At 41.9% G+C, this 288358-nt stretch overlaps 4 protein-coding genes, 3 long non-coding RNA genes, 1 other non-coding gene and 1 pseudogene across 41 annotated transcripts; 5 read left to right on the forward strand and 4 right to left on the reverse strand.

Moving 5' to 3' along the window:
• Positions 1-1472: 1472 nt before the first annotated feature.
• Positions 1473-15093, forward strand: RIPPLY3 (ripply transcriptional repressor 3). 3 transcript variants are annotated; one of them, XM_009233952.3, is made up of 4 exons: positions 1473-1798; positions 3711-3777; positions 9039-9106; positions 13330-15084. In XM_009233952.3, the coding sequence occupies exon 4, from the start codon at positions 13343-13345 to the stop codon at positions 13661-13663; it is 321 nt and encodes a 106-aa protein (XP_009232227.1). In that variant the 5' UTR covers positions 1473-1798; positions 3711-3777; positions 9039-9106; positions 13330-13342; the 3' UTR covers positions 13664-15084. The 3 variants fall into 3 exon arrangements, with proteins under 3 accessions (XP_009232227.1, XP_002830717.2, XP_054398467.1); XM_002830671.4 differs by lacking the exon at positions 1473-1798 and adding an exon at positions 1999-2441 and having other exon boundaries at positions 13330-15093; XM_054542492.2 differs by lacking the exons at positions 1473-1798; positions 3711-3777 and adding an exon at positions 10245-10341 and having other exon boundaries at positions 9054-9106.
• A 17294-nt stretch (positions 15094-32387) lies between these two features.
• PIGP (phosphatidylinositol glycan anchor biosynthesis class P) lies at positions 32388-70502 on the reverse strand. 8 transcript variants are annotated; one of them, XR_008517288.2, is made up of 6 exons: positions 69700-70113; positions 66808-66880; positions 64513-64631; positions 62780-62913; positions 51152-51211; positions 32388-32705 (listed from the first exon to the last, which is right to left on the reverse strand). XR_008517288.2 is itself a non-coding variant. In XM_009233940.4 (5 exons), exons 2-5 carry the CDS (start codon positions 69779-69781, stop codon positions 62783-62785), a joined length of 405 nt encoding a protein of 134 aa, XP_009232215.1. In that variant the 5' UTR covers positions 69782-69803; positions 70335-70502; the 3' UTR covers positions 60870-62782.
• On the forward strand, positions 41407-41513 carry LOC112130547 (U6 spliceosomal RNA). The gene has a single exon (XR_002912796.3). It is a non-coding gene; the product is annotated as a U6 spliceosomal RNA (small nuclear RNA).
• On the forward strand, positions 57609-58580 carry LOC129052319 (uncharacterized). The gene is made up of 2 exons (XR_008517317.2): positions 57609-57746; positions 58316-58580. It is a non-coding gene; the product is annotated as an uncharacterized LOC129052319 (long non-coding RNA).
• On the forward strand, positions 70472-201251 carry TTC3 (tetratricopeptide repeat domain 3). 21 transcript variants are annotated; one of them, XM_002830673.6, is made up of 47 exons: positions 70530-70641; positions 84555-84709; positions 85139-85181; positions 85503-85653; positions 86106-86193; positions 87553-87606; positions 88609-88729; positions 91434-91519; positions 92806-92900; positions 94036-94098; positions 105846-105900; positions 113187-113349; positions 114322-114367; positions 115940-116063; positions 117400-117463; positions 120329-120389; positions 124001-124085; positions 126674-126808; positions 129898-129978; positions 131830-131942; positions 137368-137488; positions 140357-140479; positions 141439-141540; positions 142986-143078; positions 143728-143792; positions 144804-144940; positions 145867-146193; positions 149576-149827; positions 152620-152666; positions 153723-153779; positions 154912-154985; positions 156953-157117; positions 158456-159521; positions 160464-160529; positions 165515-165664; positions 175125-175264; positions 178089-178157; positions 179429-179525; positions 180877-180977; positions 183667-183757; positions 184459-184560; positions 188053-188414; positions 189945-190071; positions 190265-190405; positions 192624-192716; positions 193832-193962; positions 201055-201250. In XM_002830673.6, the coding sequence occupies exons 2-47, from the start codon at positions 84566-84568 to the stop codon at positions 201191-201193; spliced, it is 6210 nt and encodes a 2069-aa protein (XP_002830719.3). In that variant the 5' UTR covers positions 70530-70641; positions 84555-84565; the 3' UTR covers positions 201194-201250. The 21 variants fall into 21 exon arrangements, with proteins under 21 accessions (XP_054398476.2, XP_063576957.1, XP_063576958.1 ...); XM_054542495.2 differs by having other exon boundaries at positions 70535-70760; positions 190265-190396; positions 201055-201251; XM_054542494.2 differs by having other exon boundaries at positions 70535-70760; positions 179432-179525; positions 201055-201251.
• Positions 123803-187043, reverse strand: LOC103888893 (uncharacterized). 2 transcript variants are annotated; one of them, XR_008517315.2, is made up of 4 exons: positions 186316-187043; positions 185638-185722; positions 142532-142654; positions 124066-124305 (listed from the first exon to the last, which is right to left on the reverse strand). It is a non-coding gene; the product is annotated as an uncharacterized LOC103888893 (long non-coding RNA). The 2 variants fall into 2 exon arrangements; XR_008517316.2 differs by lacking the exons at positions 185638-185722; positions 186316-187043 and adding an exon at positions 186174-186301 and having other exon boundaries at positions 123803-124305.
• A 5954-nt stretch (positions 201252-207205) lies between the features above and the next one.
• Positions 207206-214491, forward strand: LOC100458400 (Down syndrome critical region protein 9-like; annotated as a pseudogene).
• A 326-nt stretch (positions 214492-214817) lies between these two features.
• On the reverse strand, positions 214818-259791 carry VPS26C (VPS26 endosomal protein sorting factor C). 4 transcript variants are annotated; one of them, XM_063720769.1, is made up of 9 exons: positions 258570-259791; positions 249787-249906; positions 231784-231927; positions 229771-229920; positions 224708-224788; positions 223749-223823; positions 219563-219713; positions 218995-219147; positions 214818-217035 (listed from the first exon to the last, which is right to left on the reverse strand). In XM_063720769.1, the coding sequence occupies exons 1-9, from the start codon at positions 258624-258626 to the stop codon at positions 216953-216955; spliced, it is 1014 nt and encodes a 337-aa protein (XP_063576839.1). In that variant the 5' UTR covers positions 258627-259791; the 3' UTR covers positions 214818-216952.
• A 13216-nt stretch (positions 259792-273007) lies between these two features.
• LOC129052320 (uncharacterized) lies at positions 273008-283548 on the reverse strand. The gene is made up of 4 exons (XR_008517318.2): positions 283409-283548; positions 276615-276736; positions 273471-273934; positions 273008-273273 (listed from the first exon to the last, which is right to left on the reverse strand). It is a non-coding gene; the product is annotated as an uncharacterized LOC129052320 (long non-coding RNA).
• Positions 283549-288358: the final 4810 nt, after the last annotated feature.

A 288358-nucleotide genomic window follows, 5' to 3' on the forward strand; every position in this document is an offset into this window, starting at 1 on the left:
CTTTGTGGCCCAGGGTGGGCTGCAGTGGCGTGATCATGTCTTACTGCAGCCTCAACTTCCTCGAGGTCAGGTAATCCTCCCACCTCAGCCTCCTGAGTAGCTGGGACCACAGGCCCACGCCACCACGCCTGGTTAATTTTTGTATTTTTGTAGAGACGAGGTTTCACCACTTCGGCCAGGCTGGTCTGGAACTCTTGACCTCAAGTGATCTGCCTGCCTCCGCTTCCCAAAGTGCGAGGATTACAGGATTGAGCCACCGCTCCCTGCCCAGTGTTCTTGTAAAACCCCATTCTGCATTTAGATTAAATATGGTACCTTATTGTTGCAACATGGTCCACTAATGTTCTTTGCCTCCTTCTAGCCTCCTCCCATTAATTCCCCCCTCTTAAATGTTTGCCTTTATTTAGATTTAATTATTGTTGCTCAAAATCTCAATTTAAAAAATGTGAAAACACTTTAATCTCTGAAGTTCTTCGATTTTTTTTTTTTTTTTTTTTTTTTTTTGAGACAGAGTCTGGCTCTTGGTGCCCAGGCTAGAGTGCACTGGCGCGATCTCGGCTCACTGCAACCTCTGCCTCCCGGGTTCAAGCGATTCTCCTGCCTCAGCCTCCCAAGTAGCTGGGATTACAGGCTCCCGCCACCACGCCCGGCTATTTTTTTCTATTTTTCTTAGTGGATACGGGGTTTCATCATGTTGGCCAGGCTGGTCTCGAACTCCAGACCTCAGGTGATCCACCTGCCTGGGCCTCCCAAAGTGCTGGGATTACAGGCATGAGCCACCGCGCCTTGTGGAAGTTCTTCGATTTTTTTTTTTTTTTTTTTTTTGGAAAGGGAATCTCACTCTGTCTCCCACGCTGGAGTGCAGTGGCACACTCTTGGCTCACTGCAACCTCCGTCTCCCAGATTCAAGCGGTTCTCCTGCCTCAGCCTCCCAAGTAGCTGGGATTACAGGCGTGTGCCACCATGCCCTGCTAATTTTTGTATTTTTAGTAGAGACGGGTTTCACCGTATTGGCCAGACTGATCTCGAACTCCTGACTTCAAGTGATCCACCTGCCTCAGTCTCCCAAAGTGCTGGGATTACAGGTGTAAGCCACCGCGCCTGGCCTAGTCCTTCGATTTTTTAACATCCATCACAGTAACTTAAATTATATAAAGTAACTACCTCTGAGGAGCCCGGGGGTCCAGGCCCGCGGCTCTCCAGCGCCTTCGGTGTTCTGTCGCAGTGCACTACGCGTGAAATCGCTTTCTCCCACCCTGGCCGTGCGCTGGTGATGGTGGCGGCGGCGCTCCAGCGACGCCCAGGGAAGTGTCCCCAGGGTCGGGCAAGGTCGCTCCTGCTGGTCGGGAGGCCCTTTCTAAGCCTGGCTGGGGCTAACCGAAGGAGAAGCCCGCCGCTCTCGGCTTTATTAAAAATTCGCATTCTTTCTAAGGCCGCCATCGGTGGGAAGGGTGCGCTCGTAGCACCCCTCTTGCTCGGTTCCATTCCTGGCCTTCTGTCTCCTGGAAGGGTCGCCGCGCCCCACCCCACCCGCTTCGCCACGGGTTCGAGCCCTGGCGTCGGGGCGTCCGGGAGCCCGCTGTCCAGCACCGAAGCCAAGGCCGGTCCACGCGGACCCGAGGATTCGGCTTGGATTCCCAAGCCCCGCTGCCGCTTTAAGGCGGTGGAAGCGAGATTCTCCGGAAACCCAGGGAACCCGATGCTCTCACAGGACCAAAGCCCGAGGCCGCGGGGACCACAGAGGGACAGAGAAGCCGGGACTCCTCACATCCCATATCCGGCAGGGGAAGCCCAGCGGGTGAGCGCGGGTCCCCCCAGTCCCCGAGGGAGTGCGCCCGACGGAAACGCCCCTCGCCCGCGGGCCTCGCTTTCCTCTCCCGCGTTCCTGGGTCACTTCCCGCTGTCTGCAGCCTGAGCTCGTGGCCCCAATCCCTGGTACCTCCATCCTCTGGTCACCCCTTCCCTGGTGCCCCCTCCCAGGCTTTTCTTTGTCCTGTCTCCACCCCTGCCCAGGCCTGCCGGACTCCCCTCCTTGACACCCGGCGCCACCTCCTTGAGCTTTTCTCGTCCCCTCCCCATCCCCGGCTCCCTGGTCCCCTCCCGGAACTTCTCTGGTCCCCTCCGCTCCTCCGCCCCGGGCTTTACCTCCGTACCCTGCGGCCCACTCCGCACCCCTCACGGAGCTCCTCGGGTCCTGCCCCCTCCTCGCGGTTGCCCGCGCCGCCCCGCCCCCGTTTTTAAACCTGGCGCGCGGGTAGGTGAGCGCTTTAGCCCGAGTGGATCTAGGCGCGCTCGTAGGCCGGCGCGGCAGCAGGGGGCGCGGGCACCGCCGGCACCATGGAGCCCGAGGCGGCGGCCGGAGTCCAGAAGGCGCGGGGGCGCGGCTGTCACTGCCCCGGGGACGCTCCCTGGAGGCCTCCGCCACCGCGCGGGCCGGAGAGGTGAGGGTGGCCCCGCGCCCCTGTGGACGCGCGGAGAGGCGTGCGCGGTGGCGGTGCGGGGAGCGCAGCGAGCGGGAGGCTGGGGCGCTGCTGAACCCCCGATCCCCAGCGGAGCTCCGGAGCTCGACGGCGACGCCAAGCAAGCTCCTGAGCCGGCAGCCGGGTTCCCGGGAGGGGCGCTCAGTTCTCCGGTTCCAACGCACAGCTCTGAAGTGCGGAGGCCCAGGACGTAGCTGGCCAGGAAAGGGGCCGACGCTTCCGTGTAGAGGAAATCTCAATTCGCCGGCCGGGGACACTGAAGTCTCGGGCTCCTAAGCCAGCCTTGCAGAGGCAATCTCTTACTTTGCTACTTTCTCGGTAGCCGTTTCTGTTGTCCCTTGATTGGGGGCTCGGCGTTCGCTGTCCCTGGGCACCAGCCCTTTTAAAGACAGTAACGTTGTAGGAAATCACATTAGCCGGGGAGGTAGGAAGGGACCGGGTAGGCCGGATGGGCCAGGTAGCCAGGCAGGAGAAAGATTCCCTTTTTTTTTTTTTTTTTTTTGAGACAGGGTCTCACTGTGTCGCCCAGGCTGGAGTGCAATGGCCTGATCTTGGCTCACGGGAACCTCCGCCTCCCGGGTTCAAGCGATTCTCCTGCCTCACCTCCTGAGTAGCTGGGATTACAGGCGCCTGCCACCACGCCAGGCTAATTTTTGTATTTTTAGTAGAGACGGGGTTTCGCCATGTTGGCCAGGCTGGTCTCGAACTCCTGACCTCGAGTGATCCACTAACCTCAGCCTCCCAAAGTGCTGGATTACAGGCGTGAGCCACCGCGCCCAGCCCTCTTTTTTTGTTTGTTTGTTTTTCATCCTACAACTCTGTAAAATCATCTCTGTAGAATCAAGCTCCTTCAGTGACCAAGGTGGCGTGATTGAAATTAACCGGGGACAAAGTAGACAGCTATAGTTGGGGAACCCCGAATTGAATAGTTCAGCCAGGATTTGCAGGGATAGAAATCTCTCAACTAATGGGTTCCCGGATAATTGTGTGAGATTCGGGACCTTCCTTCTCAAAGCTTAACTGGAGGCAGAGAACTGGGGATGTAGCAGGAGAGAAAAAACACAAATGACAGTAATTTATCCACAGCCCTGAGAACTCCTGGGAAAGTTCCTGGGGGTTCCGGTGCCTCTTTTTCAGGCAGGCACTGGAACTAAGAATAACTCTCATGGCATAGTTTGAAGGCAGCAGAAGTGCCCAGGGTTCACTCTCTCCTGGCGCTTGCCGTTCCAGCCCCGCGCCGTGGCGACCTTGGATCCAGACACCTGGAGATGCTGAGCTGACCAGAACTGGAAGGCCGGTAAGGTTCAGTGCGGGCGTTGTAGGTAATCCGTCCAGCCAGAAAGTGGCACCGTCTTTTAAAATAAAGGGACCGTAAACGGCCTCCTGCGCAGGGCCGTCCCTTGGGCGTCTAACCCAGGAGCGCCTCGGGGTCTGGGAGTTGGAACCTGAATGAGTAAGGTGTTAATCAGACCTAAGTCGCATTATAGATTGGGCTCCTGGTGGCTTCTCCTTCCTAAAAAAGCAAACCCACTATAAAAGCATAGTCGTAGGCTGGGCGCGGTGGCTCGGGCCTGTAATCTCAGCACTTTGGGAGGCCGAGGCGGGTGGATCACCTGAAGTCAGGAGTTCGTGACCAACCCGGCCAAGATGGCGAAACCCCGTCTCTACTAAACATACAAAAATTAGCTGGGCATGGTGGCAGGCGCCTGTAATCCCAGCTACTCCGGAGGCCGAGGCAGGAGAATCGCTTGAACCCGGGAGGCGGAGGTTGCAGGGAGCCAAGATCATGCCACTGCACTCCAGTGTGGGTGACAGAGCAAGACTCATCTCAAAAAACAAAACAAAACAAAACAAAACCCATAGTCGTTTCATGGGAATTATAAGGAATGTCCTCCCTGTTGCGGTTTCTCCTGCAAAGCAACAGGTCGGGAGGGGAGGGGAGAAGGCTGCCACTATCGCTTGCCTTAGAGAAAAGCTGAGAGCACCATTAGCGTTGGGCCGGTGCCACAGAGCAAATAGGACTGAGCCCCATCTGAGGTGCCCAGAGTTGCGGTTAAAAGCCCCCACCCCGCGTCTGGCCCTTTCTGAAGCACTTTCAGCCCCGTCAAGCACTCCTGGGGTGTCTCATGTTGTCTGAGCAAATACACTCAAGCAGAGGGCTTTGTGGGCAAGATTAATGACCTCCACCATTCTTTTGTTACTCTGCATTGGTAACTCAATTGCTTTATACTTACTGATGTAATGACTTGCTTTCATAGAATTTACCTTTCCTTTGTTATATTTTAAAATATAAATTGATGACTTTTACTTAATTTATTTTTTTGATGACTTTTAAAACACTGAAGAATTAGGCTGGGAAAGACCATGGATTGAATTTACATAACACGTGTTATATGGCCTAACGTGCAGTTATTTGTAATATGGTAAGAAAACTTGATTGTGGGAAAACAGACCTGCACCGTATTTTGATATTTACACGACTTTATTAAATTAATCTGAATATTGGGAATTTTAATTTACTTCAAAGAAGGAAGCAGATAAAAGATAAATCAATTAACAAGAGATGATTTTTAGTCCCTGATTTTTTATACATATATCTAAATAATGTAAAATGATCCCTTCTTTTGCATTCAAACTTAGTTCTTAAACATAAAATTTAAAGGTGCTTGTGTGAGAACATAGATGTTAACAATTATCCAGTTTTCTTTTAAATGAAATGGATGTGGAGCCTATCAGTTTCTTGCAGGAATAAAAATACGATAGCACGCTCCCTAAGTAAGACAGATGGTTTTGGATTTTGTTTTCTGTTATGATAAGGCCGTTTGTGAGAAAAAGTTACTTGCAGAGAAATGTTAAACGTTAACTTTCTCGCTGATCAACAGGTAGCCTGTCACGCTGAAGTAGTTCTGTCCACGGATGTGGGTGTGGGAAGAGTGGTTGTTCCCTGGGGGCTGTAGAGCCCGCCAATCCTCACCCCCAGCCCGGAGCCCGCTCTTTGCAGAGCCCAGCTGGTTGCGCAGAGCGGCCAGCGCCAGTCTGTGCTCTGGTACTGTGCACCGCGCTGGGTTCCCTGCAGCCCACCGACGAGAGCTGCCCAGCGCGGAGAAGGAACGCTTCTTGCTCAACAGCGCCCTCGCCCGACAAAGCGGGATAATTCCCCAGCTCTCAAGCCCTCTTCTGTATTTCTCAAAAATGCCATTGGCTGGAGTGGCGGTGAGGAGGGCTAACGCCTGATGACCTGTACCAGGGCTCCCGGCAAGCAAAGCAAAACTAGAATAAAACCTCAAGTAGGCCGGGCGCGTGGCTCACCCTGTAATCTCAGCACTTTGGGAGGCCGAGGCGGTCGGATCATCTGAGGTCCGCAGTTCGAGACTGACCTCACGAACATGGTGAAACCCTGTCTCTACTAAAAATACAAAAGTTAGCCGGGCGGTGGTGGTGTGCGCCTGTATTCCCAACTACTCAGGATGCTGAGGCAGGAGGATCGCTTGAACCTGGGAGGCAGAGGTTGCAGTGAGTTGAGATCGGGACACTGCATTCCAGCGTGGGAGAGAGAATGAGACCCTGTCTCAAAAACAAAAACAAAACCCAAAAAACCCTCAAGCAGAGGGAAGGCCTCAAGGCCCTGTGCTCTGAGCAGCAGGGTCACCCTCACCCACTTCATGCCCCTACAAGCCCTAGGGAGCTATCTCCCTCCCCTACCTGCGTCTTTCTTGATCTGTGTTGCGTTTCCCTCCCGGCCACTTGTGGGCACTGCCAGGGAGGCAGTTTCCTGGAAAACATCAGGGACTGGTTGTTCTTCTGGGCCTGCCCTGTCTGCCAGGCTCCTAGTCTGGTCAGAGACTCCAATGGAGAGAAGGCTGACCCCCACTGAAAGCCTCTCTGCACCTGTCAGTCCTCAGGCTCATAGGAAAACACACTCACACATAACTTAAACACAGTGTTTGCCTTGTGCACATTTCTGTTCTCATGTTTCATTATAAAATGTGAATATTTACACATTTCCCTCACCGGACAAAGGATCCTTTTGGAAAACAATCAGGATATTTGTGGCATAATTTTTTTGGGGGGGGTGGAGTTTCGCTCTTGTCGCCCAGGCTGGAGTGCAATGGTGCAATCTCAGCTCACTGCAACCTCCACCTCCCAGGTTCAAGTGATTCACCTGCCTCAGCCTCCAGGTAGCTGCGATTACAAGTGTGCGCCATTACGCCCAGCTAATTTTTGTATTTTTAGTAGGGACGGGGTTTCACTACGTTGGCCAGGCTGGTCTCGAACTCCTGACCTCAGATCATGATCCTCCTGCCTCTGCCTCCCAAAGTGCTGGTAATTACAGGCGTGAGCCACTGCGCCCTGCCTGGCATAAAACTTTTAAAGCTGCATATGTTTGTGGGGTAAAGTTTTTAAAGTGGATAAAGGTGTGCTGAATGTTTTAACAAGGTCCAGTTAGAACTGGACTATTTACAGAAGCTATTCTTTCCTGACACCTGCCACTGCCAAGTTAGGCCCTGTCTGATCGCAGGGTGCCAAATAGCTGTTAGCAGGGCAGGATTGCTTGTGGCCATAAAGTAGGGCCTGAGGAATTAGGCGCGTTTTATAATTACGAACAGAGCTTAACAAAGAAGCAGCTTCCTGTATCCCCCAAAGAGTGAACAACTTTATGGAAAAGATTTTGTTCCAAAGAGCCTCGTCACTTTCTTAGCTCATCACAGTGAATTATGAAAATATGGCTGGCGCCGGGCGCGGTGGCTCACGCCTGTAATCCCAGCACTTTGCGAGGCCGAGGCGGGTGGATCACGAGGTCAGGAGATTGAAACACGGGGAAACCCCATCTCTACTAAAAATACAAAAAATTAGCCGGGCGTGGTGGCATGCGCCTGTAGTCCCAGCTACTCGGGAGGCTGAGGCAGGAGAATCTCAGTGAACCGAGATCGTGCCACTGCACTCCAGCCTGGGTGAGCAGAGTAAGACTCCGTCTCAAAAAAAAAAAAAGAAAATATGGCAGGGAAAATGTAATGTCTGCAGAGGCTCCTTCCAGGCGAATTTGCGCATATATGTCACGTGCACATTGCCCCCGCCACCCGTCCCAGCGTCCCTGCAGGATGGAATGGCGTGGAGATTCACGGTGTCAAAGTCCTTCCTTGTCAGGCCATAGTAAGTTTTGTCCTGTTTCTCATCTGGTTCCAATTGAACTCTGGAATCTGAAGATTTGGGGTTTCTGAGGCACCGCCCCAGACCATTTCAGCTCTTTATTTATTTATTATTTTTTTTTGAGATGGAGTCTCGCTCTGTCACCAGGCTGGAGTGCAGTGGTGCGATCTCAGCTCACTGCAACCTCCGCTTCCCGGGTTCAAGCGATTCTCCTGCCTCAGCCTCCCAAGTAGCTGAGACTACAGGCACGCGCCACCACTCCTAGCTAATTTTTTTGGTATTATTAGTAGAGACTGGGTTTCACCGTGTTGGCCAGGCTGGTCTTGAACTCCTGACCTCAAGTGATCTGCCGACCTGGGTCTCCCAAAGTGCTGCAATTATAGGAGTGAGCCACCGTGCTCAGCCTGAGTTCATATCCTGCCCTCATCCAGAAGCTCTTTACCATCAGTTGCCAAGATTGGCTCCTCCAAGCCCTTTCTACACCAGCCTCGTCTGTGCACAGCTCCTTGCGGCCACTGCTCTCCTTGAAATACAGATCTGATAGTTGGACTCCCTGACTCAAAAATCCATCTCCAGTTCCTGTATCCAGAGTCAAACCTAAACTCAACAGTGGGTATTCAAGGCAAATGTCACCGTTTGAGCCCTTTGCCCATCACAGTGTCTCACTTGTTCCACACCAGGTTCCTCATGGCTCCCCACGTGCGCCCTCTGTTTTCCTGCCACTCTGATTTTTTTCTTTTTGAGACGGAGTGTCACTCTGTCATCCAGGCTGGAGTGCAGTGGCAGGATCTTGGCTCACTGTAACCTCCACCTCCCAGGTTCAAGTGATTCTTGTGCCTCAGCCTCCCAAGTAGCTGGGATTACAGGCATGCACCACCACGCCCATGCCTAGCTAAATTTTCAGATTCCACCCGCCTCAGCCTCCCAAAGTGCTGGTTTTACAGGCATGAGCTACCGCGCCCGGTACTGCCACTCTGAATTTGATGCTCTCCTCTGCCAAAATAGTCTTAGAATTGCAAACCCACATGCCACAGATGTCTCTGCGAGGCCCTCCATGAACCCATTCCCGACCTTCCTTCATGCTTAGAATTATGGGTATCTCACCGTGTGATGCTTTGTAGCATGGTTATTAGCATACCTGTGCATCTCTGTCCATTAGATTGTAAAATGCTGGACCGAGGCACTGTGTCCAACTCCTTCCATCTGAATTCTTCACAGTGCCTGGGACATTTTGGGCCGCAGTAACAGGGACATGGGCTTATCAAATACTGATAAGGTGTCTAAACTCTCTAAAATTGGTATTGATATGAACAATTGCAGACGACTTACGTTCTGTGGTTTAAAACCTCAGGATGTCACCTTCCGACACTCCTGCATTGTCTCTGTGTTTGTATGTGTCTGTCGTTACAGCTTGAACCTAGGGCTGACCAACACACTTTTGGATCAAAGGGAGCCTTTGGGTTTCAGCATCCTGTAAGGTAATATATGACTTCACAATAAGTAATCTGTAATTTCCTTTTAATATAGGCATTAATACGCTTTAGTGTCTTCAACCTCATAGATTTTCAACAAAGTAGAAAATAATTCAATGTATTCTTTGGTATTGTTTAGTTTCTTTATACCAAGGAGATTTTGTTGGATTTCTGGAATCCATTCATGTATTCATTCATTCAGTGTTTTCTGCAAAGTGCAATTGGCCTCTCTCTTTTCTTTACACCTGTTATTTCTACTTCTCATTACAAATTATGCCTTGTATTATATTTATATAATTGCATATGAATTGTATATGCATATATAAAAACTTAGATATTGAGGTATATTTCTATTGTTCTACCAGGATATAAGCTAGTATATTGTCTAGTGCAAAGTCGACCTTCAACATCTATGTGTTGAGGGTGGACTTGGTGGCTCATGCCTGTAATCCCAGCACTTTGGGAGGCTGAGGCAGGTGGATCACCTGAGGTCAGGAGTTCAAGACCAGCCTGACCAACATGGTGAAACCCTGTCTCTACTAGAAATACAAAAAAGTAGCTGGGCATGGTGGGGGGCACCTGTAATCCCAGCTACTTGGGAGGCTGAGGCAAGAGAATCGCTTGAACCTGGGAGGTGGAGGTTGCAGTGAGCCAAGATCACGCCATTGTACTCTAGCCTGGGCGACAAGAGCGAAACTCTGTCTCCAAAAAAAAATATCTATGTGTTGAGTAAATGGTTGTCTCCAGCACAGTGGGTGCCGAGCACCTTTGAGAGAGCCTTTTCCTCCGGCCTCTCAAGTGTGTGTCATGGTCCTGGTGGTGACCAGGATTCTCACTGCTGTATCCATCTACACTCTGTCCATTTTAGACAAGTGGCTCATGTTCAGGATTTCTGCCTGTCTCTCTCTTATTATCTGTCTATCTCTCTCAATCTCCTTTACCAAAATTAACCTTGCCTGGGCTGCCTCCACTAGGTGCCTTTGCCCTGGTTACCCAAGAAGACTGGAAAGCTTAATACAACCCAAAGACACTCATGTGTAGGCATGAAGCTCAGGCTCCTCAGACTGGTCAGAAGGAAGCTTCCCTTGTATGCCTTACACCAATAGTTTTCTTTTCTCTTCTGACATCTCACTCTGTCACCCAGGTTGGAGTGCAGTGGCACAATCTCAGCTCACTGCAACCCCTGCCTCCTGGGCTTAAATGATCTCCTACTTCACCCTCCTAAGTGGCTGGGACCACAGGTATGTGCCACCATGCTCTGCTAATTTTGTAATTTTTTTGTGGAGACAAGGTCTCACTATATTGCCCAGACTGGTCTTTAACTCCTGGGCTTAAGCTATCCTCTTCCCTCGGCCTCCCAAAGTGTTGGGATTACAGGCATGAGCCACTACTACTGGCCACACCAATGGTTTTCAATCCTCATAGAATTACTAGTGGAGCTTTTAAAAATACAGATGCCTGGGTGGTTCTCCCAGGCGCTCTGATTCACTTGCTCTAGGGAAAGACCCATGCATCTGTTTTGTTTTGTTTTGTTTTGCTTTTTTGAGATGAAGTCTTGCTCTGTCACCCAGGCTGGAGTGCAGTGGCACAATCTCGGCTCAACTGCAACTCCACCTCCCAGATTCAAGCGATTCTCCTGCCTCAGCCTCCCAAGTAGCTGGAATTACAGATGCGTGCCACCATGCCTGGCTAATTTTTGTATTTTTAATAGAGGTGGGGTTTCACCATGTTGGCCAGGCTGGTCTTGAACTCCTGATGTCAGGTAATCCACCCGCCTTGGCCTTCCAAAGTGCTGTGATCATAGGTGTGAGCCACCATGCCCGGCCACTCTGTTTTTCATTAGTTGAAAATGCTGTGACTGATAAAGCATGAGCTGCAGCCATGCATTGCACACTGGATATACAATTTCACTTTATATTTTTATTACAGTAAATTTCAGACATACACAAAAGTGGAGTGAATAGTACAGTGAACCCCATGTACCCATCACTGGCCTCAATAGTTATCAACGTTCTGAGCTCAACATATGTATCACCCACAACTATGTTGTTGTTGTTAGCATATTTTATTTTATTTATTTATTTTATTTTGAGATAGGGTCTTGCTCTTTGCCCAGGCTGGAGTGCAGTGGTGTCATCCCAGCTCACTGCAGCCTCCACCTCCCTAGGCTCCCATCTCCGCCTCTGGAGTAGCTGGGACTACAGGTACACACCACCACACCCAGCTAATTTTTTTTTTTTTTTTTTTCCAGATACGGGGTTTTGCCATGTTGCTCAAGCTGGTCTCAAACTCCTGGGGTCAAGTGATCCTCTTGCTTTGGCCTCCCAAAGTGCTGAGATTACAGACATGAGCCACTGTGTCCCACCCCAGCATATTTTAAAGCAAATCTCAGACATGCTAGGAATTCACCTGTGAATACTTCAGTATAAATACCTAATTGTAAACATGGCTAAAAATGGAACTATGCTCATATTTCTGTGTTAGATGAACATATACATTCTGTCTGTTGCAGACTTTCTCAACCTCAGCACTATTGGCGCTTTGGGCTGGATAATTCTTCACGGTGGGAGCTATCCTGGGCCTCGTAGGGTGTTTACCAGTATTCCTGGCCTCTACTCACTAAATGTCAGTAGCTTCCCCTCGGTTGTGACAACCAAAAATGTCTCCAGACATTGCCAAATGTCCCCTGGAGGTCGAGAACCACTGGTCTATTGGATATCTTATGAAGTAAAAAACTATCATCGATTATTTACAAAAGGATGTTTTCTCTCTCCCTTTTCTCTTCTATCTGAAAAAAAAGGATATTGAAATCAGCTTTGCAAATAAGCAGTGATCAATTGACAAACTCACTTCTTCAGAAGACCACAGAGAAAAATGCAAATAAATTAATGAATGAAAAGCAGGTCGAGGCATGGTGGCTCACACCTGTAATCTCACACTTTGGGAGGCCGAGGCAGGAGGATCACTTGAGCTCAGGAGTTGCAGACCAGCCTGGGCAATATGGCGAAACCCTGTCTCTATGAAAAATATAAAGAATTAGCTGGACGTGGTGGCATGCACCAGTAGTCTCAGCTACTCAGGAGGCTCAGGTGGGAGATGCTTGAGCCCAGGAGTTCAAGGCTGCAGTGAGCTATGATTGTCCCACTGCACTCCAGCCTGGGTGGCAGAGTGAGACCCTTTCTCAAAAAAAAAAGAAAGAAAGTAAGTGAAGGATAAGAGATTATGGCCGGGAGTGGTGGCTCACGCCTATAATTACAGCACTGTTGGAGGCCGAGTTGGGCGAATCATTTGAGGTCAGGAGTTCGAGACCAGCCTGACCAACATGGTGAAACTCCATCTCTACTAAATACAAAAATTAGCCAGGCATGGTGGTGGGTGCCTGTAATCTCAGCTATTTGGGAGGCTGAGATAGGAGAATCACTGAACTCAGGAGGCAGAAGTTGCAGTGAGCCGAGATCGCGCCACTGCACTCCAGCCTAGGTGAGAGAGCAAGACTCCCTTTCAAAAAAAAAAAAAAGATTATGGGGAGGGGGTATCTTAATACTCGCCACGTATGAGCAAATCCAAAATCCTATAAAACCTGGAATTTAGGGGTTCCAAATTTTACATACTTAAGCACTTTCTTTTTTCTTTCTCTTTCTTTTATTTCCTTTTTTCCTAAGCACATCTTTTTTATTCTGGCAGAGCAAGGGACTTGTGCCTCCAATTTCTTTATGGCAACATCTGGAAAAATTAGCTGCTTCTCTAGACCAGGGTTTCAGAGATGTCAGAGTAAATTTCCTCCAGAACCCAAGGGGTTACAGCATTTCCCATGCTGTAGGGGACAGAGGGTGGAGTGGGAGAGTGGGTTTTCACCTAAATGGGACATCAATTATCTAGGAAGAGTCAAGTCCCCCATTTGATCAGAGTGAGCCTCCTAATCTTGGAACTCAATGTTTTCAGTTGCCTTTTCCCTTCCTTGAAGCACACCCTTTCCCTTGCGACTGTCTAAATTGACTGGCTCTGTCAGATTTATAACTCACTTCTGAACCGGGGTAGATTTATCACCAGGTACCTCCAATAGGTGCCTAGAGTTCCCTGTTCTGATGACTTAAATTCTGTGTGTTGTGAAGGCAAAGACCAGAAAGGAAGACTGTGCAGTTCTCTGCTTCTGGGATAAAGCACCTTCTAGAAGGGATTTAGGACGAGGTTCAGGTCGATTAATGGTGAATTTGTTTCTCAAATATTAGAGTCTATTTACCCATGTCAAAGCGTCAAGAATACCTGCAGAGTTCCGGGGAGCAAGTACTGGCCAGCTTCCCAGTGCAAGCCACGATTGACTTCTACGACGATGAGTCTACTGAGTCTGCTTCAGAAGCTGAAGAGCCAGAGGAAGGAACCCCGCCCCTCCATCCTTTGCTCCAGGAGGTGGGAGGTCTGCAGGAAAACTGCCCAGGGGGAAAGGGCAGAGACCAGGGCAGCAACCGAGGGCAGCGATCCTCAGGAGGGGGTGACCCCTGGGGGGAGGGTCTGCTCCCTCACAGCGTCTCCTCAAGGGGCGGCAAGTGCTCCTCATCCAAATGAATCTGTCTCTGTCTCCTGGGCCCTGCTCCGGGACCTGCCCCCAACGTTCTCTTGGGGACACCCAAGCCAGGACACCACTCATCCCTGCTGAGTGTACAGAGGCTGGAGGCTTCTCGGGCAGCCCCTGGCCCACACACTACTCACGGCAGAAAGTCAGCTTTTACTTTTCTTTCCCCTGGCGATTCGGTTTTGGTGCACTCATGCATACCTTTGAGAAAGGATTCTAGGACAAAGAGGTCTATGTCAACAGTTGTTATCTGGTAGAGCCAGTTTTCAAAGCTCCTTCAGCATTGTCACTCGCTGATCAGGTGATGAATTCTTCCTAGATAGTCACCCACTCCACGTCCTACTTAACCTGAGACTCATTGTTTAGCTATTTCTGCTTTTGTAAGAATAATTTAGATATTAAACCCCAATTTTAATCTATCATCCAAGGGCAGATGTAGTTGCTTAGTAGCATTTTGGAAAAAAAAAAAAGGTTTGGTTTGGTTTTGTTACGGAGTTTTGCTCTTGTCTCCCAGGCTGGAGTGCAGTGGCACAATCTCGGCTCACTGCAACCTCCACCTCTTGGGTTCAAGAGATTCTCCTGTCTCAGCCTCCCAAGTAGCTGGGATTACAGGCAGGAGCTACCACACCTGGCTAATTTTTTGTATTTTTAGTAGAGACTCGGTTTCCCCACGTTGGTCAGGCTGGCTTTGAACTCCTGACCTCAGGTGATCCACCCGCCTCTGTGTCCCAAAGTGCTGGGATTACAGGCGTGAGCCGCTGAGCCCGGCCAAAAAAAAAATGTATTTATTTAAAAAAAATTTTTTTTAACCCACCAAATAATTCCCATAAGAGTAACAAAAAGGACCAGCCTGACCAACATGGAGAAACTCCGTCTCTACTAAAAATACAAAATTAGCCGGGCGTGATGGCGCATGCCTGTAATCCCAGCTACTCGGGAGGCTGAGGCAGGAGAATGGCTAGAACCCGGGAGGCGGAGGTTGCCGTGAGTCGAGATCGCGCCATTGCATTCCAGCCTGGGCAACAAGAGCGAAACTCCGTCTCAAAAAAAAAAAAAAAAGAGTAACAAAAAGATAGGGATTTTTAGGAGACAATTAGATAAAAATGTATGTGATGACTGTATAAGGGCTGTGTGTATGAATTTATAGGGAGTAGAACCTTCTCTCTTCTTAGTTGGTGACTGGGGCTTAGTATTTTAATAGATGAACACTATTTTTTAAATTTTTTATTTTTTTAACCCTACCCTTAACCCATGAACACTATTTTTAATTAAAGTATCTGATGTAAAATTATTTTGAGTTTTTAATATTTTGATGATAAATGTGTATTCCTGAAACTTTTTGACTTACTTATCTTACATGTGGTATCTTCCTGTATATAGTACATTATATCAATTTCTACTTGAAATAAATATTTTGAAAGAATGCTTGATAATCACCTTTTTTGGTTAAGACATTTTTAGAATTAAATAGTTCCTGCTTTAAGGTTTTTTCATTTTTCATGGTTTTTAAAAATAATTCTTTTAAAATTATAACCTATTATTTTATTTCAGTATTCTGTTTTATTTTTAAAAATTTTAGACACAGGGTCTTGCTCTGTTCCTGCCTGGAGTGCGGTGGCTCAATAATAGCTCACTGCAGCCTTGAACTCCTGGGCTCAAGGAATCCTCCCACCTCAGCCTTTGCAGTAGGTAGGACGACAGGCGTGAGCCACCATGCACAGCAATGTTTTTTGAGATGGAGTTTCGCTCTTGTCACCCAGGCTGGAGTGCAATGGCACAATCTCGGCTCACTGCAACCTCTGCCTCGCAGGTTCAATCGATTCTCCTACCTCGGCCTCCTGAGTAGCTGGGATTACCGGCACGCGCCACCAAGCCTGGCTCATTTTGTATTTTTAGTAGAGATGGGGTTTTACCATGTTGGCCAGGCTGGTCTCAAACTCCTGACCTCAGGTGATCCACCCCCCTCGGCCTCCCAAGGTGCTGGGATTACAGGCATGAACCACCATGCCCAGCCACCCAGTTAATTAAAAAAAAAATTTTTTTTTTGTAGATACAGGTTCTCAATATGTTGCCAAGGCTGCTCTTGAACTCCTGGCCTCAAGCTATCGTCTTACCTAGGCCTCCTAAAGCACTGGAACTACAGGAATGAGCCACCATACTAGGCCCAATATATTAAAAAGTAGGAGTAATGAATGGAAATACTTTCAGCAATCCAAACACTATAGAAAGTACACATTGCAAAGTAAAATCACATTCTGCTCTTCCCCCTTTCCTTTGTCTAAAGGTAACAAACATCAATTGTGTTTTATGGCTTCAGTCTGTTGAAAAATTCCTTTTTTGTGTGTTTTTCTTTTCTGGGCCTTTTTTTCTTTTAAAATGTTTACTTTTTTGTGTTTTGAACAATTTGGCTACTTTTTCATTTAAAAATTAAAAATTGTATTTTATTGTTTCTTTTACTTGTTTAAAGTACATCTTTTCAGACTTAAAAACAATTAAACCTGGGTGAATTTCAGAAAGGATTTAAGATGACCCCGAATTTTGCTGGCTTTTCGCAGAAAAATGCTAGAAGTCTTATCCTCACTCCTTCATGTGATGCTTGAGATAAAAACTAAATAATCACATCTGACTTTGTTGAGTTTTTGTGATAAATCAGTTTTATTGACAAATAAAGCCTGGTCCAATAATGAGTTTATCCTAAATAAACCAAACATAGTCCAAATTCTGATGGCATCAACCTCCACAGTTTAAAATATGCTGCGTGTGCCAGGTGAGATGGTTCACCCCTGTAATCCCAGCACTTTGGGAGGCCGAGGCAGGTGGATCACTTGAGTCCAGGAGGTCGAGACCTGCCTGGACATGGTGAAACCCCTTCTCTACTAAAAATACAAAAAATTCACCAGGCGTGGTGACACGTGCCTGTAGTCTCAGCCACTTGGGAGGCTGAGGTGGGAGGATCACCTGAGCCTGGGGAGGTTGAGGCTGCAGTGAGCCGAAATCACACCACTGCACTCCAGCTTGGGAGACAGAAAGAGACCCTGCTCAAAAAAGTTAATTGATATATGCTGTATGATAGTTTTACATTACATTAATTCTAAATTACTTAGAATCTGGCCAGCTTAGTGCAAATACAAAACAAGGCACTTTAGCTATGGCTAGCAATGGAATCACATATACTCTGGGTCAGACATTTTTGATAGCAAGGATATGGTGAGCTTGGGGCCTCCTTAGCTCTCTGATTGTTGCAATTACATGAATTAACTAAAAGTCTCAAACCTAAGAGCTCCAGGGTTTTGATCATGTATCCCTCTCACTTAAAAAATGTAGCTGAGCATGGTAGCTCACGCCTGTAATAACGGCACTTTGGGAGGCTGAGGCAGGAGGATCCCTTGAGCCCAGGAGTTTGAGACCAGCCTGGGCAACAGAGAGAGACCTCCTTCTCAACAAAAAATTAAAAAGCTAGCCAGGTGCAGTGGTGTGTGCCTATAGTCCCAGCAACTCAGAAGCCTGAGGTGGGAGATGCTTGAACCTAGGAGTTCAAGGTTGCAGTGAGCTATGATTGCAGCACTGCACTCCAGCCTGGGCAACAGAGTGAGACTGTCTCAAAAAAATACAAAATTAAAAAATGTGTGCCTGCCCCCTAACATATATTCACTTATGAATTATATGTTATGTTGAGCCATTTGAAATTGCTAATGTTTTACCATTTGTAACCTACAAAAAAGGCAATTTCATATGGTTCAACCAACATGTACTATTGGGATAATATATTGCACATTACAAAATATACACAAGACGTATATTTTAAAGGATCGTCCAATTTGGGCATGGTGGCTTACACCTGTAATCCCAGCACTCTGGGAGGCCAAGGCTGGAGGATCGCTTGTGACCAGCCTGGGCAACATACAACACCACATCTCTACAAAAAAAAAAAAAAGCAAATAAGCAATTTCATTACTTCTTAAAACTTGTATTTTAAGTTCAGAGGTACATGTGCAGGTTTGTTACACAGGTAAATGCATGTCATGGGGTCTTTTTATACAGATTATTTCATCACCCAGGTATTAAGCCTAGTACCTATTTGTTATTTTTTCTGATCCTCTACTTCCTTCCACCCACCACCCTCCTATAGGCCCCAAATGTGTGTTGTTCCTCTCTGTGTGTCCATGTGTTCTCATCATTTAGCTCCTACTTGTAAGTGAGAACATGCAGTATTTGGTTTTCTGTTCCTGCATTAGTTTGCTAAGGATAATGGTCTCCAGCTCCATCCACATTCCTGCAAAGGATATGATCTTGTTCCTTTTTATGGCTGCATAATGTTCCATGGTGTATATGTACCACATTTTCTGTGTCCAGTCTACCACTGATGGGCATTTAGGTTGATTCCATGTCTTTGCTACCGTGAACAGTGTTGCAATGAACATACACGTGTTTGTGTCTTTTTAAAATAATTTTTATTTTAGGTTTGGGATACATGTGAAGTTTTGTTATATAGGTAAATTCGTGTCACAGGGGTTTGTTGCACAGATTATTTCATCACCCAGGTATTAAGCCTAGTACTCAATAATTATTTTTTCTGCTCCTCTCCCTCCTCCCTCCATCCTCAAGTAGGCCCTAGCGTCTGTTGTTTCCCTCTTTGTGTGCATGAGTTCTCGTCGTTTAGCTCCCACTTATAAGTGAGGATATACCGTGCTTGCTTCCCTATTCCTGTGTCAGTTTGCTAAGGACAATGGCCTCCAAATCCATCCACGTTCCTGCAAAAGACATGATGTTGTTCTTTTTTTTTTTTTTCTTTTTTGAGACAGAGTCTCGTTCTGTCGCCCAGGTTGGAGTGCAGTGGCGCAATCTCGGCTCACTGCAAGCTCCGCCTCCCAGGTTCACGCCATTCTGCCTCAGCCTCCTGAGTAACTGGGACTACAGGTGCCTGCCACCACACCCGGCTAATTTTTTTTGTATTTTTAGTAGAGACGGGGTTTCACTGTGTTAGCCAGGATGGTCTCGATCTCCTGACCTCATGATCCGCCCGCCTCAGCCTCCCAAAGTGCTGGGATTACAGGCGTAAGCCACCGTGCCCAGCCGATCTTGTTCTTTTTTATGGCTGCATAATATTTCACATTTTCTTTATGCAATCTGCCACTGATGGGCATTTAGATTGATTCCAGTGCATGTGTCTTTATGGTAGAATGATTTATATTCCTTTGGGTATATATCCAGTAATGGGATTGCTGGGTCGAATGGTAGTTCTGTTTTGAGATCTTTGAGGATTCTCCACTCTGCTTTCCATAATAGTTGAACTAATTTACATTCCTACCAACAGTGTATAAGCGTTCCCTTTTCTCTGCAACCTCACCAGAATCTGTTTTTTTTTTTTTTTTTTTTTTTACTTTTTAACAATAGCCATTCTGACTGGTGTGTGATGGTACCTTATGGTTTTGATTTGCATTTCTCTAATGATCAGTGATGTTGAGCTTTTTTTCATGTTGGCCACATTTATATCTTCTTTTGAGAAGTGTCTGTTCAAGCCCTTTTCCCACTTCTTAATGGAGTTGTTTGTTTTTTCTCTTGTAAATTTGTTTAAGTACCTTATAGATGCTGGATATTGGACCTTTGTCCAATGTATAGTTTGCAGAATTTCTCTCCCATTCTCTAGGTTGTCTTCTTACTGTGATGATAGTTTCTTTTGCTGTGCAGAAGCTCTTTAGCTTAATAGATCCCATTTGTCAATTTTTGCTTTTGTTGCAATTGCTTTTGGCATCTCTTTTTCTTTTTTTTTTTTTTTTTAAGACAGAGTCTTGCTCTGTCACCCAGGCTGGAGTGGAGTGGTGTGATCTAGGCTCACTGCAATCTCTGCCTCCTGGGCTCAAGTGATTCTCTTGCCTCAGCCTCTTGAGTAGCTGGGATTATAGGTGCCCACCACCACACCCAGCTAATTTTTGTATTTTTAGTAGAGACAGGGTTCCACCATGTTAGCCAGGCTGGTCTCAAACTCCTGACCTCAAGTGATCTGCCTGCCTTGGCCTCCCAGAGTGCTGGGATTACAGGCATGAGCCACCACACCTGGCTTTGCTTTTGGCATCTTTTCATGAAACCTTTGCCCATTCCTATGTCCAGAATGATATTGCCTAGGTTGTCTTCCAGGGTTTTTATAGTTCGAGGTTTTACGTGTAAGTCTTTAATCCATCTTGAGTTAATTTTTGTATATGGTGTAAGGAAGGGGTCCAGTTTCAATCTTCTACATATGGCTAGCCAGTTATCCCAGCACCATTTATTAAATAAGGAGTCCTTTCCCCATTGCTTTTTTTTTTTTTTTGGTCAGCTTTGTTAAAGATCAGATGGTTATAGGTGTGTGGCCTTATTTCTGGGCTCTCTATTCTGTTCCATTGGTCTATGTATCTGTTTTTGTACCAGTTCCATGTTGTTTTGGTTACTGTAATCCTGTAGTATGGTTTGATGTCAGGTAGGGTAATGTCCCCAGCTTTGTTCTTTTTACTTAGGATTGCCTTCACTATTCGGGCTCTTTTTTTTGTTTCATAAGAATTTTTAAAATAGTTTTTTCTAGTTCTATGAAGAATGTCATTGGAAGTTTGATAGAATAACGTTGAATTGGCCGGGCGCGGTGGCTCACTCCTGTAATCCCAGCACTTTGAGAGGCCGAGGCGGGTGGATCACGAGGTCAGGAGATCAAGTCCATCCTGGCTAACATGGTGAAACCCCGTCTCCACTAAACATACAAAAAATTAGCCGGGCGTGGTGGCAGGCTCCTGAAGTCCCAGCTACTTGGGAGGCTGAGGCAGCAGAATGGTGTGAACCCGGGAGGCAAAGCTTGCAGTCAGCCGAGATCGCGCCACTGCACTCCAGCCTGGGCGACAGAACGAGACTCTGTCTCAAAGAAAAAAAAAAAAAATAGGGAATAACGTTGAATCTAGAATTGCTTTGCGCAGTATAGCCATTTTAATGATATTCTTCCTATCCATGAACAGGGAATGTTTTTCCATTTATTTGAGTCATTTCTGATTTCTTTGAGCAGGGTTTTGTAATTCTCATTGCAGAGATCTTTCACTTCCCTGGTTAGCTGTATTCCTAGGTAGTTTATTCTTTTTGTGGCGATTGTGAATGGGATTGAGTTCCTGATTTGACTCTTGCTGGCTGTTGTTGGTGTATAGGAATGCTGGTGATTTTTGTACATTGGTTTTGTATCCTGAGACTTTGCCGAAGTTGTTTATCAGCTGAAGGAGCTTTTTGGCTGAGACTTTACAGTTTTCTAGATACAGGATCATGTCATCTGCAGAGATAGTTTGACTTCCTCTCTTTCCATTTGGATGCTCTTTATTTCTCTATCTTGCCTGATAAGCATTTAAATTATTAATAGTTCTTAAATCCTTTTATTCTCATGAAATAAATATATATACTTAATAAATGTATGTATACTGTGTATATGTATAATATTTAAGCTATCTCACAGAGAAGCATGGATTCAAATAAAAGAAATACAGCATGCACTTACTAAATCATATTTTTCAGTCACATCCACCAATTTTGAAGAAGTTTTTACTGAAATTTGATGAATAAATTTTCTCTTGATGTGAATCCAAGTTTATTTATTTTTCCTTTTTTACTCTTTTTTATTCTTCTTTTTTTTTTTTTTTTTTTTGAGGCAGGGTCTCACTGTTGCCCAGGCTGGAGTACAGTGGTGTGACCTCGGCTCACTGCAACCTCTGCTTCACAGGTTCAAGTGATTCTCCTGCCTCAGCCTCCCAAGTAGCTGGGATTACAGGCACCTGCCACCACGCCCAGCTAACTTTTTTTTTTTGTATTTTTAATAGAGATGGGGTTTCGCCATGTTGCCCAGGCTGGTCTCTACCTCCTGAGTTCAGGTCAATCCGCTGACTTCAGCCTCCTAAAGTGCTGGGATTATGGGTGTGAGCCACTGCACCCAGCCTGTATATATCATATATATATATATATATATAATGTATATATCATAGCTCATTGCAACCTCAAATTCCTGAGCTCAAGCAATCCACCCACCTCCGCCTCCTGAGTAGCTGTGATTACAGGTATTCACCACCATGCCCAGCTAATTTTTAAATTTTTGCAGAGATGGGGGTCTCTCTCTGTTACCAGGCTAGTCTTCAACTCCTGGCATCAAGTGATCCTCCCTCTGTGGCCTCCCACAGTGTTTTAAAATGAACCCCATTGTATAACCTTCCTGAAGAAGTCAGAAGATTACCACTAGCCTATCATTCTACAGCAAAACACGAATAGGGAGAGAGAGAGAAGACTGCTCTTCGAAAGACCAATTTTGGGTTCCTGTCTCTTGGGTTTTAAAAATCAGGTGATTTCTCTTTAAAAATCTGGATCTCTGGCAGTGTTTGCCTGTGTTCCTGCAAGGAATCAATCAGCTGGAGCCGAGGAATGGCTGTTGGCATTAAACAACCCAGCCTCCCCTGCTCTCCAGTCTCCATCTTCCTCCATCCCCTTCCATTTCTTTCCCGCAACAGCTTGCCTAATAACGGTGCAGTACTTGGATTTCACACGTGGTGACATCTCTATACGTTTTCTCTGGAATCATTTTAGCATTCTAATCAAAATGGCTGCTCCAACAATGGTTATACTTAGCTAGGTTTTCTATAAAATATCCATTTTTTAAAAGGTAATTTATGGTTGAGGCTGACTCCTCTGACACATCTTTCAGTGGCTCACAAAAAGTAGCTCCTAATGAATTTCATTATTGAAACAGAATTTTGCAAATACCACAAGCTGGAACATGCTAGAAATATCTGCAGTTTCACCCAACTGTACTCAAACCTCCCACGCTGCATGATTTGATGTAATAATGGTTTCTTCGAATCTCCAGCCACATCTTCTTTGAGTCTTCCAACAGATTTTCTTACAAAAGAATGCATTTCAATTTCTTGCCATAGTGTTTCCTATTTGCTATTTTAACCAGTTTTACTGTGGTAGGAAGACAGTGTTTTCTAATTTTTTTTTAAACTTCTGTATTAAACACGGAATTGCAAAACATGCTGTTTAACACACTGTTAAACATTTGTCATTAAGTTGAGTGAAATTTTGTGTGATCTGGTATTGAGGATCACATGATTTTTAAACACAATTGATAGTATCTAACGTATAATGTATGCTTTGCTTGAGGTCCAATGATAAAAGATGTCAATAATTCAATTATTTTTATTGATAATGTTAATTACTTTTGCTAACTTTTTGCCAGATCTCTGTTAGCTTGTTGTGTGGCTGATGATGAGCTTGCAATAAAGACAGAAATGTTAGCCTTGACATTTGTTTGTGGTTTGCTTGAGCTTGCATTATCTATATTACTTTCAATCCAGTTTCTTGGGAAGAATTTTGTTTGTTTTGTTTTATTTTAGAGAGACAGGGTCTTAATGTGTTGTCCAGGCTGGAGTCCAGTGGTGCGATCACGGGTCACTGCAGGCTTGAACTCCTGGCCTCAAGCAATCCTCCCACCTCAGCTTTCTGAGTAGCTGAGACTACAGGTATGCGCCACCATGCCTGCAAACTGCGTGTGTGTGTGTGTGTGTGTGTGTGTGGAGATAGGACCTCACTATGTTGTACAAGCTGGTCTCAAACTCCTGGCCTCAAGTGATCCTCTTGCCTTGGCCTTCCAGAGTGTTGGGATTACAGGTGCAAGCCACCACATTCACCCAGAACAATTTTACATTTTAAATTGTGATGTAATTCACATACCATACACTTTTTTGTTTTTTTTTTTTTTGAGACAGAGTTTCACTCTCATCGCCCAGGCTAGAATGCAATGGCGTGACCTCGGCTCACAGCAACCTATGCCTCCCAGGTTCAAGCGATTCTCCTGCCTCAGCCTCCCAAGTAGTTGGGATTACAGGAGTGCGCCACCACGTCTGGCTAATTTTGTATTTTTAGTAGAGACGGGTCCTCTCCATGTTGGTGAGGCAAGTCTCAAACTCCCCACCTCAGGTGATCCACCCATCTTGGCCTCCCAAAGTGCTGGGATTACAGGCGTGAGCCACCGCACCCGGTCAAAATTCACCCCTTTAAAGTGTACAGTTGAGGCTGGGCACAGTGGCTCATGCCTGTACTCCCAGCACTTCGGGAGCCAGAGGTGGGAGGATCTCTTGAGACCTGGAGCTTGAGACCAGCCTGGGTAACATGGTGAAACCCCATCACTACAAGAAATACAAAAATTAGCTGCGTGTGGTGGCGTGAGCCTGTGGTCCCAGCTACTCGGGTGGCTGAGGTGGGAGGATTGCTTGAGCCGGGGAGGTTGAGGTTGCAGTGAACTATGATCACACCACTGCACTCCATCCTGGGCAACAGAGTGAGACCGTGTCCAAAAAAAAAACACAAAAACTGTACAGTTCAGCAGCTTTTTTGTGTATTCACAGAAGTGTACAAGCATCACCACTAATCTCAGATCATTTTCATCATCCCAGAAAGAAATCTCATATCCATTAGTAGACACTCCCATATCCCCCAGGCCCTGGCAGCCACTCACCTACTTTCTGTCTCTCTGGATCTCCCTCTCCTGGACATTTCATAAAAGTGGAATCATACAATATGGTTTTTTTAAAATTTGGCTTCTAAATTATCTTTTAAAACTTAAAAAAAAAAATTTAGATTTAAAAAAAGCCCAGAAGTCTCAATACTGCACCCTGTCCCCACCAAACCATGGTCCCTTTCCACACTCGCCTGGGCTGTGCACGTCAACTGTGGTTAGAGCACAGCATTGATGCCGTCACCAGAACAGCCTTGATTTCGATACAATCCAATTACCTCGGCTCAGAGAACAATTTGTTCCGAATAAAGAAATAAGCAAATCCTTGTTTTGCAAATTTCTGCTGTTAGCCTAGAGAGTGACAGTGCCCCCAAAGATGGGCCAGCAGGGGCTCAAAGCGTCCCACTCATTATGCTCTGCAGGAATGCTCCACTGCATGGGGCACGTGCGTTTTCAGTAGCATTGTCTTCATGCAGAGAGAATAGAACGTTTGTTATCAAAGAAGACTGCAAAAAAGTAAAATATGTACCACCAACAAGCCAATTCACTCACGAACTGTTCTTTTTAGGACTTAGGAGTAAATTCTGGTGGGCATCACACAAAGGAGTTTTAGACTATTTCAGGTAGATGTTAAAGTAAGGCATAAAAAGTAAGGTATAAAATGCTCCCTGAAATTATATGTTAAAGTAAGGTATAAAACTGCTCCCTGAAATTATATATAAGATTACTCTTTCTCTTTATATTCCAGAGGTCTATTTGAAAGGCACATTTTTTAGAGGGAAATTCATAGCAATTTTGTTAGAAATATTAATATCAAGGAAATAAAACCATCCTTTCTAGGCTAGTTTTTCAATGTAAACTTTTAATTATTTTTTATATTTTGTATTTATTTTATTTTATTTTATTTATTTTTTGAGACAGCGTCTCAGCATTAGTCCGTTCTCATGCTGCTATAAAGACATACCCGAGACTGGGTAATTTATAAAGGATAGAGGTTTAATTGACTCACAGTTCAGCATGGCTGGGGAGGCCTCAGGAAACTTACAATCATGCTGGAAGGGGAAGCAAACACATCCTTCTTCACATGGCAGCAGCAAGGAGAATTGCCGAGCAAATGAAAAACCCATTGTAAAACCATCAGATAGCTGGGCATGGTGGCTTGCACCTGTAATCCCAGCACTTTGGGAGGCTGAGGTGGGCAGATCACCTGAGGTCAGGAGTTCCAGACTAGCCTGACCAACATGGAGAAACCCCATCTCTACTAAAAATACGAAATTAGCCAGGCATGGTGGTGCATGCCTGTAATCCCAGCTACTCGGGAGGCTGAGGCAGGAGAATCGCTTGAACTTGGGAGGCGGAGGTTGTGGTGAGCCAAGATCACGCCATTGCACTCCAGCCTGGGCAACAAGAGCAAAACTCTGTCTCAAAACAAAACAAAACAAAACAAAAACCATCAGATCTCATGAGAACACACTATCACGAGAACAGCATGAGGGTACCTACCCTCATGATTCAATTACCTCCCACTAGGTCCCTCCCATGACACGTGGGGATTATGGGAACTACAATTCAAGATGAGATTTAGGTGGGGACACAGCCAAACCATATCAGACAGGGTCACACCCTGTCACCTCAGCCAGAGTGCAGTGGTGCAATCACAGCTGACTGTGGCCTTGACCTCCCTGGCTCAAGCTATTGCCTTCCTCAGCCTCCCAAAGTGCTGGGATTACAGGCATAAGCCACTGGGCCTGGCCCAATGTAAACTTTCTGTTAAAGAATAATACACCTATAGAAACTACATAAATCATACACTTGATATAATTTGCGAAGTTAATATGCTCATGTAAGCAGTACCCAGATCAAAAACAGAGCACAACCGGTCCCCTAGGATAACCCCTTGTACTCTCTTCCAGTCTCCACGCCTCTAAAACCGTAGATACAATTTGTCTAGTTTTGAACTTGATATCAAAGGGACCAAATGGTGTGTGCTCTTCTGTGTCTGGCTTCCATCCTTAACATTGTGCTTGGGAGAATCAGCCAAACTGTGATGTGAAGCTGTAGGCAGCTCGTTCTCATTGCTGAGTAGAACTCTTTTGTGTCGATGTATTCACTGTCCTATTGATAATTGGTTAGTTTCCAGTTTGTGGTTATCAGAAATAACACTGCCTTGACCATTCCTGTCGATGGCTATTGGTGGGCATATGGACCCATACTGAATGCATTTCTTTTCTTTCTTTCTTCTTTCTTTCTTTCTTTGTCTTTCTTTTTCTTTTTCCTTTTTCTTTTCTTTTCCTTTCTTTCTTTTTCTTTCTTTCTTTTTCCCTTTTCTCTTTCCTTCTTCCTTTCTTTCTTTCTTTTTCTTTCTTTCTTTCTTTCCCTTCCTTCCTTCCTTCCCTCCCTCCCTCCCTTCCTTCCTTCCTTTCCTTCTTTCTTTTCTTTCTTTTTTTGAGACAGGGTCTCACTGTGTCACCCAGGCTGGAGTGCAGTGGTGCAACCACAACTCATTGCAGCCTCCACCTCCCGGGCTCAAGCAATCATCCTGCCTCAGCCTCCCAAATAGCCGGGACTAAAGGCGTGTGCCACCACATCTGGCTAATTTTTGTATTTCTTGTAGAGATGGGTTTTCACCATGTTGCCCAGGCTGGTCTTGAATTCCTGAGCTCAAGTGATCCACCTGCCTCAGCCTCCCAAAGTACTGGGATTACAGGCATGAGCCATGGCGCCTGGCCATTTGGTGTACTTCTAGAAGTAGCAAGAAGATAGTTTTTATGTCTGCTCCTCATATGTTTGGTGTCCGTCAGCCTGAAAATAATTTAAAAACTGAAGAGTGGAGGGCATGGACCACAAAGTTTTAGAGGAAAAGAAAAAAGTTACCAAACAGGCTGTTCTTTTCTTTGCGATCTTTACTAATGAACCAGAGCTTAGGGGTGCTGTTGTGTCCAGAAAGTGACCACAGTCAGTGGGCTCTTTCTTCTTCCTAAATTGGGATTTTGTAACAAGATTTAGGAGCTTACTTCATTTGGGAATCGGATGTGACTTGGAAAAGTGAAAGGGGACCTGGGAATTCAATCCACCCCCCCCGTTTTTTTTTAAGATGGAGTCTTGCGCTGTCACCCAGACTGGAGTACAGTGGCATGATCTTGGCTCACTGCAACCTCCATCTCCCGGGTTCAAGCAATTCTCCTGCCTCAGCCTCCCGAATAGCTGGGATTACAGGCATGCAACACCACGCCTGGCTAATTTTTGTATTTTTATTTTTTCTTAGACACCGTCTCACTCTGTTGCCCAGGCCAAGGTGCAGTGGTGTGATCTCTGCTCAGTGCAACCTCCACCCTCCCTGGGCTAAAGCAATTCTCCTGCCTCAGCCTCCCAAGTAGCTGGGACTACAGGCATGTACCAACATGCCTGGCTGATTTTTGTATTTTTAGTAGAGACGGGGTTTCACCATGTTATCCAAGCTAGTCTCAAACTCCTGACCTCAAGTGATCCACCCACCTCGGCCTCCCAAAGTGCTGGGATTACAGGCATGAGCCACCATGCCTGGCTTAGGAATTCAATCTCTTATGAAGATCCTGGAGAAGTCTAATAATTCTCTTCTGAAGAATCTATGAACTTACCAAGGCTTCAACTCATCTCATCTCTTTACATACAGAGAAAATTTAATTACAGAAAGCGTCAGATTGGAGAACAGAACCCACATCCTACAAATGCTCCTTCTCAGCAGGGAGCATGGCCCCCCTCCCTGACCTCCCTTCCTCTGGGGTAGCATCCTTCACCAGGTTTTACTTACACTGACCACGGGCCACCTGTCGCTACTCTTTATCTGCTTCTATTGTACATCCCTACCATGCCAATTACAGATTTTACTAAGATTGTTTTCTATTCTTTTATTTTGGACCCTAAACAATCAACTGAACTGAAAGAGGTTTTATGTTTGTTTCCTTGAGCAGTTTATTTAATTTTTAGAGACAGGGTCTTGCTCCATCGCCCAGGCTGGAGTTCAGTGGAGCAATCAGCTCACTGTAGTCTCGAACTCCTAGACTCAAGTGATTCTCCCATCTCAGCTTCCTGAGTATCTGGGACTACAGGTGCAACCATCATGCCCTGCTCATCATTTTATTTTTTGTAGGGACAGAGTCTTGCTGTGTTACCCAGGCTGGTCTCAAAACTCCTTGACTCAAGTGATCCTCCTGCCTTGATCTCCCACAACCCTGGGATTACAGCTGTGAGCCACCATGCCTGGCATGAGCAGTTTATTTTTGTCACTTGTTTACTCTGTGATAGGAGGGTATATATCAAAGAAGAGGAAAACTGTCCTATACAGAAACCACCAGAGGAGGAATTTGCTACTTTCCTGCAGAGCATGAATCATGTCTGTGTGACTCATTTTTGCAGAACCACTGGTGAAAGGCCAATGCATAAATAGGTACTTTGTGATGATGATCATGAAAATGATGGATAATAAGATACAAACAGTTCTGACTGCCTTAGAAGGCAGTTGCTGGACAAATAAAAAATACAGTACTATTTTAATATTCTATTGCATCATTACTTAGTAATCATTACAAACAGATTTTATTTTATAGCTTCAAATATTTCAAAAAGATGTTCAATGCCATTACAGAAATGCAAATTAAAACACAGTGAGATATTGCTACATCACTGTTAGAATGGATACAATTTTATTTATTTATTAAAATATTATTATTGTAAATTGACAAACTATAGTTGTATATATTTATGGGGTACAAAGTGATGTTATGATTTACAAATACAACTTGGGATAATTAAATCAAGTGAATTAACTATTCATCACCTCAAATTTTTTTTGTGGAGAGAACATTTGAAATTTTACTCTCTTAGCAATTTTGAAACGTACAATACACTATTATTAACTAAACTTACTATGCTGTGTAATAGATTGCAAAAAACCCCTTATTTCTCCTGCCTAACAGAGGCTTTGCAGTAGCCTCTGACCATCATTTACCCATTCCCTCCAGCCCCCAGCCTCTAGTAATCACCATCCTACACTATGCTTCTATGAGGCCTATTGTTTTAGATTCCACATTGTATTAGTCAGGGTTCTCTAGAGGGACAGAGCTAATAGGAGATATATATATATATATTTTTTTCTATCTATCTATCTATATTCTATCTATATATTCTATCTATAGATTCTATAGATATATTCTATCTATATCTAGATATAGATAGAATCTATAGATATCTATAGATATATCTATAGATATCTATAGATAGAATATATAGAATCTATAGATAGAATATATATATTCTATATACATTATATAGATAGAATATCTATTCTATATAAATTATATAGATAGAATATCTATATAGAATATCTATAGAGAATATATCTATAGAATATCTATAGAATATATCTATAGAATATCTATAGAATATACAGAACATATATAGAATATACAGAACATATATAGAATATATAGAATATATATAGAATATATAGAATATATATAGAATATATAGAATATATATAGAATATATAGAGAATATATAGAGAATATATAGAGAATATATATATAGAATATATATAGAATATATATAGAATATATATATAGAATATATATAGAATATATATATAGAATATATATAGAATATATATATAGAATATATATATAGAATATATATATAGAATATATATATAGAATATATATAGAGAATATATATAGAGAATATATATGTGTATATATAGAGAATATATATGTGTATATATAGAGAATATATATATAGAATACATATGTGTATATATATATCAGGGAGTTTATTAAGTATTAACTCACACAATCACAAGGTCCCACAATAAGCCTTCTGTAGGCTTAGGAAGAAGAAGAGCCAGTTGGAGTTCCAAAACTGAAGAACTTGGAGTCCAATGTTCGAGGGCAGGAAGCATCCAACATGAGAGAAAGATGTAGGCTGGAAGGCTGGGCCAGTCTAGTCTTTTCATATTTTTCTGCCTACTTTATATTCCAGTCACACTGGCAGCCGATTAGATGGTGGCCACCCAGATTAAGGGTGGGTCTGCCTTTCCCAGCCCACTGACTCAAATGTTAATCTCCTTTGGCAACACCCTCACAGACACACCCAGGATCAGTACTTTGCATCCTTCAATCCAATCAAGTTGACATTCAGTATCAACCACCACACATATATAAGTAAGATCATGTGGTATTTGTCTTTCTGTGTGTGGCTTATTACACTTAACATCATGTCTTCTGATTTCTTTTTTTTTTTTTTTCTTTTTTGAGACTTGTTCCCCAGGCTAGAGTGCAATGGCATGATCTCGGCTCACTGCAACCTCCACCTCCCAGGTTCAAGTGATTATCCTACCTCAGCTTCCTAAGTAGCTGGGATTACAGGCGCCCGCCACCATGGCTACTTTTTTTGTATTTTTAGTAGAGACAGGGTTTCACCATGTTGGCCAGGCTGGTCTCGAACTCCTGACCTCAGGTGATCCACCTGCCTCTGCCTGCCAAAGTGCTGGGATTACAGGCGTGAGCCACTGTGTCCTGCCCATGTCTTCCGATTTCATCCACGTTGTTGTTAATGAGAGAATTTATTTCCTTTTGTAAGACTGAAATTCCGTTGTGGATATATGTTACATTTTCTTTATTTGTTCATCTATTGATGGACACTTAGACTGGTTCCATAATTTGGCTAGTGTAAATAGTGCTGCAGTGAAAATGGGAGTGCAGACATCTCTTTGACATACTGATTTCAAATCTTTTGGGTAAATACCCAGAAATGAGAATGCTGGATCACAATTTTATTTTATTTTATTTATTTTTATTTTTTTGAGATGGAGTCTTGCTCTGTCACTCAGGCTGGAGTGCAGTGGTGTGATCTCAGCTCACTGCAACCTCCGCCTCCCGGATTCAAGCAATTCTCCTGCCTCAGCCTCCTGAGTAGCTGGAAATACAGGAATGCACCACCACACCCAGCTAATTTTTATTTTATTTTATTTTATTTTTTTAGTAGAGACAGGGTTTCGCCATGTTAATCAGGCTGGTCTCAAACTCCTGACCTCAAGTGATCCGCCTGCCTCGGCCTCCAAAAGTGCTAGGATTACAGGCATAAGCCATCATGCCCGACCTGGATCACAATTTTAAATAAGAAGTGTTGGCAGGGATGTGGAGAAACTAGAATCCTCATATTATATTATTGGCGGAAATGTATAAACAGTACAACCATTTTGGAAAACAATCTGGCAGTTTCAGTAAAAAGTTAAAACTGGCTGGGCACCATGGCTCGCGCCTGTAATCCTAGCACTTTGGGAGGCTGAAGCAGGAGGTTTGCTTGAGCCCAGGAGTTCAGACCAACCTGGGCAACGTATGGAGACCCCATCTCTACCAATTTTTTTTCTTTTTTTTTGAGACGAAGTCTTGCTCTGTCGCCAGGCTGGAGTGCCATGGCATGATCTCGGCTTACTGCAACCTCTGCCTCCTGGGTTCAAGCGATTCTTCTGCCTCAGCCTCCAGAGTAGCTGGGATTACAGGTGCGCGCCACCATGCCCAGCTAATTTTTGTATTTTTAGTAGAGACGGGGTTTCACCATGTTGGCCAGGATGGTCTCGATCTCTTGACCTTGTGATCCACCCGCCTCAGCCTCCCAAAGTGCTGGGATTACAGGCATGCGCCACCACACCTGGCCAAAAAAAATTTTTTTTTAATTAGCCAGGCATGGTGGTGAGTCCTGTAGTCCCAGGTAGGAGGATCACTTGAGCCCGGGAGGTTGAGACTGGAGTAAGCCATGATAGCAACACTGCACTCCAGCCTGAGTGACAAAGCATGGCCCTGTCTGAAAGAAAAAAAAAACGTTAAACATAAATTCACCATAGAACCTAGCTATTCCACTCCTAGGAATCTACCCAAGACAAATAAAAACATCAGTCTACACAAAGACATGTACATGAATGTTCATAGTAGCACTATTCATAATAATCTCACATTGGAAATAATCCAAATATACATTAAGTGGTGAATGGATAAATAAAATGTGGTATATCCATACAATGGGATGTTATTCAGTAATTAGAAGAGATTAAGTATTGATACATGCGGAAACACGAGTGGACCTTGGAAGCAGCGTGCTAAGTGGAAGAAACCAGACATAACAGACTGCATTGTATGAGTCCATTTATTTTTTTTAATTTTTATTTATTTATTTTTTCGACACGGAATCTCACTCTGTCACCCAGGGTGGAGTGCAGTGGCGTGATCTCAGCTCACTGCAACTTCCACCTCCTGGGTTCAAGCGATTCTCGTGCCTCAGCCTCCCAAGCAGCTGGGATTACAGGAACCCACCACCATTCCTGGCTAATTTTTGTATTTTTAGTAGAGATGGGGTTTCACCATGTTGGCCAGGCTGGTCTCGAACTCCTGACCTCGTGATTCACCCGGCTCGGCCTTTCAAAGTGCTGGGATTACAGGCGTGAGCCACTGGGCTGTCCGTATGAGTCCATTTATATAAAATGTTCACAGAAAGGCAAATTTCTAGTGACAGAAAACAAAACAGTGGTTGCTTAGTGCTGGGAGTGGGAGCAAGGTTTAACTGTAAATCAGCACAAGAAAACTTTTTGGGGTGATGGAATTATTCTGAAACTGGATTATGGTGTTAGTTGCATAATTCTAGAAATGCACTAAAATCTTTGAAATGTACAGTGCCAATGGGCAAATATATAGTATACAAATTGCATCCCAATAAGTTGGTTTTTTTTTAAAGCACAGACTCTGATTTTAAGACAATACTTGTATTTTTTATTTAGCTACAGAGTCGCTACAGGAATAATACATTTTTGGGGGGTGGAGGGCATGACAAAGTTTAAATTTTTAAGAAGTAACCCAAAGGAAAACATTCTAAAGAAATCTTTCCGTTTCTTCCCTGAAACCTCTGAGTTTTTTACTCTCCTGGGTTTATTCATTAAGGCCCTGTCTTCTGAAGGGGTGCAGTGACCTCTGAGTCATCAATCACTTAAAGGTAAAGAGGTCCCAGGTGTACTTTTAGAATAATGGGTTCAATTCCAAAGTAAGACATGAAGGGAGGACCAATTGCCTAGATCCAGGTCATCAGTAGGCTAGACCTTCCTGTCCTGCGTTCAAAGTGGGTATCTGGAATTACTTGAAACTCCAAGATTAGGTTGTTAAACAACATGGTAGGACCAATACCCAAATTTAAGTTAGACGTAAGACTTAGGGCTTCAGATGTCAACAATACCAAACCGTAATAGTCACCACTGTCATAAAGTGGGCTCTCTCCAGATATATCAACAGTACACCTGGAAAGTCCATCGTTTTCCAGAATTTTCTACAATAATATACTGGTCCCTAGCAACAGTTACCATATAGATGATTAAAAGACACTAAAATTTTTATTTTAAAATGCAGTTTTTATCAATATACAACTGATACAGAAAAGCAAGCATATCATAAGTGCTCAGTGAATTTTCAAAGGTAACATCCCTTCTATAACACCAACAAGGTTGAGAAATAGAAGATCACCATCACCCTGGAAGACTCTCAAAGCCCCTCCCAGCTACCACCCACACTCTCTTCCTCAAAGATAACCACTATTCTGACTCTTAACACCATACATTTGTTTGCCCAGTTCTGAACTTTATATAAATGGAATCAACCACACTGTATGCACTCATTTTTGTCTGGTTTATTTTACACTGTACATAAGTCAACCATAGTCTCCTGTAGGAATATATCAACTATTTATTTATTCATTCTATTATTGATGTACATTTGTATTGCTTCCAGGGTTTTTGGCTGTTATGAATAATGCTGCTATGAACACTTTTGGGTTTGTTTTTTGTGCATATCTGTGGACATTTCTGTTGAGAATATATCTAGGAGTGGATGTTGGCTGCTAGGGTATGTGTATAGTTAGCTTTGGTATACATCATTTTATTTTGCCAAAATCTAGAAAGCCACTTGAAGCGATGTAAGTGTAAACATACCTAAATGGAGAAATTTCCTAAATGTAAACACACGTTCATTCTTCATCAGAACTGACGGAGTAAACACTGTCACAGGCAGGACAACTGAGTATCAGTCACGAAGTTAGTGGAGTGTGATGTCTCACCAACATCACTTCGGAAGCCATCACCTCTGTGGGGTTCGGGCCTTGGGAAATGAGCCCCACATGAACTTCCTGGCACTCCTGCCAGCTCCTTTCAGTGGAGTCTGGATGAACAAGGCTCATAGCCCTGCCTTGGCTTTGATACAAAGGAAAATATTAGGTGTGTTCAATTTCCCTCTAAGGTCTGGAAATCAATTTACCTTTTTTCCTTCTTTTCCTTTTCTTTTTTTTTTTTTTTTTAAGACAAGGTCTGTCACCCAGGCTGGAGTGCAGTGGTGCATTCTTGGCTCACTGCAGCCTCAACCTCCTGGGCTCAAGTGATCCACCTCAGCCTCCTGAGTAGCTGGGACTAGAGGCACGTGCCACCACACCTGGCTGATTTTTTTTTTTTTTTTTTTTTAATAGAGGCAGGGTTACACTATGTTGTCCAGGCTGGTCTCAAACTCCTGGGCTCAAGCGATCCACCTACCTCAGCCTCCCAAAGTGCTGAGATTTACAACTTATTTTTCTTTAAAAAACAAAAAAGCCAGGGGTAATTATTAGCACACAATTGCAGGCTGAGTCTCTCAGTTCCTGGAGGACACTTGTCTGCTGCTTTCTGGAGCTTGGTTGTCCTTTACCTCTGGGCAGGGCTAAAAGCTCTTGCCTGTGACTGGTTCTTCCTGGTGGCTGTGGGCTCATAATCTACCCCTTGTCAGAGTCCATCTCTGACAGGATTTGAAGCCAGGGCACCTGGATTCAGCTCACAATGCTTCTAGTAGGATATTTTCAGGGCCCAGGCTAATCTTAATAATCCAGTGTTTGTCCCCAGTGAAACTTTCCAGGGAGTTTCTACATCAGTTTCACTTCATGGTGTCTGAATTGGGTGTCCACTTGGGTTTGGGGAAGACTTTCTATGAAAACAAGGATCCCTTTGGCTTGCTGCCTATCCGTGGAAGTTGAAGCGTTAGAATTCCGACCTCAGACGCTTTTACACCCTAATGGTCCGGGCTACAGAGAGGGCTCTATCTTGTTTTCTTTTAACTTTTCTTTAAATTTGGATTCCTTCTGTAGCTGCTTGTTCTCTTCCATGTCTCCAGGGTATTTGTTAGTATACAGAAGAAACAGCTTCTTGAATAATGTCCATTATAGCTTTGCATTTAAATGATAAACAATGACTTCCTCCCTCTCCCTCTCCCCTCCCCCTCTTCCTTCCCTTCCCCCTTCCCCCCTTCCCCCTCCCCCCCTTCCCTCTCCCTTCTCTCTCCCTTCCCTCTCCCTTCCCTCTCCTTTCCTTTCCTTTCCTTTCCTGTCTCACAGGGCTTGCTCTGTTGCTCAGGCTGGAGTACACTGGTATGATCATAGCTCACGGCAGCCTAGAACTCCTAGGATCAAGCCATCCTCCTGCCTCAGCCTCCCAAGTAGCTGGAACTATAGGCATGCACCACCATGCCCAGCTATTAAAAAAAAAATTTTTTTTTATAGACAGGATGTCTTGCTATGTTGCCCAGGCTAGTATTGAACTCCTGGCCTCACAATCTTCCTGCCTCTGCCTCCTAAAGTTCTGGGATTACAAGCATGAGCCACTGCACCCGGCCTGTTTTCTTTCTTTTCTACCATACTCTAAGGCTGCAAATAGAGCAGCTGCAATGCCTGCTTTTAGCATTGGAGAACTTACCATATGCTCCTTACTTTCTGTTTTTGCTTGCTTTAAAAGTTGCCACAACTTTTGACATTGTTATTTGTTAGTAGTAGAGAAGAACTTATATTCTCCAAGCTCAGATGGGGTTCCTGAATTTGGCCCTACTTTTTATGTTTTTATAAACCACTGACATGTACTAAAACTACTTGGGACATGACTTGTGAAAAACTTGTCATTGGTCAAATGGCAAATATTCACTACAAACATAGAGAACAACCAATCACCTACTTGCTTAGGTTTAAAATGGAAAGAAATTATTTTGGATTCTATATTTTGGGATAACTTAACATTTTAAAAGTATTATTGATTGCAGGCTGGGCGCAGTGTCTCATGCCTGTAATGCTACCACTTTGGGAGGCCGAGGCAGGCAAATCACTTGAGTTCAGGAGTTCAAGACCAGTCTGGGCAATATGGCAAAACCCCATCTTTACAAAAAATACAAAAATTAGCCAGGTGTGGTGGTGTGTGCCTGTAGTCCCAGCAACTTGGGAGGCTGAGGGAGGATCATTTGAGCCTAGGAGACGAAGGCGACAGTGAGCTGAGATTGTGCCGCTGCACTCCAGCCTGGGCAATAGAACGAGACCTTGTCTCAAAAAGAGAGTATTGTTTATTGATTGCATGAGATGCAATACAATGAATACAAATCACTCAGCATTAGGAGGCTAATTAGGCAATACGAGGGGGAATGGCTTTAACAAGAGACCAACCAGGTCAATTTTCTCAGATTTTAGGTCAGTTTCGGGATATGTTTGGGATGATCCTTATTTGGGTGACTTAGGTAGCTTTTTGATTGTTGTTACCAGTTTTCATTCATTCATTTTTTTTTTTAAATAGCTGTATTGAGATAGAATTCACATACTTTATAATTCACCCATTTAAAATATACAATTCAATGGTTTTTAGTATACTCACTGATACGTGCAATCATCACCACAGTCAATTTTAAAACATGTCATCACTTCAAAAGAGAAACCTCATATCTGTTAGCCCTCAGTCCTCTATTCCCCCACCCTACCCTAAGCAATCACAGGTCTACTTATCTAGGCTGGGGTGCGGTGGCTCACGCCTGTAATCCCAGCACTTTGGGAGGTCGAGGTGGGCAGATCATCTGAGGTCAGGAGTTTGAGACCAGCCTGGCCAACAGGGTTAGTGAAACCCTGTGTCTACTAAAAATACAAAAACTAGCTGATCGTGGTGGTGGACACCTATAATCCCAGCTACTCAGCATCCAGGTCCCCAGGGCTCTGTGGGTGGCATCCGGGAGAGGTGGCCTTGCCAGAGGATGCTCAGGGAGAAGCAGGGACCCCACAGCTGTGTATTAGCCTGAGGGAGGTCCCCAGAGGTGGAACAAGAGCGTGTCTCCAGGTAAATGAGCATTCCCCAAGTAAGCGTTAGTGTCACTGTTCTGTCCTCACTGCCACCCACTGTTCCCCCCATCAGTGGGCTGGAAAGGACAGGTCTGGAGCCAGAGAGGGGGTTTGTGGTTACAGCCTCTCCCCACAGCAGGCCTGGGTGAGGGCCTCCTGGCCTGGGGCCTGGGGGTAGGGTTGCTGTCCCTCCTGCCACAGCCCTTGCAAAGTTGGCCCCTTTCACCTGACAACTCTGGAGGCAGGCCTGAGCAGGTGGAGCGGCAGCTGAGGTGGGGCAGGTGTCAGTTGCTGCAGGTGGCTCTGGGGAACGGTATTGGGCATTCCTTCTTCCATAGAGCTGAGTGTGGTTGATTCCACCTAGGATGGCCAGGCAGCCTCATCACACCAGAAGGGGTGGTTGGATATTTAGTGTTGAGCTGCCCAGGGACATGAGAGTAGGCGTGGACACACATTCAAAAGCTGAGGTGCCCTGGGGAAAAACAAACAAACAACTCACTAATCCACTTAAAATCCTGAGCTAGGCCTGGTGCAGTGGCTCACGGCTGTAATCCCAGCACTTTGGGAGGCTGAGGCAAGCGGATCACTTGAGGTCAGGAGTTTGAGACCAGCCTGGCTAACATGGAGAAACCCTGTCTCTACTAAAAATACAAAAATTAGCCAGGCGTGGTGGTGCACGCCTGTAATACCAGCTACTCTGGAGGCTGAGGCAGGAGAATCACTTGAACTTGGGAGGTGAAAGTTGCAGTGAGCCGAGATTGCACCACTACACTCTAGCCTGGGCAACAGAGTGAGACTATGTCTCAAAAAAAGCAAACCAAGACAAAACCCTGAGCTGAAACCAACACAGATTTACATTTCGAACAGTACGGACATGGCACGGGGCCAGCTTCACTATGCCATATGCACAGTCTGTTTGCCTGGGCCAGCTTTGGCCCTGAGGTTTTCAGGTTGGTGACTATCTTGAGAATTAGCTGGGTACATCCGGAGACTTGCCTGGAAAGACCTGGCTGGGGACACGGACTGCCTGAGAGTCAGCCCCAGGGCCCTCCTCCCCGAGGGAACACCCGGCCCATTTGCTTTTCTGAGTCAGTTTCCCTGTGACCGTCCCTTTTCCCTCTGCTCTGGGGGTGCAGCAGCCGGCCTTCTTTCTTCACAGCTGTCATCAGCCTCTGGTCTCTTGGGGACCGCTCTGCTCCACACCCAGAGCTGCCTGAGGAAGAGGTTTGTGGCCCTTGCCCCCACTGCCTTCTGTCCTGGACCCAGATGCATCAGGCAGAACCATGTGCAATGCTGATATGTGACCAGTTTGACCTATAAAAATGACTTTCCCATAGGTCAATTTGGATACAGCCTTTTTTCTTTTCTTTCTTATTTTTATTTATTTATTTATTTATTTTTTATGAGATAGTGTCTTGCTCTGCCGCCCAGGCTGGAGTGCAGTGGTGTGATCCTGGCTCATTGCAATTTCTGCCTCCCACGTTCAAGCAATTCTCCTGCCTCAGCCCCCCAAGTAGCTGAGACTACAGGCGCATACCACCACACCTGACTAATTTTTGTATTTTTGGTAGAGACAGGGTTTTGCCATGTTGCCCAGGCTGGTCTCGACTTCCTGAGCTCAAGTGATCCACCTGCCTCAGTCTCCCAAAGTGCTGGGATTATAGGAGTGAGCCGCCATGCCTGGCCTGTATATAGTCTTTTTTATTTGAAATATCTTCCTATTAATTGTGATAGGAAAATAAACAGAAAGAAAAATAAAAATAGTGGGCACATAGACTCTCTGGAGATGGTAAAGCATAGTTTTTCCTGTCTGGGCCTGCCTTTCCTGGGGCCTTTTATTAATAGAGAACTTTGTGGCTGGGCACGGTGGCTCATGCCTGTAATCCCAGCACTTTGGGAGGCAGAGGCGGGCAGATCACCTGAGGTCAGGAGTTCAAGACCAGCCTGGCCAACATGGTGAAACCCCATCTCTACTAAAAATACAAAAATTAGCTGGGCGTGGTGGTGCACACCTGTAATCTCAGTTGCTTCGGAGGCTGAGGCAGGAAAATCGCTTGAACCCAGGAAACAGAGGTTTCAGTGAGCCAAGATTGCGCCGCTGCACTCCAGCCTGGGTGACACAGCAAGGCTCCATCTCAAAAAAAAAAAAAAAAAATTAGGGAACTTTGAGGATGTCTCCCAAGGCTGCCACGCTGTCCACCTTGGCTGGACCAGATGGCTTCCCGGGGACAGCAGGCGGGCCAGGCCCAGGCTCGTAGAATCCCCATCCTGGGGCTCAGTCTCCGGTTCCCCTCTTCTGGTCTCTCCTGGCTGTGCTTTCATTCTGCAGCTCTCTCTTGGCCCTGCCCTGCCTCTCTCCGCCTTCCCCATGAACGCCCCCAAGGAGTCCCATGGCTCAGGCTTCCTGTCTGACTTTGTGGTCACTTCCTCCCTGTGTCCTGGAGGCTCCAGGGTCCAGCCCCGACCCCTGGCCCATTGCTCTCTGTCCTGAGTGTTTTGCCAACAACACTTTTCTGGCCAGGCCGATAACTCCAGAAAAGTTCAGTTTCCTTATCTGCACTGTGGCTTTCTCTTGAAGTCAGGTGTCTTACACAGCAGGGGCCAACCTGGGAAGCCTGGCTGACTTGACTTGCTGCCTACTGTCTTTCTCCTGTTCCCGAGCCCCCACAGAGGCCATCTCTATTTTAGGCATGAGTCCTTGCTGGCCTTGCTCTGATACCCAGTCCAGGTTGCACATTGCTTAGGGCCCTGCACTAGCAGAGGACAGAGGACAGCTGGCCACTCCCCCGAAACCTGCCTCCTCAGGGTCTCTCTCCGTCTCTCCTCAGGTGCCTGCCCCCTACCCAGGGAGCCCCATCAATGGGCCTCGTCGGCGTTTCCATCCAGGGCCCTCACAGGGAATCTGGTTAGAGATCAGAGGGGCTGCCAGGCAGAACAGGGGCACAGCCCATGCTGAGCTGTCCTGAGATAAAGGGTGGCTTCTGCCTGGGCAGCGGCCACTGCCCCGGGCCTCTCCTGACTGCCATGAGCCTGGACAGCAGGAGTTTTCCTTGTGCCCCTGTGGGTCTCCAGAATGCTTGCAGACTTCACAGCCTGTACCCTGCCACTGGGCCAACAGTGACCAACCTGGCCAAACATCCCGTGGACCCCTCTTTCCATATGCCCTCCTTTGTCACTGGCTGCTTGTTCATTGAACTACTTGAGTCATTCACTAAGAATGCATTGAATACCTACTATGTGCCAGGTACCATTCTAGGCCTTAGGGACATAGTGGTGAATAGGGCAGGTGACCCTCCCCCCACCCCCAACAGCTCAAAGTCTAGTGGGAACACAAGTAATGAAACCAATGATTCTCTAAGTGGGATCTGCATACTGGGGCCTAGCCACAGCCTGTATTACCAGCCTGGGATGAGGTGGCCAGGAGCTGAAAGAAATGTTGAGAAACTTCTATAGGAATTTGACAGGGAAAGTTTTTGTTTATTGAGTCTATTTAAAAAAAAAAAAATCAGGTTTCTATTGTTTGTCTTTTTTTTAATTTTCTTTTTCTTTTATTATTATTATTTTTTTATTTTATTATTATTATACTTTAAGTTTTAGGGTACATGTGCACAATGTGCAGGTTAGTTACATATGTATACCTGTGCCATGCTGGTGTGCTGCACCCATTAACTCGTCATTTATTTTATTTTTCTAGCAATTCTTTTTTTTTGTTTTTGAGATGGAGTCTCACGCTGTCGCCCCGACTGGAGTGCAGTGGCATGATCTCGGCTTCCTCTGCTGCTACAAGGCGAAGCCAAGACAGGCCAACAAGCAGGGGCAGGGTCCGATCAGCAGCAGCAGCTGGGGGTAAGTGTCTGAGGGATTCTTGGAGGAAGTGTTCACGTGCAGTAAAAGATGCCCAGATTTGGGGTGAGCCCAGAGCGGACATGTGTGGTTCGCACATCCTTCCTTTTTCTGGTTGCAAAGCAAAAGGCAGATGCGTCCTGACTCCATTGGGGTACTCAATTGTCCCATCTAGAAGGACATCATGATAAAGCAACATCTCACCAACAGTCCAAGCCCCTGCTCATTTCAGCTGCATGTATACTACAATTGGAACGATACAGGGAGGATTAGCATGGCTCCTGTGAAAGGATGACACACAAATTCATGAAGCGCTCCACATTAAAAAAAAAAAAAGTCCAATCCCAAGACAGGTTTTTCAGAGCAGCTTTCTTGCAAAGGTTTAGCATGCAAATGACTTTTAAAGAAACTTTTTGTGCCTTGGACACTTACTGACTGAGATAAGATGCTGCCAAGATGGAATTCTCTTTATGGAAGGATTTCCTCAAAGATACTATGTTGTGCAACCAGAAAAGAAAAGCTAAAGAATGGAAAAGGGAATTTGAACTCATAATTTTTCTGAGAAATAAGAGTACGGTCTGATTCATAGATACGTTGGTTTATCTGGCCTTCTATCAGTTGATGTTTGCGGGCTGCAAAAAAGTGGCAATGGGTGCCCTTGCCAATGATACGGATGCTCCAGAAGTTTCTAAAGTATCTTGTAAATCTCCAAAAGGAAAAACACATTATTTTACATAATTTAAGAATTGTGGTTCCTGTATTCTTTTTTTAAAAAAATATGCAGTCTGGGAAACATAGCAAGACGCATCTCTACACACACACACACACAAATCAGCTGGGTGTGGTGCCACATGCCTGTAAGTCCCAGCTACCCAGAAGGCTGATGCAGGAGGATCAGTTGAGCCCAGGGGTTCAAGGCTGCAATGAGTTATGATCATGCCACTGAACTCTCTAGTCTGGGTGACAGAGTGAGACCCTGACTCAAAATAGACAAAAAATGTGGTAAGCTGCAATTGAGACCTATTTACAAATTGGTGTATGTCTACAATCAGAGTAATATATTTCTTCTCTTTGCATTCTGCTACCTTGACGTAGAAGAGTTTGCCAGGCCACTTTCATTGCTGCTGAAGGTCTTTACATATTACAGAAAGTTGCTGCAAATCATTTACAAAAGATGATTTAGGCAGGTTTAAATTAGGCAACTCGAGCAGGGATCATTATGGCGGATGGGAGGCAGGACTAGATTGTAGCTCCAACTCGAATGGACAGAGCAGCATGCGGAGGCTCGCCTAGTGAATTTTAGCTCCAAACTGACTTCAAGAACAAACCGGCAATCTCGAGAGAACCCACAGACTCTCTGTCTCCTGCAGGACCCGGGAGACAACCCAAATACTGTGAGCGCCCCAACTGCAGAAGTGGGAAAGGGAGATCCTTTTCTCCTGAACACACACCCCCAGTGGAGAAACTGAAGGTCTGTTTGCAGAAGTTTCTGACCTTACCTGGAGCTGAGTCAAGTTAGAGAGCCAAGCAAAATACAGGGGTAGAGGAAGCACTGGGAGAGGCCTTGGGAGCTCGCTGGGTCCCCAAGCAGGCCATTGCTGCCTGGCACCACAGGGACCCATTGGGAGGGCAGCTAGAGGAGTGGGGGGATATGCTACAGGGAGAAGGAAATCTCCAGCTGAACTAGGGCGAGAAGCCTCCCCATCAGAACTCAGGGGAGGGCATGAATCCAGGGTGCAGACTCCACAGGCAGGGGAAGAACCATGCCCTTTTCTTTCACAGCTGGGAGGCAGGTAGCCTGGGGCAAGTTCTCAAGCCTGTGTCGCCCACTGCTTGGAAACAGACTCTGTTAGCGGTGCACGGTGGGAATGAGACTGGCCCTTTTTTATTGCATGGGAGCTGGGTGAGGCCTGTAACTGCCTGCTTTCCCCCACTTCCCTGACAACCTGCATGACTCAGCAGCAGCCATAATCCTCCTAGGTACACAACTGCACTGACCTGGGAAACTCACCTCCATCCCCCAAAGCAGCCACAGCAAGACCAGCCCAAGGAGAGTCTGAGCTCAGACACGCCTAGCCCTGCCCCCACCTGATGGCCCTTCCCTACCCACCCTGGTAGTGAAGACAAAGGGCATATGCTCTTGGGAATTCTAGGGCCCCACCCACTGCTGGTTCCTCTCCACAGTACCACAGCTGATGCTCTCTGGAAAGCACCACCTCCCTGGCAGGAGGCCAACCAGCACAAAAATAGAGCATTAAACCACCAAAGCTAAGAACCCTCACGGAGTCCATTGCACACCCCCTGCCACCTCCACTGGAACAGGTGCTGGTATCCACGACTGAGAGACCCATAGATGGTTCACATCCAGGACTCTGTGCAGACAACCCCAGTGCCAGCCTGGAGCCGGGTAGACTTGCTGGGTGGCTAGACCCAGAAGACAGACAACAATCACTGCAGTTCGGCTCACAGGAAGCCACATCCATAGGAAAAGGGGGAGGGTACTACAACAAAGAACACCCCGTGAAACAGAAGAATCTGAACAACAGCCTTCAGCCCTAGACCTTCCCTCTGACAGAGCCTACCCAAATGAGAAGGAACCAGAAAACCAACTCTGGTAATATGACAGAACAAGTCTCTTTAAACCCCCCACAAAAATCACACTAGTTACCAGCAATGGATCCAAACCAAGAAGAAATCTCTGATTTACCTGAAAAAGAATTCAGGAGGTTAGTTATTAAGCTAATCAGGGAGGCACCAGAGAAGGGTGAAGCCCAGTGCAAGGAAATCCAAAAATCAATACAAGAAGTGAAGGGAGAAATATTCAAGGAAATAGATAGCTTAAAGAAAAAACAATAAAAACTTCAGGAAATATTGGACACACTTACAGAAATGCAAAAACCTCTGGGAAGTCTCAGCAATAGAACTGAACAAGTAGAAAAAGAAATTCAGAGCTTGAAGACAAGGTCTTCGAATTAACCCAATCCAACGAAGACAAAGAAAAAAGAATATGAAAATCTGAACAAAGTCTCCGTGAAGTCTGGGATTGTGTTAAACAACCAAACCTAAGAATAATTGGTGTTCTTGAGGAAGAAGAGAAATCTAAAAGTTTGGAAAACATATTTGGGGGAATAATCAAGGAAAACTTCCCCAGCCTTGCTAGAGACCTAGACATCCAAATACAAGAAGCACAAAGAACACCTGCAAAGTTCATTGTAAAAAGATCATTCCCTAAGCACACAGTCATCAGGTTATCCAAAGTTAAGAAGAATGGAAGAATCTTAAGAGCTGTGAGACACAAGTACCAGGTAACCTATAAAGGAAAACCTATCAGATTAACAGCAGATTTCTCAGCAGAAACCCTACAAGATAGAAGGGATTGGGGCCCTATCTTCAGCCTCCTCAAACAAAGCAATTATCAGCCAAGAATTTTGTATCTAGAGAAACTAAGCATCACATGTGAATGAAAGATACAGTCTTTTTCAGACAAACAAATACTGGGAGAATTTGCCACTACCAAGCCACCACTACAAGAACTGCTAAAAGGAGTTCTAAATCTTGAAACAAATCCTGGAAACACATCAAAACAGAACCTCTTTAAAGCATAAATCACACAGGACCTATAAAACAAAAATACAAATTAAAAAGCAGAAACAAAAAACAACAAAAAAACCCAAAGTACACAGGCTACAAATAGCATGATGAATGCAATGGTACCTCATACCTCAACACTAACATTGAATGTAAATAGCCTAAATGCTCCACTTTAAAGATACAGGACTGGAGAATGGATAAAAACTCACCAACCATCTGCTGCCTTCAGGAGACTCACCTAACGCATGAGGACTCACATAAACTTAAAGGGGTGGAAAAAGGCATTGCATGTAAATGGACACCGAAAGTGAGAAGGGGTAGCTATTCTTATTTCAGACAAAACAAACTTTAAAGCAACAGCAGTTAAAAGAGACAAAGAGGGACATTATATAATGGTAAAAGGCCTTGTCCAACAGGAAAATATCATAATCTTAAACATATACGCACCTAACACTGGAGCCCCCAAATTTATAAACAATTAAGAATAGACCTAAGAAATGAGATAGACATCAACACAATAAGAGTGGGGGACTTCAGTACTCCACTGACAGCACCAGACAGGTCATCAAGACAGAAAGTCAACAAAGAAACAGATGAATTTAAACTATACCTTGGAACAAATGGGCTTAACAGATATATACAGAACATTTCATCCAACAACCACAGAATATACATTCTATTCAACAGCGCATGGAACTTTCTCCAAGATAGACCATATGATAGGCCATAAAATGAGCCTCATATAATTTAAGAAAATTTGAAATTATATCAAGCACTTTCTCAGACCACAGTGGAATAAAACTGGAAATAAACTCCAAAAGGAACTTTCAAAACCATGCAACTACATGGAAATTAAATAACCTGCTCCTGAATGAGCATTGGGTCAAAAACAAAATCAATATGGAAATTAAAAAATTCTTCGAACCGAACAACAATAATGACACAACATATCAAAACCTCTGGGATACAGCAAAGGCAGTGTTAAGAGGAAAGTTCATAGCCCTAAACACCTACATCAAAAAGACTGAAAGAGCACAAACTGACAATCCAAGGTCATGCCTCAAGGACTAGAGAGATAAGAACAACCAAACTCAAACCTAGCAAAAGAAAGGAAATAACCAAGATCAGAGCAGAACTAAATGAAATTGAAACAAACAAACAAACAAACACATACAAAAGATAAATGAAACAAAAAGCTGGTTCTTTGAAAAGATAAATAAAATTGATGACCATTAGCAAGATTAACCAAGGAAAGAGAAAAAATCCAAATAACCTCATTAAGAAATGAAACAGGAGATATTACAACTGACACCATGGAAATACAAAAGATCATTCAAGGCTACTATGAACACCTTTATGTGCATAAACTAGAAAACCTAGAAGAGATGGATAAATTCCTGGAAAAACACAACCCTCCAAGCTTCAATCAGGAAGAATTAGATACCCTGAACAGACCAATAACAAGCAGCAAGATTGAAATGGTAATACAAAAATCTACCAACAAAAAAAGGTCCAGGATCAGATGGATTCACAGGATAATTTTACCAGACATTCAAAGAATTGGTACCAATCTTTTTGACACTATTCCACAAGATAGAGAAAGAAGGAACCCTCCCTAATTCATTCTATGAAGCCAGCATCACCCTAATACCAAAGCCAGGAAAGGACATAACCAAAAAAGAAAACTACAGACCAATATCCCTCATGAACATAGATGCTAAAATCCTTAATAAAATATTAGCTAACCGAATCCAACAGCATATCAAAAAGATAATCCACCACGATCAAGTGGGTTTCATACCAGGGATGCAGGGATGGTCTAACATCCGCAAGTCAATACATGTGATGCACTACATAAACAGAATTAAAAACAAAAATCACGGCCAAGTGCAGTGGCTCATGCCTGTAATCCCAGCACCTTGGGTAGCTGAGGTGGGTGGATCACCTGAGGTCAGGAGTTCAAGACCAGCCTGATCAACATGGTAAACTCTGTCTCTACTAAAAAATATTAAAAAATTAGCCAGGTGTTGTGCTGGGCACCTGTAGTCCCAGCTACATGGGAGGCTGAGGCAGGAGAATCGCTTGAACCCAGGAGGTGGAGGTTGCAGTGAGCCGAGATCATGCCATTGCACTCTGGCCTGGGCGGCAAGAGTGAAACTTCTTCTCAAAAAGAAAAAAAAAAAAAAATCACATGATCATCGTGATAGTTGCAGAAAAAGCATTAGACAAAATCCAGCACCCCTTAATGATTAAAACTCTCAGCAAAATCAGCATACAAAGGACATACCTCAATGTAATAAAGGCCATCTATGACAAACCCACAGTCCACATAGTACTGAATGGGGAAAAGTTGAAAGCATTCCCTCCCCCCGAGAACTGGAACAAGACAAGAATGCCCACTCTCACCACTCCTCTTCAACATTGTAATGGAAGTCCTAGCCAGAGCAATCAGACAAGAGAAAGAAATAAAGAGCAGGCCAGGTGCAGTGGCTCATGACAGTGATCCCAGTACTTTGGGAGGCCAAGGCAGGAGGATCACAAGGTCAGGAATTTGAGACCAGCCTGACCAACATGGTAAAACCCTGTATCTACTAAAAATACAAAAATTAGCCGGGTGTGGTGGTGTGCTAATCCCAGCTACATGGGAGGCTGAGGCAGGAGAATTGCTTAAACCCGGGAGGTGGAAGTTGCAGAGAGCCAAGATTGTGCCACTGCACTCCAGTCTGGGTGACAGAGTGAGACTCTGTCTCAAAAAAAAAAAAAAAAAAAAGAAAAAGAAATAACGGGCATCCAGATTGGTAAAGAGGAAGTCAAACTGTCCCTGTTTGCTGATGATATGGTCGTTTACCTTGAAAACCCTAATGACTCCTCCAGAAAGCTCCCAGAACTGATAAAAGAATTCAGCAAAATTTCTGGATACAAGATTAATGTACACAAATTAGTAGCTCTTCTACATAGCAACAGCAACCAAGCAAAGAATCAAATCAAGAACTCAACCCCTTTTACAATAGCTGTGAAAAAACAAAAACAAAAAACGTAGGAATATACCTAATCAATGAATCTAAAGACCTCTACAAGGAGAACTACAAAACACTGCTGAAAGAAATCACAGGCTGGGTGCAGTGGCTCATGCCTGTAATCCCAGCACTTTGGGAGGCTGAGGCGGGCGGATCACCTGAGCTCAGGAGTTTGAGACTAGCTTGGCTGACACGGTGAAATCCCATTTCTACTAAAAATACAAAAAATTAGCTGGGTGTGATGGTGTGCGCTTATAATCCCAGCTCCTCAGGAGGCTGAGGCAGGAGAATCACTTGAACCCGGGAGGCGGATGTTGCAGTGAGCTGAGATTGTGCCACTGCACTCCAGCCTGGGCGACAAAGCTAGACTCCATCTAAAAAAATAATAATAATAATAAAAATAAAATAAAAATAATAAAATAAAAATAAAATATCCAGAATCTACAACAAATTTAAACAAATCAGTAAGAAAAAAACAATCCCATCAAAAAGTAGGCTAATGACATGAATAGACAATTCTCAAAAGAAGATATACAAATGGCCAACAAACATATGAAAAATGTTCAACATCACTAATGATCAGGGAAATGCAAATTAAAACCACAATGCGATACCACTTCACTCCTGCAAGAATGGCCATAATCAAAAAACTGAAAAACGGTAGATGGTGTGGATGCGGTGATCAGGGAACACTTCTACACTGCTGCTGGGAATGTAAACTAGCACAACCACTATGGAAAACAGTGTGGAGATTCCTCAAGGAACTGAAAGTGGAACTACCATTTGATCCAGCAATCCCACTGCCGGGTGTCTACCCAGAGGAAAAGAAGTCATTACACGAAAAAGATACTTGCACATGCATGTTTATAGTAGCACAATTCACAATTGCAAAGTCATAGAACCAATCCAAATGCCCATCAACCAAAGAGTAGATAAAGAAACTATTTTATATATATATATGTGTGTGTGTGTGTATATATATGTGTGTGTATACACACACACACACACTGGACTACTACTCAGCCATAAAAAGGAATGCATTAACAGCATTTTCAGGCCTGACGCAGTGGCTCACACCTGTAATCCCCGCACTTTGGGAGGCCAAGGCGGGTGGGTCATGAGGTCAGGAGTTTGAGACCAGCCTGAACAACATGCTGAAACCCCGTCTCTACTAAAAATACAAAAATTAGCTGGGTGCAGTGGCAGGTGCCTGTAATCCCAGCTACTCAGGAGGCTGAGGCAGGAGAATCACTTGAACCTGGGAGGCGCAGGTTGCAGTGAGCCAAAATTGTGCCACTGCACTCCAGCCTGGGCAACAGTGAGAGACTCTGTCAATAAATAAATAAATAAATAAAGTTAACATAAAAAAAAGAAGAAACATAGACAAAAAATAATAAATTAGGCAACTCCATAGCCATTTTTATTCTTGAAAAATAATTACTTTGTGTGTAAAGGGAATTTTCTTTTATTTCCTTGTTTTCTTGTTTTGTTAAGATAGGGTCTTGTGGCGTCACCCAGGCTGGTGCCCTCATAGCTCACTGCAGCCTTGAACTCCTGGGCTCAAGCAATCCTCCCACCTCGGCTTCCCAAATCACTGGGATTATAGACCTGAGCCATCCACCATACCTGGCCTGTGAAGGGAATTTCCTAAATGAGTTTGAAAGTTTAAGTCATGTCATACAAATAAGTGATTTCAGCCTCCTGGGCTGCCAGGAAGCTCTTAATATAAGTTTGCTAAGTAAATTCCTGTGAAACCATGGCCTGTCAGCTATCCAAACCATACCTTGTAATTTCTCTGAACTCATTTCATTAATTCTCAAAATGATCATGGAAGACCTACTGTCATTTTCTTGAAAAATTAAAGCATAAAATACTTATTAAATAAACTATCAATACGTGATGTGGACAAGTGAACAGTCATGCTTTGTTGGCGGGAATGTAAAATTGAGGCGACCTTCCTGGCAATTTGGCAATCCATAAGAGTTTCAGAAATTTTATATCCCATTATCCTTCTAAAACTCTTTCCTAAGGACAAATCAGAGATAAGGACAAAGATTTTTGTTCAAGAATATTTGCTGTTATGACATTTATAAAAATGAAATTTTAGAACCATCTCAAAAGTCCAAGAATAGAGACTTTGTGAAATAAATGTTAGAGCATCCACTTCATGCAATTATAATATAGCTGCTAAATGTTCACAATATCATATTATTTTTAAAATGAGGAACACAAAATTATATTTACAGTGTGATCCCACTTTTTTTGTTAAATATACATCTATAACACACACATACACTTATAAGGACTTATACAAGACTACTAAGAGTAATTATCTTTGGGTGATGGATTACGGGTGATTTGAATTTTTTGTTATTCTTTATAGTTTTAAAATTCTCTACAATGAATAGACATTACTTCTAAAATAAGTGATACTTATTAAAAAGGAACAATAAAAATATTTAAAAATCAACCATCTGGTAACATTCCATTTTCATTACTTATGTAGACTTAAAAGACTATAATTATGAAATGACCTTAGCTAAAATTTTAGAGACTTTTAATCAAGAGTATTTCTGAAATAGTCTATCGATTCGTAGAGATTGTGGCCGATGGGCTTCATTAGTGCCTTTTTTTTTTTTTTTTTTGAGACAGAGTTTCACTCTTGTCACTGAGGCTGGAGTGCAATGGCGTGATCTTGGCTCACTGCAACCTCCGCCTCCCAGGTTCAAGTGATTCTCCTGCCTCAGCCTCCCCAGTAGCTGGGACTACAGGCGCCCGCCATCACGCCCGGCTAATTTTTGTATTTTTAGTAGAGACGGGGTTTTGCCATGTTGGCCAGGCTGGTCATGAGCCATTAGTGCCTTTCAATCACAAAGTTATTTGGTTCATGACATCGTCTTGATTAACACAACAGAAAAAAATCTGATTTAGTCCAACACACGACCTACCACTAATCTTACTGGTGACAAGAAGCTCCTGATAAGGATGGGCTGAAGAGGTGAAAATGAGGGCAAGTTTTGGGATTTAACTTCACTGAAACCATTTTCTTTGAAGGATTGGATATCTGATCTGATGTCGTTCACTTCAGATCTTTGAACAAATCATTACACAGGTATGTTTGGGAAGGAAGGAGTTAAGTCGAAAAAGAGTGCTTGATTCAGGATTTGTTTTGGAATCACTTATCTATTGGGTTGCTGACAGCAATAAACATTTTCTAAATACCTAAAGGAATGAAAGTAGAGTGTCACCCAGTGAGAAGGTGGCAGGTGAAACTTGGTTATTTCCTTACATTAGTTCGGCTGAATGTTAGAGTAAAAAAAAAAACCCTAAAACAAAACAAAACAGACAAAAGTTACCTTTTAAATTTGTCATGCATCTGTCGCTGGTGTGTGGTCCTTTATAGCGTCCAAGATGGCCTATGGAAGATATTTATTTTGTAAAATAAAGTTCGAAAAGGCAAAGAGATCATCAACTTAGACCAAACATGCCATAACTCCTGTAAATGGATTGTCAGCAGGCATTGACATACATTGTCTATTTTGGCCAGGAAGAGGTGGAGTTATTCTCAAGGTTAAGTAAAGGTCATCTCTCTCTGCCATACTGCCACTCAGCAGTGATGGAAAAGCAAAGCCTGAAGTTGGGTACCGGGAAATTTCACTTGGGAGACGGATGGCCCAGTCTGTCTGTGCACTCAGGTCATCTTGGTTAGTTTTCCCATAATTGTACTAGATCAGCAGTCAAGTGAAATGCCAGATTCATCACTGATAGAATCTCTGTCCTGGGTTGACAGTCTTTTAATTTGTGTGCCTTTGTGGCCAGAGGCCATTATTTCTAATTGCCTTTTTGTCCCGTAGCAGTTCATCTATCTTTCACACACACCAAATTTAATCTTCATGTTAGACAATGATGGGGGATTTGGGCTGAAGTTGTTATCAAATGAGTTTCATAAACTTTAGTACCCTCAGGGAAAAAAAATCTTAAAAGACTTGCCAAAATTTGAAAATAGTAAAGAATGATGGCTTTCTAGTAATTTAAGGTTGTTACAGGATCTCCATACTGATAATTCAAAATATCTGGGTCAATGATTTGACTCCTTAACGTATGAAAAAAAGTTTACACTTCTCTTATTGCACCTACAATTTAATTATAACACATCTGATGATTTCTTGATAGGAATGTCTGATTTTTTTTTCTTCTTCACTCAACAACCATATATATATATGGTAGCTGCCCTGAGGTAGGCACTGAGACCCAAGATGAATCAATCAAGTCCATGTGAAGACAAATGAAACAGCCAAGTCTGCCTTTGGACCAGAGTGTGTACCATAGGGTACATTCAGAGAGAAATGGAAGCCCGTCTAGGGGTGCGAGTAGGGCCAGGGAACATGGAGGGAGCAGCAGCGAGACCATGGGATAGGCTCTGTGAATACCAGGAGTTTCACCCACTCCACCTGATTCAGCCCTGGCGATAGTGGAGAGAGGGGTCTCCATCTAACGGGTGACGAAACAGAGCATTAGGGGGTGATATAGTTTGGCTCTGTGTCCCCACCCAAATCTCATCTTGTAGCTCCCATAATTCCCACATGTGGAAAAGATCAGTGGGAAATAATTGAATCATGGAGGCAAGTCTTTCCCATGCTGTTCTCGTGAGAGTGAATGAATCTCATGAGATCTGATGGTTTTAAAAACGGGAGTTTCACTGCACAAGCTCTCTCTCTTTGCCTGCTGCCATCCATGTAAGACCTGACTTGCTCCTCCTTGCTTTCCACCATGATTGTGAAGCTTCCCCAGTCACATGGAACTGTAAGCCCACTAAACCCCTTTTCCTATATAAATAAAGTCTCAGGTATGTCTTTATCAGCAGCATGAAAACTATTACAGGGGGTGAACACTCCCATGGCCTCACATAGCAAGAAGGAAGTGATGGGAGCACTTGAGACCCAGTGTCCAGATTTGTGAGTTGAGTTGGTCCAGCTAAGCTGGGGTGATGGGAAGCAGTTGGGGTCAGGGAGCTGCACAAAGGTCCCAGTTGCCCAGCCGACCAGCACAGAAAATGCTGAACTGTGAAACTATTTGGGGACTTGTCTTGTTTTTTTTTTTAATGGAAAGGACTTCTCTGCACATCTGTTCACTTTCCTGCCCATGCCAGCAGCTCAGCGGCCCCATTTTTTGGGTGAACGTTGCAGGCATCGTATAAAACCCATTCCATTTCCCGCATTAACTTTGCACAGGCCACATGGTCTCTTTTCTCTCAGATTCTTCACACGGCTGTTGTAAAGAGGGGTGGAAAAGAAATTTACATTACAACCTTCAGAGACAAGGCAGCCAAATTATGCCAAGGCCTCTGTCCCTCCATCTGTCCATCCATCCGTCCATCCATTAGAGCCAGGGCAAGCAGCACAGGGCTCTGGGTGGATGGCCCCCAAGATGTGCTTTACCTCCACCACCACTTTCTCTGCCTGGGTTACTCATTCATTGGGCAGGTATTTATCGAGGGCCCTTTTGCATACCAGGCACTGAGCTAGGCCTTGGGGATGAGGTGACCAAACAGGCAGGGTCCCTGGCATGGTGTGGCTTGCACAAAAGAGTACATGGGAAATGACAGTTGTGAGCGCTGTCATGGAAGGTGGGCCTAAGGAAAGAAGCTCGGTGTGAAGGGAGAGGGGAAGGGGTGGAGGAGCAGGACAGGCATTCGAGGCAGAAGAAACAGCAGATGTGGGCCCTGAGTGGGAGGGGCAGGCCCTTCTGATGACCCGAAAGGAGCCGGGTGTGGCAGGTACTGGCACACAGCCCTGTATAAAATGCCCAGACACACCTCCTCTCTTTGAGGTGCTTAGACAAGAGGCCTGTTACAGTCATACTGCTGAGGACAATTACAGAGACTGACATGCGTAGATACAGAACCTAGGTGCGTTTGTGAGTATCACAGATGACAGAGAGAGAAAAGATGAGGCACAGTCATGCATCACTGAATGACGGGGATACAGTCTGAGAAATGTGTCATCAGGCAATTTCGTCACTGTGTGAGCATCACAGAGTGACCTACACAAACCTAGATGGCATAGTCTCCCCGCACCTAGGCTGCATGGTACAGCCTCGGGCTCCGAGGCTACAAACCTGTGCAGCATGTTACCGCGTGAATGCTGTAGGTAGTGGTGACACAATGGTGTTTGTGTATCTAAACAAATCTAAAGATAGAAATGGTACAGTAGGGGTGTGGCTCACGCCTGTAATCCCAGCACTTGCAGAGGCTGAGGCAGGCGAATCCTTGAGCTCTGGAGTTTTATAATAGCCTGGGTAACACAGCAAAACCCCATCTCTACTAAAAATTAAAAAACAAAAAACTAGCTGGGCGTGGTGGCACACACTTAAAGTCCCAGCTACTCAAGAGGCTGAGGCAGGAGGATTGCTTGAGCCCAGGAGGTGGAGGCTGCAGTGAGCAGTGATCTACCACTGCACTCATGCCTAGGTGACAGAGTGATACCCTGTCTCAAATTACCCAGTCTTAGGTAGTTTTTTTTGTTTTTTTTGTTTTTGTTTCTTTGAGGCGGAATTTCGCTCTGTCACCCAGGCTGGAGTGCCGTGGCTCAATCTTGGCTGACTGCAACCTCCACCTCCCGGGTTCAAGCAATTCTCCTGCCTCAGCCTCCTGAGTAGCTGGGATTACAGGCGTGCACCACCCTGCCCGGCTAATTTTTGTATTTTCAGTAGACATGGGGTTTCACCATGTTGGTCAGGCTGGTCTCGAACTCCTGACCTTGTGATCTGGTCACCTTGGCCTCCCAAAGTGCTGGGACTACAGGCATGAGCCACCGTGCCTGGCCTTAGGTAGTTCTTTATAGCAATGCGAGAACGTGTCCTTAGAGGACAGAGGCCGTGGGGGGTTTGATGTAGACTGAAGGGGAGCACCCACAGGACCACTGAGGCAGGCAGTGGCGAGATGCAGCCACAAACCAAGGCTGTGTGATGCAGTGTGAGGCTGGACAAGGCCAGGCAGCGTCCTCCTCCCACTTCTGGAGGGAGCTTGGCCCTGCTGAGGCCTTGATGGCCCTGCTGAGGCCTTGATGGCCCTGAAGCTCATCTCAGTCTTGTGACCTCCAGGACTGCGAGATAATCCATTTCTATTGTTTTAAGCCACTTAGTTTGAGGTGATTTGTTACTGCGGCCCCAGGAAACAAATACAATGATGGGCAGGAATCGGTGGAGATGAAGCAGTTTCCAGAGTGGTGAACACAGTGAGGAAAAGTGTGGGGTACAGTAGCGATTACCATTACTCAAGGCCTGACTGTGGCCCAAGCACAGTTTTAAGCATTTTATACACTTCCTGTTTCCCAGTAGCCTATACAATAAGTGATGTTTTACAGATGAAGAAACCGAGGCTCAGAGAGGTAATGTAACCTGCCCAAGGTACACTGGCAGGAAGTAGTGTAGCTGGGACTTCAACTCAGTTCTAATGGATTTCCAAAGCCCATGCTCTTTTTACTTTGCTCCTTGGAGGTTGGCCACTTAAGTGCCATTTATTTATTTATTCACTATTTGTTTATTTGAATAAAAATACTGAGTTTTTATTCACTATTTGAATAAAAATACTGAGTTTTGTTAGTATTCCAATTTGCAAATTAAAACTACATACCATTCCTTAATTTCTTAGCAAAAGTGGGACAAGTGGTAATTACTGAGCCACTTTCTGGCATCTGGCCCACTTTTTGTTGCTCTATTCTGGGCCACCACATGCCTCGTTAAAAATGGGGAACTATTTCAAAGGAAGATGGGGAGAACAAACACAGAGATGTCAGACGCCTCTGCCACAGGGCGTGTGCCCAAACCCAGCAGTGATGGCTGCGGGTCCTGAGACTGAGACAGGCGGACAGAGACCAATACAGTTGGTGTGCAGCACCCATGGAGGAGGGCCTTGAATAGCGGGTTGGTTGAGACACGGTCCTCTGGACACAGAGCTCCAAGCCCTGTGAGCCTTTGGCAGTTTGTGAGGGAAGGGAGGGAGGAGGTGGAACCATGAGCCTCGATAAGGCACAATGGCAGTGACAGCAAATACCATAGATTAAAAACCAGTATCCTCTTCCATTTTCTTTGATAGAATAAGCATAAGTAACCCAAAGGAGGGTCAGGAAATCCCACAATAAATGACTCTGAAATGTCTGTTAACAATAAACCGTGGAAAATCAAAGCATATTCAGTTAGATTAGGAAAAATGGGAACACCATGACATTTTGTATACTCCAAATTTGAAGAACAATATATAAGGGTAGATGGGTAATCCCCAGTGTTGGTGAGTTATATGGAGTAAACTGATAGAATCCTTTTGGGGATCACTCTGGTGTTTTATATTAAGTGTCTTGGTCTGTTTTGTACTAGTATTATTTGTATTAGTCCATTCTTACACTGCTACAAAGATACTACCTGAGACTGGGTAATTTACAAACAGGAGGTTTAATTGACTCACAGTTCCACATGGCTGGGGAGGCCTCAGGAAACTTACATTCATGGCAGAAGGTGAAGGGGAAGCAAGGCATGTCTTACATAGTGGAAGGAGAGAGAGATAAAGTGCAGGGGAAACTGCCACTTTTAAACCATCAGATCTCGTGAGGCCCCCCTCACTATCACAAGAACAGCTTCCGGGAAACCACTCCCATGATCCAGTCACCTCCCAGCAGGTCCCTCCCTCAACATGTGGGGATTAAAATTTGAGATGAGATTTGGGTGGGGACACAGAGCTGAACCATATCAACATTCAAGCTCTTTGACCCTGTAGTAATTCCAATATAAGAAGCCTAGCCCAAGGACACAATCTCATAAAGTTTATCCACAAAAGATGTTTGTTGTACTCATTGTTTAAAATAGGGGAAAACAGAAGATAACCCAAGTGGCTAGTGTCTGGCAGCCATCATGTTTTTGCCTCAACAATTGCAACACTTCTGCCTTTTTGGGGTAGTAGTGAGGAAGCCACTTCTGCCACTCTGTCTTCCCTATATTCTTTTTTATTTTTTGAGATGGAGTTTCACTCTTGTTGCCCAGGCTGGAGTGCAATGGAGCAATCTCGGCTCACTGCAACCTCCACCTCCCGGGTTCAAGCGATTCTCCTGCCTCAGCCTCCTGAGTAGCTGGGATTACAGGTGCCCACCTCCATGCCCGGCTAATTTTGTTTTTAGTAGAGACAGGGTTTATCCATGTTGGTCAGGCTGGTCTCAAACTTCCGACCTCAGGTGATCCACATGCCTTGGCCTCCCAAATTGCTGAGATTACAGGTGTGAGCCACCGCGCCCAGCCCCCCATATTCTTTATACCCCCGGGAAGAGCTGTGACTTAGCTGATGGGTGAAAATGAGCCACGAGTGACTGCATAGAGTTGTCTGCTATCCACCTGGCCCTGCCACCTCCTGAGCATGCAGCTGGTCAGGCCATGTCTCTAGGTCTGCAGGCCCAGTCCTCCTCACATCAGTCCCCAAGTCTAGATTTAGGGAAGAAAGCATGATTTTGGCTTCAGGCTTATGCAGCACTTGAAAATCTGGCTCCATCAGTAACAAGGTAGACACTGTATTTTAATTCTGGCCAGGTGCGTAAGTCCTTCACAGAATGGTGGTGAGGAGTGAGTGACTGAACTTTCCCCAGGATGTGCCCACCCATGGTGCATTCACTGAGAACATTCAAAAGAGGTTGCCTTAGAAACCAAAGTATCACAGGGAGGGATGGGCCTCTTGGGGCAGCAGCAGCAGCTGATGCAGGCTGACTCACAGCTGCTTCTAATATGCCAGGCTTTGTGTAAACAGGCTTTATGACACAAGTGGGCTGACTACAGTGCGATTGGAGTGTGACATCTGAGTCACTGTGAGGCTCTAGCTGGCTTCTTCCGGCCCTGGCCATAGGGTCCCCTGTGACTGTAACCTATACAAGCAGAGCTTGGGCATGCTGGATTTGCAGAAATAACCTTAGGCAGGTATTGAATTATTGGACATTAATTTCCCCTGCATTGTGTGAAAATATAAATCTTGGTCCACAAATGCCCTTGTTCAAGATTGTATTTTCCACAATGCCATCATTTCTCACTCTGTGAGTCCTTTGGTCCCTAATTGAGATTTCCATTGCATTTCTGACCTCTGAGACTTAAGTGGTGATGAGGCACAGAGAGGAAAAGAACATCTGTTCCTCAGTCATAGGTCCAGATAGGTAATCACTGAAACATCCACTGTGCTTGTCCATGTGGCCCTGTTCAGATTTGGTGGCTACCTCAAAGTGCAGTTCTTTGAAAACTAAACTCTGTTATGTTAAGCCATTGACAATTTAGGATAATTATTTATTTATTTATTTTACCATGGAATGACAAACTCTTCTGACTAGAAAAGTTGGGATAAGTACATTTCCTCCCAACCCAAAATAGTGAATAGTGCCACCATGAACCTAATTGTGTTAAACTGAGTGACTGAGACCCATGAAAACTGCCACAGCCCGACCCGCACCCCAGCAAGATGAATCAAGAAGAATCTCTTTTCTCTTCCTTTTTCACAGCCTGACCTGTACCCCAGCAAGATGAATCAAGAAGAATCTCTTTTCTCTTCCTTTTTCACAGCCTGACCTGTACCCCAGCAAGATGAATCAAGAAGAATCTCTTTTCTCTTCCTTTTTCACAGCCTGACCTACACCCCAGCAAGATGAATCAAGAAGAATCTCTCTTTCCTCTTCCATTTTCTGTCTTCCTTTCCCCATGTCCCATCAAGTCTGTTCTAGTTACTGGCTGGTGGGTCTGTACTATACAATGTACTGGGTTCCAGCACTATTGCTGTAGGAGTTGATTTATTTGGGTTTTCAAAGTTCTATGGGCATGGGACTGTTAATATGACATTTTTGTATAGCCTACTGAATCTTTAAAAAAGCGGGAGATGCAATAAATTTTGGGTTGGGTCAATGTGCTTAAGGAATGACTCCCATTCTTATGACAGCCTAGGCAGCAGCTTCTTGAGGAAACCCAAGCATCTGATTGAGATCCTTTTAACTAAAACAGGGCAGTTCAAGACATTAGGGAGAGCAGAATTTTGGATTTAAATTATGTTGGCTTTTCATTAGGTGATTTCATGCTTGGGCTTTTATCTCTCCCTGGGAGTTGAATCACTGGAGAAGGTTTTGTTAATATATGGAAATTTTTGTATTATTGAAACTTTCTATTTGGAGTATTTTAGGCTATTATTTGGGCTCATTGCAAAACAGTGTCTTTCAAACTTTTTTCTTAAATTAGGACATGCATTACACATCATGGCAGAAGCACAATTTTTACAAAACAAAAACATCTCACACCCTGGGCAACACAGGGAGACCCTGTCACTACAAAAAAAAAATAAAAAGATTAGCTAGGCATAGTGGTGCATGCCTGTGGTCATAGCTACTTGGGAGGCTGAGGTGGGAGGATCGCTTGAGCCTGGGAGTTCAAGGCTGCAGTGAGCCATGATGGCACCACTGCATTCCAGCTTGGGCAACAGGGTGAGACCCTGTCTCAAAAAAAACAAAAACAAAAAACATCTCAGCTGGAGTTCTGAAAGCAGAGACGGGGACAAAGGCTTGTGTGCAGGCAGTTTACTGGGAAAGTGACCACAGAGAGCAGGGCCAAGTGGCACAGGGTGCAAAACACATCAGACAGACAAGCACATGGGCTGAGTCCACCACCATCGTGGCAACCGCAGCTCAATCCCATGAGACCTTCTGAGGAGCTCATGGAATGCAGTGCAGAACTGTCTCCTCCGGGCTGAAAGGATGTGTATATCCACTGATACCTGTCCCAGGTTGGGCTCCAGGCTGGTCCTATGGGTGTTAACCCCTCTCCTTCCAGAGTGTACTATAAGGGGCACCTATGTGGATTTGGTTGAATTCGCATGAACTGTTTGGGGCATCAGTGGCTGGAGTAAGAGGTGAACAGAGAGGCTCTGAAGTGGTTCAAAGAGATGTTCAGTCAAAATATTTACCCTTACCGAGTGCAATGCACTGACATATTCTACTCTAGCTCATCACACACACACTAGTGGAGGCCCACTAACCAGTGGTTCTCAAAGTCCGGGGGTCCCAAGACCATATTTCAGGGGGCCTATGAGGTCAAAACTATTTTCCTAATACTGCTGAGATGTTTCGTTTTTTTCATCCTCGTTCTCTCATGACTATGCAGCGGAGCTTTCCAGAGGCTTCGTGAAAGGCGCTAATGTCACAGACTGAATGCACAAGCAGATATGAAAACCGGCTGTGTTCCATGAAGCCAGACATTAAAGAGACTTGCAGAAATGTAAAACAATTCTACTTGTCTCACTGAATTTTTTTGTTTTAGAAAATACAGTTATTTCTCACAAAATATGTTAAATTTGTTCTTTTAGAATCAGCTTAGTATTACAACAATGATTTGGGTGAAATGTTTCTGTAACAGAAATTTTGTTTCTCATTATGTGATAAGAGTTAATTTTGTAACTAAAAGGTAATGCATTTATTATCTATAAACAAATATTTAAAAATTGTCTATTTTAATTTTTAAATATATCTACATACACAAAAGGTCTTCGGGGCTCTCATTCTTTACAAGAATAAAGGGGTCCTAAGATTTTCAGAAAAGGCAGAGAATTGCTGCACTAAACTGATCATGACCCTCAAAAACACTGCTGCCCATAGTTTGCAAAACATTGGTGTTCCTTTCATGACCTGTAAGGACAGAGTGGTTGGAAACCAGAACGAAAAGTTAATCTGAGGCTTAACGTGCAATAGAACACTAGAGTCCACGAAGGTTCTATTCTGACCCATTTCAACCCCATTTCAGGCCCATCACCGGTCTGAGGGGAAGACAAGGGAATACCGCTGACATGAGCAGGAGTCTCACAAAGATGGGAGGGAACTGCTCGGATAACTGCTGGCTTTCTCTTCCAAAGCTTACAGCTACTGCCCTGCTTGACCAAAACTCAGTTAAGTCTAATCATGTAAGGGAGTCCAATCATGTAACGGAGTCATTCTCGACCATGGCTGCATATTGGAAGCATCTGGAAGATGTTAAAAAATTACCCCTGCCTGTGCTCTACTCCAGACCAATGAGTCAACATTTTCTGGACGTAGGCATAGGTACTGTTTTTTTTTCCCTTTTTATTGAGGTGTAACTTGCATCAGAAGCAGAAATCTTAATAACTTAATGATTTTTTAAAAACATGTATTACCTCCATGTAACCATAACCACCATCTAGATCAAGATGTAGGGCATTTTCAATTCACCAGCAGGCTCCTTCATGCCTCCTCCTAGTTAATACTCTTCTCCAAAGGTAACCATTATTCTAATATTTGCCACCATAGATTAGTTTTTCCTGATTTTGAACTTCAAATAAAGGGAACCACGCAGTAGTTTACTCTTTTGTGTCTGGCTTTTTTTGCCCAATGTTATGGCCATATTAATTCATATTATTAGGTAGAGAAGTAATGCATTCTTGTTTGCATGGCTGTGTAGTGTTCAATTGTAGAAACAGTCCATGATTTATTTATCATTCTATACTTGGTAGAGTTCGCTGGTTCCCTTAACACTGCTTTTTTTTTTTTTCTTTTTTTTTGAGACGGTTGCCAAGGTAACCGTCTCGCTCTGTTGCCAAGGCTGGAGTGCAGTGGCACGATCTCGGCTCACTGCAATCTCTGCCTCCCAGGCTCAAGCAATTCTCCTGCCTCAGCCTTCCGAGTAGCTGGGATTACAGACGCCTGTCACCACGCCTGACTAATTTTTGTATTTTTAGTAGATATGGGGTTTTGCCACGTTGGCCAGGCTGGTCTCCAACTCCTGACCTCAGGTGATCCAGCCACCTCAACCTCGCAAAATGCTGGGATTACAGGCGTGAACCACCACGTCCAGTCCCCTTATACTGCTCTTAAGTGTGGTGACATGCTATCACCATAAAATAACAGGAACTGGGACAAACTAGGGAACAGGAAAAGCAGATTCATGTTATCCATCTCATGCTTACTGGGTAAGGATATGGTTATTGTCCCCTTCCCAGCTCCTCCTCTGAATCTATTCTCTATTCACCAATCAGAATCACTTTTAAAAAACAGAAATCAGGCCATGTCACTCCTTTCCTTCAAGACTCCCAACAGCTTGATCCTAAAGTGCCTCAAACTCATCACACTTACACTTAAATCCACACTTCCTACACCAGCCTACAAAGCCCTTCACAATCTGGGCCCGGTCTCTCCAGGCTCACCTGGGACCACATTCTCTCTCGTTTGGAATGCTCTATGCCCAATGCCAGTCTTCTCTCTGTTCTTACGACACACCAAGTTCCTTCCCACCTTATGGTTTTTGCCTCACCTGCTTTATGCTTAGATCCCAACAGCCTCTCTCTGAGAGGCCTTCCTTGACCACCCAGTGTGAACTAGTCATCCGTTTGCATTCTAGAATACATTATCTTAATTCTTTGCATAGCACTCATCAAATTACGTTTCCTTGTTTATTTGCTTAGTTGCTTCACCCTGCTTCTAAAAATATAAGCTCTTTGAGAGAATCTTACCATTACTTCATCCTCAGTGCCTAGAAAAATACCTGGTAACACAGTGAGTACTCAACAAATATTTGCATCTTAGACATGAATCTGATGGCACAAGTACTAACTATACCCTTCCCTAAAACTAAGGGTTTGAATTCTGGGCCCCTCAGGACAAACAGGAGGAAGGACATCATTGCCCTTTGCAAATTACAATATAAATGCCTCTCTGGAGGAACTTCTTGATTATACTGACACTGATTTTTTTTTTAAGTCTGCTATATGGTAATGCAATATTGTATTTATTCTGTTCATTAACAACTAATACTTGAGAACATTTACAATATTCATTGAACATAATCTAAGAGAAGGTCAACTTACATTTTTTACTTCTCCTCTATTAATAAGACAGATGGTCAAATTAATTTATGATCAAAATTATAACGGCAAAAACATAAATAAATACGTGCTTGGTGTTAGTATGGTTACATACAATTCAGTTTTCGGTGTAAAGTTCTTTGGCTGCAAGAAAGAACATTTGGTTTACTTCACTAATAGAAATATCTCTTAATGCTGGAATGGCCTCCTCTTGGTATTTCTTCTGCTGTTGATTTCTAGCATAGTTATCTGTAAGAAAAGACCAAAAAGCTCTGTTTACCCAAGCAATTTCTTCTACAGTCTCTGTGTCTGATGGAGACCCACCACATAGTTTACTAGGCTGACATCTGGATAGTGACAAACATCATGTTTAACATAATTAAATGATTACTTAAATCCTCTCTTCAGAATAAATGTCCCAATTAAAATAAAAACATCCCCATCTCTACTAAAAACACACACACAAAAAATTAGCCGGGCAAGGTGGTGGGCGCCTGTAGTCCCACCTACTCAAGAGGCTGAGGCAGGAGAATGGCGTGAACCCGGGGGGGGCGGAGCCTGCAGTGAGCCGAGATAGCGCCACTGCATTCCAGCCTGGGTGACAGAGCGAGACTCCATCTCAAAAAAAAAATAAATAAATAAATAAATAAAAATAAAAAAACAAAAACACAATCAGTAAAGTACTTTTTTCATCTCTAACTTGGAAAGAAATTAATATTTTAATCAACCATACAATGATGATTGAAGTCTCATTTGCACATTTCTCATGGGAACAGAATTATATCCAGGCCTTGAAAATGTATTTAAATCAACACTGCAAAACTATTAAATCATTTGGTATAAATATTCATGCAAACTTAACAATTTCCCCTCTTTGCACAAATTACCTATTTGCTGCCAATTCCAATCAAGAATGCATGGAATGCAGTGTATTAGAAAGACATTTAAAAATAACAGAATTGATTTTCAAAATACATTGTAGAGGCTAATAAAGGTTTTGAAAAGTTGAAAAATCATACCAGGGAACTTAAAAAATACTTTACTTTCTAGAATTTAAGCAAGCTCAGGAGTCTGATTTATTTTCATCTTTAGACTTGAAAGAACTTTAAAAAAATAAAACCAGACGAATGTGTTGTGGCTCTTTTATCCACTTAATCGGAATAAAGAGTACACAGTGATCCTGAGGAGGATACACACCCCCAAAGTCCTTTTTCTGAACAAGGTCTGCGTGTACTATTTGCTATCCCTTGATCAACGGTGTCTGTTTCCCTCAGGCAAAGTTAATGGGAACATATTATAAACACATATAGCATATACTTGTGGTTTTTATGGGAACATATACCTGCTAACCAGTGCTATAATTCATTATAATTTATTTCCTCCATGAATATAGCTAGTGCATATTCATCAGAACTTAATTCCTTCATGCAAATATTTCCTTTTGTATAAGTTTGTATTCATTTCTCTTAGTAGCTTCTTTTTACTGTCCCAGTGTGTGTGTGTGTGTGTGTGTGTGTGTGTGTGTGTGTGTGTGTGTGTGTGTGTGTGTGTGTGTGTGTGTGTGTGTGTGTGTGTGTGTGTGTGTGTGTGTGTGTGTGTGTGTGTGTGTTTTCTTTTAGGATGGAGTTTCACTCTTGTCACCCAAGCTGGAGTGCAGTGGCGGGATCTTGGCTCACTGCAACCTCTGCCTCCTGGGTTCAAGTGATTCTCCCGCCTCAGCCTCCCAAGTAGCTGGGATTACAGACGCGCACCACCAACGTGGGTTTTGCAGCCCGTTCTTTGTTGCTTTTCTGGGTAAAAAACTCCACTCTTTCATTGCCCCAGAACTTTCCTTTTATATAAAGTTACCTGTGATTGTATGAATGGAGTCGAGTGGAGAGGTACTCATCATGTTAATCCCAAACAAGAGCACGTAGCCAATTACTATAGCAATAAGGAGGTAGACAGGTAACGCAACTGCCCAATATCTGCCAAAGAGAATATTAAAGTACATAATAGACACTTTAAAAAAGTTGTAATTCTCAAGAGTCGGTCACAAAGCCAACACTTTTTTAAATTTAAATTTTATAAAGTAATATGTGTACATAAGAGACAAAGTTCCACAAGGCTTATAATGAAAAACTGCAGTCCTCTATCCCACCATCCCAACCCTGGGGTCTCACTCTCCAAAAAGAAATGCTTTGAGCACTTGAGCTGTCTTCTGGTACTTACCTCCTCATTGCTACAAAACATGCTCATATTACCATTTCCTCATTTTTTTCCATTACAGACATTTTCTCTAGGCTTCCTAATATGGAGATGAGGAATCAACCTCCTCCTATCCTCTTCTATACTTACATCACAATTTCTCATTATAGCAGCAGGTTTTAGAAATAATTGTACCTACACAAACAATTTTGCAACTGAGGATCTTAGTACATTATTATTATATATTTTCTTGTACAACTTTTTTTTTCTGGAATAATTACATCTTTTTGTCTGTTCACTTGGTTTCCCGGGTATCCACCAATATCAGAGCCCTCAAATTCTCTGATAGGACTCTATTATGCCTCTCAGTATCATTATGTACATGGAGTGCTATTTTTGAGTGGTTTTTTTTTTTTTTCTTTTTTTTGAGAAAGCATTTCCCTCTGTCACCCAGGCTGGAGTGCAATGGCATGATCATGGATCACTAGCCTCAACCTGCTAAGCTCACTTCAGCCCTGCAAGTAACTGGGACTATAGGCACACACCACTACACCTGGCTAATTTTTAATTTTTTTTGTAGAAATGGGGTCTTGAAATGTTGGCCAGAGGTTTTTTTTTTTTTTAAAATGATTTGTTCTCTATTATTTTCTCTTTCTGGAACTTCTAATAGTTTGATTTTTAACCATTATACTTTCTTCTATTTTCATTTTTTTTGTTCTAACTTCTAGAGATTAACTTTGTTTTATTTTCCAATCTTTCAATTAAAATTTTAATTTTTGTTATCATGTTTACAATTTCCAAATACAATAATTTCCTGTTTGCATAGCATTCTGTTCTTGTTTCATAGTTATAATTGTTTCTTACCGCTGAGAATTTTATGTTATTTAAAATTTTTTTTCTGTTTCCTGCATTATCTCTATTTCCTTCAAATTCCCTTTACTTTTCTGCTTTTTCATTTCATGCTAGAGGCTTTCTTTTAATGTCTGGTAACTTAGAGTAGTCCATTCATATTTAAAAATGAAGTGCTAACAAGTGAGTTGGAAGCACTATGTGTATGTGGGCAGGGATGGTCAATTGGTCAGCCTTACTCTAAGAGACTTGGCCACTTCACTAGGGTCCTCTAAATGTCAGAAATTATAGATCCTTTCTCTCGGGCTGGTCAGCTTCCTCAGGAAAGAACTATCTATCTTTTTCTGTGAGGAGTAGGGTGGTATAAGCCTGGAAGCCCCAAGAGGGAAGATGGAAGATGGAGCAGCAGGTAAACCTTCTCATTAAGCCATGTAGATTTTCACTTACTTCCCTGTTTTCAGTAAGATGCCTCATTCCCACACTCAGACTTAGTGGCCCCCATGCTAGAGACTCTTACTTAACCTTGCCAGAGAGTAAAACTCCTGTTTTCTGCAGGGGAGGGCAAGGCGGGCCTCCCAGCTTTGAGGGCTGAGGGAGATTTGAAGGCTGAAGCCTTCATATGTTCTTTAAACATGTTTTCAGTCCAACCCAGAATTAAAGAGCTACCTGGTACCCCAATGTCTCAGCTATTCTGGAGTTCTAGGGCACAAATATTCTTGCTGGCTTCCCTACTTCAGCAACGTGAAAATCACAGAAACAAAGGCAGTTACCTCTCACCTATCGCAATCCACTTTCCAAAATGTGGTTGATATCTCTTTTCTGCTATAGTATTGTTTCTGTGGTTTGTATCTTCAGTTTTTTTTTTTTCCTGTAGGGTCATTTTAACAAGATTTTTGGAGGAAATGGATGGAGATAAACGTGTGTTCATGCTACCATCTTTAATTAGAGATGTATCAATAGCGATCTTTAAAAAGCTTTCAATTTCTATATGGCTATTCATGAATTTTAAGGGAACAAATATTTAAGATTTGGGTAGGTTTAAGAAATGATATGACTCCTCAAAACAGCATTAATTATATCCTCATTTAAGAAATATATTAAACTTACTTTTGAGGCCAATAGGTTAAACCTAAAGAGTTTAGCCAAGATTCAGGAATAAAGGCCCACACGAGGTAAAGTACTGTAGAAAAGAAAAAGAAAAAAAAGAGGAAGAGAAGTCAGTAAGACATACATCTAATCTATCAACCTATTAAGATTCAGATACAACAGAAAAGCTCTTTTGAAGTGTCCCTGATTCACTCAGAAATGATTTTTGCCTCCTTTCAGTTCTTCTAGCTCCTTGTTTGCACAATTCTTATAATACTTATAATTACTGTATTAGTCTTTTTTTTTTAACATCTTAACTCTCACATTATATTTTAAGCAATTCAAGGATACAAATCATGGCTTAGCAATTGTTGTAATCCTTATTACCTAGCAATTTGCTTTATGTACAGTAAGTGTTCAATACTTCATCCCCACAAGGTTGAAGTAATTATAGATATTTAATTGCTCAAAGGGAAATTTACCTATCCTAGTTCTCATCCACCACATACTGAGCTTCTGCCCTATCTCCCAGAGTACAATGTTATTTCCCTCAATCCCAAATCTCGGCACTCTTTACTGTTATCCTACCATAACAACAATGGCTAAGTTCTGAGCACTCACTGTGGGTTAAGCACAGTTCCAAGCATTCTGTACGCATTAAGATAATCCTCCAAGACAATCCTCCAAGGCAAGTATGCAATTTTAAATGATGAGGAAATGGAAGCTTAGAAAGGATACATCACCTACCCAAGGTAAGCGGCAGAGACAAATTTTAACTACCTACTACATCAGTGATGATGCATTCTTTTCTTAACAAATATGTATTACAGAATTCTGTATGTCAGGAGTGTGAGACACAATATTGAATCCAAAAGAGATGGCTTCTGCCCTCCCTAAACTAAAAATCTAGTGGTGAATAGAGAAGACTAAATTGGTATTTTCACTACATTGTGGTAAGCGCTCATGAATGAGTAATAAAAGATGACATAGAAGCACATTAGAAGGCCCTCCTTCCACTCCGTATCCTCCTTCCCCTTGCTTAATTTCTCCCCATAGTACGTTATCACCTGATACTATACACGTTTTTCTTATTTAATTTGCCCATTGACTATCTCCCCCTAGCATGAGAATAAAGACTCAAAGCAGGGCATTTTTGGCTGTTTTGGTCCTTCCTGGCCTATAACAGTGCCTGGTACATGGTAAGCACCAATAAATACTTGAATTACTTTTTGGTTGTGGGTATCATGGAATTTAATTTTGTTTTGAGACAGTTTCGCTCTTGTTGCCCAGGCTAGAGTGCAATAGTGCAATCTCAGCTCACGGCAACCTCCGCCTCCCGGGTTCGAGCGATTCTCCTGCCTCAGCCTCCCGAGTAGCTGGGGTTACAGGCATGCATCACCATCCTGGCTAATTTTGTATTTTTAGTAGAGGCGGGGTTTTTCCATGTTGGTCTGGCTGGTCTCAAACTCCCGACCTCTGGTGATCTGCCTGCCTTGGCCACCCAAAGTGTCGGGATTACAGGCGTGAGCCACCGCGCCGGCCAGAATTTAAGCCTTAAAGTGATTGCTTTTATTTATTCACATAGCTTCTAATCCTTGACACACTCTTTGAACAAGGATTTACAAAAGTGCTAACAATAACATCAATAGCTAACACTTATTAAGTCCTTAACTGTTCCTAGGCGTTATTTTACATGCTTTACATAAATTACCCCAGTTAATCCTCACAACAGTCAGAAGAGGCAGCAGAGTGAAGTCAGCCAGTGTATTTGGGTTCAAATTTAGAAGGCTTTTATTTAGTAGCTTTGCAATCTTGAGCAAGTTACTGAAACCAGAGGATGCTCATCTTTAAAGGACAGTAATAACAGAACCTACCCCATAGAACTCTTTCATGCGTCATAAGCATTTAATAACCATCATTATCACTACCCTTTTACAGATAAGGAACCTGAGGCTCAAAAAATTTGCTGAGTGTCCCAGCTCACATGGCTAATCTGTGGAGGAGTCAGAATTTGAACTCAGTTGTAACTTCTTCACTTCACTTCAGTTGTAATAGCCTGGCCATTACATTCATCTGCAAGCTGTACTGATGGTGCAGGCTGATATATTTTAGTTAGGGTTCAGAAGTACTACCACTCGTCCACTTTCCTGGTTTCCAAAGAGTTGCAGAACGTTGGATCAGGGACATTCAATTTTCTCCCTCTTGTGTGCCTCAAAATTCCCAAATCATTTTGGGGAGAGACTTGGGACTCGCTGTGTGACTGGGCACATTAGTGTCTCAGTGAGCGTCAGTCTCCTTATCTGTAAAATGGAATGTTATGGGGTTAAATTAACGGAGATCCAGGACGCAAAGGACACACCTTTCAACCCGACTTCTCTGGCCTACTTCTTTTGTTCCCCAGATCCCGCAGGGCACACTGGTGCCATCACAAGCTCCTCGGGTCCAAACCCTCTCACGCCCTCATTCAAGGCCCTTCCACTTCTTCCCTCCCTCCACTCTTTTCTAATCAGCATCAGTGCCAGGGGGAAAGGCCTCAGTAGAAAGCCTTGACTTTCCAGTCTGGTTTCAATGTCTCTCCACCGTGCTCCCTGACACTCATCACACTGAGCATTAACTGTAGATTTACCCATCTGTCTCCTCCACAAGACCACGACCTCCTTAAGGGCAGGGACCAGGCTTTATTCACTTTGCCATCGCGTCTGGTGCTGTATAAATATTTGTAGAGACTAAAACCTCCTAGGCTACTGCTGGCACACGGAACACTCAACAAACACGAGATCCCTTCAGATTTTCTTAAAAAGAGACATAGGGAGAAAGAATAAACAGTTCATGTGTGCAGTCTAACCAATGTATTCTTCCCTTGTCACTGAACGCCAGAAAAAGCCCCTGGCCATCCATCAGGAAAGTACTTACTGAAGCCAAATTGGGAGCTTAAGAAAAGAACAAAGCCATAAATCGCTCTTTCTGGCAATGGCGACGGTGAATTTTCCACCATTTTTCCTGGGGCTTTAGACAATCTGTGGAAAAGGAACACAATCAGCCGTCAGCGATGTGCTCCCTGGCACCATTGGTCCATTCTCGCCTCCTCGCTCCGCCGGGGGTATACCGCCTCCGCCGCGCAGAACCGCCTCCCGCGCCTCCGTCCGCAACCCGCGCCCCCGCCTCGCGCGCACACAGGCACTCAGGCTGGCGCGCGACCCGCAACAGAAGGGGTGGCGGAGGATAGGGCAGGGAGGGGGGTTCTTGGGGGAACAGACGCGCGCTCCAGCTCTGCAAGCGTGGCCTCCCTATGGGAGGGGAGGGCAGGGAACAAGGCTCGCGCGGCGCCCAACAGCATGCGGGCCTACTAGGTCGCGGCGCCCAGGCCCCGGGCCCCGCCCATTCGTGGAGACTTCTATTTCTCATTCGAGGCGGGGTATTGGGGGCACTCGACCTCGGGTCCTTCATACGCCCACCCAGGCCCCTCCTGACACCTCGGCCACCTCAGCACTGAGTTCTCTGCGCAAGCGCCGACGGGGGAGCCGCAGTGGGGGAGAAAAGCGGAAAACCTGAGGGAAAAGCCTAGGCGCGACGGCAACCCCCACTGTGGCGCAGGCGCACGACGACCCTCCCCGGATGGGAGCCAGCGAGCGCGGGGGCGGGCGTGATCCCGCGGCTTGCTAAGGCGAAGGAGGGGGCGGTGGGGTGCGACTGCGCACGCGCGCTGCCAGCCCACGTGACGCACCTCCCTTTAGCGCCGCCACCCGCTCCCTCCCGCCGTCGGCTGACGTGGAGGGCCGGAGGTGGCGGCGGCGGCGGCGGCAGCTGTTGCTGCTGCTGCTGCCCGCGTCCGAGGCTCGCGGGCGGCGGGCCCGGGTGAGTGCACACCCGGCGCGCTGCCGGGCTCCCGGATGTGTCACCTAGTCCCGCTGCAGCCGAGATGCCGGGGGAGCGGGGCCTTCCACACCCCCTCCGTGGGTGTGTGGTGAGTGTGGGTGTGTGCGCGTCGCCTCGCGTCCCTCGCTGCGGTGCCTGCTGTGTCTGCATGGGTTGGGGGCCCGCGCGATGAGGGGGTGTGGCCGCCATTGCCTGCCCCAGTGGGTTTGCCCCCTTGGTCTGGTGCCCCTTCGGGAGCGAGGCCCTGGGATGCCGGTGCGAGAGTGGCAGTAGTCTCTTTGTGCGCATCCCCCCGCTGCCAGTGCCTCGGCCGGTGCGTGGCTGACACCCCCGCTGGGTGGAGGCGCCCGCGCTCGCGTGTCGCCTCGTGGCCCCCTTTGTGTCGGTGTCCGCGCTCCCTGGCGGCTGCGTGGGCGCTCTCGGCCTCGCAGGTGGCCCCCCTTTGTGTTACTGCCCTGTCTGTGGGCTGCGCGTCCCCTAGCGCGCGTGGCCGCGCCTTCTGCAATCGCGACCCCCGCCTAGAGCCTTGCTCGCGCAAGTGTGCGCCCTTGCGTGTCTCCGAGTGACCCAGAGTGTCTGCGCATGGGTCCTGTTGAGTGCGTGATCTCTTGTGTGCCGGTTTAGTTCTGTCGAGTGGGTCTCTCTTGTGTGCAGGTTTCGTTGGTGAGTGTTCGTGAACGTTCGTGCACACCCCTTGCTGTGTGTGCGTGTGTTCACGACTCTGTTGCCACCTGTTTTCGTGTGAACTGGCAGTCCAGTCCAGGGCCTGTCCCCACGGACCGGACCCAGGAGGGGGGTAACCTCGCCGCTCCCCTCGCCCCCGCGCCTCTTTCTGAGCATTCTCTCCCACAGACGCTAATGGGAAGAGGGGTGGACAGGATCGAGTCTGGCCAGCTGTTCCGCAGTGTTGACGCTGCCAGTGTGGCCTCCAGCCAGCCTGTTCAGGGGACAGAATAGTGGGAGCAAAGATTAAAAATGAAGCCGAGACGTAGGTGAATTTGGGCTGGTACCAGTGCGCCGTGCCTTTTCCAGAGGTGCCCTGGACGCCAAAACCCCCTCAGTTGCAGAGACCTTTCAAAATACATGCACACTCCTACTGGGCGATGCTGTCCTTAGGCGTTCTTGATGATATTTAATGGTTTATAGAGTATTTTATGGCATTCACCTAAATCTCTATTTTGCCCAATATCCTGGCGAGGGAAACAAGGTAGAAATGTTACAGATTTTACTCCTCCGGAGGGAGTCTTTTCCTTATAACTAGGACCCTAGTTAGGACATTTTTTTGTTGCAAGAAATTTGCGATTTATCCTAAGGAAAATGGGATATAGTATAAGGACACCTAGGGTAAGAAACTTCAAACCCATTAGGGACCCAGCTACTGCTCCGTTTGCTCAAGGTTTCGTGCTTGAGCAAACGGCTGCGTTTTGTTGTCTTTGTTCTGCCCAATTTTTTATTGTCTAATTTTCCTTTTTTTCTTTTAATTTCTGGAATATTTCAAATATCGAATACAGAGGGGGAGCTAACCAACCCATGATTCAGATTTTACAGACGTGGTTATTTAATCTTTTGCCAAATTTACTTCAGATGTTCTTTTTTTTTTTTAAAGAAATAAAATGGCTCTCAGTTCCTTCCCCTCCTTTTCTAGAGATAGCCACTGCGTTGAGGTTTGTGTATATCTTTACTTGGCATATTTTATACTTTGATCATGGTGAATCCATATACAATATAATTGTTTGTTTTTAAACTTTAATGGTATTAAAATATACATGCTTTTTTGCAACTTGCTGGTTTTTTTTTTTTTTTGCTCAGCATCGTATTTTGAGGTTTATATATGAACAGATTGAATAATTGTGTTATCTTTGGTTCATTCATTTTAATTGCTGGTATAGAATTGCGTTGTATGAATATACCATATTTATTTATACATTCACCTGTTGATAGACTTTGAACTTGTTTCAGTTTTTGACTCTTAAAAACAGTCCTGCAATAAATATCTTTGTACTTGTCTGCTTGTGCACACATTTGGAAGTTTCTGTAGGAAATACACCTAAGTAGTAGATTTGCTGGATTGTAGGCTATGTGCATCTTCAACTTAACCAAGTATCACAGAAGCTCTCGAAGTGGTTGTACCAATTTTCACTGTCACCGGTGTTGAGTGAGAACACCATTTTCTCACAACCCTGCTAACACTTTATGTTATTAGACTTTACATTTTTGCCGTCTCTTTACTGACCAGCTTCCTTATGACTTTTGGTTGCTGCTAAATTTGCTTGTAGCCACCTTGGCTTCTCTTATAGCTCTGTGTCAGCCTATGGATTTATCTCTTACAGCTAATTGGCTTAGTCTTTATCTCCTTTGGTTCTCATAAGATTAATTCCAATGAGCATTTATTGTATACCTAATGTATGTCAGTTCCTATGGTTGATGTATAGATAGAATTTCCATGATATGTTAAATATGTACCTCTTTAGTGGCAGGTTAGGTGATTTAATTAAAAGTATTTTTTCATATGATGAATGTTTAAAAAAATTTTTCTTTTCCTCTCCATTTTATTGTAGTATTTAATAAATTCAAAATATATGTAAAACATATGCAAGCTGTATAGCAGAACAATAAAATGAACACCTATGAATTCACCACTCAATCCAATAATCAGAATGACCAGTATTGAATGTGCTTACTTCCAGAGGTGACTACCATCCTGAATTGTGTATATTATGCCTTGTTTTTAAAAATAATTTTATCAGATATGTATACATCCCTCAAAAATGTATTGTATGGTTTCTGTTGTTTTTGAGTAGAAAAAAATCATATTGGGTATAGTTTTCTGGGACTTGCTTATTTCACTTGATGTTTCTGAGTTAGTAATATTCGGTATAGATGTAAGTCATTAATTTTCACTGCTGTGTAGTATTCCATGTGTGAATATAACACAGTGTATGCATTCTTCTGTTGATGGGCATTTTGGTTGTTTCTAGGTTTTGCTGTTATGAAGTTATATACTTTTTGGTTCACAGTTGTAAGAATTTTTCTAATTTTCACACTGGGGTATATGAGCCCCAGAGGAATAATGAAGATTTGCTAAGGAGTGTGTGGGTACAAATGATGTTAATGAATCAGTTTCTAGATCATTACATTCCGTAGGTACTCTTTCCTAAAAATGGTAATGCCTGAGGCCTCCTGCTAGTGCTACTTTCTCACTTTATGTTTCTAACATTGCACTTTACATAAGAAAGGCAAACCACAGGTTCTTGTGGAATCTTACTATGGCATTGCCCTAAGTGGGAAAACTCACTTGGGGAAAAAAAAGGGATTTTTTTTTTTTTTTTTTGAGTGGAGTTTTGCTCTTTTTGCCCAGGCTGGAGGGCAGTGGCATGATCTCGGCTCACTGCAACCTCTGCCTCCCAAGTTCAAGTGATTCTCTTGCCTCAGCCTCCCGAGTAGCTGGGATTACAGGTGCGCACCACCACACCCGGCTAATTTTGTATTTTTAGTAGAGACGGGGTTTCACCATGTTGGCTAGTCACGTCTTGAACTCCTGACCTCAGGTGATCTGCCCGGCTCGGCCTCCCAAAGTGCTGGGATTACAGGCTTAAGCCATCACGCCTGGCCTACAAAGGGATAATTTAAAATACCGCTATAGTGTTAGGGAAAGCCTCTTTTAATCCTGGCACTTCCCCATCCATTTCCTTAAGAGATATATTTCCAATACAGTTTCTTTTTTTTTTTTTTTTTTAATGTTATCAGGATATGTTTTTTGGCCAACCATATGCTGGTAATAATTATACATTTAAAAGAATGAGATATCAGTTTTACTTTAAAATGTCACTGTGATGTTCTAGAAATTCACCCTTTGCAATTATTTAATCTCGTGGTGATATTTTTTAAATCTCATCTTAATGGGTAAGGGGTATCCAATTTTAAAAAGCACTTTTGGTGGTTTGCGAGCAAAAAAAAAGGTTAAAATACCACCATGTTAATTTGTTCAGCAGCAAAAGAAAAAGAAAAGAGAAAGAAATACTGCCATATCACTATAGTAAGCTGTTTGCTAGAAATGGGATTGCTAGATCAAGGGGTATGAATGATCAGCTTTGCAAAATAATGTCAGATTACTTTCTGAAGGGGTTGTATCAGTTTGTACTTTGGCCAGCAGTTTTGTCTGTTTATATACTTTGATCAACAATGTGTAAGAGTTACAGTTGATCTACAACCTCTCCAACACTTGTTATTGTCAGGCTTAATATTTGCCAATGGAATGGGTATGAAATGATGCATCATTGTGGTTTTAATTTGCATTTTTTGTTATTAATGAGATTGAGCATCTTTTGTATGTTTATGAACTGTCTTTGTTTCCTTTTTATGAAATATCTAGTCATATATTTTACCCTTTGTTCTGATGAGTTGTCTTTTAAAACTGATAAACTGGTAACATTGATTATGTGCATTGTAAATATCTTTTTCTGGTTTGTGGCCTTTCTACTCTTTATGGTGTATTTTGGTGAACAGCAGTTCTTAATTTTAACATAATCTAATTGGAACCTTTCTTGCCCTGGGCTTATAAAGACATTCCTCTGTTTCTTTTTAGAGGTTTTAAAATGATGTCTTCCACATTTAAGTTCGTAATTTATCTGGAATTGATTTTTGTGTATGTTCTGAGATAGTGATCCACATTCTTTTTGTTTTTCTCCTGTGTGGTTCTAATTATCCCTGTACCATGTATTGAATTGGCCCTCTGTTCACCAGTGGTCTGCTATGCCATCTCTTTTACATGTTTAGTTACTACCTGCATGGGTCTGTTTTTGGCTTGCCTTTCTGTGTCACTTGTCACCTTGTCTGTCTCTGTGTTCATACCACACTGTCTTAATCATTAATACTATAGTTTTACTTGAAATCTTGGTATCTGGGGAGGACTTGAATCTCACCTATTTTTGGTCATTTGTTCTTAAGAATTAGCTTGTTACATGACATGAAAAACCCTTTGGGTATTAATTAGAATTAATTGAATCAGTTTGGGGGAGAATCGAAATCTTTAAGATTTTGATCCTTTTTATCTAAGAATATGGTATGTATCTCTATTTGTTTAAGGTTTTAGTGTAGTTTTATAATATTCTCCATAGAGGTCTTCCACTTTTTATATGTTAATTCCGATGTTATTGTTTTTGTTGCTATTATAAATGGTGGTGTTCTTAAAGATTCTATTTTAACTTTATTGTTAGTAAATATTTTAACTTACTTATTGTTAAATAGAAATTTAATGAATTTTTTAAAATATTGACCCTTTAGTCATCCACTTGATAAACTTACTACTTCTAATATTTTTTCTGAAATTCCTTTGTGTTTTCTGTGTGGATAATTATATCATTTGCAAATAGTGACAGTTTTGGTTCTTTCATTCTAGTTATTTTTGCTTTAAATTTATTCTTTTTTTGGTCTTAAATGTGCTGGCATACTTTATACTTATGTTCAATGGAAGTGATTAGGGTTGTTCATTAGAAGCGATTATAGTGGGCATAGAGGTCTTGTTCTCAATTTTAAAGAGAATATTTCTCAGCTGAGAATAACATTTGCTATGAATTTTTGTAGATACCTTTGATTAAGTTAGGGAAGTCTTTGCAGTTGTCACATGCTTTTGTGCATTTGTTGAGAATATCTTGTGTCTTTTCTCCTTTAATCTGTTAAATGTAATGAATTCTGTTTTATAGATTTAAAACTGTTCATTTTCTTTTATATTCTTTCTTGAGATAAACCTAAATTGGTCTTTATAGATCATATTTTTATGAACTACTAGATTGAGTTTGCTCATATTTTATTTAGATTTTTGTGTCTGTTTATGGCTAGAATCACTTCTCATTTTTTATTGGCTGTCTTATCTGACTTGGGTATTAAAGTTACACTGACTTTATACCATGAGTTAGAGAGTAGTTCCTCTTTTTCTGTTCCCTGGGAGAATTTGGATTGGAGTGATTTGTTTCTTAAAAGCTTGGTGGAACTTAACTATAAGGTCATTTGGATCTAATGTTTTCTTCTTGGAGGTTTAGTAGTAATTAGCAGTTGAATAGTCATAGGACTGTTCAGGTATTCTATTTCTTTTAGTCAGTTTTGGTAAGTTTTAGAAATTTGTCCTTTCATCATAATTTTTAAGTTCTTCACATCAAGTTTATGGTATGGTTTTTTGTTTGTTTGTTTTTGTTTTGTTTTTTTTTTTTTGAGGTGGAGTCTTCCTCTGTTGCCCAGGCTGGAGTAGTGCAGTGGTGCCATCTCATTGCAACCTCCGTCTCCCGGGTTCAAGCGATTCTCCTGCCTCAGCCTCCCAAGTAGCTGGGATTACAGGTGTGCGCCACCATGCTTGGCTAACTTTTTTGTATTTTTAATAGAGACGGAGTTTCACCATGTTGGCCAGGCTCCTCACAAACTCCTGACCTCAAGTGGTCCGCCCACCTCGGCCTCCCAAAGTGCTAGGATTACAGGCATGAGCCACTGCTCATGGTATGGCATTAATTCTCTTTTTAGTCTGTTTTATTTGTGTATGTGTTCCCCTTTTCTCATGTTGAATATTATTTATGTCTGACTTCTCTTTCTTGATCAGTCTTAGTAAAAGTTTGTCCATTTTTTAAATCTTGGCAAAGGATTAACTTTTGGCCTAATTTGTTCTATTATTTGTTTTTTATTTCATTGATCTTTTTTCCCTTTTATTCATTTTACTTTCAGTTTATTATTTACTATTTTTCTCACTTAAATTACACACTTAACATTAATTTTCAACCATTCTTATTTCCTAGTATGAGCATGCAAGGCTGTAAACTTCCTCAAAGTTCATTTTTGCTTATCTAACATAGTTTAATTTATAGTGTTTTCATTAACTTTCAAATCTAAGTATTTTTAAAATTTCTATTTTGATTTTTTCTTTGACTTATGAGTTACTTAGACATTTTTAAATTTTCAAATGTGTCTGTATTAAGTTATTTTCCTTTAATTATTGATTTCTTAATTGTGTTGCCAGAGAATATTTTATCTTTTTAACATCTTTGTTTTTGCCCTTGCTTTATGGCCTTGTACATAGTGAATTATTAGAACTGTTTTGTGTATACTTGTGAAGAGTATATATTGTGTAATTGTTAAGTGTCTATTAGGTAAAGCTTGTTATTTGTGTTGTTCTGATAGTCTTTATCCTTATTAATTTTTGTTTATCCTATCATTAACCGAGAGAAGTGTGTTGCAATATTCCACCATTACTAGTTTCTAACAGATTTCCTGTAGTTCTAACAATTTTTGTTCTTCTGTATTTTGAGACTTTTATTAGCTACATGCAAGCTTAACATTATTTTCCTAGTGGCTCGAACCTTTACTATATTGTAATCTTCTCTAAGTTTACTTCTTTGTCTTAGAGGCTTTCTGTCTGATCCCATCTTTCTTTTGGTGCTAATTTACCTGGAATATTCTTTTCCTTCATTTTACTTTGATTTTTTTAGTGTCCTCACATTTTAAGTGTCTCTTATAAGGGACATATTACTGGATTTTTCTTTTAATCTCACCAGACAACCTCTGTCTTTTAATTGGTATGTTCCAAGTGTCTTGGTTGGTGGTTGACTCGGTTTTAGATATTAAAAAAAATCTAAAAGTATTTTTATTTTACCTTTGTTCTTGACAGATCATTTTGATGGATGTACAATTGTAGGTTGGTGTTTCATTTCTGTCAGTAGGATAGGAATACTATTCTGCTGTTGCTTATACAAAGTGTGCTGCTAGTTTTATTTATGCTTTTTTTTTTTTTTTTTTTGAGGTGGAGTCTTGCTCTGTTGCTAGGCTGGAGTGCAATGGCGCGATCTTGGCTCACTGCAACCTCCGCTTCCCAGATTCAAGTGATTCTCCTGCCTCAGACTCCCGAGTAGCTGGGACTACAGGCGCCTGCCACCATGCCTGGCCAATTTTTGTATTTTTAGTAGAGACGGGGTTTCACCATGTTGGCCAGGATGGTCTTGATCTCTTGACCTCGTGATCTGCCCACCTCAGCCTCCCAAAGTGCTGGGATTACAGGCATGAGCCACTGTGCCCAGCCTATTTATGCATTTTTGAAGAAAATATCCTTTTTCTTTTAGTTACATTGGATTTTCTGTCTTTGGTGTTACATCATTTCACTTCTAAGTCTAGATCGAGATTATATTTATCCTATTTTGGATGCATGTGTTTCATGATTCTGCATTTTGTCTTTCATGAGATCTAGAAGTTTCTGAGCCCTGTATTCTTTAAATATTATGTCTCATTAGTCTCTTCTCTCCTGCTGGAACTTTAACTGGATATATATATACACTAAACTGTTTCCAGATCACTTATTCTTTATCTTTCATATTTTTTATCTCTGTTTCTCTTTACCAGAATTTAAGTGCTGGGTAATTTCATAAGGCATATATTTTAGTTCACCGATTTTCTCTTCAACTGTGCCTAATATCCTCTGTAACCCATCCCATCTCTTTTTTTTTCTTTTAACAATTGCATTTTTAATTACTTTTTTTTTTTTTTTTTTTAAGATGGAGTCTTCGCTGTGTCGCCCAGGCTGGAGTGCGGTGGCGTGATCTCAGCTCACTGCAAGCTCCGCCTCCCGGGTTCACGCCATTCTCCTGCCTCAGCCTCCCGAGTAGCTGGGACTACAGGTGCCTGCTACCACGCCCGGCTAATTTTTTTGTATTTTTAGTAGAGACGGGGTTTCACCGTGTTAGCCAGGATGGTCTCGATCTCCTGACCTCGTCATCTGCTCGCCTCGGCCTTCCAGAGTGCTGGGATTACAGGCGTGAGCCACCGCACCCGGCCGCATTTTTAATTTCTAAAAGTTCTGCCTGGTTCTTTTTTGATATGCCCAGTCATTCTTCATGTTCTCATGTTATATGCTGATTTTTGTGACTCTATAGCTATTCTGTAGACTATATCAGACATTCTCAATGTCTGATATCCTTGAGGAGGGGGATGTCTAAATTTATTGCTTTTTTTTTTTTTTTTTCCTGTTGTCTCTCCCTCAATGTAGCTGTCACCTCATGTGTTTGGTGATCATTGATTATGAACTTCTGTTTGATCTTTGTGGGAATCTTGAGAGTCTAATTTGAGGATGCTTTCTTTCTGAAAGCATTTCTATCAGCTTTGTCTGGGAGCCAGGAAGTTTAGCTGGCATCACTTTTGAATTCCTACATTTTGCTTCTGGCCCAGGGCTCAGTGTCGTGATCCTATTACTGCTCTTGGCACCACTGCTTGTAGCACTAAACTGTAGCCAAGTTTAATTTCTAGCTCAAGGTTTGTTGCTTTTGCATGGAGAGGGTGCCTTCAAATGTTTCCCTATTTCTATGATCTCAGCAAAAACATCCAAAAAGTGTTTTTTTTTTTAATCTAGGATCTACCTTTTTCCTCCCAACAGTACATTCCCCCAGAGTGTCTAGTTCACCATAACTGATGGGATCAGAAGCTCTTTATTTTAATATTTAATTTTAGTAGTATATTTTTGTTTGTATTATAAAAAATTTTATGGTACCAAACAAGCTTTCTTGGTGATATCAACATTTCTATTAAAACTAGTTTACATCTAAGTTAAGATTTGAGTTATCCTAAAGAAAACTATTAAGTAAATAGCAGTATAGATGACAAGTGGATTGCACAATATATCCTCTGGATCCATAGTGACCCTACAGAGATAAACCTGTGATGGTCAAACAGTGTGAAAACTGCTGTCAGAGACATGGGCAGGGTGCTCTTGTTTACAGAGAAGAGGTGCAAAAATCAACTTGATGGTAGTGGGAAGATCAGGAAATGCTTCCCGAAATTGGGTATTAAGAACTAATAGACATTAGGTGGTTGCGGAATAAGTTTTGCTTAGGAAGGACAAGCAGTTGGGTATGACTGGCTTCTAGGTTGTGTGTCGTGGAGTGACTGGGGTTAAAAGCAGGAGCAAGATCACAAAAGGTCTTCTATGCTTATATTAGGGAAGTTGGACTTTATTCTCAAGCTGAAGGGAAGCTGTTGCATGGTTTTAAGCAGTAAAGTGATATGATCAGAGTTTTAGAGGATGCCAAGATTGAAGGCAAGCCTGACCAGTTAGGAGACTTCTTGTTAAATTAGTTCAGAGGAAAAACAGTGAAGGCAGTGGCACTGGGCATAAAGAAGTATATGTGTGCTAATTTTAGATTTCTTAGGGAAGCAGAAATGACGAGAGTTAGTGGTCCGTTGGACAGAAATATTGAAGGAGACTGGGGAGTCTAGGTTGACTCCCAGGGTTTAGGTATGGGCAGTAAAATGGCATGTAGAACAATTAACTGATAAACAGCATACAGAAAGAGGAAAGAACTTGGTTTCAAATGTTTATTTTTGAGGAAAAGATGTTTGTTTTTGAACTTCCTGATTCAGAGGGGCTTGTGGGACATCTTGGTTAAGATCCTGTAGTAGTTCTAGTAGGGTCTAGAAGTCAAAAGATACAACCCCGCCTGGAAGGATTTGGGAGTCTTCAGCATTTGGAAGTTTGGAAGCCATTGTTTACTGCAGTGCATATGAGATAATTTAAACTGGTACATAGATAAACACTTGAAAAAATTTTAATAGATAGGAATTTAATGTGTATGAGAAACATAACTTGCACATCTAACCTTTGATAATTATGGACATTATCACTTAGGCCAAGTGAGCTCAATAAAAGGGAAATATTAATTAAAAATATATGTGATACATGGAAATGGCAAAAATCACGGTGAATCTATGCAAACGATGCAAGTTCAGAAAGTGCTGTGTTAAGTCATGGGTGTGGTGGATAAATTCACCCAAGGAGAGAGTAAGAGTGAGAAGAAAAGAGAGTTGACATTGGGTGGCAGGGAATGGAGAAGAAGAACCCATGAAGGAAACTGAGGAAGAGCAGCCAGACGAATAGGAGGAAAACCAGGAGAAGATGGTCTTTGGAGTCCAAATGAAGAGTTCTGAGGAGGAAGTGGTCCACAGCGTCAAGTAAGTTGTAAGCTGAAAAGTGCTCTTTGGATTTAGCAATTAAGGTAGACTATTTAGCTGGAAGCATCCAAACAGTGGATTTTAAAAATACTCCTCTAACATTAATGTTAATGATAACTGGTATTTATAGCATTTCCAATATACCTGGTACTCTTCTAAGCTCTTTTCATGTATTAACTGATTGATCAGGTAGGTAGTATCGTTAACCCCATTTGATATGCAAGGAAACACAGAGGAAGCACAGAGAGGTTAAGTAACTTGCCCAAGATCACACACCCAAGGAAACAAGAGGGCCAGGATTCAAGCCCAGAGTCTTGGCTGCAGAGTCCATGTTCTTAACCACTTTGTCACATTGCCTCTCTAGTTAAAAACAAAATACAAGGCCGGGTGCGGTGGCTCACGCCTGTAATCCCAGCACTTTGGGAGGCCGAGGCGGGCAGATCACAAGGTCAGGAGTTCAAGACCAGCCTGGCCAATATGGTGAAATCCCGTCTCTACTAAAAATACAAAAATTAGCTGGGCGTGGTGGTAGGCGCCTGTAGTCCTGGCTACTTGGGAGGCCGAGGCAGGAGAATCGCTCGAACCTGGGAAGTGGAGGTTGCAGTGAGCTGAGATTGTGCCAATGCACTCCAGCCTGGGCGACAGAGTGAGACTGTCTCAAAAAAAAAAAAAAAAAAAAAACCAAAACAAAATAGAAAATAAAATTTACCCCCAGTGTCGTAATTACAGTACAATTGGTGCTGTGTGTGTTATCAGTGAGATTTGCTAGGCTTGAGTGACCAGTATCAGTCTGCCAGGTATGAGCGCATTAATTGTATTGTAATTGACGCCATGATGTGCGGGCTGTGACAGTTCTTGGCTCTTTCTGTATTTTATGCCAAAAAAATTTGTAAGACAAGTGAGTTTAGCATATACCTCATATTATGTGCTATAGTTTGGGTGCTCCAGTATCTTATGTTTTCTGGTCATTGTTCACTTTTAGAGTTAAATTTTTTAAACTCTAGAAATATTCATGCAGAATAGGTCAGGTTCTAGACATTATAGATAACCAGTCTTTTGTGGAAGGTCATTAATGATCCTAATGAAAGCAGTTTCTCTTGAATGGTCGAAGTGGAAACCAAATCGTAGGAAACTGAAAGTGAATGAGAATGGAGGATTCAGATGGGTGAAAAACGAAGAGTTCTTGATGAAGTTGAAGAATGGCTGTGGTAGGAAATCAGGAAGACATGAGCCGTAATGACTCTTGGCTATGGTCAGAGAGGAGCTAATAAAAGATTTAACAACTGGTTTCGACCCAGGCAGTAATCTGAGGTGTCACCCTGGGGTGGGAGAGCCTACTGAGGTAGGCAGTGAAGTTCATGTTAGTTGAGGAGGTTGTTAAACTACAAGGCTAGGGTATTGTGTGCATGGACCTCGATGTGTCTGGGATGATGATAGAATTTGGAAGAAAGAGAAAAACACTGTGAACTAGTTGCCAGTGATCTTGAAATGTGACAGTAACTAAGAGATAAATAGGTGACAATGACAGGAAAATTAGATGTAGTAAAAGAGAGTGTTTGAGAGCAGAAGCTATGGCAACTAAAGACTGGATTTGAATCCTTCCTAGCTTGGTGACATGAGCAAATTACTTTATTTAAGTGAGCATTTTCCCATTTGTACAGTGGAGATGACGATAATTGTGCCTGCTAAGAAGAATTGCTGTGAGGATTAGTGAAATAATGCATGTAAAACATTTGGTACGGTATGTGACACATAGTACAAATAGTTTGCTAGGAAGATTGTTATTATTCTTCACTTGTGATATTGTGAAGTTTTCGTACAGCAAATTGGACATCATGAGATGGATTGATTAAATAAATAGATTTGAATTTCAAGGACTGGTAGTGGTCTTGCTTTGGAAAGAAGAAACTTGGTTTATCCTAATAATAGTAGGATAATAATGGTGAAGTGATAGGTACAAGGAATAGTGTTAATGATGTGCTGGTGATGATAGGAAAAGAAAGCCATTATATGGGCAAGAGCTAGAAGTAATAAAATGGTGCATTTTTCAGTGATGTTTGGCCTATGTAGCTATTCTCTGATCACTATAAAAATCCTTATTATTGAAGTTTCTTCAGGAAGAAAAACCCTTAGTGTGAAACTTTAGCACTAATCCCCCTTGCCCCCCATTGAAATACGTATTTTTAAAACATGGATTTTGATAATGTGAGGGTTTTTTCCTTTTTGCGATTTAGTAGTGCTGATTGTGTATTGCAGTAGTTGTGAGAGCATTAGAAGCAGCAGTCGATAGGAGGATGGAAGGTCTGGATGCCGCCTTGGGGAGTTAGGAGATTGGCAGACTTACCCTGTACCACTCTAGCCCTACTCCTTTGCCCAAGACAGAAACACACTGAGAGATGGATAGGAGAATATGAGCAGTTGATAGGAAAGTTCTCAGTGGAGTCAGAATTTAGGTCAGGCCAGGAGATTGAGAATATAACAGTTTGTGTATGATGAAATGGCATATTTCACAGAATGCAGTAAAAGCAGGTAGGGTACAAATGCAGCAATGGGAAGATGTCTTTTCTTCATTCAGCAAACACTTATTTGAGAGCTTACCATGTGCTAGGCACATACGAAGATAAATAATGCCCTTAATGATCCTCCATTTAAAGGAGACATGTAAACAGGTTAACTTAAGAGTAGAGATGGTGAATATGTGAACCTAAGGAAAAGAAGAAATAGATTAAATTATCTGGAGAGAGGGGAAAAGTCAGCAGAATGGGGACGAGAATCTTTCGGAGCTCAGTGTTCTGATAGGAGTTATTTCCTTGGGGCATAGGTTCCAAGTATTTTTCTAATATACCATAGAAGCCAGGAAAACTTTCTTCTGTTATTTCAAATGATTTAATTACTGACTTGAATTTGTGTTGTCTCCTTAGACTTGTGCATCATGGACAATTTTGCTGAGGGAGATTTCACTGTGGCGGATTATGCCTTGTTAGAAGATTGCCCTTACGTGGATGATTGTGTCTTTGCTGCTGAATTTATGACCAATGATTATGTTCGTGTGACTCAGCTTTATTGTGATGGGGTGGTAAGTAGGTTTGCTAATTTTTCGTTTTTGATATTGTATATTGAAGGTTTTCTGGTTTAGGGCGATCTGAGTAAAGATGTTTTTGTGGTATGTGCGTTTTGACAGGGAGGTACACATGCTGTTGAAAAGTTGATTTGAGAAGGGAAAGTAAGCACTGGCTTAAAAATAAGATTGGAATGCCAGAGAATGAGTGGTGGCAAAAGGTGGTTTTCTGACAGGGGATAAGAAAAGCTCTTGAGGAGAGCCATAGACGCAAACTCAGGTAATACTGTAAAAAGGGTCTCAAATTAAGACTCATTGGCTGAAGATGTGTTTGAAGCATATAAATAAATGCCCACTGAAATTTCTTTGGTTCGTTCTGATAATCCTTAGATTAAAAATCAAGAACATTTTACTAGACACAAATCAAAATTATTTTCTTCTTTTTAGGGTATGCAATATAAAGATTATATCCAAAGTGAGAGGAATTTAGGTGAGTACATTGGTATTTTTAATGTTAATTTATGGAAAGACTGTAAAGGGAGGTCCATCCATCCTGTTATAGCAATACAACAGATTTATATGCCTTTTAAAAATGTATTCTTACTAGTTTTTCACTAGAAATCAGAACTTTTCTTTGTTAAAATAGAGTTTTAGTCAGCATTTAAATATTCTTAACATTTAACAGGCTAAAATACTTCATTCATTCATTTCTTCCATCTCCATATCCAGTTTTGCCTTTTTACTGTTAAGTGTTGATTCATTAAAAAATGAGGCATGAACATTAATTTTAAACTTTTTTTTTTTAATTAAGAATTTGACATCTGCAGTATATGGTGTAGTAAACCAGTTTCTGTCCTGCAAGATTATTGTGATGCCATTAAAATAAACATCTTCTGGCCACTTCTGTTTCAACATCAAAACAGTTCTGTAATATCACGATTGCATCCCTGTGTGGATGCCAAGTAAGTTACTATATGTTACTCATTTTGTATGGACAGTGATAAACATGTTACCCAATACCAAGAAATGCAAGTTCAATGGAAGGCTTATGTCTTATTCTTGTATGCTGCTCAACTTTTGTCTAATAGGGTGGAAAAAACAAATACTTGAGATTTGGATATGAATGAATAATTGTAACATAATCAGTGAAATTATGAATAGTACTAGATGGTAGACTGGAAGCTGAGTCAGGAAGAATTAACATGTTTGTTTATAAGTATCAGTGTTATAGTGCAGAAGAGAGGAAAAAGATAAAGTATTTTGTTCATTTAATAAATAGCTTAGTTATTGTTACCTAGAGTGAAGAAAAAGAGAACTTATTTTTTAATGGTTTGAGATATATAGCTAAGCATAAAGTTCAATGAATTTGTATATATGAGAATCTAATATTTTAAAAAATAAATTTGTCTTTAAGCAATTCACGTGCTTCTGAGATAAATTTGAAGAAATTACAACATCTTGAGTTGATGGAAGATATTGTGGATTTGGCAAAGAAAGTTGCTGTAAGTGGTAGAATGTAGGTTCCCCCGAGCCCTTGGTTTAAATAATATAAGCATTTATATGGTGTTAGGCTCAAATGACTAATTTATAGCAGTTAACAGGTAATGGTTTTAGTTTTGGTTAACCTGAGATGAATCTGCTGTCCATCAGTGCGTGCTCAGTATTTGAGAGATCAGGGAGATGGCTGCTGTCATGGTTCTACGCTGGGGACCAGGACTGCATCTTGTCATTAAAGGATAGAAATTGGAACTTGTCGTGGAAAGTGGGATATGGGTTCATGGAAACATTTGCCACAAGTTCTCAAAGTGATGTGCTCTATCTGTTGATATAAAATCACATCACCATCAACAAATATTTTGTCTTTGGGTAGGTAGACTTTATCAGGGCAGATTTGAGGAGGTGTCCTTCCTTATATTATTGAGATAAGTTGAGAGTTTTTGTGGTTTTTAATTTTTTTTTGAAAGCTGTTGGATAGCTTTTTAAATTTCAGTTGGTTATGGAGTCAAGTGTTGTTCTTGGTACTATTAAATTTAGAAAGGGCATTCTGATGTTTATTTTCTGCAGTAGTTATTTGCAGTAACATACAAGCCAGTGTACCTTTATAAAAAAATTTAAGTGCAATGAACTTTATTATTATTATTATTATTTTTGAGATGGAGTCACCCTCTGTCACCCATGCCGGAGTGCAGTGACGAGATCTTGGCTCACTGCCATCTTCGCCTCCCGGATTCAAGCGATTCTCCTGCCTCAGCCTCCCGAGTAGCTGGGACTGTAGGTGCCTGCCACCATGCCCAGTTAACTTTTGTATTTTTAGTAGAGATGGGGTTTCACCATGTTGGTCAGGTTGGTCTCGAACTCCTGACCTCAGATGATCCACCTGCCTTGGTCTCTCAAAGTGCTGGGATTACTGGTGTGAGCCTGTAGAAACCTCGCCTCTACTAAAAATACAAAAATTAGCTGGGTGGTAGTGGCACGTGCCTGTAATCCCAGCTAGTTGGGAGGCTGAGGCAGGAGAATCGCTTGAGCCTGGGACATGGAGGTTGTGGTGAGCTGAGTTTGCGCCACTGCACTCCAGCCTGGGTGACAGAGTGAGACCCTGTTTAAAAAAAAAAAAAAAAAAAAAAAAAATTCACATGTCTAAAGATTACACTAAGTTATTTTACTACTAGAACCCTATGGGAGACTATTTTGGAAATCTTGTCTTAGGGTCTTAAGGGGTAACTTGGTCATGTAAATGCTTGTCGGAAGTGTACTACTGTGTACATATAGTAGTGTTCCTAAAATGTAGGCCATTTTTCTGTTAGAAAATTCAAGTAGAATTGACTGAATAAGGAAAAAATATGTCCTTTTTTATTTTTCAGAATGATTCATTCCTTATTGGAGGCTTATTGAGAATTGGTTGTAAAATAGAAAATGTAAGTGTTAAACACTGAACCTGGCACAGCCACTGTGGATGAATGGGAGGCATCTCACTGCTCATTTCCCCTTGTATTGAGTCCATACACTCAATGTTCTATATGTGGTATTTGGTAGTATTGACTTCTATATTTTCCTTAAGGAGACTCCTCATTTTGGGGGTTTGGATCATTTTCTTTTTTTTTTTTTAACCCATGTACATAGTGTAATTTTGAGCCTATTTTACAAGTTGATTCTTTTTCTCTTTTAGATTATTTACCTGGCTTATGTTTCCCCAAATGAAATTATTAGGCCTCTGGTATGAATATTTTTTGATATGTAATTGCTAGGTAATCTCCAGATTTAATGTTAAACCAATTTTTAATGATACTGATGCCATAAACTTCTATGTTTACCTTAAACCCATTGTTAACTTTAATTTTTGAAGTTACTTTAGACATTAGAAGTACAAATAACATTTCTGTGAATTCTTCATCCTTCATGGAGATCACTGCACTGAGTGCCCATTTGCCCAGCCACATCTTCCTCTTGTTCTTTATCTCCTTATTCTTCTGTTTGCCACAGACCACGTAAAATATGTAGTTCCTTTGGAGAACTTTAATTTATAAATTTAACCTTGGGGTAAGGATGGAAGTCTTTGTGTAGATGAGATCTGAGACCCCGCATCCACTTTGTTATATTGCACTTGCCTTCTACCCTAGGCAGTCTGGCCAGGTTGTAGACCTCAAATTCCAGGTCTGTAGTAATTGCAGAAGCATCTTGAGCTCTGAGGGTGGCCTGAGGTCACCTGAAGAGGTAACATATATGAGTCCATGGTATCTGTTAATTTATATGTCAGAGTTTGTCTACTCTAGGTTACATGCCAGAGTAGCAAAAAATAAGTGGTTGTACCAGTTTTGTATTAAGGATCTGAAATACTTGCTTAAGATGAATTTATAATGCCACATGCAAATTTAGAATTAATAACCAAAGCCCCATTCTTCATTTCTCTTTTGAAACAGAAAATCTTGGCAATGGAAGAAGCTCTGAATTGGATAAAATATGCAGGCGATGTAACAATTCTAACTAAATTAGGATCAATTGAAAATTGTTGGCCTATGTTAAGTATTTTCTTTACTGAATGTAAGTATAAATGCTTTAAATTGTTACTTGACTCAGTTTTTAAAGGTATTTGGAAAAATGAGATGTGTAGTTATGTGATTTCTGATTTATCTTAGAATTTAAAAAAATGTTTTTATTTTGTTATATATGCCTGAAAAAGATAATTTCTTTTTTATTATTTTTTATTTTTTATATTTATTTATTTATTTATTTATTTATTTATTTTGAGGCAGAGACTTGCTTTGTTGCCCATGCTGGAGTGCAGTGGTGCAGTCTCTGCTCACTGCAAGCTCTGCCTCTCAGGTTCACGCCATTCTCCTGCCTCAGCCTCCCAAGTAGTTGGGACTACAGGTGCCTGCCACCACGCCTGGCTAATTTATTGTATTTTTAGTAGAGACGGGGTTTCACCGTGTTCACCAGGATGGTCTCAATCTCTTGACCTCGTGATCTGCCCGCCTCGGCCTCCCAAAGTGCTGGGATTACAGGCGTGGGCCACCGCGCCTGGCCGAAAAAGAGAATTTCAAACTGGTAGTTTTATTCTATATTTTCTGTCTTAATTATTCTATATTTTATTTTTTATAATAATAATAATAAAATAATATAATAAAATTCTATATTATTTTATTCTATATTTTCTGTCTTAATTATTTTTAGTTTATTGTACTTTAAAAATTTTCACTGAATGGATATTGTAAGTTATATGTAATACTCAGAGAAACCACAACTGGGTAGTCTCCTTTGTGAGAAAAAGTCACTGAAGCTAAGCTTATGATTTTTATTTTCTTCATGAACCTGTTACTCTTTTATGTATGAGGTAACTGCCTTATATATTTCTTTTACTTTGTGAAATATTTTTCTTTAAAGCATTTGAATATTAGCAGTGTTTTTATAGTATGGTTATAGGAATCTTGAAACAGGAAAGGTTTGGCTTTTCAGTAGATGATGACCAATAATTTACCATCTCTGCTGAGATAAAGGCAAATTTTGCACTATTGACTTAAGTGCTAGAAAGGAATTAAATGAAGACACATCTTTCTCATAGGTTTATTAGACACTGGGGTGTATTACACTGATAGAGGTTGTTCTCTTCATTGTTTTGGAGGCCCTTAATTATAAGGTAGATTTTATGGTGGAAGTAGAGAAGCAGTATCTTGTATTGGGTACACCTCTTTAGGCTTATAGCTGATTTTTTATATTCTCTTTTCTTTATAATAGCTCTGCAAGGTGGCTGTTACTATCTTTATTTTAGCAGTGAGCACACTGACTTTGAGAGGTTAAGTGTTGTTTCTGCAGTCTAGTAAGTAGTAGGTAGGACTAGATAAGTCAGATCTCTCTGATCTCAAAGCCCAGGTTTTATTCCATGTAATCTTACTCTATCCCTTAGAATTTCTTTATTTGGTGACTTTCCTAGGTCCTTTATTGAATCTTAAATTTTAGGTGCTCTTTTCACTTTAGAAATGAATATGTTTGGCTAGAGGCTTAACTATAGTTTTGTTGCAATAAATTTTTTTTTGCCACTTTAAAATATCCTTTTTATACAATAGCTTACAATGTAGAAAATGAGGCCTGATAAACTACTTACTGCATCTTAATTAGTTTATTAAATTTTTATAATAATAGTGTTTCAAGTAACTTCTCATTGTAACATTTTACTCATGAGAGTCAAAAATACTGAATAAAAACATTTGAAAGTATTTATTTAAAATACATTGAGCATCAAAAATCCAAAATCTGAAATGCTCCAAAATTTGAAACTTTTTGAGCTTCGCTATGACACTCAAAGGAAATGCTCACTGGGCGCGGTGGCTCACACCTGCAATCCTAGCACTTTGGGAGGCCGAGGCGGGTGGATCACGAGGTCAGGAGATCAAGACTGGTGGGTGGATCGTGAGGTCAGGAGATCAAGACCATCCTGGCTAACATGGTGAAACCCCGTCTCTACTAAAAATACAAAAAAATTAGCCAGGTGTGGTGGCACATGCCTGTAATCCCAGCTACTCGGGAGGCTGAGGCAGGAGAATCGCTTGAGCCCGGGAGGCGGAGGTTGCGGTGAGCCAAGATCATGCCATTGCACTCCAGCCTGGGCAACAAGAGTGAAACTGCATCTCAAAAAAAAAAAAAAAGGAAATGCTCATTGGAGCATTTTGAATTTTTGGATTTGGGATACTCACCCAGTATAATGCAAATATTCCAAAATCCAAAATTATCCAAAATCCAAAACACTTCTGATCCCAAGCATTTTGAATAAGAGATACTCAATCTTTATATTAAATAGATTGTAGAAAGTAGTTTTCCAGGTTTTTGTTTTCATGCATTTTTATTGAATATTGTGCATGGTACACCATACATGCTTGACAGTGTTTATTGAATTGACTTAAGTAATTATGTGGCCTATTTGGAATATGTTATGACAGAGCATTTATTGTAAATACAATTACAACTAATATAATTATAAATAAAGGTTTTTTATTGCTAGAAATAAAAAGTGAGATTAGATTCACAGCAAGCAATAACTGATGTTTTCTGCAACATTTTATCAGTTTATTTTTTTACTAAGTTATTTAATAGACATAAAAGGTTACAAGAAACATGTGCTATTTAGAAAGAATAATAATATAGGACCTTTGTGGATTCACCTAACTTAAGAATTAGAATATTATCAATACCAATTTTTTTTTTTTTTAACAAATGTTCTCTCTTGCTCTCTCCTAAAAATAAAATTTAGACAAGTACCACATAACTAAAATTGTAATGGAAGACTGCAATTTGCTTGAAGAACTTAAAACTCAAAGTTGTATGGATTGTATAGAGGTGAGAATGAATATTATAAATATATTTTAAGATTTGCCCATTAGAACTTTTAACATTCAGAGGAAGTTAATAAAACTGCTGACAATATACAATTCATAAAATTGGATGACATATTTGAGAGAAAGAACTAATATCTTGATCAGAGTTTTCTAATGATTTAAAAACCATTAATTGAAAGTGAAAATTTGGTTTTTAAAAACTTTAGTCTTTAATGAGTTGAAGAAATATGATTTTCTTTGGTAACAGCTGAGATGTAATTCACGTGCTACACTGTTCACACATAGGAAATAGGACTTTAACTCAATTTTAAAAAAGGAATTTGGGAAAATATTTAATGTTGTATTGAATTCCCTAATGCTGTTGATATGATGTGATTTAGTTTATTTTAAAAAAATTGAGTGTTCAAAATGAAAAGTTTTAGTTTTTTCTCTAGCACCTTTCATATATATTCTTGTTAACCTACCAACTCATGCTTTGCAATTAATCTAATCAGCATTGCCTCTATGTTATTGATTTATGTATGTTTTTTGGCACTAAGGCTTCTTGAATAATATCACATTTGCTAACTTAAAGTTAAAATTCTACTTTGCATCTATTTTTTAGTCTTATTACCTTATTTGCCTTATTGATAAGGTATATTTAAAAGTGGGTCTGCCAAATACTGCACAAAAATTTTAGTAATTATTCATAATGTGATGGTTTTGTTTACTTTTTAATATTCTCTAACAAAGTTAGTGTTGAGTCATTCAAGACAGGTTTGTTTAAATATATATATCGAGGCTGTGCACGATGGCTTATGCCTGTAGTCCCAGCACTTTGGGAGGTCGAGGTGGGAGGATTGCTTGAGGTCAGAAGTTCAAGACCAGCTGGGGCAACATAGCAAGACCTGGTCTCTACAAAAAATTTTAAAAAATTAGCTTGGCATGGTGGGGTGCACTTGTAGTCCTAGCTACTTGGGAGACTGAGATGGGAAGATCCCTTGGGCCTGGGAGATGGAGGCTGCAGTGAGCTGTGATTGCGCCACTGCCCTCCAACCTGGGTGACAGAGTGAGACCCTGTCTCTAAAAATATATGTGTGTGTGTGTGTGTGTATATATATATAGTGTGTGTGTGTATATATATATGTAACAAAATATTGGGTATTGTAATCTCATTTTCTACATAAATAATCCCCTATGTTATTTCTGATATCGAAGATAGAAATCCAGATCCATTTTTACTAGGTATTGGGTTCTTGATTATTTTTGGAGCTAATTGATGGGTCTTCTTTCACCTTGGTTTCTCAGCAAGGAGAACTAATGAAAATGAAAGGAAATGAGGAGTTTTCCAAAGAAAGATTTGATATAGCTATTATCTATTACACCAGAGCCATCGAATATAGGTAAGAGCAAATAGAACAAAAGAGATCCATTTTCCCTGGCAGATCAAGTTAGAATGGTAGTCAGAAGAAATAAAAACAAGACAGAGAATTGGAGAGTATCTTCCAACTTGTTATGCAGAATAGATTTTCTCATCCTTGGGCATTAGAAGCATTGGAGATGGCCTGGGTATATGCAGCTAACGTAGTAGCATAACTCAAGCAAGTCGGGCAAAATTGTGAATTTTCTCTTCCATTTTCTTTAAAACTTTCCAGTACAGAGTTACCTCTTTTGTCTTGTTCTCATTTTGCTATCAACCAAGTCCTCCCAAGTTATTAACTGGTCAAAAAGGATTAAAGGATTAGTCCTTAATAGTTAAGATGCCACCCATTCAGGGTTTTTTGCTAAGAGGGAACTTTTACTGGGTAATTGAGAGAATGCATACACGCTCTCTACCTTGTCTTCTCTTTGCTCAGCTGCTAGAATTTTGTAGCTTTCCTCCAGATGTGCCTCATAACTGTGCCCCTGTTGTCTCAGTCAGGCCACCTAATATTGTAGCAGCCTTTGAAGGGTGCTCTGTAGCCACTGCTCTTTTTCCTCCCTTGTGCATCTCCACAGGGAATGAGGGAATCCAGTTAGTGTACCACCTCTGAAAGGCTACTGCCCTATTCTTTTGAGGAAGAAGTGGAGGAAAGGGAGATACGTTTCACCACACAGTCAGATAAAACTAAAAAACAAAAGTTCAAATGAAGCTATTTTAATTTGTAATTACTGTAGGCTTCCTTTCTCAGTTCTTTGTCAAAACGACATAGTCTTGACTTATTATATAAGTAATCCTGTCCTCTAGAGTTACTCTGTAGTTTGCTAGCTCTTTAATATGTCTCGTTTGATCCCCCAACAGCCCTTTGAGTTAGAGCAACTAGAGTTATCTTCATTTTGAATATAGGGAAGTTTAGGTTGGTTCAAACAAAGTTACTTATGTAAGAAGTGAAGGAATGGGGACTTCGCCAGTTAAGACTCCAGGTCCTATATTCTTTTTGCTCTGCCACACATCTGTAAAGTTTAAAGAAGGTTTTCTCATGCCTTATGTTTTCTGCGTGATTTTTATTTGTTTCATGTGTAATGTGCTTTACTGACTAAACATTGTGTCTTTTTAAGACCTGAAAACTACCTTCTTTATGGTAACCGAGCTCTTTGTTTTCTTCGTACTGGACAGTTTAGGTAAGTTGGTTAAAGTATCTCAACCACTGAATAATTATGCTAACTACCCATTTTTGGGAAACTTTTCTGTTTTGCAGGTATACAAGAAAATCCTTGACTAGTTCTTTGGCAGAAATACTTAAGTGGTTAAAAGAGTATGCTTAGGCTTTATATATAATAACAACAGTGACAGCAGCAGCTATTCTGATTGAGTGCAGACATATGTTAAGCATTATTTTAAGTGCTTTGCATACGTTATTTAGTTCTCACAGCACTCGTAATAGGTAGGTAATGTTATAGTCCACATATTACATGACCAAAGTGTACCGCTAGTAAATAGTGATACCAAGATTTGAACACAGATTTTATCTGATGATGTCAGAGTCTGTGTTTATGACACCTATATTACCTCTTTATGCTCTGTTAATTAATCCATATAGTATAAAAGAAGCGTTTTCATCTTTTCTCTGTTTATCCTGGTATAAAAAAAATTAAGTAAATATCCTTCATAAGTGAAAGATGGCAAATAAATTTAATATTATGAGAGTGGAGTCATAATTAATTCCAGTTCCTTATATTGAATTTGAGCTGAGTTTTTATTAGCTAAGAAAGATTGAGAAAGATACTGCACCATGATTTTATTGTTCCCCAGTATAAAATTTTTAGAACATAAATTATATATATTAAGCATTAATATTGAGCAGGTAGACTATTATATTTAATTTTGTCCTGACTTACTGTAAGAAGGGTGTAGGGTGGATTCAAGAACACATCCACACAGTAGAAGAATATTCAAAAGAAAACAAACCAGAAAATGAAGTTGGAATCTGGGATTCTCAGAACCAAGCTACACAGGCATAAGGTCCTGCATAGGTATTAGTTATCATTCATATTTGCCTCTGACCTTCAGCTGCCCAAAATGAAATGGGAAAACTTGACAAGTTACTTAATTCTCATTGTTCATAAAGAAACAGGACACCAATTGGTCAGGTGAAACAGTTTTCCTAGTATTTAGTTTTGAAAGAAGTTGGGCTGTAATATTAATTGAGTGATGGAGTAGAGAATAATCTCAGCAGTATCTTATGCATAGCAAAAACTCCCTGAAAGCACAGTTTTGGGTTTCACAAATACATTTTTTTGTGAAGTTTCCTCATGAAAGCTGAGAGTCTGCTATCAGTTGTTTTTCAGTGAAAGCACTTGTATGGGAGGGTGGGAGTGGGGAAGGTAGTATACTCTAAGCATGTAGCTTTAAAAATAACATTTATTGTGTTTTTCTTTTATTGTAAACAGAACACATTCTCATGGTAGAAAATTTGGAAAATACAAGAGTTTAAAAAGAAGAAAATAAAAATCACCAGTAATCCAACCACCTTGGAGAATACCGCTGTATTAACGTTATGCAGCTTTTAGATGGCTTAAGCCGTGGATAAACCGAGGCTATCTAGACTAGAGGAATGGATGGGCTTGACAGTCTTCCATCAATACCACTGTCCTCAACGGGTTCTGACAAGAAATGAGCTGCAAATGTCTTTAGGTTATTGCTTCTGGCTAGGTTCAGAATTGCATTTATTTTGTGCTGTTTGAAGGTGAATTTATATGCTTTCAAGATCAGATGAATAGGTTGGCAACTTGTCTAGCCTCTTGTGAAAATTGAGTGCCTGTCTGAAATATTGCCTGGCAGAAGGTTATCCACTTTCCACCTCTGAGAGCTGAGAGGCAAACCAGGGTGTTTCTGCTCTCTTTCATGAGTGTTGAATGCTAGACACACAAGGAAGATCCTTCTAATACCTTGCTGCAACAGGAGGTGAATCAGAGTAGAAGTACAGAAGCTAGGTAGCTTGGTGAGGTAAAGGCCAAGAGCAGCTTGTGGATCTATCCTTGTACCTCCTTGCTGATGGTCTAGCTTGTGGTTTAATACTATCTACATTTCACTAAAGCCAGGTCAGCAGCATTGTTCCTTTGTTTCTTACTAGGCAATCACCAATATATATTGGATGCCTATTTTATGCATGAAGTGTTTTACCACACTGGTTTTTCTGGTGTTTCCTGCCTCCTCACACATTGTCTGTATGATTTGCTCAATAATGTAGGGATAATGTTTTCAGAGTCCATAGTATATATAACTCCTGATCAGGTGACTAGATGGTGTGACTTAAGGAAAGAACACGTTGCCAGTAATTCAGATGTGCCATTGACACAGGAGGACCCATGCCTGAGAAAGACTTTTATCTGAGTTACTGAGATTGAGATGTTTTGAAGCTCCCAAGCAGAGGGATGCTGGATCTGCTGTGGAAATCTGGCTGAGCAGCTGCAGGGACAGCTGGGGGTAAAACATCCACCCTCCCCCAGTTTGGCGAGGATGCACTCCTCAGCTGTTCTGGAAGGCCAGACTTCTTATCTGCTGTCATTGAAGCAAGAATTGAGATGTCCAAAGAGAACAGAAATGGGACAATTTAATACTAGAAAGGAATAAAAGGGTTAAAGTCTTGAATGCTAAAACTTCTGAAATAATTTATCCTAAAAGATTAGAAAATATAAGTTGAAACTTTAAATGAAAAAGAGATTCAATTTAAAAAAGAACTTTGGCAAGACTGATATCTAAAAGGGTAAAAATAATAATACTGTATCTTACAACACGGTTATCACTGTTTTGAGCACTTAATGTGTATTAACTCGTAAAACCCTCACAACTGTGTGAGGTAGGTGCTACTGCCTCTTTACAGATGATGAAACTGAGGTATAGGGAGGCCAAGCAAAGTGTCTGAGGACACTAGGTGGATGTGATGGAGCCAGAATTTGAACCCAGGCAGCCTGGATGTAGAGTCTCTGCTATTAATCACTATGGGAAGGTGGTGATAGAATAAAAGAGAATGTGAAAGTCAAAAAAAATAAAAAATAAATGGTCTAAATAGTCAATAAACGTTTATGAGGAAATGATTATCCTTCCAGGACATGTAGATTAAAAACTACGAGTTTCTCATTTATACCCATCAGATGGACAAAAGCTTAAAAATCTCATAATACCAAGTGTTTGAGAGGATGTGGAACAAAGGAGACTCTCATATTCAGCTGGAGAAAGTGTAAATTGGTACAATCACTTTGGAGAGCAATTTGACGAGGTGAAGATGTGCATACTCTGCAACCCGCTTCTAGGCTCATATCCTCTGAATTCTCGAATGTGTACCCAAGAAGATATGTACACGCCTTCATGATAGCATTGTTTGTAAGAGTAAAGAAATGGAAACGACCTAAATGGCCATCAATAGGGGAATGGATAAATATGGTATATTCATACAATGGAATTCTATATGGCAGTTAAAATGAACGCAATGTTGAGTGAAAAAGCAAGTTGCAGAATGATTTGTACACTGTGATGCCATTTATTAATGTTTAAAAACATGCAAAACAATATGCATATATACAGACTGTGTATTAACAATGTTTAAAAATGCATGGGCATGTTAAACACCCGGAGAGTGGCTGGGGAGAGAAGGAGGGAAAAGGGATTGGAGTTGGGAGGGATGGTACACAGTGGATGTCAACTGTAACAAACTACTACAAAAAGAGCTGAAGTATATGGCAAAATGTTAATTTCTTGCTAAGGTGGTATGCCATTGGTACATGGATGTTCATTTTGTTAATGTTGTTCTCTGTACTTTTATGTATACTTGAAATATTTGATAAAAAGTAAAACAGAATGTAATTAAAATGCACATGATAAAAGGAACAGAAAAAGAACAGAAACAGTGACCACTAAACATCAAGGATAAAATAGTGAACAATGATCTTGAAAAGAGAAATATAAGTACTGTAAGGCCAGTTGCAGAAGCTTGAAGTGTAAGTGGGGAAGCCTGAGGTGAGGTATATATGGGGAAACAGATGCTTCATTCAAACATGGTGGCAGTGGCAGTGATGATTTTAATGCCAAAATAGTCATGCAGTTTGTAAATCCAACCACTTTTGGGTGAATATAAGTTAGGCCAAGAGCCTTTCAAAACCCCCCCAGGCCTGCGAATGTTGCGCTTGAAAAATGCAGGAGATGGGGTTGGAGTGAGGCAGAGGTTGGGGAACTGCACTGCCTCCTGCGCCCCCACTCCTGCCGCAGCCTCTCCCCTTCAAATCTTCATATTGAGGATTGTGTTTATCCCAGGACACCTGGCTTAGAAGATGAGATGTCCATTTTATTCTGCTCCTTCTCAAAGTGTACTTTTCAAATATGAGTTGGTAACTATAGGGCATTTGAGAGTGATCGTTGTAATTATAGTAATCAGAACTTTTCAATTTAGTCAAGAATCTAGAAAAAGGAATCAGTCATATCTGTACCTTCTGCAGTTCCAACAGCTTATGTAATGTACATGATTAGGCTTTGCTCACTTACTGTTCAATTCATTCTTGTGGGACTCATGGAAAATTCAGATTCTTCGGTGGGATGTGATGAACTGTGTAAGGGCAAATGTTAATTGTAGAAAGGGAATGCTTAGCTTGAATCGTTTTTGAATTGCTTTGGAAACTCATGTATTTTTAAACTTGGTGTTTACTTGAACTGTTGGTATTCATTTAAGTATTTACCCATCACATGATAACTGCGTTCCATCAGATCCCAGCTGTGATTGGTAGCAGACAGATAGACTTTAACTAACTCCTCTCTTGTTGCTTTTATTGCCCCCTAAATTTCTCGAAGACTAGAGATATAAAGCACCGTATGTTTCTGTGAGAATTTCACAAATTCCTGTGTGTGTGTGTTGGTTTGGTGAGTTATTCCTCACTCAGCCTTCTGGTGTGGTCTCTTTATTTTTACTTAGAAGTCACTGAATTTGCTTTTGAAGAAAACATTTACTTTTTTCAGTTTTCTTTGGGGTATACCCCCTTTTTAAAGAAACAGTAACAAATGCACATGGTAAGCAACAGAGTAGGAAAAGGTACACTTGCCCAGCTCTGACCCATCCTCTGATTCATCTTTTCAGATCCTTGTGTATTCCCATAATATTTTATGCCTATACAAGCACTTATGTTGAACCAAATGAAATTGCCATTTTTGTAAGTCAGAATGTAGGCAGTTTTATTTGGTTTAATGTAATGTATATGTCTTTTTCTTTAAATGGGTAGGAACATACTACATACACTGTTGTACATCTTGCTTTTTTTGTATTTAAGTCTTGGAGCTTGTTTTGGAGACCTACCTTTGTTCTTCATGGCTGCGCAGTGTTTTACTGAATGAATTGCCCATGTAATCCATTAGTTTCTATTATATTAGTATATGGTATATATATATATACACTTTATATTAGTATATAATTTTATTTACAATGTTAAATTATAGATTTATTAGTATGTAGATTATTTCCATTTTAAAGATTATATATACCTATGCAATGATTATCTTTTTACTTATGTTTTACACTCAAGTTCAAATATATCTGTAGGACACATTTCTGATAAATTTATTTTACTCAGTTGAATGAAAGAACATATATCATTTTAATTACACTAACTTTTTATTTAAAATGTATATTTATTCAGTCCATGGTTATTACTCACTGCATATTTGTCAGTGACTGACCATTATACCTGAATCTTGCTTTAGTTCCTTAGTTGGAAGATCTAGAAATTTGGGGAATACTTGTTATTTCTTTATTGATCTGGTCACATCCTGAAAATAATTATAATTGAGGAAAAAAGCAATATCCCTTATATGGCTTGCAAAATTCTTGCATACTTTTTATGGTATGGTTTGAGAGAGTCAATAAATAGCATCTCCTTTCCCTTCCAAGTCCAGAATCAGTTAAAAGATGGATGGAAAAGACAGGCAAATGGTGATCAAATATTGCCTTTATTACTGATGCAATTGGAGAACAGGCCTTAAGTCTGTTAGTCAAGGGGCTGGTTACTATTAGGTTGGTGCAAAAGTAAATGTGGTTTTTAGAAGTAATGGCAAAATCCCTAGTTACTTTTGCACCAACCTAATAATTCACCTAGAGTCAGACAGAACTGGGCTCTTGGGAACTTTAAGCCTGGGAGAAAAGAGAATCTGGTGTTTTAGATTCCAAAGAGTAAGACTGAGTGCAGTGGCTCACGCCTGTAATCCCAGCACTTTGAGAGGCTGAGGCAGATGGATCACTTGAGGTCAGGAGTTTGAGACCATCCTGGCCAACATGGTGAAACCCTGTCTGTACTAAAAATACAAAAATTAGGTGGGCATGGTGGTGCATGCCTGTAATCCCAGCTACTCAGGAGGCTGAGGCAAGAGAATCGCTTGAACCCAGGAGGCAGAGGTTTCAGTGAGCTGAGACTGCGCCACTGCACTCCAGCCTGGGCGATAGAGCGAGACTGTGTCTAAAAAAATAAAAGGATTCCAAAGAGTGAGAAAAAGAAGAGGTGAAGCCACATATGATTAGTGTCCCTCCCTCACCATTAGATAAATTATTATTCATCATCTGGGGATGTTAGCCAAGGGTGGGGAGAGGAAAGAGTTCAGGAATAATTAGCAAATCCGCATGGAAACTAGGGGAGAGGGAATAAGTGTTCTTTACAAACATCATCTTTTAGGGCAGAATGTAGCATATTTTATATGCAGTAATGGGGAGGGGCTGGAGAAATAAATCACTTCCCCATGTAAGAGCAATAAGTTGGAGCACCTGGACTAGAACTCTGTTTCTTACTCTGTTTAATACTCTCACCGTGTCACACAATCTTCAAGAGTAAATAACCATTTGCATCTCGAGTCTTGTCCCATTTTCATACGTCTCTTGCGCAGGGAATTGCTGCTACCAAAAGTCAAACCTGATTATTTAGACCCTGGGCTGCAGTGGTCTGGATAAGCAATAGCATCATGTAATTGACTATGCCCACTTTGCCTTAGTTGTAGGATGTGGTCATGTGCCAGTAAATGTGAAATTTTATTAGTATTAATTGCATTCATATACTAATATTGTGATATTTATAATATATGCTGTTATAACAATGCTGTTTGTAGTGCTATATATTATAATAAGTAACGTTCAGCATTGATTCAACAAATATTGGGGTTCTGTTGATGGATAATGTCAGAAATGAGCAAAGATAGCCTCTGTGTTTCAGACAGTGGGCTGGCATTGTGAGGGCCTGTAGTGGCAAGGAATTTGTTGCACTTGTGGAACTGATAGTTGCTAGATGGCCTGAATACAGAGGAGAGGGTGGTATGGTCATAGGCTAAGCCAAGGAGGGCCTTGTAGGCTGCGTTAAGGCTTTTGGCCTTTAAGAGCAATAAGAAAGTAAAGGATTTTAAACTGAGGAGAGAGAGCATGATTAGTACTTAAAAAAAAATTTGAGCATAGTGAAAATGGATCTGAAGGGGATGTAGTGTGGATGTAGGTTAGGAGGCTGTTGCAGTAGCCCAGGCCAGAGATGATGGCTTCCAGCAGAATATTGACAGTGGAAATGGAAAAGTGGAAGGATTCAAGAGTTTAGAGGTGAAGTTGACAGAAGTTGCTCGTGGTTGGTGTTGGAACGTGAGAGTGAAGGTGGTTGGAACTGTTCTGACGTTTCTGCCTTACGCAGCATCATGGATCATGGGCCTACTCACTCACATTGGGATTGCTGGAAGAGGAATAAATTTCTAGGAGGTAGAACTGGACTTCACTCTCGGACACTGAATCGAAGTGCCTTTGAAGGCCAGGCATGGTGACTCGCGCCTGTAATCCCAGCACTTTGGGAGGCCGAGGTGGGAGGATCACCAGAGGTCAGGAGTTCGAGACCAGCCTGGCTAACATGGTGAAACCCTGTCTCTACTACAACTACAAAAATTAGCTGGGTGTGGTGGGGGGTGCCTCTAATCTCAGTTACTCGAGAGGCTGAGGCAGGAGAATAGCTTGAACCTGAGAGGCGGAGGTTGCAGTGAGCCAAAATTGCGCCATTGCACTCCACCCTGGGCGACAAGAGCAAAACTCCGTCTCAAAAAAAAAAAGAAAAAAAGAAAAAAACAAAAGAAGTGCCTTTGAAGCATCCAAATTGCAATGTTGTATAGGTAGTGAGTTATATGGGTCTGGAACTCAAGGGAGGGTTTGGACGGGAAACATGTTTGGAATAGTTAGCCTCCATGATTTGAAGTTGTAGATGTGGGTGAGATTGCTTACAGAAGTTTTTCTCAACCTGGACTGCACTTTGGAATCACTGAACTTTGACAAATACCACCCACCCCCGAGATTCTGATTCAATTAATCTAGAGTAAAGCCTGGGCATTGGGCTTCTAGGAGCTCCCCAGATGGTACTAATGTGCAGTCAAGGTTGAGACCCACTGGCCTAGAGAGAACCTCGGCGGCGACTAGGAGAGGAATCAGGATTGAGCCTTGAACACATATGGCCAATTGGAGAAGGATGAGCCTGCCCAGGAGAGTATTAAAAGGTGACCAGAGAGGTTCAATGAAGACTAAGTGTGGTGTCATAGAAGTAAGTAAAAGAATGGTCAGCAGTGTCTGTTGGCTACTGAGAAGCCAGTTACAGTGGAACTTAGATTTGGCAACATGGACATCATTCAGTAACCATAGGGAAAGCTGTCAGTTGGGAAGCTTGGAACAGATGCCAATTAGATGGGGTTGAGAAATTCAAGGTAATGGAGACAGCTAGCATAGGCAGCTTTTAAAGGTATTTGGGGAGAGAGACCCAGTGTGAGTCTCTTTAAATGGTAAAGAAAACTTACCTTATTCAAGAGTTCCAGAAGAAGGTGGCGCTAGGGTTGTATATTCAGTGGCTCAACAATGTCATCAGAGACTTAGATTTTTCCAGCCTCAGTGTGTGTGACTTTGTCCTCAGGCTGTCCCCTCAGAATGTAGGATGGCTGCTGTAATTGAGACATCTTCAGCAGAAGAAGGACAACTTTGTCTTATGTCCTTTAAAAAAATCTTAATACACATGCTGAAAAGTACACAAGTGTTAAGTGTAGATGGAATTTTCAGAAGTCAAACAACTGTAACCAGCACGCAGATCACAACCCCAGTACCCTGGAAGTTCCTCTTAGTCATGACCTTCCCCCTAGTCATGACCCATCTCCTCTCCCAGGATAACTACCATTCTGGCTTCCAGTGGTTAATTTTGCCTGTTTTACTGCAATGTAATGAAATAATATACCATGTGTTCTTTTATGTTTGGTTTTCGGCATCATTTTTGAGATCCATATTGTTGCATGTAGTTGTAAAGTGTTCATCTATCGCGTGAATATACCACATTTTATCCATTCTATTGTTGATGGGCATTTGGGTAGCTTCTCGTATTTGACTTTTACAGGTAGTATTGTTGTGAACATATGTATTCATTTCTGTTGAGTGTATAATCAAGGAGTGGAATTGTTGGTCCAGAGGGTATGCTTATATGCATTTAGCTTTCCTGTGTGATTGTATCATTTTGTACTCTTACAGCAGCATATGAGAGTTTCAGTTCTGTGCCCTCACCAACACTTACTATTTTTCATCTTTTATTTTAGACATTCTGGTGGGTGAATAGTGGTATACCACTGTGATTATAATTTGCATTTTCATAAATTGATTAAGGATGTTTCAGATTTTCATAAGGTTATTGACCATTTGGATATTCTCTTTTGTGAAGTGCCTGTTTAAGTCTTTTGCTATTTTTTTCTCTTGAGTAGAATGCCTTATTCATTTTTAGGAGTTTTTCCTTTTGTATTCTGAATATGAGTCATTGGTCAGATATATGTATTGCAAATATCTTCTCACACTCAGTGGCTTGCCTTTTCACTGTTGATGTTTTCTTTTCACAAACAAGTTACTAATTTTAATGTAGTACAGTTTATCAGTTTTTTCCTCTATGATAAGCTCTTTTTGTGTTCCGTTTATCGTCTTTACCCATTCAAAGGTCACCAGATTTTCTATGTTTCGTCTAAAGGTTTGATTGTTCAACTTTGATATACAGATCTGCAGTCCATCTGGACCTGATGTTTGTATTTAGTGTGAGGTAGTGTTCAAGATTCATATGGGCCAGGTGCGGTGGCTCACGCCTGTATTCCCAGCACTTTGGGAGGACAAGGCAGGAGAATTGCTTAAGCCCAGGAGTTTGAGACCATCCTGGGCAACATAGTGGGACCGTGTCTCTACAAAAAATTCAAAAATTAGCCAGAAATTAGCTAGGCATGATGGCACATGCCTATATTCGCAGCTACTCAGGAGGCTGAGGTGGGAGGAGTGCTTGAGCCTGTGATGTCAAGGCTGTAGTGAGAGGGACTGGCACTGCACTCCAGTCTGGGTGACAGAGTGAGAGCTTGTTTCAAAAAAAAGAAAAGAGAAAAGATTCATATGGATGTCCAATGGCCCAGCACCATTTATTAAAAGAGCATATTTTCTCCATGTACTGCAGTATCACCTTTGTCATGAATCAGGTGATTATGTGTAAGAATCCATTTCTAGTTTCTTTATTTTGTTGGTCAGGTTGTCTATCCTTATCTAGTTGGTTTTTTTGTGTTTTTTTTTGGTACGTAACCTTTTAGTGGGTATAGATATTTGGTAGTATAAGTTATTTAGTTTTGTTCTTCCTTGTAATCTCTTTAAGAGTGATGAATTAGCATAAATATGAACGTGAAATGATGAACCAGCAAATATTAATTTATGTTGAAAAAAGAAGGTGGATAAGTCAGTGAGTTGGGTACCCTGAGGAGATAGGAACAGTTGAACAAATTAAATGGGATAAGCAAGGTTATAGTGAGAGTTGGATACCTGAATTAGTGATTGAACAGTTTGAAGTTTGAACAGTTTTGAGTTTGAACACCCTGAGTTCCAGGGGTGCAGTGATGGGTGGCTGAGTTGGGCTAGAAGTGGAAGTCATTGAAGATAAGGAAGCCAGGAAGCTGATAGACTGTGGTATGGATCTGTTAGTACTTGATAGGTTATGAAAGTACATTTAATAATGTAGTATCTAATTTAATATTTACCTCAGAACAGATAGAACAGAATTATTCACATTTTACAGATGAGAAAAATGGGCCCAGAGATGTTAGTAACTCCCTAATAGCCCCAAGAAAATTAGTGATTAAATTAGACCTAACCCGGGTCTTATGGTCTAGCTTCCATGCTGTGTTCAGTGTAGCTTAACTGATGTTGTGTGAAAGACCTGGTAGTGATACATTTGGAAAGTCTTACTGACATGCAGAAATAGTACAGAAAAACATACAAATGAGAATGTTATAGGCTGGGCGTGGTGGCTCACACCTGTAATCCCAGCACTTTGGGAGGCCAAGGCGGGTGGATCACAAGGTCAGGAGATCGAGACCATCGTGGCTAACACAGTGAAACCCCATCCCTACTAAAAATTCAAAAAATTAGCCGGGTGTGCTGGCATGCGCCTGTAATCCCAGCTACTCAGGATGCTGAGGCAGGAAAATCACTTGAACCCGGGAGGCAGAGGTTGCAATGAGCCAAGATCACGCCACTGCACTCCAGCCTGGGTGACAGAGACACCGTCTCAAAAAAAAAAAAAAAAAAAAAGAATGCAAGAATGCTGTGCATAGGTACGATGTCGATATGCGCAAGAAATACTTCAGAAATATTAAAAGTAGTTATTCCTGGGTAGTTGTGATTGTAACTCTGGGTGACTTTTTCCCTTTGTTTTATTTTTCTGTATTTTCCAAATTTCCTATAATGGACATATATTATATGGATTTTTTTTAAATTAAAATTATCTTTTGACTAGATAATATACATGGAAAATTCACAAAGTACACATGTGCAAGATATAATACTTTTACTATAAAAGAGTGAAAATTTTTAAATACTTGTTTTTCTTTTTAGAAATGCACTCGGTGATGGAAAGAGAGCCACTATTCTGAAGAACACTTGGCCAAAGGTAGGTTTCTTGTATATTTTACATTGAGCAAATAATGCCATACAACATTGTGAAAAATCTGTTTATAGGGTGTGTTTGTTCATAAAAATGCTATATGAAATTACGTAGAGCTCCAGAATGTGAAAGGAGAGTCATCAGATCCATGATCAGCGTGGGGACCCAGCCACAGCACTGACAGGCTGTGTGTGAGGACAGGCGGCCTATGGGCATCTTGAGTCTTCAGGATGCCTTAGTGATTGAGAGGTCATCTCTGCGTATTCTGGGTGGGTGTGCCTGAATGTGAAGAATGACTTAAAACTGAGGAGGAACTATAGAAGGCTGTCTTTATAGGAGGCAGGAAAAGATTTCCTAACACACAGTGCACAATTCAGCAGTGAAGACAACCATCTTGATATATTTGGCTATATCAAACTTAAAAACTTGTGTATGTCAAAAGACATCATAGATGAAATAGTAGTTTGAGAGGAGATAATTTGCCACATACATAACTGGTAGGATTTATAGCTGGAATATGCACATAATTCCTAAAGTAAATAAGAAACCCCGTAGAAAATGGGCCAGTAGAACAAGTAAGCATTTCACAGAAGAGTAATCCTGAATGGCCAATAGAAATAAGAAAGTATTTCCATTTCCTAGTAATTAAAATTGTAGGGATTTGGTACACAGATAAAAAAATGAAACCAATAGTGCAGACTAGAGGGCCTCCACACAGAATCCACTATGTGAGTAAATATTACAGTGTCATATTGTTTGAGTCCTTCAGATTGGCAGAAATTAAAGAGGCTGATAGTCCTGTGTTGGTGGGTATGTGTAGTAACAGGAAGCCCCAGTAAACTAGTAGGAGTGTGATTGCTTACAACCAACTCAGGGAGCACTATGATAGACAGACTCCGCAGTTACTTGATTCTGAGTGTGTGTACTCTAGAAAATTTCTTGCAAATGTGCACATGGTTTGATATACAAGGTTGGTCATTGCAGCATTGTTTTAATGGCATACAACTGCAAATACCTACATGTCTATTGATAAAGCAGCAGATAAATGTGGTATTTTCACTTGATCAAAGTTGTTACTCTGACCTGTGTGATCTGTCCCCATCTTGAACACTTGTTGTTTCTCCAACCTCACTCTTCCTGCTCTGTCTCTGGTTCACTTTATGTTGGCCTCTTGGCATCCTCACTGTTCCTCACACATGCCAGGCCCACTTCCACTTTGTACTTGCCCTTCCCTCTGCCTAGAATGCTTTTCCCCGGAGCGTTGTCCAGCCCCCTTGTTTCCTTTCAGTCGATATTGAAAGGACTCTTGTCAGTGAAACATTCCTTGGCCACGTTACTAAAATGCCAAACACCTCACTTCCTACGCATTTCTTATCTTCTTTCCCTGCTTTACTTTTTTCTTCTTAGGACTTACCATTATTGAATATATTATATCTACTGTTTGAGTTATAGTGGCTATTGTGTGTCTTCCAGTATAATATGAGCTCCACAAGGAAAGATTTTACTGGTGTTTGGTTCACTTCACTCTTGAATCCAGACTGTCTGACAAGCTGCCTGACACTTAGCAGGCACTCATTAGTAAATAATTGTTGACTCAGTGATTGAATGAATCAAATAGTAGATTGCAGTTGAATTAGCTGGCTTATCAACATTTATGGATTTTAAAAAGTGTTAAATGAAAAAGTCAGTAAAACGTAGGCTGGAAAAATATCTATCGAGTTCCTGATAGTGTTTGCTTCTGGGCAGTAAGAGAGGGAAAGGAGATTGGAGAGGGTACAAAGGAGATTTCAGCCGTATCTGTATCATCAGAAATAGTTTTATTTATTTCATTTAAAAATCGGAAGCAAATATAACAAAATGTTAACAGTTAATTCTGAGTATCTGTGTATTAGTCTCTGTATTTTCCTAAATTATAAAAATCTCCATTTTTTTTTTAAGTGAAGCTTTAGATGCCAGGCATGATGGCTCACACCTGTAATCCTAGCACTTCAGGAGGCCGAGGTGGGTGGATCACTTGAGGTCAGGAGTTCTGAGACCAGCCTGGCCAACATGTGAAACCCCGTCTCTACAAAAAAATACAAAAAAATTAACTGGATGTTGTGGTGAATTCCTGTATTTCTAGCTACTCAGGAGGCTGAGGCAGGAGAATCACTTGAACCCAGGAGGTGGAGGTTACAGTGAGCTGAGATCACATCACTGCATTCCAGCCTGGGTGACAGAGCAAAACTCCATCTAAAAAAAAATAAAAAATAAAAGTAAATAAATTGTTTTTTTAAGTGGAGCTTTAAATAAGATACAGAAAAGCACATGTATTTCATACTTCATTCCTGGTTTTACATAATTTAAAAAAAGCTAGTGCAAGTAGAATCAGAATTTTAAGGCCTTAGAGAATTTAATCTAATTTGATACTTCCATTACTGCTCTGCGGATAGCCTTCATTAGATTAATTGTAGGAGTTTATTTTGTTTAATTTTTTAAAATGAACTTTCCTTTATATTATAAATATCACATGATTAAAAAGAAAAATAGAATATAGCAAGGTATAAAGTAAAAGGGAAAAGTCAGCCTGGAGACCTTGTTTAAAAGACAGATTTCTTCGCTTTTCCCCCAAATTGTGATTCAGGTGGCCTAGGAATGTATTTAGGAGTGTTGAGATTGTAAAATTCCCCAGGTGGACTTCTGCATCCAGATTTTAGAATCATTTTTAAATGCCTTATCTTACACATGAAGAAATTGAGTCCCAGAGAGGTAGAGTGATTTTTGCAAGGTGTTGTTGCAAATAAAAGACAAAACTGGATTTCGAATCCAGCACTGGATAGTGGTTCTGTTTAAGGGTGACCAGTTTGTTGGTATTTTCATTATGAGTCATTCTTTTGCTTGAAACAAAATCTTTGCTGATCCTTGAACCTGGCATTTGACACGTGCTATATCAATATTTGTAGAATGAATGAATGGTACAATTCCAAATACTGAAACCCAAACCGTGATACTGGTTTTCCAGAAATACTTCCTGCTATTTTGATATATTATCAATTAAGAAAAACAGTTATTAAAACTTTTTGAAGACCTGGCGCTCACTCCTGTAATCCCAGCACTTTGGGAGGGCAGGACGGGCAGATCCCTTGAGTTCAAGACCAGCCTGGGAAACATGGCAAAACCACATCTTTACAAAAAATACAAAAAATTAGTTGGGCATAGTGGCATATGCCTATAGTCTCAGCTACTTGGGAGGCTAAGGTGGGATAATCACCTGAGTCCAGGAAGTTGAGGCTGCAGTGAGCTATGATTGAGCCACTTCAAAAAAAAAAAAAGAAAAAAACTTTAGCAATTATTTTGAGAACTTTGTGGAGAATACTCGTTCCTGGCTTAGTTTCATAAACAAAATATTCACTTTTTTTTTTTTTTAATTGGAAAGTTTGGTGATGTCCAAACATCCCCTCTCAGGGGATACTCTCTTTTGTTGCCTTGTATTGGTGATGTGTCATATGATTGCAGAAATATTTGTATAGATAAAAACATATAACCACTAGTAAGTATTTTAAAAATTTGATAACTACATGACTAGGTTATTTTTCTTTTTTTTTTAATACCAGAAAAGAATGCTTATTGAAGGATAAACTTCAGAAGCAAAAGTAGATCATACAGGGTATATTTACTTGTATAAGATTGCCTTACTTTAGAATTAATTATGAGCCTGAGTCTATGGAGTCATGCCTCTAAGATGTAAGTGTGTTAGAGGAATGTATTCTGTAGATTTCTATGTGAGGGTGGGACATTTTTTCCCTTCTTCTTAATGGAGAAGATTAGTACAGTGCCACCTGTCTCTAGACTTACTTTCAGGGTTTACAAAGAATGAGTCATTTGTCCTGAAGAGTGAGAATTTTTATTAGCCTCAACAGATATGTTTGTGCATGTCTGTGAGCATTGTGTTTTGATCTATATCATATAAGATACAAACTAATAACCTCAGAAATGTCCTCAAGAACATTTAAATTTTGAGGGGCACATTAGGACTTTTGTTGTGAATGACAGAAACTGAACTCAGATTTGACTTAAGTAGAAAAGGGAATTAATTGGCTCATGTAACTGAAAAGTCTAGGGGTTAGCTTCAGGAATCGTTGGATCCAGATTTGTACACATTTTTCTTTCATTTTCTCAACTTTGCCTCCCTGTTTGTCAGCTTCATGTTTAGTCTTTTTTCTAGCTTCCCTCTCTCTCTGTTTGATTTTTACATGGATTCTCTTGTTATGTCTTCAAGCTCACCCATCTTTTCTTCTGCAGTGTTTTATCTGCCTTTATTTCCATCCAATGTACTTTTCATCTTAAATGCTATAGTTTTCATCTCTAGAGGTTAAATTTGGGTCTTTCTTGCATATTTCATGTCTTTAACATATTCCATCTTTCCTTTAACCTCTTGAACACATAGGGGATAGTTATAATAAGTATTTTAATGTCCTTGTTTACTAATCTGTGTCATTTGTGGGTTGTTTTCAGTTGGTTTATTTTGCTGTTCATTATAGGTAATATTTTCCTTCTTTGCATACCTGGTAATTGTAGATGGATGCCAGATATTGTGAATTTTACCGTGTTTGGTGCTGGATATTCTTCTTTTTCTTTAAATATTCTTGATCTTTGTTTTGGGATGTGGTAAAGTTACTTAGAAACAATTTTAATTCTTCAAGGTTTTAAGATTTTTTTAGGTGGGACTATAGTGGCATTTAATCTAGGGCTAATTTTTCCGCTGCTACTGAAGCAAAACTTTTCTGAGTACTCTACTTGAAGTAGAGAATTCACCCCATGAATTATGGTGTTTTTCACTCTTGTTGATAGGAACAGGAATTATTACTGATTTGTTTCAGTTACGGCTCTTGTTCCCTGTCAGCCTTTCAGGTTGTTTTTTCCCTGGCTGTGGACCGTTTTCCCCCAGGGATGTGCTGATCAGTACTTAGCTGAAGACTCAAGCGGTCCCTCTGGAGTTCTCCCTGTGTGCAGCTTTCTCTTCTCTGGTCCTCTGCTCTGTGAACTCAGCTGCCTTGGTCCCCTGTACTCCCGCCTCTGTCTGCTTAACTGAGAGAGGCTGCCAGTCTCTGCCTAGGTTTTCTCTTCCCATGCTCTGGCTTAGAGACATTCTTATCAGTAAGCAGGAGCAATCACAGGGCTTACTGTATATGTTTTTCATACTCTCTTTTGTTGCCTTGTTTTCAGTGTCTTGCAAGCTGTGGTTTCATCTCTTTTGTCTTTGTTTTAGGTAGGAGGGAAAAATCAAGTCCTTATTACTCCATTTTGGTCAGAAGTGGAAGTTAGAGTGTAGGCTCTCTTGGCTTTATTTTTAAAAAGACTTTTACCATGTAGTGGATCTGCAAACTGATGTCATGAGTAGCTGTTAATTCTAGGGAAAGGAGAACCTCTCTCAGTGTGTGTACAGTAGACCTTAGGGATGCCTCAGACTGATTCCGATTGGGTCATGTGCCCACCTGTGGATTTATTGCTTTGACCTAGAAAGTAGTGCATTTCAATTGGCCAGTCTCCTGTGTCACAGCCACACTTCCACCCTGCCCTCCATTGTTGGGGTGGAGCACTAGAACTGACAATCCTGCTGTTACTGTGAGAAGTGGGAACATGGTGGCCTCCTAAGTGAGGGGAGACTAGAGAGATGAGCAATAGGGAATTTCCACATATGTGATAGAGAATGAGATGGTGAAAAGACCTTTTTATTGTAATTGGGTTTCAGAAACTCTGAGATACCTTTAATTTAAGCTTCATTGAAACAACTTCAGCAGGGAGGTCTGAATTAACTCTTTTCTCAACTAACAGGAGTTACATTATGTTTTATAGGGTTCAGGGAAAAGGATCCAATAAAAGGTGAGAAAAGTATGGAGAAAAGAGAAAGAAATAAAAGTTCTCTGCAAATTTAGTAGGTTTGGCTTATGATCTAGCATTATTTCTTATGCCAGCTGTGGGTTTTTTAATGCAGTTATTTAAACTTTGAAGTCTGTAAATGCTTAGGGGATAGGATTTGACCTTGTAGCCTATCTGAGAGATCCCTTTGTCTTCTTACACCTTAGGTGTCAGGAAGCATGGCCTATACCCTTTCAGCAAGACAGAGGTTAATGAAATGCCATATGAATTGGAGTCTGAGCTAAGCCCAAATAGTCTGTCTAAAAAAACTCCAGAACCTTTAGAGCCACACGGTACCCCAGAGCAGGATTACTTATGGTAAACCTGCATAAACATATACCCACGTAATTGTTTCTGGCTTCTTGTAGTGAAAAGCTGATCCTTCTTAAAAGGGTTGTTTAATTTTTATAATTTCCCTGAGATTTTCACTGAATCACAGTGTTCTTTGCGAAATGTGTAGTGAAGAGGAAAGAGCTTTGGACCAGGTGTCATAAAAATCAGGGTTCTTTGGTTTGCCTCTTACGTAAGTGTGATATTAGGCCAGTTTCTAGCCTCTACCCTCTTTCACTAGTAAATCACCTTGCCAGTAGTAGTGTGCCTAAAATGGGAATTTGGTTTGGGAGGAGCTAGAAGCAGGGTTGGTTCAGTTAGCTTCAGGTTTTGGTACTGTTAGCTTTGTAGATTAAAAAGTTTATACTTAATATAGAAGATTTCCAGAATATGTAAATGGGCCAGCAAAGATTTTGGTTCTGTAGCAAAAAACCCTTATCATTGGAATTAAATGTAAATCCCTGGTTTTTGGTTTCTTAAAGCCAGGAGCTGCACTTAGAGATAACAATGAAAAGCTGAGTGAAGGGGAGACGGCTGGATGGACGATCTAGCCTGAGCACATCCCCCATCTGTCTGCACTCTTCGGAGGTATAGGAAAACCACGGCACAGGCCGATGGTTCCATCCAGCTCTAAAAACTTCTCCATTTCCAGGTGTAGGAAAGACGATGAGTTAGAGATTGTTACTGCCTTCAAATATTTTTAAAACATGAAGTTATTTATAATGAATGACATTTTTTACTTTATCTGGCACAAAATTATTATATTCTCTGTTAGCAAAATATAACAAAAGTTGAACTCTTTGCTGGGGGTACAGAAATTTCTTAAGCAAAAATATTGATCCTTAGTTATTGTGATTATTTGTGTATTTATAACTTTTCACTTAGCTCATTAGGTAACTTTATTTCCTGAGGTATTAACATTTTACATTTATTTTTCATTGGTAGGGACCTAATCTAATATTTTAAGTAATGAATCAGTTTTCAAGCAAAATATTTTTCCTTACCTGTTTTCTTTAACTTAAGCATATTTTTGAGAAAAAATTAAATTTATTTTTTTGGAACAGGGTCATTATCGTTACTGTGATGCTCTTTCTATGCTGGGGGAATATGACTGGGCCCTGCAAGCAAACATAAAAGCTCAAAAACTCTGTAAAAATGACCCTGAGGGAATCAAGGATCTAATTCAGCAGCATGTAAAGTTACAAAAACAAATAGAAGACCTACAAGGTATTTCACCTAAGATTCTTTTGGTTACAGTCTTAATTCCCTTTCAAACTTTGGAGGGTGGGTTTCTTGGATTAACAGAGGACCACAAATCAATCCTCAGATTATTTATCCTTATTTTATCATGTTGTCTTGGTCATGGCACTTGAGTTTTTCATTTCTATCTGTGTAGAGTTACATGTTATCCATTAAGTAATTATAAATGATTTGTACTTTTTATTTGAAACAAACAGCAACGAAATTGTTATTATTTATTCCTCTGTAGAAAAAAAAATCCCTTTCAGAAATTTTGAATAAAATAAAAGCTTTTTGAAACAAAATTATTTAAAAATATTTCCTTCATTACTAAAGTTATTTCCTAAAGAAAAGACCCTTCAGTAGAGCTGCTTGATGTTTCTGCACCATTTGTGCTAATTCTATAGTGTGCTGAACATATATATATATATATAATGTTTTTTATATATAGCAGAAATTGGCTGTGCAGGCTAGGAGTTGTAGATTTTCATTCTGTCCTTGTTTTCTCCCCTAAGTCTTTTTGCTTTCTCCAATGCCTGAAAGTCCCTTAGTCTACATTTTTAGTGTATGAGTCTTTCCTGCTTTTTCTTCTTCGGGTTGTACAAAGCTGAGCTGAACAGCTCTGTTTGACCGGCAGATGTTGTTATCCATCATAACATGATTATGTAGTAAGATTGTGAGCTCCTTGAAGACAGGTACCACCTCTGATTCAGATTTACATATTGCTGTCATCTTGTCAATGATCACATGTGATGGAATGTCAAAGTTTGTGTAACATTCTGTTGACACCATCCTAAAACTAAAGACATCTAGAAATGTAAAATTGCTTAGATTTACTTTTCAGTTTTCTAAATTTGAGGTTCCTTACTATCAGCTTAAAGTAAATTTGAAAATCTTTTAAAGTCTGTGTTGCCAATCCATTGATTACTATGTGTATGTGTGTGTGATTGACTTTTATAGGTCGAACAGCAAATAAGGATCCAATTAAAGCCTTTTATGAAAACAGGTAAGTTAATAGGTCAGTAGCTGCTACTAGGAATGGCTTTGCTGCATGAATTTAAGAATCACTTAGTTTGACGCTTTAGGAGCTAATAGCAACCACAGTAAAGTTGGAGATGGAAGGAAGAGAGGTAGTTTTTTAAGTGTCTGTGTTATCAGGTGACCTGTAAGTTGTCAGATTTATTTCGCTGTTTTAGTGAACCATATAGATATAAGCTCAGTAGCCTAATCCTGTGGGGAAAGAGGTGAAATGTTAATTGGACATTACTGTGCTTGAATGGGACCAGTTTGGCCATGAAACTCCTGGCAGCACAGAGCTAGGACATAGCCTGTGCCCTGTGCCCTGCACCTCTGTCTTGGAAACATCTATGGCAAAAACCACAATTACTTTTGCACCAACCTAATACTTCCAGCTTCCTGATGTCTTTCAAAGGCTAAGATACTTCCTATTAGAAATAGGCAACAGATAGACTTGAGTATGCTTACAAGAAAACAATAGCAGCCAGGGTTCTACCTTTGCTTATTTGGCAATTAAAACAGATTAAATGTTTTTCTGCATGCTTGTTCAGATGTCTGGAATACTGAAGCTGCTAATTCTGTAGCATGCTGAACATGTAGACATAAAGAAATTGGCTGTGGAGGCTTTAAATTTAATTTTAGTATCCTAATTTAACTTAAATTAGGATATTTAAATTTAACACAAGGACATAGGCATTTTTTTTTTTTTTTTAATTTTTTTGAAATGGAGTCTCACTCTGTCACCCAGGCTGGAGTGCAGTGTTGTGATCTCGGCTCACTGCAACCTCTGCCTCCCGGGTTCAAGCGATTCTCCTGCCTCAGCCTCTTGAGTAGCTGAGACCACAGGTGGCTGCCACCACGCCCTGCTAATTTTTGTATTTTTGGTAGAGATGAAGTTTCAACATGTTGGCCAGACTGGTCTCGAACTCCTGACCTCAAGTGATCCGCCCGCCTTGGCCTCCCAAAGTGCTGAGATTACAGGAGTGAGCCACTGTGCCCAGCCTGAGCCACCGTGCCCGGCTGATATTTAAATGTTAGAAGCCAGAATGCTTTTTTTTGAACTGTTCTTTTTTTTGAGACAGAGTCTCCCTCTGTCACCTAGGCTGGAGTGCAGTGGCACGATCTTGGGTCACTGCAGCTTCTGCCTACTGGGTTCAAGCAGGTCTCCTGCCTCAGCCTCCCCAGTCGCTAGGATTACAGGCACATGCCACCACACCTGGCTAATTTTTGTATTTTTAGTAGAGACAGGGTCTCACCATGTTGGCCAGGCTGGTCTTGAACTCCTGACCTTGGCCGATCCACCTGCCCTGGGCTCCCAAAGTGCTGGAATTACAGGCATGAGCCACTGCACCCAGCCCTTGAACTGTTCTTTATTTATTTTGAGTTTAATACCAAATATAAAATAATGTTTATCTATAAAGCCCCATCTCACAGGTAGGAAATCTTTTTAAAACAATAATACCTTGCTGTCAAGGAAAAAAGGCTGTGATTGCTGCAACCTGTTCATTCAAAGGATAACTTTTAAAAAATGTATAATAAGTCCTTTTTTCCTCCCACTTAGGGCCTATACACCTAGGAGTTTATCAGCACCTATATTTACTACTTCACTTAACTTTGTGGAGAAGGAAAGAGATTTCAGAAAAATTAATCACGAAATGGCCAACGGTGGTAATCAGAATCTAAAGGTAAGCTCCATTGAAAACTACAGTTTTTTTCAAGTATAGATAGTCTCATATTTTTACAATAATATTTTGGTGGTAATAGAAACCAAATTTTTGGTGATTTGAACCCTTTTTGCCTATTGTTACTGAAAGAATGATTCTCTTTTTAACAAATAATCTGAGTATCTCATACAACTACATAAATAATATTTCAAAGTCACAGAATTTCTTTTGAATTCACATTTATGTGTTTTCAACATATTTTTAAAAATAACCATTTGCCACTTCTCTTTGTATCTTCTCCCTTCGGTTGTTGGAAAAGTCCTCCTGTTGATAATATTGAAAATTTCTAAAAGACTGTGTTCAGTTAGGGAGAGGAGTTTACACCGAGCATTTCCAGCTGGATCTGGAATTGTATTGAGCATTTCCAGCTGGATCTGAAGCGAAGGGTCTGTAAACACTCACCCTAACCTGCCTTAGCAGCCCTTTTCCAGCCTTCCACCCTTTTTGAGGTCTTGAAATCACAGAGGTTTACTTAGTGCTTCCGAAATGAACGCTACTCTTGGGTTCAGGCTATTCTATCCAAATCGTACTTCTTCCTCAAAACCAAACACAAATGCTATATCCTCACTAACATTTTTCTTAACCACTCCAGCTTAAGTGATTTTTCTGTTTTGTGAGTTGTGAGAGGTATTACTGACTATGCAATTTATATGTCAATAACAACACAGTATTTTCTTTTCTTCATAAGGATGATTGTTGTTTAACTACTGAAGTGATGTGTCTTTTCACCCCATCTGATTGTAAACTATCTGAGAACAGGAGTTATCTCCTGTATCTCTCTGTATCTATGGTAGACCTAAATCATAATAATGATCACTATTATAATTGATCTTTAATAATTGATTATATTTAATAATTTATTATATATAGAAAAATATCATCAGTAGCTTCTTTTTTGGCTTCCCCTTTTGTAGTTACACTCACCACATTGCTGCTTCTGTTTTCTTACTCCAATTTATATTTTAAAAATAGTTTTACTCTCAGGCTTGTAGATTTTTATGTGCAGATGTGATAGTGTTAATTCAGACGTTATTGAACAATTGTCATGTCAGGCATTATGCTAGGCAACAGAAATAGAATTGTCATTCAAGATTTTGTCATTGCATATCATGATCCTTATCATTAGTTAACATTTTGTTTGCTTGTTTATACATTTAGGCTTAATAACCAGCTACATATTTTAGCTGCTTGGGTGAATTCTATCCTATTCTATTCTAAATTCTTTTATATAGCTATTGAATTCTTCATGGCTGGGTTTTTGTTTTTTTTTTTAAAGTCTCACTAATTTCATTGGCAGGTGGCGGATGAGGCGTTGAAGGTAGATGATTGTGACTGTCATCCTGAATTTTCACCACCATCAAGTGAGTATTGTTTTTATATCAATTGTCGCCAAGTTAATATAATGTCTCCTAAATTTGGATCCCCTACAATTTGCACAAGCCTTGCTTATATCCACTCTTGTTCTCCTTTACTTTATAATGCTTCTGTGTTAAGAAAATATTGAATATTTATTTGAAATCAATGCTCAGTCTTTTCGTATTATTTAGTGAATGTAATTTTGGAAATTCAAATAAAAGGAAAGGAAAAGATGAAGTACATAGCTCTTTTTGGTCTGCTTCTTAATTTTTTTTAGGCTGTTGTTTCTCATTATTGAAAGTTCATTATTGCCTCCCTTCCTCCCACCTGCTAGGAGCCTGTTTAGACCTTTTTAAATCTAATTGTTCTCCCCCATAAAATTTTAATAGCTGTTTATGTACCATATGTGCATCTGCGCTTTATGTATAAAAGGAATTTATTTTGTCTCCCAATAACTAATTTTCACCCTATTAGGGGTGATATCACCCATATTGAGAACAGATGCTGCTATAACAAAAATACCATAAACTGGATAGCTTATAAGCAGCAAGCATTTATTTCTCACATTTCCAGAAGCTGGGAAATTCATCATCATGATGTCAACAGATTCGATGTCTGCTGAGGGTCCTCTTCCCGGTTCATAGATGGCCATCTTTTTGCCGTGTTCTCATGTAGTAGAAGGAGCAAGACAGCCATCTGGGGTCTCTTTTCTCTTTTTTTTTTTTGAGACAGAGTCTTGCTCTGTTGCCCAAGCTGGAGTGCAGTGGCATGATCTGGGCTCACTGCAGCCTCTGCCTCCTGGGTTCAAGCAATTCTCCTGCCTCAGCCTCCCGAGTAGATGGGATTACAGTCATGCACTACCACACCAGGCTAATTTTTGTATTTTTAGTAGAGACAAGGTTTTGCCATGCTGGCCAGGCTGGTCTCGAAATCTTGGCTTCAAGCAATCCTCTCGCCTTGGCCTCCCAAAGTGCTGGGATTGCAGGTGTGTGCCACCACGCCTAGCCTGGGGTCTCTTCTTAAAAGGGCACTAATCCCATTCATGAGGGGACAGCCTCATGACCTAATTCCTCCCAAAGGTTCCACTTCCTATTACCATCGCCTTGAGGATTTGGTTTTCAACATGTGAATCTTGTCGGGGACACACATGTCCAGACCATAACAGTGCTGTAGGCTAAGTCTCATTTGTTTTAAGTTGTGTGTGCTCAGTGCGTGTATTTATTTACATATCTAGTAAACACAGACACCGCAGAGCCTCATTACTTGGCATCATTTGGAGATGAAGTTTCTGGAGAAGTGAATATTTTTGTGCTTCATTTATTTCTGAATCTTAATACCACCAGAGTTTGATGAAAATCTTTCTAAAGTATATTACATGCTTCCCTGCCTTTTAACACGGAATTTAGGAAAATACAGGTTTTCTTGATGGCTTAAGGTTGTGGTCACACATAACAGTTACTGACCTCAAGCCTGGTAGTGTTCCTCCCAGGATTCTTCAGGTGAGATTGTTGGTTTTTTAGTTAGTGATCCTCTCTTTTTCCTTCTCTTGTTTGTTGGGTGGTTGGTTTTTCTTTCCACGGTTTTGCTTCTAGCAGCCATTTCTATTTTTTGTGACCTGCAGCTCCATGTTCACTCAGGCTTAGTTACTTCCATAGATACAGCTACTTAGTATTGAGCATTTCCATTTGGTTAGCACATTAGCGTAATGATAAGGAGGAGAAACTCAGGCAGTTGTCCTACCTGATGCAGTTCCAACAGCATATAAAACATCTCTGAGGATAAAACTTTTTTTTGGAAGATAGCTTTTAATTTCTTGATATTTCTCAGGCCATTATTATCATTTAATTAAATAAACTCTGTCCACCCTTCAGCATTTACATACAGGGGAAGAAATTGAGGTTCCAGGATTAAGGTTAAGTAGTTTTGTCCAACGTCACAGAATGGAAATCAAACTAGAATTCTTCTACCTTTCCAAAAGCTGCTTTTGTTTTCTGAGGCCACCAAAGCCCAGGCTCTCATTCCCTCCTTATTACATTGGCTCTGACTTGTCTCTGTGCCCTCCCCTTAAACCTTCATCAGATGCACCCTGCTTCTCCTGCCATACCAGTTCTTCTACACAGCTCTGAGCATGGCTATCCCTCCCCAAAAATATGTAATGGTTTCCTACTCCTGCCAGCAGAATAAACCTGGGCTCACAGAACTGGATCTGAAGCTAAGGGTCTGTAAACACTCACCTCAGCCTGCCTTAGCAGTCCTTTTCCAGCCTTCCACCCTTTTTGAGGTCTTGAAATCACACAGATTTACTTAGTGCTTCTGAAATGAACTCTCTACTCTTGGGTTCAGGCCATTCTATCCAAATCGTGCTTCTTCCTCAAAACCGAACACAAATGCCATATCCTCACTAACATTTTTCTCAACCACTCCAGCTTAAGTGATTTTTCCGTTTTGTGAGTTGTGAGAGATATTACTGACTATGGAATTAATATGTCAATAACAACACAGTATTTTCTTTTCTTCATAAGGATGATTGTTGTTTAACTACTGAGGTGATGTGTCTTTTCACCCCACCTGATTATAAACTATCTGAGAACAGGAGTTATCTCCTGTATCTCTCTGTATCTATGGTAGACCTAAATCATAATAATCACTGATAATTGATCTTTAATAATTGATTATATTTAATAATTTATTATATATAGAAAAATATCATCAGTAGCTTCTTTTTTGGCTTCCCCTTTTGTAGTTACACTCACATACCACATTGCTGCTTCTGTTTTCTTACTCCAATTTATATTTTAAAAATAGTTTTACTCTCAGGCTTGTAGATTTTTATGTACAGATTTTAGGAACAAATACTTTTGTGTTCACAGGTCAGCCTCCAAAACATAAAGGAAAACAAAAATCTCGAAACAATGAATCAGAGAAGTTCAGGTATGTTTTTTCTCTAAGGTATGTTTTTTTCCCCCTAGCATACTCTACCCAAGAAAAAGGAAAAAAAAAATTGTTTTTCGTGTATTAGCTACTTTAATGTATGTATTATGATGAGTACCAAAATCCCTTTCAAATATCAAAAGCATATCTTTAGCAAAGGATAATTTTTGGCTAAAGGATTATTAATCCTGGATATTAATATATTGACTTCTGAAAGTCATATAATATGAAATATTTCCATATTAATTTCTTAAATTCCAGAATATGTACTCTAAAAGGAAAAAGCATTGAGAGAGATACAAGGTGCACATGAAGCCTCCTTCCCTGCTCACCTCATTTGACCCCTCCTGCAGTCCCTTCTCTAAGGCCTCCTCCAGGAATACACTGTTAACAGTTTCATGACTATTGGGAAACTTACTCTGCATACACAGACATGGGTATGCATATTTCAGATGCCCTTCTGAGTAATTATTGTTAGAGGAAAATCTTTCCTAATGAATTCTGACTACTTCTAAAATGAATTCTATCAAACATCTCCATGAAAATTAACAGTAATTAATTGCCTCCTATCTTTTTTTTTGTTGTTTTGAGATAGGATCTTGCTCTATCACTTAGGCTGCGGTGCAGTGGTGTGACCCCAGCTCACTGCAGCCTTGAACTCCTGGACTCAAGTGATTCTTTCTGCCTCAGCTCCCAAGTAGCCAGGACTACTACTGCTACTATGGTGCATGTCACCATGACTCAATAACTAAAACTAAATTTTTTTTAGAGACAGGGTCTTACTCTGTTGCCCAGGCTGGTCTTGAACTCCTGGCCTCAAGTGATCCTTCTGCCTTGGCCTCCCAGAGTGCTGGGATTGCAGGCGTGTGCCTGGCCTTGCCTCCTATCTTTATTGTTAACACCCCATTGACAACAAGATATAAATTGATTACAATGTGAAATTGTAAATCTTTTAATACAGAAGTTTATGAAGTGAATTAAAGTGATGTTGGAGAAACAGCAAAGCCATGTCTGCCACAATACACTGGTTTTCAATTTCTTCTCCATTTCTTAATCTGAATCCATGATAGATGCTTCAGGGGGAATGATTTGAATATCAAAACACTAAAAAAATCAGTGAAGTCTCATTTCTTTTCAAAAATGACCATTTTTGGATGCTGCTACAAAAATTAAATACAAAGCAAGGATATAGCATATTATTATGTTTTTCTATTAGTTGATAGAAAAATCATGAGTCTTCTTCCCTGCCCTCCCCTGTACCCCTAAAGAAACCAGATCTTAATATATGGTAATTTTTTAAATGCAGAGTTGTAATTTTAACCTGTTTTATTTTTAAAAATTTATTTTTCTGATATTTTGTTTCACTTTTCAAACTGAACACTCCTTATTAGGTAATATCTACCATATGGGACTGTTTCTTCATTAAATGGGATAACCACATAAAACACTTAGAGCCCTGGAACATAGTAAATCTTCAGTGTACTTCAGTTGTCATTACTGTTATCACCATCATTTTCCTTATTATTAGAATGACTCTGGCCTACGGCTTGCTTTTTGTCTTTTTCAAAATATCTTGTGTTTCTTCCCATGTTCAGAACACAGAGCTCTTCCGTTCTTCATTTGCTGCACAGTATTTTGTAATATGGCTGTATCCCCCATTTTTGTGCATTTAGGCTCTTCGTTTCTCTTTTCCTCCCTCACTTTCTATCCCTCTATCCATCTGTCTCTTTTTCTTCTTTCTTTCCTTTGAGAGGGATAAATCAGACGGTACTTCAGACATCCTTGCACATACACCTTTGTGCACCTGTTCATGTATATTTACAATAAATACTTTGTAAATAATGTGTAGAAGTTGTTTCTGTAGTGGGATTGCTGTATCAAAGGGGATATGTAATTTTAACTTTGATAGATATTGCCAAATTGTTCTCTCAGAAAATGGGCACTGTTCACACTCCGACTAATCTACAGGAGGGTGTGGTATAATAAAAATATATATATATTTGGTATTTGTCCCAGTTCCTGGTACAGAGCTCCCAAAACCTATGGCATTTCCTGAATGATAGGAGTGTATTTTGTTACTCATCGTGAGCCCCTTTCCATGTACTTGAGTTTATGCTAATGAGGTGACTCAAGGGAGTGCCTCAGATAGTTCAGGAGGAGGTCTCGTCACTGGAAAGACCAAGCACCTGATTAGAGGGTTAAGACTTTCAGCCTCATACCTGACCTCCAAGGAGAGGAGGGGGGCTGGAAATTGAGGTTAGGCACCAATGGCCAGTGGTTGATTTAATTGTACCTACATACCTACATAATGAAACCTTAGTAAAGTCCTTAAAAGAGAGCATGGGGAGCTTCTGGGTTGGCGAACACATTGATGTGCTGGGAAAGTGGCATGCCCAAGGGGAGCATGAAGCTCCTCGCACCCCCCAACCTTCCTATGCATCTCTTCCTCTTGGCTATTTGTGAGTTGTATCCTTTATAATAAATTGATAACAGTAAGCACTTCCTTGAGTTCCGTTGTTTTTCTAGTGAGCCTGAAGAGGGACTCATGGGAACCCTCTTGTAGTCAGCAGGGCAGGAGTGTGGGTAACCTGTGCATCCCACTTGCAGCTGAAGTGAGGGCAGTCTGGTGGGACTGATTCTTTACCCTGTGAGGTCTGTGCTAACTCTGGGAGTCAGTATCAGAACTGAATTGCATTATTGCACACTCATTTTGTGTTGGACAGTTGAATTGATATGGAAAAATGACAATATTTGGTATTGGAAAAAATCTACACATTGGATGTCAGAAGTGCTTTCAGAAAACTCCACATCGAGTGCCTCAGATTTTCTTACTCTCACCAACTTTCTGAAATGCTTCTATCTTATTATTAGATTTTCCCATCACATTGAACATCTTTGCACTGTTTATTGGGCACATTTATTGTTTTAGGACCATGTTGTTACTAGTGACTGCAGATCAAGGCAATACCCCTTAATTTTTCTCTTTTTTCAGAAGCTGTTTTTCCATATCATCTTTATAATCAATTCATCTGGTTTCCCTCCACCTCTGATTTTATAGGAATGTTTATTGAGATTGCATTGGATTTAGAGATTTCTATTAGAAATATTGCCAAAATGCCAATTCCCCGCAAAGAACGGCCAACTTGTATGGCTCACCATTTACTCAGTATTTTACATGGCCTTCAGTAAATATATTTTTTTCTTCTATCTGTCACATTGGAGGGATGAGAGTGAACTAATATTCAGATTTTATATCTTTTTCTTTTTCTTTTTTTTTTTAGATGGAGTCTTGCTCTGTCGCCCAGGCTAGAGTGCAGTGGTAAGATCTCGGTCCTGGGCTCAAGCAATTCTCCTGCCTCAGCCTCCCAAGTAGCTGGGATTATGGGCGTGCACCACTACGCCAGGCTAATTTTTGTATTTTTAGTAGAGACAGAGTTTCACCATGTTGGTCAGGCTGGTCTCTAACACCTAACCTCAGGTGATCCACCCACCTTGGCCTCCCAAAGTGCTGGGTTTACAGGTATGAGCCACTGTGCCTGGCCCTATTTTTTCTTTATATGAGTAGAACTTTTATTTTAAAATGATTTTAAAAAATGCTTTTTTTCTTTTAGTTCTAGTTCACCATTGACTTTACCAGCAGATTTGAAGAACATCTTGGAGAAACAGTTTTCTAAATCTTCCAGAGCTGCACACCAGGTAATGGAGAAGCTTTTCCAATGGAAAAAACAAAACATTGTTCACATGAATCAAGTTCTAATCATGTACATCTCTAAGATTTTTTAAATATAATTATTGTATTATGTTGTAGTTTTGTAGAGATGGGGTCTCACTGTGTTGTCCAGGTTGGTTTCAAACTCCTGGCCTCAAGCAATCCTCTTAAAGTGTTGGGATTACAGGTGTGAGCTGTTGCACCCAGCTGTAATAGACAAATCATTTAATATATATGACTGCTAAGAATCCAATCTATCACTAATTTAAATATTAACTTGATAATTATGTTAGCTAATGATTAGCACTGTGGAATTATTTGCTTCTCAAAGAGTTAACAGTAATATTAACTTTAAATATTTTTAAAAGATTTAAACACAGTTTCATTATACTTACTCTAAAATCATTAGAGGGCAAACTTTTATTCTTTAAATGATTTAACTTAATCAGATAATGTTGTATATAAAATTCTTTTTATGTTACTTCATGATGGAAAATATGCATTAACATGGAATAGAATACTCATTTCAAAACATGTGGATCTTTTTTTAGGTATACATAACAGATATTTTCCAAAGAACTAAAATAGATTCCTAATCATTTGCTTAAAAACATTTTTGAGAATTTCTTAAAGTTGGAGATTTTAAATTATATCTTTTTACATTGATTTTTACTGACTCTAAAAAGCATGAAATACTAAAATAGATGACAGCCTGTGAAGATGAAAAGACTATTTAAATAAATATGATGGCTGTTTTTGAGCCTCTGTTTGTTCATTCAACACAGTTTGATTGAGGCTCTCTCCATATGCTGAGGAGTGAGAGAGATTGGGTGTGCAGTGATGTGATTTGGCCTGCTCTGCTGGAGCTTTCGGACAGATCATTTATGTCGTATTGAGGGAAGTCACTTCCAATGAAAGCATGAGGCTGTATGGATCTGATTTCTAGACTGATAAAGAAAGCTGGGCATGGTGGCATGTGTCTGTAATCCCAGCTCCTCAGGAGGCTGAGGTGAGAGGATTAACCACCACTGCACTCCAGCCTGGGCAACATAGGAAGGCCCTGTCTTATTTATTATTTTCTTTTGTTTTCTTTTTTAAGCCTCTCACTAGTTTGGGAGCCCTGTCTCTTTTAAAGAAGAAAGAAAAAGAATGAGAACAAGATTAAAATTGAATGAGTTTATGCAAGGCTAATAACTAGGATTTGTAGGGCTAGTACGTCATCATTTATAACTTCAAGTTCATATCTTAAAACAAGTATGGCTGTCATCGAGCTTTTAAGTTTTTGTGAGAGCTGCTCTTTTCCATGCATATTCTGGTGAGCGTTCTGCCAAACTTTGATTCATTGGTTCAAAAGCCAGCAGAGGCCGGGTGCAGGGGCTCACGCCTGTAATCCCAGCACTTTGGGAGGCCAAGGTGGGCGGATCATGAGGTCAAGAGATTAAAACCATCCTGGCCAACATGGCAAAACCCCATCTCTACTAAAAATACAAAAAATTAGATGGGTGTGGTGGCACGCACCTGTAGTCCTAGCTACCCAGGAGGCTGAGGCAGGAGAATCACTTGAACCCCGAGGCGGAGGTTGCAGTGAGCTGAGATCTGCCACTGCACTCCAGCCTGGCAACAGAGCAAGACTCCATCTCAAAAAAAAAAAAAAGGCCAGCAGAAGGCTTTTGTTAATGGGTAACCAAACTGCTTTTTCCTCTGTGATTTGTGCAGTGGGGCCTCCTTTTGGATCTTCATTGTTAGGAACGGTGAGGAATACAACATACATATTTGCATTTGCTGCCCCTTTGAATGGCACACATGTGTATAGCAAGGAGTGAGGAGATTTTAGGCTTAATGTCTAGCCTTGCCTCTCCAATCTTTGTGGAACTTTGGTGACTTACAGCTATTCCCATGTCACTAAAATATGAATTCAAATTATAATGTGTATTCAAATTATAAAGTTTTTCTCACTTTAAGGGCACATGATAGCAATTTTGTTTTTATTTTTTATTCCTTATGTTATTCCTTTTGCATTTAACCTATTGTTATCTCTCCCAGTAATTTTATCTAGTTATATTCAAATATATGTTAGGCAGGAGTACAGTTAACAATTACAATATTTATTTCTTGCTTAGAATTAAGGTTTGTTTCAGAGCAGGATGGCAGTTGTTAAAATCTGGTAGTGATCAGAATATTGATTGTATGTTCTTAAGTGTCTAATTGTTCTACTCCCAAACAATTTACTTATTTAAGTGATGCCTGGTGTTTTTCATATATATTGTTAAAACTCGAAGATACTGTCTGCTTAGTCTGGAGAGCAAGTGAGGCTTAGTACCATGTAGCGTAAAATGAGTCACCTTTGTCACAGGCAACAGAAGAGGTGTTGCAATTAGGACGGTAAAGCAGTACCTTTTCATTTTCACTTCAGAAGTGTGGTGCTGAGAAAGGAATATGATGAATAAGGGTAGTTTGGGTATTGATTTAAACATTTTATCATTAGTTATAAAATATTACTCTGAACTTGGCATCTTAAGTTTTAAATTAAAAATGTGTAGATTCAGGTTACTGAAATAGAATTCCTTTTTTCCAGGATTTTGCTAATATAATGAAAATGCTGAGAAGCTTAATTCAAGATGGCTATATGGCCTTATTGGAGCAGCGTTGCCGCAGCGCTGCACAGGCCTTTACGGAGTTGCTGAACGGTTTAGATCCTCAAAAAATAAAGGTAAATTTGCCATATCATAACTTGTTTATCAATGCTAATACACCTCAGATGAATGCAGAAGAGAACCAAGGCCTTAACTCATTGTAAATATACCTAAGACCTTGCTGAGATTGGCTGAATCTACTTCAGGTTATGGGAAGCAGGTACTGCTCCAATTCAGACTTCATGAGTATGTTCAATATGTGATCCATGTTTATATTCTGTCCTTGACTATAGTTTAGGGTCATTAGAACTGGCTTTTTCTCTAAATCAAGGATTTCAGCTAACTTTAGTCACACCTTTTCACCCAGGAAGAAAGTACAGGCACACCTCGTTTCATTATGCTTTGCTTTATTGTACTTTGCAGACAATGCATTTTTTACAAATTGAAGATTTGTGGCAACCCTTGTCAAGCAAGTCTGTTGGTGCCATTTTTCTGAAAGCATGTGTCACATTTTGGTAATTCTCACAATATGTCAGACTTTTTCATTATCATTATCACTGTATCTGTGATCAGTGATCTTTGATGTTACTATTGTAATTATTTTGGGGCACTACAACCTGTGCCTGTGTAAGAAAGGGAACTTAATAAATTGTGTGTGTGTGTTCTGAGTGCTCTGCCACCCCCTTCTTTAAGTCTCCCTGTTCCCTGAGACACGATATTGAAATTAGGCCAATTAATGACCCTACAGTGGCCTCTAAGTATTCAAGTGAAAGGAAGAGTTGCACGTCTCTCACTTTAAATAAAAAACTAGAATGATTAAGTTTCGTGAGGAAGGTATGTCGAAAGCCAAGATAGGCAGAAAGCTAGTCCTCTTGTGCCAAATAGCCAAATTGTGAATGCAAAGAAAAAGTTTTTGAAGGAAATTAAAAGTGCTACTTCAGTGAACACATGAATGACAAGAAGGTGAAACAGCTTTCTTGCCGACGTGGAGAGTCTTAGTGATCTGGGTAGAAGATCAAACCAGCCACAACATTCTCTTAAGCCAGAGCCTAATCCAGAGCAAGACTCTAACTCTTCTATTCTGTGAAGGCTGAGAGAGGTGAGGAAGCTGCCGAAGAATAGTTTGAAACTAGCAGAAGTTGGTTCATGAGATTTAAGGAAAGAAGTTACTTCCATAACATAAAAGTGCAAGGTGAAGCAGCAAGTGCTGATGGAGAAGCTGCAGCAAGTTATCGAGATCTAGTGAAGATCATTGATGAAGGTGGCTACGCTAAACAACAGATTGTCAATGGAGACTAAACAACCTTCTGTTGGAAGAAGATGCCATCTAGGACTTTCATAACTAGAGAGAAGTCAATGTCTGGTTTCAAAGCTTCAGAAAGGACGGGCTCATTACTCATTAGGGACTGATGCAGCTGGTGACTTAAGTTGAAGCCAGTGCTCATTTATGTTCCAAAAATCCTCAGGCCCTTAAGAATTATGCTAATTCACTCTGCCTGGAGCCCCAGAAATGGAACAACAAAGCGTGAATGGCAGCACATCTGTTTACAGCATGGTTTACTAAGTACTTTAAGCCCACTGTTGAGACCTACTGCTAGAATAAAAGATTCTTTGCAAAATACTACTGCTCATTGACAATGCACCTGATTGCCCAGGAGATCTGGTGTACATGTACAAGGAGATGAATGTTGTTTTCATGCCTGGTAACACAATATCCATTCTGTAGCCTATGGATCAAGGAGTCATTTTGACTTTCAAGTCTTAATATTTAAGAAACATATTTTATAAGGCTATAGCTGCCATAGTGATTCCTTTGTTGGATCTGGACAAAGTAAATTGAAAACCTTCTGGAAAGGATCACCACTCTAGATCCCATAAAGAACATTCATGATGCATGTGAGAGATCAAAATATCAACATTTACAGGAGTTTGGAAGAAGTAAATTCCAGCCCTCATGGATGACTTTGAGGGGTTCAGGACGTTAGTGGAGGAAGTCACTGCAGATGTGGTGGAACAAGCAAGAGTATTAGAAGTGGAGCCTGAAGATGTGACTGAATTGCTGCAACCTCAGGGTAAAACTTGAAGGGATAAGGAGTTGCTTTTTACACATGAACAAAAAAAGTCATTTCTTGAAATGGAATCTATTCCTTGTGAAGATGCTGTGAATATTGTTGAAATGAGAATCTTAGTTGATCAAGCAGTGGCAGGATTTGAGAGGATTCACTCCAATTTTGAAAGAAGTTCTAGTGTGGGTAAAATACTGTCAAACAGCATCACACATTACAGAGAAACCTTTTCTGAAAGTAAGAGTCAATCAGTACGACAGACTTCATTGTCTTATTTTAAGAAATTGCCACAGCGCCTTAATTTTCAGGAACTACCACCCTGAACAGTTAGCAGTCGTCAATATCAAGGCAAGACCATCCACCAACAAAAAGATTGTGACTCACTAGAAATACCCAATGTAGATGACGGTTGATGGGTGCAGCAAACCACCGTGGCACGTGTTACACCTGTGTAACAAACCTGCATGTTCTTCTGCACATGTATCCCAGAACTTAAAGTATAATTTTTAAAAAAGTTTAAAAAAAGATTATGACTCAGTAAACCCTCAGATGATCATTAGCATTTGTAGCAATAAAGTCTTAAATTAAGGTGTGTACATTGTTTAATAGACATAATGCTACTACACACTTAATAAACTACAGTATCACTTAAACATAACTTTTATATGCACTGGGAAACCCACAAGTTTGTGAGACTCACTTGATTGTGATATTTGCTTTGTTGTGATGCTCCAGAGCCGAACCCACAGTATCTCTGAGGTATGCTTATAATAGCTAAGTAAATGTCTTAATCTGTCACTAGTACCCCTTATATGCAAAATAATATGACTTCAATTATAAATTAATCTATTATGAACCATGCCTCAAGGAACTCAGACAGAGATTCTGTGTTTTAAATAGCAGAATAACTGCTTTATTGGAACAAAAATCTCTTTTCTACTTTGATTTGGCCAATCATATTGATGAGTGAGATTTTATGACAATCATTGATTAGTAAGATTGATTAGTGAGATTCTATTACACTTCTTTTTCTGTTGTGACTAGATGCAAATTGGGCAGAATTATGTTCAGATTTTTAACTGAGGCATTTTTATTGACAGCAATTGAACCTGGCCATGATTAACTATGTTTTGGTTGTCTATGGACTTGCCATTTCTCTCCTTGGAATAGGACAGCCTGAGGTAAGATTTGTAACAGTGGTAATAAACAATTAAAATGATATTGACATATCTTATAAAAATTATTTTCTCATTTTTACCCATTTTCTTCTCTGTACCTTCTGATAATTTTGTCTGAAATATCTCAGTTTAATTTAGTTTGTGTTTTTAAAGAATATTTAGTTGGTTTCCTATTAGAAAAAGGCTTTGCCAGGCAATCAGTGGGAATCTACTTTTCATTTGTGTAAAAATTAGGATGTAATGTATCATGATAGATAGATTTCAGAAACATAATCTTGAGGGAAAGGCAAGTTGGAGGACATAAACATTGTGATCCAACTTATATACTATTTGGAAAACATACATAACAGTACTATATACTGTTTATGAATTCTGTGCATCTTGTAAAAAAGTGAAAAAAATATGGATTATGTTTATATAAAATTTAAGATAATGGCTGCCTTTAGTGATGGCAGGAGGGAATGGACCTGGGGAGGTATCGTGTTATGCTATTTTCCTAGAAAAACAAAGGTAACAATGATAGTGTTAGTATCTCTTATTTCTAGGTAGAAAGTACTTGGGTATTGTATTATTTCTGGATTGCAGGCTTCCTATAACTGCATGTAGTCAGTGTATAGACATGAGCTCCCAGGATTTCCGTTAGTCATGCTCCTGCCTGGCTCTCCTGGAATGTTTACCTACCTATACTGTTTGGCATTATAACTTTGCTTTCTGAGGTTTTGAGTTTGCTATAAATGTTGAAATGCTCTAGAATTACCTCAAGTATAATATATAATTTGGGCTCTATTTTTCCCTGTCTAGATGAAGGTTTAACTCTAACTTGCCACCTAGTGAGGATCTAAGTAGTCTTTTACTTTCTGTTCTCTCCCAGAAGTTGACAGTGCCCAAGATTCATTTTCCTTGATCTCAGTGTCACAGATTAATAATATCTCCCATGAATGCTCTCTAATTCTATTTTCCAAGGACAGTTGGAGACAGAACTTCATGATTTTCATTTTATTCCTGACAGAATAATAATAAATATCATATTTTACCTTATTAGAATTGAAGAAATCATTTATTACATTTGTGATTTAATGTAAAATAGTGAGACTGATTTGGAAAAAAAAAAACAAGTGTTATAGTAGAACTTACATGTTTAGAAGAATTTCATCAGAGGACAGCCCTTGCTTCAAACCTTTTTAGAATGCCTCCTTTGGAACTGGCCTCAAAGCTCCATTTTGTAGTGACATTTCTTTTTTTCACTCACAGTAGGGTTACCAGTATTTCTTAGAACTAAGTATCTTTTGGATATTTTCCAAAAACAAAATTCATTCAACTTAGTGGTTTTTCACTGTTGAGAATATTCAAAAAAGAATGTACTCTAAGCTCTGTTAAGTTTTTACTAAAGGGCTGTTTTTAAGACAGAGCTTTCATCCGTCTTGTGCCACAAAAGACTGTGACAACGTCGTTGGAATGGCATTCCTTCCAAGAGATTAGCACTTAATCGGATCTGTGTTATGGTGTGTTTACACCATAATTAGCCTTTTTTAAAAAACAAAAACAAAAATGCGATTTGACTCTTTTTAGTATTAGCCAGCACACGCCAGGCCCTTAGTGCGTACTAGTAAATGCTTATAGGTTGATTGTCTGATGTGTTCAGCAGGATTGGTTTGGTTGTGTCTCTGACTATCTATATGATCAGAAATTTATATAATTCCTAAGAAAGTGAAACACAGAGGTATAATTTTGCCACAGGAATTTGGGGATATGCAGTTGTTATTTTAATATTATTAAAAAATCAACCTTTAGATAAAATTTATTTCAGTATTTCTCTTTGTATGTAAGTGATCATTGTTTTCACTGATATTGAAGGAATTATCTGAAGCCGAAAACCAGTTTAAGAGGATTATTGAACACTACCCCAATGAGGGACTTGATTGCTTGGCCTACTGTGGAATTGGAAAAGTATATTTGAAAAAAAACAGGTTAGTAGAAATGACACTACTTTAAGCTCTAGGCTGGTAACTCATTTAAAATCCAATGTGATAATGATCCATTTTCTGGAATTATTTTGATATCTCCTCTGTAGCACACTATCATAATTGTGATTTACTTTGAGGACCTGAAATTTCACTATCAATATTAATTGTTAAAGCAAGGCCAGTCATTGCAGTTCTTGGTACTTCCTGATTTTAAATTTAATAAGTCAACAATAGAGTAATTTGACATTAAAGATTTAATAGTCTAGTGTATAATCATCATCTATAGATAGTGAGTGAATTGATATAAACTAATGTTTTTAAAATCTGATTGTTTAATTTTTTTGGTTTAATTATTTTTTAAAAATCTGTATGAAGATGGTTTTAAATAAGAGGTATATTTGTGTTCAAAGACATCATAAGTTAGGAATAAAAATCTCTCCTCTGAACTCTATTGTCGTTGTAATCCTTACTCGCAGTTTAATATTGAAGCTGTTCTCTAAATGCCTCATGTCTCTTAGTCTTGTCTCCCTGAATGTCAGTATGTCCCTGAGGGGACAGGTTTATGTCTTGAGCTTTAAAAAAAGAAAATCTGTTTCTGCCACTTGTACCTAATATGGAGGTAGGTATGTTAGATTACTTTGTAAAGAAATAATTGTTGACTGATTGAATATTATTTATAAGTTCTGTCTTTCAATTTTCATTTAACTTGTTAGGGGAAATTTTATGAGATTTTGGGGAATCCCCCCACCCCAGTCTTAGAATGTGCCTAGAACCTCCTTTATAGATTTTTTTAAATTAAAGAAAGTTTTTTTTTTCAGCCAGGCACAGTGGCCCACACCTGGAATCCCAGCACTTTGGGAGGCCAGTGGGTGAATCACCTGAGGTCAGGAGTTTGAGATCAGCCTGACCAATATGTTGAAACCCTGTCTCTACTAAAAATACAAAAATTAGCCAGGTGTGGTGGTGTGTGCCTGTACTCCCAGCTACTTGGGATGCTGAGGCAAGAGAATTGCTTGAACCCAGGAGGCGGAGGTTGCAGTGAGTCAAGACTGCGCCACTGCACTCTAGCCTGGGTGACAGAGTGACACTCCGTCTCAAAAAAAAAAAAAAAGAAAGTTTTTTTTTACTTCATGAAATTACTGTCTGTCTTAGCTGAGCTATATTAAGGATCAAGTAGATGCAGGGAAAGTGAGGACTTAGCAATCACCTTTACAGGATTAGCAAATGAAACTAGTTTAAAAGTTTAGTATAAATTGTTTAGGATATACCCATTTGATGCATTAGTCACATGCAAATTCACAAGGTCTAGAAAAATTACTTAAATGTTTAGAATCATGGAGATTATGCAAAACTAGAAAGTCTTTGCCATGTTGAAAAGCATTTACATTTTAATTTCTGAATATTATTGTGTGGGACTAAATAGCAAATATGCTGTTTTTTGGTGTTGTAATGTGCAGTTTCTGCTTTGAAATCCTATGATTTATGACTGTCTTTTAGCGTATGGTGGTCTAGCTTTTCTGCACATGAATCTTACTATAGCTATAGGCAAAAATAAGTTTTTAAATTGGGAAGTCATTTCAGGATTAGAGAAGGCAGGAAACTTCTCTAGTGTGAAGAGAATAATAAAGACTTGGTTAACTCTTTTTTTTTTTTTTTTTTTTGAGACAGAGTTTTGCTCTTGTTGCCCAGGCTGGGGTGCAGTGGCACAATCTTGGCTCACTGCAACCTCCGCCTCCTGGAGGCAATTCTCCTGCCTCAGCCTCCCAAGTAGCTGGGATTACAGGCATGCGCCACCACACCCAGCTAATCTTGTATTTTTAGTAGAGACGAGGTTTCACTATGTTGGTCAGGCTGGTTTCGAACTTCTGACCTCAGGTGATCCACCTGCCTTGGCCTCCCAAAATGTTGAGATTACAGGCATGAGCCACTGTGCCAGCCTTGGTTAACTTTATAATTAAGTACTTTATATTCTTCCATTGAATGGACTGTGGGAATCTATTGACATTATTTCTTCAAATCATGAATCAAATCGGAACTAAAACATTTCATATTTATAGTTAAAGCAATTTAAATACCCATTTAAATATTTGTTTTGTTAAAATAATTCACTGTTCTGTGGTTGAGAGAAAACATCCAGAATACATGATGCCTTAAAAATTTTTTTAGCAGAGAAATTTTTACTACCGTTGTCGTAATAGAGTCCAATAAAAAAAATTCCCCTATTTATGAATTATTAGTTGAAGTGGAGGTTTGCTATTTCTCTGTAAGAATCTACTTTAATTAGTTTAGTTAATGAAACAAAGATTGAACAGATTATTCAGTTTTCTGTTTCAATTGTTGGAAACTTTAAAAAGTAAGTACCGACTTTAAAAGAACTAGTGTACATTGGTCCGGGCATGGTGGCTCACGCCTGTAATCCCAGCACTTTGGGAGGCCTAGGCAGGCAGATCACGAGGTTAGGAGTTTGACATCAGCCTGGCCAGTATGGTGAAACCCCGTCTCTACTAAAAAAATACAAAAATTAGCTGGGTGTGGTGGTGTGCGCCTGTAGTTCCAGCTACTCAGGTGGCTGAGGCAGAAAGAATCACTTGAACCCAGGAGGCGGAGGTTGCAGTGAGCCGAGATTGCACCACTGAACTCCAGCCTGGGCGACAGAGTGAGACTCCATCTCAAAAACAACAATAACACAGAGACACAACAAAAAAAGAGAATTTTAGACCAATATCCCTGATGAACATCGATGCAAAAATCCTTAATAAAATACTGGCAAACTGAATCCAGCAGCACATCAAAAAGCTTATCCACCAGGATCAAGTGGGCTTCATCCCTGGGATGCAAGGCTGGTTCAACATACACAAATCAATAAACGTAATCCAGCATATAAACAGAACCAAAGACAAAAACCACATGATTATCTCAATAGATGCAGAGAAGGCCTTTGACAAAATTCAACAGCCCTTCATGCTAAAAACTCTCAATAAATTAGGTATTGATGGGACGTATCTCAAAATAATAAAAGCTATTTATGACAAACCCACAGCCAATATCATACTGAATGGGCAAAAACTGGAAGCATTCCCTTTGAAAACTGGCACAAGACAGGGATGCCCTCTCTCACCACTCCTATTCAACTAGTGTTGGAAGTTCTGGCCAGGGCAATCAGGCAGGAGAAAGAAAGAAAGGGTATTCAATTAGGAAAAGAGGAAGTCAAATTGTCCCTGTTTGCAGATGACATGATTTTATATCTAGAAAACCCCATCGTCTCAGCCCAAAATCCCCTTAAGCTGATAAGCAACTTCAGCAAAGTCTCAGGATACAAAATCAATGTGCAAAAATCACAAGCATTCTTATACACCAACATTAGACAGAGAGCCAAATCATGAGTGAACTCCCATTCACAATTGCTTCAAAGAGAATAAAATACCTAAGACTCCAACTTAACAAGGGATGTGAAGGACCTCTTCAAGAACTACAAACCACTGCTCAATGAAATAAAAGAGGACACAAACAAATGGAAGAACATTCCATGCTCATGGGTAGGAAGAATCAATATCGTGAAAATGGCCATATTGCCCAAGATAATTTATAGATTTAGTGCCATCCCCATCAAGCTACCAATGACTTTCTTCACAGAATTGGAAAAAACTACTGTAAAGTTCATATGGAACTAAAAAAGAGCCCCCATTGCTAAGTCAATCCTAAGCCAAAAGAATAAAGCCGGAGGCATCACACTACCTGATTTCAAACTATACTACAAGGCTACAGTAACCAAAACAGCGTGGTACTGGTACCAAAGCAGAGATATAGACCAATGGAACACAACAGAGCCCTCAGAAATAGTACCACATATCTACAACTATCTGATCTTTGACAAACCTGACAAAAACAAGAAATGTGCAAAGGATTCCCTATTCAACAAATGGTGCTGGGAAAACTGGCTAGCCATATGTAGAAAGCTGAAACTGGATCCCTTCCTTACACCTTATACAAAAATTAATTCAAGATAGATTAAAGACTTAAATGTTAGACCTAAAACCATAAAAACCCTAGAAGAAAATCTAAGCAATACCATTCGGGACATAGGCATGGGCAAGGACTTCATGTCTAAAACACCAAAAGCAATGGTAACAAAAGCCAAAATTGACAAATGGGATCTAATTAAACTAAAGAGCTTCTGCACAGCAAAAGAAACTACCATCAGAGTGAACAGGCAACCTACAGAATGGGAGAAAATTTTTGCAATCTACTCATCTGACAAAGAGCTAATATCCAGAATCTACAAAGAACTCAAACAAATTTACAAGAAATAAACAACCCCATCAACAAGTGGGTGAAGGATATGAACAGACACTTCTCAAAAGAAGACATTTATGCAGTCAACAGACACATGAAAAAATGCTCGTCATCACTGGCCATCAGAGAAATGCAAATCAAAACCACAATGAGATACCATCTCACACCAGTTAGAATGGCGATCATTAAAAAGTCAGGAAACAACAGGTGCTGGAGAGGATGTGGAGAAATAGGAACACTTTTACACTGTTGGTGGGACTGTAAACTAGTTCAACCATTGTGGAAGAAAGTGTGGTGATTCCTCAGGGATCTAGAACTAGAAATACCATTTGACCCAGCCATCCCATTACTGGGTATATACCCAAAGGATTATAAATCATGCTGCTATAAAGACACATGCACACATATGTTTATTGCGGTACTATTCACAATAGCAAAGACTTGGAACCAAGCCAAATATCCAACAATGATAGACTGGATTAAGAAAATGTGGCACATATACACCGTGGAATACTATGCAGGCATAAAAAATGATGAGTTCATGTCCTTTGTAGGGACATGGATGAAGCTGGAAACCATCATTCTCAGCAAACTATCACAAGGACAAAAAGCCAAACACCGCATGTTCTCACTCATAGGTGGGAATTGAACAGTGAGAACACTTGGACACAGGAAGGGGAACATCACACCGCGGGGACTGTTGTGGGGTGGGGGGAGGGGGGAGGGATAGCATTAGGAGATATACCTAATGTAAATGACGAGTTAATGGGTGCAGCACACCAACATGGCACATGTGTACCTATGTAACAAACCTGCACATTGTGCACATGTACCCTAGAACTTAAAGTATAATAAAAAAAATATATAAACAAAAAAAACAAAAAAAAAACTAGTGTACACCTGCCACAATAAAGCCAGTGTCCAAGACGAGTTGTGTTTAATGTATATTACTTTTATAGCAAACAGCAATAGTGACTTTGTTATTTTAAAGAAAATTTAGGTTACATTGAATATTGCTGTTCAGTGATTCATCAAATGCATTTGTCCCAGTAAGCTTGAGATCTCTGGTGACTTTTGAGGGGAATGAAAATACCATTTTATATCTTTAATGCCTTTTTCATAATTATGACTTTAGATTTCTAGAAGCTCTTAATCACTTTGAGAAAGCAAGAACCTTGATTTATCGTCTTCCTGGAGTGTTAACTTGGCCCACAAGTAATGTGATTATTGAAGAGTCTCAGCCACAAAAAATAAAGGTAACCATTGATTTTTGCAGTGTTTCTTACTGTGAGTGCTTATCTGCATTGACTGACTCAGGTATCAGGAGGCGGTGAGGTAGGAGCATTCCATCCCCACCTCCCTTACATGCATTTCCCCTCTACTGTCTAATGAGAATCTCTGACATTTATTGAATGTTTTCTATGTGCCAGTCGTGTACTTTCATTTATCATTATGCTTAATCCTTATGGCAGCCCTGTGCAGAGGGGGCACTGTGATCATTCCCATTTCACAGATGAGGAAGGTTAAGTTTAGAGAGGGGAAATGATGCACTCAAGGTGAAACAGCAAGCAAATCGTGGTCCTGGAAGTTGAGTCCAGACATTCTGACTTCTGGGTATGCGTGATCATGCACTATGCTGGACTTGGTTGCACTTAGAGGAAGGTATAGTATTGTTGTTTCATCATAAAGTTACCACAGTTACTGAGATGGTACTTGAAGATTCAGAAAAATATGAATTTAGTCTCATATCCAGAAGCATAAAGATGCTTTGCTTGTTCTAGAAAGACTTATGTGTGAAATGACTGAGATAGGCTTTTACTTGTAGTGAACTCTCACATGTACTCAGAACTTGATTTTGGCTGAAGCTTTTAAAATCACACAAGTCGACTTTTACAACTCAATAATAAAAAGACAAATAATCTAATTTAAGAAGTAGTCAAAGGATCTGAACAGACATTTCTGCAAAGAAGATATACAAATGGCCAAAATTAGCACATGAAAAGACATTCAGCATCATTAGCTATCAGAGAAACACAAATCAAAACCACAGTGAGATACCACTTCACACTCACTAGGATGTGGGTAGACAATAAATATTGGCAAGGGTGTAGAAAAATGGGAAGATTCAGACACTGCTGGTGGTAATGTATAATGACGCAGCTGCTTTGGAAAATAGTCTGGCAGTTCCTCAGACAGTTAAACACAGAGTTACCATGTCTCAGTCCATTTGTGTTGCTATAAAGGAGTACCTGAGACTGGTGATTTATGAAGAAAAGTTGGCTTATGGTTTTGCAGGCTGTATAAAAAGCATGGTGTCACCATCTGCTGGTGAGGGCCTTCAATAGCTCCTACTCGTGTCAGAAGGCATAGGAGAGCCTGTCTGTAGAGATCATATGGTGGGAGACAGGGAAGTGCCAGGCTCTTTTTAACAACCAACTCTTTAGGGAACTAATGGAGTGAGAACTCACTCACCCCAGGGAGGGAATTAATCTGTTCATGAGTTCCCCAGGGAGGGAATTAATCTATGTTTAAGTCGCCATGACTCAAACACCTCCCACTGTGCCTCACCTCCAACACCGGGGATCAGATTTCAACATGTGGTTTGGAGGGTCAAACATTCAAATTATAGCATACTATATGATCCAGCAGTTTCACTCCTAGGTGTGTACAGAGAAAGGAAAACATGTTCTCACAAAAACCTGTACATGAATGTTCATAGCAGCATTAGTCATAATAGCCCAAAATGGGAAATAGCCCAAGTATTTGTCAACTGATAAATGGGTACATAAGTATTGGAACCTGGGAGGTTGAGGCTGCAGTGAGCCTTGATTGTGCCACTGCAGTGCTGCCTGGGCAACAGTGAGAGTCTGCCTCAAAAACAAATGGCCAGTCATGGTGGCTTACGCCTGTAATCCTACCACTTTGGGAGGCCAAGGCAGGAGGATTGCTTGAGCTCAGGAGTTCAAGACCAGCCTGGGCAACATGGCGAAACCCATCAATACAAAAATTAGCCAAACATAGTGGCACACGCCTGTAGTCCCAGCTACTCAGGAGGCTGAGGCGGAAGGATCAGTTGAGCCCAGGAGGCAGAGGTTGCAGTGAGCTGAGATCGTGCCACTGCACTCCAGCCTGAGTAACAGAGTGAGAGGCTGTCTCAAAAAAAAAAAAGGAGTATTGATAACATGCTGCAGCATGGATGAACCTTGGAAACATTATGCTAAGTAAAAGAAGCCAAACACAAAGGGCTTGTGTGAGTCCATTCGTATGAAATCTCCAGAATAGGCAAATCAGTATATAGTGACAGAAAGTAGACTAGTGATTGCTGGGCCTGGGGGGTTAGGGGAAAATGAGGAGGGACTGCTAATGCGTATGGAGTTTCTTTTTGAAAATGTTCTAAATTTAGATTGTGGTGATGTTGGTACATCCTGTGAATATGCTAAAAACACTGAACTGTGCACTTTATTTGAGTTATATAGTGTGTTAATTATGTCTCAATAAAGCTATTATAAAAAATAAAACGTAGGGATTCTTGGATTTTCCTCTCTTCATACAAGATTGGGATAGAGGCATAGGAGCTATTGATAACAAAAAGCCAGCACTGGAAGCATGGCATGAGTCTCTTGGGGGCTTCATTAGCAGTGGAATAATTCTCCAGGCAGTCCACAAACAACAGTGGCAGAGCTGCAAGGAGGAAGATAATGGGAGTGTTAGGATCCTGGATGAGGTGATGTTGGGCAAGAGGAGCCTGGTAAAGTCCTCAGGATTACCCAAAGGGTTATTCTGCCTTGTTTGACTTCCTCTTAATGCTTATGGGAGATTTCTGAGAGCTATAAATTATAAAATGCGATTTGATGTACATTGTAACAGGACAAAATTTTGATTCTTTCGAAATTCTGAAAAAAAATTTTGTTCAGTCCTCTTTTTAAATCTCTCATGTCTCTTATCAGCCTTCCTTTTAATAGGAAAAACTTTAAAAGTTGTATGTAGTTTGTTGTTGGTGAAAAAATTTAGTCATTCTTATGCTGAAAATATTTTGATGGCAAGAGGTTATTGAAATCACAAGCATTTTTGTTGACAGATTAGTATTGCATTGTAATGGTATCATTTTTGTTTATTTCTTTTAGATGCTGTTAGAGAAATTTGTTGAAGAATGCAAGTTCCCTCCAGTGCCAGACGCCATTTGTTGCTATCAGAAGTGCCATGGATATTCTAAGATCCAGATATACATAACTGATCCAGACTTTAAGGTAAATAATGAGTGTCCAGTGGGACATTAACTTGCAAAATCATTCCTTAAAATGGGCTCAAAACAATCTGTAATTGGAGGCACCCAAGTTTTCTGGCTAGTTAGCAGTTGTCCACCCCTTTCCCTGGACTTCTTTTTTTTTTTTTTTTTTTTTTTGAGATGAGTCTCACTCTGTCACCCAGGCTGGAGTGCAGTGGCACGATCTTGCCTCACTGCAACCTCCGCCTCCTGGGTTCAAGCAATTCTCCTGCCTCAGCCTCCCAAGTAGCTGGGATTACAGGCATGTCCCAGCACGCCCAGCTAATTTTTGCATTTTTAGTAGAGACAGAGTTTCACCATATTGGCCAGGATGGTCTCGATCTCTTGACTTCGTGATCCCCCCCCTCAGCCTCCCAAAGTGCTGGGATTACAGGTATGAACCACCGTGCCCAGCCTTCCTGGACTTTTTTAGGTCTACATCATCTCACATGGGAACCAGAGCCACTGACGTATAAACACTGTGGGCTGGGATAGTGACCTGAGAAGGCAGGCTGGCTCGTTCCTTTTCCTCTTCCATCTACCGTAGGAGGATAGGAAACAAAGTGAGATTGTTACCTCTGATTTGTTGCAATTCTGATCTCTCATAAAATTTGAGTCCCAAATCTAAAGGTCATTGTGATCATTGAATTAGCTGTTAGAGACCTAAATTTGAGATAAGTCTGGCACTTAATTGAGTTATACTGGTTTATTCAAGAAGCTAGTAGCTGCCCTTGTCCTACTGTTCCAATGTCCCTGGTTAGTAAATCAGATGAAATAATGTTTATAAAATATTTGATATATTATAAAGAATAATGCAACTTTATGCTGTGGAAATAAATATGTTAGTCAAGCTCTCTCTGTTTGTCTTTATGTATGTTGTAGTGAGTGAATGTGCAGAGACATCTTTAAAACGTTAATTGAAAAATTTTTTTGTAACCCTAGGGTTTTATACGCATCAGCTGTTGCCAGTACTGTAAAATAGAATTTCACATGAATTGCTGGAAGAAGTTAAAAACTACAACCTTTAATGATAAAATTGACAAGGTAAAGCATAACAGGATAGTCTGAATTTTTCAGTATACTTATTGTATGTCAATTTTTTCCCCCAAGAATTCCTTCCTGAACATTCTGCACATAATTAGAAAGTTTTAAATTATAACTTTAATAATAAAGTGGAAAATCAAGTTTTTTTTTATTTGGACAATCATAAAGGCATTAACCATAGAGGCTTTGTTTTTTTAAAGAGACGGATCTCACTGTGTTGCCCAGGCTAGAGTGCAGTGGTGCAGTCGTAGCTCACTGCAGCCTCAGACTCCTTGACCCAAGTGATCCTACTTCAGCCTCCCAAAGTGCTGGGATTATAGACATGAGCCACTGCGCCAGGCCCCACTTGAAAGTTTTGATGTAGAATTAGAGATTTCAAAACCAAAATTTGATGAGGTAATTTGTACTAAGAAGTCAACTCAAAACAATTTTTTTTTATGTTGGGAAGAAGGATCAAATTCAATTTTAAGCTGCCATTTCTCACCAGGGATTTTCTTATTACCAGGATAATGATGTTAATTACCATTAAGTAGACATATTTTGAGGGAAGTCACAGTATTACAATCTTATTTGTATTCATAGAATTTGTTTCTGATCTATAGAAACTATGGACCTTTTCCTACACTTCTTAGGCTTATGCAGATCACTGTTCTTATTGGGGAAAGAATGAGGCAGTTGTACTAGGCATCTGTTAACAATAGCAATTATTAAAGTTTGGTAGAAATAAATTCTCACATTTTGTACATTTTCACATAATTAATTAACAGTATAATGATATGAGTAAATAACTGTCACCTTTGAGTCACTTCTGCTATGTCTTTGTCTTACCTCAATTGAGTTTCTCTAGTGATATACCCTCTTTTAGTGGTCTTAACAATTCCCATCATTTTAAATACGCTCTGTAAATTAGTCAGCTTTCACTAGGATATGCTGAAGTAATACAACCCAAATATCTTGTGGCATACATCAGAGAAGTTTGTTTTTTGCTTACATGACTTGTCCTGCAGTTCTGCAGTTGTTGGCTGGGACTGGGCTGTAGCAGCTTTATTTTGTGTGGCTCTATTCCTCGTTTCTCAATCTAAGTTGAAGAGTGACCCTTTTCTGGAACATCTTCCTGTGTCAGAGGAAAAAGAACAATGTCCAGTCTATGAAGTGTTTGTTAAACCTTTTGTCTAGACATGTGTATGTCATGTCTGGTCACTTTGCATTGATGAAAACAAGTCACATGGTCAGACCCACACCTGAAAGTATATTTTTCCTACACGGAAGCCTTAAAATTCACATGGCAATGAGTAAGGATTTTCACCACTTCCCTGAAGATGGTTTTAGTCCGTATTTTGACTGTTCCTAGTGGTAAAAATAGTATACATGTATAGATTTATCCCCCCTAGACATAACATTTTTCTTGTTAATTTTTTTATTTTTTATTTTTTTTAATCAAATAGGATTTTCTACAAGGAATATGTCTTACCCCTGACTGTGAAGGTGTCATTTCTAAGATTATCATCTTCAGCAGTGGTGGTGAAGTTAAATGTGAAGTAAGTAATAAAGGGGAAGCTTTGTTAGATAGATAACCAAAATGTTTACACCTTTTGAAACATGATTTGAATTTGTAGATATCATGTAATTTGGATCTTTTCCAGGAAAGAAACAATTACTTCATTTAAGAAAATATAGGAAATACTTGGATGTGAGAATGCTTCATTGTAATGAAAGCATTCTTATATTCTTTTATTTCTTAATAGGAAAAGGAGGCTTTTTATATCTTAGTTTTACTGTTTTTACTGTTTTTGATAACTTCATTTTCTTACTCTCAGTAAACTTTTGGGCAGTAGTGGGTGTGCAGGTTTTTAGGGAGGGGGAAGAGCGTCTTGAGGGATTACCTTTAACTTCATGACATGGGAGTGGCAGGAGTGGGTAGTTGTAATAATATTTACACTTTATTAGATCGTCTGCTTACTCTTAATTTTTTAAAAACTTTTTCCTCAAGTGTGTCTACCCTCTTGTTCCTCTTCAGTAAATTATTTTGCTAAAGCTTTCTGGGCTTTTGTCTGGGTCAGAACATCATCACTGTTCTCTATCAAACTGAACATTACGTGTGCTTCTGAAATACTTGTTACTTGTGGTTTTGTGTTTTATGTCATGGGAGTATGAGACAAATTTTGGATGTCTTTGTTTTATTTAAAGTTTGAACACAAGGTCATAAAAGAAAAGGTTCCTCCAAGACCTATTCTGAAACAGAAATGTTCTAGGTAAGATTTTTAACAATCAATCAGTGGTTTGATGATGTCTCTTAGCATGTAATTCTATTAAATGCAGATTTCTAAATTATGCCTTTTAAAAAATTGGCTGTGTATACATATATCCAAATAAGTGTTTTTTAAAATGATTTTTGCGGAAAATTAAAACTTAAAGAGAACTAGCCTAGAATGATTAAATACTAAAAACTTGATTCAGAATTATTTATCTAGTGGTTGAATTTACAAGTAAAATTATAACATTTGATGCTGTGAAATTACATGTTTGATTAATAGATTTGGCATTTATATAAAAACTATACAGTTTGCTCTCAGTTGTTGAAACTTTAATTCCAAAAGCATATTTTTCTTTTTATCTCTCTTCAATAAACATTTTGAACCTATGACTATTTTTTACCCTGAAATACTCAATGTACTGTCTAAATTATTACTTCTCTATAGCTTTTTGTTTAGACCAAATAATTCAGATTCTTTTTTCTTTTCTTTTTGGTCCTGCTTCTTGTTTTTCTTTCTAAGAAGTGATTTTTTTTTTTTTATCATTTGTGACCAAGAAAAAGCAAAAGAAAAGATGAACAGAATTATTTGTTGGAGAGAATTCATTGTAACCAGATCAACCAAATTATAGTGTTGTGGGTTATTATTGAGATGTGAAAACTATATTTTACTATGGGACCTTTCTTAGAAATGAGAGTTTACATGAATTATTTTGCAGAGTAATTTGTACTATTTCTGTTTACCCTATGAAGTAACTTACATACATGGAAGTGACATCTATACAATCTGTAGACTGCATCCTTAGACATCACCTAATCATTGAGGTTTTTGTTTTCATGAAACAAGTACCCTTATTTTGACAATACTGACAGTTTCTTATATTGAATGGAAGATGTAGGCCGGGCTCTGATTAAAAAGGAAAACTTCTAATGTATTGCTTGGAAGATGGTTTCTACGATAGTCAAAGGAAAACAGTTCACTGAGTTATCACTGATTGTAAATGTTTATCAGCCTAGAGAAACTAAGACTGAAAGAAGATAAAAAATTGAAGAGAAAGATCCAAAAAAAAGAAGCAAAAAAATTAGCACAAGAAAGAATGGAGGAGGACTTAAGAGAAAGTAATCCACCCAAAAAAGAAGAGCAGAAAGGTATGCAGAAGCCAAAGGCATGATAGGAATAATACACTCTTATTTAAAAGTATAAATATAAGCATCTTTTGGGCCTTATATTCATCATTATTGAATTGAAATAAAGATTTCAGTTAATAATTTAATACTATCACTGTCTTCTGTTACTCGAAGACAGAATTGGGTTGGTGTAAAGAGCACTGAAAAACCTTTCAGAGATTGTATTCCCACTGAAAAACCTTTCAGAGATTGTATTTTAACTTTCTATGCTTGATGACTAAATATATTTATTGTATATAAATTTAAGGTAGTTGATGAAGCTGGGTTAGGATTGTTGAAGGAAGTGGCCGTATTTTAGAGGAACTAAGTTTTTTTTGTTTTTTTTTTTTTTGAGATGGAGTCTTGCTCTGTTGCCCAGGCTGGAGTGCAGTGACGCAATCTTGGCTCACTGCAAGCTCTGCCTCCCGGGTTCACGCCATTCTCCTGCCTCAGTCTCCCAAGTAGCTGGGACTACAGGCACCCGCCACCACGCCTGGCTAATTTTTTGTATTTTTAGTAGAGACGGGGTTTCGCCGTGTTAGCCAGGATGATCTCGGTCTCCTGACCTCGTGATCCACCCGCCTCAGCCTCCCAAAGTGCTGGGATTACAGGCGTGAGCCACCACGCCCAGCCTAGAGGAACTGTTTTAAATGCTGCTACATGAATGGTTCAGAATGAAGGGTATAAAATGCTTACTTTTGATATGTTTATTTTAGTGTGCACTTTCATGTCTTTTCAAAATATTGTTAAATGTTTATATTTCTAATTAAAGTTTCTTGAGTTGTTTAGTAAAACAGTATAATCAATCTGAATCATATTTTATATTATGTAATTTTACATTATTTCTAAGTTTATATAATTGTGAATTAGTCCTATTTATCACTTTAACCATTGTTATTTATCCTTAGAAACTGTAGACAATGTTCAGCATTGTCAGTTCCTTGATGACAGAATTCTACAGTGTATAAAGCAGTATGCTGACAAGATTAAATCCGGCATACAGAATACAGCCACGCTTCTCAAAGAATTGCTTTCTTGGAAAGTTTTGAGCACAGAAGACTATACAACCTGTTTTTCTAGCAGAAATTTTCTAAATGAAGCAGTGGACTATGTTATTCATCACTTGATTCAAGAAAAGAACAGAGTAAAGACAAGAATATTTCTGCATGTTTTGAGTGAGCTTAAAGAAGTGGAGCCCAAATTAGCTGCCTGGATCCAAAAACTTAATAGCTTTGGTGTGTCCCTTTATATTCCAGAGCAATATACTTTAATAGGAAAGAAAAGTGTAGGTCTCTGAGTCATTTTCATTTTCCTGTCATATAAGTTATAACTTTAAATTCAGGACTATAAATTTGTATGGTTAAGAATACTTTTCCAGGCCCAGCTACTTGGGAGGCTGAGGCAGGATGATTGCTTAATCTCAGGAATTTGAGACCAACCTGGCAATGTTGCAAGACCTGTCTCTAAAAGAATTTTTTAAAAAAAGAACTAAATATATGAAGGCCTTTAAAAAACAGAAAAACTATTACACACACACACACACACACACACCACAATTTTTAGGTTATTTTAAAGGTAGGTTACAGTATACTTCTTCAAAAGGTGCAATCTAAGGAAAGACCAGTCAGTAAAGAAATCCAGACCTATATTAGACTAAACTATTTGTAAATGTGTAGATGTGTGAATACTAGGCACAACCATGGTAAATACCACATCCTGGAGTCTGCCCCCTGCTCAGGAGCTGTGTTGAGAAGACAAATCTATAATTCAGATTATTTGAAGAAAAATTTAGAGGGAAGAGTTGATGAGACTAATTGCTCAGGGTCACCTAAGGCAAATCTGTATCTAGAGATTAAGAGAAACATATCCTAGGGTTGGACTGAGCTGTGGTAAATCACAGGATTATGTAACTCTGTACTGTGTTCTGACTTTAGTATCTTGGCTGGGAGAAGGGAAGAGTGAGCAAGCCCCCTGCCCTCCCCCAAAGCAGGCGCTTTGCCTAAAGCCATGCAGGACTGCAGAAGGCAGCTGCAGATACAGTTGTTGTGTAACACGAGGTAGGGATGCTTTGGGCACCTACCAGGGCACTATTTATCTTAGTGACTGGATAGCAACTGGCCTAGCACAATAGTTTATTCAGTCAGCAGCTATTAGATAAGAGGCTAAAGAAAGCCACAGGAAAAAGGCAGGGCCTTTAGCAGCAGACCACAGAGTAGGGCCTGCCAAGTCTCTGCCAGCCGTCCCCACCTGTTTGAATGTTTAGAAACATGGGGCTATTAGAATTCTAGGGTTTCAGAGAAGATATTGGTCAGTTTCTGCCAGAAGAGACAATGTAAGATGGCAGTAAGCCTGGCATAGTTAGACAGCTGAGCATGCCTGCTTTAAGCATAGATCCTCATGGATTTGTGATCCCGGAAAGTTATTTTTAAGTGACAAGATTGTCACTAGTGAGTATCCAGTAAGCAAATTATAAAGTTATTGCTTGCTTTAACATGCGTTAGGAGATACTCAGGACTGGAGAAGTAGGTTTGCCTGGGTTATGCTACACGGTCAAGACTGCCAGCCACTGTTCATTTAGGTAAATGCAGCACTTGAGCCCTCCAGCTCACTGGCAGGAAAGGGTGAACATGTCTTTTGATATAAACCATGGTTTTTTTTTGTTTTGTTTTGTTTTGTTTTTGAGACGGAGTCTCGTTCTGTTGCCCAGGCTGGAGTGCAGTGGTGCGATCTCGGCTCACTGCAAGATCCGCCTCCTGGGTTCACGCCATTCTCCTGCCTCAGCCTCCCGAGCAGCTAGGACTACAGGTGCCCGCCACCACGCCCGGCTAATTTTTTGTATTTTTAGTAGAGACGGGGTTTCACCATGTTAGCCAGGATGGTCTCGATCTCCTGACCTCATGATCCGCCCGCCTCGGCCTCCCAAAGTGCTGGGATTACAGGCATGAGCCACCGCGCCCGGCCAATATAAACCATGTTTATTCTGAAGATTAAAGGTATTGTTTTAATAAGGATATATGTATACTATTTAAAGTAGCAATTTTTATTTAAAGTTGTGAAATGAGTTCAAGCATGTTAATTAATAAGGCTGTTACTACAGTCCTGAAGTAAAATGTACACTTACTTAACAAGTAAAGCAGTTTTCATTTCCTGGAATTTTACTTCTCATGAAACGGCTATTGGGTGGACTTACATCATGCACATATTTAACATAAAGAGAGGTCAATTTTTATGTTCAGCAAAAGATGGAGGAAAAGAGAGAGGAAAGGAAGGAGGGAGAGAGAGAAATAATAGAGCACTAGTGAGATAAATTTAACATTTCAATAGTGAACACTGCCTGCCTGCATTCCCCTCACTGAGCACAAGCTCTGACGTGGATAGGGAACGGGAATGTGCTATTTCTTCATTGGGCTCTCATAAATCTTTTATTGTGTGAGTATTCTACATGGTCCCTTATTCTGGTGTTTAAAAATCCTAATTTTCCTGCAACATGATCTCTGAAAGCTAACTCTTTAATCTAGAAGCAAGCAGTCTAGGGTAATTTTGACTCTGAGCAATCTCTGCTTCATTTGTTGACCTCGTTTGTTGACTAAGGCCCTCGGAAGAAGTGACCGTTTTGTATTAGAGGCATGATGGAGAAATTGGACAGAGCTCCTTTTTGCTGGCTGTTCATCAGGAGTGGGGCTTCACCGTCGTTTCAGTAGGAGTGTGTATGAGATTGCAGTCACCCTGTTTTCTAATTTGGAGAGTGGAGAATAAAAGTAGGCATACTGACCACCTTGATTTTTGTAGAGGGGGGTGAGGACCCACATTTTGGGGACTAAGGAATGTTATTTTAGGTGTTGGGGAATGGGTTTACCTGTTTCCTCTTTTAGACACATTTGGGAAGATTTCGCATGTTGTTGATGTTTTATTACTATGGAATCCATATAAAGAAACATAAAATCTTGCTAGTTTATACTAATTGGAATGAAAGTCATTATGAATTAGTGAAAACATTGTTTGGGTTTTTTTTTTTTTAAGAGATAGGGTCTTGCCCCATCACCCAGGCTGGAGTGCAGTGGCGCCATCATAGCTCATTGTAGCCTTGAAGCAATCCCCCCACCTCAGCCTCCCAAGTAGCTGGACTACAGGCATTTGCCACCATGCCTGGCTAATTTTTTTTTTTTTTTTTTTTTTTTTGGGTAAAGACGGATCTTGCTATGTTGCCAGGGCTGGTATTGAACTCCTGGCCTCAAGTGATCTTCCAGCCTTGTCCTCCCAAAGTGCTGGAGTTACAGGCCTAAGCCACCATACCTGGCCTCATTGTTATATTTTTAAAGGAATTTAATGCCATGCTTTCATCTCCTAGGTCTAATAAAGGTAACTATGATAGTAGAAGGCTTTGGCCCACATTATTCAAATCTAATAGACAAGAATTATTACAATTAGCCTAACAATGTTAAATGGTCTTTCTAAAATGCCTAATAGCTTGAACGAATCTGTTCTCAACTATTTAAATGGTTTTGCTGAGAATATAAGCAAACTATAGTCAGCTGCTTTCAGAGATGTGAAACTGAATGTGATTTTACAGTAAATAATTTCCCTCCTTTTCTGATTTGGGTTTTGTTTTTATTACAGGCTTAGATGCCACAGGAACTTTCTTTTCTCGTTATGGAGCATCTCTTAAACAGCTTGATTTTAGTATCATGACTTTCCTCTGGAATGAGAAATATGGTCACAAACTAGACTCTATAGAAGGAAAGCAACTTGATTATTTCTCTGAGCTAGCATCACTGAAGGAAGCCCGTTGTTTAATATGGCTGCTAGAAGAACACAGAGACAAGTTCCCAGCATTGCATAGTGCTTTAGACGAATTCTTTGATATAATGGGTATGTGGACTGAGTTTAGATTTATATTACATTTAATCTTAAGGGGAAAAAAATCTGTGAAGGACCTAGCTTGTTTAAATATATAACAAAGAAAATAGTGAAAATTATTATGGTACAACCAGTTTATGTGGGGAAGTTAGTGATTAACAGTAGCAATTTTTTTATATCATGAAGCTTTTTTACTTTATCAGTCAAAGAGGTACTCAAATGTGGGTATGTTATGCTAACAATACACAATGTTCTTCCTGTCTTAGATATTTTCACAGCACCATGGGAAAGATTGCATGTTACATTGACAGAATCTATTAGCAAGTGGTTTGATTTATAGCATTTTAGAAAACATTGGCCTGCAGAAGTAGGTGATGTTTGCAGAACCTGGAATGGATAGCATTCTAGGATGTTTTAATGGGAAGAGCCTAGAACTGGGGGTCAGGAAAAGTAGGTTGTGGCACAGCTTCTTCCTTAGTTTAGTTCATTAAAAACCTTGTGGGTCCAGTGATGGGTGTTGAGAAGGAATTCAAAAATGCTTACACTTGTCTCTACCCTTGAGGACCTTGTGTTCTAGAAAAGAGAATAAGAAGCATGCACTAATAACAGTAACATGGTAGTAAGCTCAATAAGGGAGGGCCAGAGAAAGTGCCAAGGGCATCAAAGGAAGGACCCAACACTTTCTTTCTCCCTGGGAGAGAGGAAAGCTGTGGTGCAGGGGTAGAGTCTCAGATGGGCTGTGAACGTGAAAATGGAATTAGAAAGCTGGGTGTCAGGGCTTATTTGGAATTGGGGGCCCTATTTGGGTAATGGCATGGAGTCCAGCTTGAACTAACTAGCTAGCTAGCAGCTAATTCCTTCTTTTCTCTTAGATCTTCATTTCCTCACATTAAAATGAGATGATTTGGAGGCAGTGACTTGTGTGGTCCTGTTTTACTTAAAAATTATAATATTCCTAGATTCTAAATAATAATTTCTTACCTTTCATACTATATGAACATATTATGATAATCCCCAAGTCCCTCAGAATCAGAAGTCTCCTTTATGTGTTGTTAGGAGTTAGACTTTTAAATGTCATGCTGTTTGTTTTAAAGGGTGCATTAAAAGGTCTGGCCTTGTACAATGGTGTCACAGATGATAAAGTTCCAATGCATATAAGGAAGCGGAAAGCTTACTTTTGACAACAAAAGTTCTTAGAAAAGAGCACACTCAAATACAGATGGCTTTATCTTTTCAGGATACTGCTTCATGACTGAAGGTGACATGCTACTTGATAGCCTGAATTTATTGCCATCAGTTTGCCGCTGCTGGTAATAAAATGCTGTCCCGGGACTGAGCTTACAAAACCTGATGCATGTTTGGATCACAAAACAAGACAACTAAAAAGGACACAATTCCCTCTCAGCGGACATTTGTCCTTTAACTTGTGTTCTCTACATATAATACACAGCACTTCCAGCTGCCACTGTTTCTCTGTTTCTAGTCATGAGGTCAGAAGCCACTAACCAAATTATTGGCAATCTCAATGGATTCTCAAGTCCAGTAGCTCTGCCTTCCACCTTCACCCCAAACATTTTCAGTTTTATCTCTTCATTTAAAAGAGTGGTTATATTTCTTAAAACTTTTCGAAATCCACTGATCTTGTAGATCAGAGTGTTTGACAATGTCACGAGTGCTGTGATAATTGAGAGCCCCGACTTTTTCCCTGACCTCTTCATGCATGATCCCCTAGGGTATTTCTATGAGACAGCCAAAGAGCCCCTTAAAGCAGTATGACTGAACCCACCTATCACATCTTCAGAGATCTGTTTTTCCTCAATTTATCTCAGTCAGTAACATTGTATATCTAGTATTTAAACAGGAAATTCTGTAATTAGTCTCAATTCTTTCTTTTTGGTATTAAGAGTATAACTTGTTTGTCATCAATCCAAATGAGCTTTGTCCTTGATCTGTCCTTTGCTGTCCACCCCACTTCCCGAGGCCAGGACCTTAGTTGTCTTTCCATAGTTAGACTACTATAGTAGCCTCCAAACTGGACTCCATGCCTCTAGAATCTCCCACTCTTCCATCTTCCTCTTATATTGCAGCTAGTGACTCTTCTAGAACATCTGTCTGATTCTGTTAACTATTCAATTTGGGAAACATTTGTTTAGTTTTACTTACAAATTAAGTTCACATCATCTGGGGTCTGGGTTCATCATCATCCTCTGTCTCTGAGCACACACCCCACTTCTGACTGTGCCCAAACCTGCCTTGTGCTTTCCTGCCTCCTGTCTTTGCTCACGTAGTTCCCCCAGCCATGCCCCACCCCTTTGCTTGTTCATTTCGAGAGTAACTTAAATGTCCCCTCTTCCTCAGAGTCCTCCTTGCCCCTCCTGTGGGCCTCTCCCATGCAGACTTCAGACTTGAATCCGTCATGAGCTTTGTTGCCTTGTGTTTCACGTGGTACTTAGCACGCTGGGTTACAGGAGTTTGTGTGTTTGTCTTTCTGGCGGTAGAACAGGAGTTCATCAATGGTAGGGACTGTCTTGTGCATCTCTATTCCCAGCACTAGCATAGATGGTACCTAGAAGGCACTCAACATTATGCTGAATCAGATTGAAGTTTTATGGTTCTTTGTAGTTGGTTTCCTGTTTAGTCAGCCATTTTGCCCTTGGTTTCTAAACCACAGTTGTGTCAAAGCCAAATAGGGAATAGAACATGGCCTCTGCCAGTAGTATGAGGAGTTGTTTTAAGGCTTTAGTGTATTATATGGAAATGTAAATATTTAGTTTCCTCACAAAACCATCTGTATATTCCTACAGACAGCCGCTGTACTGTGTTAAGGAAACAAGATAGTGGTGAAGCACCGGTAAGTTACTTGATCACTTGAAATCTTACGTTCTAATCTATGTTAAACCAAGGACTAGAGGGGGCCCCAGGCCAGTGTTTATTGACATCACAGCCAGCATTCAAGAACCACATTAAAAGGATGTCTGGGTAGTACGTACTATTTCATTAGAAAGTCACTGCCAGTTTTCCTCTCGGAATTGGAGCAATAATCAGCAAACTATGAGGCTTAAATTAGACAATTTCTATAAAGTTTCAGAGCTGATAAATATTAATATTCTAATTAAGAAAGGAAGAGTTCTTCATCTCCTGGCATAAAAATGAAAAGTTGTCTTTAATAACTGAACTTTTAATGTTTTGTCCTAGAAGGAAAACAAAGGGACTTTGTTTTGAGTGGCTCTAAATTGAGTTTAAGTTAAAACAGTTCCAGAGTTGTCTTCCTAAGTAGTTTGCAGTTGCCTTTTATTCATTCTTCAGAAATTCTTCAGTTTAGGAAAGTGAGTACACAGAGAAAAGCACAGCATTGTGGCAGTTTTCAGAGAAAGATGCCCGTTTACTGATTTTCAGGAGCAAATCATCTATCTATATGAAATTTTGTCTTAATCTGCTCCATCAAATTTTGCCCGGCTAAGCAGGGAAACACAGCTGAAATACTCCATAAGGAGCTGAAGGCTTCTTTATTCACTATTTGTGCCCCAGTGTCTGGTCAGGTGCAGAATGTCTAGTTTGGCTTAGTAAAAGAAATATATTAATAATAAAAATACTATTATGGCATATAACTGGAATTACTTAAAAGTCTGATTAATTACTTGAAATAACATTCCAACCCTGTGGAAAATAAGATACAAATGTTGGAACAATTTAATTTTAGTTATAACATTAGGTATTATTAAATTTTGTTTGTTTTCTATTATAAATCATAGCACTTGGGCTGATACAGTGCAGGGTTATTTTTGTTAAACATTTTATGTACATTTAACTTATGGCTAGTCTGTGAAAACCAATATGGTTTCTTTATGTTGAGCTTGATAATGCTGTTATTTGAGTGTTCACTGATTTTTTTCACCCCATTTTTTAGTTTAGTTCAACCAAGGTGAAAAACAAAGGCAAGAAAAAGAAGCCAAAGGATTCAAAGGTATGGAGTATTTTCTGTATTAATTCTTGTCTAAACTCTCCAAAATACTTAGTTAGACATATACATTAGAATTGAGCAATTCTTGGGATATTTTGAAACATTTGTAGAGAAAGACTTTCTAGGACTTAAAGATGTTTTGGCAGTCTTCTACATTTTGAAGAAATTCCAGGTTCATATTATATAATAGCAAGTCTTGACACTCATATTCTTTATTGTCCTTTTTATTTTTTTAGATATTTCTGAGTAAAAAAAAAAGTGTCGTAATGTCCCAAAAAATAAATAAGTCTCAAAAAATAGATAACATATTTAAACTAAAAATGATGAATACTAATCATTATGACAGTCCCAGGATTGATAGAATCCCTTCCTTCCTCTCACCAAAGGCTCTCCTCCAAGCCCATGAGATAAGTAGGGCATTTTTATTTTTATTTTTGAGACAGAGTTTCCTTCTCTTGCCCAGGCTGGAGAGCAGTGGTACAATGACGGCTCACTGCAGCCTCCACCTCCCAGGCTCAAGTGATCCTCCCACCTCAGTCTCCTGAGTAGCCGGAATGACAGGCTTATGCCACCATGCCCAGCTAATTTTTTGTATTTTTTGGAGACATGGGGTTTTGCTATATTGCCTAGGCTGTTCTAGAACTCCTGGGTTCAAGCGATCTGCCCACCTTGGCCTTACAGGCGTGAGCCACTGTGCCAGAGTAGGGCACAATTTTTAATCTTTTGTGGGTTCTTCACGGCTCTTGTGTGTATGTGGGGAGCAGAAAGGGGGATGGATGGAGTGAGAGAGTAGCAGATCTTCAAAGGATGAGAACAGCTAAGGAGTTCCAATACAACTTTTATTTTTATCTTTGACTATATGTATTTAGTTTAGATAAAATGGAAGTTTAAACTGAGTAACATTTAAATTTTTTTGGAGCATTGGAAACTATCCTAAATGTTAATTTGAGCTTATTTTTGGCTGTTGAAACTTTTATTACTATGTGTTCCTGTTTATAAGAAAATTTGGATAGATCTTGTATATTAGCAATTTGTATGTGTGTTTATATAAGCATTCATCAATTTTAATGATTTTTTTTCTTTAATGGAATTTTAAGGTAGAAAATCATTGTCATTTTTCTGTCTGTTAAACCAGCCTATGTTAGTTGGGTCTGGAACAACTTCAGTAACTCCTAATAATGAGATCATCACTTCAAGTGAAGACCATAGGTAAGTATAATTTTTAAATTTTTGCTTCATTTTAACTCAAATGTCTTTACTTAATAAGTTGTGTTAATTTAATATATATAAACTTGTGTGTTATTTCCCTAACTTTCCTTTCTAAAGCTGTGCATATGACAACCTGATGTAATTCCATCTTGATTACATTTATATGGCATGACTAGAAGGCATTAAGAATTCATTCAAACTGTGTTAAAGTCACAACACTGGTGACATTCATTCACTAAGTACATATTGAGAACGTACCATGTGCAAGGCTCTGTGGGAAAATCATAGAAAAATGTCTAGAAATTATTCTTTAAAATAGTCAATAAAGAGAATGTCCTGTTAATACTTACTAGCATTTTTGATGTAAGAGAGGAAGCTGTTTTGGGAGCTGTATATGATGTTATGTTTTCACCTTATATATTAGTGATTTTCAATGCCATCTGGTTGTCGAAAGTGAGTTTTCAATAAACAAATATTTAAGAAATAAAACTAGTGAGTAGCAGTAACCTTTTTATATCATATTCCTTTATGAACCAAAAATGTACAACATGGTTTTTTTTTCCACATTTCTTAAAGGAGCTATCAGAACAGTTAAAAATTTACGTGGTCATTTTCATGGATTCCTTCAGTAGGGTAATTGTTTTAAGTTAAAATAATAGCCTGTCTTAGTTTGGGCTGCTATAACAATATTCCATAAACTGGGACGCTTACAGACAGAAATTTATTTCTCACAGTTCTGGAGGCTGGGAAGTCCAAGATCAAGGTACTGGCAGATTCAGTGTGTGGTGAGGGCCTGCTTTCTGATTCATAGATGGTGCCTCCTCATGGTGGAAGGGACAAGGCAACTCTCTGGGGCCTCTTTTATAAGGGCACTAAGTCCATTCATGGGGCAGAGCCTAATTACCTCCCAAAGAATCCACATCCTAACACCATCACATTGGTGATTAGGTTTCAACATATGAGTTTTGCAGGAACACAAACATTCAGACCATAGCATAGCCTTTACTGAGATTGATTCTTATGTATCAGACATTGTTTTGGGGGTTTACATACATAAACTCTTTCAATCCACTTATCCCGCCTAGGAGGTAAGTGCTATTATATTCTGTCCAATGTACAGATAAGGAAACTCTGAGGCACAGTGCAGAGCGACTTGCCCAAGAACACAAAGCTTATAAGTAGCAGAGCTGGGATTTAAGTCATGCAGCCTGGTTTTAGAGTCCACACTCAAACTACTACATCTTTTTAGAGTGCTAACATCTTACATTTAAAAGAAACTTTTGTTTAGATGGAGTTTCGCTCTTGTTGCCCAGGCTGGAGCACAATGGCGTGATCTCAGCTCACCGCAACCTCCGCTTCCTGGGTTCAAGCAATTCTCCTGCCTTAGCCTCCTGAGTAGCTAGGATTACAGCCATGCGCCATAACACCTGGCTAATTTTGTATTTTTATTAGGGATGGGGTTTCTCCATGTTGGTCAGGCTGATCTCGAACTCCTGACCTCAAGTGATCCACCCGCCTCGGCCTCCCAAAGTGCTGAGATTACAGGCGTGAGCCACCACACCTGGCTTAAAAAAACCTTCGATTAATACCATTTACCAGTCTCAGTCTCACTTTCACTTAATTTATAGCAGTTATAATACAATCTTCATTTGTCTTTCAGTCATTTAACAAGTTATAATTAATGCAACTTTCTTTTAAAATATGGAGTTTTAAGAATTTTGCTCTTTGGAGCAAGACTAAATAATTGAAAGTGCTTACTTAGATTGTCAGATATGATATTTCTTGCCTATAACTGTGGAAGGGTAACTTTTCTACACTAGGTTCCCTGGTGCTATTTTTTTGCAACATAGTGCTGAGCAATATATTGCCATTATTGTGTTTATTTCAATTAGACATTCTTCTGGTTAAATAATAAACCAAAGGTCTGTCATCCACAAAATTGGGTGTTTTTTGTTGTTATTTACCAGCAATCGAAATTCAGATTCTGCAGGCCCATTTGCAGTGCCTGACCATCTTCGGCAAGACGTAGAAGAATTCGAAGCTCTCTATGACCAACACAGTAATGAATATGTTGTCCGCAATAAGAAGCTATGGGACATGAACCCAAAACAAAAATGTTCAACTCTATATGAGTAAGTGGGTTGAAATTTTTACAACCATTATTTTATACTGAGGCTGCCAATTAAAGATCAGAAGTTGTTTAATTTGTGCCTGTTTTTAGAGATTTTGCCACATTTTACACAAAGTTAATTTAGGATTTTTTTTTTTTTTTTTGAGACAGAGTCTTGCCATGTCACACAGGCTGGAGTGCAGTGGTGCAATCTCTGCTCACTACAACCTCTGCCTCCCAGGTTCAGGTGATTCTCATGCCTCAGCCTCCTGAGTAGCTGGGATTACAGGCTTGCACCACCATGCCTGGCTAATTTTTGTATTTTTAGTAGAGAAGGGGTTTCACCATGTTGGCCAGGCAGGTCTCCAACTCCTGGCCTCAAGTGATCTGCCCGCCTCAGCCTTCCAAAGTGGTGAGATTACAGGCATGAGCCACCTCGCCCCACCCTGAGGATTTTTAATTATTAAATTCAGAGTCCTAATGATTATTGATTTTGTCAGTTTGAGCTACTAAGTCAATATTGAGTGGGGTGGATAAAACAGGTAAAAAATTCAGGAAAATCTCAGAAATAGCTTACCATTTTGAGCTTTGTGTTATTAAATAGTGCATGAGGCCTTCCTTTTAAGAAAATAAATCAAGGGCTGAGGTCTGTAATAGAGTATTAATTTAAAAGCCAACTCTTCTCCTGGAAGTCCTGTCAGTAGCATATCCACCATATGGCCCTTTCTTCTGTTCCCCTGTATTGCATCATTCCTATTTAGTTCTGTGCTCTTAGATCCTTCTTCATGGTTTTTCTTTAGAGTTGAAATGCTGAGCAAATCATATTTCCAGAGAACTCCTGGATGACAGTGTGGAAACAACTGTAAAATTATACTGTTATTTCTTAAAATATGCTAGAATTTGCTTCAGGCATCCAAAAGTAAAGCTAAAGTATGTAGTTTTCAGTATTTACTGTACACAAATTCAAATAGGATTTGTTTTTGAGATTTGATTTTCTCTTTTTATTTAAAATTCTTATTGGCATTATTGTTATCTTTCCTGAATAAATTTTGTGTTGTTGTTTTTAGAATAAATTATATAATCACATAGTTGAAAGTTATAAAATAACTTTGATTTCCTTTTGCTTTCCCCTGCTCCCAGAAAAGTTTTAAATGATCATTTTCTAGGAGGTAGACAAAATTTTCTTTATAGTATCATTGATTGAAGTTAACCTTATGTTTGTTATATTTGTTGCTGGGGAAAGGTTGAGATCAGTGAAAAGTGAAACAGTGTTTTCCTTTGGGAGAGTAAAAGTATTTTTCAAATAGACTATTCAAGTACTTCCTTATAGTAACTCACGTAAATGTAAATTTTTTCCAAGTTACTTCTCTCAGTTTTTGGAGGAACATGGTCCCTTGGACATGAGTAACAAGATGTTCTCTGCAGAATATGAGTTTTTCCCAGAAGAAACTCGACAGATACTAGAAAAAGCAGGAGGTTTAAAACCTTTTCTCTTGGGATGCCCTCGTTTTGTTGTTATTGACAACTGTATTGCATTGAAGAAAGTTGCATCACGGCTCAAGAAAAAAAGGAAGAAGAAAAACATTAAAACAAAAGTAGAAGAAATTTCAAAAGCAGGAGAGTATGTACGAGTTAAATTACCACTGAATCCAGCTGCTAGGGAATTTAAACCAGATGTAAAGTCTAAACCAGTGTCAGATTCATCTTCAGCACCAGCTTCTGAAGATGTGAAACCCACACCTGTATCTGCAAATTCTCCCAAGCCAGCTTGTGAAGATGTGAAGGCCAAATCAGTATCCGACAATTCTTGTAGACAAGTTTCTGAGGATGGGCAACCCAAAGGGGTCTCTTCTAATTCTCCCAAACCAGGCTCTGAGGATGCAAATTACAAGCGAGTCTCCTGTAATTCCCCCAAACCGGTTCCTGAGGATGTGAAACCAACTTATTGGGCTCAATCCCATTTGGTCACAGGATACTGTACGTATCTTCCTTTCCAGAGATTTGATATCACCCAGACACCGCCAGCATACATAAACATGTTACCAAGTTTGCCCCAGTACACCAGCATATATACACCCTTGGCCAGCCTTTCTCCTGAATATCAGCTACCAAGATCAATACCAGTGGTGCCATCTTTTGTAACCAATGACAGAGCAGATAAAAATGCTGCTGCCTATTTTGAGGGTCATCATTTGAATGCTGAGAATGCTGCTGGTCGCCAGATTGCCTCCGAAACACAGATCCTTGAGGACTCTTTGGGAATATCTGTAAAGTCACACTGCAGCACAGGTGATGCTCATACAGTCCTGAGTGAGTCTAACAGAAATGATGAGCACTGTGGAAATTCTAACAACAAATGTGAAGTAATTCCAGAAAGCACCAGTGCAGTAACAAACATTCCACATGTGCAGATGGTTGCCATTCAGGTAAGAGTTAAATAGAAAAGTCTTCTTAATACTGAAGTTAAATTTTCCTTTTTATTTTTCATTGCCGTTATATTTACAAGAATCCTTAAAGTTGATTGACTTTATAATGATTAATGAAGCTTTTGCCTGAAAATATTTTTAAAATATGAACTATTTTGTGAGGCATGACAGGTAATCTTCTCAGAAAGAAGCTTGGGTCCAGTAAATAATACCCATCTTTGCTACCGAAATTCTACACACATTGAGAAATAAGACAGCAGGTGGAGCCAAAATGTCATCCTAAGAATTAATAAAGGTGCTGGAGGAGAAGGTAGCTGTTTGTAGGAAAGTTCAAGTGCTGGCTGGCAGTGTAGCCTGCATCACAGTGCCTTACCTGCCAGTTACAGGAGGGCCCACCTGGAGGCCTTCCAGCATGGGGTGCCTGCCCCATAGGACTTACTGCATGGAGGAGGAAGGGAAAATGTGCTGGCAGCTCCTCAGAAAGAGAAGGAAAAAGGAAGACCCTGACCTACACAGGCCCAGCTTCTCCTGTCAAACCAGGGGAGGAATGAGAATGTTAAAAAGAGACAGCCAGGTAGAAACAAGAGGGATGTGTATGAGTTCCTTCCTAACAAGCATGAGATGAAATCAAGATTCTCCTATGGTTGCCTTTATAGGGTATGAATTCATTAAATACTTATTGAATTGCCCCACTCCTCATTATGTTTTCTAGGAAGCTTTGAAAAAAATAGGTTAAGAGCAATGGATCATAATCATTTTCAGTTATACTAATTCCAAATAACTTTCCTAATATACATGTTTATAGAAAGCATGGAACATAATCTAAATGGGAAAAAAACTTGAAAAAATTGTGGGTGTGTTTTAAAGTGTTATTACTTGATGGGCTTATTTTACTAGAGCAATTGAGATAGAGTGAATTTTAATTTTTTGTTTTGCCCACAGGTATCTTGGAACATAATACACCAAGAAGTCAATACTGAGCCATATAATCCTTTTGAGGAACAACAAGTGAGTCAAAATTACGTTAAACTGTTTAAAGGTTTAGTTTTCATTAATTTATCTAGATGGAATGATGAACTAGAACTATTTTGGAGTCAGCTTATTCCACACAAAGTTATCATGGAATAAGCTTGAGAACATAACAAAAAAATGATTTTGTTTTTATTGTTGAAATTTCAGAAGGAAAGGAAAAGGTAATTTTTTTCCAGCATATTTATTTCAAATTAAAAGTGTTATTGTTTTATTTTATTATTTTTTAAATTTTATTTTATTTATTTTTATTTTTATTTTTTTTGAGACAGGGTCTCACTGTCACCCAGGCTGGCCAGCTTTATTGTTTTAACTGGTATAATGAGCATGTAATAATTTATAAGTAAGCTTATTCATGTGAGTAATACAGAAAGATATTATAAAGACCTTCTCTACTATAATAATGATTCAATTAGAAAACCTACTAATATAATTTACTTCGTTAATATGCATCATAAGAGAAAAGTTGTCTTATCAACTCAAAGTTGCTGAGAAGGTATTGGATAAAATTCAGGTCACTGTCTTGACCAAAACTAGTAAGAAAATGGGAATTGATGAATATTTCTTAACGTGCTAATATTTTAAGCCAAAAGCCATCATCTTGCTTAGTGGTAAAACATCACCATTAATATTTATTATTATCCTGGGTATATTAACTGAGAAAGCAGATATGAGAAAGAAAGAAGATAGAAAAGAGGAGATGTTTGTATCATTATTTACAGAGGCTAAGGCTGTGTACCAGGAAAATCCAAAATGATCAACTGAAAACGTATACTAACCTGTATAAACCTATACTTGTATATAAAAATATATACAAACAGTTACCTGTTAGAAAGTATGTTGAAAGAAAATATTTTCATACCAAAAAAGAGATAAAATACTTAAATGTATACAAAGAAAATTTTTAAAATGCTATGGAGAGACACATAGAAGCCTTAAATGAAAAGATATTTCATGTACTTTGATAAGAATACCTATTATGATAATGAGATTGGTTCTCCCTAAAGCTTTTTAAAATTTAACACAATCCCAGTATATACATGAACAGGGCAAATTAGTTATGTATATTGCTGTATATACAGCAAACAACTTCAAAGCTAGTGGCTTAAAACAGTAAATATTTCACAATTGTGAAATCTCACAATTTCGCTAAGTCAGGAATTCAGGAGCAGTTTAGCTGGATGCTTCTGGAGATTCTCATGTAGCTAGCCAAGATGTTGACCAGGGCTTGGTCATCTGCGGGAGTAACTGGGGCCAGAGGCTCTACTTCCAAGATAGCTCACTCACATGGCTAGCAAGTGGGTGTTGGCAGTTGTCAGGAAGCTTCAGTTCCTTGCCTTGTGGACCTCCACCTAGCCCTGATGACCTCATGGGGCTGGCTTTTCCCAGAGTGTGTGATCCCAGGCAGAAGCTGCAATGCTTTAGGAAGTCACAAATTATCACTTCTGGTGCATTCTCTTGGTCACATAGATCAATCCACCAACCCTGATACATGGTAGGAGAGGTCTATACAAGGCTGTGACTACCAAGAGGCTTGGTTACTGCACAGGATTAATTTAAAACTAGACAAATTGATTTTAAACTTCATATGTAAAAATGAACATCAAGAATGGGTATGGAAGAGAAACTGTAAGAAAAGGAGTTGTGCAACTAAATATCAAAACACAATATAAATCTATCTATATTACCACATACATAGACCATTAATATGAGAGTGCCTGGCCAACATGTTGAAACCCCGTCTCTACTAAAAATACAAAAATTGGCCAGGTGTGGTAGCTCACCTGTAATCCCAGCTACTTGGGAGGCTGAGGTAGGAGAACTGCTTGAACCTGGGAGGCGGAGGTTGCAGTGAGCCAAGATCACGCCACTGCACTCCAGCCTGGGCGACAGAGTGAGACTCCATCTCAATCCATCAGTCAATCAAGATGGTAAATTGGCTGGGCATGGTGGCTCATGCCTGTAATCCCAGCACTTTGGGAGGCTGAGGTGGGTGGATCACGAGGTTAGGAGTTTGAGACCAGCCTGGCCAACATAGTAAAACCCCATCTCTACTAAAAATAAAAAAAAAATTAGCTGGGCGTGGTGGTGGACACATGTAACCCCAGCTACTTGGGAGGCTGAGGCAGGAGAATCGCTTGAACCCAGGAGGCACAGGTTGCAGTGAGCCAAGACTGCGCCACTGCACTGTAGCCCGGGCGACAGTGCAAGACTCTGTCTCGAAAAAAAAAACAAAAACAAAGATGGCAAATTATCAGTGAGCAAAAATTGGATCATTAAATACATAGTTAGGAGAAATGGATTGCCATCTAGAAAAAATCAATCTTCGTCCCTACCTCATTCCTTATACCAAAATAAGTTCCAGGCAGATTAAAGATTTTAGCATAAAAAATGGACCTATAAAAGTATCCAGGAAAAAAACGGGAAAAATTTTTTATAAGATCAGTAAATAGCATGGGAAAAAAGTATGTTTATATACATATACACATGCATGTAATGTGTATATCCTATATGCATAGCATATGTATAACAACAAATATATACACATATATACACATACACATGTCAAAACACAGAAGACAAACAAGGAAAATTATGTGCAGTGTGAAACAGAGAACTAATTTTCTTAACATACAAAGTTTCTATAAATCAGTAAGGAAAAGATTAACAACCTGTCACAAAGATGAGAATGGATGTGAATAGACAATTCACAATGAAAGAAATACAGATGATTTTTAAACATATAAACAGATGCCCACCCCACTTGAAATAGGAAAAGCAATCATTCACATTTTGAAAGATAGTGAAACTGAAATTTCTGGGAAGGCAGTTAGGAATCGATCTCCACTGATATATGTATAGAGAGACCAGTGAGTCAAGGGGATTTGTATGTTTGTTTTGTCTGTATTTGAATCAGCAGAAAATTGAATACAATCTAAACCTCCAACAATAATGGACTAGTTAAATTATGATATGCCTATAAAATGAAATATCATGCTGTCATTTAAAAAGCAGTTCTGTAGTTAGATATGGAATGTTTGACAAGATCAATGTCTAGTTAAGTAGGAAGAAGGTCAGAACTTGTGTTTCCTGCTGCTATTTGTACAAATAGTGTTTAGTTTTTGCTAATGATAAAAATAATATATAGAGTTCTTAAATTTTTTAAATGAATAATACCAAAAATTATGAAAGAAAAATTGAAAATCATCTACCTTCCCATCACTCATGTTAATATTTTGATGTGTAGCCTTCCAGGATGTTTGAACATTTACATATAATTAAACAATAGTTTTTAAAAGATGGGATCACAGCATATATATTGTATTTGAAATTTGCCAGCTTCAATTAATATATTGTAGACTTGTTTCCATATCAGTAAATACGATTTATAGCATCATTTTAAATGGATACTTGGTTTTCCATTTTATTAATGTGTGATCATTTATTTGACCAATTTCTCGTTGTTGAATATTTAGATTGTATCAGCTTTTTATGCTTACAAGCAGTCTTATAGTGAACATTTTGGCCTGTTTACTGTTGTTGAAGTCTTATGCTTTGCTTAGCTTTAAACCAGGTAGGCTCTGTTGTTTAATGAGTCAGTGCTTTTGACCATCAAATGAATGTTTTTATCAGTGATGGGAATGTTCACAAATGCTTTCTTAAATTAGCTCTTAGTTTTAGGACCTTGATGCTAGTATAGTTGATTGCTGGCTTCTCAACCAGTGAGAATTGCATTTGAATCCCAGCATTGCTACTTTCTTCTGGGACTTTGAGAAGTTGCCTCACTTGGTTTTCTGATCTATTAAAGGCAAACATAATGTATTTCTCACAGAAGTATCGTGAAGTTTAAATGTAATAACATAGAGGTGGCATTTAGCTTCCTGCCTGTCTCTGTTGGTAATTTGGGGCATGTAAATTCATTCATGATAGCAAGTTACTATTCACCGTGATCCTTTTGCTGAATTAAAAATTAAAATGGAGGTAAAGTCTTAAACCATAAAATTTTGCTCCTGGGTGATAGTAAGGTTGACTGTTTAATTAATTTAGTTAAGCATGGACTCTATTTATAGTACTAAATTTTCAGTCTGGGCAGACATAGTGGCATGCTCCAAGGCAAAAGGGCATGGATGGTCAATCTGACCATAATTCACAGTTCTCTAACTGACCATTCACAGAGTTTCAAATACTTAATTCCCTGCTTTTTTACACTTGAAAGATACTAAGGTATTGGGGGAAGGTACAGGAAATGTCAGAACTGGACCAGGTTTGTGCCTGGGATAGATTTCTAAAGCCTAGCTGCCATAGGGAGGACAGTTACCTGCAGCTGGAGAAGCTGCCAGCGTCAAACAGATGCTCTTTCAGAGTTATATGCAGTTTGAAAAGTTTTAAAAAATAATTACATAAATGACATTTATTGTTTGCCAACAGAATGGTTTCTGGGTTTCGGGTTTTTTTTGTTGTTAAGCTGGTGCAAGAAATATAACTGACAGTAATTCATAGATAATATTTTAATTTGTCATTTTGAAATAACCAGCAACTATTTATTTGAAACACCTAAAAGTAAAGCCAAAGTTAAAATGTTCTGTTTATATCTAAAATATGTATAATATGTGCAGCTTTTTAAACCTAATAAATAATCGTTGGTGTTAATTGTGGAGAGTGACATTTAAATCAAACCGTTGATCTGATATTGAACCCTTCTAAAGCAAACATTCAGAACTAATTATAGTATAGATTGGAGAATTTATGAATTCCAATAATATGAATGATTGTATTTATAAAAGAGCTGGTTTTGCTAAACAGTGTTTAGGGGTTTTTAATTCCTGAATGATTGTGACATTTCCCTTGTAAATTTTCATCTGCCTTTTACTCTCCTTTGTTTATTTTAAGAAACAGTAAAGAACAAGATCATAAGTAGGCATTTTAAATGATTTTTAATAGATTGTTTTGTAATTCACTTTTAGGGGGAAATTTCACGGATTGAAAAGGAGCACCAAGTATTACAAGACCAACTTCAAGAAGCGTATGAAAATTATGAGCAGATAAAACTTAAAGGCTTAGAAGAGACCAGGGACCTGGAAGAGAAGTTGAGAAGGCACTTAGAAGAAAACAAGGTAATCCTATCTGAAACCTGTCTTTAATTGCATGTAGCATAGTTAGGAGAATGTGAGTGTAACTGTGCTTGTGCAGCCTCAGCTGAACTTCTGCATTGTTGGCTAAACAAAAGATTCTTTCTCAGAATTGCCTGCTTCAGATTTTTTCATGACATATTAAAGTGGCTGTTGCCATGCTTTAGAACTTCTACAAACTGCCTTATGAGAAAGGGGCTGTAAGTCTGGGTTTTCATTTAGCTATAGTTCAGTTTCCTTGGTTAACTAAAACTCTATTTTATGGTGACTGAGCTCTGAGGTAAATTCTTGTTTATATTGAGAGGCAGCATAGCAATAGAGGTTCAGAATGAGAGCCCTGGAGACAGACTGGCTGGGTTCAGATGTAGGCATGGTTCTATACTAGTTCTAATCTTGGGCAATTTACCTAACTTCTCTGTGCTTTAGTTCCTTACCTGGAAAATGTGAGTAATAATAACTCACATTTTGTATGGTTAGATTAATACTTATAAAGTACTTAAAACTGCCTCGTTAGTAAGGACTCAGTAAGTATTGGCTGCTACTGTTGTTATCATCATCTTCATCTTACTCCTAAGGAAGTATAAGAATAACACAAGGAGCCTTAGACATACTAGAACTGTAAAGTCACCCAGAGTATTTTGTTGAGATCTGCTGACCTTGAATTCTGTTAGTCAAGACTGATCATCAGATACATGGCTAGTGGAGGGATAGCAATTAGTGGCAAAGCCAGATTGAATTAGTGAGAAAATGGAATCACAGATGTGAGGAAATCATGGTGCATTTGTTTTTAAAAGCTACCATCATCTGTTTAGAAAGGTAACAAAAGAATATTAATTCATTTAAGAAAGGAGGAATTTGTTCCAGAAGTCTGGATCGATAGCTGGGGTAACATATTAAATAGAAGAAAACTAGCTTAGTGGGACCTTAATCAGGAAGCCTGTTTACTAAGATTTTAGTAGAAATCTTAGGGTCAGTTTGTAAAGGTAACTGTCATAACATTCCCCAGGAGCTGTTTATACTCAAGATGAGACTGGGGAGATTCTAAGGACAAGAAGAATTAGATAGATCCTGAGACTTTACTCAGTTTCTTGGCTGAGAGAAGTAAAAAAGAACAAAAGCAAAATCCTACATAGCATAGTGACACATGGAACACAAGTTTCTATAAGCTACTTGGGGGTTTAACAAAACAAAGTAGTTTTATAAACTTTATATTGCCTCAGGAAACTTCAGTTTTATAAATCCATGTGGAAATGCCTGTAGCTGCCTGTTTGAGTGATGAGGCAGATTGGAGACATAGTCTTAAAGGTAGCATTCAGCCGGTGAGGTTATCTTTCTTTCTGGCAGAGGCTTTCCCGGCTTTATAAATTGCTGGTCTGACTGTGTGTTCTGTGTGCACAGTTCATCAAGGCTCTTTCTTTGTACAGCCAGTCCAGAAGAGTCTGGGAAATAAAGCACCAAGGGAGGGCTCCAGCTCTCCGGCTTTTTTTAACTTGTTAAGGCTTTGAGTCTGCTGTTGTGTGGCCCTACTCAAGAGTGCCTTAAAAGGGCAATTACTAAGCCCCCCAAATTATAGGCCTGATAAGTTATTAGACTTACCACATAAAATGTATACCGATTCTCTACCAGGATAAGTTGCTAATCTGAGTTCCTTGGGTTGGTGTCCACACAAGAGTAGATGAGATTTAGCCACAGTCATTCCTTTATTAATGGTGGTTATGCTCAGAGCTCATGGAGAAATTTCTTATAAACATAGAAGGAAATGAGTGGCTTTTGCTGATATTTCCCGTTGGCCTTTGACTGCAGATTGCTGAGGTTATGAGCTAACCAACTTTTCCTTTTACTCCAGTTACTTGATGCCACTTTTAGATGTAGCAAATGCATACCCAGCTCCTTACAGAGAACAGAAAAACAGGGAAGCTATAGAAATCTGAGTGCATTAGTGTCCTACTGCCCACATCACACCCCAGCACCTCCACATAATAGCTTTGTGTTGTTAGACAATTTCTTCAACCTTTTTGACCCTCAGTCTTCTCATTAATAATGTATTGTCTACTTCACAGCTTTGTGAGGCCTCACCTGGGGTGGTTGCAAAAGAACAGGGGCTAGCCAGAGGTAGTAAGTACAGTACTCAAGGAGGAACTGTCCCACCCAAAATTCTACTTGTGCCTCTGCTAAGAAAATTGTTTTTTTACAAACCACTTTAAGAATACTTAGCATATGGCCAGGCGCGGTGGCTCAAGCCTGTAATCCCAGCACTTTGGGAGGCCGAGGCGGATGGATCACGAGGTCAAGAGGTCGAGACCATCCTGGCTAACATGGTGAAACCCCGTCTCTACTAAAAATACAAAAAAAAAATTAGCCAGGTATGGTGGCGGGCACCTGTAGTCCCAGCTATTCAGAAGGCTGAGGCAGGAGAATGGCGTGAACCCGGGAGGTGGAGCTTGCAGTGAGCTGAGATCACGCCACTGCACTCCCGCCTGGGCGACAGAGAGAGACTCTGTCTCAAAAAGAAAGAATGCTTAGCATATACAGGCCAGGCACGGTGGCTTACACCTGTAATCCCAGCACTTTGGGAGGCCAAGGCGGGCATATCACCTGATGTCAGGAGTTTGAGACCAGCCTGGCCAACATGGTGAAACCCCATCTCTACCAAAATTACAAAAATTAGCCGGATGTGGTGGTGGGCGTCTGTAATCCCAGCTACTAGGGAGGCTGAGATGGGAGAATCACTCGAACCCAGGAGGCAGAGGTTGCAGTGAGCCAAGATCGCAACACTGCACTCCAGTCTGGGTGATAAGAGCTAGACTCCATCTCAAAAAAAAAAAAAAGAATGCTTAGCATATACTAAGCATCAGTAGAAATCTGAGCGAGGTATTATATATAGCTGATGGGGTTCTATTATTATTCATGAGCTAGGAATGGCCTCTATAGGTAATTAGGCCAGTTATCTATTCTCTGCCGGTGGAAAAGTGGCTTTTTTAATATTTTTTTTATTTTTTAGACGGAGTCTTGCTCTGTCGCCCAGGCTGGAGTGCAGTGGCGCGATCTCAGCTCACTGCAGCCTCTGCCTCCCGGGTTCCAGCGATTCTCCTGCCTCAGCCTCCCAGGTAGCTGGGATTACAAGCACACGCCACCAAGCCTGGCTAATTTTTGTATTTTTAGTAGAGATGGGGTTTTGCCATGTTGGCCAGGCTAGTCTTGAACTTCTGACCTCCTGTGATCCTCCCACCTCGGCCTCCCAAAGTGCTGGGATTACAGGCGTCAGACACCGTGCCTGGCCAAAAGTAGCTTTTTTAAAGCCAGAATCTCTTGTTGTTTTTATTGTACCCTAACCTATGACTGGCAGGTTATAACTGGTTGCAGTATTGCTGAAGGACATAGGTTCATTTTTGTTTGAGAATAAAATTCGCATAACTTTTTTGCTGTTTTAACCATTACAAAGTGTACAATATAGTGGTTTTTTAAATATTCACATTATTGTGTAACCATTACCACTGTCTAATTCCAGAAAACTTTTATCACCCCCAAAAAGAAACCCCATATTTATTAATCAGTCACTCCATATCTGCCCAGGACATATGGTCTTAAGGTGCTTTAATGAGATGCTAAAATGGGCAATGAGTCAACATTAGCTCTTAAAACACTGTCAAATTACTTGGCCCAGAATAATTTACGGGGTAGAATTTTGGACCTTTGTCTGTATTAGAACAGAATCTTGGCCCTGCCTGCCAAAACTTCCTAAGCCCACACTGGTGCGGAGGTGGGATTCTCCTCTTCAGTCATGGGTCCTTGTCAAGTTCAGTCTTTTTTAAATCTAACATTCATGAAGCTCCTACTATGTGCTATACTCAATTGTTTTTACGTGTATTTAATCTCAAAACAGTCCTTATACAATAGTGTTATACTCTAGTACATAAATCTCCATGTTACTGGTGAGGAAATGGAGGTGGGAGCAGCTGATGCAGCTTGCCCCAAGCCACACCAGTACGAAGTGGCAGAACAGGCCACGTCAGGCTTCAGAGCCTGTGCATTTGTTCTCCCTTAAGAGAAGGTCAGCTCCACGGCCCAGTTCAACTAACTGTTAGGAACTTTTCTCACCACTTTACAGCAGTGTAGGCATATCAGTTAATCACTGTCATAATAATGCTGAGTAACTCCCAGCCACAAAACCCCAGTGACATGTGACTGTAATCGTTAAGCGTAGGAGTCTGGATCAGCTGGTCCTGCTTGGGCTTGGCTGGGTCATTTCACCTTTGGGCTAGCAAGAGCTCTGCAGCATCTTTGCTGTTCTTACCTACATATCTAGAGTCAGCTGGCTGTAGATTGATCTAGAATGGCCTCAGCTGGGATGACTGGGACAACTAGCTCTGCTCCACATGTCTTGCATCTTCCACCCTGAAAATCCTATTCTGAAGGCAGTAGGAAGGTGCAACGGCAAGCAAGGATGGCCACACGACACCTTTCAAGCCTCTACTGACTTCAGGTCTGCTCAGACCCCACTGGCAAAAGCAGTCACATAGCCAGCCAGAGTCAGGGCTGGGGAAAATAGACTTTGCCTCATTAGTGAAGGGAACTGCAAGGTCACATGACAAATGGAGTGGCTACAGAGTGTGAAGGATAGAGCTATGAATGCCATCCCTCCACTACAGTAGGTCAGCGCCAGTAATTTACTAACACTCAGTAATTACCAAGAGCCTTCTGTGATTGATGCCTGCTTCATCTTCCACCTTCTCCCTTGCCAGTTCTCTACATTGTTCTCTAATTTAATGGATAATGTTTGTCATTCGATTTCTCCCTTCCAAACCTTTTCCCAGTACCATCCCTTCTGCCTGGAGTGGTTTTCCTTCTCCCTGAGCCTGACTCCCTCCTGCTTCTCCTTTGGGCATCACTTTCTTGAGGAAACAGTTGTTGATGCAACCTCAGGCTTGCTTGCAGGCCTTTGTTAATGCAGTGGTGGTAATGATGACTATGTGAGATGGTAATCATCATTTGGTAACATCTTTATTGAGATATAATTAACCATAGCATAACATTTACCTATTAAAAATAGACAATTTAATGGTTTTGGTATATGCCCAGGTCTGTGTGTAGCACAATCTAAGTTTCAACCATTTTCATCAACCTAAAAAGAAATCTTATACCCACTAGCTGTCACTCCCCATTCTCTCCTGTATCCTAGCCCTTGGCAACCACTGATTTACTCTCTAGATTTGTCTTTTCTGAGCATTTTGTATAAATGGATCATGTTACATGTAGTCTTTTATAAGTGTCTTCTTTCACTTATAGTGTTTTCAAGGTTCATCCTTGTACATCCATCTATGTTAATATGTATCAGTGTGTCATTTCTTTTTACTGTGGAATAATGTTCTATTGTGTGACTATATCATATTTTATTCATTCACTAGTTGATTGACATTTGCATTCTTTCTACCTTTTCACTATTCTGTATGATGATGCTGTGAACATTCATGGACAGGTTTTCTGTGGACATATGTTTTCATTTCTTTTGGATATATGCATAAGAGTGAAATTGCTGATCATATGGCAATTCCATATTTAAGCGTATGAGGAACTGCGAGCCTGTTCCAAAACCATCCTACCAGCAGTATATGAGGATTCCAGTTTCTCCATTCTCACTTACACTTATCATCATTTGTCTTTTTATTTATGCCTTCTAATGGATATGGAGTTGTATCTCATTGTGGTTTTATTTCCCTAAAGGCTAATAATATTGAGCATCTTTTCATATGCTTATTAGCCATTTGTGTATCTTCTTTGGAGGAATGTCTACTCAGATCCTTTATTCATTTTTTAATTGAGTTTGTCTTTCTATTATTGACTTATAAGAGTTTTTGGGCCAGGTGTGGTGGCTTACAACTATAAAACCAGCACTTTGAGAGACCAAGGCAGGAAGATCGCTTGAGCCCAGGAGTTTGAAACCAGCCTGGGCAACATGGCAAGATCCCATCTCTACAAAAAGTTAAAAAATTAACCAGGCATGGTGGTGCGCACCTGTGGTCCCAGCTACTTGGGAGGCTGAGCTGAGAGGGTCACTTGAGCCCAGGGGTTTTGAGGCTACAGTGAGCCAGGATCATGCCATTGCACCCCAGCCTGGGCAACAACAGAGTGAGACCCTGTCTCAAAAGGAAAAAAAAGAAACAAAACAGGTCTGGGCATGGTGGCTCACACCTATAATCCCAGCACTTTGGGAGGCTGAGGCAGGAGGATTGTTTGAGCCCAGGAGTTCAAGACCAGCCAGGGTGATGTGATGAGACCCTCATTTGCTACAAAAAATTAAAAAATTAAATAAATAATTAGGTAGGTATGGTGATACATGCCTGTAGTTCCAGCTACTCAGGAGGCTGAGGTGGGAGGATCACTTGAGACCAGGAAGTTGAGGCTGCAGTGAGCTATGATCTTTCCACTGCACTACAGTTTAGGCAACAGAGCAAGACCCTGTCTCAAAAAAACAAAAACAAAGAGTTTTTCTATATTCTGGATACAAGTTGCTTATCAAATACGTGATTTGCAGATATTTACTTCCATCTTCCATATTTGTAAATGTATCTCCCATCTCCATTTTGTGGGTTGCCTTTTCACTTTCCTAATGGTATCATTTGCAGCACAAAAGTTTTTACTTTGAGTACACTAAGTCCAATTTCTCTTATTCTTTTGTTACTTGTGCCTTTGGTGTCATAGCTAAGAAACCCCTGTCTACTTCAAGGGCACTGCTTACCCATTTAGGTCTGTGATCCATTTCACGTTAATTTTTCGGATAGTACGGTATAGTAATTATCTTTTACGCATATTTTCTCTACCAAACTGTGATCTTGAAAGTAAGGACTGTTTTTTGTTTTGTTTGTTTTTTGAATAGGAGTCTCATTGTATTGCCAAGGTTGAACTCCTGGGCTCAAGGGATCCTCCTGCCTCAGACTCCTGAGTAGTCGAGACTACAAACCCATGCTACCACGCCCAGAAGGGTCGTTTTTAAAGTTATCTTTGGTTGACAGCAGCTAGCTGAGTGTACAAACTAGGAGCTTTGCAAATGTTTATCAAACAATGTGTGCTTGGCCCCTGAAAAGCTGCATTTAATGAATTGTGTTTTCATATTCTCTATCAGCTTACATCAGAGGACATCAGGCTCACATTCTGTGAAGTTTGCTGCTTTGTTTACTGCTAGTATGGAGTTGGGGATATTATCCATTCTTTCATGTGACAGATATTTCTTGAATGTTCTCTTAAGTGTCAGGCTCTGTGCTGGTCTTGTGGGTCATTTCTGCAGCATCCTCTTCGTGAGGCCCTTCTGTCTGCCATCACTTCCAGGGCCTCTCTTGTGCAACTGGTTTGTTTTTATGTTTTATATTGAATTGTACAGCTCATTATATTTTCTCTTTGACCTTGTCTGCCAGAAAGTTTTAATGTTATTTCTAAAGAATGGTTAGGACCGCATGCCATTCATTTTTACATTACTCTCACTCATGGTTTTGTATTGTCATTCCTCTCTCTTTATTCTGTTTTCTTTACCTGCTTAGCATTCTTTTTATTTTGTCTTTTAAAAACTTATGTATATATTATCAAAGGTACCTCAGATATTTATTTTAGAACAACACTGAGGTTTAATAAAAAAGATAAGAAAACAAGTTTTTTTCTAATTGAGAAAAAGAAATTGTTTATAGTTATGCCAATAAACTGTAATATAGCAGATACAGTTGTGTATAGCCTATTTGTTTTATGCTAAGCTTGAAAGAAAAAAGTTCAGGAGATCATTCTGTCTTCCATGCAGTCAGAAACAAGCTCGTGATAGCTGACCTGTTTAGCATTGTGAGGCAGCTATGGCATTCAGCAGTGGTCAGTACAAACAGAGGATGAACTCATGTAGTATTTTCACTGCCTGAGCTATATGTATATGTATGTGCACATGTGTTTATAATACTTTGTGCTTCTTGATACTTGAACTCCCTTAGGTACTTGTTGCCAACTAGGTTCTTATGCCTAAGCATAACCTTGTGGTTGCATATAATCTCCCAGGTGAGATCATTGGCTCAGAATAGGAGCACAGGATAGGTGAGAAACAAGATTGGCAAGGCATGCCAATTCACATTGGTCCTAGTAGAACCGAACCAGGTGGAACACAGGATTCTTAAGTAGAATAGGCATGGTGGTCACCTCAGTCGCAGTAATGACTCAAGAAATTCAGGATCAACAAGGTTGCAGCTAAGAAGATGTAGGAAGAACTGGTTCCCGTGTTAAAGGGAACGTTACTGAGCTGTTCCATTTCTGCCACCTAAGAACAGTTGTCCTGTGCCAAAATCGACCTTATCCCTGTTGTAGGATTCAGAAATCTTAAAGGACCTTGACTGGTTAGCAAATCTGCCTTTAAAAAACATGAAAACCTTGGTGTCTAAGGCTGAAAAGGGAGTAGTGGTCTCTTAAATTGATAGAGCTTTTGACCCGATGGCCATGATTTCCTATGGAATCCATGTAGGTTGACTTTAGTGTCCTTTCTTACAGAAAGGACCTCGAGTTTCTATAGCTGAACTGTATTCCTCAGTGACCTATGTGTGCTCTAAGCCTAAGCAGGAAGTTCAGGCTGTAGGGAACCTGATAGGAAGTGAAAAATTAAAAGTTTCCCTAAAGCAAATGTGAAGTTAGGATTTCATTAAGCTGTCATTGATAATGGTGAGATTTTAAACTAGAAAATATTTGTTTCCTTTAAATATTGCTTTGATTCACGTTTAAATTAATTATTAGAAATATTAACATGGGGAATGTTTTACTTATAAATGACTGGTATTTATAAGCATGTGCCCCACCCAAACCCCTTGCTACCATTGAATAGATGATACTTCAAAAAAGATATCAAACCTTTAGAGAATGTGTAGATCAGAAGTTTCAAACCAGCAACTACATAGGAAGTTGACAAAGAGGGTTGGGTGTCAAGTGGTGCTGTACCAAACCCTCCAGGGGAACGGTAACTAGCATTGTCTCCAAAGAGGTTTTCATTTCTCTTTGTCACACTGCCTGAAATTCTGGCAGGTATCTCAACCTAAATGCCTTTAATGACCAGCAAGAGCATTACATTTACATTTATAAAAGCAAACAAAAACTATTGGCCTTGCCAACTGAAATGTGTGTATGTAGATTAGAGAATCATTTAGGCTGGAGAGTGAAGTGTGAATACCTCTGGGCACGTCGAAGTGGTTCTTCGGGGTGTCGTACTGTAATCAGATGCACGTAGCGGGTAGGATGTGGCTGTCTGGTGTGACTTGGTGTCCCAGGCTTGGCTGGGGGGCATAGTCTGCCACAGGGCGCCAGCTTGGGAGTGTGTTCCACTGAACTTGAGTCATTGTTTAAGCTATGACGCCATCACAATTCTAGCCTTTCAGTCTCTTTTGTTAGAAAGTATATTTTGCCACTTATTTAAGTACTTTCTAAATGTTTTTAGATCTCAAAGACGGAATTAGATTGGTTCCTTCAAGATTTGGAAAGAGAAATTAAAAAATGGCAACAGGAAAAAAAAGAAATCCAAGAAAGACTAAAATCACTGAAGAAGAAAATTAAAAAGGTTTCAAATGCCATTGAAACGTAAGTAATGATTGAAAGGCAGTAATTTTTATTTAAAAAAAATATTGTGGCTTTTGGTTATTTTTGCATTTTTGATATTTAATTTTAAACTATATCAAGTAAAGTAAAAATGAATAGATACTGTTTTCATTGTTTTGTCTCATTTAAAAAAGTATTCATTGAGTAATTATCTCACCTGAATTTTTTTCTAAACTTAACATTTTTTCAGATAAATTATATAAAAGTGAGAGTAGCATGGAACTGAGAATCCTCAAGGAACTGACTTCCTTCCAGTTTGAACACCATCCCTTTCTCTGGCCCTCTTTTTTCTTATCAGCAAAACATGGGGGCTGGTCTAAAATCTAAGGTTCTTTTCAAAAGTAAGATTCTGTGATGATTATTTTATTTATAATTACTTTTATCCTGAATCTATAAATTATTAAAATTTGTCTTGTAGTGTGAACGATTTGATAACATACACAGATCCTAGGAATGATTGTCAGGTGGGCCAAGAGTGTGTTTTAAGATTCTCTGTGATCCATCCCTAACCTCCCTCTGCTCTAAACAGCGATAGGTCAAATTCTTCAGCTTGTTTTCTACCACTGTGTAAGAAAACACCCAAAAGTCAGTGTCTTGGTTAGCAGCCATTGTATTTGCTCATGGTCCTGCAATCTGGGCTGAGTTCAGCTGGGCCATTCTTCTGCTGGTCTTGCCAGGAGTCCTCGTGTGGCTGAATTTAGCTGGGTGATGACTGGGGCTGGCCTCAGCTGGGATGCTGGGGTGGCTTGGCCTCACTTTCTGTCTGTGTAGCCTCTCTGTGATTTTTATTTATGTGGTCTTTCCGTGTGATCTCTATTATGATAGCCAGACTTCTTACGTGGTGGCTAGGGACTTCAGATGGTGCAGAAGTGGAAGCCACTAGGCCTCCTGAAGGTTCAGGCCCAGAACTGTCACAGTATCATCTCTGCTACCTTTTATTCCTTAAAACAAGTCATAGGCTTGGTCCAGATTCAAGGGCATGAATAATGGAAGGCTGGATTCACTGGGGGGCCACGCTACACACTCACCTTTCAAGGGCTTTTGTGTTTTTCCATGCCGCATGCCATATGATCAGATGAATTTCATTATGAGTCTTGCTAGCATTACATTTAGGCAGTCCTCAAACAATGAGGAAAAGTAAAACACTGCCTCAGAATTTTCACTCCCTGTGTCATGTCATTTTGATGATCAAAGTAGCTTCACTAGTAGAACACACTTATGGAAATGATAATGTCTATAAAGCTTTTTACCTCTAATATTTGAGCATGACCAGTCTTGGTCATTTTGTTACTAAAAAATGTGGAAATACTTATATTTAACATACTTTTTTTGTTCAGTTCAGATATACTGTCAAACTAGACAAGGTAACTAGAGGCTGTTAATGATAAGAAATTTTTTTTCTGTACTAGCATAAAAGTTAATTTCTGCTGGAGAATAAACTTTTTATTGTTGACTTTTTTCCATTTTATTAATAGATTTCTTTACCTTTCCTGTCACAATTTAAAGATAAGCCATACGCTTCTCTCTAAGTTTTTTGTTGTTTTTTTTTTTTTTTTTGAGACCGAGTTTTGCTTTTGTCACCCAGCCTGGAGTGCAATGGTGCAATCTCATCTCACTGCAACCTCTGCCTCTGATGTTCAAGCAATTCTCCTGTCTCAGCCTCCCGAGTAACTGGGATTACAGGTGCCTACCACCACGACTGACTAATTTTTCTTTTTTCTTTTTTTTTTTTTAGTAGAGATGGGGTTTCACCATGTTGGCCAGGCTGGTCTCGAACTCCTGACCTCAGATGATCCACCCATCTTGGCCTCCCAAAGTGCTGGGATTACAGGCATGAGCCACCGCACCTGGCCTGCTTTTTACATTTTCCGAATAAATGCTTTAAAGCTCAATTTTTCTATTTAGATTTTTAAGTAAAATCTTTAAACTTTTTGGATCTCTTTCTCAGAGATGCACAAAGGACATGAAAAATGATTTCTTGGATGTTTCTGTGCTCTCAATCACACTTAGTATTCATTAAGAAATGACTAGAACATAGAGCTCATGATTGGTACAGTGACACAAACCACAGACGGCTATGAAAGAAGGCAGGGCTTCCATGAGAGTGTCAGAGTGTCACCCAGTATTTGTCTATTTAGAGGAGGGAGGAAGTGTTTTACAAAAGAAGTAAAATAATAGTTAAACTGGCTTGTATTAGAAACAAGCGGCTTTAGTAAACAGAGATGACTGCAAAGGTATCTCAGGGTAGCATGAAACAAGAGGCAGAACCCGCCTTGTGCAGGGCATGGCTCAAGAATCGGAGATTCACACACTTGTTTTGAAGGATTATCAGAGAGTGTGTGTGTGTGTGCGTGCGCACCCGTGTGTGTGCATGAATGCTTGTTTTGACTTTAAGTTCTGTTTTAAAGAGTAGAAGGCTGTTTTCATTTTGAATGAGAATCCACATCTTCTCATTTGAATAAGAATCACTGGTTACACTGATGATGATGCCACAGTACCTGTGTTCCCTGTCTCCTGTTGAAACCATCTTGAACTGCACATCTTAGACTGAGATAGGGTGATTTACCTGTAAGCATATGACTTAAGAGTGAAGAAAAAGGTGATCTGGAAGGAAAATTTCCCAAAAGGGAAATGACCTCAAATTATTTTCCTATTTAGAAGATACTAAAAATGAAACAAGATGTAAAAATATATATATTAAAAAATCAAGAAATGTTTTTAAGGATATGGGTACAATTTACTGTGTGGGGGTCCTGTTAAAAGAATTTTCAAAATTAATTAATATTTGGTGATTATGCTTTTATAGATATACCCAGAAAAATGATGGAAAGGAAAAGGAACATGAATTACATCTGGATCAGTCCCTTGAAATCAGGCAAATTAAGCTTAAATTTATTTTTAATATCTTTTAATACTTTTAATGCCAGGAGTACAAGCACAGTAGACTTTGAAATATATTGTTGCTTGTCTATTTCTTTTAAATAATTATGTTTCTGTTTTCTTTATTTCTGTTGCATTTAAAAAATTAATTTATAAATATATTGTTTGAATATTTAAATATTTTTATTTTACAAGATTTCTGCATTTATTTCCCATTGTCAATATAAAAATACTGAATTTATTGTTGTCAACTTTTTTTGGATTAACTTGAAACTAAAAACATGTTTTAAAAACTTTTCTTTTGTGTTACTTGGAATATTCATCTCCACTGTAGGCTGGTAGTTTGTTGCTGTTATTGCTTTATAATTATAGGTTCATTAAATTTTTACTATGAATCTATGCAAAATTTCCTTTTAACCCTTGCTTGCTAATGGAAATAATATGTTTTCACATACTGGTAACCAGTACATTCAGTGATAAGCAGTTGCATTCTGCTTTTCTCACTGAGTATTGTTTCATATGCACATTCCCATCCTGTTTTTTGAATAATTTTGTACAGATTTCTTTTTCCCTTCGGGTTCTGTCCTCGTAATATGCGTCAAAACAGAATTTCTGGCTCAAAGGATAGGGAATGTTTTATAAAGCTTACTTTTTAAAATTTTTATTTATTTATTTTTTGAGATAGGGTCTTGCTCTGTCACCCAGGCTGGAATGCAGTAGTGCAGTCATGGCTCACTGCAGACTCCATCTCCCAGCTCAAGCAATTCTCTCGCCTGAGCCTCTCGAGTAGCTGGGACTACAGGCATGCACCACCATTGTATTTTTTGTAGATATAGGGTTTTGCCATGCTGTCTAGGCTGGTCTTGAACTTCTGGGCCCAAGAGATCCGCCTGCCTCGGCCTCCCAAAGTATTGGGATTACAGGCCTAAGCCACTGTGCCCGGCCTATACAGTTTATTAATGTCACCAGATTGTACTCCACCTGCCCTCATAAAAATGGTGAACTGGAACAGTGCCCTCACTTTGATTCTCAGCATGCCCACCTAATGTGCACTTCCATTTCATATCTGCCTTTGATCACTTGTAAAGCACAAAGAGCACACTTGAGTCTGTGTATTGTGTAGTAAAATATGAGATGAGAAACTGCTCTGGAAGATGTAGCTGAGGCTATGGTGGTGCGGTTTCAAAGCTCATCCAGCCTGAAACCTTTGTTATCTCACTGTGAAATTTTGTTCAAGAAGATTTTTTTTTCCTTCAATATTTGTAGCAGCACACTTACAAATGAGAAAATGAAAATAGAAGAGTGTATAAAGAAAGGGAAAGAGGATTATGAAGAGAGTCATCAGAGAGCTGTGGCTGCAGAGGTGAGTCCATGACACTTACTGACCGCTATGGCATTTGTCATTTGTTTTTGTGTTTCTTTAATGACATATGAGGCATAACAGACATTACTGAAAAGTGTGGTGCATAAAGGATATCCTGTCACCCATAATACATCCTCCCTAAAACGACCACTCTTTTTCCTTGCCTATAGCCTTGTAATGTTTTACCGGTATGCTTGTGTTGTTACTTAAACGCACTCATAGTATACACCAAATTTGGTAACCTGCTTTCCTTATTTACCATTGTAATTCAGTCATTTCCTATATTATACACTTTGAATGCTTTCATCATATTTAATCCAGTGATGTACCATGAAGTAGCCAACCATATTTGCCAATACTTGGAAAGGAACTTGAAAATAATCCATGTATTAAGAATACGCTCCTCCCGCCCCTAGAAGAATATATAGCAATGTCAGTACACTGTTTGAGAAACTACTGAGACAAGAATCAAAATTATGACATCTGGCTGTATTTTATTTAGTTCCCGAAACATCATTCTCTATGTTTCTCTAGCTGAGAAACAAATGATATTTATTGGCATATGTGTCTGTGATTATTCTGGTAAAGTAAGAAAAGGCTTAGTTTATACAGTCTGCAAACATTAGGCTTTTCAATTAAGAATTGACTATGCACCTTTTTCTAAGGACAGGAAAGGAAAAAGAGCGAAAGTATGAATACTTTGTGGGTCCTACACCAGCATCGGTATTCTTGAGCTTGTTTAATTCACACCACCGTTTGGTAAGCAGGTTTGCCTGGTGGGCCCTGTCAAGTTTACAGACACCTGGATTAAAAGGCTATTTAATGAATCATTTGGACCACAAGGCCATTCTACATTTCCTGCAGTGATTCTCACAAAAATGGCCAGTTGGCTTGTGGGGAAGCCACAGAGAGTCTAAAATCTTAAAAGCATACCCCAAAGGCTTTTGATGTCCTTGCTGAGAACAGCTTCTCTGAGGCTTTTCTAAAATTGCAGAGGATGCAGCCTTTATTTAGGGTTATTCTGCTGCAGGACCATAGGTAATGCACACTGGTGTACACATGCAGTTAACCTGGCTCTGTGTTTATATATAGCTTAAGCAGAAAGCCATGTACAGTTATTCATATCTGCAAAAAGGATCATGGAAGGTATGCATTTGTAATGTCATTTTGTTCTGTGTTCAAATCTCAAAGTCTAATTCATGTTCAACTGTGATCAAGTTCTGGTGATTCTGTCATCATGCTTCATTTAAGGAGAAATGGGAAAGTGGTTTAAATGTTTAAGTTTTAACCTTTAAAACAGTTTCAGGCTGTCATTTGTAAAATACTCATATGTCCTCTAATCTACTGGCAGGTATCTGTACTTGAAAACTGGAAGGAGAGTGAAGTGTATAAGCTACAGATCATGGAGTCACAAGCAGAAGCCTATCTGAAGAAGCTGGAGCTGATTAGCCGGTAATGCAGTTTCATGGGTGTTCTCAGCACGTCATTTAGAAGATAAAGCTAGGACCATCTGAGAAAAACATTATTTTGTATTAGGACCATTTTATTTTTAATAGTTATATAATTGATACGTGTTCAATTGTAGAAAAGTTAAGACATACAAACAAAAATGATAAAAATCATTCCTAATTCTAAATGGAGATATAACATTTGTATTTTGGAATAAATTCATGAAGTGTTTGAAAAAATGAAAATTTGTGAATTATTTTTACTAAATAGTATATAGGAAATTTATTTTCATATTGGTAATTACATTTCTCCAACCTAATTTTGAAAAGTTGGCTAGTAATCGAGCATAGAAACATGTCATGATTTACCAAACACTGCTGTGCTGAGACAGTGGAGCTGTTTGTGAATTTGTGTTAATATAAGCCACCGTGCAGTGAGCATCCTTATAGTTAAATTTTTGTGCACATTATTAGTCATTTCCATGCAGTAAAATTTTGGAATGAAGATGACATTTTCAAGGCTTTTAAAATTTTTTACCAAGTTGCTTTCCATAATAGCTATTATTTAACAGTCTGCATGACAGCATACGAGAATGTTTACAAAGTATATTCACACACATGTTAATTTTTTTTCAACTCTCCACATAATCTCTGCCTGTTTTTGTTTGTTTTTTTGAGACGGAGTCTCGCTCTGTCACCCAGGCTGGAGTGCAATGGCCCGATCTTGGCTCACTGCAACCTCTGCCTCCTGGGTTCAAGCGATTCTCTTGCCTCAGCCTCCCGAATAGCTGGGATTACAGCTGTGTGCCATCAGGCCCAGCTAATTTTTTGTATTTGTAGTAGATATGGGGTTTCACCATGTTAGCCAGGATGGTCTCTATCTCCTGACCTCGTGATCCACCTGCCTTGGCCTCCCAAAGTGCTGGGATTACAGGCATGAGCCACCGCGCCTGGCCTTGTTCTTGTTTGTTTGTTTTTGAGACGGAGTCTCGCTCTGTCGCCCATGCTGGAGTGTAGTGGCGTGATCTCGGCTCACTGCAAGCTCCGCCTCCTGAGTTCACGCCATTCTCCTGCCTCAGCCTCCCGAGTAGCTGAGACTGCAGGTGCCCGCCACTACTCCTGGCTAATTTTTTGTATTTTTAGTAGAGACGGGTTTCACCATATTAGCCAGGATGGTCTCAATCTCCTGATCTCATGATCCACCCACCTTGGCCTCCCAAAGTGCTGGGATCACAGGAGTGAGCCACCGCGCTGGCCGGCCTTGTTTGTTTTTAAGATAAGGCTTGCCTGGGATTCCTAGAGGATCTTCTTCACCCTAGTACTTAGCACTTCTCTATGTGGGATTACTTTTCATTGAGTCCTTTTATCATGTTCTATACACAGATTTTGTGTTTTTAATCCCAGGGTTTGATCCTTCCTGGTGCTTGCCTTTTGATTCAAATTTCAAACCCTCAGCATTGAACCAGAAATTGTGTGAATCATGGACAGTTTCAGTGTATAGTTCTTTTTCTTTCTTTCTTTCTTTCTTTCTTTTTTTGAGATGAAGTCTTGCTCTGTTGCACAGGCTGGAGTGCAGTGGCGTGATCTTGGCTCACTGCAACCTCTGCCTCCTGGGTTCAAGTGATTCTCCTGCCTCCCGAGTAGCTGGGATTATAGGCGCCCACCACCATGCCAGGCTGATTTTTGTATTTTTAGTAGAGACAGCGTTTCACCATGTTGGCCAGGCTGGTCTCTAACTCCTGACCTGGTGATCCACCTGCCTAGGCCTCCCAAAGTGCTGGGATTACAGGTGTGAGCCACCATGCCCGGCCCCTTCTTCATTTTCAAGATTTAATTTTTTTAATGAGAAAACTTTTCTGATTAAAAGTAAAATAATATGCTGATTTAGAGTACAGGACTAGTACAGCTGAGGTTGAGACCAAGTGGTAGTCAACCGCCTGTACTAAGCACCCACCATAGGCTGCATTGCGGCTCATCTGGGAAACAAAGATAATCTCAGACTCATTTCATCTAATAGTATCAACTCTTCCAATAAACGGTAGAGTATACAAAGATTCTTTCTTCAGGATGCCATGCTAACTCTGCCTCCTCCACCAAAGTATAGAAACATAGAAAAGGGGTAAAAAGAATGCTCTGTTTTTTCTTCAATATGTATAATGAGGTCTTACTGTACCCACAGATTGGTAGTGTTTTTGATCTTCTCAATTAGGAGTAGTCAATTTATCTGTCACTTTCAATAGACCAGATTCATGAGGTGCTGAGATTATAAATTTATCTTAGACTCATCCTTTATTTTTATATTCAGGTAATGATTAGGGTTTGATTGCAATCTTTGAATGTTTCAGACTACCTTTTAAAAAAATCTTTAAATGCAGACGCTGGCTTTAATATTAAACAGAAAGATGTCAAATGAAGAATGGTCAAACTTTCAAATTTGGGAAAATAACTTAAAATTCAGGAGACTTATTTTCTCTCTGCCCTTTGGTTTTAGAGTTTTTGTTATATTAATAATTAAAATTTTCTAAAGTGTTTCTAGTGGCAAGTTTACAAGATAAGCAATTCCTTAAAAATAGTTGGGGTTTTGTGTGTATATGATCATGTTAAATGTCTCGCTCATGTTTAGATGTTTATTTGACTGTAAGTGCTTTTAATTTTTAAAATTTCTAAAGCAGTTTTATATTATACTTTTTCAGTGATCCTGCAGCATATCCTGACATGGAGTCTGATATATGTTCATGGGAATTGTTTCTTTCTAATGTTACAAAAGAAATTGAGAAAGCAAGGGTAAGTTGTAAAAAACATCTTTTAATCCCATCAAAATCTTTATGATAGTTATAATTCTCGGGAGGCTGGTGTCATATTGAATCTATTTCTTTTTTATCTATTATTATCAATAATTTTTTTTGTTGAAAGTATTATGAGCTTTTCATGGATCTAATCGTTTTGTTGTGTTTTTTTTTGGTTTTTTTTTTTTGAGACGAAGTTTCACTCTTGTTGCCCAGGCTGGAGTGCAATGGTGCAATCTTGGCTCACTGCAACCTCCGCTTCCCAGGTTCAAGCGATTCTCCTGCCTCAGCCCCCCAAGTAGCTGGGATTACAGGCATGTGCCACCATGCCCGGCTAATTTTGTTTTTGTTTTTGTTTTTTAGTAGAGATGGGGGTCTCTCCATGTTGGTCAGGCTGGTCTCGATCTCCTGACCTCAGGTGATCTGCCCGCCTCGGCCTCCCAAAGTGCTGGGATTACAGGCATGAGCCACCGTGCCCAGCCGGAAGTAGTGGTATTTTCTTAATTAACCAGCTTGACCTCTCCCTTGATTGGTAAGATTAGAGGAGTTATGTTTGAAAAGGCTTTGGAGCATTCGGTTTAGTGAGGTCTTATTTTGAATTTGCTTACAAGACAGTTATGTTTCATTTATAATGCGTAGGAAGAAACAAAGTATTAATTGACAATTGTGGTTTTCCCACACTTTACTTTCTACTCACAGTCTCAGTTTGAAGAACAAATTAAGGCAATTAAAAATGGTTCTCGGCTCAGTGAACTTTCTAAAGTGCAGATTTCTGAGCTTTCATTTCCTGCCTGTAACACGGTAAGTCTAGCACATCTTTTTTTTTTTTTTTTAAACTATAATTCATTTGTTAACTGGCCAAAGTAGTTATTTGTTGTTGTTTCCTGGGAGTGAGGATGAGATTGGTTAATAATTGCCTTAATGTTTCATTATTGGTGCCACTGATTAACCTTTTAAGCTTCATAACATTCTTACATAAAATAGATCAGTCTTTCTACATCTGTATGAGGGTTGGACTGAGGTGAATACACCATTGCTACATTTCTGTCACTCTCTTGTACCTTGGCCTGTCTTCTGTCTTTTCTGTGTGTGTGTGTGTGTGTGTGTGTGTGTGTGTGTGTGTATGTGTGTGTGTTGTATATGTATTCCTGACTTTGAATGAATAATCCAGGAGTAGCAGGTGCCTGTGATTCAAGCAGGACCCTATCACCACCTCAGATTATACTCTTATTCCTAGATATTTGGGACATAAGACCAAAATCTAAAAATTAAGAGGTTTCCTCCTCATATACAGAATAAGAGCTGCTATGCCTGAGACATACAGGGCTTTGTTGGTCTGGCACATCATATTTTACTACTAGTACTTGATTTGCCAAATCTTGTGAATAACAGTGAATAATCTTGTCTTTTTATTTTAATATACACAGCACAGTAAAGAAAAGCATTAATTGCATTTTGTGGACTTTGCAACATGGCTAAACCCATATTTCTTAGATTTGGACACAGATAGATGCTTAGTAAATACTAAATTGAAATGAATTAGGCCCAGAGGAGATCAGACCATAGCAATTTAAAGTTAGATCTTGAGAGAAAACTTAGGTAAAAAAAAAAAAAAACAAACAAAATTAAAGGAGGACTGTGTGTGAGAGTTGAAAGTTATAAGTTTCAGAATGTTGTGGCAGGACGGTGAAATCTTCTGGTTCCTAAAGATGGAGGAGACTCTCTCCCAGCACCTGACTTGCACCCTTCCACTACTGCCAGACCTTTGCCTGGGCTGTTCCTAGCCTGGAGCACTGTCCCCACTCTGCACCCTGCCTTCCCCTGAAACCCCGTCAGGGGCTGCCCTCTTTTGGCCTCCCACTGTGTCCCTTCTCTCACGTGCATTAGATCTCAGCCTGGCCTTGAATGTCTCTTTCTCGCCAGTACCTTGCACAGTAAACATTCAAACTTACTGTGAATTCATCTGAAAAAAAAAAAAAAAAAATTAAGTGTGGAAAAAGTGTGACCACCCTAAACTGAGTAAAATATTCTGTTGAGATCCAGTTTTTTCTCTCCATTGAATGTGCAGTTTTAGTTAGAATTACACTGAAGGGCACTTATCATTTATCGTTTTTCCAAGTTCTTGTAACAGATATGCATAGAGAAAACGTTGGCTCTCAATAGGATATTTTACTATTAGTTTGTAATCCTAGCTTATGTTATTTTATCAATACTCAAAAGAATTTTCATATCCTAAATTCTGGGAACTCTTAGTGTGCCAGGAGCTTGAGTAATAAGTGTGCCTAAAAACTATTTGTATCTCATTTCTCCCTCATTCATTCATTCGGTAATTAGTGGTGATAAAGCTTGATGTGGGCTGTGCCCTCAAAGTACACATGGACTTGGGGAAAGGCAGACTTTAAACCCATCGTTACCTGCAGCAGAATGAGGTTTCTCATGGCAGAATGCTGGAGCAGCATGAATCAGGGGCCACTAACCTAATCTAGAGGTGTGGCGTCAGTGGGAGATTCCCAGTTGGAAGTCTCCCAGAGACAGAGATCTGCAATAGGAACTTACCGGACAAAGGAGTGAGAGGGGTGTGTTTGGACGGTCAGAGTTCCAGATGGAACACACAGTGCTCCTGGAGCCTAGAGAGACAGAGAACACACTCCTTTCATGCTGTAATAGAAGCCCAGTATGACGCAGGGGCAGAGCCAAGGGAACCTTCTTCTGTAAGCTGTGTTATAGCCGTTTGGACACGTCTAGCTTCATTAGACCAGACAGGATAGGTCTCAAATAAGGGAACAGCAGCAGAACAGGAGTCCCTCCTTCTTCACGGCTTCGCTTTCCATGGTTTCAGTTATCCGCAGTCAACCGCAGTTAGAAAATACTCAATGGAAAATTCCAGAAATACGTAATTCATAAGTTTTAAATTGCGCACTGTTTTGAGTAGCGTGATAAAATCTGGATTCTCACATGGTCACACCTGGGACGTGCCTCCTCCCTTTGTCCAGTGTTTTCATGCTGTTGCTGCTCCCTGCCCATGAGCCACTTAGAAGCTGATTTGGTGACCAGATGAACTTCTTGCGTTACCCCAGTGCATGTGTTCAAGTCACCCCTATTTTACTTCATAATGGCCCCAAAGCATGGGAGTAATGATGCTGGTCATTCAGATATGCTGTAGAGAAGCAATATAGTGCTTCCTTTAAGTGAAAAGCTGAAAGTTCTCAACCCAATAAGGAAAGAGAAAAGATCGTATCCTGAGGTTGCTAAGATCTATGGTCAGAACAAATCTACCTGTGATATTGTGAAGAAGGAAAAAGAAATTCATGTACAGTATACGTAGGATTCGGTACTCTTTGTGACCTCAGGCATTCACTGGGGGGGTCTCAGAATGTATATCTGAGGATTACGGGAAGCTACTATGCTTTTTGAAGATGAACTTGCCACTAATGTGGGGGAATGTTGGGGAGGGGCTTGAGTGATTTCCATTTGTTCGATTATCAGTTTATTGCCATCAGCCTGTCCTGGATGGGGCATGGCAGTGGGGGTGGGGGGAAGAGAACAGATGTGAGAGGTGATTGGGGGTACATTTACAGGCGCCATGCTGCTCAGGAGACCAGGCCCCATGTGTCCACGTGGGAGTTGAGGGTGAGTCTTGGGCTTCAGTCCAGGAGTACTAGGGGAAGAGCAGGACTGGGGAGGCTGCCTGAGGCTGGTTTCCAAAACAATGACTTTGAGTTGCCTTGGAATCACCCAAGTGGATTTGCAGATTTGGATCTCAGGAAAATATTCTAGACTGCAAACTTTTAAAAAGATTCGGCCTCAGGCAGCTGCATGGGGAGGAGTGTCAGCACTACAGGCGTGGACGGAGGCCTGAAAGCTGCCAGGAGAGCTGGCAGGGAAGAGGAGGCGGTCCGCTGGGATGGAGACAGCTCTGGGGAGTGTGGTGGCCGTGATGTTCCATCTGTCAGCTACGTGGTTTAGCTCGGAAGGGGAGAAGTGTAACCAGGTAGAGGCTGAAGGAGGGCCAGTAGGCAGGCAAAATGGTCTCATCTTACAGAGAAAATAGTGACTTATAGAGATAATTATTTAGAAGTCTGAGCCCTCCTACTCTTGTTCTAATAACTAACAAGTTATTATCAAGAATTCTTTTAAAACGAAAATATTTAATTCATGGTATTCAGGTTTCCTGTGCACGGAGCCTCTGGGCTGCGTTATTGTATTTATTCATCGGCCTTTGCCCTTGGGCGTTTCATCCTCTGACTTCAAGGGAAGCCCTAAGTGATCCATGGTGTGGTGTGTTCCTCACAGGTTCATCCCGAGTTACTCCCTGAGTCTTCAGGCCACGATGACCAAGGGCTTGTGACTTCTGCAAGCGACGTGACTGGAAACCACGCAGCACTTCACAGGGATCCCAGTGTGTTCTCTGCTGGTGATTCCCCAGGGGAGACTCCTTCTGCACTGTTGCCAGGGCCACCCCCTGGTCAGCCTGAAGCCACTCAGCTGCCAGGGCTAAAACGGGCTGGCCAGGCAGCTCTGTCAGAACAAAGCCCTGTGGCTGATCGGAAGCAGCCTGTTCCTCCAGGACGTGCTGCGCGTTCAAGCCAGTCTCCAAAAAAGCCGTTCAATAGTATTATTGAGCACCTGTCAGTGGTATTCCCATGTTACAACAGGTATGAACAGAAAATGTCTGTGACTGTGTTCAATACTTTATTGAACTGAGGTTTCCTGATTAGATAAAATCATGGCCAGTTAGGTGTTAACATGAAAAGGGTTGCATAATTGTTTTGCTCAGAAAGGCAATTGCTACATTTCTTTCTTTTTGTAAATACAGAGATAAGTATTTTCAAATAAATTGATGGGTTTTTTTCTTTTCTTTTTTTTCGAGACAGAGTCTCACTCTGTCGCCTAGGCTGGAGTGCTATGGTGCAGTCTCGGCTCCCTGCAACCTCTGCCTCCCGGGTTCAAGCGATTCTTCTGCCTCAGCCTCCTGAGAAGCTGGGATTATAGGCATGCACCACTAAACCTGGCTAATTTTTGTATTTTTAGTACAGGTGGGCTTTCACCATGTTGGCCAGGCTGGTCTTGAACTTCTTATCTCAAGTGATTCACCCGCCTTGGCCTCCCAAAGTGCTAGGGTTACAGGCATGAGACACCACACCCAGCCTCAAATAAATTTTTTAATGTGCATATGTAAATTGAAAACATTGACTACTGGGTAATTAACATTCATCAGAACCCATGACAATTTACTAAGATTTTGATGAGACCAATAGCACTGTCTAAAACTAGTGTTATAGAATCAATAAATGAACTGCAAAACAATAATTTTGCATCATTTGGGGGGACAAAATTACATATAGCAAAGAAGGCAGCAGCAACTTATACCTTGTTATATAAGGCCTCTGATTTGTTAGAGTGTGAGGTCGAAGACTGGATGGAATTCCATAGTGAATGGGGCATGTGGACATGTTAACAAGCGGTCCTTGTGAATGTGGAAAAAAGCTGCCCTTACCTGAGTGAGCAAGAGCTGTAAATAGAGTTGGGATGATGGCAGGCTCTTCAGTAGCGTTTCTGCCTCCACCTCTGGTTTCTGCTGTTCAGGTTGGTGTGAGGGGGGCAGAGTTGCCTCTTGTCTCAGCTGTGAAAGATGATGAGGTAGAGGCGGTGTCTCTGAAGTGCAGCTAGGAACAAAGGACTCTGTGCTCAGGAATGACCTTTGGCATCTGCCCTGTTATTTCAGTTTCTGAGACAGTGTTAATTACAGGCTTCAAAATTGAAATTTGTAAACAATGGGGCAGTTAAAATATGATTAGCCAGCAGGCATGGTGGGTCACGCCAGGACGAGGCAGGTGGATCACCTGACGTCGGGAGTTCGGGACCAGCCTGACCAACATAGTGAAACCCCATCTCTTCTTAAAAAAAATTACAAACTCGCTTGAACCCGAGAGGCAGAGGTTGCAGTGAGCAGGGATCGCACCACTGCCCTCCAGCCTGGGCGACAGAGTGAGACACTGTCTCAAAAAAAAAAAAAAAAGTTATGCTTTTTGGATAGTTATTTTGTTACCAGTGGTCTTCAAATTAATTTTATGTGCATTTGTCTTTGTTTCTTTGGGTTGGGCTGTTGGATTAATATTGGCATGTAATATTTATTAGCAGTAGAGAACTTTCTGTTGTCATTTATCACTCACTCTCCCTTTCAGCACCGAGCTTGCTGGTTTTATTAAAAAAGTGCGAAGCAAAAACAAGAACTCACTCTCAGGATTGAGTATTGATGAAATTGTCCAAAGAGTGACAGAACACATTCTAGATGAACAGAAAAAGAAAAAGGTATTTTATCTAGATGTTCCACTTCATCCTTATTTATTTATAAAATATGAGAATTGTTAAAAAAAAAAAAAAAAAAAAAAGCTTCAAACCAAAACCTAGAGAGCAATGTACTAAAGACAGAAGATGGTCAAGTTGTTGGATAACTGGTTGCTTCCCTCTTGTCCCCTCCCCGCCACCCCTGTTATCTTTGCAGCCAAACCCAGGAAAGGACAAGAGGACTTATGAGCCCAGTTCTGCCTCCCCCGTGACCAGGTCCTCCCAGGGCCCACCCTCGGCGGTTGTTGCACCATCACCCAAAACCAAGGGGCAGAAAGCAGATGTCCCTGTGAGGGCTGTATGTATAACTATATAGTTTTGTTTTTTAATGAAAAACAAGCAAACAAAATTTTTAATCCATGATTTAGCCCCATTCATTTCTAGACCTAATTTATTTTATCCCAGCATTAGAAACTGAATTTCAGTGTACTTGAATGTGTCCAGTTAGAGCAATCGGTGAATGGCCAAGGTCATGGTGTCTGCTGTGATATGTTTGGGCCCAGCATGGAGAGAAGCCCCTGCACATGAGTGACAAGGGCTCTGACCATCGTGGGGGATCTGAGCCTTCTCTCTCTTGCCCTTGTTTTTCTGCAGATGGTCAAGTACATGAACTTTGTACATCCAATGTGGTATTTTGAACAGTTGGGGAAATCATTTTTGAACAATTTTCTTCTGTGTAACCATGGCTTTGGAATTGCACAGATGCATCAGTGTGTTGTGTGGCCACACCCACCCCAAGATAGACCGTGATCGCCTGGAGAAGAGAGTTCTCTTTTTGCTTCATGATGGATGTTTGTAGTAACGAAGATATAAAAGCTGACTTACTGAAACTTCACCAGATTGTATGAGAAAGAAAAATATGTATTCAAACTGGGACCTAATTTGATTACCATAGTTTGTTAAAATTAAAAATATTAATTTTCAAATTACAAAGTATTACATACAATAGAAAATACAAATAAAAAGGGCATTTAAAAACCCACCCTGTAATCAGTATTACCACTTTGGTATATATTTTTCTAAACTCTTGAATGCATGTATATGTGAATTAGTCAAAACTGAATACGCTAGTCACACTTTGTATGTTCTCTGAGGGGCTGAATTTTTTGGTTGTTTTCCATTTTTTTTTTTTTTTTATTGTGGTTGTCCTCTTTTTCTTTTACTTAGAAATATACTGTGCCCATCTTTTCTAGGAAACAGAGAACAGTCAAGTTAAGTGTATATTTTTTTCAAACTAAACCCGGCTCCGAGCTTTGCACTGGGCATTGGAGAGGCCTTCACTGGCTCTTCCCCGGTCTGGCACTTCCTCTTCTTCCCCGACCCTCGAGTCATGGGCAGCAGTGGAGGGGCATGAACCCTCCTTCTGCAGCATCTGCCCCATCTCCTCCTGGGCCGAGTCATGCCTTGGGAGAGACAGCAAAACCCTGAACAGCAGTTCAAGGTCTTCTCAGCGCTCGGGTGATGATGCCTCCAGTGCCACTCCCTGAACTTGATCCCACTGCCAGGGCTGCCTGCATTCACCCACTCCCTCAGCAGGGGTGTTTAGAGCATGAGTTTGAGCTAGGTTTTCCGCCAGCTGCTAAATACCCAGATGGGACTCATTTTGTGCCTTCAAGGTGCTCAGAGTTAAGAGGCAGTGAGCTAGAGTAGAAGTTAATGATGCAGGTTAGGGTAAGTGCTGTGAGCTGCAGGGAGAACTGTGCCTGGAGTCCCAGGCGACACTCGGGTCTGCTCTCACATCGAAAGCACTGTCTGTGCTCACCAGACTGTGAGCCGCTGAGGCCAGAGCCCTCCATTCATCTCTGCGTCCAGCACCCCACACTGACCCTGCCCATGGATGTTTGCCGGCTGAGCCATCCGTTTGTTTTGTTTTGATTTGCACAAGTAATCCATGCTCATAGAAACTAGAAAATAGTAAAGAAAAAGATTAAATCTCCCTTACCCTGAGGCAACCACTGTTAACTGTTTTTCTAGGCATGTATGTATACATGCAGCCCCTTTATTAAAAAGTGAGTTATATATGATACATGCTGTCTTGTTAGCTGCTTTCATTCAGCAGGCTGTTGGGGCCAGCTTTCTGTGTCAGGGATTATGGGCTTCCGTCTTGATTTTCCTTTTGGCTACACAATAGCCCATTGTGTGGATGTGTTGGAATTTACTACCCTCAACTGTTAGATGATTAGATGAATGATTAATTCACACCATGCCATATGATTATCCCATACTGTACTTTAGGCATGGTAATCTTCACCTGGGGATCTTCTGGTCACATAAAACAGTTTTTTCTCTGAGGAAATTAGAACTTTAAAAGTATACTTTTCTTTTTGTATTTTTATATTTTTTCTTAAGAAATGCTACTAAAAAATAAGTTGTTTCCTCAGACTGTTTAGCTGTAATTGTGAATAATTTGCCACCCTTTGTGGCAGAAGATGTTTGAAGGCCGCCTAAAGGAAGAACTCGTGTCATAAAAACAACTGTAGTTATTCTTTACTATTCAGGTGTGTTTGTTTCCACAGGCACTGGGTGCAAGTTCCTGTGAAATATGCCACGAGGTGTTCAAATCAAAAAACGTGCGTGTGCTCAGATGTGGGCACAAGTATCACAAAGGGGTAAGAGCTCTTTTTGGCCATCCTTACAGCATGCATTGGGACCTTCAAATGTTTTCAAAATAAGAAAGGAATTGTTTTCTAGTCATCAGTATTTATTGTGCTTTCAAACCGTTTTCTTTGCAAACCTCCCACGTCAGTGTTCAATGCCTCCCTGTCCTCACACCAGCTCTGCAGGAGGGGCAGCTCTGAAGACCGTCCTTTCCATCCCTTGTGGGGAGAGGGGAGCAGCAGCTCCAGCCACTTGTTAGTGCTGAGATTCAAAGCAGCATTAGTTCCTTGAAAGGTGATTTCTTACACACTTGACTAAATGGAGAAACAGTGAAACCATTTTTTTTACTTAGTGTAGTATATGAAGTCAGTTTAACATTTTAGAGGAGAAAAACTAAACCTAGCTGAGTCCCTTCTGCCTGACCCGGGGACAGTCCTGCTCGTACCATTCTGGGATCTGTGTGTGAACTCTCATGGTGTTCTAGGTACCGTGAGCATTTGTGTGCACCCCTGCTGCTGGGTTAGAACAGATCAGGTCTCTGCCATGGGGATTCGCTAATCCCTTGGAACGGGATAAATATAGCATGCTCACTGAAAGGAATTGAGACCACTTGCCGAGTCTCTGGTGTGGTGTGCCTCCTTGGGTACAGGGTCTTATGTCTGGGCTGGCTGACTGTCCACAGCCTCTGCAGTGTGGGCAGCAGCAGCAGGAGTGTGGCGTGCAGGCTGGAGGGCTGTTCCAGAGCCAAGGGCCAAGGCCAGGCCAAGGGATGGGCTAAGAATGAGTGATTGGGTCATAGGGCCGAGAATGCCAGACTCTGGAATTTGGCGCAGCTGAAGTGGAAGAGCCGAGCCTGGAACCAGGGATCAGGGCAAGGCCACCCCCTGAGGCCCGGTTGGAGGCCCAGAGCACTCAGGATCTGACCCTGAGGTGGGATCGTTTGCGGCTGGGGCTTTGTCCACACTCTGGCCTGAGCGGGCATTGGTGTCCCTGAGTACTGGGCAGCTCCAGACCCAAGAGACCAAGGGCAAGTGAGCCACGCCTGCCAAGGAGCCCAGCAACACAGGGGAGCTAAGCTTCCTCATGGTCCTGAAGGCATCTTCTGATTTTGTTTTCTCCTTTTCAGTGCTTTAAGCAGTGGCTTAAAGGGCAGAGCGCTTGCCCGGCCTGCCAGGGTCGTGATCTCCTGTCAGAAGAGTCACCTTCTGGAAGAGGCTGGCCCAGTGAGAATCGGGAGCCGCCTTCCTGCTCCTCTAGGTAGTCACGCTTCACTGAAGTGTCATCCACCGGTGTGTTGAATCCGAAGAATGACAATTTTCTGCCACTGGTGTAAAAAACACACATTTGAAGACCCTTGTGCATTGTGTGTCACAAAGCTAATACATGGAAATCGTTAATATCGTTGATATTAAGTAATTTCCCCACTCTGAGTGAATACTTTGATGATGGCCAACAGTGGCTAATAAAATGTCGGCTACCACACTCATGGGTCGCTGGGTCTGCGCAGGGCTCTTTGAGGTGGGTGGCTTCTTTTAGAAAGTACTATGAGCGTCTCGAAGCAGTATTCTAGCGATAAGAATTCTTAACATAGCCAAGCGCCCCACGTTTGTTCCCCTTTTGTGTTTGAAAAACCTGTTGTGGTAGCTCCTCAAGAGAGATGATACTGACTTTTTAAATTTTTTACAAGAGTCTGTATTCCTGATATGCCTATATTTTTCCTCAAAGATTCTGCATTTTAAGGATGGGCATAAGCAAACTATATTTTAATAATTTATAGTTAATGTAAAAATATTGACTGATTTAGACCAAAAGATTCAAATCTCCTCTTTGTGAAATCCCATCTGCATTTGATTTTTTATTATTTTATGTTCCCCCAATAGATTGTTTTAAGTGTTTGCTTTTCATCTTTTATAGATGTAATCTGATTTTCAAAAATCATTAACACTTTTTAATTAGTATTGACTGAGACTTTTTCCCCCTTGGAATCGAGGCTGTGTGTCCATCATCCCAGCCCCTGGTTGGAGCCTGCTCTTTGAACTCCGCTGCCCTCCTCAGCAGCTTCTGTCCTCTTCTGTGAGTCAGTCAGCAAGTGCTCGGGATCCGCATCCAGCTGTGCTGAGCACACAACAGGCTGTGTGTGGAAATGGCCACCACCATTCTCCTTCCCTACCCCACCACAAAAAGAGAAGCTGTGTCTTTAGACAACCCTGAGGTATCTGTGTTACAGTCGTTCTGTGTTTGATATTTGTGTAAAGTATGCATGCAGTCTTGTACTGTGGCCTAAGAACAAAACTGTAACTGCATTAGAAACCATGACAAAATTAGATATTGTTTTGTGACTTTTAGACAGTGGTAAATATAGAACCATGAATTCTGGTCACATTCCATTTCTCTCCAACATGAAGGATCAAAAAATGTTTTTCAATGTGTTCTTTGTTCCACTGGAAACTTAGAGTCATGAGTTTATGAGCTGATTTGGTCACCTTCCTCTGCCTTTGTTCACCGTGAGTTCTGATGTCTTAGTGACTTAGTTCTTAGAAGCTCATGCCTTAGTTTGAAACAGATTCTCCACGGTGGTCCCCAAAACATTGTCTGCATATCCTTAAGAATTGAGTGCTATGGGTGTTAACATGCATAAGGATCAGTTTGCAGCAGCAAGTACAAAAGGAGAAGAGGAACATCCATCGAATGAGTGTGTTTTGTACATAACTTCAGATACTTGTGAACATGCCTTATATTTGTCCAACAACTGTCAGAGTAAAGAACATTCTAAAACGAGAAGTTCACTGTCACTCTTGTCCATTCTTTCTTAGATAATTTTAAAAATGCATTACCCTGGAAAACTTAGGACATGTATGTAATGCTAACATTTTAAGGGTGCTTTCATCAGGAAAGAACAGCCACGCCATGCTGTGTCTGAGGAGTCTGACCAGGGGTCTCAGGGCGTTTTAGGGCCTGGGTCAGAACTTTCCTTTGTGCCTGCATAAGATCAACTATAGGAGTTCACACAGAGATAGAGTTTACTTTTTAAGGCTAAATTAAGAGATTTTTCATGTGAATACATATAAGGATGTTGAAGATAAATTGTATTCCTTGGTATTTTTTTTTGAGGCATTTGTGGATTTATGGGCCTCTGAGGCTGTCGATGGGGTTTCCTCTATGGAGGGGCTTCTGGGTATGCAGAGCACTCACAGAGTGAAAGGTCATTTGAAGAAAACTCATTTTCAAAATCTGTCTTCTGTTTATTCAAGTGTATTCAAAGTATTATCAGTACATATTTTTAGTCTGATGGCATTTAATTTAATTTAAAGCAATGACTATTCCTTAAGAATTTAGGCCGGGCGTGGTGGCTCATGCCTGTAATCCCCAGCACTTTGGGAGGCCGAGGTGGGCGTATCACGAGGTCAGGAGATTGAGATCATCCTGGCTAACACAGTGAAACCCCGTCTCTACTAAAAATACAAAAAATTAGCCGGACATCATGACGGGTGCCTGTAGTCCCAGCTACTTGGGAGGCTGAGGCAGGAGAATGGCGTGAATCCAGGAGGCGGAGCTTGCAGTGAGCCGAGATCACACCACTGCACTCCAGCCTGGGTGACAGAGTGAGACTCCATCTCAAAAAAAGAAAAAAAGATTTTAGATTAGTTTTCCCTGCTGAACTGCTTAATCTATGTTATGAATAATGGATAGACCGGTATAAAATTGAAGTGGTGCCCCAGCAATGCAAAATGTTACTATGGTTTTAAGGTAATCTCAAAGACTACAGAAGTGCCCCCACTTAATTCGTGATTTTGATTTTCACAGTTTGTTACCCACGGTCAGCCGTGGTCTGAAAATAGGTGAGTACAGTACAGTACAATAAGATATTTTAAGGGAGAGAGACCACACTCACATAATCTTTACTACACTGTAATTGTTCTATTTTATTACTAGTTCTAGTTGTTCATTTCTTACTGTGCCTAATTTATAAATTAAACTTCATCATAGGTACATATGTATAGGAGAAAACATTGCTTATGTGGGGTTTGGAATTTTCTGTGGTTTCAGGCATCCACTGGAGGTCTTGGAACATATCTCCCACGGATAAAGGATGTGTGTGTGTGTGTGTGTGTGTGTGTGCACGCACGTGTGCGCAGTGGCAGCAGGTGGTCAAAGTGCTCAACACACCGCAAACTGAAGCAGTAAAACTATTTTAGAGTAGTTTTTTAGTCAGATGACTGGAGAAGGGAATTAAAGGAAACAGTAGAAGACACAATAGCAAAGATGGAAGTTCCTTCTGTCAGCCTGAAGTACTTACTCAGGAGGCTGAAAAAGCAGAGGCTGTAAAGTGAAAGGATGGTTGGTCAGAATGAGGACCAAAAAGCATCTGCAGTATGACCTCAGAAAGAAAGAAGGGCTCAGAAGGAGAAGCTGGGAGGGTATACGATGAGTAAATTCCTGGTGAAGTGCTCAGCACAGTGCCTGCACACAAACTCGTGATAACCAGAGCTAATAACTAACTGTCACTAAGATTAAGGGCCTGGAAATTGCACAAGAAAGAGTAGGATGGTACAGTAGGAAAGCCTCTGTTAGGTTAGGAAGTCCACTTCCTCAGTGTGGCCTGGATTGGAACACGATCCAGTGGTGAAAAGAGCAAGAAGAAATCAAATCACCTCAAAGTCGTTTTGGAAAATAACAGCTTTGTTCCTGAGATCTCCCTGAATTGACTTCAGGAATATTGTGATTGATTCTACAGCAATGGATCATTTCACCTTTTGGCTTTCCCAAATTACCGGACTGAGCAGCTTTGAGTCAACCTTTCCTATCCAGTTTGGGTTCAGGATCAGAGCCCTGTGGTGGGCTCACTAGGGGGTTGCCCTGGAGCATCGGTGCGGCCAGGCAAGGTGCATTGTAGTGGAGGTGTGTAGTCCAGACTCCCTGGCTTAGGGTGAGAACTGTTCCCATTTGTTCCATCATCGCCTCCACTTTTTTTTTTTTTTTTTTTTTTGAGATGGAGTCTAGCTCTGTCGCCCAGGCTGGAGTGCAGTGGCACAATCTCCACTCACTGAAACCTCCACCTCCTAGGTTCAAGCGATTCTTCTGCCTCAGCCTCCTGAGTAGCTGGGATTACAAATGCACGCCAGTACACCTGGCTAATTTTTATATTTTTAGTAGAGACAGGGTTTTATCATGTTGACCAGGCTGGTCTGGAACTCCTGACCTCAGGTGATCCACCTGCCTTGGCCTCCCAAAGTGCAGGGATTTATAGGCATGAGGCACTGCACCCAGCCCATCGCCTCCACTTTATACTGTCTCTTCCTATTCTCCCTTTAAAGGTGAAAAAAGATAAATATTACTTAGCAAGAACACAGAAACTAAACAATAGTAAACTAGAAAATCCTAATGAGTCATCTGTTAATCAAGTCGGATTGATAAACCATCAAGGCAAAAAAAGACTTTTAACTATGTTAAGAAGAATAATTTGGGGGCCAGGGCCTGGTGGCTCACATCTGAAATCCCAGCATTTTGGGATGCTGAGGTGGGCAGATTGCTTGAGCTCAGGAGTTTGAGACAAGCCTGGACAACCTAGTGAAACCCTGTCTGCAAAAAATACAAAAATTAGCTAGGCATGGTGGCACATGCCTGTGGTCCCAGCTACTTGGGAGGCTGAAGTGGGAGAATCACTTGAGCCTGAGAGGCAGAAGTTGCAGTGAGCCGAGACTGTACCACTGCACTCCAGCCTGGGTGACAGAGTTACCCTGTCTCAAAACAAAAACAAAAACAAGATCTTCATATGAAAATAAATGAAGCTTGACCTCTCACAACATATACAAATGTCAATTCCCAATGGATCACAGTCCTCAATATGGAAAGCAAAATAATGCAGCTTCTACAAGAAAACAGACAATCTTCCTGCCCCTGGAATAGGCAAAGATTTTAAGGAAGCACTAGCTCCAAGAATAAAATGTTGATAAACTGGATTTTGTTGCACTAAGAACTCTTAAGTTTCTGTTGAGAGAGTGAAAAGGCAAACCATGAAGTGGAAGAAGCTGGTAATCCACACTTCCAACAAGACTCCTCCAGAATGTACAAATAACTACAAATCAGTAAGAAAAAGATAACAATATATTAGAAATAGGCAAGAGATTTGAATAGGCACTTCGCAAGTATCCAGATGGTTTGTTGGCATTTTGATAGCCACATTTGTTCAAAATCAATCACCAAGGAAATATAAATTAGAACATTGCTGGCAGGGTGATAGGGTTTGGATTCGTGTCCCTGCCCAAATCTCATGTCAAATAGGAGGAAGGGCCTGGTGGGAGGTGATTGGATCATGGGGACGGATTTCCCCCTTGCTGATCTCATGATAGTGAGTCCTCGTGAGATCTGATAGTTTGGAAGTGTGTGGCATTCCCCCTTGGCTCGCTCTCTCTCCTGCCCCCATGTAAGTCATGCTCGCTTCCCCTTCACCTTCCTCCATGATTGTACATTTCCTGAGTCTCCCAGCCATGCTTCCTGTTAAGCCTGTGGATCTGTGAGTCAATTAAACCTCTTTTCTTCATAAATTACCCGGTCTCAGGTAGTTCTTGATAGCAGCCTGAGAATGGACCAATACACAGGGTATTTTAAGTTGTCTTGAAGTTTCCTGGTTCTAGCAGGTAGGGCCATGTACTTAGCAAGGACCTGTTTTGCTGTTCTCCGGGGCATGGGTGAAGGTCTGGGGTGTGAGAGGCTGCAGTGAGCTGTAATCACACCTCTGCACTCCAGCCTGGGGGACAGAGTGAGACCCTGTCTCAAAAAACAAAAAAAATTTGAATTATGTATACACTTATATCAAAAACCAATGTACTCCTGATTACCTCAGCTTATTATGTTGGGATTATTGAGGTCTATAGTATCTGTATGGTGGAAATACCGTACAATGCAACTCTTCCCAACTCTGCGTTTAGTGGGGTCACACTGGTAGCTTGAAATCAACCATCGTTGGAGTACTTACACCACAGTCATTGGCAAATGCTGCTTTGCTTCCCTGGAAAAGTTGGTAAAGCCTGGAGTTCTGCTGGTCTGATGGTGCTGGAGGTGTCCTTGATACCTTTCTCATTTCATATTTGAAATGGTGATTCAGGCACTCAGCAAACCCTGCTGGGATGATTTCTGCTGAGAGAGCTCCTTCCCACTGCTCTTTGGCTAGGTTCCTCACTTCCCCTGCCACCGCCTGGCCTTGCCTGGTTCTCTGCCATCCTGGAAAGGAGACACTGCTCTCTGCAGCGTCTCTGGCCCAGAGACAGGCTGAGTCTGTCATTGCATTAGCCTCTTAGCGGTTCCTTGGGAGCCACTCCCAGCAGAACGTCTGTCCCTGCCACAACAGGTCCTGTGCTATGAAACACCAAGGAAGGCCCCTTCCTGCCTCTGGCCAGGCCCTGCCTGAGAGGGTGCATGTGAATGCAAAGCAGGTCTGTTTCAGGAGTGCCCAAAAAGAAGCCACCGGGAGGACACCTCCATGCCAGAGGTGACTCATCTTACCTCCCAGAGGAAGGACCAGGGCCGGTCCCTTGGCCTTGCCAGGAGAGCCTCCGCAACAAGCAGCTGGTATGCGTTACAGGGCTCCTGTGGCAGGCACTTCAAAGAGACAAGCTTGCTCTCTGTAACGTGCCTTTGTGTCAAACAGACCTGTCATTGTTTTCAGCAAATACCTTGGGACTTCAGTGCATAAATACCATTCTGGGTGTTTTTCAGAAGTTGTGTATAAAGGCATTCTGCCTAATTCCTTCAGTCCTCTATTTCAGTTTCTATTTATTTGGTGTGATAGAAAGCTCTTAATTTAGATCTCCCCGCCGCCAGTTCCAAGAAATCTGCCACCAGCTCCAAGCTTCATGTCCTGAAGTGCCACCTCATTCCCGCGGGGTGAGCCAGCGGCCTCTGAAAAGAGGAAGCCATTGAACAGATCACACTGTGCCTCCCGCCGCTGGCCACCGCCCCAGCGCCAGCAGGACTCCGGCTTTGACTGGGGCCTCACTGGAGGCCACATCGCTTTTGCTTCCAGTTTCCAAACTGCTACCACCTTGCAACTGCCAGACCTTTGAAAGCTGAGGCACAGTGCCTCACCCCTTCCTTCAGAAGACTGTCCAGCTCCCCCTCCTCCCCCTCCTCCCTCCCCCACCGGGGACCTCTCCTAGGGGAGGGGTCTGGTGTCCTCAGCTGGCTCCTCTCCACCTTCACTTCTACCCGGGGGCTTCAGTGCATCTGGCTTTATCTCTGGGGTGAGCCATGCGGCCCTGGTCATCTGGACGGGCCACTGAACTCCACACATTGATCTGTTGACTGGCTCATCCATTCATTCATCTGGTCTCATGTGCTGCCCTGTTCTAGGTGCTTCCATACAAAGGGGACAGAAGAAACGATGGAAGGCCTCAGCACTGCAGGAGGGGAGACGGATGTCATCTACAATCACACAATACGTGGGAGGTCACAGGTGATCCCGAGGAAAACAGAGCTGGGAAGGGGATAAGGGAGTCTGTTTGTCTAAACTTGACCCAGGTTTAGACAGAAGCCAGGAACGGCGTCATCTGAGTGCAGCCTGAGGGATGGGGGAGGAGGTAAGGGCAGGGGCGGGCAGTCAGGTAGAGAAGCCAGAGGAGCAATGCCTGCCAGGGTGTTTCCGGAGCCCAAGGAGGCCAGAGCCACTCTTTGACTGGAGGATTGTACAGAAGTGGGGATTCTCAGGGGGTGGATGGGGGTGGGGGGTGGGGGGCACTGGCCTGAGCCTGGCAGCGCAGGGATTCATGCGGCAGGCAGTGCAGCTTGTTGGTCAGCCCCATGAAATACTAGTTTCACATGTGGCCTTAGACTCTGGGGACTTGGTCTGGGGCCAGGTAGGGGGCATTTCTGATGCGATGTCACCTGTGTTACTCTATCCATCAGGGCCTTACAGAGCCCCTGCTTCCTCCAACACCCCCACCCGCTTTTTCCTGTGGCTTAAAATTGACCCAGTCAGGCCTGCCAGTGGGTCTACCCTGCAGGGCCATGGGAGCACCCATGGATCCCCAGTCCTGGCCCAAGTACCTGCCCTCACTGCTACCCACCCCAGGCCGTCAGCCTCATTCTCACTTTACCTCCTCACACCTGGTTTCACTGAAGCCTGAGCCAGCCCCCTCAACCCCTTCCCAAGCTCCCATCTACCCCTGCCACAGCCCTGCTCCCTGCAGCAGGGGCCTCAGAAGTTATTCTCTTGGAGCGCTGGGATTAAATGAATGTGCCTTGCACATACTAGCTGCTCAGTAAACACAAAAAAACTCAACCCAGGCTCCAGAGTAAGAGCCACACCCCACAAGCTGGCTGTGGTGGCCTCTGAATCTGAATTCCCACCTCCATGTGACCTTCCTTAAGCCCCTCACTCCAGCCCTGCTCTTCACCATCTCCCAACATGATATTTACTAATGGCCATTTCAGGTACTGTGTTACCTGTCCACAAACATTGCAGCATTTAATTTCCCCAAGTACCCTATGAAGAAGACATTACTCTTGCCTGCATTTTACAGACAAGGAAATAAACCTAAAAGGTTACGTGATTTCCCCAAGGTCATGTAACTGGAAAATGTCAGGATTTGCACTTGCTAAGCCAACTCTCTCCTCTAGCCATTCTGCTTCTTCCCGTTAATACAAAACCCACTTGTCCCCCAAGGTTCAGCTCAGGTTCCCATGCCAAAACAAAACCTTCTCAGGCACGCAGGCGGCAAAAGCCTTGGAACCCCCGTTTACTACTGCTCGCCCTCACACCACGGCTGCAGTGGGTTTCCCCTTCACGTTTGCTCATGAGGCTGATGCAGGGCAGGTGAGACCGAAAATCGGGGCTTAGCCCAGGAGGGTTCTTGGCTTCACCCTGGAAAGAATTCAAGGGCAAGCTGGTGGTGTTAAGACAGCAACTTTTATTGAAGCGGCCGTGCACAGCGGCAGCAGAGGTGCTGCTCCCTGCACAGCAGGGCTACCCCACAGGCAGTGCGTCCAGAGTAACAGCTCAGAGGCAGTGCTGCAGTCCTATTTATAGCCACTTTTAATTATATGCAAATTAAAGGGCAGATTATGCAGGAATTTCTAGGAAAAGGGTGGTAACTTCTGGGTCATTGAGTCCTTGCCGTGGGAAGGGGAAGTAATGTCTGGGTGTTGCCAAGGCAATGGTAAACTGACGTGGCACACGAGTGAATGTGTCTTATGGACAGTTGCTTCTTTTTAGTAGTTTATATATTCTAGATACAAGTCATTTGTCGGATGTGTTTTGTAATTTTTCTTCAAGTCTGTGGCTTGCATTTTCATTTTCTTAACAGTATTTTTTAACAGTCTTTTGTAATTTTGAGGAAAAGTCTTCAATTTTGATGAAGTCCAATTTATTATTTTTTCTTATTATTTTTATACTTAGTTTTTTTTATTTAAAAAAGTCAGCAAGGCTGGGCATGGTGGCTCGTGCCTGTAATCCAGTACTTTGGGAGGCCAAAGTGGGTGGATTACTTGAGTATAGGAGTTTGAGACCAGCCTAGGCAACACAGTAAGACCCCCCCCATCTCTTTTTTCAGAAGAAGGAGGAGAAGGAGAAGAAGAGGGAGAGGGAGAGGGAGAGGGAGGGGGAGGGGGAGGAAGGGAAAGGGTGGGGAGGGGGAGGAGGAGGAGGAGAGAAGGAAAGAAGGAGGAAAGAAATCTGCCAAACCACCCAAAGTCAATAAGATGATTCTTCTCAAAGTTTTTTAGTTTTAGTTCTTACATTTAGGTCTATGATCATTTTCTAGTTGATTTTTGTATGTGCTGTATCATGAGGATTGAGGTTCACTTTCTTTTTGCATATAGTTAACTGGCTATTTCAACTTGGAGCCTTGAGATCATGTAGTGTAAGTCCTCTTGTTCTTTTCCAATTTTGCTGTTGACTGTTCTATTTACTTCCATATTAATTTTACAATTAACATCAATTTTTACCAAAAAGTCTGCTTGGATTTTGATCTAAGCACCTATAGATGAATATAGGGAGACTTGACACCTTTACATGATTGAATCTTACACTCTGTGAATATGGACTCTCTCTCCATTTATTCAGGTATTCTTTAATTTCTTTCAGGAATATTTTGTAGTTTCCAGTGTACACATCTTTCAATCTTGCACATCTTTTGTGAAATTCATTCCTAAGTATTTTCTATTTTTGATGCTGTTAACAATGTTTATTTTAATTTTAATTTCTGATTGTTCATTGCTAGGATATAGAAAAGCAGTTGGTTTTTGTATATTTATTGTATATCCTGCAACCTTGCTAAAGACACTTACTGGTTCTAGTAGCTTCTTTTTATGGATTCTGTAGAATTTTCTACATAAATAATCATGTCATCTGAGAATAAAGATAGTTTAAATTCTTTCTTCCCAATCTGGATGCCTTTTATTTCTTATCTTACTGAACTACATACAATGAAATTAAGTCCAAATGTTGAACAGAAGAGATGACAGCAGGCAGTTTTACTTCATTCTTCGTCTTAGACTGAAAGCATTCAATATTTTACTACTAAGTATAATGTTGATTGTAGATTTTTTGTAGATGCCCTTTAGCAGGTTGAGGAAGTTCTTTTATAGTTCTAATTTGCTGAAAGCTTTTTTTTAAATCAGAAGTCAATATCAGATTTGTCAAATTTTTTCTGCAATTTGGATGATCATATGTATCAAATTTTAAGTTTTCTTTGTTTAATCTGTTAATATGATAAATTATTTTTAAATGTTAAGCCAACTTTACTTTCCTGGGATAAACCCCACTTGGCCATCCTTTTTATATTATTGTTAAATCCAATGTTCTAATTTTTGAAGTGAATATTATTTTAAATTGACAAATCATAAGTGTATATATTTATGGGATACAATGTGATGTTTTGATGTGTGTATACAATGTGGAATAGTTAAATCAAGCTAACAAATATATCCACCAACTCACTTATTTTTTGTGGTGATACATCTGAAATTTACTCTCTTAGCTATTTTGAAATATATAATGCATTATTAACTGCAGTCACCCTACTGTGCAAATAGATCTTGAACACTTATTCCTTCTGCGTAACTGAAACTTTGTACCCTTTGACAACATATTTCCATTCTCTCGCCTGTCCCTACTCCCCAGCCTCTGGTAGACACCATCCTATTCTCTACTTCTATGAGTTTGACTTTTTTAGATTCCATATGCAAGTAAAATCATGTGGTATTTGTCTTTCTGTGACAGGCTTACTTTTTTTTTTTTTTTTTTTTTTTTAAATGAGACAGAGTCTTGCTCTGTCTCCCAGGCTGGAGTGCAGTGGCATGATCTCAGCCACTGCAACCTCTGCCTCCCAAATAGCTGGGACTACAGGCATGTGCCACCACACTCGGCTAATTTTTGTATTTTTAGTAGAGATGGGGTTGGTCTCAAAACTCCTGACCTCAAGTGATCCACCCACCTTGGTCTCTCAGAGTGCTGGGATTACAGGTGTGAGCCACCATGCCGGCCCGACTGGCTTAACATAATGCCCTCTAGGTTCATCCATGTTGTCATAAATGACAGAATTTCCTTATTTTTTTCCCATAAGAGACAGCCTTAAATAAAAAAGAAAGAAAGAAAGAAGAAAGAAAGAGAAAGAGAAAGAAAGAAGGAAAGAAGGAAAGGAAGGAAGGAGGGAAGGAAGGGAAGGAGGGAAGGAAGGGAAGGAAGGGAAGGAAGGGAAGGAGGGAAGGGAGGGAAGGGAGGGAAGGAGGGAAGGAAGGGAAGGAAGGGAAGGAAGGGAAGGAAGGGAAGGAAGGGAAGGAAGGGAAGGAGGGAAGGGAGGGAAGGGAGGGAAGGAAGGGAAGGAAGGGAAGGAGGGAAGGAAGGGAAGGAAGGGAAGGAAGGGAAGGAGGGAAGGAGGGAAGGGAGGGAAGGAGGGAAGGAAGGGAAGGAAGGGAAGGAGGGAAGGAAGGGAAGGAAGGGAAGGAAGGGAAGAAGGGAAGGAAGGGAAGGAAGGGAAGGAAGGGAAGGAGGGAAGGAAGGGAAGGAGGGAAGGAAGGGAAGGAGGGAAGGAAGGGAAGGAAGGGAAGAAGGGAAGGAAGGGAAGGAAGGGAAGGAGGGAAGGAGGGAAGGAAGGGAAGGAGGGAAGAAGGGAAGGAAGGGAAGGAGGGAAGGAAGGGAAGGAGGGAAGGAAGGGAAGGAAGCGCCTTTTTTTTTTTTTTTTTGAGACAGAGTCTTGCTCTGTTGCCCAGGCTGGAGTGCAGTGGCGTGATCTCAGCTCACTGCAAACTCCGCTTCCCGGCAGCCTCCCAAAGTGCTGGGATTGAGGCATGAGCCACTGTGCCCAGCCAGAATTTCCTTCTTTTTAAAAGCTGAATAGTATTCCATGGTGTCTATAGATGCACCATATTTTCTTTATCCATCCATCTGTTGATGGTCACCCAGGTTGATTTCATATCTCAGCTATTGTGAATAATGATTCAGTGAACATGAGAGTATGCCTGGCCTCTTTCACTATCAGAAAGATAATAGCCATTATAACAGGTATAAGGTGATATCTTTGTGGTTTTAATTTGCATTTTCCTGGTTGGGCGTGGTGGCTCACGCCTGTAATCCCAGTACTTTGGGAGGCCGAGGTGAGTGAATCACTTGAGGCCAGGAGTTCGAGACTAGCCTGGCTAACATGGTGAAACCCAGTCTCTACTAAAAGTACGAAAATTAGCTGGGCATGCGGGCTGGGCGCGGTGGCTCACGCCTGTAATCCCAGCACTTTGGGAGGCCTAGGTGGGTGGATCACCTGAGGTTGGGAGTTTGAGATCAGCCTGACTAACATGTGAAACCCCGTCTCTACTAAAAATAGAAAATTAGCCGGCTGTGGTGGTGCATGCCTGTGGTCCCAGCTAATTAGAAATTAGTTGTTTCCAATTTCTAATTTTTAAAAGTTTTTTGCATCCATGTGCATGAAGAATATTAATCTATATTTTCTTATATTGTCTTTCTTTGACTTTGATAACAAGGTGATTTGGCTTCATATAATGAACCCAGACGTCCGTCCGTCCTTCCTTCCTTCCTTCCTTCCTCCCTCCCTCCCCTTCCCCTCCCTCTCTCCATTTTCCTTCTCTTCCCTTCCCTCCCCTCCCTTCCTCTCCCCTCCCCTCCTTTCCCTTCCCTTTCCAACAGGGTCTCAGGCCGGGTGCAGTGGCTCACACCTCTAATCTCAGCACTTTGGGAGGCCGAGGTGAGTGGATCATGAGGTCAGGAGTTCAAGACCAGCCTGGCCAAGATGGTGAAACCCCATCTCTACTAAAAATACAAAAAAATTAGCCAGGCGTGGTGGCAGGCATCTGTAATCCCAACTACTCAGGAGGCTGAGGCAGGAGAATCTCTTGAACTTGGGGGGCGGAGGTTGCAGTGAGCCAAGATCACACCACTGCACTCCAGCCTGGGTGACAGAGTGAGACTCTGTCTCAAAAAAAAAAAAAAAAAAAAAAGACAGGGTCTCAGTCTGTCGCCCAGGATGGAGTGCAGTGGTGCAATCCCAGCTCACTGAAGCCTCAACTTCTCAGGCTCAAGTGATCCTCCCACTTCAGCCTCCTGAGTAGCTGGGGCTAATTTTTTTTTTTTTTTTTTTTTTTTTTGTAGACAAAGTTTCTCTCTATGTTGCCTAGGCTGGTCTCAAACTCCTGGGCTCAAGTGATCCTCCTGCCTTAGACTCCCAAACTGCTGGGATTGCAGGCGTGAGCCACCACACCTCGTTTGGTATTCTTTTCTCTGTGATTTTCTGAAAGAGTTTGTGTGGAATTGGTATTTCTTCCATAAATATTGGTTAAAAGTCATCACTAAACCTATCTGCGCCTGTAATGTTGGGTTTTCATTTTGGTTAAGTTCAAAATATTTCCTAATTTTGATCTTCTCTTTAACCCATGAGTTATTTAAAAGTATGCTATTTAGTTTCCAGGTATTTGGAGAGTTTTCAGATATTTTTCTGTTACTAATTTCTAATTTAATTCCAAGAGTCAGAGCATATACTTTGTATAATTCAAATCCTTTTACAATTATTAAGACTTTGAGTTGTTTTATAGTCCACAGTATAATCTATCTTGGCAAATGTTCCATGTGTACTTAAAGTAAGAATTGTGAGCCGAGCGTGGTGGCTCATGCCTGTAATCCGAGTATTTTGGGAAGCCAAGCAGGGCAGATTGCTTGAGGTCGGGAGTTCGAGACCAGATGTTGTGCAATGTGCCAGACAGTCCCAGAGAGTGAAGTCTGGTTCTGTGCTCGGTAAGACTTTTCAAAGTCCCACTGACCTCCACCTACATCCATGCTGCTGCCCAGTGATGTGAACTGCATCTATATATATATATATATTTTTTTTTTGAGATGGAGTCTTGTTCTGTCACCAAGGCTGGAGTGCAGTGGCACGATCTCGGCTCATGGCAACCTCCACCTCCCAGGTTCAAGCGATTCTCCTGCCTCAGCCTCCCGAGTAGCTGGGATAACAGGAGCCCACCACCACGCCTGGCTAATTTTTTATATTTTTAGTAGAGACGGGGTTTCGCCATGTTGCCCTCCTGGCCTCAAGTGATTCACCTGCCTTGGCCTCCCAAAGTGCTGGGATTACAGGCATGAGCCACTGTGCCCGGTCCATAATTTTAAGATTTCTAAGAGCTGAATTTGAAAAGTAAAAGTGAGCCAAGTGCAATGGCAGCCACCTGTAGTCTCACCTACTTGGGAGGCCGAGGCAGGAGGATCCCGTTAGCCTGGGAGTTCTGGGCTGTAGTGTGCTGTGCTGATTGAGCATCCACAGTAAGTTCAGCATCAATATGGTGACCTCCTGGGAGTGGGGGACCACCAAGTTGCCTAAGGAGGTGTGAACTGGCCCAGATCAGAAAGGGAGCAGGTCAAAACTCCCATGCTAATCAGTAGTGGGACTGCACCTGTGAATAGGCGCTGCATTTCAGCCTGGGCAACATAGCGAGACTACCTTTCTCAAAAGATAAAAAATAAGTAAAAATAAAAAGTAAAAATGAGGAAATAGAATTTTAGAAATAGAATATAGAATTATATTTTGTTTAGTATATCTAAAATGTTTGAAAATCAACATAAAATTATCATTATTATTATTATTATTATTATTTGAATTGGAGTTTTGCTCTTGTTGCCCAGGCTGCAGTGCAGTGGTGTGATCTCAGCTCATTGCAAACTCTGCCTCCCAGGTTCAAGCAATCATCCTGCCTCCGCCTCCAGAGTAGCTGGGATTACAGGTGCCCGCTACCATGCCTGGCTAATTTTTTTTTTTCTATTTTTAGTAGAGACGGGATTTCACCATATGTTAGCCAGGCTGGTCTTGAACTCCTGACCTCAGGTGATCCATCTGCCTTGGCCTCCCAAAGTGCTGGGATTACAGGCGTGAGCCATCACGCCTGGCCTAATGTAAAATTATTAATGAGGTATATTACATCTTTTTTTTTTTTTTTTCTCATCCCAGGTCTGCAACATCCAGAGCAGCCACATTGCAAGTGCTCAGTAGCCACATGTGGCCAGCACACATGGCCCATGGCAACTGTGCTGGACACGATGGGTCCAGACCTCACTTCATTTTATGTATAAACACCAAGTATCTTGTGAGCTTTACTGTACATGAATTTCTCAGGAATGCTGTAACTGTGCACATTGAGGTTTGAGGTTTGATTGCCCTTTTGTTGTTTTTTTCTGAACGTTACTAAGGGTTGTTCATAATTTTGGAAGGTAGTATTATCCAATAGCCCCCGCCCTCTCTGCGTCTGCAGTGTGAGTCCCCTGCACAACACGCACTGAAGCCGCTGCCTTTGTAGCTCTCACATTCATGGTGATTCTACCCGAGGCCATGCACTGAATATGTCAGTATCACGGCTTGATATCTTCCAGTTTAGCTGTGCCTGAGCATCTATGTACTGAAATCAGTATTATTTTATAATACATTTCTTTGTTTTTTGAGATGGGGTGTCACTCTGTCGCCCTGGCTGGAGTACACTGGCGTGATCTAGGCTCACTTCAACCTCCACCTCCTAGGCTCAAGTGATCCTCCCACCTCAGCCTCCCGAGTAGCTGGGACCACAGGCACACGCCAGCACGCCCAGCTAATTTTTTGTATTTTTGGTACAGACGGGGTTTCGCCTTGTTGCCCAGGCTGGTAGAATACATTTCTTAATATTCTTTTATTTATTTATTTATTTATTTATTTAGAGACAGAGTCGCTCTGTTGCCCAGGCTGGAGTGCAGTGGCGCGATCTCAGCTCACTGCAAGCTCCGCCTCCCGGGTTCACGTCATTCTCCTGCCTTAGCCTCCTGAGTAGCTGGGACTACAGGCACCCACCACCATGCCCGGCTAATTTTTTGTATTTTTAGTAGAGACGGGGTTTCACCGTGTTAGCCAGGATGGTCTTGATCTCCTGACCTCATGATCTGCCCGCCTCGGCCTCCCAAAGTGCTGTGATTACAGGCGTGAGCCACTGCACCCAGCCCATTGTGATTTTCTTTGTTGCTATGCATGTAATTGATTTTTGCAGTTTCCATGGATTAAAAAAGATGTATTTGCTACCAGATATAAAGGAAAATGGTGGTAAAAGTACACTCACTTCTTATCTTTTTTATGTATGGGATTGTTTTTTTGTTTTGAGACAGAGTCTCACTCTGTCACCCAAGCTGGAGTGCTGTGGCGCGATCTTGGCTCACTGCAACCTCTGCCTCCTGGGTTCAAGCAATTCTCATGCCTCAGTTTCCCAAGTACCTGGAATTACAAGTGTGTGCTACCATGCCCGGCTAATTTTTGTTTTTTTTTTTAAGTAGAGACAGGGTTTCGCCATGTTGGCCAGGCTGGTCTCAAACTCTTGGACTCAATTGATCCGCCTGCCTCGGCCTCCCAAAGTGCTGAGATTACAGGCATGAGCCACTGCGCCCAGCCATGTAGGGGATTTTGAATTTAACTTTGAACTTGTGTTTTCTTAATACATATTGGTGTCGAAAATTGTTTTAAAACAAACATGAATATTTAAGATTTTAGTTTTTTGCTCCTTTCTCTCACCTTTCTGCAGCTAAGCCTGGGTGCATCCTTTTTTGGTGTATCATGCGGCAGTACATCTGGGCTCCTGGCCCAGCCTCCCCACGTGGCCCCATCAGAGGCTATACATCTGTAGACAGAAAAGCTGGTCTCCTTCCTTTCACTTAAGACCCAGAGGTTGTGGTCTAGTTCTTGAAGGTCTAGTCCTTGACCCAGGTGGGAGACAGTGACCCCTGAGAAAGGAAGTGACCACACCCTGCTTTATGGGGCCTTTGCTGACCAAACCCTACCTCTCATAATGCTTTTCTTTTGAGTTGCTTTCTCCTTAAGTCTTCATGCTCAGCCTCCTACCACAGCTGGACGTTTGTAAAGGGAACCAGAAACATCTTCTGGGAAAATGACAGTTGATGCAGATGACAGTAAACCATAATCTTTTGGTATTATCCTGACCCTTGGTCCTGATCAAGCTGGCACTCCCCAGAATCCGACAAGATACAGACATAGGCACAAATTCTGTCTTCGTACTTTTCTAAGTACTTAAAACCTCCACAGCATATGTCTTTTGTATGTTATACACAAGACTGTAAAGAGACTGGCTGGGGTTGGACATGAAAAGCCCTACAAAGTCAGAATCCTGCCAACCTGTATGGGGGTCTATCCAAGGAATTCCATCTTACCAGTGACATTCACAGAAAAGCACAGTAAAGCACAGGGGATCCTTGCTGAGTTTGAATTCCTCAGTGTGCCTTTCCGCATCTTTTGAGTGATATACTCTAATAATTTGACTGCATTTTGTTTGAGTATAGCTGGATCCGCTTTGATTCTACAAATTAGGTGCCCTTCTGTTTCTTAGTAATGTCATATTCTCTGACCACTGTAGCCACTTAAGATAGTCTCAAATATGAATAATTTTCAATGGCCATAGTGGAGAAGATGCTGACCCAGGAGGCTTATTCTCACCTCCACCTCTTAGACTCACATGTATGATTTTTTTCCCTCCCTACCAAAGTGGCTAGTTTTGACAGCCTTTAGGTTGCAGAATTGTTTATATTTGAAAGAAGACCTTACCTTCATAGAGCATTTTCCCGGGCAATTGTTCTGCTTTGTAAGTTTTTAATATCTACTCTTACTCGGAGTCCCAAAATGAGTTAGCTTGGGTAGATCTCACAATGAAAACCGATTTCTTCGCATAAAACTTTATTCTACCTTTTTGAAAACCAGCTGGAAATGATGAATGGTGGCTTCAATAGTAGTGGTTCACGAAGAACTGATCATGTCCCCATCAATGAGGTCTTACCCGTGGCAGGGCAATGGCGATCTACTGTAATTCTGTATTGGTTGTAGTAAGTTGGCGGAATATCAGGCCAAGAATCAACAGAGCTACGTGGCTTAGGCAGGTCAGTTTCTCTGTGCCTCAGCCTGCTCACCTGTGAGACGGGAATAATAAACACCCCTCAGAAGGTATTGTGAGGTCATTCACTAAAGGACATTTCAGTGCTTTGAATGGGTCTGGAACATACCCTGGTATTTTTACTCTACATAGAAGAAATCAGTCCTAGAATATAATTAGATAGGAGTTTCTGGTCCTTTAATCACTCGCCTCCTTCCTAAACTGGATCCAGCTGCAAATGATTGCGTTAGTCTCAGGACTGCATTTTCGTTTGACTCAGCTGATCAAAACTGACACCATTCTAAGGCAGGAGAATAGGGTCTGGAGGCAGTAAACCTAAGGCCCATTCACGCTGACTTCCTAGAACTAAATCAAAAGGAAAACCCCAACTTTCCACATCCAAGTAACAAAAGGACCAGAGGCTACTCCCTTTGCAACCCCCCTTTTTCCACGTGGCAGATAAACTCTAAGTACCTCTGACTGGTCCCCTCCCACAGCCAATGAGGCTGTTCACAGGTCAAGACTTCATTTGCATAGGAGTATAACTTGGTAACTTCAGCCTCTGATTGGTTCCTTTCTGCAACGAATCAGATGTTTGCATAGGGTATAGCTTTATAACTTCGCTTCAGCCTCTGGTTGGTCCTCTCCTGCAACCAATCAGACTGATTATGGTCCACTACTTCATTTACATAAGGTGTACACCAAGTAACCAATGGGAAACCTCTACAGGGTATTTAAATCCCAGAAACTTGTGTAACCGGGCTGTTCAGCCTCAGGGGCTGCTTCCACCTTGTGGGGTGTACTTTCATTTTCAATAAATCTCTGCTTTTGTTGCTTCCTTCTTTCCTTGCTTTGTGTGTTTTGTCCAATTCTTTGTTCAAGAACGCCAGGGTGACGTAACAGTTCAAACCATGAAAAGGTAACAGAGCCCTTGGCACGTCTCAACATGTGGTGACACAGCTAATAACCTGTGATGCACACATGGGAGCAAATGCATAGAAAAACTTGTCAATGACACGGCAAAGTAAAACCCAAATGAAGCAAGGTGAAAGAATGGGCTGCAGCGCAGGCAAAACTGCACCACGTTACAGACTGCTCGCCTGGGATGGAACGGTGGGGAGGTGCGCAGACGGATGGACAAGCGCCTGGCAAAATGGATTTGGTTTCCTAGACCGCTAATGCAACCAACAGTTCCCTCCTCACAGGGTCGCTATAACGAGGTAACATAAACAGCACTTAGAAGACGGCCTGACCCAGAATAACACTAATGTTCACATGGCTGCGACTCTCAGACCAAAATCAATGGCCGGTATCTACTGAAACTTCAGCAAGACGAAACCACGGGAATGGCGCTCCGTTGAGTAAAGCAACGCACAGCACATCACATCACATCCTCCGTAGCGGGAGGCTCTGGCCTCACCCGAGCGGCACTTCCCGGAAGAGCCCAGGATATTCGGGGACCGGCACCGGAGATCGGCCCAGGCCCCCTGGCGCCCAGCTGGCCGCCCTGTTGCAGCTCTCATGCCAAGACCTGCGCCTAACGGCAGGGATTCCGGCGGTCATCATTTATTCTTGGCGCTAAGCTGCCGCTTCTCTTTTCTATCACCACAGAGTAACGCAGACCCCAACGTTTCCTTCCATTCTGAGCCAACCACTCCAGCAGCCACCGGGGCGCCAGGTTATGCTGGGGCTGCACCACCGGATCCCAGGCTTTTGAAGCCACGCCCGGGCGCGGAGGATGGGCAGGATTTGCCCCGTGAACTCTCGCGCACGCAGGCTCCGCGCGAGGCCCGGGCGCCCGAGCGGGGATTCCCTCCCCTATCACCAGCTCTAGGGTGGTGCCCCCCGGCTGTGGAGCCCAGACCCCGGCCGTCCAGCAGCGTATAGACTAGCCCCTGTCTGCGGCGTAACTGCACCGCGCTGGGGATCCGCCTCCTACCGCCAGGGTGAGGGCGCCGTCCTCTAGCGTATGCTACGCAGGCGCGCCCTGCCCTCCCGGTCACGTGCTAGTGCTTGGTCACGTGACCACGCCTACAGCCGAAGAGGATGGAAAAATGCCGCCCTGTTCCTGAACAGGAAGCGGAAGCAGGAAGGAACTGAGAACACCGGCATCTGCTGCCGCCCTGAATCAGCGTTAGCATGTGGAGGTAACCTCAGCCCCCAGTTTTTGAAGAAGGTAATTCAGATTCAGACACAGGAATTATGGTGAGGGTAGAAATGGACTGGAAGGTTCGTTCCCCTTGCCCACCAAGACTCCAGAGCAGGTGGGTTCCTGATATCTACTCTGCATGAAGCCCTGGGCTTTCCGGACCTCCCTACTTTTCCTTAGAATTCACAGCACAGCTGAGCCAAAATGTATTCCTGCCAAAACGGGCATTTCCCGAAAGAAAGTATTGTTTTAGATTCATTGTTCACAGCCTTTCTTTCGTCTCCTCTTCCTTTCCTCATCTCTTGCTCTAATTGGAGAATTTGACAACTCTGAACCTCTGACCGTGGATAACCCCAACTCCAACAAGCCTGGGCAAGAGTGGGACGGTCGCAGCCCAAGGAAGCCAAAATCTGAATTTTGCCTAGTAACAGATCATGGAGAGGTCAGACCAAGAAGTGGAAGGAAGTGGCCGGCCTGAGGCCTTTGTTTGGGCCACTCAGGGTTGAATGAAATGATAAAGGTAGCCACGTTGTCTGGAAGCGCTTCAGGTAATAATTATTCTCTAAGGAAAGCAGTCATATTTATATCCATAAAATCAGTTTATTAAATTACATAGCAATATACATCCCAAACCTTTTCTCAAAATTGTCATTAGCTTTTTAAATTCATTAAATATTTTCATCTCATTAAAAATGGTTTCTTCCTTTAAAATTTCCCAGAAAGTGTGGCCTCTGTTTTCTGCTTCTCAGTTTAAACACATCATCAAGGATAATTAATAATGTCAGGTGAGCATAAAAGATTATAAACCAGAAATGTATTTTCTGGGAACCAAGTTTCCAGTGACTCAGATAAGTTTTATTAATTTCACGGGTGAAGCCCCTGGATAAAGCAGTGCCTAAATCAGGCTTGTTTACCCTTGGCATTGTGTCACCAAACACTTTCAGGATAGTGGAAGTACATACAGCCTGGGAGGCCTTTGGCCTGAGCCTGTTTTGGCCAAGCCCATCCAGAATGAAAAGTACAAGAGAAGGCTAGTGTGTGTGCAAAGTAGCATGGCTTATTTTGAGGTCCTATCAGTTGTGGGCCAACAAAACTGGCAGGATTTGAAGGAAGAAATGTATTGCAATAGTCCATATCCTTCGAACCACAAAGGGAGACTGAGGAAATGCTGGCTTCAGGCCAAAAAAACCCTGGCTCAAAACAGCTTCCTCCAGTGGCTCAGAGGCAGACCAAGTTCATCAAGTCAAGGACCTTTTCCTGCTACCACTTTGCGGAGAGGGGCCTTCACCAGCCCGCCCTGCACGAGTCTCTGCCGTTCAGAACGTACCCAGTAACAACAGGAGCAAACATACATGTTTTCCCCTCATGTAACTTTGCATTTAAATATATTCTGGGAAACTGCTGGGCACAGTGGCTCCCACCTGTAATCTCAGCACTTTGGGAGGCCAAGACAGGAGGATCACTTGAGTCTAGGCGTTCAAGACCAGCCTGGGCAACATAGGGAGACCCTGTCTACAAAACATTTAAAAATTAGCTGAGTGTGGTGGCACTCACCTGTAGTCTCAGCTACTCAGGATGCTGAGGGGAGGGATCGCTTGAGCCAGGGAGGTTGAGGCTGCCGTGAGCTGTGATCCTGCCAGTGTGCTCAGCCTACGCGACAGAGTTGGGAAAACTCTGTCTCTCTTTCTCTCTATGTATGTATATGTTCAGGGAAATGGCAGCGTGAGATTTTATGGCTTTATTCTTGAGACTTCAGAAACACTTCAGCACCAGCCAAATCCCCCCATGAGAGCGAGGAACACTTTTCCAGTTGCTTACAAATTTTAAAGTTATAATGCAAAATGTTGTAAAAAGAACTACAGAGGCTGGGTGTGGTGGCTCACACCTGTAATCCCAGCACTTTGGGAGGCCAAGGCAGGGGGATCACAAGGTCAGGAGTTCAAGACCAGCCTGGCCAAGATGGTGAAACCCCGTCTCTACTAAAAATACAAAAATTAGCCAGGCGCGGTGGCAGTCACCTGTAATCCCAACTACTCGGGAGGCTGAGGCAGGAGAGTCGCTTGAACCTGGGAGGTGGAGGTTGCAGTGAGCTGAGATCACGCCACTGCACTCCAGCCTGGGCGACAGAGTGAGACTCCGTCGCAAAAACAAAACCAAAAAACTACAGAACAGAGTAGGGGTGGAGGGAAGTCAGGCATTTCCAGTGGCTAGCACTTTGCGCTCTGCCTTGGCGAGTATCTGCAAACATCCTGACCATCGAGTGTGCTTGCAGCCATCCTGGATGTCAACTGGCCACAGACCCTTTGCTATGGGGAGTCCCCAGCTACATCCATTAGCAAGTCAGAGAGGTTTCCTTTTGTCCCCATGATGCCACTCTCCAGCAAGCTCAAACTGCTATCACAATTGTTTTACTGTACCTAAAAAGGAACAGATAAGGCAAGAGCTACAGTCAGTGTTTTCTGTGAAATGGTCTTGGCAAGTAGCATTAAGAAATCTTGTTGAATTTCAAAGAAAAGTTCTCATTAGAGGTGCCTGTTGGAAGCAGAAGCCTCAAGAAATGAGGAAGGGAATTTAATTTGAGGGTCTGTTTCATTTCTGATACAGAATAATCACAAAAACAAGCATATGCCGCTGGCTGTAGCTCCCCTTAGGATTTGGATAACCAGCTGGATTTCCAGATGGCCACTCCCGTTTTCTGTGCTTCCCTCCTCTGGGCTATATCCTGCAGAGCTTCAGCGGGAAGTTCTCCGTGATGAGGTGGTCGGGGTGAAGAAGCACCACGATGTTCACCTCAAATTCTGAGAAGAGAAGAGAGGGTGGATTTATGCTCACTGTTACCGAGCAGCGAAACCACACGCCACCACCACTGCAGTTGCAGTAAGCTCTAATGGCGAAGGAGCACCCGATGCGGGTGGGTTTCATTGCTGTCCCCTCAGCGCCACCCCGACCTTTCAGCCAAACCGGTGGAGATGACTATGCTGATGTCTGACTACCTCTGTCAACTTTCTCTAAGTGAATTTTTGTCCTCTCATCTTGGAACATGAGTGACCAGGCTTCACCAACTACACTTTCCCTGTCCCTTTGCTTTCCTACAAAGGATATTCTAGAACCCTTTCAATTCATTTGTATTCCTTTGCCTTATTTTTACATTTCCTACGGTTCTTAATGAACTAGCAGACCGTGAACCAGCCCATAGCTGTCTGGGCCCATGTCCCCAATCCCCAGGTGAGAAACAGTCTTCAGAAGCAACAATTTCATTGTTGCTCCATTGGATATTATTCATCCATCACCTTTCAGCAAACAGGATTCCTTCTCCACCTACTCTTCAGCTGCTATGGGTGGGCCTTGTTGATCATAACAAAAGGGGTGTGTGTGAAGAGGAGAAGTACCTGACGACGAATAAGCACCATGTCCTTCCCCAGTGTGACGAGGGGTGGGAAGGGCACCGTATGGGCAGAGGGCACACTGTGCCGAGCCCCACACTGCAGCAGCTCACCTGTGGAAGGGGCCTTGGAGTCAGTGCCCACCTGTGGCTGGGGTCTGCAGGACAACATCCCCGTGTGGGAGTGTCCACCTCTGCCCAAACATCAGTCACGAGAAGAGTCGGCCACCAGCAGTGCCCGGCCTGTCCTTCCTCACTTTATTGTCACTACATTAGAGCGCTCTGGGCACTTCCTGCCACCACATCCTTCAATGGGTTCTCCACCCCTCTTGTTGTGCCCCCCAGAAGGGTGGAGGGTGTGGCTGGAGTGGACAGAGAGGGATGCCCAGCAGGCATGATAGGGAGCTGGCGGGGGCTTTCCTTTACAGCAGGAAAACAGCTGCATTGGAGCTGCCATGATACCCAGGCACTGCTTACAGTCCGAGTGAGTTCCAGTCTCGGGCCTGACCGTGCATTTGAGGTCCCTTGCACACAGTTGGAGGGGAACACAGAGGTGCTGCTCTTGATGCGGATGCAGTGCTCACTCCTGACTTCCAACCTAGAGGTCCCGAGCTTCTCTGAATCACTGTCCCCTGCTACTGAGAAGGTTCGGTCCCTTCCTACTGGGTCTCTCTGTTCTACTTCTTCGTAGTGTGGAGTGATCTCCCAATTAACATGATTCTTACTAAGATGGAGGTACCATTACAATATTTATAGGAAGAGTTAAAAACATGGAAATGTTCATGATACAATGTTAAGGGAAGACGACAGAATATAAAAGGGTGTCTGTGACCTGATTCAGATCCCATGGTTAAAATATGAACACACAGGTTCATGGAAACTCACTAGAGGCATCTAGGCCGCCGGGCTCAAGGCCTTCCTGCTGCTGAGCACTCACTCTGGGGTTTTCATGGGTCCTGGACCTTCACACAGAGCCACTTTCTCAGTATCCACACCACCCCTGCTCAGGTGGTGCTCACTCACGTGAGTTTTCTTCACGGAGCTCAGCGTCACCTGCCTATGTCTACACAGAGCTCAGTGTCACCTGCCCATGTCTACACTGATGTGGGTCTGTGTGTCTCCCCATGTGACAGTGGAAGTCCCACAAGCACCAGGACTGTCTGTGGGTGTGTCCCCTGTGCGGCGCAGCAGCTCCTTAACAAGGCTTTGTTGAGCAGCCGAAGAGCAGCAGGCTCTGAGCTGTATGGCGTGTGGCAGGCCCTGGCACTGAGGGACCGAAGGGTGGCAGGTTCTGAGCTATGTGACCCACAGCAGGCCCTGGCACTGAGCGGCCCTTCCCATGGGCCCATGAGGGCTGAAGGCGAGTGCCACTTACCCACTTTGAAGTTGGTGGTCTCCAGTGTAGGGCAAGTGAACAGCCTAGGGAAGACCATGTAGATGGGGACAGAGAGGCCCCTGCACACATCCCCGTCGGCGATCTGAATGTTCTGAATCTCCGTGGCGTCGCGGGCATAGCCTTCTGCACACCCTGGGGGAGGGAGGCCGCATCACGCAGTCAGGGCCAGCAGAGGCTGTGGGTCCACATCCACACGGGCACCACCCTCCAGGTCTGCTCCAAGAATCCTCCAGGGTACCCTCCCCTCACTTTCCTCAGACATGCGGTTACTGCTAAGGCACAGCCACGCTCCTACTTTTGCTTCCCCGACATCCTCTCTTTTTTAGAGTCAGGGTCACGATCTGCTCTGTTGCTCAGGCTGGAGTGCAATGGTGCGAGCTCAGCTCACTGCAGCCTCAAACCATCCTCCCACCTCAGCCTCCTGAGTAGCTGGGATTACAGGGGTGCACCACTGTGCCCAGCCCCCCAGCATCCTCTTAACCATGGAACTCGAGGGTGGCAGTGGAGGGGGACAGGCAGGCGCAAGGCCTGGTGGCACGGCCCTCACCGCACGTCTCCACGCGCACCAGCTGCAGCTCCACGCTTCTGATGGCGGCTTCCGAGCTCTCCACCACCAGCTCTCCCGTTAGCGGCTGTGTGATGACACAGTTTGTTGAGTTGAGATGTCCTCGAAGGAGAAATTTGGGAAGCAAAGCTCTCTAAAACAAAATGAAAACAAATTCATCAGAATGCAGGCAAGGGGGGAAAGTGCTCCATACTTTGGTGCAAATAAAACCTGGAAGCGAAGTTGGATAGTGGTTATATAGTCCACCGGGACCGTCTCACAAAACGGGAAGAAAGGAACAAAGTACTGACGTCTTGGACATTACCCGGCTGAATTATTCAACAACTCTCTACATATGGCACCTGACTGACACTCTGTGTACAGAGAATGACTCAGAGAACCACCCTAATTGCCTAGTCTCAGAGCTAGAAAGCTCCTTTTTACCAAGAAATAAGACGAAAAAGTCTGAGGGAGTCGCCATGGTGTTCAAGACAACCTGACACACACACAGTTAAAAAAAAAAAAAAAAATCCCGGCCAGGCACAGTAGCTCAAGCCTGTAATCCCAGTGCTTTGGGAGGCAAAGGCAGGAGGATCACTTGAGGCCAGGAGTTCAAGAACAGCCTGTGTAACACAGCAAGACCCCATCTCTAAAAAATGTTTTAAAAATCAGCTGGGCAGGCTGGTGCACACCTGTAGTCTCAGTTACGTGGGAGGCAGAGGCAGGAGGATTGTTTGAGCCCAGGAGCTTGAGGCTCCAGTGGGCAATGATTACACCAGTGCACTCCAGTCTGGGTGACAAGAATGAGATGCTGTCTCTTAAAAAAAAACATTCAAAGATGTTCCCAATTGTACAATTTTTAAAACCCAAGACATTTATTTTATTTCATGGAAATTTAAAGAAAACTAGTTTCTTTGACGCTTGATGAGAAGCCTACAAACCTTTACTCTGCAGACAGGACACTGGCTAGGAAGGACTGGTGATGGTCTAGAGCAGGGGTGTCCACTCTTGTCGCTTCCCTGGGCCACGTTGAAAGAATTGTCTTGGGTCACACATAAAATACATTAACACTAATGATAGCTGATGAGTTAAAAAAAAATCACAGAAACAAAATCTCATGTTTTAAGAAGGTTTATGAATTTGTGTTGGGTCACATTCAAAGCCATCCTGGCCTGTAGGCTGTGGGTTGAATGGGCTTGGTCTAGACATAGACAATTTTTCTAGGAATCTTTACCTCTGGCTGGATCCCATTACTGAAAGGATTAGAGATTGGCATACTACTGTCCAACAGAAACATAATGCAAGCTGCGAGTGGAAGCCACATATATAATTTAGAATTTTCTATAGTCACATTAAAAAAGAAGGTAAAATTAACCAATATATCAAAAGTGTTATCCCTTCCACATATAATCAATATCAAAAATATGAATGATGTTTTACATTCTCCTTTTCATCCTGAGTCTTTGAAATCTGGTCAGTATTTACACATCCAACTCAGCTACTTGGTCCAGCCATGTCTCCAGGGTCAATGGTGATGTGTGGCTGGTGGCCACCTGACCAGGCAGTGAAGCTCTGGACCTGAAAAGCCCGGGGCTGTGGACCTGGCAGTCCCCAAAGGTACAGACCTCTGAAAAAGTCTGCATTCAAGATTGAGCTTTTATTTATTTGTTTTTATTATAAACATTTTTAGAGACAGGGTCTTGCTCTGTTGCCCAGGCTGGAGGACATGGCTCACTGCAGCCTCACCTCCTGGGCTCAGGCAATCCTCTTGCCTAAGCCTCCCTAGTAGCTGGGACTACGATTGCATGCCACCACACCCAGCTAATTTTTACATTTTTCTTTTGTAGAGACAGGTTCTCACTATGTTGCCCACACTGGTCTTGGAACTCCTGACCTTAAGTGATCCTCCTGCCTTGGCCTCCCAAAGTGGTGGGATTACAGGCATGAGCTACTGTGCCTGGCCAAGACAGAGTTTTAAAAATAACTAAGAGAAGCTATTTGTGTAGAAAAACAAAAAGCAGTAGCAGTACACATTAAAATTCTTTTAGGCGACTGATGAAAAAGGAAAGCTTTCAACATTCAGCTCAAGATACTGACTAAACAATCATTTTCCCTCTCCTCCCACTGACATGATATTAACATATACAAATAAAATAAACCTATACTATTTTGAGTCTGAGCTCCAGCCTAGTAGTTCCTATAAAGCTATCTTATATCCTTCCAATAAATCTCTTTTCTACTTAAAAATCTACAAGATTTTCTACAATAAATCTCTTTTCTACTTAAAAAGCAAAACAAAAAACCACCAGTGGAATTTTGTGAATAAGCAATTTTATTTTATTTGCTTTATGTGTTATTTTCTTATTTTCCAACAAAAAACTTGAATGGTTCTGTCGAAAGAAAAGTTCTTCATGTTTACAGATAAACCTGTACCTAGAAAAGCCACAAGGAACGCCCTGTGGGGACCACCCCAGTGAAGTGTTTCTGTCCGATAGAAAGTGGACAATCTGGCTCCCAGGAGTTCGGGGCACCCGTCCTCCAGGTGGCAGGGGGAGCGCTGAGAGCGGGTGTGCTCGCAGGGCGTGTGGTCAGCCTGCCATCGGGCGGGGGCCTGCGAAGGGCAGTAGGCGGGTATCACAGGTGAGCTCACCAGACGGGGGAAGCTGCCACAGGCTGGCACCACAGCTTCCTGCAAAGGGGATCTCCCACCTGGAAAAGCAGACTCGGGGCAAGGTAGGACAAGCGTCCCATGTCATTCACGGCCACAATGCAGACAGCGAGCCTCTGGACTCAGGAGACAAGCTGCCTACAAACACCCCGGCCACGTGCCACACCCAGGGCAGAGCGCCTCTGATGAGCGTGTGCTGAGGACCAGGAGAACAGGTTCTCACTTGGGCTAAGGATACAGCCTCTACAACACCACCACACACAGTAGATCCTCATTTATAAATGTAAACTGACAACCAAGGATCAATACACATTTAAGGAAAACAAAAGCAAGAAAAAGCAAGAAAAAGACACACACACTCGACAAACAGAACCAACCCCTGAGAAACAGAATCAATACAGGAAACGGAGATGAAAGGCCACTGCATCCGTAATGGAAGCAGCAGCTATCCTGCAGAAGAAACGGTGTCTAGAAATGAATCACATTACTGCTGAGGTCAGCGCTTCCGCAGACAGGCTACAGAGGTGGGAGACGGGAGTCTGAGTGGCCCACTGGGGTCGCATGCCCTCAGAGCCCAGAGAGGGGAGACGTGCAGAACAGACAGAGGAGTGGCCTTTCCTCCCTCACCTGTCTGAGAGGCTCCCCACGACACATGTCCAGCCTCTGAGGGATGAGGCCAATGAACTCCCAGGGCCCAGGCCTCCCAGCTTGTCCTTAACTTGATCCTAGTCAGTGTGGTCCAGACAGCAGAATAAAGAATTAGAGGAAGGACGAAAAGTTACATCCAGGAAGAACTACAGGACTCCACTTTAGGAGAAATGCATGGCAGTGGATGAGAGGGCAAGATCAGGGAGGCCGCGGTGAGGCAGAGTTTTGGACGGGCCCAAGTTCACCGTGCAGCTGGAGGGACCAGCTGAGCCTCCACCAGGGGCTGCCACTGACAGCCAGCCAGCCAGACAGCCCTGTCCTGACGCAGGAGGTGGGAGAGCTGGGCTGGCACTGCCCAGGTGTCTGTGTCCTCACTGTACCTGCCCTGGCCGTGAGGCGTCCACCACGGAGGACACTGCAGAATCTTTAAAAAGCACGTTGCTGCCCGGCCTCTGTCAGGTGGGAATGCTGGGGAAGAAACTGCAAACTAAACATCCATGGGGGATGACAACGGGCCAGGGCGCCGGGCGCAGGCCCTGGCTAACCATGAGAAATGAAGGGACGTGGCCGTGTCATGGGCAGAGGGAGGTCTTGGGGGCCCATGATGCAGTGAAACTGAGGGAAAATGGTGAGATTAATAGACATGGACCCTCCCTGAGGAACTTTTCAAAAGCAGTCCTCTTCTAAGCTGCTTTACTGAGCTTAAAAAGGAAATCAAATTGAAAATACTGAGTAATTTGGGTACAAACAATCAGGAATGCCTGCTGGCTGATGATGTGATTTCCAAATAAAGACCACCCGGGCAGTAGCTAGTCCGTGGGGTCTGGCTGCTGGGAAGATACCCACGGCATTCGCCTGTGCGGGATGTCTTACCTCTCTGGCATTCTGTAAGGTTTCAGGTGTAATCGTGAAGTGCACGGGACTGGGACTAAACTTCCCCTTCTGAGGCTAAAACGAGAGGTGAAACCGAAATCAGCAGGTGAAGGCCAAGAGTTCTGCAGGTCAAATAGCTTTTCCCTTTCAAAAATAAACCAACGGCAGCCTGGCGACGCAGGAAGGACAGGGGACTAAGAGGAGCATGCCCAATTCCCCCATCTCGCTGAAACTCAGTTCCCTCATGTGTAAAATGAGGGGAGAGATGTCTTCATCTCTAACGTGCCTTTCAGAATTTTAAAATCAGATCTAAGAAACAGAACAGTGTTATTGGCAGGTACTTATTTGAAACCTCTCAGCACAGTGACCCTCCAAAGGGCTCTTCACACCTCCCAGATGGTCCCACTTCACAGACGAGGAAAGTGGGGCAGAGAGCTCAGTGACCTGCTCAGCTCAGTGGTAGAGCTGGGAGGCTGAGCATCAAACCCAGGAGGTCAGGCTGCTATTAGCCTCTGAGCTATAGAGCTGTCTACCTGAAGAATCATACTATAAATGTTACCAAAACAGCAGTAACAGTGATCACCTCCACGTTACATAATTTCAGAATCTATAGATACAGCCGAGCTTCATGAGAGCCTGCCTGGCATCTTTTATCCAGGGGCTGGGATGCAAAGGGCCAGTCTACCACCCAGAGAGCCAGGGGGAGGAAAGGTCCCGCCCGATGTGCCGACGTGGAGTCCCTCTGGCCCGCGGCCTCAGCTGGGGGACTCTGGGCCAAGGACAATGATGCATGCGTGATGTGCATGCCACTGACTGTCTCTGACCCAGGAGTCTTGTGTCTTCTGCCAGCACCCATGAAACAGTAAGAGGCTAAATGATTAGCTTGTAAATAGGGTAAAATCTCAGACCCCATGGGAGATTCCTGTCATTAAGCACCAGAGTCCCCGAGTGAAGCTTACAGCGGAGTGAACGATGAATTCACAGGTCTTTGTCAAGTCCTTGGCCAACAGAGACCGCTTCATGTCACAGCGCAGTGTATACTAAAGGGGAGAGTTAGAGGAAAAAAGTTCATTTTAGTGGGATTTGCTTGCATCTTGGAATTATATTCAAAGAGACAAGTCAGTCAACATATTTTATGGAAACGTTGTACAATCAGTGCATTATAGGAAATTAACATACATAATATATAATAGGATAGTTAATGTTCAAAATAAAGGCATTTCTGTTTTAAAAATGAACCACTTTAAGGTTATTCTTCAATCTGTTTGCACAGCTGTCCTGCAGTTGGACCCACTGGCAAACAGGTGCATGGTCCCACCTGTAGCAGGGAGCAGGCTGGCGAGACAGAAAGGGCAGTGCACTCAGGAGCAGAGGCCTGGCCAGATCCCGTTGTTGTCTGCCTTACTGTGCGAGCCCAGACAGATAACATAACTTGTCTGAGCTTCTGCTTCCCTTCTGTAGAATGGGGCTCTTAAGACCCACCTGCAGCAAGACTCCAATGAGATCATGTGTGACAAGCACTCAGCACAGGGCTGGCACACAGCAATGCTGGAAAACAGCAGCTACTTTGTAAGCAGGATTAGAAAATCCATACAGTGAGGACTGCAACCCTGGGACAGCACCCAGCATGTCACAACCCTTCCTTGCCGGGCACCCGCTCTGAGTGCACAGTACTGCCCTGGGCACCAGAGCCAAGCTCAAGGTCACACCTGGTCCTCAGGGAACTTCTAGTTGACTGAATATGCAGTAACCCACACATCCATCAACCAACTTCCACAAGGGTCAACTCATGGCTAATCTTATTTATTGAGACATCTGAGGTCTCTCTCCATCTGCCAACACACAGATGTAGGCTGCACTTCAAAGAAAAAGTGGGTTGGAAAATAATGCAGCATCGCACTTGCACACTTGCTTTTTTAATGTCGCAGAGCCGCGTTCCATTTCTCTGCTGTCCTTAGGTTAGTTTTCTGAGCTGGTTGCTACCATGGTGCCTACTGCAAGGTAAGCTCTATTCCCCCAAGGGGAGCCCCACTGCAGAGCTGGTATTGAGCTTAAAGCAGGCTTTGAACGGGGACTGTTGCTTCAAATCCCTGTCCGTGAGCTGAGAGACTATTTAAAAATGTAATTCTATAGCAGGACCACTGTTGTAATGCCAGTCTTTAAAAAAAGAAAAAAATCACATAATCCACGTTTAATAAAGTTAGTTGTTGTTTTAATCATCCAGGAAAAACTTCAGAATTATGTCAAAAATAATTTTCATAACTGGGACTCTATGCATAACTGAATCTTCCAAGAAGCTATATTCGTATGAACAACCTGTCCACATGAAATAAGAAGTTACTGTATATTTAAGGTACTACTGGGAGAGTAAAACATTGTTTAAAAGAATCATACCTTATCTGCAAGGATCTTGATGTAGAACACATATACAATATATATATTCTTTTTTTGTTTTTTAATACGGAGTCTCACTCTGTCGCCCAGGCTGAAGTGTGGTGGCATGATCTCAGTTCACCGCAACCTCCACCTCCTGGTTTCAAGTGATTCTCTTGCCTCAGCCTCCCGAGTAGCCGGGATTACAGGGGCGCGCCGCCATGGCTGGCTAATTTTTTTTTTTTTTTTTTGAGACGGAGTTTCACTCCTGTTGCTCAGGCTGGAGTGCAATGGCATGATCTCGGCTCACTGCAAACTCTGCCTCCTGGGTTCAAGCAATTCTCCTGCCTCAGCCTCCTGAGTAGCTGAGATTATAGGCGCCCACCACCATGCCCGGCTAATTTTTGTATTTTAGTAGAGATGGGGTTTCACCATGTTAGGCTGGTCTTGACCTCAGGTGATCCACATGCCTTGGCCTTCCAAAGCGCTGGGATTACAGGTGTGAGCCACGTGCCTGGCCTAATTTTTGTATTTTTAGTAGAGACGGGGTTTCACCATGTTGGCCAGGCTGGTCTTGAACTCCTGACCTTAGGTGATCTGCCCACCTCGGCCTCCCAAATGCTGGGATTACAGGCGTGAGCCACGGTGCCCAGCCCTGTCCATAGTTTGAAAGTAGACTCCAATAAAAGGAATTTTTAACTTTGAAAAGGGATGACTAGGATCTCTATAAATTAGTGCTGAATATACAATTTCAGCAGACATATTTTATGTTATAGTATAAACTCTTGCTAGCACAGCTACAAGAGTAAAGCAAGAGTAGAACAAACCTAATAAAACTTGCCTACAATCTAAATTATTGTAAAAAGAAGTAGATGCACAAAGGGCAACTACGGAAGACTCTGATGATCGTATGAAGTATCTAATAACAAAGACAAACATGAATGCAACATGACTGAGAATGTCAAGCTCTTCATCTAAAAAATGACAAGCAAACCAAGCCTCTGGAAGTCAGGAATATAATACTGGCATTTTATATGTATACATATATATGTGCATATGTGTATATATATATATTTTTTTTTAATTAAAAAATTTTTTTCTTAAGAGATGAGGTATTGCTATGTTGCCCAGGCTGGACTTGAACTTCTGGGCTCAAGTGATTCTCCTACCTCAGCCTCCCAAGTGGCTGGGATTACAGGTGCATGCTGCTGCACCCAGCATGTCTATATCTTTTAAATCCTTTATTCTGCTTTATGATTTTTACCATTTTACATTATTACAACACAATTCAATTTATAAATGAAAAATTTCTTGGCACATAATTTAAGAAAGATGATATTAGGGTTTAGCAACAAAAGTTTCTATCCAAAGAAATGTGCCTATGTTAACCTTTAGAGTAAGTGCAGTAAGCAGTGGGGGCCGAGGAGTGCTGGTCTGGACCTGCAGGCTGAGGCTGGCCTGTGTGACCACAAGAAGTCACTGCCGTCTCTGGGCGGCACTTGCTCTACTATAAAACTGTAAGAAAAAGACCTGCCAAATAATGGCATGAATGAATGAATGGATGATGACAGATTTAAAAAAACATAATCTTAGTTTCTCTTAAGTTTATTTTCTCAAAAGAAGCAAAGACAAATTTCGATATGAATCAAGAATTAATGGATACTTGAGAATTTTTACAAATTCTGATAGGTGTGCAAATGTTAACTGTAATTATAGAGACGAACGTCCTTAGTTTTTGGAGATGCGCAATGAGGTATTTTGAGATGAAGTATCAAGACTCTGAAACTAACTTTAAAATGATTTAGAAAAAAATCTAAATTTTTAGGTGAACAAAGATGGCAAAATACTATTAAGTGCTGAATGACAATAAGTGTGATAAGCTCATGGAAATCAGAGGTTAAGCTAAGAAATCTCTTCATTGTTAGAAATCGGTGATTGGGGAGGTGCTGAATTCCAAATTGTAGTACTCTGAGGTTAACCCTCAAATGGTAAAATCTGATGATGAAAAGACGAGGGTAGGGGCAATTATTCCCTTTACTAAGGAACTGACCACCTGTTAACTCTCCTACTATATTTTAAGTAGCCTCCAATTTACACACAGCTCTGTAGGAACACAAGCACGCAAGCTTTTTGTTTTGTTTTCTTTTGTAGAGACGAGATCTTGCTTTGTTGCCCAGGCTGGCCTTGAACTCCTGGGTTCAAGCAATCCTCCTGCCGTGGCCTCCCAAAGTGCTGGGATTTTTTATAAGCGTGAGCCACTGTGCCTGGCCAGCACACACGTTTTCTGTGTATATCTGAACATCTGTCTTGGCAACATGTGAAAAAGGATGGGGTTTCCAATTTGACTTTAAACAAAGTCATCTTCTTTTGGTAAGTCTTGATAAACGCAGGAGTTAACAAACATGATCACTGAAAAGGTGATCTTATTCCAGTTTCTAGTGAACATACTCTTGTATTTTTAAATAAACCATATTAAAGAACTACCGTGTGGATAAAGCAAGTTGATACTGATTCTGGGTAGATAATAAAAATAATTTTCAAAATGAAATGTTCAAGATATCTTCAGTATTGCCAAAAAGGCATTTTTCATTCAGTTTCTTTCAGGGTGGAAATAGTCCTAACCTAGAAAGCTGATCAGAAGACTCCCGCCCACATACCAGCAATTGGTATCTGCATGGCCACGTACGCAGCTTCCTCTGAATCCAGGTACTACTCAGTCATCACTGTTGCTTCCTTGGGGCTGTCCAAAGCCTTTGGTGCTAACAATAAAGGACTAGAAACACTTTTATTCTTCACAGAAAGATGTACATCATACTACATGTGTTTCTTCTGGACAGATGTCTTAGGCGATTCATAAAACTCCCATACAGATGAATCTTTAAACACTCACAGGGGTTTGGGGGGCTTTTATTTTAAAGGTTCTATTATTTTCAGCAGGATAATGTATCTACTAAGGCCAAATTATTGGCCAAAACTTAATAAATCAAAAAAATTCCTGACTTTCATCCCTCTTGCATATAAGACTGAAGAGTTTTGTCTCATCCAGCAAGGGAAGCGCTGCGAGGCTGCTATCACAAAAGTATCTTTCTTTCTGCTGAATAAAGGAAAGGCTCTCTCACCCCGCGTGGACTCCACACTGCTCCTGAGACAACAATAGCAGACTGTCAAAGACGTCCTTAACCAGCAGAGGTAGACAGGAAGTCATAATCCACTTCCCCTCATTGACAAGGTTTGTTCAATAAAGAATACCAGCCTATGTCAAAGTAGTAGCCTTTGGGTGTTAAACAAAGAGATACTTGTAAGTATAAAATAGACAAGTTAATGCTAGTGCCAGAAAGAAGTTAGGGCATGTCTGTTACGAGACAATAAAAGCATCCCTTACAATGTGAGGTGGCCTGCAAAGAGCCCAGAAGAAACAGAGGGAAGTTACAGCACAAGTGCCTTGAGGCTCCCATCAGAAGTAACGGCCATACATCAAACGCATTTATCAGGGAAAAATGAGAAATTAACATGGAATACACATGCGAGGTCTCAGCAATAAACACAGTATTAAATTCTTGGGCCCGTCTACTAATGTTGAGAGAGAGACCACACCGTTTTTCAGAAGAAAACTTGTGAAGTCAGTCGCGTGGCACTAGGAAGCTCTTACCTGAATGTTGACAAACACGCCATGATACGTCTCATACAGAACTTTGTTACCCTTCACGTGCAGAGGAAATTCAAAAGGGATTTCTGTTTTGCCGCTGGGAAACTTCCCTGGCTTCACCATTTCTATGTTGCTGTTGATAATCTGGATAGGCTGTAAACAAAAATCAGTTCAGTCCATCAGCATGCACTTGGAGATGTCCCTTCCAATTACTAAAAACCTTCTGAAGGACACAGCACACTGACCCCCTGGAAGCCACCATCCTGCTGTCTTGGGCAGCTCTGCGCTGGGTCTGGAGATGAACAGTGACTTGGCTCTGTTTTTTAAGACTCTGGCACAATAATGATTCATTTACAACATGAGACACATAGGTGCTTGAGACACATGGGAACTGAACTGATATATCCCTCTCTCTTCCCCAGGTATCTCATTTAACTGTTTTAACAACCCCAATCTTCAGGATCAAGAAGCAGACCCAGCACAGTGAGGCTGCCTGGCTAACAGGGCTGACGTGTGAACCCACAGCTCCCCCTCACCGAGCCCCGTGCTCTTCCGGGCAGCGCTGCCTTTGCTCCTGACAGCCCACCAGCTTCCTCGGAGCCTTCCTGCTGCAGCCACTTGGGGAGAACAGGCCTTTCCTCCAGCCCTGTGGCCTGCACAGACCTCCTCCGCTGGGCCTCCAAGGAGGAGCAGGAGGGTACTAACATTTGGAACCTGCCTTCAAGGCACGTATTCATGCTTTTTAAGCATTTATAGTTTAACATCAGTGGCTCTGAGAAGACCCATGACTTAGGAAGTGAATCTCTTAAGTACTAATGGATTAAAATAAAATTGTAGAAAACATAGGAAGCCCCTAAATCTGAATACTGTGAATGCACCTTTCTCTGTCTTCACTCTTTTCCCCGCAAAACTTAAAGCGTTAATATGTCCTTCAGGAAAAGGAAACTGTAAGAATAGAGAAAGAGTTTACATTCTGGAACACAAAACTCTACCCTAAATGACAAAAAGAACAGTTACTTGCTCTATTTTCATCTTACCTTAGTGTCAAATCAACAGTAGCACAGACACAGCTAATAAAAGAACAGTTTTGATTTTGCAAGGCGTGTAACATAAGCCACAGGCACAACTTCTCAGAAGAGCTGTGATCTTTTTTTTTGGAGATGGAGTTTTGCTCTTATTGCCCCAGCTAGAGTGCAATGGCGCCATCTCAGCTCACTGCAACCTCCGCCTCCTGGGTTCAAGCGATTCTCCTGCCTCAGCCTCCCAAGTAGCTTGGGCACACGCCATCACACCCGGCTAATTTTTTGTTATTTTTAGTAGAAACAGGGTTTTACCATGTTAGCCAGGCTGGTCTCGAACTCCTGACCTCCAGGTGATCTGTCTGCCTTGGCCTCCCAAAGTGCTGGGATTACAGGCATGAGCCACTGCACCCGGCTGTGATCTTTTTAATGGCTGAAATTAATACATTTATAGTTCTCCTAATCCTATTTATCAAATGGGAATAAATATAAGCAGACTTTCAATAATGGGATATACTTAGAAACAAAGTATCTCCATTTTCGCAGGTTGATTAGTAAATATCAGAAGTATAACTACCACCATCCCTTGCAAAATAACAACAGATAACAATAAAGGCACACAGCAAGTGAAACCCACCATAAACATGTCTTTTTTAAGAGACATGGTGTCTTGCTCTGTTGCTGAGGCTGGAGTAGAGTGCTGTGATCATAGCTCACTGCAGCCTTGAACTCCTGGGCTCAAGGGATCCTCCTGCCTCAGCCTCCTGAGTAGCTGGGACTACAGGCACGCACCACCACACCCGGCTAATTTTTGAAGTTTATTTATAGAGATGGGGTCTTGCTATGTTGCCCAGGCTACTACTCTCAAACTCCTGGGCTCAAGCGATCCTCTCGCCTTGGCCTCCCAAATTACTGGGATTACAGGCCTGAGCCACTGCGCCCAGCCCAACATTTCAATATTGAACTAAAAACTTGTAATCTAAGCATTCTTTCTTACCTTAACAGAATTATAAAAAGCTTCGAACACACCCACACTTTTGGCACTGAGCTGGAGGTTTACAGTTCCTTCCATGGTCAAAGACACTCCTTGGTGCTGGACTGAATCCTTACTCGATATGACCACCACGCCAGAGAGCACTTCCTGGGAGAGAAAAGACAGCCACCAATCAAATTAGCATGCTTCCTCCATTCTACCTTGTTTATTAGCAAAAGTAGGTCTCCTTCATCATCAATTTGTTTAAAGATCCAGACATTCACTGAGACACCTGGATACCAGGGTGGAGAAGGCCCAGGTCCTGGTAGGGGACAGATGCCCACTGATAATGACGTGGCAGCCTGGACACACCTGACAGGGAGCACCAGGGTGTGGGGATGAGAAACCTCGTCCCGTCACTGCCTCTCAGACATGTCTTCATTCCTGGTTGGGGAATCTCAACAGATGTCTGAGTTCAAGAGTGCAAAGAGAAGGGCCAGGGCAAATGGTAAGTTCCCAGTGATATCACACATGGGCATGGATGAGGTCCCTTCAAAAAGAACACAAGAAAATAAAACCCTGTTCGTTAGGCTCTTTCTCAATAGCGCTGACTAAAATGACAGCACATCTGCAAATACATGAGTAATTTAACACAATGGTTAGCCTGGTGTCCTTTCTGCCCAGAAATGCCTACTGTGAGCAAGACTGGAGGTTATCGGTGCCATCCATGAGGCAGCAGCATGCCACTTTCCAGAAGGACTGCCCTGTCCCTGTGGCTCCTGCTCACACCAGGAGGCATCGGTGCCTCGATTCCCTTGGTTCACACATCATTGAGAGACTTCACAACAGATCATCTATGCATTTATCTGAAGATAATTACTGAGTAATAGATTACGGATAGTAACTACATTTGCTGTTGGAGAGCAGTTTCTTCCTGTCACCATAGAACTGGATAGTCTCAATCTGTTACAGGGGCTTGAGTGGAAGCGGAAGTTGAGGGGATGAATAGCATCAAGCAGAACAGAAAGACTGAATCCACAATCCACACAGAACAACATGTCTCAGGCTGGGTGTGGCGGCTCATGCCTGCAGTCCAGGAACTTTCAGAGGCCAAGGTGGACAGGCTGCTTGAGCCTAGGAGTTTGAGACCTGGGTAACATAGCGAGACTCCATCTCTACAAATAATAAGAAAAAAAATTAGCTGAGTGTGGTGGCACCTGCCTGTGGTCCCAGCTACTGGGGAGGCTGAGGTGAGAGAATTGCTTGAGCCTGGGTGGTTGGGGCTGCAGTGAGCTGTGACTACGTTACTGCATTCCAGCTTGGGTGACAGAGCAAGACCCTATCTCAAAAATAAATGGTAAAAATAAAAATTGGCCTGCAGATCAAACCATTAAAAAACATCTGTCCTACTGGTGTTTAAATCTGCTTATCTTTTATTTCTTCTAGTTATCCAGTGAAAAATTTTTACCAAGTTCTTACTTTAACTTGAATTTTGGAAGCAAGAAATATTCTATGTCCCTTAAATGTGCTAAGTATTTTGTTTTTGTTTCCACTCCCCATCCCAAAGCCTTGAAGTCTAATTAAAACAAACACGATCATCTCCATTTTAAGCAATCTTAAGAATAAAATGAGTTCTCCCTGAATTCTGCTTAAAATGGAGATGACTGTGTTTGCTTCAATGTTAACATTTAATGTTTAATGTCCTAAAAAATTCCTAAGCAGACTTAAATAAAAATTCTTGTGAAGTAACTTAAATTCTAAGTTTAATTAACGTTAATTCTATTAATTTTTTGTATAGCCCAAATTCAAATGGAAATTTAATATTAAAAATTTAGGCCAGGTAAGGTGGCTCATGCCTGTAATCCAGCACTTTGGGAGGCTAAGGCAGGAGGATCACTTGAGCCCAGGAGTTCGAGACCAGCCTGTGCTGCATAGTGGGACTCCTTCTCTACAAATAAAACAATTTTAAAAATTAGCCAGGCGTGGTGGTGCGCTCAGGAAGCTGAGGGCAGGAGGATCACTTGAGCCTGGGAAGTGAAGGCTACAGTGAGCCATGAATGAGCCACTGCACTCCAGCCTGAGTAATAGAGTGAGACCCTGTCTCAAAAAAAGAAAAAAAAATTTAAATCCACTAGTATAGTTTTTAAAGTTTACTTGACGAATATGTCCCACAAATAAATGAGACAAAATAATTTGTGAGCTTTATCAATTGAACAATACAGTAGCACTTGAGGATGGTTCCGTTCCTATGCAATCATAACCCTTTCCGTCAGTCTCACGGGAACAGATCTCTGGGTCTCACTGATTGGCATATTCTAACTATGACATCAGTAAAGCCTTTTCCTTCCTTAATCCCTGCAGCATAGGAGGAAAAAAGTAGTGACATACCTCGGAAATAAGCAGAGTAAATATTTTATGACTCAAGGGATTCTTTAATCATTCTTTCAGTGAGACACAATATAGTACAGAAAATACAAAATTAACGTTTGTGGATAAATTAGATATTCTTATAATATACAGGTTTATTTAACTCCTACCAATGAAAGAAGAATAGGGAATTAGCCCACCTGAGGCCGAGGGGCCAAGGGATTTAGAAACAGGAGACGGTTTAACAGAGAGGCAAGATCTGTCTACACAATGCTTGATTGATCCTGGCAGACGAAGATAGTGATAAACTGGAATAACAGACATTAAGGAAAACCCAAGATCTCACCAAGAACTTCTCCCTCAGATTTTTGTCTAGACTTTCATCAGGAAGACATAAGATTTATGGCTCCAGATAGTACTAATACCTCGTCCAACATCACAAGCAGAGGCCTTCAACTGGGGGCCATGACTACAAAGAGGGGCCGTTCACAGACTGGCAACGAACCCAGAAAGTATACACCGAAATCGTGTGCAGGGTGCTACTGTTTTGGGAGAAGAGCCGTAGCTTTTGTCTCATCATGGAGGAGGTGCCTGGCCTGGGAAAGGTCATATTGTCAAGTGGAGGAGGAAGAGGCGCAGCCCCGTATGGTGTGCGTGCTCGTCAGAGAAGCCAGCACAGACGCTGGGACCCACTCGTGTCACTAAGAGCCGACCCCTCTTCAGGGTGAGTAAAGTAAAGAGCTTTCATTTGAGGAATGTGAATACTTCAGCCCAGAGACACTGAAATGGGACGGCAGTCCCGTCCTCCCCTTCTCTGGGTTGTGCTCATCTCTCGAAACTACCTGCTTTTGCCACCAGCAGCTAAGCTATAAATTCCCTCAATCACACCACATCCGAGACTACAGCCCGCACCCTAGAGCTTAACAATGGAGAGCCAATCGCCCATCAATGTCATTTCTGTAAGCCAATGAGAATTCCTGACAAACAACTTTGTATCACCCCACTCCCTGTCCCCCTTTCTTTGCCTTAACAACCTACTTGTAACACAGGTGAACGGAGTTCATATCTAAGGTCACTGGGGCTGTATCTTCTGGGCAGCTGTCCTCTCTTTGGCTCAAGTCAGCTCTTTATTATACTTTGTGCCTCAGCCTCCTTGTTTTAGGTGGACAGAGGCGATGCATCCAAGAACCACACCACTCAGAGCCTGCTTCGAGGGGCTCCTCCAAGTCCCTGCCCTGGAGGAGCTAAGTCTGGAGAGAGGCCTGAAGCTGCCCATCTTCAACCTCAGCCCAAAGAGCCGCCTGGAAACAAGCATTCCAAAGGCTACTGGCCACCCTTGCTCTTCTCAGCTTTGCTGGTTCTCACAGCAGAAACCACTGGCAAGTTTGTTCAAAGGGGGGCAAAAGCAACCACATTTTCTAACTTTGTATTCTCTTTTTTTCCCTCATTCACTCTGTCACCCAGGCTGGAGTGCAGTGGCACGATCTGGGCTCACTGCAACCTCCGCCTCCTGGGTTCAAGCAATTCTCTGCCTCAGCATCCCAAGTAGCTGGGACTACAGGCATGCACCACCACACCCAGCTAATTTTTTGTATTGTTAGTAGGGTTTCACCAATGTTGGTCAGGCTGGTCTCGAACTCCTGACCTCAAGTGATCCACCCGTCTCAGCCTCCCAAAGTGCTGGGATTACAGGTGTGAGCACACAGCCTAACTCTGTATTCTCTAAATGTAAAAGGCCACTACCAAACTATACAACTCTTTTTCTTATTTGTTCTCTGGAATAAAATGCCAAAACCATAATTGGAACTCTGGATTTGAAAATGGTGGCATTAAGTTAGCGATCCCCTCTTGGCTTCCTGGAAATCACCCAACGAATGAGAACCAAAACCACAAACTGCATTTTCAGCGAAGCAAGGAGATAGCTAAATACCATGAAATCGGTGGAAGAGCTGTTAAAAGAAGTAAAGACTGAGCAGGGGGACATGTGATGAAAACCAGAAACAAGGCCCCCGGCTCTGCAAACGTGCTTCTTCTGGAAAGTGAGGGTACACCTGGGAACAGCTGAGACCACACCCAGAGAGGCATCCTGTCAACCCGCCCCATGCTGGAAGCAGTCGGGTCTCTGCAGCGGTGGAGACAATGAGCCCCTCTGCAAGGTGCAAACGCCCTGCAGCTGGTTACTGCAGGGGCTCAGGCAAAGTCAAGATGAAAGAAACTCACACGTAAATCCTCCGGCTATTAGAACACTCCAGCCAGCCTGGTCTAGGAATAAATTCATCTCCTGCAAGGAGAGGTTAAAAGGAACCAGCAGAGGAGCACATGACATCTAATGGATTAAAAAATGAGAGTGGGAAGGGAAAGGAAGGAGGGGAAATGAGGAAGGAGAGAAATACGAGTGGCAGATGAATGCGAAAGCCAGATCGGGTCACTATTCTACTTAGATTTTTAAGCAGCTCGCCATCTCACGCACACAGTAAGAGCCACAGCGACCTACAAAGGGGGACCCGCCCTCTCCTTACCCGACAGCCCTCATGTGGGGCCCTCTGCTCCCTCGCTCCTGCCCTGGCCCCCTTGCCATTCCTTTTAGAGGCCTGCACATTCCAGCCTTAGGCACCTGCCCATGCTCCTTGCTCCACCTGCTTGTTCTTCTCAGATATCTGCAGGATTCGGTTCTGTGAGCCCACATTTGAAACTGTACTACTCCTTCCCTAGCACTCATTATCCCCCCCTCCCTGACTGAATGCGCTCTGTGACACTTACACCTTCCAAAATAAGACAAAAGTGCCTCCCTATTTTATTTATTGTCTGTCTCCTGCCCCTGAACATAAACTCCACCAGGGCAGAGTGACTGGCAACAGTAGGCATTCAATGAACATTTACTAAATGAATAAACGATAATTCACCAGAAGAAAAATCCATACCATCAAGCATATGAAAATGGTGAATGTGCATTTCATCATGAATTTTTAAAGTCCAGTGAGACAGTTGCTTCTATAAAGGATGAACACAAAACAGAGCTAAAAGAGCTCAGAGAGGAAATGGTGAGGCAAAAGGAAGAGATAAAAATATAGGAAAGTTCAGAAAAGAAGTAAAAGGAAAAAATCAAACAACCACAGAAAATAAATTTAAAAGGGTCTAAGGATATATGCAGGGCAGAAATGACAAAAGCCAAATAAATTAAATGAAAATTTAAGAAAGAATTCAAAAAGAACCACAAAGACAGAGATAAAATTGGAGACAGGTGACGAACACACAGCTATGCCTAATTAAGTTCCAAATAAGAAAACTGAAATAATGAAGCAGAACAAATATTTACTGTGATAATTCAAAAACACTCAAGGGCAAAGGAATTAGGAGCACTCAATGAAAATACTCTGTAGCAAAAGTGTTCTTATTCAAAAAAGAAAATATCCTTTTGGAGTCAGGAAAAAAGATCGAGTCACTCATAAGAGGAAAAGAAACCGTATTTCTCCATAGCAAAATGGAATTCAAAATGCAAGTAGAATGATACAACAAAGCTCACGGAAGCGAAGTGTGACCCTAGAATTTATACTCACCTAATCTGTCATTCCAGTGTAACTGAAAGTTTTAAATGTGCAAAAATAAAAAAACCCAACTAAACTAAAAAAAAATATCCCAAGCAATACTATATAAAAGTCCTTCTTGAGGAATGTACTAAATAGTAAACTATAGCTATCCAAGAGATGGCTAGAAAAACTATGTCAAAAGAACCAATTGTGAGGATTAACTCCATTTTAATTGTAAGAAGAAGACTGAGATAAGTGATGATTATAATGAAAGAAGAGAATGCAAAATGTAAGTCCTGACAATGCAGAATGTAATCGACACTAGTTGGGAGACTAAGAGAACTAGAATCTAGGAAGTAGTATAATGTACATGGCTTCCCCATCTTTGACAGCTGGGATTTAAAAATGTATTATTCAAACCATACTTCCATACTTTTAAGACAGCGTCTTATTGTCACCCAGGCTGGAGTACAGTAGTGTGATCATAGCTCACTGCAACCTCCACCTCTCAGGTTCCAGTGATCCTCCTGCCTCAGCCTCCTGAGTGACTGGGACTACAGGCACACACCACCACACCCAGCTAATTTTTGTATTTTTTGTAGAGATGGGGTTTTGCCATGTTGCCCAGGCTAGTCTTGAACTACTGGGCTCAAGCAATCCTGCCTTGGCCTCCCAAAGTGCTGGGATTACAGGTGTGAGCCACCACACCTGGTCTACACTTTTCAGTATGGTAGCTGTAAGCCATATGTGACTATTGAAACTTAAACTTATATTAATAGTTAAAATTCAGGTCCTTCCATTTCAAGTGTTTAATTGCCACACTATGGCCAGTGGCTATCATAAGAGACAGAGCAGATAAGAAGTACATTCACATCATCACAGAGAGCTCTACTGTACAGTGCTGATTTAAAATTAATAAATCAAATAATGTCATGCAAATAACAACGAATACTATAAGTAACTAAGATCAGGTAGTAGCGGGAAGAAAGGGAAAAGAAAGAGGAAATATGCTAATTTACCATTGTTCACAGTAGGAAATTAATAAATAATGTCTAAAATGTGAAGATTCAGGTACAATAAAAAGTTGCAAGGGTAACAGTTAAAACAAAAATAAAACTCCAGATGACTAGAAAATCATACAAACAACATAAAGCAAACAAGACAGACTGTAAAAAGATGTTTCAAAAGCTACTTAAAAACACATTCCCCCCAACCAAGCAGGAATGACAGAATTAATGCCAAATATATGTCATATTAACAAATGAGCCAAATTAATGCCTATTCAAAAACAGACATTAATATGACATTAGAAGGCAAAACCCAATTTTATGTTGTATGACAGAGAAGCACTTAAAATGGCAGGGGTGGAGGGTGGATTTGGAAAGGATAAAAAAGAAACGATAAGCAAAGGCAAAGAAAGAAGGCATGGACTGTCATCTTAATATCAGACAATGCTGAATTCAGAGAACGAAAGATTAAACAAGACAAAGGGTACTTTACAATTCTAAAGGGGCAGCTCACAATAAAGACTTGTGAGGCCAGGTGCGGTGGCTCATGCTTGCAAGTCTAGCACTTTGGGAGGCCGAGGCAGGAGGATTGTTTGAGCCCAGGAGTTCAAGACCAGCCTGAGCAGCACAGCGAGACCCTGTCTCTAAAAAAAGAAAAAGACATGCGGTATTATTATCTGTGGATCAAACAGTGTCAACACTTGTAAAGCAAAAACTACAGGGAATAGATTTAAGGAGAAACTGAGTGAAACAAATTCGTTGCGGGAGATGTTAATTTACAGATCATGACCAATAGAGTAGACAGAAGCAAGGATACAGAAGACCGACGTTACATATCAACAGGGTATAACAAACTGGCATACATAGATCTCTATACCCTGAAAACAGAGAATATGCTCTTTTCAGTGTCCATGATATACTTTTAAAAATTGGCCAAACTGATCCCTTAATAAGTCCAGTAGGTCTTTCTTCTGGGGGTGGGTAGTGGGGGAACAAAGCGAATTATTAAATAATCTAATCAAAAAAGAAAAACACAAATATCCAAAATAAGAAATAAGAGCGGAAATACTAGAAAAATGGAGGTAATTAAAAGATAATATTCAACACTATTCAACTGTATGTAAGTAAATTTGAAAAGCTAAGTGAATTATTTTTCTGGGAAAATATAATTTATCCAAAATCACTCCAAGGGAGACATGAAATCCAAGCAAATCAATCATCATAGAAAAAATAAAGTTCTAAATAAGGCCCCCAAACCCAACAGCTTCACAGGAGATCATTCCCTGAATTTTTCTGTGTAAAGAACAGAAAATTCCACTATAAAACTGTTAGAAAGCAAGGAACTTAAAAAAAAAATAAAGCAAACATAACAATGACAGCAAAATAAGACAAAAGTCTACAAATCAGAGAGAGACACAGGAGAGAGGAGAGAAAACTAGACTATTCTCATTTGTAAATACCAGTGCAAAGATCCTAAATAAAATATTAGCAAATGCAATCCAGTAGCAACTTAAAACAACACTATACATAACCAAGTAGAATTTAGTCAAGGAATATAAGCATAGTTTAATAATGAGAAAACTCATAATACAACTCATATTAATAGTTATTAAGAGAAAAATTATATATAGTCATCTCCATAGATGCTGAAAAGGCATTTGATAAAATTTATGCATTCTTGATAAAATTCTTAGTAAAATAATAGAAGGATGACCAAATATATCTACCTTACCCCAAAGCCAGCATCAAACTTAATGAGAAAACAAGATATCATCCATTTAAGTCAGGAATAAAAGAAGGATGTCCACTATCACCACAATTAACATTCTGCAAGTACTAGTTAATACAATAAAACTAGAGAGAGAAAGAGGTAATTCAAAGGCAGGAGGTAAAATGATCACTACTTGCACATGATATGAGTGTATACCTGAAGAAACCCAAGGGAATCCACTGAAAAACTACTATCAACATGAAGAGAGTTTCAGAAAAGATGACAGCTGGGTACAAAATTAACACAGAGAAACCAATAGGTATCACATATAAACCAACAACTAGTGAGAAGATACAATGGAAGAAATGGCCTTATTTTCAAAAGGAACAAAAAGTTAAAATATTATAAGTCAATTTAACAGGAAACGTCTAAAACTCCCAGATGACAAAACTTAAAACATGCCTGAAAGCCACAAAAGAAAATTTGAAGAAATGGCCAACCATGCCGGATTTTGAATGGGAAAGATTTAACGCCCTTAACAAGTCTACTTTTCCCGGAAGTTGGTTTATAAACGCAACCTAATCTTAAAAGAAAATAACACCACAATTGTTTTTCTTTTTGAAGGGGAGATGGCGGGAGTGGGAGGGATACACTAGACAAGCTGATTCTGAAGTTTATACGCAATGATAAATCTGAAAAGAAGAAAACTGGAGAAACTAGCCCTGTGAGATATTACAATGCTACTATAATTTACAAAGTGTCGTACAGGACACACGTTCAGGCTGAAAGATCAATAGAACAAAAGTCTAGAAATAGACCCAGAGAGTATGGGAAGCTAATGTTTGATAAAGGTAGCATTTAAAATCCATAGGGAAGAGAGGGAATATTCAATAAGTGATATTGGAAAACTGGCCAGAGAACTCAACCAAAAAGAGTTAAGTTGGGCCGGGCGGGGTGGCTCATGCCTGTAATCCCAGCACTTTGGGAGGCTGAGGCAGGCAGATCACCTGAGATCAGGAGTTCGAGACCAACCTGGCCAACATGGTGAAACACCATTTCTACTAAAAATACAAAAATTACCCAGGCATGGTGATACATGCCTATAGTCCCAGCGACTTGGGAGGCTGAGGCAGGAGAATCACTTGAACTCAAGAGGTGGAGGTTGCAGTGAGCTGAGATCACACCACTGCACTCCAGCCTGGGTGATAGAGTAAGACTCTGTCTTAAAAAAAAAAAAATTAAGTTGGACCATACTGAAACTTTTTGTGTATGACAAATGTAGCAAATACTTAAATGTAAAAACTGAAATAATAAAAGTTTTGGACAAAACCATACAGAATAATTTTTATCATATCAAAGTGGGAAAGGCCTGTGAATGACTCAAAACTCTGAATAAATATGACCACAACTATGACTATGAACAATACCACTATATAAACGACAAACTAGGTAAAATACCTACAACTTAATATAACAAATTAGCAAAGGGCTGATTTCCCTAACATTTTAAGAACGCCTAAAAGAAATCAATGAAACGCCGGGCGCAGTGGCTCACGCCTGTAATCCCAGCACTTTGGGTGGCCAAGGTGGCTGGATCAGGAGGTGAGGAGTTCAAGACCAGCCTGGCCAAGATGGTGAAACCCCGTCTCTACCAAAAATATAAAAATTAGCCGGGTATGGTGGTGCACACCTGTAATCCCAGCTACTCGGGAGGCTGAGGCAGAAGAATCACTTGAACCCGGGAGGCGGAGGCTGCAGTAGCCGAGATCATGCCACTGCACTCCAGCCTGGGCAACAGAGCAAGACTCCGTCTCAAAAAAAAAAAAAAAAAAAAAAAAAAAAGAAATCGATGAAAAAGATAAATCACTCAGAAGAAAAATGAGGAAAAAAAAGGGCAAATGATCTGAACAAAGAGCTCACAGAAAAGGGAATGCAGATTGTTCCTAAACACAGAAAAATATGCTCGATTTCAACAAAAATATGATAAACAGCAATTAAAACAAAGGTAAAAAATGTCATTACATTGTGTTGCCAGAGGGGAGGCAATAAGCCTTCTCTGCATTGCTGGGGATAACCTAAAATGTTGCAACCTCGTGCCGGCTATTTGGCAAGACCAAAAACATTTTACAAACACATGGGCCCAGCAGATACATTTGCAGATGTGAGATGACTTATGAACATAGTTATTCACTGCAACACTGTTTGTAAATAACAAAAGATGGTCGACAAACTAAATTCCAACAATAGGAAAATTGTGAGTTTTCTTTCAACAATGTGGAGATCATTTACACTAGTACATACATATGGGGGTGCAGGGCTAGTTTCCTTCATTTATCTTAAGAACTGACTCCTTATTGCATATGAATCAGCATGTCCAGTCTATGCCCCTCACTCCCATACATTCTATTTTTTTTTTTTAAATTTAAGCTGTATATTGCACCATTTGTGAAAAAGAGGAAGAAAAAGCACATTTGTACATATTTACTTGTAGATGCATACAGTATCTTTGGAAGGAATCACAAGAAATTGATAGCTGTGGTTGCCCCACAGGAGAAGCCCTTGATGAATAGGGTGGGCGAGGCAGGGGGTATCGATCTTGAAATTCATGAATGCTGAACCCTGTGAACTGATTACCTATTATAACGAATCCATTTTTAAATAAAACAAAATCCCAGAGTGGGTAGCCTTTAGACCTCAATGTACAAAGTTCTAAGCCTCTTAAATTTTGATAACCCATGGGCCTAATAGTCTCTCCTCAGGAAAAGATCTGAAGATTGTGTGTTAAAAAGTCACATTTCTTTGGGTTAGTTCTTATTTTGGACTTGAACACAACTGCTAGAAAAGTAAAAGCCTCTCAATGCCTCAGCCGTTCTCTCTGCAATGCTTTTCCTTTCCAATGGTCCTGGCAGTGTGATGCACCATGACAGCCCATCTTCACTCCCCACAGTCGTGTGCATATATCTTAACAAGGCCTTCCCTCCTAAACCACCTGAGATTCTGACATCCCATTTGGTCTAAAGATCCGGTACACCTATAGTGAGATGCCTTTTTATTTACCAGTGAGGACCAAATGCACTAAGTAGTGAACTAACATGAAAACAAAACACCAAGGTAAGTTACTGAGCTGGGTGGGAAAACATGAGTGAGACAATTAATTGCTTGTTGAAACACTCTACCCTTTCTTAGTAGCACTGAGAGACCCATTTTGATTAGAAAGCGGAAATCAGAAACATTAAAGAGATTTCAATGTGTTAGGTATCCCCATCTCCACTATTTTATATAACTGTTTCTGTCTTGTCTGAAAAACAGGATAAACAATCCCCAGATAGTTCTCCACATGGTAAGTAATGGCCAGTATTATGTGATATTTACTGAAGTTCCAGGAAAGAGAATTTTGCATGGAATACACCATCTCCAAACTATCATTTAAACTGAGACACTCCAATGCAGTTCATTTCCTGGTACAGAAACAAACAAACAAACAAAAAAACTAAGACAATGCCACTCAGCCACCCCATTCCTAGATTTTAAAACCCAAGTGAAATGAAAGCTATGTTCACACAAAAATCATGCCCAACTGCTTCTAGCAGCTTTATTCATAATCACCCAAACGTCTTCTACAGGTGACTAGGTGAACGAACTGTGATACATCTATGCAAGGGTGGACAACTCGGCCATCAAAACGAATGAACTATTAACACACAACCTGGATGAATCCGAACGAAATGCATTATGCTAATGATAAAGCCAGATTCAAAGGCTATAAAGCACATAATCGTATTTATGCCAGTTATGTGACATTCTGGAAAAAGCAAACTATAGGGACTGAAAACAGGGGCTACAAAGGAACACAAGGGAATTTGGGGGGTGTCAGATCTGTTCCATATCTTGAATTGTGGGTGGCTACAGTCTCAAGGAACTTTATACTGAAAAGAGTCATCTACTGTTTGTAATTATATCTGTTTTTTAAAAAAACAGAAATTATCATGTATAGGAGGAAATAGTTATGTTACTTTCTGGACAATTGAGTCATATTCTAAAATTGATTAATGTTTAAGTAAAATCTACAAAAGTTAGTTCACTAGCAATGAAACTGTAACAAAATAACAAGATATCAATTTACACGGCTTACGTACATGTGCTGCCAATATAGAGAAATAATACCATCATTTGACAGCTTTTTTCGCATGCTTGCTGTGTCAGACACTGTTTTAGGCACTTGGACATGGCAGGGAACACAACAGGTGAAGCCCATGCTCTGGGGGCTTATGTTTTAGTATCGCATTCTGGGGCAGAACCAACATGGTAAAACATAGCTGGTTCCTTCTAAGTATGGCATAGTATTCACACAGGCGTCAATACCAAGTAAAATGGGCTGACAAAAAGCATACTGTACAATAGTGTGATGTGAAACTTCAAGATCTGAAACATTCTTGAGAGCCTGGAAAAGAAACTGAAGCCACTGAATAAAAGTTTAGAAGAAAGGGAAAAATACTATTCATAAAAAGTACACATTAATAAAAGTAAGTATATGCAGGGTCTTTAGCAGCAGAGTATTAAATTCTAATCATGGTGTGTTGCGTGGCTTCAGGAGTTAGATAGCACAATTAACAAAATTATGTTAATAGAGACTACCTGACTTCAGATTTCAATATGAATGGAGCATCCCTAGTCTGAAAATCTGAAATCTGAAACGTCCCAAAGTCCAAAGCTTTCTGGGCACTGACATGACATTCAAAGAAGACCCTCACTGGAGCATTTCGGATTCTGGATTTTTGGATTAGGGATGCTCAACCATTAAGTATCTACAAATACTCCAAATCTGAAAAAATTCCAAAATCCAAAACACCTCTAGTCCCAAGCATTTCGGATAAGGACTATTCAAGAAATAACATTCCAACTTGTAGGTTTACAAAGTTGACATTCATTTGGAACTATTGGCATAAGTGCATGTAGAGACTCCAGACTATAAACCAAACATTTAGGAGGGCTCCAATTACAAAGGAGCCTGGAGTTGGCATAATTACAGGCCAAAGTAATGACCGTGGAACACAGGGAGTCCGCCAAAGAAAATGCTCTGTAGAGCCAGCCCACACTTACATATGAACAACCCAAAGAGCCATCAGATTGAAATCCCAGTCAGAGTGAAATCATGTATGAATGACAATAGCGCAGCGTTCAAATCCAAGCCAGGATGCAGGCAAACTTCAGAGTAGAGAACAAGAGATGAGTCTAGCAGCAAATGAGGCTGACAGCCTAAAGGGCCCTTGTTAGAAAGCAAGAACACGGCTAGGTGGGGTGGCTCGCACTGTAATCCCAACCCACTTTGGGAGGCTAGGATGGGAGGATCACCTGAAACCAAGAGTTTAAGGCTGCAGTGAGCTATGATTGTGCCACTGTGCTCCAGCCTGCGTAACAGTGCAAGACCCCATCTCTAAAATAACTAAGTAAATAAAGACAGAGCTCAGGCTGGGTGCAGTGGCTCACGCCTGTAATCCCAGCACTTTGGGAGGCCGGGGCAGGTGAATCACCTGAGGTCACGAGTTCAAGACCAGCCTGGCCAGCATGATGAAACCCCATCTCTACTAAAAATACAAAAAATAGCCAGGCATGGTGGCGGGCACCTGTAATCCCAGCTACTTGGGAGGCTGAGGCAGGAGAATTGCTTGAACCCGGGAGGCGGAGGCTGCAGTGAGCCGAGACATTGCATTCTGCCTGGGTGACAAGAGTGAAACTCTGTCTAGAAAAAATAAATAAAGAAAAGAAAAGAAAAAAAAGAGCTCAGCAAAAAGAGCACTGTAGGGCAGATCATGTGTTAATTAAGCAGTACGGAACAGGGTCTCTGCTTCAGGTTAATCCAGGGTAGGCTCTGGGGACAGATCACCTAAGGCTGCTCTATGAAACTACTGTGAGATGCGGAGAATGTCATGTGGTTAATTCTGGGCATTGTTCATGGGGCAGTAGAGGAGAAGGGGCAGAAGACATTCTTTTGTATTAGTTGCATTTTCTTAGCAAATATATATTTTCAATTTACAAAATGGTTTTTTAAAATCTGAAACACACGGTCAAACTATCATGACTGTATTTTTTTAAGATTAGAAAAAGCTTAGTTTTTTTCCTGATGATTACTGAAGAATGGGATTTCTGCCCATTGACTCCTAATTTTCCATTGACAGGACTGCTGCTCCTTTCCCAAAGGTGAAGATTTGGGTTTTAGAGAAATTGTCTTAAATAATTCTTTCTGATAAAACAAAGGAAGAGCTAATTTTGGGCTGAAATCATGCCTGGCATATGACAGTAAAACCATAAATGTAAATAAGACACTGTCATGGGGGAATGGTAATGAGGATGAAGGGACCTTGGCCATCACTGGAAAGCATGTGAGCCAATGCTACTGGCCACCAGAGACCTGCCCAACAGATCAGAGCACACACAGCAGGTGTAACCCTCACAGCTACCCAGAGGTCAATTCTGTCTGAGCATCAGTAATCCAGGGTCAGGACAGCCTGCTCCTATCAGAAGCAAAAGGACCACAATCTCATGTTGTCCTTCCCAGCTCAAGCTCCCAGGACGAGTAAGCAGGACAACAGTGAAGGTCTCCAGAGCCCACCAGCTTTTGCTGAGACTGCTAGTCCAAGAGCCCCGGCTGAGTAAATTCTCAAGGAGGAAAATGGCAGAAACTATCCAAGGATAGTCAGTAAACTGGTGGGTCTGTACCTTTTTGGCTTAAATGCTCCAGTAAATAAAGGCAAAATATTTAAAGCCTCATTCTATGCACTGCATTTTTTTTTTTTTTTTTTTTTTTTTTTGGAGATAGAGGCTGGAGTGCAGTGGTGCAATCTCAGGTCACTGTAACCTCCGCCTCCCAGGTTCAAGTGATTCTTCTGTCTCAGCCTCCTGAGTAGCTGGAATTACAGGTGCCCGCCACCACACTAGGCTAATTTTTGTATTTTTAGTAGAGATGGGGTTTCTTCATGTTGGTCAGGATGGTCTTGAACTCCTGACCTCAGGTGATCTGCCTGCCTTGGCCTCCCAAAGTGCTGGGATTACAGGCATGAGCCACCATGCCCGGCCCTAGGCACTGTATTATATCTGAAAGCTAACAGAACTTGTAAGTTTTGACATAGGACCAAATTAAATGGGTTGGCATGAAAGAACTTCAATTTCGTTGCCTCTCGCTGGTCACAACATCCTATAATACTTTACAAGAGAACCACTGGCTGTAGGCCTGTGAAGACACCTCAGCAGCCACTTTGGGATGTGAGGAAGAGTCAGGGAAGGCAGGGAGGAAATAGATATTCTCACTTAAAGTAGAACAGCTCTGCTTTTATCTGTTTATAAAATATTTTAATATGTATTATTAAAATTGACATATTAGAATTTTATATAAGACTTCATTTAATAAAAGGGTTTCATTGCTTTTTTGGAAAATCTTTATCCTAAACGATGTTCATTTTATTGACTTATTTATAAGGAAACAACCATTTGTAACTTACCAGATGAAAGGTAAAATCTATTTTCTATCACCTTGGAAAGGCACTATTTCTCTGAGCCTGGATTTGTTTTCTGCCAACAAGTGAGGGTGCAAGCTCTCTATTAACAGACAATAAAAAGCCCAGGCAGTCTTTTTCATGGCTGCTTACCATGTAAACATGTCCATAAAGTGTTCTGTGTAGCTAAGTTAGAGGACAATAAGAAGTATTTTACAAAAATTTCATCTTTACATATTTGCGTTTGTATGATATACTTTTTTCTTTTATTCGTGATAATAAAGTTTTACCATTTTATAATTTAAAAATGTAAATATGGAGTTGGGCATGGTGGTTGGGAGGTTGAGACCAGAAGATCGCTTGAGCCCAGGGGTTTGAGACCAGCCTGGGCAACATGCAGAAACCCTGTCTCTACAAATAAAAAATTAGCCAAGCGTGGTAGCACGCACCTGTAATCCCAGCTACTTGGGAGGCTGAGGCAGGAGGATCGCTTGAGCCTGGGAGGTGGAGGCTGCAGTGAGCTGAGACTGTACCACTGCACTCCAGCCTGGGTGACAGAGTGAGGCTCTGTCTCAAAAAAAAAAAAAAGCAAATATATGTAAAAACAGGAAGTGCGGTTTCCCAAAATGAGTCTGTAAACCACTGATCTAGAAAATGTTCTGGAAAAAATAAAAAAGGATCAGGATCTGAGGTCAACTGACCTCTCCCTGAGCTCTGGACAAGCAAACAGGCAAGGTTCCCTCTGAGCTTCGGCCGTAGCAGCTTCTCGTGGGCGAGTCCCTGTCCGCAGGTGACGCAGGTGACGCAGGTGACGTGTGGACCACGCTCTTCCGAAGCGTCTGGCCCGTGTGCTCTCGGGGAGGGGACGCAGGTCAGCCCACCTAGCCGATGGCTAACAAGTCAGTGTGTTTTCTGAACGGAAGCTTAAACCGGTTAGAAAAGTAACTGGGTTGGGGTGGGGGTGTAGCCACATGCAGTAAAAGCACTGCCTGTCTGTGTAACAACGACCTAATTAAAAAAGGAACGCGTGAAATGGGGAGGGTTAGGGCGTCACAAACTCCAGTGTGGTTGAAATGAAAGCGGAAAGCAAATGGCAAACTGGCTTCCCCTTCCAGCTTTTCACAACCCTGCCTTGCTCATGGTCAGCCCCAAGCAAGGGCGGAAGAAAGGACTGGAGGGGAGGGAAAGGAGTGGGGAGCGAGTGTACCAGAGGCGTGGGAGGACGGGGACAAATGGGCAGCAAGGGCAATGGCAGCCACGACTTCGCAGGACAGGGGGCAGCTGGGACCAGCGAAAAGGAAAGTCGGCGTTAGCTGGATTGGAAACTGAGTCCAGACAGAACAGATGGGCTCTGCTGCCTCCGGGTGGGGCACCAAGCGGGGAGCGGGGCCACGAGGCAGGGGACAGCGAAGCACCATGCAGCGCCCACCAGCCTGCAGCGCCCACCAGCCGGCAGCGCCCACCAGCCTGCGCTGCGCTGCACATGGTACCCGCGGCCCCAGCTGGCCAGTGTGTGACGGAGGTGAGACCCTCGCGAAGAGACTAAGCGGCCACAGCAGGGGGAAGGGTTGCTCACATACCCCCATACTGTTCACACTACGAGATTAACTGCCGTGAGATCTGCCTGCAGCCAGCAGAAACCCGTTCTAGGAAAACGTTGCCCAGCGACTTCAGTGAGTGCCACTGACCCGGGCGCCTCCGCCCCGGGGTCCGGCAGCAGCACTGATTGCGCAGGAGGCACCTTGCAAACATCCTTTCCTGATCCGCGCTGCAGTTCCTAGGCCGGTTGCAGCCGGCTCACAGAGACTGCGCACACAAAGCGTCTCCGTGCCCTGCCATTCACCTTTCAACATACAGAGCCGCATCCCCACTTTTTAGTGTTAAAACCCGGCGCCAAAATGAACATGCGATGTGACGTGTGTTACCTCTGCGCATGCGCCGGGCATTCCCAGCACCCCGAGCCTGATGAATGCGCGGTGGGGACCCCAGGCTTCCGTGCTTTCGTTTTCCTGGAAGCTACGTGTCCTCAGTTTACATATTGTTACCTGGAAAATAAAGTTTTCTCCTTTTTCCTTCCTTTGTTAACAGGCAGAAGGTGTAGGCTGCAGGTTTCGGGCCTAAGAGAGGACATGGCTGGCGACACAGAGTAGACTCCTAGATGACATAACGGAGGCGAGTCTGCACCGGGCACTCGGCATTAGGAGGAGGCAGAGGAAAAGCCCACCACCGTGGCTGAGGGAGATCTAGCAAGCAGCTTGCAGGGAGTGAAGAGTGTGCAAAACAGGCTGAGACCTGTCCAGTATCGAAACACGCCGCGGTGGTCAAGCAGGCTTTACCAATGCTCAGGCCCAGGCTGGTACAAGATTTGCAGCAACAAACACCAAGTGGAGAACTACATGAACACTTTTTATCGCATCCCAGTTTTCAGACAATCTCGGATAATTCTGAAAATGCTTCTTATGCATTATATAAGAGGTTAGGGTATGATTTAACAGACAAGCTTTTTCAGGAGTATTAGGTTATTAGCAGAAAAAGAGACCTACTTAAAGTTTGGATGACTGTATTCCTAAAAGGTTCACACCTCTCAAAATTACCTTAAGATCTCTCCTAGCTCAAAGATTTAAATTTTTATACCCTGAGTCCTTACAACAGGCATTCACTGTTACAACTGATCATTCATTTACTAAGAATCCAGCAGGTTAAAGTAGAATATTTAAGCTTTAAAAAAAAAACAAAAAAACTAGCATTTTAGCTTTGCAATTTTTCTTCATAATAATGAACTGTTATGTATAGGGTTTCTCCTTTTTTTTCATAAGAAATTACGAGCATGCCAAATTAAGGTAGTATTGAGGTTCTTAAGGTAACAGTACTCAGTCCACAATGTATAAATTTCTTCTCATTGTAACCTGGCTATGCTGGGGAGTAAATCTCTTATTTATGTTTTTCACAACCATAATATTTAACAATGTCATTTTCATGAGTACATGTGCCAGAATTTAAGAATGTAAAACATTCTGAATTTATAAAAACAAATGAATTATATTTACACTACAGAAAGATTTACTGCAGGATTTTTCTAACCAATAAGCTCCCCTACAGCGTTCCAAGACACAAAGTAATTTACAATGCATTTGAGTCCAACTTTTTGATCAAGAACACATCTACTGCACTAAACAAAGGAGTTGCAGCAATACCAAAATCACACTTGGCTCTCATGGCCAAAAACGCTGTCACCTCCATATGTTCTCCTTGGTCACTGACTCTCCTTCCTCCAAGTACACATAGACAGTGGGCACATATTTGACAATCTGTGAAGCATCTGACAAGCACTCATTATGCCATTTGGAGGGTGTACTAACGTAGCTAGCATTGTGGCACACAAAGGGCAATTTTAAGGGTGAATAGACCTCGGAGCGTGGAAAAGAACATGACAATGCCACTACCTATTACTGCGGCCCCCACGAGGTGTTGGAAGCTAGGGTAAGTGTCTTAAAATACTATCTCATTTAATTTTTAAAATACAGCCTTTGAGTAGGTATCATCTCCATCCTACAGATGAGAATTAAGACCCGGAGAAGGCACACAGAATCCTGGATTTAGGAATAAAAAGATGCAACTTCAAATATTTGCTCTCATCAGTCCCCCTAGCATGTCCCTGAATTCTCTGGGCCTCAGTCTTCTGAACCACAAAACGGGGAAAACGCTACCTCTTAACAGTATATGGAAGGATTAAAGCACTCTGTGAGCTGGAAAACGTTATCCTAGTCTACCTAGTTATAAAACAGTATTAGTTAGGTGTTTCCATGGGAAATTTAATCTTTCACTGGAAGTAAAGAATTAGGGAATGTTTAACACAATTCCTGATTATCTCATATCACCCATGGGTCTTTGGAAACAGAAGTCAAGTTTTTAGGCCAGGCATAGTGGCTCATGCCTGTAACCCCAACACTTTGTCAGGCCAAGGCAGGAGGATTGCTTGAGGCCAGGAGTTTGAGACCGACCTGGGCAACATAGCGTGATTTCATCTCTATCTTAATAAAATACTTAAAAAAAGAAGTTTTCTACCCAAGTGGAAGGATGCTTAGGGAGAAGGTGCCCCAACAGCAATGCTGCAAGCTTGGAAAAAGGTTCTATATTTGCACTGAGCCACAGGAACTGGGATGAAGACCCTGGAAAATCAAACCTTGGACAATTTTCTATTATATTCCATTCCTGAATCAGCGAGAAAACCATATTTATAGGAATTCAGGAATCTCTACTCCCAATTTATTTGAATCATGATCTTAAGAATGACTATTCTAAAGCAAATACAAGTAATGGTGGGTGCAATGTGTAGCTCTGGGGCTATGTCAAAATAAGAATAAATCTTATCAACATCTGTCCGGAACTGATACCTAGAATATTATTTATAATTACAAAGCAAAACCCATAATGTGCCTACAATACCATAGTTTCCCCTTTCTGATCAATGCATTTATAAAACTATCAGTCTTATGCATTTTGTTTAAATGTTTTAAGGCTTCAACTCATCATTTAATAAAGTTTTTGAGCACCTATTAAGTGGTGAGTACTGCCAGGCCCAGGAACACAAAGATAAACAAAACCAAATATTTTAATTGAGCGGACTAATAGAACAAAGTCACTACAACAGAAGGTAATCAGTGCAATGACAGCAGTATACACAAAATGTGTTTGTAAACTATTGCCAGTTACTACTAAATTACAGAAAACATTCCCATCTTATTCTGTTCACTTTGTTTCCTTTGCTGTGTAGAAGTTTTTTAGCTTGATGTGATTCCATCTGTCCATTTTTACTAGGGTTGCCTGTCCTTTTAAGGTATTGCTCAAGAAATCTTTGCCCAGACCAATGTCCTGGAGCATTTCCCCAATGTTTCTTTTAGTAGCTTCATAGTTTCAGATCTTAGATTTAAGTCCTTAGTTCATTTTGATTGTCATTCCCACGTTATTGTGTCTTTTCCTGACAATTAGACTTGACATCCCATTATCCCATCATAACCTCACTTTCTTGTTAGTTACTCTTTTTGTAATTCTGCTTGTAAGAAAGTTTCTACAATTTAAATATTAAAATTAGGAATTTTTATAAGGCTACGGGTGACAAGAGTTGTTGCTATAACAGAAACTGAAGCACACATTTCTATACAACTCATGTCAAAAAAATAATGGAAATCAGAAGATATTTTAAGTTGTACAATAATAGAAAATACTACCAATCAAATCTTGTGGGACACAATTTTCAGACATGGCAGTGGAGCATTATCTCGGGGTCCTCTGACATTCCCACAGTGCATGAGGTTACCAAACCATGAAACCTCATCAAGGTCCTTTGGAGCAGTGTCTTCTCCCAGAATCTAGGTGGAGTGATCCTACTTCCAGTCTCCTCTCCAGCAGGATGTGGGTAGGGTTACAAGGGTTTGCGTTATAATAATTCACTCACCTATTAAAAACAAAAATAAAACTTAAGGTACGAAGCACTACTTTAGAGTAGTACTTAGTGGGAAATGTTTGCATTTTTAAAAAGGAGGCTACAATTCAATATGCTGAACGGCCAACTTACAAAGTTTAAAAAAAAAAAGAACATAATAAACCCTAAGAAAACAGAAATATTTTGGAAAGACAGTCAACCTAAGTCACATTAAAAAACTGCTGTTGCTGCCAGATTAGATGAGGATGAGCAACTATAAACACCTGGTCAGTCAAGTAAAAGAAACAGTCTACAGGACTCAGGTTGCGTCCCAAATGTCTGCAAGCTCTTCTTCACTAGTTTTACACTGTCTATTCCTCATGACTGAAACCAGCAGTGCATGGTGGGCACTTAGTTTAACACTTGATTTTCAAACTAGCTCCTAACACTTAGTTTTCAAAACTAGGTTTGATGAAGCTCCAGAAGGGCCCCCAGCTTCTCCCTTTTCCCCCAGATGACTATACCCTACTTTATGCTCCTTCATACATCACAGATGCTCTTATTTGAGCACTTGATCATCTTTTTAATCATCTTTTATTTTATATATTTGCTTATCTCTACTAACCTGTAACCCTCATGAGATTAACATACATTGGCTGAATGAAGTTGATTGATTAAATAATATAAAAAAGAATGGGACTGATGAAAATGTTAATATGAAAAGGTATCCAAGATAAAGGTACATTATTAAGCAAAAGAACAAGTTGTATGTGTGTGCACACGTGTGTCTGGAACACTACACAAATCATCAGTGGATACGTCCAAGGGCAGAATAGGGAGTCAGGAAGAGTAAGGAGACTTGACTTTTCATTTTACCTTCTTCTGTAGCACGTTAATTTTTTTTTTTTTTTTTTTTTTTTTTGAGACAGAGTCTTGCTCTGTTGCCCAGGCTGGAGTGCAGTGGTGTGATCTTGGCTTACTGCAACCTCCGCCCCCCGGGTTCAAGTGATTCTCATACCTCAGCCTCCCAAGTAGCTGGGATTACAGGTGTGCACCACACCCAGCTAATTTTTGTATTTTTAGTAGAGATGAGGTTTCGCCACGTTGGCCAGGCTGGTCTCAAACTCCTGGGCTCAAGTGATCTGCCTACCTCGACCTCCCAAAGTGCTGCGATTACAGGCGTGAGCCACCACACCCAGCTGGGATATTACATTTTAATGTTTATATTTTTTAAATGCTTCAACTGTAATTTTTAAAAAATCATTTTGTCGATGAGTATTTTTTCTTAAAAAAAAGGTCAATTTTAAATCTAAGTATAACTTAGGTTTCTCTGGTGTCCACAGAATCAAGCCATTTTCAAATGCTTCCACAACTAAGGTACTGAAAAGCACAATAACAGAATCAGCATATATTCAAAGTAGAAGTCGTATCAGTCTCTTTTTATTGAAATATCACAATGTTATTCATAGCACTCCTAGGAAATGAATAACAACATTTCTATATTACAAATTCCTCCATTTTGCATAAAAATGGCCACTCCTAGGGAGGCAGAATAATAGAGTGTTCAATGGACATGCTTTGAACGGGAACTGATCTGAGTTGGAATCCAGACTCTGTCCAATTATTCGGGTGAAGTTCTTCAACTTGTCTAGTTGGGTTATGAAATTCTTCAACTTGTCTAAGCCTCCATTTCCTCATTAGAAAAATGAGAGTGATACTGCCTGGCTGTCAAACCCTACCCCAGAACCTCTGCTGGAACATAAGCTTGCCTTATGTGCTTACACTGACAAACACGTTTCACTTGACAATCACTTATGACCTCAAGCCTGGGACTGCTTAGGATCAGGCTGAAGTAGGTGGCAGTCACCTCAAGCAACCCATAAGAATTGTAGGCATGGTGCTCTGGCAGTCCCATAGGTAAGTCAAATCTTTGGTAACTGAATCTTTACTGTCACTGTTGAGATGTACAGACTAAAGAGAAAATGTGTACGCTATGAGCTCCATTGCAGCCAGCTAAGGGTGAGGAGGATAGAAGGGCCGCTTCTCCCACAACCACAGTGCGAACTAGATGTGACATATGCACTGTCTGTGGTCAATGAGGCCTCCTCAAGGATCAGACAGCAAGGATCCTGCTACGTGGGGCTTGAAAAGCAGCCATGACAGTGCTGGCTGCCTACTCCACCTACCCTGAGTCACAGATCATGGAGTCTAGCACATGAGTCATGGGCACACATGTCAGAGATTTTTGTCAATTGATTAATTAGTTCAATAACTTTCTCTTTTCTGTCGCCTTTTAAAAAAACACAGCAACCATCTATTTGGAAGTTATGCTTGTTTTTCTTTTATATTCACCGTATAAGGTTTCCTTTAAAATGCATGTAAGTGTAAAAAGTGACTGAAGGTTTAGAGAAGCTGCCTTCAGCCATCAATTGCAGATTCTGTTCCTGATACTAGCACCAGGAGATGTAGTCTAGAGGGACAGAGCTGACTCTGTCTTCAACTCTGTGACCCGCAGGAAGTGGTCCTGGCTGTGTATGACTTCTGCTGGGGCAACTTAACCATTCCATTGCTTGTGTCTTTTCTAATGTACTTTTCATTACTTGTATAAAATCACAGAAAATATCTCAGCATCCCAGCTGGAGTAACATTTCTGAAGAGAATGTGCTAACTTGTTAATGAAATAATGAATACTGAAGTTAAATGCATATATAGTCTCCTGTCACTGCCCTCCCATTGTTATTTTTGAAACATTTCCAAGCTCCAGAAAAGTTATGAGAATACAAAGTAGTGGAAAAACTGGAACAGTCATACAGTGCTGGTAGACTGTGAAGTGGTGCAGACACTTTGGAAAATAACTTGGCAACTCTTCAAAAAGTTAAAGTAGCTCAGCAAAATCCACTCCTAGGTATATATCCAAGAGAAATGAAAACATCCTCTCACACAAAAACTTGTACTAGAATGTTCATAACATTATTAATAGCGAAAAGGTAGAAATAACTCCAATGTCCATCAAGAGACCAGTGGTTAAACAAAATATGATCTATCCATACAATGGAATATTATTCAGCTATAAAAAGGAATGAGGAACTGACTCATGCTGTGACAAGCATGAACACTGAACATTACTCGAAGTAAAAGAAGCCTGTCAGTCAAAAGGGCCACATAGTGTACGATTCCATTTATATGAAATGTCAAGAATAGGCAACTCCAGAGACAAAGTCAATTTGTGACTGCCAGGGGTCAGGAGGGAGGGGGAATGAGGAGTGACAGCTAATGGGTTCAGGGTTTCTTTTTGGGGTGAAAATGTTCTAGAATTAGATCGTGGTGATGGATGCGCAACTCTGCAAATACACTAAAAAACTACTGAATTGTATACTTTCAAAGGGTAAATTTCGTATTTTAAATTATTTCAATAAAGCTGTTTTTAAAAAGAATACAAAGTAGACCCATGTAGCTTTTAACTTCATTCAGCAATTGTTAGTATTTTACCACATTCACTTTCTTTCTCCTACACACATATGTGCATAAACATACGTGCACAGTCTACGGCTTGACACTTTGATCCTAAATACTTCAGCATGTGGAGTATTCTACATAACCAAAATATAAATATTACACTGGAGAAATTCAACACCAATACACAACAATTATAGTCCACAGTCGAATTTATATTTTATCAGAAATTAAGCATTCTATTTAGTTCTCATGTCTCTTTAGTCTTTTAGTCTAGAAAAATTATCTTGCCTTTATTTTTTGACATTGATATTTCCGAAGAATCCACGCTACTTGTTTCACGGAATGTCCCTCAATTTGGATATTCCTGATTGTTTCCTTATGAACTGATACGGATTAAGCATTTTTGGCAGGAATACTACATAGGTGAGTTGTGGCCTTCTCTGTGCATCATGCCAAGGGGTACCGAATGTCTGTCCTCTCATTAGTTGTGATGGTAAAGTGGTGTTCACTGCTGTGCTTGGCTAGAGGAGTGTGACTACCAGATTTCTCCATTATAAAGGTAGCTTTTTCCCTTTTTCTTTTTTCTTTTTTTTTTTTTGAGACGGGGTCTCACTCTGTTGCCCAGGCTGGAGTGCAGTGGCACAATCTCGTCTCACTGCAGCCTCAGCCTCCCAGGTAGCTGGGATTACAGGCGTCCGCCACCACGCCCGGTTAATTTTTGTATTTTTAGTAGAGACCGGGTTTCACCATGTTGGCTAGGCTGGTCTCGAACTCCTGACCTCAGGTGATCCGCGCGCCTCGGCCTCCCAAAGTGCTGGGAATACAAGCGTGAGCCACCGCGCGGGCCAGCTTTTTCCCTTTGTAATTAACCATCAAGCGGATGACCATTTGAGCTTGTGTAAATAAGAGCAGGCTTCCCTAGTTGTCTTCTGCCCAAAAGTTTTAGCATCCATCCAAGACCTCTGTCTGAAATTCTGTCCCTTTTGAGATTACTTTGCATTAATATGACCAACCACTGCGATCAATTTTATTCCAAAGAGTGTTGGGGCTGTGATTTCAACCCTAGCTGCACATATATCACCGGTATCGCTGGGAGTGGAACCCAAGCAATCATATTTTAAAATTCTCCAGGGTGACTGATTCTGATGTAGAGTAAGGGTTGAGATTCCCCGAGTTAGAGGAACCTTACAACACCCTCATTTGCAAATAAAGACACTGAGGCTCAAGGAGGTTAAATGACTGGCCAATGTCGCAAAACCTGTTAATGGCATAGTCAAGATTTTACTTTTTTATACTTGCATTTTAATAGCCAATCCTTTATGTTAGTCGAAGAATAAAACCAGAAAACGCAGTAACTTTCGTAGTATGTTAGTATGTTGTTAAAAGTGACTGCCATCTAATATATGCTGCCGCCAGACACACCCATTTCTGCTTCCAAGGTTTGTTTTAGCTTTCGTTCATTAGACCTTTGCGGTCACCTTAGGAGAGAGGGAAAGGGGAGTTTGGTCAACTCCTCCGCCCTCAGCGCTCACTGAGGAAGCTCAAGCCTGAGAACCCAACACCGCCGGGTGTTCAAGGGACCAGATGGGAAGAGGCGCAGCCCCGGAGCTGGGCGCCTGCCCTGGGGCCTCCTCGCAGGGCAGCCAGCCTCGCGCGGGAAGCACCTGGCGGGGACGCACCTGGCGGGAAAGCACCCACCTGGCGGAGACGCACCTGGCGGGACAGCCCTGCCCCGCCTAGGGACGCGGGACGCGCGCAGAGCGATGGAGACAGCGGAACCTGCAGACCCGCCCAACCCCACCTCCATCCCCAGCCCCAACCCCCACTTACCCCGGCGTGATAAACTTTATTCGCTCTTTTAATCTTGATGTCCAGGGCGGTCCCCATCTCCAATTCTCCGCAGCAGCCGCCACTTCCGGCTGCGCGTGACCCCAGGGCAACAAGGGGCCCTGCCCCTTTCCCTCTCTGCCGACGGTGGCTCACGTGACCTCGCAGCTACGTCGCACACGCTCCCTAGCTCCGAAAGGCGAACGCCCCACGCCTTCCTCCTTCCGGCACAGGAGCCGGCCTTAGTGCGGGCGGAAGCGCTGTCACGGTTCACCCCGCCCCCTCTGGGCGTGAAAGACGGGACCAAACTAGCCCTACCCCTTCCGTAGGGACAGTCTTACGCCGGAAATGCTCCTTTGCTGTCCGGGTTAGCGGAGGAAGGGAGGAACGCTCGGCTCTGCCGGCGTGCCCCGCGGCTGAAGGCGGAGCCGAGCCCGTCTCTCGGTTGCAGCCTGCGCAGGAAGGATGACGCTCCCGTCAGGCTGTGCGGCGCAGACGGGTCGCCCAATGGAGTTGTCTTTCAGGAGGTTTTAACTTGGGAATGCCTGTCCTCCTCAAATGTCCTTAATCTCCTTAACTCTAGCCCTCCACCGCTTTCTCCCTAGGGTTCTGAAGAGCTGGCGCCCCCTTGTCTGTCTGCGGCCAGGCGCCGCTCCCTGCCCTTCCCGCGGGAACGGTTCCGGTCACCCTCGGGTGCGGCCCCTGCGTGCTAGTCCTGCAAAGCGCTGATTGGCCGGCGGCCTGGTTGCCTCGCGTCCCAGCGCCAGCTGGGCCTAGGGCCAAGGTCTCGGGAAGCGCCGGGTGACCTCGCTCCTCTCGGAGCCGCGGCGCTGGGGTCACCCGCCAGCCGGGCTCCGCGGGCCGCGAGGGATTGTGGGTGTTCCCCAGGCGCGTGTCTTGGAACCGGGTGTTAAATATTCAGATTCGTGCGCCTCGCGCTGAAGAGTGGAAAGACACGGCCCCCAGGCTCTGGGGCTTGGAGATTGGTTGCAAATGAAAGACTGAAAGCTGAAGTGAATCTGCCTATTATTTTTATTCCCAGCAACAGCTGACCCCAGATACAGTTTGTGGGGGTGGGGGGCGTTACTGCAGGGCAAGGCAGTGCACTGTTAACATACTTCGTTTGAGTTAAAATCTCTTGTAAATGTTATAAATGAGGATTTTGCCAATAAGCAGAAGGTCAAATTTCATTCTGGCAAATGATTTAATTAAATAATGCGGTGAAAAGTGCTTTTTGTTTAAATTCTTTGCTTTTTGTTTAAATTCTTTGATTCTGATCATTATTTTTTAAAGTGCATTGCTTTTGGGATAACATCAGAAACTATCTGTGAAAAGAATTAGTATCACGAATGCCTCCCTCTTAAGAATACAAAATGTTTTACAGGCCAGCAGTGATGGTGCTGCAGAATTTTCAAATATTCAGGTCTTGGTTTGCAGCTCCTCTCTGCCCTCAGGGCTTTGGTCTCTTTCTTCAATGTTTTCCTGGCAACTCAAAACTCAGCGATTTTAGAACAATTCATTAGGGACTTGAAAATCAGTCTAGTCTATTCGAATTCAAGAAGTGGATCCCTTTCCGCTAGACTCACCCATCATTTTCAAGTGGTAAAAAATCAATCTCAGTAGACACTGCAGAGAAACAGGAAAAGAAACACATGTATCCACATTGTATACTTGTTTTTTTTGTTTTGTTTTATTGTTGAGACGGAGTCTTGCTCTGTCGCCCAGGCTGGAGTGCAGTGGCGCTATCTCGGCTCACTGCAACCTCCGCCTCCCAGGTTCAAGCGATTCTCCTGCCTCAGCCTCCAGAGCAGTTGGGACTACAGGCACGCGCCACTATTCTGAGCTAATTTTTGTATTAGTAGAGATGGGGTTTCACCATGTTGGCCATGCTGGTCTCGAACTCTTGACCTTATGATCCGCCCGTCTCGGCCTCCAGGGGTGAGCCACCGCGCCCAGCCTCCAATCGCTATCCTTTTAAATCTTTTCCATCCCTCACTCACACCTTAGATGATACCTTAACTTTCTGGTCCATTTGAGTTACCAAAAATCAGACAGTGTTAAAATGTCGATCTCATGTCTCAAGTGGGACCCTAAATCCCTTAGCGTGAGTGGGAAGGTGCAAAGCGTAGTTCTGGCCTGCAGACACTTCTCAACGTCCCTCTGCAAGGCCTGGTTTCTGTATTGAGATAAGGAAGAGGAGAGAAAATGAGACAAATATCTCTTAACTGGCCACTGCTGAATTTTCTTGGTTGATTCCTGCTTCTCTGGTAACTGTCTCGTTTAAAATTCCTTTCGTGGGGTGCAGATGGGGAGGTCGGGTGGAGCCTTCTCCCTGCCGCACAGTTCCATGGAAGACCTATCTCCAGCTCGATCTTTTCCATTACCCACCCCCCGCCGTCAGCACCCGGCAGTACACTCAGTCTCTCAGACAAGATCACTCAGGACCATTTATCTTCCGCACAGGAAGAATTTGACCCAGGAGAAATACACATCTTTGCCACACAAAAGGGCTGGACTGAAGACCACCCAGTGGCTACTCCTCTCTCCCCTGCTATATCCCTCTTCAATTTTGTTGTTCCCCCTTGCAATACAGACAGGGATAAATCAGCAAGAGTGCTGGAGGAACAGATCTGCAGGCAACAAATAGAATACCAGACTCCCCTTCCAGCAGGCCCTCTGATACCTAGGAGAGATTGTCCTATGTCCTTCCCAGCTACATCACTTCCCACCAGAAACACCGTCCTCCGCAATACCGACTGCCTCTTTTCATTCCTTGCCCTGCCTTCCTGTATAGATTGAGGAGAGGACTGAGGAAGTATTTGGTGGAAGCGGGGCCAGATCTGCAGCTTTTTATTAAGCCCTGGGGGAAGTGGCCCCAATTATAGGCATCTTTCATTAGGAGATGGAGTACTATGCCTGTAGTTTTCCATTGTGAGCCTAGTGCCAATTCTAGGACGATAGTAGAGGTCCCACTAAACATCCTTAAGTAGGTGCTATGATTCTCTGCCTAGACTCTTCCTGCAGGACTGGAGGACATGTTCCCTGAGCTGCTAGGAGTATTGGTCTCAACAGTTTTCAGCTAAGTCACTCTTCAAAGCTTGCCTTTAATGAAGAAAACTGCCTTGCCCAAGGCCATTCCCCCTTCTAGGGGGCAGCCCACACTTGACGATTAATCCATTTAGGATATACAGGCCTCTCCCTTGTTCCAGTTTAGGACAACTCTGAAGGACTATTCCATATTCAAAACTCCCAGTATTAGTTAAATACTGATGTGTAGCAAATTACCCCAATCTGTAGTAGTTTTAAATAACAAACGTCTCATTATGTCTGCCAGTTGGGAACTCAGGAGCGGCTTCCCTGGGTGTTCCTGGCTCAAGGTGTCAGATTCTTGCAGTTGTCTGAAGGCCTGTTGTGGGCTGGAGGATCCACTGCCAAGATGGCTCCCTCACATGGCTGAGGTTGGGAGCACTCACTTCCACTCCACAGGCTGCTTGAGAAACCTCACAGTGTGGCAGCTAGCTTCTCCCAGACCAGTCAATCAAGAGAGAGTGCAATTAGGGAGCTGCAATGCCCTGTGTGGCCAAGTATCTGAAGCACATCTACTTTTCTTCTCTTCATTAGAAGACAGTCACTAAATCCCACTAATTCCACTTGGGAAGGGGAATTTAGCTCTGCCTTTGGAAAGGAGGGTCAAAGAATTTGAGGACCTATTTTAAACCACTACACTCCGCATTGAATCCTGCTTCCTACACCCAAACCGTGTGCGCCTGTTGATCCTGAGAGCACCTCCCAAATAAACTTCCTGCACGTTAAATCTCCATCTCGTATTCTGCTTTCTGGCAACCTAACCTCAACAATCCAGTTACGCTAGTTTCATAATAACCCTCAAGACAATCTTATGATACAGGAAAAATTACTATTTCCTCACCTTACAAAAGGGAAGACAGGCACAGAAAGATGAATGTACTTGCCCGAGGTCATATAGCAACTAAGTGGCAGCCACCAATTCTGACTACAGAGTTCATATAGGCAATTGCTGATCAATGCGCTACATACATGCACACAACAAACGCCTGGGTGCATAACAATGGGGGGGGCTCATGATCTTAATCAAAAGACTGGACAAAAGACTGCCAATCAAATGGGAAAATCCAGCAGAGGTGCAATGTCATAGTCAAAGGCAATCTTAAAGAAAGGAATGGGGGGTCATTGTATCAACTGATGGTGAAAATAGAATATTAAAACTATTGCAGAATAGTATAATGCTTTAGTTTGCTAGGGCAGCCACAACGAAGTACCACAAACTGGGTGGCTTCAAACAACAGAAATTTATTCTTTCACACTTCTGGAGGCTGCAAGTTCAAAATCACAATGTCAGCAGGGTTGTTCTTCTGAGGACGGTGAGGAAATAATCTGTTCCAGTTCTCTCTCCTTGGCTTTTAGGTGGCCCTCTTATGTCTCCTCACTCTATCTTTTAAAAAATGTGTCTTCATGGCTGGGCACAGTGGCTCACACCTGTAATCCCTGCACTTTGGGAGGTCGAGGCAGGAGGATCCCTTGAGCCCCGGAGTTCGAGACTAGCCTGGGCAACATGGCAAAACCCCCCATCTCTACAAAAATATAAAAGTTAGCTGGATGTGATGACGCATGCCTGTAGTCCCAGCTACTTGGGAAGCTGAGGTGGGAGGATTGCTTGAGCCTGGGAGGCAGAGGTTGCAGTGAGCCAAGATCATGTCACTGCACTCTGGCCTGGGCGACAGAGTGAGACCGTGTCTCAAAAAATGAAATAAAATGTGTTTTCATGTTCACGTGATGTCCTTTCTGTATGAATGTCTGACTCCAAACTTGCCCTTTTTCTAAATATACCAGTCATCTTGTATTAAGGTCCACTAATGACCCCCTTTTAACTTGATTACCTCTGTAAAGACCCTACTTCCAAATACCGTCACATTCTGAAGTACCAAGGGCTAGGACCTTAATTTGGCAGGGAAACAATTCAACCCAGAACACATCACAACAAAATGTGTACAACAAAAACATGAGACATACAGTGATAAATGGACAGAGACAGCGAGTAGGAGATTTGAACACAACATGGTCTATCAGAGACTGAATGGAGACAAGATAAGGACGAGATTTTTTTTTTTTTTTTTTTTTTTTTTTTTGAGACAGAGTCTTGCTCTGTCACCCAGGCTGGAGTGCAGCAGCGCAATCTTGGCTCACTTTAACCTCCGCCTCCCAGGTTCAAGTGATTCTCCAGCCTCAGCCTACCAAGTAGCTGAGACTACAGGCGCGCGCCACCACACCAGGCTAATTTTTGTATTTTTAGCAGAGACCGGGTTTCACCATATTGGCCAGGCTGGTCTTGAATTCTTGACCTAGGACAAGGATTTTTAACAAAATAAGTAGTACAATTTTTAAGTAAGACAGAATCATGCAGAATTCACGTTTCAAGTGCTTGTGGTGTATTTGTAAGCACTATCGTTTATAAATTATACCCCATCCTCCTAGGTGGGATTAGTGCCCTATAAAAGGAATGGAAGGGAGCTAGCTAGTCCTTTCGCCCTTCTGTCCCTTCTGCCAAGAGAGGACATGGCATTTGTCCCTTCTGGAGGACTCAGCATTCAAGGCGCCATCATGGAAGCAGAGTGGAACCAGACACAGAACATGCTGGTACCTTGTTCTTAAACTTCCCAGCCTTCGGAACTATGAAAAATGAACTTCTATTGTTTAGAAATTACCCACTCTGTGGTATTTTGTTATAACAGCATGAATGGACTGAGACAATTGCATGTATGGCCACTAAGAACATCTCAATGTTGATTATGTACAAGTTTGATTAAGGATGTCCTGGATACCTTAACTACCACAACTTACACCACTTGGCAGTTAAGACACACTTTCTCAAATAACAAAATGTGAAGCATTCTTTGTAAACAAACAAATAAAAATACAATATTTGTTTTTTATAAACAATATATATGAAATTTATATATAAATAAACATAAAAATAAAATTTTAAAATAAAAATTTAAATTAAAGATAAATTAGCCAGGTGTGGTGGCTCACACCTGTAATCCTAGCACTTTGGGAGGCCAAGGAGTGTGGATCATCTGAGGTCAGAAGTTTAACATTAGCCTAGCCAAAATGGTGAAACCTCATTGCTACTAAAAATACAAAAATTAGCCAGGCGTGGTGACGCAGGCCTGTAATCCCAGGTCCCTGGGAGGCTGAGGCTAGAGGATCACTTGAACCTGGGAGACAGAGGTTGTAGTGAGCTGAGATCACGTCACTGCACTCCAGCCTGGGTGACAGAGTGAGATTCCATCTCAAAAAATATTAATTAATTAAAATAAAATAAAATAAATAAAATTATAAAATAAAATAGAATTTTAAAATATAAACATACATAAAAATTTACATAAAAATTTTTAATGAATTTTGTTTTATAAAAATAAAATTTATATGTAAATTTTATATTTTATATAAATTTTTGATTAAAATATGATTAAAATACAATATTTGTTTCTTATTTGTCAAGAAACAAATAAAAATATGATACCAGACTAAAAATAACAAAGTATGAATGCTTCACACCAAAACCTATGGGATACAGGTAAAAAAAGAATCCTCTGAAAAATTATTGGAAAAAGTTTGGAAATCTGGCCAGAGTGAAATGATATGCTATCTGGAATTTGCTTCTAAATAACTCTAGGAGGAGGAAGAGGGAGGAGGAGGAGGAGGGGGAGGGGAGAAAGAGGACGATGAGGAGGGGTGGAGGAGGAGGCGGGGAGGGGAGAAAGTAGGATGGGGAGGGGCGGAGAAGGAGGGGAGGAAATGGAGGAAGAGGGAAGGGGTACGGGAGGAGGAGGAAAGGTTTTATTCACTCATTCACTCTGCCTTTGTATACACTTGAGTTCCATAACAAAAGAAGAGAAGATAAATTTACACAGTAGGATAATATTTTTGAAATATTAAGCTGAAGTATTTTTAAAATTCCTTGTCATTCCCAGCAGGTGCCCCTCAACTCTCTCTCCATCAAGTTTATACCCTGAAGCAAAAAATGTATGTTGAAGAGCACTTTGCCAAAGATCTGAAACATGGTTTGGTCTAGAGGAAGGGGAATAGAATGAGAAGAGCAGAAGTAGCTCCTGGGGTGGGATCCAGCTATATTTCATACTTGGAGTCAACGTCCCAGTTGGGGTTAGAAATGCACAGGGCAATAGAAAACATGACAGGAAACTCGGAGCTCAAGAGAGAGAAAAATCAAATGATTAAAATAACCCAAAAGTTAGAGGTATGGGCTGAGTCAGCCAGGGGGGAGTCCCGGCTCTTTCTAGCGGTCCCTCTAGTGTGCTATTGCCTGTGCAGAGATGGGATGTCAAGACACTCCAGCTGGGACATTGGCAGATACGCAAGGGACACGGCATTTTTGAACCATATGCCTCTCTCCATCCCAAGTAGAATGCTTTTGGGGAAAGGTAAGAAGGAGACTGAGAATGCGAAAAGAGAATTCTAAAACACTGGCTATCAGCTGGGTTCCAACTGAATAATGAGACTGATTTTCTTCTCCCCTGTCCTCAGCAGAAATGGTTACTGGGGAGCTAAACTGGGTTAATTTATAGAGAAATGAAGACTGGTACTTTTTTGGTCATCTATACGTATGCCTGTAAATTTTGAAGCAGCTACGTATACAAAAATCAATAGGCATTACGATTAAACAGCAACAACCAGTTAGAAAATAAAATGAAGGTACGGACTGTATTCTCAATAGCAATCAAAATATAAAATATTTGGAGTAATTTGAATGTGATCTATGTTTTAGTTACATGAGAAAAGCTATAAGGCTGAATTAAGAAATGTGAAATATGGCAAAATAGAGATTTACAGTATTTCTGAATAGAAAATCTATTTTAAAATGTCCAGTTGTATACAATTAATTTTTAGATCTAATTACTCTCAATATCCTAATAAAATTTTTCATGAGGAAATTTAATGAAATTCTGTTAAAATTCTTCTGAAAAAATAAAGAAGTATTTTGAAATGACATCTCTTTAAAGAGCTAATTGTAAGAGAAAGGTTTTTACCAGGCATAAAATATAACTGTAAGAATTAAAAGAGCATCATCCTGACATAAGAGCAATTGGATAGGACAGATCATTCAGAACAGATCCCAACATATTATGTATAGGATTATTTATTTATTTGAGACGGAGTCTCACTCTGTCGCCCAGGCTGGAGTGCAGTGCATGATCTCGGCTCACTGCAACCTCGGCCTCCCGGGTTCAAGGGATTCTCCTGCCTCAGCCTCCCGAGTAGCTGGGATTACAGGCGTGAGCCACCACGCCTGGCCTATTTATTTTTTATTGTATATATTCAAGTTGTATATGAAATTTCAATATATGATAAAAGAGGCATTGCAAATCTATAAAGAACAGGGGATTACTCAGTAAATGATATTACACTAAATGCTATTTAGAAGAAAAATTCATTTAGATTTTACCATAACAGCATATAGCCAAAAAAAAAAAAAAAAAAAAAAAAGGAAGAGAGAGAAGAAAAGACCTAGTTGGATTAAAGAGTTCAGGAAATAATAAAACAAGTTAAGGCACAGACTTAATGAAAAGTGTGGAAAACTTATATAAGAAAAACCACTAAAGTCTTACATGAGACATCACAGTAGATTTGAACAGAAGGCAAACATAGCATACTTTTGGATAGGAGAGTGTAACATCATAAAAATGTTAAGTCTCTTCTGCTTAATTTATATATTTAAATTAACACTAACAAAAATATTAATTTATTTATGGAGCCAGGCAGGTTGATTATAAAGTTTGTTTGGAATAATAAATAAGGAAGAATAGCCAGAACAAATCTCAAAAGAGATGAACAGGTGGGGTGCATGGGGAGGAGGAGGAGCCTAGGACATGTCATACAGAGAGCGGCACCTGGGATTCATTTTAGCCAGTGGAAGGCAGTGAGAGTTCTGCACCTAAATCTTTTTTTTTTAAACAGAGTTTTGATCTTGTCGCCCAGGCTGGAGTGCAATGGCGTGATCTCAGCTCACCGCAACCTCCACCTCCTGGGTTCAAGCGATTCTCCTGCCTCAGCCTCCCGAGTGGCTAGGATTACAGGCATGCGCCATCATGCTCTGCTAAGTTTGTATTTTTAGTAGAGATGGGGTTTCTCCATGTTGGTCGGGCTGGTCTCGAACTCCCAACCTCAGGTTATCCCCCTGCCTCAGCCTCCCAAAGTGCTGGGATTACAGGCATGAGCCACCGCGCCCAGCCTCTGCACCTAAATCTTAAAAAGGCCTGGCAACAGGCCTGGCACAGTGGCTCGTGCCTGTAGTCCCAAAACTATGAGCTAAGATAGGAGGATTGCTTGAGGTCAGGATTTTGAGACCAGCATGGGCAACCCAGTGAGACCTATCGCTACAAAAAAAAAAATTTATTTAATTAGCTGGTCACAGTGGCATGTGCCTGTAATCCCAACTACTCAGGAGGCTGAGGTGGGAGGATTGCTTGAGCCCAGGAGTTTGAGGCTGCAGTGACCTATGATTACACCACTACATTCCAGCCTGGATGACAGAGCAAGACCCTATTTCGGAAAAAAAAAAAGGCCTGGCCAGGCAACTTCTGCTTTTACATGCTGAGAGGGCTGAGTATGATGTAAGGAGCCCAGTGCCCCTGATGGGGAGACTGTTGAAGGACCACAAAGAAGAGAGGCCCTGAACAATATGGAGAAAGAAGGGGTGGGAGAGAGAGAGAGAAAACCCCAGCTCCCCCAGCGTAGCCACCAAGAATGGCCCTCCTGCCACGTCCACAAGGACCCAACATACACATGAAGCCATCTCGGGATTTCCACTCCACTGCCATAAAACTGCAGTCACGTGAACAACACAAAGTGAGACCGGCAAAAGGACCACTCAGCTGAGCCACAGTCCACCAGTACAATTGTGAAAAATAATCCAGTGGCCATTGTTGTAAGCCACTGAGTTTTGAGGTGGTTTGTGATGCGGCAGTAGGTGGCCAGATCAAATGATTACCGAAGGAGAAAAGCCAGAATAGGGCAGGGAGACACCAAGAGAAGCAAGACATCTCTGCATGTTATGTCATAGAATTTTGACTCTGTATCCATGTAAATGTTTTAGCTAATTTAAAAAATTTTTAATTTTAAAAATTAAACCACACAGAAAAGAGAAAAACAATGGAATTGTTAAAACTTCAGTGGGGTAGAGGTAGGTAGACTTTCTGCATGACTGATAGAAACATTACAAAGGAGGCCAGGTGCAGTGGCTCACGCCTGTAATTCCAGCACTTTGGGAGGCTGAGGCGGGCGGATCACAAGGTCAGGAGTTTGAGACCAGCCTGGCCAAGGTGGTGAAACCCCATCTCTACTGAAAATACAAAAATTAGCTGGGCGCGGTGGCACGTGCCTGTAATCCCAGCTACTTGGGAGGCTGAGGCAGGAGAATTGCTTGAACCTGGGAGGCAGAGGTTGCAGTGAGCCGAGATCGCACCAGTGCACTCCACCCCGGGTGACAGTGCGAGACTCCGTCTCAAAACAAAAACAAAAACAACAAACAAACAAACAAAACAAACAAAAAAGAAACATCACAAAGGAAAAACATAGCCACAGCTGGATAGAGTGGCTCATGCCTGTAATCCCAGCACTTTGGGACGCTGAGGTGGGAGGATCCCTTGAGCCCAGGAGTTGGGCAACATAATGAGACCCCTATGTAAAAAATACAAAAATTAGCCAGGCATGGTGGTGTGTGCCTGTAGTCCCAGTTATGCGGAAGGCTGAGGCCAGAGGATCACTTGAGCTCAGGGAGGTTGAGGTTGCAGTAAGTCGTGATCGCATCACTGCATTCCAGCCTGGGCCACAAAGCAAGATCATGTCTAAAAAAAAAGGAAAAGAAAAGAAAAAAAGTCAATTTATTATATGCAAAATGTTCCTATACATCAGTGGGGAAACCCATAATAAGAAGGAAAGAACTGCTGGGCACGGTGGCTCACGCCTATAATCCCAGCACTTTGGGAGGCCAAGGCAGGTGGATCACCTGAGGTTGGGAGTTTGAGACCAGCCTGACCAACATAGAGAAACCCTGTCTCAACTAAAAATACAAAATTAACCAGGTATGGTGGCACATGCCTGTAATCCCAGCTACTCGGGAGGCTGAGAGGGGAGAATCACTTGAACCCAGGAGGTGGAGGTTGTGGTGAGTCGAGATCATGCCATTGCATTCCAGCCTGGGCAACAAGAGCGAAACGCTGTCCCACTTCCCCCACCCCTCCCAAAAAAAAGGAAAGAACATTTTGGGAAATATATACAACAAATATGACAAGAAAAGTTCACATTTTGACCATAGAGGACGTGTTAGTTTTCTATAGCCGTGTAATAAATAACTATAAATGTAGAGAAGTGAAACAACACCCACTGATTAGCTCACACCTCTGTGGGTTCAACTGGATTCTCTGCTTAGGGTCAAACAGGGTTGAAATCAAGGTGTCTGCCAGGCTGGGCTATTACCTGGAGGCTCTGGGAAGCACCTACTTGAAAGCTCATTGAGGTGACTGGCAGAATTCAGTTCCTTGTGGTTGTAGGACTCCAGTCACGTGCCCTCACTGACTGTCAGCAGGGACCACTCTCAGCTTTTAAAGACCTCTCTCTGATCAGTGGGCAGAGCCCCTCCATCATCAAAGCTAGCCATGGTGTGTCAAATCCTTCTTGAGCTTTGAATCTCTTTGACTTCCCTTTCTGCCTGCCTTTCTGCTGCCAGACAGAGAACATTTTCTGCTTTTAAAAGGCTAATGATATTAGTTAGGCCCACCTAGAAAATCTCCCTATTTTAAGATTAACCATGCCAGGTAACATAATCTTGGGACTGATATTTCATCATATCCACAGCTTCCACCCTCACTCAAAGGGAGGGGATTATAGAAAGAAGAAGGTTATTGGGGGTCATTCTTAGAATTTTGACTACCAGAGAGGATAACATTCACATCTATAATAAGAACTTTAAGACACAGGACATGAATAACAGTTTGCAAAAGAGGAAATCAAGTAGTTAGCAGACATATGGGAAAATGTTTCACTTCAATTGAAATAAAAGAAATTCTAGTAGAAATCTTCTACTTCACAGATTAAATTAGCAAAAAATACTAAATATTGGCAGCTATGTGGTGAAACAGGCATTTCATTCATTGATGATAGCAATGTGAATGGTACAACACATGTAGAAATAAATTTGGAAATATATACCAACGCCTTTAAAATGTTTATATTCTTTGGCCCAGTAATTTGACTGCTGGGAATCTATGTAAAGATTAATCCTAAATTTGGAAAAAAAATCTCCCAGCAATCAAGTAATCCTAAATATGAGAAAAAAACATTTTTTAAATACTGATATGGTTTGGCTCTGTGTCCCCACCCAAATCTCACCTTGACTTGTAATAATCCCCACGTGTCATGGGAGGGACCCAGTGGGAGGTAACTGAATCATGAGGGCAGGTTTTTCCCGTGCTGTTCTCATGATAGTGAATAAGTCTCACAAGATCTGATGGCTTTATAAAGGGGAGTTCCTCTACACAAGATCTCTTGCCTGCCGCCATGTAAGACATGACTTTGTTCTTCATTTGTCTTCTGCCATGATTGTGAGGCCTCCCAAGCCATGTGGAACCAGGAGTCCACTAAACCTCTTTCCTTTATAAATTACCCAGTCTCAGGTATGTCTTTATTATCAGCATGAGGACAGACTAATAAAAACACCATGGTATTCACGGCAAATTATTAATAATGAAAAAGTGGAAACAATCTAATTGGCAAAATGGACATGGTCGGATACATTACACCTTCAAATCAAAGAGATATTAGGCAGTCACTGAAAACATGATTATGCTGAAAGAAAATACAAGAAGGTCTGATAAATGGAGAAACATTCCATGTTTATGGAGTACAAGACTCAAGATGCCATCTCTCCCTCAATGCAATTGCATTCTATAATCCCAGTTTTTGGTTTAAAAATTTAAACACTTGTATGATAATGCAAAGATCCTATAACAGCCAACACATTTTGAAAAAGTAGAGCACAGTGGGAGGATTTACACTGCCTGACTTTAAGACCTAGCATAAAACAACAAGGATCAATGCTTAAAGACAGATAAGCAGATCAATGGAACAGATTAGGGAGTCCAGAAATAAAACCTTACACATATGGTCAACAAAAATCATATATGACTTTCAACAAAGGTGCCAAGGCAGTTCCACAGGGACAGGAAAGCCTTTTCAACAACTGGTGCTGGAACAACTGGATATCCATATGGGAAAAAATGAACCTTGCCTGTTACTTGACAACATATACAAACATTAACTTGAAATGGATCATAGACCTAAAAGCTAATACTATAAAGTTTCTTTTTTTCTTTTTCTTTTCTTTTTTTTTTTTTTTTGAGATGAAGTCTCACTCTGTCATCCATGCTGGAGTGCAGTGGAGCCATCTCAGCTCACTGCAACCTCCGCCTCCCAGGTTCAAGCAATTCTCCTGCCTCAGCCTCCCAAGTAGCTGGAACTACAGGTGCCTGCCACCACACCCAGCTAATTTTTGTATTTTTAGTAGAGATGGGATTTCACCATCTTGGCCAGGCTGGCTTTGAACTCCCAAAGTGCTGGGATTACAGGCATGAGCCACCACGCCTGGCCCTTTTGTTCGGTTTTTGCTCTTCTCACAGATATGCATTATTTCAAAAATATTTGCCAGTAAATGAAAGTATTTACTATTCAAGTTAAAAATATTTCCTATTAAACTAGGCTAGTCTTTTTTTTTTTTTTCTGAGACGGAGTCTTGCTGTGTCGCCCAGGCTGTAGTGCAGTGGCACGATCTCGGCTCAGGGCACGCTCCACCTCCCGGGTTCACGCCATTCTCCTGCCTCAGCCTCCCGAGTAGCTGGGACTACAGGCGCCTGCTACCACGCCCGGCTGATTTTTTGTATTTTTAGTAGAGATGGGGTTTCACCGTGTTAGCCAGGATGGTGTTGATCTCCTGACCTCATGATCCGCCTGCCTCAGCCTCCCAAAGTGCTGGGATTACCGGCGTGAGCCACAGCGCCCAGCCTGCCCAGGCTAGTCTTTAACTTCTGGGCTCAACAATTTTCCCACTTTAGTCTCCCAAAGTGCTGGGATTACAAGCATGAGCCACCATGCCCAGCCCAGAAACCAAAGTAAATAACCTTAAACCAAACACAGATGAATTGGCTTTCCTAACTCAACCCAGGATGGAGTTGTTTTCAGTTGAGTTACATATACAAGGTCAATTTACCAGTTTCTGAATAGTCTTCTTACCATTTATAGGGGAGATATCTAAGTTATGTCAGTAGGCAAATCAATGAATACTACATCACAAACAGTTTCAATATTTAAGAGGCAATAAGAGAAGGAAAGCTTGTGGAAACCACACATTTTATTTATTACCTTCATTTCATTCTCACAGCCTAGCAATAATTCAAAGCTAAAGTGTGGCAACACATGTCCACTTTCCTGGTTTGTGCGTTTGCTTCCTCCTTGCCTGTCCCAGTGCGAGGCGTCGTTTGCGATGGGGGTCCTGCCCTGTGCTGACTGTAAACCTCTTGGAGCACATCAACAATGCGCCAGCACGTCCTGAGAGTTTGTGGACTGAAGTTATTCCAAATTCTAAAATATAAATCCACTAAAAGAAAGTATAAGAACTGTAGCCTGAACTTGCCAAAAACAAGTCCCCCAAATGTGTGTAATGGCAGGGGTCCCCCACCCCTCCCGCCCCCCTTTCATCCCCCCTACAGACACCGACTGGTTAGGAACCGGCGGCACAGCAGGAGGTGAGCAGCTGAGCAGCAGGTGGGCCAGCAAAGCTTCATCTATACTTACAGCCACTCCCCATCTCTGGCGTTACCGCCTGAGCTCTGCCTCCTGTCAGATCAGCGGCGGCCGGCTGTAGAGTCTCATAGGAGCATGAACCCTATTGTGAACTGCACGTGTGAGGGATCTAGGATGCACGCTCCTTATAAGAATCTAATGCCTGATGATCTGTCTCTGTCACTCCCAGATGTTGTGTCCGGAATTGGTGGGTTCTTGGTCTCACTGACTTCAAGAATGAAGCCGCGGACCCTCGCGGTGAGTGTTACAGCTTTTAAGGTGGCGCGTCTGGAGTTTGTTCCTTCTGATGTTCGGATGTGTTCGGAGTTTCTTCCTTCTGGTGGGTTCGTGGTCTCGCTGGCTCAGGAGTGAAGCTGCAGACCTTCACGGTGAGTGTTACAGCTCTTAAGGCAGCGCGTCTGGAGTTGTTCTTTCCTCCTGGTGGGCTCGTGGTCTCGCTGGCTTTAGGAGTGAAACTGTAGATCGTCGTGCTGAGTGTTACAGCTTATAAAAGCAGTGTGGACCCAAAAAGTGAGCAGTAGCAAGATTTATTGCAAAGAGCGAAAAAACAAAGCTTCCACAGTGTGGAAAGGGACCCCAGCGGGTTGCCACTGCTGGCTCGGGCAGCCTGGTTTTATTTTTATCTGGCCCCACCCACATCCTGCTGATTGGTAGAACCGAGTGGCCTGTTTTGACAGGGCGCTGATTGGTGCGTTTACAATCCCTGAGCTAGATACAAAGGTTCTCCACCTCCCCGTTAGATTAGTCAGATACAGAGTATGGACACAAAGGTTCTTCAAGGCCCCACCAGAGCAGCTAGATACGGAGTGTCGATTGGTGCCCTCACAAACCCTGAGCTAGACACAGGGTGCCGATTGGTGTATTTACAATCCCTGAGCTAGACATAAAGATTCTCCACGTCCCCACCAGACTCAGGAGCCCAGCTAGCTTCACCCAGTGGATCCCGCACCGGGGCTGCAGGTGGAGCTGCCTGCCAGTCCCGCGCCATGCGCTCGCACTCCTCAGGCCTTGGGTGGTCAATGGGACTGGCCGCCGTGGAGCAGGGGGCGGCGCTCGTCGGGGAGGCTCGGGCTGCACAGGAACCCACGGAGGCGGGGGAAGGCTCAGGCTTGGCGGGCTGCAGTCCCGAGGTCTGCCCCGCGGGAAGGCAGCTAAGGCCCGGTGAGAAATCGAGCGCAGCGCCGGTGGGCTGGCACTGCTGGGGGACCCGTACACCCTCCGCAGCCGCTGGCCCGGGTGCTAAGTCCCTCATTACCCGGGGCCAGCAGGGCCGGCCAGCTGCTTCCGAGTGCGGGGCCGCCAAGCCCACGCCCACCCGGAACTCCGGCTGGCCCTCAAGCGCCGCAGGCAGCCCCGGTTCCCGCTCGCGCCTCTCCTTCCACACCTTCCTGCAAGCTGAGGGAGTGGGCTCTGGCCTTGGCCAGCCCAGAAAGGGGCTCCCACAGTCCAGCAGTGGGCTGAAGGGCTCCTCAAGTGCTGCCAAAGTGGGAGCCCAGGCAGAGGAGGCGCCCAGAGCGAGCGAGAGCGGTGCGGACTTCCAGCACGCTGTCACCTCTCAATGGGACCATCTAGTTTCAGGAAAATAAGCTCAGGGTTCCCACTGATTCTACATTATAGTGAGTTGTATAATTATTTCATTATATATTATTACAATGTAATAATAATAGAAGTAAAGTGCCCAATAAATGTAATGCACTTGAATCATTCCAAACCCATTCCCGTGCCCTGTCCATGGAAAAAAATGTCTTCCATGAAACCAGTCCCTCGTGCCAAAAAGGTTGGGGACCACTGTAATGGGGTAAAGCTAATAAGTCTGCAAAGAATAGGGCAAGCCTTTGTAAAATACATCAACATTCACTTGATTTCCTGCCACTGCAGGAACACCTAAGATCGTTTCAGGGAGTGGAGCTAACCGTGGTTGAACCATGACAGTGGCCAGGTCCCCACTCTGGCTCCCGTATCAGCTGCAGGAGCTGCAGTGCATAGCGTGTGCGCTGGCCCTGCAGGAAGAAGAGGCAGGCCCATCCAGGCAGCAGACACCATGCTGGAGCATGATGGACTCCTCAGCAACCAGCTCTTGGTGGCTGCCGGGGATTCATCAGTTGTGGCTGCACCAAATCTCTTTCTTCCACCACTCCCAACTGCCTGTTATCCTGGGCTTCTGTTTATTGGGATTTACTGGAATTCCAGGAGTCCCATGTGGCAAGAAGATGTCAAGTGATGCCACAGGCCCTTAGGGAAGGTCCTCATCTTGGCTCCAGATCCAGCCAGGCTTACTCCCTGATCCTGACTGAGTGGGCCAAGGCGTGGGCCCTAGGGACGGGTCCTCCAGGTGAGGTATCCTTAGTTCATGTCAGTTATGGTCCCATTGATTTATTTTCTTTCTTTTTTCTTTTTTTTTTTGAGATGGAGTCTCACTTTGTCACCCAGGCTGGAGTGTAGTGGTGCAATCTCGGCTCACCAAAACCTCCGCCTCCTGGGTTCAAGCGACACCCCTCCGCCACCCGCCTCAGCCTCCCAAGTGGCTGGGATTACAGGCGCACGCCACCATGCCTGGCTAATTTTTGTATTTTTAGTAGAGACGGAGTTTCTTGGCCAGGCTAGTCTCGAACTCCTGACCTCAGATGATCTGCCCTCCTCTGCCTCCCAAACTGTTGGGATTACAGGCGTGAGCCACCACGCCCGGCCTCATTGGTTTATTTTCTACATTATCATGGAGCTCTTCTTGGTTTACCTGAGGTATTTCGATATTAACCCTGAGGGCAAAATGTTTTATTAGATAGATTGGTGGATACGTAGATATGTGATACAGCAAACATAGCAAAACATTTATTCTAGAATCTGGGTGGTGCCTGTTCATTGTACATTTTTTCTAGCTCCTATCTACGTTTGAAACTTAAAATAAAAGTTGGGGCTGGAAATTGTGATAGAGATGCTTATTATACAATTTACAGGGATTTAAAAAAGGTATTTTTCAAGCCGGGCATGGTGGCTCACGCCTATAATCTTAGCACTTAGAAAGGCTGAGGGGGGTGGATCATTTGAGGTCAGGAGTTTGAGACCAGCCTGGCCAACATGGTGAAACCCTTTCTCTACTAAAAATACAATAAATTAGCCGGACGTGGTGGCACATACCTGTAGTTCCAGCTGCTTGGGAGGCTGAGGCAGGAAAATTGCTTGAACCCGGGAGGCGGAGGTTGCAGTGAGCCGAGACCATGCCACTGCACTCCAGCCTGGTCAGCAGAGCAAGACTTGGTCTAACAACAACAACAAAAGATATGATACATTTCTTTGGTCAGTTGTTGCACATCTATTTGCTGGGTGTCAATTATATATGGTACTGAATCCTGAAGACTCACCAGGGAACAAAACAGGCACAATCTTCTCCTCATGTAGTTTACAGCCCAGAAGGGAAGAGAGATGACTGAACATGTAATTCCAGTAGAGTGTGAAGAGTTACTCTAAGCATCAAAGTGTTGGGGGGAGTTAGTCTCTTACTAGCCCCTCCCAAGACCCTGCACCCCTCCTACTTGTGCACAGAGTCCCAGCCCTGGCCTTCCTCGGGTGTTGACATCACTGCTGCTTGCAGGACACCCCCCACCAGCCAGGCCTTCGCTGGCGGCAGGGGTGGGTGATTGTGGAGATACTTTCATTCCAACAATGGCCAAGTCTAGTTTTCTCCTTAGTTACTTTAGGGTGCTGTACTAGCTTCCTAGAACTGCTGTAACAGATTATCACAAAATTGGTGGCTTACAGTAATAGAAATGTACACTGTTACAATCCTGGGAACCAGAAGAGTCCAATTTTAAGGTGTTGGCAGGGCTGCTTCCCCCTGGAGTGTCTGCAGGAGAATCCGTCCCATGCCTGCGCCGGCTGCTGCTGGCTGCCGGCAGCCCTTGGCGTCCTTTAGCTCGTTGACACATCACTACAATCTCCACTTCGGTTTTTACATCTGCTTCTCCTCTGTGTGTCCTTCTCCCTTTTCCTCCTTTTCTTTTTTTTTTTTGAGACGGAGTCTCGCACTGTCACCCAAGCTGGAGTACAATGGCACCATCTCGGCTCACTGCAACCTCTGCCTCCTGGGTTCAAGTGATTCTCCTGCCTCAGCCTCCCGAGTAGCTGGGATTACAGGCGCCCACCAACACGCCTGGATAATTTTTTGTATTTTTGGTAGAGACAGAGTTTCACTGTGTTGGCCAGGCTGGTCTCAAACTCCTGACCTCATGATCTGCCCGCCTCGGCCTCCCAAAGTGCTGGGTTTACAAGCGTGAGCCACTGTGCCGGGCTCCTTTTTTTCCTCTTATGAGAACCCTTGCCATTGGATTTTGGATCCACCCAGATAATCGAGGATGATCTCATCTCAAAATCCTTAATTACACCTGCAGAGAACTTTTTTCAAATGAGGTCACATGCACAGGTTCTAAGAGGATGTATCTTTTGGGGAGGCCAACACTCAGCCCGCTATGAGTACACATATCTCATAACTAAGAGACTCATAGCGCACATGGTCTCTCTCCTCTTTTTAACATGTTGTGGGCTTATTTTGTCATAGGATATTTTCCTCTGCCTTGGGTCTGATTTCTTCACTCATTATTTAAAAAATTTCTCTCTGTCTGAACCATGGTGAATGAATTCTGAGTGGGTTATTGCCATTCTCCAAAGTTTTCCTCCTATGCCCAGATTTCTCCTCTTGATAGCAGTTCATTCCTCTACATACAGAGAGCTATGGAGGTACGTGGAGGGTGCTATGGTTTGAATGTGGCCTCTCCAACATTCGAATGTTGGAAACTTAATCCCCAGTGCAACAGTGTTGGGAGGTGGGGCTTGATGGGCCCGATGCTGCTATAACAAGGGCTTTGGGGCATGGGTCTGCTTGCCTCTGCTCTTCTGCCTTGTGAGGACATGATGCTTCTCCACTCCAGAGGGTGCAGCATTCGAGACCATCTCAGAAGCACAGAGACCAGGCCCCAATATGCCAGTGCCAGGATCTGGGACTTCCCAGCCTCTAAAACTGTGAGAAATTAATTTCTATTATTTATTTATTTATTTATTTTTGAGACAGAGTCTCACTCTGTCACCTAGGCTGGAGTGCAGCGGCACGATCACAGCTCACTGCAGCCTCAGACTCCTGGGCTCAAGCAATCCTCCTGCCTCAGCCTCCCAAAAAGCTGCGACCACAGGCATGAGCCACCACGCCCAGCTAATTTTTGTATTTTTGTGGGTGGGCTTTTGCTGTGTTGCCCGGGCTGGTCTCAAATTCCTGAGCTTAATCGATCCTTCTGCCATGGCCTCCCAAAGTGCTAGGATTACAGGCACGAGCCACCATGCCTGGCCCCAACATGTGTTTTTTAAGGGAACACAAAACACAATGCAACCCATAACATTAAATGATCACCTTTGCATTTAGACAGACCCTGCACATTGCCTGCAGGTGTGCAGCGTGTGTTAGAGGGTAGCACCTCACCACACATTCCAGTTGGCAAATGTTTGTAGTAATCTCAACAACAGACCATGCTGAGTGGGCAATGCCCATGATGGCAAAGTAGGATAAAAAGAAGTGGGACAATAGAAAACAACGTAGCAGCTAGCCCCAGTGTGACTCAGTCACCGAATGGACCTGTGCTGGGACAACGAGAGAGGCTCCACCTGTAGATGAGGGGTCAGGGTTCCATGTCCCACCCAAATCCCCATTCCCGTCAGATACACTCACAGGGCCTTCATGAAACTTAATGGTCAGTGTAGGAAAGAGTCCCCGCTTCCTGGTTCCCCGCGCCCTGGAGCCTCACTCCACTCCGGGATACACCCCAGCCATCATACCCAAATTATCCATTCGCTGATCGGCAGTGGATAATTTAGTATATTCTGAGCTTCAGGAGGAAAAACCCCTCTATTTACTTTTGGAATTAGTAAACTTCCATTTCATGTTTTCCCTGAAGGGTGTTTAATGTGAGGTCATTTTTCTCTCTCACCCTAATTTTTTAAGGGAACAGCATTAGTCTGGGTGCTACACAAAGGATGCTTGTTGAATTATGTCAAAGATCTGCACAAGATGAGTAACAGTTAGGTAGACCTGTCTGCTTTCTGGAATTTCACATGTTTGCACTGAATCCCCACCTGAAAATGTACATATAATTTTAGAGATCAGGTCAGGGACTCTAGACATTCTGTTAGATGTCTCCCCCTATATGTCCTCCCCTTCCTCTGTGATAGCAGAAACCTCAACTTTTTTTTTGAGACAGAGTTTTGTTTTTTGTTGCCCAGGCTGGAGTGCAGTGGCGCCATCTTGGCTCACTGCAACCTCTGCCTCCCGGGTTCAAGCAATTCTCCTGTCTCAGCCTCCCAAGCAGCTGGGTTACAGGTGCCTGCCACTACGCCTGGCTAATTTTTGTATTTCTAATACTTTTAGTAGAGACGGGGTTTCACCATGTTGGCCAGGCTGGCTTCAAACTCCTGACCTCAGGTGATCCATCCACCTTAGCCTCCCAAAGTGCTGGGATTACATGCGTGAGCCACCACTCCCAACCTAAACCTCAACTTTTTAGCTGGACGGACACGTGACTGCCGTGAAGAAACCTTGCATTTCTTCACCACCTGTGCAGCTAGAGGTGGCCATGTGGGCTGTTAATGGAAACCTAGTGTGCAACTCTTGGGAGGTGCCCTTCAAGAGAGGGTGCAAGCCGGGCAATGGCTCACACTTGCAATCCCAGCACTTTGAGAGGCCGAAGCAGGCGGATCACCTGAGGTCGGGAGTTCGAGACCAGCCTGACCAACATGGTGAAACCCCGTCTCTACTAAAAATACAAAAATTAGCTGGGCGTGGTGGTGGGCACCTGTAATCCCAGTTACTTGGGAGGCTAAGGCAGGAGAATCTCTTGAATCTGGGAGGCGGAGGTTACATGAGCTGAGATTTCGCCACTGCACTCCAGCCTGGGTGACAGAGCAAGACTCCATCTCAAAAAAAAAAAAAAAAAGAGGGTGTGCAAGTCCTTCTTTCCTCCCATTCTTCCCACTTGCTGGTTAGTATTTGGGTGCACTGGCCTGAGTCTGCGTAGTCTTCTGGGGCCTTGAGGCAGAAGCTACTTACTAGGATTGTAGAGGGATGAGGGACAAGGCAGAAGGAGGCCAAGCCCTTCCAGGTACCCTCCGTCCTGGCCCCGGCTGCCTATATTTATTTAAGAGAGAAACAAACAGCTATCTTGCTGGGGTAGACAGAATAATACTTCCCTCCTTCCCCGAAAAGGATGCCCACATCCTTGCCCCTAGAAATAGTTGAATATATTGCTTGACCTGGGGAAAGGGACTTTGCAGATGTGCTTGAGGACCTTGAGATGGGGGGTGGGGGTTAGCCTGGATGATCCTAGTTATTCTGGGTAGGCTCAAAGTCGTCATAAGCGTCCTTATATGAGATAAGCAGGAAGATCAGAGACAGAAAAACAACCTGTGATGACAGGAGTGGCAAGGTTGAAGTGAGGCACCTTGAATATGGAGGAAGGCCCAGAGGTCAAGAAAGAATGCAGGCGCTGCGACCCCCTGGAAAAGGCAAGGAAACACCCCCTCCCCTGGAGCCTCCAGAAAGAACTCAGCTTGGCCCACACCTTGATTTTAGCTCCTCAACTCTCATTTTAGAATTCCGACCTCTAGAGCTGAAAGATAATACATGTGTGTTGTTTTAAGCTACTAGGTTTGTGGTCATTGGCTACAGCAGCAATTGGCAACTTATATACTTCATCTTGCTTGAGCGACTGTTATTTTGTAATTTCAGACACTTGCAGCTACCTCCAGTCCTAACCAGGACAAAATCTGGTATCCGGAAGTGGGAAAATGTATGTTACAGAACCTAGGTTGTGGCACTGACTTAGCAATGACATGGCTGGGACTCATATATTGCAGGTAGGATAAATGATGATCATTAGGACATGGCAATGGGACATTTGGTGGCATGTTTCCAGGGTTACTTTAGAAGGCATACTACATGCTGACCAAGGCTGAGAGTCAGGAGGAAATGGTTGGAAGATCAGAATTTTGGGCACAGTCAGCTTCTTCCTGCCACTTCCTGCAAAATCTAAAAGAAAGGTGAGCTTGGGTAAAGCCAGCCAATCTGTCAACCGAATGAAAAATATCGTTTTGGCCAAGGAGCCCTCTCTGCCTGCCACTTGCAAGCAGATTTGAGTGATAAGCTGGTAATTTTGGGCTTTGCTGGACTGAAAAACCCAATGGCTTCTGTATCCCAAGTAAAGGTTTTACTGAGGTCTCAATGTTTTACAAAGGGCTTTACATGTCCACTTCTCTGCTGGACATTGAGAGCCAGTCCAGAGGCAAACATGTTAGGGAAGGTAACTTTTCTTTCAGTTCGTGGGTTTCCAGCCTAGAAAGAGCCCTTCTAGACTTATGGAGAGCTCTGAACACACTCCAGGGTGCAGGACTTCGAGCTGGAGGAAGTGCATTGGTGGGACTCTGAAGTTGTTGCCCTGGGTAGGGGTATGAATATGTACCATGTGTGGGAGGAGAGATGTGTATGGATATCAGGCGGCTAAGAGGGCAAGCTGTGGCAGTTTGCTTTTCTCCTTCTCTTCTATAGCAGAATCCTGGCATGTCATGAATGAGTTACGTGTGTATTCAGATACTGGGGTCCTCAATTTCCAGGGCAGACAAGTAAGCCCTGGAACAGTGTCAAACCTCTGGCCACAATCAGCTTTGTCCTTTCGCCCCAGTGTACTGTTATAAGAAAATGGTTGGGGCATTATGAAGTTAAGGTGAGCATAGTCTACACACGATCACCCTCACTCCTGAGAACAATTAAAAGTATGGGGGATTCCGGCCGGGCGTGGTGGCTCACGCCTGTAATCCCAGCACTTTGGGAGGCCGAGGCGGGTGGATCACGAGGTCAGGAGATCGAGACCACCCTGGCTAACACGGTGAAACCCCATCTCTACTAAAAATACAAAAAAATTAGCCGGGTATGGTAGCAGGAGTCTGTAGTCCCAGCTACTCGGGAGGATGAGGCAGGAGAATGGCGTGAACCTGAGAGGTGGAGCTTGCAGTGAGCCAAAATCCACACCACTGCACTCCAGCCTGGGCAACGCAGCGAGACTCTGTCTCAAAAATAAAAAAGTATGGGGGATTACCAAAACCACTCTCAGTTTTGATAATTCACTAGAAAGACTCACCGAACTCTCTGAAAGCTGGTGTACTCATGGTTACAGTTTATTACTCATGGTTACAGTTTATTACAGCAAAAGGATACAGATTAAAATCAGCCGAGGGGGCCGGGCGCGGTGGCTCATGCCTGTAATCCCAGCACTTTGGGAGGCCGAGGCTGGTGGATCACAAGGTCAGGAGTTCGAGACCAGCCTGACCAACATGGTGAAACCCCGTCTCTACTAAAAATACAAAAATTAGTCAGGCATGGTGTTGCGCACCTGTAATCCCAGCTACTGAGGTGTCTGAGGCAACAGAATCGCTTGAACCCAGGAGGCGGAGGTTGCAGTGAGCCAAGATCGCGCCACTGCATTTCAGCCTGGGTGACAGAGCGAGACTCCATCTCAAAAAAAAAAAAAAAAAGAGAGAGAAGAAGAATACAGGGCAGAGTCCAGGAAAGAACCCACCACAGAGCTTCCATTGTTTTCTCCCTGGGAAGCCATGGATAGTGCCACTTTCCTGGCATTAACGTGGACAACACACATGGAGTTTGCCCACCAGGGAAGCCCACCTAAGCTTAGAGTTTTTATTGGGGTTCCATTGTGTAGTAATGATTGATTTCCCATGTGGTTGATGGCAGCCTCCAGCCCCTCTGGATGTTGAGCTAATACGACGTGACCCCAACCCCCTCCCTAAATCACACTGTTAGACTTCCTGGTGTGGCCAGCACCCAATCTAAACAAAGATACTCCTATCGAGCATGATTTTCCAGGGGCTGAGAGATTACCTACCAGAAGCTGAAGGCAAAGGATGGACCTCTTCTTGGGCAAGGTCAAATTCTTTATTACACAGACGCACTGTTCTACAGTAATGGAACCTCCATTTCTAACTGAGCACAAAGCAGCCAGAATCAAGAATCCCAACCTCTGCCAGAATTCCAGCCTTTTGTGCATCTACTTACATCCCATTGTGACCATGTGACTAAATTCTAGTCAATGGGATGTAAGTGGGGGTTGTATTCGCCACTTCTGGGACGTGTCCTTAAATAGAGGGGCCTTGTTTTCCTCTGCCTTCTATCTTTTTGCTTCCTATGCGGGACTTGAGGAGCCATCTTGGGCCATAGGTAATGCTTAGGGGCGCAGCAAGGTGGAAAGAGCCTGGGTTCCTGTTGATTGAGGCACCCTTTATACCTGCACCAGGCTGGTTGGAGAAACCACTTCTATCATGTTTAAGCTGCTGTCATTTTGGGTTTTCTGCCATTTGCAGCCAGATATAGTCTCAACACCTTGCTTGAAACTTACATTTATATTGGTTACATCCAGATTTGCAAAACTCTGCTCATCAAATTGACGATCTCATCTTTAATCCAGCTCACACTCATGCTGCCAAATTGTAGCCTGTCACTGGAACACGAGACAGGGTACTGGACAGTTGCTTCTCTGGAACACTGGCCTTTATTCCCAAGCCTTCATCACATTCAGAAGGGACTATTTTCTTTGTCCTTTTCTTAAGAAACTCACAGTCTACCTTTTCTAAGTAAATAATCATCACACTTTCTGTGGCTAACCAGTTGGAGATTTGACGGAACACCTAAACTTTACTAATGTTATATCTAAACTTTCGAGTGAATTTTTGCTACACCTTTAAAAAACTGACTAAAAGATATTTTTTAAATCAAAACGAACATTTACAGATCTTTCCAAGACCTGATATTTGAACTTTGTTCACATTTTATCAAAGTGGGCCAGAGTTTCCTATGTGCAATGGCTTGGCATCCTGCCTAGAGAAAGCAGGATAAACACTGAATCTCTGCCTTTTATTTTTTGTTTTTGGTGTCTTGCCATCCTTTGTTCTTCATAAAGACCTTGTGGTAGCTTTTACAAATATCTCTAAGAAATTAATCTTTAAAATATAAAAGGTGGACAAAAAACCCGTTGCACATTGTGAAGACAGGGATTTTATCCTTCGTTCATTGAAGAGCAGCAAGATATTGGGACATGGATATGGTGCAACCTCTGTCATCACCTTTCCTGCTTGTACTCTTGGGGTTGGAGGTTGAAAGAGGATGGAAGAAATGGCACTAGAACCCAAAAGTTCCATTTCTTTCTTTTTTATTTTTTTTTTTGAGACAGAATCTTGCTCTGTCACCCAGGCTGGAGTGCAGTGGTGCGATCTAGGCTCACTGCAACCTCCGCCTCCCGGGTTCACGCCATTCTCCTGCCTCAGCCTCCTGAGTAGCTGGGACTACAGGCACCCGCCACTACGCCCAGCTAATTTTTTGTATTTTAGTAGAGAAGGGGTTTCACCGTGTTAGCCAGGATAGTCTTGATCTCCTGACCTCGTGATCCACCTGCCTCGGCCTCCCAAAGTGCTGGGATTACACACGTGAGCCACCGCGCCCGGCCCAAAAGTTCCATTTCTAATTTGCCTACCTTAATGACTTGATTTTCTTATTTTCATAGTAAATAGGAATATGTATGTTGAAGAAATATGAACATTAATTTTCTCATAACTGCACAGTCAAAAACAATGTTTAAAACTTTAATAAATATCAATGACTTGTTTCTTACTTTGTTCCATTACAAACACAAGGAAAGAAAAGATGTACAATGCCTGAAGAATAGAAACATCATCAATCCTCAACAGGGTCACCTAACCGTCATTATGAAGCAAGGGATTCTTGCCAGAGATTTGTGTCCTCAGTGAAAAAGGCCTCATGGAATTTTCTTGCTAAAAGGAACCTGAGACTTATTGACACACATGTCCTCCTTTTCCAGATGAAACAGTCAAGGCTTAGGGAAGTCAAAGTATACAGAAGGTCCCCACTAATTAGCAGCAAAGCCAGACTCAGCACCCAGGTTGTTCTCACTCCTGGATCAGGGTTATTTGTGAACATCCCATGTCCTCTTTATGATGGTTACAGATGTTTCATATCATCAAGGTTAAGATGAAAGATCTCAGAAGCTGCAGAAGTGCTTAGATGCACCCACAGAAAACCACCAGATCCAGCTAACTCACTCTTTTGTGATTGGAAAGAAACATATTCTGGTGAAGCAAAAGATTTCTATCTCCAGAATAATGTGGAAAGCATTTTTACCTACCAAGCCACAACAAACCAGTGAAAGAACATTTAGATTTCCAGAGTCCATCGGCAATACAAAAGTCACCTAAGGAATAATACCAGAGGCATATCTTCTTTTATAGGTTGTAAATTCCTTGAAAATGAGAACTGCTCAACTTCCCATCTCCTATGACACCCAGCACACAGTTGATGCTGGAATTTCTTTTTAATGAATGAAACACACAAATCATTGCTTTAAACCCTGGAATTGTGCCCTTTTGAAAAGAAGCACTTAATAGACATGTGTCTAATTTCCTGTGCTGTCACAAATATTATTTAATCACACTGTTAAAAATAAAGAACTCCAGGGCCCATGAACTACATTCTCCAGGCCATTAGCTGCTCTTTCCACTTTGGGCCTCTCAGCTGTGCGGCTGGAAATGGATCTTGGGGAGAGGAGCTGCCACTCTTCTGCAAATATCCTGGAATCTTGGCTATGTCAGGAAGTGTTTGGAGAATGCCTCGGAAGCTGAGAAAGTGTTTCCAAAGCAGCATGCGCACGAAGATATTTGAACCAGAGAATGTCCACTCTGAAATAGATGCATGGAGTGCATTCACAGAATATCACGTTTTTCTCAGGTTTAAAAGCTACAGCCCAGTACTCTGAACCCAAGAGTTAAGGTAACTGTAAAAAGTGAGTGCCTCAGATCGTTGTTATGTTTGCAACAGGTCACTTGGTTTTACATCAATCTCATGGTAAAATACATATAAAGTTGTGGTGAAGCTCATAGGCATATTGTAATGGTTCCCTGGTAAATGACACTAGCATGTTGCATAAACAACTATATCTTTTAGGCTGGGCATGGTGGCTCATACCTGTAATCCCAGCACTTTGGGAGGCCAAGGCTGGTGGATCACCTGACATCAGGAGTTCGAGACCAGCCTGGCCAATGTGGTGAAATCTCGTCTCTACTAAAAATAGAAAAATTAGCTGGGTGTGGTGGCACATGCCTGTAATCTCAGCTACTCGGGAGGCTGAGGCAGGAGAATCGCTTGAACCCAGGAGGCAGAGGTTGTAGTGAGCCAAGATCATGCCATTGCACTCCAGGCTGGGCAACAAGAGAGAAACTCCATCTCAAAAACAAACAAGCAAACAAACAAAAAAAACCCCAACAAAACAAAAAACAGAAAAAACTATATCTTTTAAAAATGATAGTCAATAATTTTTCACTGAAAAATAGGTATTATTCATTAAAATCTAAGAATACAAACCAGCCACAGTAAGAAAACTGTCCTCTCCTCTTTGCCAGCAGCCTACACAATTGAGATGCTGTGCAGTTTTCCCCTCAGCTCGTAACACTGAAACAGCAAGAAATTGTCTAAGGTTAGAATTTCTAGTCATAGGAAACTTCCAGCGATGCCAATGTAAAAACATTTTGTTTCATTTCAGAGAGTTAAGAGAGCAAATCAAGACGTGAAAATGATCCCCCCGTGGAATATGCCCCTGCTATTGAGAGAATAAACTACTGATCTATGCAACAGCATGGATGAATCTCAGAGACATTTTGTTAACTGAGAGAAGTCAGACACAGAAGACATAGTCAATGATTCCATGTGTATGAAATTTCTAGAAAAGGCAAAACTATAGAGACAGAATGGTTGATCAATGTTGTGGCTGATCAAATCGAGGCACACAATGATCAATGGTTGCCTGGAGCTGCGGGTGGGAACAAGAGTGACCTCAAAGGAGCAAGGGGAACTTTTAGGGGTGGATGGGAATATTGGGAAACTGGACTGTGATGGTTCCTAAGTGCATCAGTTCATGAAAACCTATCACACTGTACCCTCACAATGAGTCATGTTTATCGTATGTAAGTTAGACCTCAATAAAGCTGTTTGTAATCATTTTATTTATTCTTTTTTTTCTTTTTTTGAGACAAAGTCTCACTCCATCACCCAGGCTGGAGTGCAATGGCGCGATCTCGGCTCACTGTAAACTCCGCCTCCAAGGTTCAAGCAATTCTCATGCCTCAGCCTCCCGAGTAGCTGAGATTACAGGCGTGTGCCACCACACTCAGCTAATTTTTTTGTATTTTTCGTAGAGACGGGGTTTTACCATGCTGGTCAGGCTGGTCTCGAACTCTGACCTCAGGTGATCTGCCCACCTTGGCCTCCCAAAATGCTGGGATTACAGGTGTGAGCCACTGCACCCAGCCAATAAAGCTGTTTTTAAAAAAAAGCAATTAAAAGAGGCCAGGCGCAGTGGCTCGTGCCTGTAATCCCAGCACTTTGGGAGGCCAAGGCAGGCAGATCACCTGAGGTCAGGAGTTCAAGACCAGCCTGGCCAACATGGTGAAATCCCGTCTCTACGAAAAATACAAAAATTAGCCAGGCATGGTGGCAGGCACCTGTAATCCCAACTGCTCAGGAGGCTGAGGCTGGAGAATCGCTTGAACCCAGGAGGCGGAGGTTGCAGTGAGCGGAGATCGCGCCATTGCACTCCAGCCTGGGTGACAAGAGCGAAACTCCATCTCAAAAAATAAAACAAACAAAAAAACAAAAGGCAATTAAAAGAAAGGATTCTTTCAAGGCCAGTGCAAAACTGCTTTGCAGAAACAGGTGACCTCCCTTGTAATATTCATTGTAGCCATCACACTTCCCAAGTGTGGGACACTTTGTC

Source organism: Pongo abelii, chromosome 22 (genome assembly GCF_028885655.2).
Source record: "Pongo abelii isolate AG06213 chromosome 22, NHGRI_mPonAbe1-v2.0_pri, whole genome shotgun sequence".
NCBI lineage: Eukaryota > Metazoa > Chordata > Mammalia > Primates > Hominidae > Pongo > Pongo abelii.

What these genes read in the sequence shown, in the direction of transcription:
- PIGP (XM_009233936.3), bottom strand. An exon ending in AAGCTCCCAATTTGGCTTCA is followed by an intron (nt 66,881 to 69,699) that starts GTAAGTACTTTC and finishes TCTTTTCTACAG; the next exon opens with TACTTTACCTCGTGTGGGCC. An exon ending in CTCCATTCATACAATCACAG is followed by an intron (nt 62,914 to 64,512) that starts GTAACTTTATAT and finishes CTTTTCTTACAG; the next exon opens with ATAACTATGCTAGAAATCAA.
- VPS26C (XM_063720769.1), bottom strand. Translation starts at nt 258,626, where the DNA reads ATGGGGACCGCCCTGGACATCAAGATTAAAAGAGCGAATAAAGTTTAT. An exon ending in CCTTACAGAATGCCAGAGAG is followed by an intron (nt 219,714 to 223,748) that starts GTAAGACATCCC and finishes ATTTTGTTTTAG; the next exon opens with AGAGCTTTGCTTCCCAAATT. An exon ending in GGTGCGCGTGGAGACGTGCG is followed by an intron (nt 219,148 to 219,562) that starts GTGAGGGCCGTG and finishes TCCCTCCCCCAG; the next exon opens with GGTGTGCAGAAGGCTATGCC.
- TTC3 (XM_054542493.2), top strand. Translation starts at nt 70,706, where the DNA reads ATGCCGGGGGAGCGGGGCCTTCCACACCCCCTCCGTGGGTGTGTGGTG. An exon ending in CTTCGTACTGGACAGTTTAG is followed by an intron (nt 94,099 to 105,845) that starts GTAAGTTGGTTA and finishes TTTTCTTTTTAG; the next exon opens with AAATGCACTCGGTGATGGAA. An exon ending in AAGCTGGAGCTGATTAGCCG is followed by an intron (nt 180,978 to 183,666) that starts GTAATGCAGTTT and finishes ATACTTTTTCAG; the next exon opens with TGATCCTGCAGCATATCCTG.
- RIPPLY3 (XM_002830671.4), top strand. Translation starts at nt 2,338, where the DNA reads ATGGAGCCCGAGGCGGCGGCCGGAGTCCAGAAGGCGCGGGGGCGCGGC. An exon ending in CCACCGCGCGGGCCGGAGAG is followed by an intron (nt 2,442 to 3,710) that starts GTGAGGGTGGCC and finishes TTGCCGTTCCAG; the next exon opens with CCCCGCGCCGTGGCGACCTT. An exon ending in TGACCAGAACTGGAAGGCCG is followed by an intron (nt 3,778 to 9,038) that starts GTAAGGTTCAGT and finishes CTGTCGTTACAG; the next exon opens with CTTGAACCTAGGGCTGACCA.